This window comes from Oncorhynchus kisutch, linkage group LG2 (genome assembly GCF_002021735.2).
Source record: "Oncorhynchus kisutch isolate 150728-3 linkage group LG2, Okis_V2, whole genome shotgun sequence".
Classification (NCBI taxonomy): domain Eukaryota; kingdom Metazoa; phylum Chordata; class Actinopteri; order Salmoniformes; family Salmonidae; genus Oncorhynchus; species Oncorhynchus kisutch.
Window position 1 is genome coordinate 55,768,518 of NC_034175.2, and position 245,498 is coordinate 56,014,015.

Below are 245,498 nucleotides of genomic sequence, written 5' to 3' on the forward strand. Positions count from 1 at the left end.
CGACACGTCACCGACTGGCAGTGTGCCATCTGCGGCCACAGATGGTGCACGTGATGGCCCCTCATCCAGCCTCCCTACGAGCAGCCCCTCCCAACTCCATGGGCACCGGAGTGGGGGTGCAGTAAGATGGAACCGACAGAGCCCCTTCTGGACGTCCGCAGGTGACCAGCAGGTTATCCAACCGGATGGACAAATCCACCAGTTGGTCAAAGGAGATGGTGGCATCCCTGCAGGCCAGCTCACGTCGATGAGGGCCCTGTTGTTCCAGCCTGCTCCAGTGGCCAAGGTCCGGAATTCCAGGGTGAACTCCTGGGCGCTCCTCGTCCCCTACCTCAAATGGAAGAGCCGTTCCCCAGCCGCTCTTCCTTCAGGCGGATGGTCGAAGATGGCCGGGTGAACCCCACACGACGTTTGCCCACTCCAGAGCTCTCCCCACGAGGCATGAGACGAGGGGCGGACACTTTCTCCCTTCCTGAGGGAGCTGGGTGAACAGTGGCCAGGTAGAGGTCCAGTTGTAACAGGAATCCCTGGCACTATGCTGCCATCCCATCATACTCCCTGGGAAGGGAGAGACGCATCCCACTGGGACTGGCTCTGGACGGGACGGGTAGAGGTAACCCCGGTTGCGTTGGTCGAGGCACTGGAGAGACTTCCTGTCTCTCCCAGAGGTCCATGGTCTGTACAACGCAATCCATCATGGCACCAAGATGATGTAACATTGCAGAATGTTCCTGGATGCGCTCCTCGACTCCTCTAACCGGGATATCTGCTCCTGCTGACTCCATGGTTGGCGTCAAATTCTGTTACGGGTGTGTACTGGAGGCAAAGTCAGGTACAGGAGTGCAGTGTAGATAACAGGCACACTTTATATTTCAGTCCAAACGAAAGCACATAAGTACATAAACGTGACCAAAACACGGAACATAAACAAAAGTCTGGCGCGTGACAATACCCACATAACATAAAACAATTTCACACAATGACATGGAGGGGAACAGAGGACTAAATACATTCAGTGTGATTATGGAATTAAAACCAGGTGTGTATGGAACAAGACAAAACAAATGGAAATATGAAAAATTGAGCGGCAATGGCTAGAAAGCCGGTGACGTCGATCGCCGAACACTGCCCAAACAAGGAGAGCCGACTTCGGCGGAAGTCGTGACACTTACCCAGAAAGACTCACAACTGTAATCCTTACCAAAGGTGCTACTACAAAATATTGACTTGGGGTGTAAATACTTCTGACATATTTCTGTAATTAATTATCAATACATTTGCAAAAAAAATTAAAAACATGTTTTCACTTTTTCATTATGGGGTATTGTGGGTTGATGGGTGAGGAAAAAAAATATTTTATCAATTTTGTCCAATTCAAACTGTAACACAACAAAATGTGTAATAAGTCAAGGGGTACGACTAGTTTCTTAGGTTTTGGATAGGCTTGCAACCAAAATATCAAAAACAACTTTATATCGCTGGATTCGAACATGCAACCTTTGGAATCAGATGCTTACACCATCTATAACACCCTAGGAAACCCAAAACCCTAGTTGCCGGTGTCCACGTCATCTCCCGATATCTTCAAACATGGATAGATGACGAATACTGACTTGTATCACGGGTGACTTGCCTGCTCTATAACCATCATCTACTGCATGAGGCATACACTCAGCCAATGTCTGAGCCGCATGCATGTTCAATGGTTGATGGAACTTTCACAATTTTAAAGTGGAATAGAATGCTGTATAATTGTGGTTCCGTCTCAAATACAAGGCATTTAGCTCCCAGTGCAATCAACCCAAATTGCAATTCAACCAAGTTGAAAATGATACACTTGCTTGAACGACCAGTTTGTTTTCAATTGAGAAGTAAATAACTCCCTCTATGGAATTGTCATTGAATCCCTGAGCTGACAAGGTAAAAATCTGTCATTCTGCCCCTGAACAAGGCAGTTAACCCACTGTTCCTAGGCTGTCATTGTAAATAACAATTTGTTCTTAACTGACTTGCCTAGTTAAAAAAATGTGTTTTGATTGGCTAAGAAATCATTTTGCTCTATTAACACAATTTCACAATGCTCAAATTTGAGAAGCCCCGACTATGCTTCAATGAAACATTTATAACCATATGACCTTTATGGATTGATGGTGTGTAATAGCATACAAGCTAAAACCATTCAAACCAATATGGGGTTCTATTAGCGGATGTACACTTCATAAACTACATGGTCATCTCAATACCCGGAGATAAGCTGTTCTAAATATTGGGTGAGGATTGAGAACAGCTGCAGAACAGAGAGGTCAAGCCATCCTTGCTCCTCACCTGCTGGAGTGTGTGTGTGCATGCGTGTGTGCTTGCGCATGTGCGTGTGTGTGTACGTTTTTGTTGTTGTGTGTGTGCGCTGCCACCCTTGCTCTTCACCTGCTGGTATTAGCCCTAGAGGAAGTGGTGCTTGGACAGGCGTGAACATGGAGTCTGTGTCCCTGCCTGATTCCATCTGGGCCTGCAGCAACAAACCATGGGCCATCTCGGCCACTGAGCCATCCCCACCGAAAGCCACAACCCTGGAGAAAACACACATGTATGAGACACAGCACACGCATAAATCGGCCACAAATTGTTGACGCTGACACACACCACCCTGAAGGATAAAATACAACGTTACACACACACACAGAACATGAAACAGTGAACTTCAATGCAGCTCAGGGTAAATGCCTGAGTAAGGGTTTCCTCCTCTAAGCCTACGTAACTGAGGTAAACATGACATACTGACATAGGAAGATAAATCAATCATATTAATCACCTGACTAAACAGAGAACATGTCTGTAATACAGGTCAGGGCCAGACAGACAGGTGCATACACATGCAAGAACGCACACACACACAGATACAGACATGCACACGCATGCGCACACACACACACACACACACACACACACACACACACACACACACACACACACACACACACACACACACACACACACACACACACACACACACACACACACACACACACACACACACACACACACACACACACACACAAACACTCTCTACATTCATCACTATTACAGCGCTGGTTGACCTAGACCTGTTTATTATATAAGTCGAATCCATTTCAATTAATTGAAATGATAATTCCCATTAAATGTATTGAATAGTCAGATTATGTCATGGATGCAGCATTTTCTAGGAATTTGTTCAAATCTGTAAGCCTGAGCCTATTTAGCTCCTATAAGCACATTACTAATACATCAGTACATCAGTACATCAGTACATCAGTACATCAGTACATCAGTACACTGATGAAAGCTTATTACAGTTCATTTCAGAAATGCTTTTGAACAAGACCTTATATTACCGTTCCTAAAAAGACTAGTTTAGCCTCCAATCCATGGCTAGTTGTAATTAAAGGGTGATTATATTGTGTAAAATTGTATTAGAGTATTTTATTGGCCCCTCCGTTTGGATGACATGCCTGTTACTAAGGTTTTGATATTGAGTTGTAGTTTACCTAGCAGTGGTAACAAAACAAAGCAATATGTGCATAAATGTCAGCACTAAATGTGGTCAAAATTCTAGTATTCCTTGAATTGATTATTAGATTCAGTGTTTATATGTTTCACTCACTGAAAACATGATTAATCAGCAGCAAGGAATTGCTGTCATTGTCTGTCATATGCTGAGCTGATGAGGCCCACCTCACAGTGTATGACAGACTCAGGTTATGTACAGGTTATATAGCTGAGGCATTAGATAGGAGCCAGGCTTTGACCTCAAGTTCTGTATCGTGTTCCAAAGATGTCTAATGACATATCATTCTCCTCCACGCCTGCCTAATGTTCTGTCATTGCTTGGTTATACACTGGCAATACATCCCTCTATTAAAGAACACAGGCTCTCTACTAAACTACCCCTCATCTCCTATCCCCCCCCCCCCCCCCCCCCACCCCCACCCCACCCCCCAAGCAGGAAGGCAGTAATAAAATCTGTAAAAGGCAGTAAAGCTCCGGTTAATACAATGTTTTAATTTGAGGAGCTGATAATTAACACTAATGTGAGATCTGGAAATAATTACACACATCGCAACAGCCTACAGTAGTGTCTGACATTCCTATTGTGTTACACACACCACGATTCCATGGTTGTGTCCCAAATGGCACCCTATTCCATTTATAGTGCACCACTTTCAACCAGAGCCTTACAGACCCTGGTCAAAATTTGTGAACTTTAAAGAAAATTAGTGTGCCATTTGGGTCACAACCCATGTAACAGGGACTGAGGCTGTCACGCTGTCACACCCTGCATGACTTCGTGGAAAAACAGTAGTAAAAAAGATACTTTTTTCCTTAAAAGCAGAGATTAATGAGTTATGATGTATTAATGAAGACATACGTGATTAGCGTTTTATGCCTTCGCACCACTTCTCAGTCTTCTGGGGTTAATTAAGCTGGTGTTGACAAGACAAAGAGGAGATGATCTAGAATCAGACCATTGCGAAGGACCCTGAATCTAGAAAACCTCATCCTCTATGGGGAATATACCGTACGTCTTCCACACAGTCTGTGAAAGCTTCCTATATAGCTAGACACAATTCCTTTCTAACCAAAGTTTTAAAAAAGCTCCATAGAGACGGACATCTAATAACTTACAAATGTTGTATGAAATAAGCCTTTTGTGAATTCTGTACAATCAGGTTCTGACTCTGATTGAAGTGCATGTTATGAACCCTGTCTCTGAATAATTTGAGGGATATTGCAAATCAATTAGACATTACATGACACTTGTATTGGTAATACCACAGCTTCCCTGCTTAAAGATAATACTGTACCGCAAACAACCGAACAAGGCTATGTTGGGTTAAGTAGCTTAGCTTGAACCTTCAAGGACTTACCCAGTGATTTTTCCATGCAAACAGAATATTTAATTTTGATAAGAGGAGCATAACATATGTCTTACTCTTAACGTCAACCATAAATCCAAACATTAAAACCTACAGTACACAATACACATTTGTTCTTATCATGTAAGAAATATTGAGATATTCATTGAGATATTGGTTGTGTATATGTGTCGTAATGTGTCTAATATATGTGGGCCACAGTAATGAGGTTGTGAGAGCAGGACAGAAGGATCATGAGCTCAGCTTTTCCACCAGTCACTCTTCACACCTGCTCCATCTGTCCCTCATATCAGACCTGCCTAGCAGCGCATGAGCCAGACATCCCTCCGTCTTTCCGTTCTCCCTCTCCTGCTTACCTACCACCCCTGTCTACCGCCCACCCCTACATCTTCTTCCTGCCTCTACCTCCCTCCTCCTCCTCCTTCCCCACCCTGCCCTCTACCCTTCTCTCCCCTACCCCTCCTAAGGGTTAGGTTGTGGTGTAGACTAGTCTGTGCTGATCTGCTGAGCGACACCAATGCAGCAATCCTGGTTTAACAGGAGTTTGGAGCTACCTAAAAGGATCTAATTGTGACTATAATGCAGACACATGGGAGCTATGGTGTGGCAGTGTGGTGTAAAAACACACTCACACACATGCACACACACAGACAGGGAGAGAACGCACACACACACGCACACGCACCAGCAGTCTGCTGGATGGGAGGTACTTCATCACTGCTTCCAGAACAAGTAATTAAAGTGCCACCTGCCGTGCCCACACTGGAGAGGACACACACCCACACACTCCTTTAAAGGAGACTGCCTCGGCTGGGTCGACTTGGTCCCCTGGCACACTGTTCTAATCATAGTATTATCACAATTTTTTTTAAACCTGGACTCTCCCTTCCCTCACCGTCTTTCTCTCTACTCTCTCTCTCCCTTCCTCTCTTGCTCTCCTTCTCTCTCTCTCTCTCTCCTCTCTCTCTCCCTTCCCTCACCGTCTTTCTCTCTACTCTCTCTCTCATCTCTCTCTCCCTTCCTCTCTTGCTCTCCTTCTCTCTCTCTCTCTCTCTCTCTCTCCTTCTCTTTCTCTAACTCTGCTTTTTTATTACAGCTACTGTAAATGCCACCTTAAGAGGATAAACAAAACAGACCGTACCACAGACATGGGATTACTTCCTCATCTGACTTTGGCTCTGTGCCATCATCCATCCCCATCCCTCCATTCCCATCCCTCCACCCTCATCCCTCCATCCCCATTCCTCCACCGTCATCCCTCCATCCTCATCCCTCCACCCTCACATCACAGCCCAGTATAATACCTTGTATTAATTGGAATCTCACCATGCTGATTACTCAACTCTATATCAATGTGGTGTTTTTGTTTACCTACCTAACTCCTGAATAGAAAAAAATGAATAAAGTGATTGGTTTTATTAATTTCCTTAGATGAGATTAGATGTATCATTCTGCTGCAGCTGCATTCCCATACTGGGAACACCTACTCATATCAGTGTATTGGTTGGTTTTCTTTCTGTCTGATATTTTATGGAGAGGATTTATATGGACCATCTAACAGATAGTGTGGCAAGCAAACCTACCCATCATATTCATCCAATTAGACTCTGCACAGAATGAATAAAGTGTGCCCCTTTTCTTTCAGTGACTGTGAAGAGAGAAAGACAAGAGAACATAAATAAATGTGTTAATGAATGAAAGATTAAATCAGAGGGCTGGGCTGGCACAAAAACATGGCTTTTAGTATCCCTATCCAATGTTAATTTGGCACATGGCTGATGAACATATGGGGGTGGTGGTAAAGTACAATTTATACTTGCATGCGGTTTGCATTTTGTATGAAGAAAAGAGAAGCAATGCAAAGAGGCTGCCTCCAGAGTGTTAATGCTTCTCTCACATATGCAAAACAAGGTCAGTAATGCCACTGCTCATGTTCATTATTTTGTTATAACGTGTAGTTGGTGTGTAGTTGGTGTGTTATTTTAAATCAGTTTTTTTCAGGCAGAAAGAGGTCAAACTTTCCGGGGGGAAGGACATCCGAGGGACACAGTGAGACTACTATGATGTACAACAGCACTGGAGTGAGTTGATACATTGGCAATTTGGGATGTGGGCATATCCACAGTGGGGGTGTGGGGGAGACAGGAAGGATAGCGGGTGGCACGCCAGGGAGAGGAGCACCCATATCCCCACCCAGTTCTCCAGAGACTAGGTAGCTGTCACTCTGCATCGCTGTCCTTAACACACACACACAGATACAATCACCCCCCACCTCATCCCCCACCCGACACACACACCCACAAAGGAAGATGCCAAGGAATATGGGGGAACGGGGTTCTATACCACAGATGGCGTTACATGGCCTTGCCCCATTTAGCATTTCTGTGGCACCTCCTCTCCGTCGGAGCAGGTTAGTCCCAGCTGTACCCACCCATCACACACACCCCTGCACACACACACACAACCATCACAGGCTCCTCCATGACGGAGGTGACACTTGCAGATGAGGATTTGTTGTGTGAGAATGTGTATCATATTGGTTAGTGTGTCGGGCCAGTAACCGAAAGGTTGCTGGATCGAATCCCCGAGCGGACAATATAAAAATATGTTGTTCTGCCCCTGAACAAGGCAGTTAACCCACTGTTAATTAAATAAAGGTTACATTTTTTTAAATTAATTTTAAAAAATCTATATGAAGAACCACATGGATGTTTCATTCCTGGTCTATGTCTCTGGTACCAATGCCTACCATTGCAGTTGTTTTGTTACATGGAAATGTTAGGTGGACATTTACACTGAATGTACAAAACACCCAGGTGAATCCAGGTGAATGCTATGAACCCTTATTGATGTCACTTGTTAAATCCACCTCAATCAGTGTAGATGAAGGGGAGGAGACAGATTAAAGATGGACTTTTCAGCCTTGAGACAATTGAGACATGGATTGTGTTTGTGTGCCATTCAGAGAGTGAACGGGCAAGACAAAATATTTAAGTGCATTTGAACGGGGTATGGTAGTAGGTGCCAGGTACACAGGTTTCTGTTAAGAACTGCAACGCTGCTGGGTTTTTCATGCTTAACAGTTTCCTGTGTGTATCAAGAGCAGTCCACCACCCAGAGGACATCTAGCTAACTTGACACAACTGTTGGAAGCATTGGAGTCAACATGGGCCAGCATCCCTGTGGAACGCTTTCAACACCTTATAGAGTCCATGCCCTGACAAATTGAGGCAATTCTGTGTGGGGGGGGGGGGGGGGGGCTCAACATTTGCAACTCAACATTTGGAAGGTGTTCCAGCAAAAACAGGGGCTTGAACATATCCTGCTATCCGGAAAGAAATACACTATAGCCAAAAATGATCTGCAGGAATGTTTCTTCCCTGGTACCAGTTGTGTTGTCATATCAAGATGATGTTGATGTATGTTGTGTACATACAGTAAAAACAGTGACTATGCAGAGATGCTTTTTTATCCAGAAGAAATGGAACATATACATAAATTCACATGAACTCTATGATTTGTCATGCATTAGACATTCTATGCAACTGTTTTTCTAAATATTACAACTATATGCTTACAAAAACATGTTTTTTCTCTGTTTCTACCTAACTGTCATTATATTGTCCAAATTACATTATCATTCACTTGTTAAAGTAAATTGCGGACACATTTGTCACCATCACAGCTCATTGAAGTAATAACATCATCAATAACAGAAATTATAACATCATCAAACCCAGTTGGTCCCAACTGCCACTGCAGTGTATTGCAGACTCCAGAACAGCTCCCAGCTTCCAGCCGGGGCCCGAATGAGATATTTAATTTATATTAGGTAAAGTATGTTTTAATGGCTCCTCGTCGACCACTCATCCCCTACCCTCCCCACGGGGAGAACACAGTCTCAGGAAAGAAGGGCCGCATCCCAAATGGGACCCTATTGCCTGCATAGTGCACTACTTTTGACCAGAGCTCTATGAACCCTATGGGCCCTGGTCAAAAGTATTGCACTGTATAGTGAATATTGTGCAATTTGGGACACAACCAGATTCTATTACAGTTGGCATTTAGAAGTCAGTTGGCTTTTAGAAGTCTCTGGAATCAGATAGGAGCATTCATTAGAGTACACACACACACACACACAAGCATGTACGCACTTACACAAGCACTTACACACGCACGTTCACAATACACAGACAGGAGGAGGAGGAGGAAAGGAGGAGGGGGGGGGGGGAGGAGGAGTGGGAACAGGAAGAGGAGGTGAGGAAGAGGGGGAGGAGGAGGAACAGGAGGAGGAGGAGAGGAGGAGGGGGAGGAGAAGGAGGAACAGGAGGATAAGGAGGGGGAGGAGGAACAGGAGGAAGAGGAGAGGGGGAGGGAAGGAACCGGATGAGGAGGAGAGGAGGAAAGAGGAATGGGGAGGAACAGGAGGAGGGGGGGGAGGAGCAGGGGAGAGGAGGAGATGAGGATGAGGAGAGGGTGAGGAGAGGGAGGAGAGGGGGAGGAGGAGATGGGGAGGAGATGAACAGATGGGCCTAGCCCCTCCCATGGGTCGGGTTACTCAGTAAGGAGAGGAGTCACTGCTCCTGTTATTAAGTGTGAGACGCACTTTAGACTCAACAGAGTAGTACAGCTGCTGCTATACGCACACGCACACGCACACGCACACGCACACGCACACGCACACACTCTCATGGGACACTTACTGGTGACATCAGCCTTGATGTCTGCTAGCTGAAACAGTAGTGCAACATTGTCTCTGTAGATCTGATAGGCCTCTTTCTTATGGCTGGTAGGGTTCACAAACACCTTCAGGGATTTGGGCCTGTTCTGGAAACCTGCAAGAAGACAAGGGGATAATCAATCAATCAAATGTATTTGTAAAGCTATTTTATAGCACAAAGTCCTGGTGTGGACACCAAAAAGAGACAGCAAAAACAGAAGCAGAGGACAACAGAATTAAAAAAGGCAAACAAACAGGTACATTTCTGCTTCACTGGGATTTCCAGTCCAGGTCAAGCACATCTGTTAGTCAGTAAAAGCAGGCATCCCTACCAGGCATGGTCAGTTTTATCACTGTGTATTGAGCTTTTGTCTGAGGCACTTGCTAAAAAATCAGCTGAACAAAGAGTGAGTTGAATCCGCTCTACTTCTAAAGGTCAGTAGGTTTGAAGCTCTCGCTTACACAATCTGAACTGCAGCTAGAGAGTCTGAGCTGAGGGAGATAGGGGGAGTCATGACTCTCTGTCTAACTCTCTCCCCTTCCCTCAACGCTCGCCCTCTCTCCCCCCTGACCTCTCCCACTCTTCACCCTGCCCTCTCTCTCTATTCCCCCTGCCCTCTCCCTCTCTTTACCCTGCCCTCTCTCTCTATTCCCCCTGCCCTCTCCCTCACTTCCCCCTGCCCTCTCCCTCTCTTCACCCTGCCCTCTCTCTCTATTCCCCTTGCCCTCTCCCTCACAGCTCCCCCCATCCTCTCTTTGTCTGTTCTCCACCCTGCCCTCCACTAAGCGCCCAGCCTCTGAGCTACTGAGCTTCCACACTGGATCAGAACTAGGCAGAATTAGGGAGTGTTCCTTCCTGGCTTTCCTGGAGCCTGGTGGAGACCCAGGAATCGATGGGGAGAGGCAGCATGCTGAACCTCTTATCCCCATCATTGTCTCCATTATCCCCCTCATTACTCTAATCCACTGGCTCCCTGGTGGTTGGTCCCTGAAGTTCCTGACCTCGACACGCTAATGAGCCCTATGCCCCCTGAGCCCCAGCCTGAGCCTGAGCCTCAGTCCTCTGCCAGCCACCCAGCTATCCATTCTGACAATTCATTGTGATCGCTTGGGTTTCAGGGGCATCCGGGGTCACATGTTCAAAAGGAAAGGAACGAGCAACAATCAAGGAGGATGTGCAGACAGAGGGGACCAACGTCAGGGTCCCTGGGAGCAATGGGGTAATGGGGGACCGGGAGAGGAGAGGAGCTCAGGAAGGTACAGCAGGCCTGGAGATGTGCTTTCTCCAGTCTCTCTAGAGCAGGTATTCCCAAACTGGGGTACCCGCAATGCCGTCGGGGATACGCCAAATAAAAATGTGGTTCACATTCAAAATAATAATAATAATAATATTTTTAATAAACGGTCCATTTATATTTTCCAACAGGGATATACATTTGGCTATACAGTTTTTTCTTCTCACCTGAGTAGCCTCGTATCACTGCAAAAAATAAAATGAAACCATCTAGTGTTCAGCGAAATAACAACACAATGTCAAATACAGGTAGCCTAGTCAAATAACTAACATCCAGTCACATGAACCGTTACTCTCTCGTGGGTGTTCCACTAACGGTCCATATGTAGCCAAACGTAGCTGCTGCTCATGTTGGTATCTGTACTGATGGCGCAAAAGCCATGACAGGGAGACATAGAGGAGTGGTAACGCACGTCCAAGCAGTTGCTCCCGACCCCACTTAGGTACACTGCAGCATCCACCGAGAGGCTCTTGCTGCCAAGGGAATGCCTGACAGCTTGAAATATGTTTTGGACACTACTGTGAAAATGATTACGTTTGTTAAAGCAAGGCCCCTGAACTCTCGTGTATTTTCTGCAATGATATGGGCAGCGACCATGTAACGCTTTTACAACATACAGAAGTGCACTTATTATCAAGGGAGACGAGCTTAAAGTTTTATTTACTGACCATAATTTTCACTTGTCTGACAGCTTGCATGATGATGAGTTTCTCACACGACTGGCCTATCTCAGTGATATTTTTTCTCACCTGAATGATGTGAATCTAGGATTACAGGGAATCTCCGCAACTATATTCAATTTACAGGACAAAATTGAGGCTATGATTAAGAAGTTGGAGCTCTTCTATGTCTGCGTTTAAAAGGACAATACACAGGTCTTTCCATGATTGTATGATTTTTTTGTTGTTGTGCAAATTAACTTAAGCTACGGACAATGTCAAATGTGATATAGTGAAGCACCTGAGTGAGTTGGGTGCGCAATTACGCAGGTATTTCCCGAAATGGATGAGACAAACAACTGGATTCATTATCCCTTCCATGCCCTGCCTCCAGTCTTACCGATATCTGAACAAGAGAGCCTCATCAAAATTGCAACAAGCGGTTCTGTGATAATTCAATGTAATCAGAAGCCACTGTCAGATTTCTGGATTGGGCTGCACTCAGTATCCTGCCTTGGCAAATCTTGCTGTTAAGAAAATGACTGTAAAAACTGTTAAATCCCCTTGGTGTCACACCCTGATCAGTTTCACCTGTCCTCGTTATTGTCTCCACTCACTCCAGGTGTCGCTTATTTTCCCCAGCTAGCTGCTCGGGAATGACCGGTGGACCTTGACTCCCTTATCACCCTAACCATCCAAATCAATGGATGCCTAAGGGAACGTAGGAGTGAGTGGAGGTCTGGTCTCAGGCAATATCGTGCACCCGCTATGTTTCGTTCACCTTCGAGGGAATCCGAAAGTTTCCTTAGGCCACTTTTCCAAGAGGATTCGAAGCCACCCAAGCCCTCTCGTGAATCTACGATGGGTGAGTTGGATACTCCTGAGCTTATGCAGTTGGGAAGAGCTAGGTTGTCAGTTGGGGAACACTCATGGAGGATGAACAGTAACTGTTGTCTGTACTGTGGAGGGGCAGGACATTTTATAGCTAGCTACCTGTCCTATTAGGAAACCCTTGTCTCTAGTGGGTACCAGCACTATGGTGAGTCAGACTGGGAGTTCCCTGATTCCCATCACCTACACACCCTTTTCTGTGCTTGTGCTCTGGGGAGACCAATCTAAGTCTCTCAGAGTGCTCATTGACTCTGGGGCTGAGCGTTTTATGGATGCCACTATTGCTTCGGAGCATGGTACTCCCACTCAGCCTCTCTCTGTTCCCATGGATGCTATGGCACTGGACGGCCTCTCCATAGGGGAAGACACCCATAGTACTGTGCCTGTTCAATTACGGGTTTCAGGTAACTACAGTGAGACCATACAGTTCCCCCTCTTTACATCTCCCCATGTTCCAGTCGTTTTGGGATTTTCCTGGCTACAAAAACACAATCCTGTGATTGACTGGACCACAAGCTCCATCCTGGGTTGGAGCCCATTTTGCCATTCCCACTGCCTTCAAGCAGTACAGCCTTCCCAAGTCGTCTTCCTCAGGATGTTAGCAAGACTGTGGATGTCTCTGCAGTTCCCACTGAGTACCATGACCTCCTGGAGGTATTTAGTAAGGCACGTGCTACTTCCCTTTCCCTGCACCGTCCTTATGACTGTGCCATTGATCTTCTCCCAGGCACTACACCAACTCGGGGTCAGTTGTATTCTCTGTCCGGACCAGAGACCAAAGCTATGGAGGATTACATAGAGGAGTCTCTGACCACTGGGGCCGTCCGTCCGTCTGCATCCCCTGCCGGCGCAGGGTTTTTCTTTGTGGAGAAGAAGGACAAGACCCTGCGTCCGTGCATTGACTACCGGGGACTTAACAACATTACTGTCAAGAATCGTTACCCCCTACCTCTCCTCTTCTCTGCGTTTGAACCTCTCCAGGGGGCCACCATATTTTCCAAGTTGGACCTTCGAAATGGCTACCACCTGGTTTGGATACGCGGGGGGATGAGTGGAAGACATCCTTCAACACAGCCAGTGGACATTATGAGTACGGGGTCATGTCATTTGGACTCACCAACGCCCCCACTGTTTTCCAGGCTTTGGTCATTGATGCTAAACCAGGTTTGTGTTTGTGTACCTTGACGACATCCTCTTTTTTTCCCGATCTGCAGAAGAACATGTCCTTCAAGTCAGACAGGTCCTTCAGTGCCTCCTGGAGAACCAACTGTTCGTGAAAGCAGAGAAGTGTGAGTTCCACTGCTCTACAATCACCTTTCTGGGATATGTCTTTGCTGAGGGCAATGTTCAGATGGATCCTGGAAAGGTGAATGCAGTCGTGGATTGGCCTCAACCAACGTCCAGGGTGCAGTTGCAATGGTTTCTTGGATTTGCAAACTTCTACCACTGTTTCATTTGGGACTACAGCACCCTGGCGGCCCCCCTCATGGCACTCACCTCTCCCAAGGTACCGTTCAAATGGTCTCCTGCTGTCAACAAAGCCTTTGTGGACCTGAAGCAACGGTTCACAACAGCACCCATCCGGACCCCTCGTGTCAATTTGTGATGTAAGTTTTTGCTTCGGATGTTGGAGTGTGGGCCATCCTGTCCCAGCGATCTGCCCAGGACCAAAAGCTTTATCCCTGTGCTTTCCTGTCCCATCGTCTCAATCCTGCAGAGAGGAACTACAATGTAGGCAACCAAGAACTCCTGGCGGTTAAGATCAAATCAAATCAAATCAAATTTATTTATATAGCCCTTCGTACATCAGCTGATATCTCAAAGTGCTGTACAGAAACCCAGCCTAAAACCCCAAACAGCAAGCAATGCAGGTGTAGAAGCACGGTGGCTAGGAAAAACTCCCTAGAAAGGCCAATACCTAGGAAGAAACCTAGAGAGGAACCAGGCTATGTGGCGTGGCCAGTCCTCTTCTGGCTGTGCCGGGTGGAGATTATAACAGAACATGGCCAAGATGTTCAAATGTTCATAAATGACCAGCATGGTCGAATAATAATAAGGCAGAACAGTTGAAACTAGAGCAGCAGCACAGTCAGGTGGAAGTTGAAACTGGAGCAGCAGCATGGCCAGGTGGACTGGGGACAGCAAGGAGTCATCATGTCAGGTAGTCCTGGGGCATGGTCCTAGGGCTCAGGTCCTCCGAGAGAGAGAAAGAAAGAGAGAAGGAGAGAATTAGAGAACGCACACTTAGATTCACACAGGACACCGAATAGGACAGGAGAAGTACTCCAGATATAACAAACTGACCCCAGCCCCCCGACACATAAACAACTGCAGCATAAATACTGGAGGCTGAGACAGGAGGGGTCAGGAGACACTGTGGCCCCATCCGAGGACACCCCCGGACAGGGCCAAACAGGAAGGATATAACCCCACCCACTTTGCCAAAGCACAGCCCCCACACCACTAGAGGGATATCTTCAACCACCAACTTACCATCCTGAGACAAGGCTGAGTATAGCCCACAAAGATCTCCGCCACGGCACAACCCAAAGGGGGGGGGCGCCAACCCAGACAGGATGACCACAACAGTGAATCAACCCACTCAGGTGACGCACCCCCTCCAGGGACGGCATGAGAGAGCCCCAGCAAGCCAGTGACTCAGCCCCTGTAATAGGGTTAGAGGCAGAGAATCCCAGTGGAAAGAGGGGAACCGGCCAGGCAGAGACAGCAAGGGCGGTTCGTTGCTCCAGAGCCTTTCCGTTCACCTTCCCACTCCTGGGCCAGACTACACTCAATCATATGACCCACTGAAGAGATGAGTCTTCAGTAAAGACTTAAAGGTTGAGACCGAGTTTGCGTCTCTGACATGGGTAGGCAGACCGTTCCATAAAAATGGAGCTCTATAGGAGAAAGCCCTGCCTCCAGCTGTTTGCTTAGAAATTCTAGAGACAATTAGGAGGCCTGCGTCTTGTGACCGTAGCGTACGTGTAGGTATGTACGGCAGGACCAAATCAGAGAGATAGGTAGGAGCAAGCCCATGTAATGCTTTGTAGGTTAGCAGTAAAACCTTGAAATCAGCCCTTGCTTTGACAGGAAGCCAGTGTAGAGAGGCTAGCACTGGAGTAATATGATCAAATGTTTTGGTTCTAGTCAGGATTCTAGCAGCCGTATTTAGCACTAACTGAAGTTTATTTAGTGCTTTATCCGGGTAGCCGGAAAATAGAGCATTGCAGTAGTCTAACCTAGAAGTGACAAAAGCATGGATAAATTTTTCTGCATCATTTTTGGACAGAAAGTTTCTGATTTTTGCAATGTTACGTAGATGGAAAAAAGCTGTCCTCGAAATGGTCTTGATATGTTCTTCAAAAGAGAGATCAGGGTCCAGAGTAACGCCGAGGTCCTTCATAGTTTTATTTGAGACGACTGTACAACCATTAAGATTAATTGTCAGATTCAACAGAAGATCTCTTTGTTTCTTGGGACCTAGAACAAGCATCTCTGTTTTGTCCGAGTTTAATAGTAGAAAGTTTGCAGCCATCCACTTCCTTATGTCTGAAACACATGCTTCTAGCGAGGGCAATTTTGGGGCTTCACCATGTTTCATTGAAATGTACAGCTGTGTGTCATCCGCATAGCAGTGAAAGTTTACATTATGTTTTCGAATAACATCCCCAAGAGGTAAAATATATAGTGAAAACAATAGTGGTCCTAAAACGGAACCTTGAGGAACACCGAAATTTACAGTTGATTTGTCAGAGGACAAACCATTCACAGAGACAAACTGATATCTTTCCGACAGATAAGATCTAAACCAGGCCAGAACATGTCCGTGTAGACCAATTTGGGTTTCCAATCTCTCCAAAAGAATGTGGTGATCGATGGTATCAAAAGCAGCACTAAGGTCTAGGAGCACGAGGACAGATGCAGAGCCTCGGTCTGATGCCATTAAAATGTCATTTACCACCTTCACAAGTGCCGTCTCAGTGCTATGATGGGGTCTAAAACCAGACTGAAGCATTTCGTATACATTGTTTGTCTTCAGGAAGGCAGTGAGTTGCTGCGCAACAGCCTTCTCTAAAATTTTTGAGAGGAATGGAAGATTCGATATAGGCCGATAGTTTTTTATATTTTCTGGGTCAAGGTTTGGCTTTTTCAAGAGAGGCTTTATTACTGCCACTTTTAGTGAGTTTGGTACACATCCAGTGGATAGAGAGCCGTTTATTATGTTCAACATAGGAGGGCCAAGCACAGGAAGCAGCTCTTTCAGTAGTTTAGTTGGAATAGGGTCCAGTATGCAGCTTGAAGGTTTAGAGGCCATGATTATTTTCATCATTGTGTCAAGAGATATAGTACTAAAACACTTGAGCGTCTCTCTTGATCCTAGGTCCTGGCAGAGTTGTGCAGACTCAGGACAACTGAGGTTTGGAGGAATACGCAGGTTTAAAGAGGAGTCCGTAATTTGCTTTCTAATAATCATAATCTTTTCCTCAAAGAAGTTCATAAATTTATCACTGCTAAAGTGAAAGTCATCCTCTCTTGGGGAATGCTGCTTTTTAGTTAGCTTTGCGACAGTATTAAAAAGGAATTTCGGATTGTTCTTATTTTCCTCAATTAAGTTAGAAAAATAGGATGATCGTGCAGCAGTAAGGGCTCTACGGTACTGCACGGTGCCGTCCTTCCAAGCTAGTCGGAAGACTTCCAGTTTGGTGTGGCGCCATTTCCGTTCCAAGTTTCTGGAAGCTTGCTTCAGAGCTCGGGTATTTTCTGTGTACCAGGGAGCTAGTTTCTTATGAGACATTTTTTTAGTTTTTAGGGGTGCAACTGCATCTAGGGTATTGCGCAAGGTTAGATTGAGATCCTCAGTTAGGTGGTTAACTGATTTTTGTCCTCTGGCGTCCTTGGGTAGGCAGAGGGAGTCTGGAAGGGCATCAAGGAATCTTTGTGTTGTCTGTGAATTTATAGCACGACTTTTGATGTTCCTTGGTTGGGGTCTAAGCAGATTATTTGTTGCAATTGCAAACGTAATAAAATGGTGGTCCGATAGTCCAGGATTATGAGGAAAAACATTAAGATCCACCACATTTATTCCATGGGACAAAACTAGGTCCAGCGTATGACTGTGACAGTGAGTGGGTCCAGAGACATGTTGGACAAAACCCACTGAGTCGATGATGGCTCCGAAAGCCTTTTGGAGTGGGTCTGTGGACTTTTCCATGTGAATATTAAAGTCACCAAAGATTAGAATATTATCTGCTATGACTACAAGGTCCGATAGGAATTCAGGGAACTCAGTGAGAAACGCTGTATATGGCCCAGGAGGCCTGTAAACAGTAGCTATAAAAAGTGATTGAGTAGGCTGCATAGATTTCATGACTAGATGGCGTTGGAAGAGTGGAGGCACTGGCTGGAAGGAGCAGAACAGCCATTATTGGTCTGGACCAACCATAAAAACTTGGTATATCTCCATACAGCCAAGCGCCTCAACTCCAGGCAGGCCCGGTGGGCCCTCCTGTTTACCTGCTTCAACTTAACCGTTTCCTACCACCCAGGGTCACAAAATGTGGAGCCTGACACTCTCTCCCGGCTATACAGTTCCTCTGCCACACCCTCGACTTCCCGAAACTAATCTCCCTACCTCATGCCTTGCTGCCACTGTGGATTGGGGTATTGAGAACCTGGTTTGTGAGGCGCAATGCTCCCAGCCTGGACTTGAAGGGGGCCCAGCTAACCGGCTGTTTGTCCCTAACCCAGCCCCAGTCCCAGGTCCTGGAATGGCTCATTCCTCCAGGCTGACTTGTCATCCAGGGTCCCGTCGTACTCTAGCCTTCCTCCGACAACGTTTCTGGTGGCCCCCCATGGTTCCTGACATCTCTGCCTTCGTCGCCGCATGCACAGTGTGTGCTCAGAACAAGACTCCATGGCAAGCTCCTTCTGGCCTCCTTCAGCCTCTACCGGTCCCTCATCGTCCCTGGTCTCATATATCTCTGGACTTTGTCACAGGGCTCCCTCCGTCTGATGGCAACACTGTCATTCTGATGGTTGTTGATCAGTTCTCCAAGGCCACCCCTTTCATCCCTCTCCCTAAACTACCTTCTGCCAAGGAGACGTCCCAGCTCATGGTGCAGCATGTCTTCCGGATCCATGGACTCCCGGTAGACATGGTCTTCAATTGGGGTTCTCGTCTCAGTTCTGGAAGGCAATCTGTACCCTTATTGGGTCATCGGCCAGTCTGTCATCCGGATTCCATCCCCAAACTAACGGTCAGTCGGAGCGAGCCAACCAAGACCTGGAAACCACCCTGAGATGCCTGGTCTCAACCAATCCACTACCTGGAGCCGACAACTGGTTTGGGTGGAGTATAGCCGGAACACCCTTCCCTGTTCGGCCACGGGTCTCCCTCCATTCGAGTGCTCCATGGGGTATCAGCCTCCACTCTTCCCGGAACAAGAACAGGAGGTCAGCATACCCTCGGCCCAGATGTTTGTCCCCCGCTGTCAACATACCCGGAGAAGCGCCAGGGCGGCTATTCGCAAGACCAACTCCAGGTATCGTCGACTAGTGGACCGTCGTCGGACCCCAGGTCCCCGCTACCTCATTGGGCAGTGGGTATGGCTGTCCACACGGGATCTGCCCATTCAGGTAGAGTCCCGCAAACTGTTCCCTCATTTCATTGGCCCTGTTCCAATCTCCAAAGTCCTGAGTTCCACTGCTGTCTGTCTTGTGTTACCCCGTACCCCCCTCCCCGTGTCATTGATGGCCATCCGGCCTACACGGTAAAACATCTCCTGGGTGTTCGACCACGGGGCAGGGGTTTCCAGTACCTGGTTGACTGGGAGGGTTATGGCCCGGAGGAGAGGTGCTGGGTTCCCGCTAGAGACATTCTGGATCCAGCCCTCATCGCTTTAGCAGTATGCTTAGGGTCATTGTCCTGCTGGAAGGTGAACCTCCATTCCAGTCTCAAATCTCTGGAAGACTGATCCAGGTTTCCCTCAAGAATTTCCCTGTATTTAGCGCCATCCATCATTCCTCCAATTCTGACCTGTTTCCCAGACCCTGTCGATGACAAACATCCCCACAGCATGATGCTGCCACCACCATGCTTCACTGTGGGGATGTTGTTCTCGGGGTGATGGGGGGTGTTGGGTTTGCGGTAGATATGTGGTAGTGGTGGAGTAGGAGCCTGAGAGCACACAGTGTGTTGTGAAATTTGTGAATGTATTGTAATGTTTTAAAAATTGTATAAACTGCCTTAATTTTGCTGGAACCCAGGAAGCGTAGCTGCTGCTTTGGCATTTGTAATTAATACAAATACAAAATTATCCTGTGGTGAGTTATTCACAATTTTTGATTAACAAATAAGGTTTTATATGTAAGATTACAACCCCACGATACAACCCCATGAGCCGGGTTGTGACAAAAACTCACACTCATTCTTCTGTTTAATAAATGTATTGTATAGTGTGTGTGTGTGGCAGGCTTACAATGATGACAAAAAACAACATTTGAGAGTGCGCTGACCCTGGTGCTAGAGGGGGTAAGCAGCTGGAGGTTGAATGTTTGAAGGGGTACGGGACTATAAAACGTTTGGGAACCACTGCTCTATAGGATAGACAGATGAGGCTGGAGAGCAGGATCTCATCTCCAACCTTACTTGGCCTTCCTGCCCTGCACTCCACTTCTCTCTACCCTCCCCCTATGACCTCCAGGCCCACTATACCAATCCTGTCTCTCTATCCTCTCCCACTCCTACTGGGCTCGGAGGCCCTGATACTGGGAGCAGGTGCAGGAAGGATGCTGTCACTGCTGACTGAGTTGGGGCTGTGGCTGGGGCTCAGGAGGACCAGAGTAGGCCAGGGGGTTGGATCAGGAGGCTCAGCCCAGGAGGCTCAGGAGGGTTAGGAGGCCAGGGGAAGGCTAGAGGGACTGGGAGGAGGAACAGGGGAAGTTAAGGAGGATAAGAGGGGGCCATGGGAGTTTCTCATCATCTCCCAGCTAACTTCACACAGCCCCCAGTCTCACAGAGGGGAGGGGACTACAGACACACACTAAGCCACACTTTGTCCGACTCAGACAGATACACAAAACACTCTGCTTTTCATATCATGTAGAAAGAGACACTTTGAGCCGTATATCGGTCTTACAGCTAGGTCTATTGATTAGGTAATTGTCAACGCGAACACTAGATTGTGCATTATAGCTGTTAATTTTAAGTAAACACCATATAGTGGAGTATAGCATTATAGTAACATTTTATTATTAGGTACAGTATCTAAGTAACTAATGCATTACACTGTAAGTAGCCATAGGTAACTGGAACCCTATGACTGTAAATCTTGTTTACCTTCTCCTTTCTAAAACAACATGAAACCAACATGAGTCTCCATACAATCCAGAATATTATGTTTCAGGCCAGTCGTCAGCAGAGCTTTCCTACAGGCTTCATAATTTACAGAGGATTATGTACCATGGCAACACGGCAGGTTGGGTAGCCAGGCTGGTGAGGGATCTCTCTCTTCAATCAGGGTTTAACTAAGTCCTCTCTCTCCCCGCTAGGAAATGTTTACCATCAACACTGGGTAACTCATGTACACGCACAGTGTACACACAACAGAAAAATGTATTTGTTGGGTCACTTCAGTACACCATAAAATACACCAACAGGTACATTTACCACCTAGTTCCTGCCAGATGAATGAGACTTGCAAGCTATGTTTTTCAATTGTTTGTTTAGCATCCTCAGAATCAGCCTTAAAAATATAAAGTGTTTCTGAGTTCATTAACTTACATGTTGCTAACATGACATGGAAAACTGGTCAATCGTGGGAGCTTGGGTGACATAACCAATGATGGTGCTACATTGACTGAATATTGACAAGATACTGTTTGTGCAATTAGAGAGTGATGTTGTCCATGTTGTGGACTTGTGGAAAACAACATGAGATCATCAAGTTTGTATCCGATGATGATGTCTTCGGTCTCTGACTCATGGGTTTAATGCTGTGTTACCTCTGAGGACCATAAGGCTAGCCTAATGTCACCCAACATGCACACACACACACACACACACACACATACACATACACATACACATACACATACACACACACACACACATACACACATACACACATACACACACACATACACACACACACACACACACACACACACACACACACATGAATGTCGCCCAACACAGTGACTACATCTGTCTCTGACCACCACTAAGTGCAGACAGAAAGAACCAGGAAGAGAGGACGTGTGGCTCCTGTGGCTGTGGTTGAGATTAGACCTGCTAAGGGCTTCTCTCTACCCCTGGAGACAGCCACAAGTCACAAGGGACTACTTTTCCCATAATCACCAGTAAATTACCTGGAGCTGAGGTCAGGTTTCTCAGTGATTCCTATTGGAAAACAAAGCTTCTGTCCTACCGGAAGACTAAGAGCCTCGTCCCCTCTGGTGGGCTAACGATCACAACTGGGATATGATGGGAAATATGGTAAAGTCCGAAATGGCACCCTATCACCTATATATCACACTCATTTTGATCAGGTCCCATAGGACCCTTGTCAACAGTAGTGTACTTTATAGGGAAGAGGGAGCCATTTGGAGGTAACCTATGGCTATTATAGCTGAGGCCAATTACTCAGCCTCAGCCCTGGTATACCAATGTTGTGTTGTCCCTGTTCTTTTTCATTTGGCTGTGAGCTGCTAATCTCCCATTTAATGAGTTCAAAAACACTGGGAGGGTGAGTGTTCACGAGGCAGAGAGAGCGAGAGATGTAATGCACATATGCAGCTCAGTGATTGCTTCAATGACAATACTCGGACACAGACAGGCTTTCAGAAGAGCACAGAATATTTGCTAATCCTTTCGGAACAGATGTCTTATTTTTTCCCTGCTGAAAATCCATGGCTGACTGATTCACTGGCTGGCTGCCTGGCTGGTGAGGGGGCCATGATCCTCCTGGCTGAGCCCAGGCTGGGGAATCTGAGTTTGGGGAAGGTCAGGGCCTTGTGGGGCCTCTAAGGGGCTGGATCCTGGATGATCTGGAAGGCCCAGGAGAGGCAGGGAATTAAAAGACGGCATACAGGATATGGAGAACTAGCCTGGTTCCTAGATCTGTTTGTGCTGTCTTGTCAACTCCTATGGTAATTGTCAAGACACAGGCCACATGACAATGACCATAGGAGTTGGCCAAAAAGCACAAACAGATCTGGGACCAGGCTAACTTAGTACTGAGTCGTGTAGGCTGGACTCGTCTTGTCCCCATATTATCCCCATCTTGTGCTTCTTCTCCTGGGCGTATGGCATACGGGTGGCGAACCCAACACCCCAGACCTTTCTTCAGATCCTCAGATGCCCTGCCAAACAGGAGCATCTGGCACTGTGTCAGGAGCTGGCATTAGAACGCATTAGCGGTGGGGGAGCCCCCAGCCCAGTCCCTGCATGAAACCCCACCGAGTCCCTTCCCCACCCGGCCATCTCCAGATTTACCCCCTCAAGCAGGGGGATCACCGTGCTGAGGCTCTGGATCTGACGCCAACACACACACACATCCCTTCCTCCATATGTGCTCTGCCCCCAACCAAACCCAATCCTCCCAATGCTGGATAAATTGACTAGATATTTGGGATTATTTAGGCTGTATGTGTCCAGTATGTGTTACAGAGGGTTGTAGATGTAGGCTGATTACAAAAATACACCACAATTCTTCTGGATTTATTCACAGTACTTTAACAAATGAATATAAATTGTGAATATAATAACTGTTGTGAATATAACAACTGTGTTGTGACTATAATAACTGTGTTGTGACTATAATAACTGTTGTGAATATAACAACTGTGTTGTGAATATAATAACTGTATTGTGAATATAACAACTGTGTTGTGACTATAATAACTGTGTTGTGACTATAATAACTGTTGTGAATATAACAACTGCGTTGTGAATATAATAATTGTGTTGTGAATATAACAACTGTGTTGTGAATATAATAACTGTGTTGTGAATATAACAACTGTGTTGTGAATATAATAACTGTGTTGTTGTAACGGATTTCCTCCTCTTCGTCTGAGGAGGAGTAAGGATCGGACCAAAACGCAGCGTGGTAAGTGTCCATATGGATTTATTCAAAAAACACAACTGACACTGGAACAAAATAATAAACGTGAAATATACAAAACCGAAACAGTACCGTGTGGCCCAAACACACACACGGAAACAAACACCCACAAACCAAAAGTGAAACCCAGGCTACCTAAGTATGATTCTCAATCAGAGACAACTAAAGACACCTGCCTCTGATTGAGAACCATACTAGGCTGAACACAAAAACCGAACATAGAAAAACATAGACTGCCCACCCCAACTCACGCCCTGACCATACTAAAACAAAGAATAAAGTAACAGAACTACGATCAGAACGTGACAGTTGTGAATATAATAACTGTGTTGTGAATATAACAACTGTGTTGTGACTATAATAACTGTGTTGTGACTATAATAACTGTTGTGAATATAACAATTGTGTTGTGAATATAATAACTGTGTTGTGAATATAATAACTGTGTTGTGAATATAACAACTGTGTTATGAATATAATAACTGTGTTGTGAATATAATAGAAATCGTTATCTGCATGTGATTTGGGTCAATAAAAAAAATATGAATACAAAAAATAAACAAATACTGTATTTGGAAATCATTAAATAATCCAAAAAGACTAACGGGAATGTGTCTCTGGTTACTAACACAAAAGATTACCATTATGAACTTTTTGAATATGTATTAGCACTAAGTACATTATATACCAAAATATTACAAAAAAATAACATACTTTAAGTACAGTGAAGAGATGCATAGCAGCATATGTGTTTTCACTGTAGGTGATAATCCTCTGTTTATATTGCGGGTGTGTTTTCACTGTAGGTGATAATCCTCTGTTTATATTGCTGGTGTGTTTTCACTGTAGGTGATAATCCTCTGTTTATATTGCTGGTGTGTTTTCACTGTAGGTGATAATCCTGTGCCTTATATTGCTGGTGTGTTTTCACTGTAGGTGATAATCCTCTGTTTATATTGCTGGTGTGTTTTCACTGTAGGTGATAATCCTGTGTGTTATATTGCTGGTGGGTTTTCGTTTATAAATGCGGTGTGTGTGTGTCAGACAGCGACACGTGTTCTGTGCTTCAACACTGACTGATAACACCTCTAGTGTGGGGTCTGGTGAGTCAGACAGACAAGGCCCCCCCAAAAAAGACAGACAGACAGATACACAGACAGTTTTAAGACAGACAGACAGACAGACTGACAGACAGACAGACAGACAGACAGACAGACAGACAGACAGACAGACAGACAGACAGACAGACAGACAGACAGACAGACAGACAGACAGACAGACAGACAGACAGACAGACAGACAGACAGACAGACAGACAGACAGACAGACAGACAGAGTCAGACAGAGAGACAGAGACAGACAGACAGATGCGGTCAGAAAGACAGACAGAAGGGTCCAGTCTGTGGGGAGGAATACACTAAGACAGGACTGGTACTCCCTCCAGTGAAAGTGATACGGCTGTGATACCTTTGTTACGGAGGACAGCATCTGCTTCTCTCTGTTTCATCCTCCGCAGAGAGAAAGGAGACAGATATACACACACCACCGCTCTCCCATGGTGATGAGAGCCCACACACACTCCCTATTATATGCTCTCCCACATAACACATGCTCATTCACACACTATTTTCACACTAACTTACTTACATCTAACATACTGTTCGTGCTCGCTTTCTCTCCTACTCATCTAACTTACTTACCATATTCCATGATCAAATGAAATCACTCAATCACCAACTCCCTGATCCACTTTCTTTCTGTATCCATCACACACACCTCAATCCCTTACTCACTCACTCACTCACTCACTCACTCACTCACTCACTCACTCACTCACTCACTCACTCACTCACTCACTCACTCACTCACTCACTCACCCACTAATTCATATTACTACATTACATCCACACAATTCACCCTCTAACTGATTGACTTGACTCGCTCACGGGGAAGTTTTCCTCACCTCACCAAACTAAGTATAAAAAGATGAACAACAGAAAACATTGTTGACCAAGCAACGTTGAGCGAAGGACTGGTATCTATGCAGAGGAGTTGACGAGAAGGTGGTGTCTCCATGGATACACATGGTGAGTTAATGGAAAGCCTGTTAATGTGTAACATTATATACTCAGTTTGCAGACAGGGACCAGGGTAACATTCTACAGTAATCCATGCAGCTAGCAGACAGGGACCAGGGTAACATTCTATACTAAGCCATGCAGCTAGCAGACAGGGACCAGGGTAACATTCTACACTAATCCATGCAGCTAGCAGACAGGGACCAGGGTAACATTCTATACTAAGCCATGCAGCTAGCAGACAGGGACCAGGGTAACATTCTATACTAATCCATGCAGCTAACAGACAGGGACCAGGGTAACATTCTACACTAATCCATGCGGCTAGCAGACATGGACCAGGGTAACATTCTACACTATACCATGCAGCTAACAGACAGGGACCAGGGTTACATTCTATACTAATCCATGCAGCTAGCAGACAGTGACCAAGGTAACATTATACACTCAGTTTGCAGACAGTGACCAAGGTAACATTAAACACTAATCCATGCAGCTAACAGACAGGGACCAGGGTTACATTCTACACTAATCCATGCAGCTAACAGACAGGGACCAGGGTAACATTCTACACTAATCCATGCAGCTAACAGACAGGGACCAGGGTAACATTCTACACTAATCCATGCAGCTAACAGACAGGGACCAGGGTAACATTCTACACTAATCCATGCAGCTAACAGACAGGGACCAGGGTAACATTCTACACTAATCCATGCAGCTAACAGACAGGGACCAAGGTAACATTCTACACTAATCTATGCAGCTAACAGACAGGGACCAGGGTAACATTCTACTCTAATCCATGCAGCTAACAGACAGGGACCAGGGTAACATTCTACACTAATCCATGCAGCTAACAGACAGGGACCAGGGTAACATTCTATACTAATACATGCAGCTAACAGACAGGGACCGAAGTAACATAAAAATATATGTTTATTGTCACATAACTGCAGTGAAATCTGTTGTTTTACAGGATCAGCATAGTAATACGGCGCCCCTGGAACAAATTAAGGTTAAGTGCTTTGCTCAGGGGCACATCGACAGATTTTTTACCTTGTCGGCTCGGGTATTTGAACCAGCAGCCTTTCAGTTGCTGGCCAAATGCTCTAACCGCTAGCCTACCTGCCACCCTATCCTACACGCCCCATCCTACACTGTCAGCTAGCAGACAGGGACCAGGCTAACATTCTACACTCATCTAGTCAGCAAGGAGATAGGGACCAGGCTAACTTTCTTCACTCATCTAGTCAGCTAGGAGACAGGGACCAGGCTAATATTCTACACTCATCTAGTCAGCTAGGAGACAGGGACCAGGCTAACATTCTACACTCATCTAGTCAGCTAGGAGACAGGGACCAGGCTAACATTGTACACTCATCTAGTCAGCTAGCAGACAGGGTCCAGGCTAATATTCTACACTCATCTAGTCAGCTAGGAGACAGGGTCCAGGCTAACATTCTACACTCATCTAGTCAGCTAGGAGACAGGGACCAGGCTAACATTGTACACTCATCTAGTCAGCTAGCAGACAGGGTCCAGGCTAAGATTTTACACTCATCTAGTCAGCTAGCAGACAGGGTCCAGGCTAAGATTTTACACTCATCTAGTCAGCTAGCAGACAGGGTCCAGGCTAAGATTTTACACTCATCTAGTCAGCTAGCAGACAGGGTCCAGGCTAAGATTTTACACTCATCTAGTCAGCTAGGAAACAGGGACCAGGCTAACATTGTACACTCATCTAGTCAGCTAGGAGACAGGGACCAGGCTAACATTCTACACTCATCTAGTCAGCTAGGAGACAGGGACCAGGCTAACATTCTACACTCATCTAGTCAGCTAGGAGACAGGGACCAGGCTAATATTCTACACTCATCTAGTCAGCTAGGAAACAGGGACCAGGCTAACATTCTACACTCATCTAGTCAGCTAGGAGACAGGGACCAGGCTAACATTGTACACTCATCTAGTCAGCTAGCAGACAGGGTCCAGGCTAAGATTTTACACTCATCTAGTCAGCTACCAGGCAAGGACCAGGGTAATGTCCTTCATACACTCATCCAACCAGGAAGAGTACTAATATCCTACAGAGGATATGACCACATCAGGAGAGGGGAGGTTGCTGGACACACATTGACAAATAGGTCATCTGCTGTAAAGCAATTTAAATCATGAACTTTATGCAACTGATTGTAATAACATTTTTGCATATGATAAATAAGGTTCTAAGGTCAGGCGGAGCTCCTCTGAGACTCCTACTCTGAGACTCCTACTCTGAGACTCCTACTCAGAGACTCCTACTCAGACTCCTAATCTGAGACTCCTACTCTGAGGCTCCTACTCTGAGGCTCCTACTCTGAGGCTCCTACTCCGAGATGCTTTATAAATATGGCCCCAGATGTTTCGTTTTTTAGCCTTTCTGATAGAAGGTGATTATAAAGTTTCAGTGTCACATTAAGCGGTGGATATTAGGCTCCTGTGTGCTCTGAGATGTGAAGTCTCTGTCTCTCAGCTCCTTCATTAGAGTTCCTCCAGACTGCCTTAGCCAGGTTCTATGTGTGTGTGTCCTGAAGAACAGATGCATGCTGCTATCTTTTACTACATTAGCTTCCCACATTAACTAACTGACTTGCCTGCCTGGGAGAGAAATGCATTACTTTGGGCCACATGTCACCTTGGTCCACACCGCGCATGACTGCCTGTTAAAATTATACCTTGATAGCCTCACACAATGGAACATAAAGGACGGTGTGCTAGCTCCTCCTCTAGCTCCTCCTCTCTCTCTCTCTCTCTCTCTCTTTCTCTCTCTCTCTCTTGCTCTCTCTGTTTTCCACAGGGGGCTGTCTTTTGTTTTATTATAAGGCTGTTGTTAAGTCAGTGGTGCTGCTGAATAATTTCTCCCACAGGGGGAATTTAAACTGTGGTATGCTGGATTACAGGAGCTCTCACCTGTTACAGTGGGAACGGTGTATCCCTGCGCCCTCGTTTCCCAGGGACCCTCTAATAACGTTGCACAATGAAGGGAGTGTCCCAGCTGACAGTTAAACACAAAAGGTGCTGCTGCATAACCCCGTCTCCCTCCTTGCCTTTTTTATCAACCCCTCACTCTCCTTTCCTAGAGATGGATTCTGAATGCTGGAAACCAAATGGAGGCATTGCCTTGGCCAGTGCTGTGGTCATTGCTGGGCCATCGCAGTGACAAGCCATGTGATGTGGTCTGACACATGAGGTGGCGTGGTCCAGCTGAGGGTGTCAGCCACCAGATTAAACCAGCCATCAGTCGTCTGGTAATGTCACCAGCCTGGTCACAGACAGACCAGCATGTGTAGAGGCCAGCGCTAACAATGGCAGCACCTGTACAAGGCTCAAGGCAGGATGTCCGTGTCTTTCTGATACCCTTGCCTTGTGCGAGCGGAGCGACGCTGTGTAGAGCTACAATCCTACAATCACCTCCATGGCATTTTCAAAGCCCCCTTTCTTTCACAGATTAGTGGGTCCTGTGTTGGGCAGGTCAATCAGACCAACCAGGCCCCTCATAGCCCACACCAGGCCGTCTCCCCTCTCTGGACAGATAATATGGCCTTGGTGCTCTTGTCAAAGTGGATGGTCACACTCCTGCATCAAGTTGAACTTTATTGTTGTCGTAGCTAAAGACCCTCAGGAGGAGGAAAAGAGAGAGCGGAGGAGAGAGAGAAACAGAGAGGAGAAAAAGAGAGAGGGGGGAAAGCTCAGAGTTCAACTTAGAGTTGATCCATTGACCATTGTCCTCTAAACTGAATTCATATGTCTATTGATAAGTCATAGTGTGAGAACTACATAAACCCGTTAGCTAAGTTGTTTAACAATAGAATGGAGAGGATTTTTTTTACCGTTTATGTTTTAACTCTTTGTATAGAGCCTATATGAATATATGCATGATTCATGTAGTTGATGGCTATTATTTAATCGTATATAACATTATATGTCTATTGTTGATAAGGACAAGGTCTGTTATGCCCTTAATTTACTTTTGTACTTACTTGGGCCTTGTTGTGCCAGGTGAAGGCTAAGGGCTCTGCATTATGCTCCTAATATCACCTTTTAACAGGGTCAATATTTAGAGCCGCAGTGGATCTTTGTCCGAACAAGCCAGAGCCATATATTTATTTAGTATATGAATCTGTGTCGAACCATATTTGCCCAGCACCTGAGTGTAATGAGATGCAGGTTTTATAACAACCAATAACTCTTGTTGGTTCAATTTAGTAGTGCAAATGCACTGCCGCTGTGTTACATTTGGTGAAAAATATTCTGTACAATGATAAAAGACGAAACCGCTTGTAGTTCAGCACTCCTCTTCTAAAATGCTTTTTGAATACGGGCCCAGGTTTAGTTTCATAAGATCATCCATTCTGCAACATAAAAAAGAAGAAGAAGACAATATCGAATCAATTAATTATTGTTTTTGTATGTTTTTTTCTTCATAAATAAGGCTATTCAGTGTCCTGTAGGCCGCCTCAAGGCATGTTGTTTTAATTATGTTAATAAATTCGTGTTAAAGTACAAAGTACTCACAGCCCTCTCACACAAAAACCCAAGGCCAACGTCCCAAATGACACCATATTCCCTACATTGTGCACTACTTTTGCCCAGACGCATATGGGCCTTTGTCAAAATGAGTTCACTATATATAGAGAATAGGGGGCCATTTGGAACACAGCCAAGGCTTTGGATCCTCCTAAGGCTGAGGGAGGTACAACTTTAAAAGTCGGCTTTGCCAAAGTTGTACTGAGTCTTAAATGGCACACTATTCCCTAGGCAGTGCATTACTTTTGACCAGGTCCATAGGGCTCTGGTCAAAAGTAGTGCACTATATAAGGAATAGGATGACATTTTGGACAAATCCTTGGTTTGCCAGAGGAACAGAACAGTACAGGGCTATAATAGAGCGGACAGGCCTGTGAAAGGAGAGATGGTGTAATGCCGGCTAGATTGAGCTAACATAACAACAATCCCCTTTAATCTCAGATGACTAATGCAGAACTAATCACGTAGTATTAGCTGGCTGCTGCTATAACGAACGTTACAGGGATTACACTGAATTGTGTTAACACAACATTATGTTCAGACAGAAAATGTCACTAACTGGGGCTGTCTAGCTTTCGAGTGATTGTCTAGGCTGCACCTGGTAGAGCTATCTCTAAACCAGGTTTTTCATTTACAGAAACTCCAACATACATTCTATGCACACACTGTACTGTATATTAGGCAACATTTCTGGGGTGGATATTTTAGATTGTCAAGGATATTATGTCTGATGAGGCAGCATGTAGTAGATTAATTGAAAGGTGTTGGATATGGGCACTCTTTTTGTGTGATGGCCATGTCATTGCCCTAGACTACGCTGGAGAGGAGGAGGGTGGGAGAACGATGTGGAGGTGTTGGCCACTAGGGCCTGAAGAACAGGTTGATGGTGGCCACCCTGTAGTTAGTAATTATCTTTCCTTCTACGGGACTGACAGGGGGAGACAGTGGGTGGAGAGGGGAGGAGGATAGGCTGCCTAAATGGTCCAACCCAGCAGGGCCCTCAGAGACAGGTGTCCCCATCATGCCAGGTCTCTTCCTAGAGACACTCACAGAGCCAATAACCACACAGGGGTGCTGCTTAAAAAAAGTCATAAAAAAATCACAACAGGAAGATATTGGAGAATGTCTTTGTGTGACAACCTGTAAAAAGATTGTGATATCCTAGTTGACTACAGTGATCGATAATGTATTGCTTTATTATCAGTGACCAACTATTTGAGCATGTCTCAAAATCTTTGTGGGTTGTTGGCAACAACATCACTGCAAACTGCTGTACAACATATATGCCCTGATATGTAATTGTACTACCCACTTAGGGTAGTACAATTACGTTTGGGGCCATAGGTTGAGTCCACATAAAAATGCACTACATTATTTGATGTTTTCCATCTTTTTTACTCAGTCAGACCAAATACTATATGAGCCAGTTTACCAGACCTAGATTCAGTCTTAAAAGCAGATTCGCCACTGAGTCTAGAACTCAGCTTAATCTTTGTCAGAGAAACCAGTCCTATATGTTTAAAGTATTTTTTGTGAAGCACACTTACCACGGAGTATCTCCTTCATTTTTTTAAACCAGATCTCACAGTGTTCCACATTCATGTTGTTGAAGTGAATGGCATGGTCCTTCAGTTTGGGTCCATTCTTCTTAAACTGGAACAGAGTGATGCCCAAGAGAGTGCCCCCTGTCTGCTGGCTCGTAGCATCTCTCTTCACCTTCACTTCAAACATATCCTTCAGCTGCACATACTCTGTACGCCTCAGAGTCTCCGACTGACCTAGAGATACACAGGAAGCAAAGACAGTGCAGGAGCCCTTTACCACAATGCCGACATAAAGGCTTAGGCCTATACTTGAACAAAGAAATAACTTTAGTTCTGAGAGATAATAGCTTTAAAAGTGTTAAAGGCCCAGTGCAGTCAAAAACGTGATTTTCCTGTGTTTTATATATTCTTTATTTCCACACTATGAGATTGGAATAACAATGTGACATTGTGAAATTTATGATAATGCCCTTTTAGTGTAAAAGCTGTTTGAAAAGACTGCCTGAAATTTCAGCCTGTTTCGGTGGGATTGAGTTTTGGCCTTCCATGGTGACATCACCATGTGATAAATTAGTTAATAGACCAATAAGAAATAGAGTTTCAAACCTATCTGCCAATAACAGCTCATTTTCAATTTTCCCCTAGACAATGCCAGCAAAATTGTTGCTTGAGAAATTGCCCTTTGCAAAGAAGCAATTTTTGTTTATTTTTGACCATTTTAATTGAAAACAATTACAGTACAGTAAGGTCAGGTACTTAATTGTTACGCAGAAATGATTCGATCTTGAGATAAAAACAGCTGAATTAGATCTTTAACTCTTAATGGGTAATGTGTTGACAGAGTGTGACATCACAGGATTGTTTAGTGTCTCATTCTCCCTGGCCCTCCTGCTGAAGACAATCAACATCAGACACAACTCCAATTAAACAGATCTGGGTTCTTTGTCCAAGATGGCCAACTGTCCTGACTGTGACTCCTTCTCTTCTCTAAATGAGTCTGTCTCTCTTCATGTGAAACCCTTTCTTCATTAGGAAGATCCCCAGCCTGTTCCTCAGACAGTGTTTCAGAACATTAACTACCATCTATCCTCTCACATTACTGAGCTTAGCGGGACACCCCGGTTGACACCATCTGTTCCTGGTGATCAGGCTTCTTCCAGACCTGGGTCCAAATACGATTTGAAATTGTTCAAATACTTTGAGTGCGTCCTCTATCCCACTCTAATGTTGGCTGCTACAAAAATATCCAATATATTTAGAGGAAATAAAGATAATCTCCCCCGATTGACAAAATGAGCTGGCTGCAGACAGGGACCAATGACAAACAGGGCATTATTTACAACAGTGATATATTAGGATACAAGGGAAAAGGCACTCAGAAAAGGGGGTAGAGAGGGGGGATAGTTTGAGGCTTTAGAAAGGGGGAGCGTCCCCCTCACCCGTTTCCTTCTCTCCAGTAATACAGTGATGTACAAGGGAAGGAGAGGGGGAAGGGGGGATTACAGTAAACTGGTGCTGGCGCCCTGTCCTGTCTGGATCAATCTAGGCACATCTGCCTGATTCCGACCATAAACAGGATTATAGGGGGACTTATCTGCTTGACGCTAATTGTTTTCGCAGTTTATGCACAAGCCAACTCTTTCAGGTGCTGCAACTCGGCATATAAAAACTCCATACACAGTGGTTGGCTGCCCGTGACTTCTTTCAGGCACAGGTCCATTCAGAAAGTTGGCTGAGTTGTTTGGAACTTATTTTCGGTTATTTAGGGGTTTGGCAGGGGTTTGAATCTGTGAAACTAATTAGTGTAATGTTTTGGATTTGGACATTGCTGGTTTGGATGGGATGTATTGTCACACTGTGCATAGGCAATATAATGATATAGAGAGATGTGTCATGGCATTGAATTGCAACTTAATAACATGTTCATGTATTTGTATATTCTGCAGAGGATGTGGAGTATTTTTGAAATGATAAATGTTTTCAAATTTTATCTATCTTCTTAAAGTCTTTGAAGTGAAACAGACTGGTGCATTTTTCCCTCCCTTTTTTGGCAGACATTGCAAAAAAAGGATTACTTACTACTATTAACAACTAGTCATTATGTTCCAACTAGGGCTTTCAGAGTTAATCAGTTATGTCACGACTTCTTTCGAAGTCGATGCCTCTCCTTGTTCGAGCGGTGTTCGGTGTTCTAGCCATCACCAATCCATTTTTCATTTTCCATTTGTTTTGTCTCGTTTTACCACACAACTGGTTCTCATTTCCTTCATTAGGTGTTGTGTATTTAACCCTATGTTCCCCCCATGTCTTTGTGTGGTATTATTTATTGTAAGTGCACATTTTGTTTGACTGGTGCGCGTCGAGATATTTGTGCCCATAATTTGTATTTCTTATGCCGTTGGTTTTACTATTAAACTGCTCCGGCTATTATCAAGTTCTGCTCTCCTGCGTCTGACTTCCCTGCCACCAGATACGCACCACTTACAGAATACCACACCCACTACATGGAGTCAGCAGGAGCAGGTGCCCCTGGTATGAGGATAGAGGAGAGCATCCAGGAGCAAGCGATGCATCTCGACCTTCCCAGGGAGTATGATGGGATGGCGGCACGGTGCCAGGGTTTCCTGTTACAGCTGGACTTATACCTGGGCACCGTTTACCCGGCTCCCTCGAGAAGGGAGAGGGTATCCGTCCTCGTTTCGTGCCTCTCGGGGAGAGCTCTGGAGTGGGCTAACGCCGTATGGGGAGAAGGAGATTTCGAGAACGTCTATTCCACCTGCGGCAGGGGACGAGGAGCGCACAGGAGTTCGTTTTGGACTTTCGGACCCTGGCCGGCCGCGAGGGCGGGATGGAATGACAGTGCCCTGATCGACCATTATCGCTGCAGTTTGCGCGAGAACGTCCGTCGAGAGTTGGCCTGCAGGGACACCACCCTTACTTTCGACCAGCTGGTGGACCTGTCCATTCAGCTGGATAACCTGCTGGCTACCCGCGGACGTCCAGATCGGGGTCTGTCGGTTCCATCCCCCAGCACCACCACTCCGATGCCCATGGAGCTGGGACCCGGAAGAGGTTCCATCTCGTGCACCATCTGTGGCCGCAGAGGTCACACTGCTGGTCGGTGCCGGGTTGGTTCCTCTGGGAGTCGAGGCAGCAGGCAGGGCACTCTGGCGTCACCTCAGGTGAGAAGGCACCCTTCTCACCCAGAGCCCTCTGTTGCACAAATGTTTTTGTTTGTTACGTTTCCTGAATTTTCCCCGCATTCCCAGCATAAGGTGCTCACCGATTCAGGAGCGGCGGGGAATTTTATAGACAGATCATTAGACTTTAGTTTAGGGATCCCCATCATTCCTGTAGGAATGCACTTCCCAGTTTACACCTTAGATAGTCGACCATTAGGGTCAAGGTTGATTAGGGAGACCACCGCTCATCTGGGCACGGTGACGCAGGGGGGTCACACGGAGAAAATCAGTCTCTTTCTCAATGACTCTCCTGCGTTTCCAGTGGTGCTAGGTCTGCCCTGGTTAGCTTGTCATAACCCCACTATTTCATGGCAACGGGGGGGTCTGTTTACCTCGGCTCCCGTGCTGGCCAATCCAGATCCCTCTTTGGCATTCTTAGTGGTGGTGGACGCGTCCGAGGCTGGGATAGGAGCCGTGCTCTCTCAGTGCTCGGACACGCCACCGAAGCTCCGCCCCTGTGCCTTCTTCTCGAGGAAGCTCAGCCTGGCGGAGCAAAACTATGACGTGGGGTACCGGGAGCTGTTGGCTGTCTTCAAAGCTCTGAAGGCGTGGAGACATTGGCTTGAGGGGGCTAAACACCCTTTTCTTATCTGGACTGACCACCGCAATCTGGAGTACATCCGGGGGGACCAGGGCGAAGTTCATCCAGAGTACATCGGGGCGGACAGACCAGGTTCCCAGAACGTGAAGGCAGACGCACTGTCCCGGCTGTATGACACAGAGGAGCGGCCCATGGATCCCACCCCCAAACTCCCGGCCTCCTGCCTGGTGATGCCGGTAGTGTGGGAGCTGGACGCAGGCATTGCGTGCAGAGCCCGCTCCACTCCAGTGTCCCGTTGGGCGTCTGTATGTTCCACCTGCTGTCCGTGACCGGCTGATCTATTGGGCTCACCGTCTGACCAATGCCTGGATGACCAGAGGAGGGTGACGTGTCTGTCTGACTGGGAAGTACTGGTAGCCCACTTTGGCTAAGGATGTGAGGGTTTATGTTTCCTCCTGCTCGGTGTGCGCCCAGTGTAAGGCTCCTAGGCACCTGCCCAGAGGTAAGCTACACCCCTTACCCGTTCCACAACGGCCATGGTCGCACCTGTCGATTGATTTCCTGACTGATCTTCCCCCATCACAGGGAAACACTACGATCCTGGTTGTTGTGGATCGTTTCTCTAAGTCCTGCCGTCTCCTTCCTCTGCCCGGTCTCCCTACGGCCCTACAGACTGCGGAGGCCTTGTTTACAAACGTCTTCCGGCACTACGGGGTGCCTGAGGATATAGTGTCTTATTGGGGTCCCCAGTTCACTTCGAGGGTCTGGAGGGCGTTCATGGAACGTCTGGGGGTCTCGATCAGCCTTACCTCAGGTTTTCACCCCGAGAGTAACGGGCAGGTGGAGAGAGTTAACCAGGATGTGGGTAGGTTTCTGAGGTCCTATTGCCAGGACCGGCCGGGGGAGTGGGCAGCGTTCGTGCCCTGGGCAGAGATGGCCCAGAACTCGCTCCGCCACCGCCACTCCTCCACTAACCTCTCCCCCTTCCAGTGTGTATTGGGGTATCAGCCGGGTTCTGGCTCCTTGGCATCAGAGTCAGACCGAGGCTCCTGCGGTGGACGACTGGTTCCGGCGTGCAGAGGAAACATGGGGCGCCGCCGCCTTTTTTTTTCTTGTGATTAATCACATTGTCTGAAATCATTCAAAATACACTGAAAACATACCAAATACATAATCTATACAGCTAAAAATAACAATGCAATGTTAAAACAAGTCGACATGAGGTTAAAGAAAATGTGCTTTTTCAATTTTCATAATTTTGCTAAAAGTTACATTAGACAAAATCAACATCAATATTCTAGTAAAAAAAATTGTATGAAAAAGTCTTAATTTACAGCTTAATTTGAGCAAATTCAGAATTTGCGATGAATCGCGATGAATCACAGCAAATCCTGTGTTTCACTCAATTATTTTAAAAATAGCATTTGACAGCCCTAGTTAAAACCTGTGCTGTTCACTGTAAGGCATGTGTGTGTGGTGATAGAAATGCTTAGAGTGATGGACTGCAATTACCAGAAATACTATTGTGTGTAGTTTCATCCACCGATTCAACACAATACGCCATAATTGTGGGAAGTGCACATGACAGATTGAAAGGACTAATTTCTGCCCATATTTGCTCTACAATTTATGGCAGTCAAAGTTAATTAGCTGAACGGTACAGTGAGTACAGTAACCACAGCGACGGTTCAGAACGTGTGTGACCCCTCCGTATTACAAGAGGGACAGATAGAAATTGTGTCTGTCCCAAATGGAACCCTATGCCATATATGGTGCACTACTTTTGACCAGTCCAATGGCCTGGTCAATTGGACACGGGTTAAAAGTAGTATACTATATAGGGCATAGTGTTCCATTTGGGACAGACAGAGACAGACAGACAGTGTCATAGTATAATTGCACAAAGGGAACAAACAGACCCTGTCGTCTGCTCTGTTTGCTTCCTGGGGGCTTGACAACAGCAATATAAAAATGTAAATATTGGGTTTTGCTGTGTGTGTGTGTGTGTGTGTGTGTGTGTGTGTGTGTGTGTGTGTGTGTGTGTGTGTGTGTGTGTGTGTGTGTGTGTGTGTGTGTGTGTGTGTGTGTGTGTGTGTGTGTGTGTGTGTGTCGGCAGGCAGGCCTCTGAAGGCACAGGTGGAAAATATGATCCTAGGTGCCACACTGTGAACCACATGGCCCACACAACATGGGGGCAAAGAGGAGCACTACACTGACCTGGCACAGACTGGCTATGCTTGGACAGTTGACAAAATGACAATGTTAGCTCGAGTTATCTGGGACTGAGAGCACTCTACTGTATGTCCCAACAACAACAAAAATCAACAACAACAGCTGAAATGAGACAAATAGCAGTTAAATCTGTAGTGAATAACAACACGTTGTAGTGTGAACTAAGACACACTTGAGATCAAACATTAACACATTGAATGAAGAAGAACCCAACAGAGAGATTCTATGAATGCACAATACAAATTTGAACAAAAAGGCATATCTGATGTTGAAAACATTGTCATTTCAGGATGTCAGATTAAATGGATGTATTTTTTTACCATAAATTAATTATAGTAGATTATATGATGCTGCTATGCCACCTATGTCTGCTATGAGCAGAAGTAGTGCTGGGAAGAAGCTTGTCTCCATCTGGCAGCAATAAGGTTTTCTAGAAGTCTGCAGCTATGCTTAATCTTTGTGCTCCTTCTTGTGCCCCAAATGAAAGGTTGTACCTATCATGTCATTTCAAATCAGAATCATATTTCGACAGAGAGCGACACAAGCCAGGCTGTTGAGTATACATTCGTGGCCAAAAGTTTTGAGAATGACACAAATATTAATTTTCACAAAGTCTGCTGCCTCCGTTTGTATGATGGCAATTTGCATATACTCCAGAATGTTATGAAGAGTGATCATATGAATTGCAATTAATTACAAAGTCCCTCTTTGCCATGCAAATGAACTGAATGCCCCCCAAAAATTCCACTGCATTTCAGCCCTGCCACAAAAGGACCATCTGACATCATGTCAGTGATTCTCTCGTTAACACAGGTGTGAGTGTTGATGAGGACAAGGCTGGAGATCACTCTGTCATGCTGATTGAGTTCGAATAACGGACTGGAAGCTTCAAAAGGAGGGTGGTGCTTGGAATCATTGTTCTTCCTCTGTCAACCATGGTAACCTGCAAGGAAACATGTGCCGTCATCATTGCTTTGCACAAAAAGTGCTTCACAGGCAAGGATATTGCTGCCAGTAAGATTGCACCTAAATCAACCATTTATCGGCTCATCAAGAACTTCAAAGAGAGCGGTTCAATTGTTGTGAAGAAAGCTTCAGGGCGCCCAAGAAAGTCAAGCAAGCGCCAGGACCGTCTCCTAAAGTTGATTCAGCTGCGGGATCGGGCACCACCATACAGAGCTTGCTCAAGAATGGCAGCAGGCAGGTGTGAATGCATCTGCACGCACAGTGAGGCGAAGACTTTTGGAGGATGGCCTGGTGTCAAGAAGGGCAGCAAAGAAGCCACTTCTCTCCAGGAAAAACATCAGGGACAGACTGATATTTGGCAAAAGGTACAGGGATTGGACTGCTGAGGACTGGGGAAAAGTCATTTTCTCTGATGAATCCCCTTTCTGATTGTTTGGGGCATCCGGATAAAAGCTTGTCCGGAGAAGACAAGGTGAGCGCTACCATCAGTCCTGTGTCATGCCAACAGTAAAGCATCCAGTGACCATTCATGTGTGGGGTTGCTTCTCAGCCAAGGGAGTGGGCTCACTCACAATTTTGCCTTAGAACACAGCCATGAATAAAGAATGGTACCAACACATCCTCCGAGAGCAACTTCTCCCAACCTTCAAGGAACAGTTTGGTGACGAACAATACCTTTTCCAGCATGATGGAGCACCTTGCCATAAGGCAAAAGTGATAATTAAGTGGCTCGGGGAACAAAACATCGATATTTTGGGTCCATGGCCAGGAAACTCCAGGAAACTCCCCAGACCTTACACAAATTATGACAAACTCCAAGCATTGATTATGCAAGAATGGACTGCCATTCTGTGTGGCCCAGAATTTAATTGACAGCCACCGGCCAAACTGAGCAATTGGGGGAGAAGGGCCTGAATACTAGGGGTATATGGGTCTGAATACTTTCCGAATGCACTGTACATGTATATAAGATACAGTATATCTCCGAACTGTTCTAAAGGACCGGAGTGCTTGTCATAGTTTTATTATTATTATTATATTAATTTTAATCTACATATATCAGGAACCATATAGGCCCAAGTATGGAGCCTTATGGGACACGACATTATATTATTTAGGCTCCGATAGAATTCCATCAATATCACAGACTTTGATATTATAAAAAATATATATATTGTGTTCATATTTAGTGCATGGTGACCAACAACTTTTCATCAAACTAATATTTATATCCTGAATTATAACACAAATTGAATGGCTGCTATTTGTTAGGTGTCCCAATATGTGCACTAGATGAGAATGTAAATCCATTAAAGCAGAGAGAGCCCCCACAGGTTAATCTATCTATCTGATAAGATCTCTGGAGACAGTGGATATACGTATAATGTAGATCTGTTGTCCCACTCGAGAGAGAGGAGAGACTTCATGTTACATATATGACCCTGTGTGTCAACAGATGTGTTGTATTGATCTGGTCCCTATACAGCCATCACCCACAGCATATGGAGAAAATATACACATCAGCAGTCAGAGGCATTAGCAGACTATAGGGCCTTAGCATGGGGTTAGATGTCCCTGTCAATCCTGAACTCAAGATGAAAAATAAGAGCTGGTTGAAGACCTTGGTCTGGGAACATGTGCAGTTCCTTCAGAAAGTAGTCATACCCCTTGACTTATTCCACATTTTGTTGTGTTACAGCCTGAAATTCCAAATTTATTAAATTGATTATTTTTGCACATTTATTGAAAATGAAAAACATAAATATCTAATTTAAATGTATTCACACCCCTGAGTCCATACATGTTAGAATCACCTTTGGCAGGGTTTATAGCTGTGAGTCATTCTGGGTTAGTCTCTAAGAGCTTTGCAAACCTGGATTGTACAATATTTGTACATTATTATTTTTTAAATTCTTTAAGCTCTGTCAAGTTGGTTGTTGATGGTTGAAGACAGACATGTTCAAGTCTTGCCATAGATCTAAATGCAGATTTAAGTCAAAACTGTAACCAGGCCACTCAAGAACATTCAATGTTATCTTGGTAAGCAACTCCAATGTATATTTGGCCTCGTGTTTTAGGTTAATGTCCTGCTGAAAGGTGAATTTGTCTCCTAGTGTCAGATGGAAAGCAGAAGAAGGCTCCTGCCATGGAGCTGGAGGTTCTGGACCGTGGACCATCGCAGGAGGTTCCGGACCGTGGACCGTCGCAGGAGGTTCCGGACCGTGGACCGTCGTAGGAGGTTCCGGACCGTGGAACGTCGTAGGAGGTTCCGGACTGTGGACCGTCGTAGGAGGTTCTGGACCGTGGACCGTCGTAGGAGGTTCCGGACTGTGGACCGTTGCAGGAGGCTCCGGACTGTGAACCATCACTGGAAGCTCTGGACTGGGGACCGTCACCGGAAGCTCTGGACTGGGGACCGTCACCGGAAGCTCCGGACTGGGGACCATTGCCGGAAGCTCTGGACAGGGGGCCGTCGCCGGAAGCTCTGGACTGGGGACCATTGCCGGAAGCTCTGGACAGGGGGCCGTCGCCGGAAGCTCTGGACTGGGGACCATCGCCGGAAGCCTGGTGCGTTGAGCCGGTACAGGTGGCACCGGACTGGTGACACGCACTTCAGGGCGAGTGCGAGGAGCAGGCACAGGACGTACTGGGCTGTGGAGGCGCACTGGAGACCTGGTACGTGGAGCCGGCACACATGGTACTGGACAGATAACACGCTTCGCACAGCGAGTGCGGGGAGCAGGCACAGGACGTACCAGACTGGGGAGGCGTACTGGTGGCGTGGTGCGTTGGGCTGGCACAGATGGTGCCGGGCTGAGAAGGCGCTCTTCAGCGCACCTGTGCTGCAGCATACTCCTTGCCAAAACATCTCCCGGTATCTCTCATTACCTTCCTCTATCGACTCCCACACAGGCTCTGGTTGGCTCCGCCAACCAAACCGCACAAAAACAATAAAGAGCAAATGAAACGAGACGTTCTGGAGTGCTCACAGGCAACAACACAAAAACAGGATCCCACAAAACACAGTGGGGAAATGGCTGCCTAAATATGATCCCCAATAGAGCCAATGATAAACAGCTGCCTCTGATTGGGAACCATACCAGGCCAACATAGAAAAAAACTACCTAGATTACCCACCCTAGTCACACCCCGACCCAACCAAAATAGAAAATAAAAAGGCTCTCTAGGGTCAGACAGTTGGGAGGCATTGGAAACCCTCCCTGGTCTTTGTGGTTGAATCTGTGTTTGAAATTCACTGCTCGACTGAGAGACATTAGAGGTAATTGTATGTGTGGGGTACAGAGATGAGGTATTCATTAAAAAATCATGTTAAACTCTATTATTGTAAACAAAGTGAGGTCATGCAACTTATTATGTGACTTGTTAATGTCACATGTGCTCCCTCTCCAGGCTCTAGGTCACCAGGCTGATCGTTAGGGCGCACACCTGTCATCAGCGTTACGCGCATAATGGCACTCGCCTGGACTCCGTCACCTCCTTGATTACCTGCCCTTTATATATCACTGCCTTTGGTTTCTTCCCCAGTTGTCATTGTTGCTGTTTCATGTCAGTGCTCTGTTTCTGTTCATTTATTTATTAAATGTATTCACTCCCTGAACTTGCTTCCCGACTCTCAGCGTACATTGTTATAACAAAGGGAAGCATCAGGGAGTGTATATATTTTTTGTGTTGGGGGTGAAGTCGGGTCCGGGTGTTCAAGCCGGAGCTACCTGGGAGGCCTCAGCCGGTTTGTAGGCTCCCATGAATACGCGGGTTGGATAGGCTCCCATGCCTAAGCTGGGTGAACAGGTTCCCGTGCCTCAACCCGAGGCAACCGGGGAGGTCTCAGCCGGCTCATCAGGCTCTCTTTCGTCAGCCGGTTCGTCGAGTCTATGCTCCTCAGTGGAGGTGACCAGTCCGCTACGGATCCCCGGGATCCGAACGCGCCTGGGAGGGGGTACTGTCACGTATGCTCTTTCTCCGGCGCTCTAGGTCGTCATGTTCCTGCACCTCAGCCGGATCGACAGGTTCCCGCACCTTAGCAGAGGTGACCAGTCTGCTCCTGATCCCCGGGATCGTCATCTTGGTCCGCGTCCTGCAGCTGGAGCCTGCGTCAGGGAGGGGAGGGGGTACTGTCACGTGTGCTCCCTCTCTGGTCTCTAGGTCACCAGGCTGCACGTTAGGGTGCACACCTGTCACCAGCTTTACGCGCATAATGACACTCACCTGGACTCCATCACAAATCAAATCAAATCAAATGTATTTATATAGCCCTTCGTACATCAGCTGATATCTCAAAGTGCTGTACAGAAACCCAGCCTAAAACCCCAAACAGCAAGCAATGCAGGTGTAGAAGCACGGTGGCTAGGAAAAACTCCCTAGAAAGGCCAATACCTAGGAAGAAACCTAGAGAGGAACCAGGCTATGTGGGGTGGCCAGTCCTCTTCTGGCTGTGCCGGGTGGAGATTATAACAGAACATGGCCAAGATGTTCAAATGTTCATAAATGACCAGCATGGTCGAATAATAATAAGGCAGAACAGTTGAAACTGGAGCAGCAGCACAGTCAGGTGGAAGTTGAAACTGGAGCAGCAGCATGGCCAGGTGGACTGGGGACAGCAAGGAGTCATCATGTCAGGTAGTCCTGGGGCATGGTCCTAGGGCTCAGGTCAGTTGAAACTGGAACAGCAGCATGGCCAGGTGGACTGGGGTCAGCAAGGAGTCATCATGTCAGGTAGTCCTGGGGCATGGTCCTAGGGCTCAGGTCCTCCGAGAGAGAGAAAGAAGAACGAGAGAATTAGAGAACGCACACTTAGATTCACACAGGACACCGAATAGGACAGGAGAAGTACTCCAGATATAACAAACTGACCCTAGCCCCCCGACACACAAACTACTGCAGCATAAATACTGGAGGCTGAGACAGGAGGGGTCAGGAGACACTGTGGCCCCATCCGAGGACACCCCCGGACAGGGCCAAACAGGAAGGATATAACCCCACCCACTTTGCCAAAGCACAGCCCCCACACCACTAGAGGGATATCTTCAACCACCAACTTACCATCCTGAGACAAGGCTGCGTATAGCCCACAAAGATCTCCGCCACGGCACAACCCAAGGGGGGGGCGCCAACCCAGACAGGAATACCACAACAGTGAATCAACCCACTCAGGTGACGCACCCCCTCCAGGGACGGCATGAGAGAGCCCCAGCAAGCCAGTGACTCAGCCCCTGTAATAGGGTTAGAGGCAGAGAATCCCAGTGGAAAGAGGGGAACCGGCCAGGCAGAGACAGCACGGGCGGTTCGTTGCTCCAGAGCCTTTCCGTTCACCTTCCCACTCCTGGGTCAGACTACACTCAATCATATGACCCACTGAAGAGATGAGTCTTCAGTAAAGACTTAAAGGTTGAGACCGAGTTTGCGTCTCTGACATGGGTAGGCAGACCGTTCCATAAAAATGGAGCTCTATAGGAGAAAGCCCTGCCTCCAGCTGTTTGCTTAGAAATTCTAGGGACAATTAGGAGGCCTGCGTCTTGTGACCGTAGCGTACGTGTAGGTATGTACGGCAGGACCAAATCAGAGAGATAGGTAGGAGCAAGCCCATGTAATGCTTTGTAGGTTAGCAGTAAAACCTTGAAATCAGCCCTTGCTTTGACAGGAAGCCAGTGTAGAGAGGCTAGCACTGGAGTAATATGATAATTTTTTGGGGTTCTAGTCAGGATTCTAGCAGCCGTATTTAGCACTAACTGAAGTTTATTTAGTGCTTTATCCGGGTAGCCGGAAAATAGAGCATTGCAGTAGTCTAACCTAGAAGTGACAAAAGAATGGATTAATTTTTCTGCATCATTTTTGGACAGAAAGTTTCAGATTTTTGCAATGTTACGTAGATGGAAAAAAGCTGTCCTCGAAATGGTCTTGATATGTTCTTCAAAAGAGAGATCAGGGTCCAAAGTAACGTCGAGGTCCTTCACAGTTTTATTTGAGACGACTGTACAACCATTAAGATTAATTGTCAGATTCAACAGAAGATCTCTTTGTTTCTTGGGACCTAGAACAAGCATCTCTGTTTTGTCCGAGTTTAATAGTAGAAAGTTTGCAGCCATCCACTTCCTTATGTCTGAAACACATGCTTCTAGCGAGGGCAATTTTGGGGCTTCACCATGTTTCATTGAAATGTACAGCTGTGTGTCATCCGCATAGCAGTGAAAGTTTACATTATGTTTTCGAATAACATCCCCAAGAGGTAAAATATATAGTGAAAACAATAGTGGTCCTAAAACGGAACCTTGAGGAACACCGAAGTTTACAGTTGATTTGTCAGAGGACAAACCATTCACAGAGACAAACTGATATCTTTCCGACAGATAAGATCTAAACCAGGCCAGAACATGTCCGTGTAGACCAATTTGGGTTTCCAATCTCTCCAAAAGAATGTGGTGATCGATGGTATCAAAAGCAGCACTAAGGTCTAGGAGCACGAGGACAGATGCAGAGCCTCGGTCCGATGTCATTAAAATGTAATTTACCACCTTCACAAGTGCCGTCTCAGTGCTATGATGGGGTCTAAAACCAGACTGAAGCATTTCGTATACATTGTTTGTCTTCAGGAAGGCAGTGAGTTGCTGCGCAACAGCCTTCTCTAAAATTTTTGAGAGGAATGGAAGGCCGATAGTTTTTTATATTTTCTGGGTCAAGGTTTGGCTTTTTCAAGAGAGGCTTTATTACTGCCACTTTTAGTGAGTTTGGTACACATCCAGTGGATAGAGAGCCGTTTATTATGTTCAACATAGGAGGGCCAAGCACAGGAAGCAGCTCTTTCAGTAGTTTAGTTGGAATAGGGTCCAGTATGCAGCTTGAAGGTTTAGAGGCCATGATTATTTTCATCATTGTGTCAAGAGATATAGTACTAAAACACTTGAGCGTCTCTCTTGATCCGTAATTTGCTTTCTAATAATCATAATCTTTTCCTCAAAGAAGTTCATGAATTTATCACTGCTAAAGTGAAAGTCATCCTCTCTTGGGGAATGCTGCTTTTTAGTTAGCTTTGCGACAGTATTAAAAAGGAATTTCGGATTGTTCTTATTTTCCTCAATTAAGTTAGAAAAATAGGATGATCGAGCAGCAGTAAGGGCTCTACGGTACTGCACGGTACCGTCCTTCCAAGCTAGTCGGAAGACTTCCAGTTTGGTGTGGCGCCATTTCCGTTCCAATTTTCTGGAAGCTTGCTTCAGAGCTCGGGTATTTTCTGTATACCAGGGAGCTAGTTTCTTATGAGACATTTTTTTAGTTTTTAGGGGTGCAACTGCATCTAGGGTATTGCGCAAGGTTAAATTGAGATCCTCAGTTAGGTGGTTAACTGATTTTTGTCCTCTGGCATCCTTGGGTAGGCAGAGGGAGTCTGGAAGGGCATCAAGGAATCTTTGTGTTGTCTGTGAATTTATAGCACGACTTTTGATGCTCCTTGGTTGGGGTCTAAGCAGATTATTTGTTGCAATTGCAAACGTAATAAAATGGTGGTCCGATAGTCCAGGATTATGAGGAAAAACATTAAGATCCACCAAATTTATTCCATGGGACAAAACTAGGTCCAGCGTATGACTGTGACAGTGAGTGGGTCCAGAGACATGTTGGACAAAACTCACTGAGTCGATGATGGCTCCGAAAGCCTTTTGGAGTGGGTCTGTGGACTTTTCCATGTGAATATTAAAGTCACCAAAGATTAGAATATTATCTGCTATGACTACAAGGTCCGATAGGAATTCAGGGAACTCAGTGAGAAACGCTGTATATGGCCCAGGAGGCCTGTAAACAGTAGCTATAAAAAGTGATTGAGTAGGCTGCATAGATTTCATGACTAGAAGCTCAAAAGATGAAAATGTATTTTTGGGGGGGGGGAATTGAAATTTGCTATCGTAAATGTTAGCAACACCTCCGCCTTTGCGGGATGCACGGGGGATATGGTCACTAGTGTAGCCAGGAGGTGAGGCCTCATTTAAAACAGTAAATTCATCAGGCTTAAGCCATGTTTCAGTCAGGCCAATCACATCAAGATTATGATCAGTGATTAGTTCATTGACTATAATTGCCTTTGAAGTAACCTTGATTACCTGCCCTTTATATATCACTCCCTTTGGTTTCTTCCCCAGTTGTCATTGTTGCTGTTTCATGTCGGTGCGCTGTTTGTGTTTCTTGTTTTGTTCATTTATTAATTAAATGTATTCACTCCCTGAACTTGCTTCCCGACTCCCAGCGTACATCGTTACAGTTAAGCAAATTTTTACTCCTGAACTTATTTAGGTTTGCTTTACCAAAGGGGTTGGATACTTACTGACTCAAAATATTTCATATTTTATTAATTAAAAAATGTATAATAATTCCACTTTGGCATTACGGGGTATTGTGTGTAGGCCAGTGACACAATCTCCATTTAATCCATTTTAAATTCAGACTGTAACACATCAAAATGTGGAAAAAGTCAGGGAGTTTGAAAACTTCCTGTGTAGCCTACACACGCTCATATTTCAACAGGTATGTAGCCTAAAAATGCTCATGTTACATTAGCCGTCAAGCCTCATCCCCTTTTCTTGAGATTTATGCTGACAATTAGCTGATATCAATGTTTTGAGTAAACTGGTCACAAGAGTGAACTACCATAAACGTGATTCCCAGAGCCTTTAGCTAATTTATAAAAAACAAATAGAATATTTACATAAGTATTCAGACCCATTTTCTATGACACCTGAAATTTAGATCAGGTGCATCCTGTTTCCATCGATCATCCTTGACATGTTACTACAATTTGATTGGAGTCCACTTGTGGTAAATTAATTTGATTGGACATGATTTGGAAAGGCACACACCTGTCTATATAAATTCCCACAGTTGACAGTGCATGTCAGAGCAAAAACCAAGCCATGAGGTCGAAGGAATTGTTCGTAGAGCTGTGAGACAGGATTGTGTCGAGGCACAGATCTGGGGAAGCGTACCAAAACATTTCTGCAGAATTGAAGGTCCCCAAGAACATAGTGGCCTCCATCATTCTTAAATGGAAGAAGTTTGGAACCACCAAGACTCTTCCTAGAGCTGGTCCCCTGGCCAAACTGAGCAATCGGAGGAGAAGGGCCTTGGTCAGGTAGGTGACCAAGAACCCGATGTTAACTACGAACAGAGCTCCAGAGTTCCTCTGTAGAGATGGGAGAACCTTTCAGAAGGACAACCATCTCAGCAGCACTCCACCAATCAGGCATTTATGGTAGAGTGTCCAGACAGAAGCCACTCCTCAGTAAAAGGCACATGACAGCCCACTTGGAGTTTGCCAAAGGGCACCTAAAGACTCTCAGAACATGAGAAAAAAGATTCTCTGGTCTGATGATTGAACTCTTTGGCCTGAATGCCAAGCTTCACGCCTGGAGGAAACCTGGCACCATCCCTACGGTGAAGCATGGTGGTGGCAGCATCATGCTGTGGTGATGTTTTTCAGCGGAAGGGATTGGGAGACTAGTCAGGATCGAGGGAAAGATGAACGAAGCAAAGTACAGAGAGATCCTTGATGAAAACCTGCTCCAGAGCACTCAGGACCTCAAACTGGGGCGGAGGTTCACCTTCCAACAAGACAACAACCCTAAGCACACAACCAAGACAACACAGGAGGGGCTTTGGGACAAGTCTCTGAATGTCCTTGACTGGCTCAGCTCGAGCCCGGACATGAACCTGATTGAACATCTCTGGAGAGACCTGAATATAGCTGTGCAGCGATGCTCCTCATCCAACCTGACAGAGCTTGAGAGGATCTGCAGAGAATAATGGGAGAAACTCCTCAAATATAGGTGTGCCAAGCTTGTAGCGTCATACCCTAGAAGCTATAATAGCTGCCAAAAGTGCTTCAACAAAGTACTGAGTAAAGGGTCTGAAAACTTACGTAAATTTTATATTTCCGTTTAATTTCTAAAAAGTTGTTTTTGCTTTGTCATTATGGGGTATTGTTTGTAGATTGATGAGGTGGGAAACGCAATTGAATCTATTTTAGAATAAGGCTGTACCGTAACTAAATGTGGAAAAATCAAGGGTTATGAATACTTTCCGAATGCACTGTAGACCCAAGAACCTCTGTGGTGCAATTAATTCCCAAAAACTGAGGATAGACTGACAAGTAGCAGTGACAGAGGACCTGACGAGCTAAGATCTGACTCACAGTCTCAGAGTCTTGGGAAAACAGGATATTTTTGAACATCAAATTAACACTTCAACACCCTACATCTAACAACCCACAAGTGAACTGGCCAGAGAAGTCATATCCCTCTCACAGGGACTGAACCTCATGGAAGGATATCTAGGACAGAGTCAAATAAAAGGGAGCATAACATTTTATGAAGTTAAATTGCATTTTGTAAACATTCACTGTGTGTCAATCTAAATATTGTTGTTTTCTTAGACATCCATCCAATAAGAGGCATTTGACAAATAAAAGTGTTTAACATGCTATCTAGTTGAAAAGCTGTGGCCAGGAGACAGATTTAGTAAACCTCTACTGTTCTCCTTGCCTAGGTCAAGACACCTTGTACTGCCAAAGTTGTGGGTTCAATCCCAGCAGGAATCACATACACGTACTAAATACAGTCACCTCAGGCCAAGGTCCAATCACAGTAAACAAGGCCAACGAAAGCAAAGCCAGGGGTCTCAAGGTCAAGCTATTTTAGGAGCCTCTGGGCAAACACAACGCTTCAGTAGGTTTACATTAAATGTTTAATTCACTATGAATATTATCTGTGGTGAGTTGATGCATTTAGTGTTTGAAATTGTGATATTAAAAGTATTGCCTCTCAATGATATGAGAGCATCAGATAAAAAAGTACAAAAATTGAGTATACTATAGCTACTTGAATATGTTCAGTACCTAAAGAATACCTGTTATAACTTAATATTCATTTCTGTCTATCAAAACAACATAACATTTAATTTCTTTGAACATTGGCATAACTTCAGCATGTCAAATATATAGGCTACCGTGAGTCATATTTCAAATGATCATTGAAATTGAGACCACTGTACAGATCTGATCTGCTATCCCTGGGCAGAACAGAATCTCAAACCCAGTCAAATAGACAACCTCCAGCGAATCAGACATGTGCCTGTGGTTTTTTTGGCAGTTTTGTTGGAGCATTTGGTAGTGGCCATAGGGGGTTATTAGGCTGATGCTTTCTGGGTAATGAGAGTGCTGGCTTAATAACATTAGCTTGGATCACACATAACCAAAAAGTATTGCCTGTAAAGATTATTAAGCAAAATGAAACCCAATCTGTTTTGCACTAAGCAATTGATGCTTTTGAGAGATATATACTGTACAAAACAACAACAACCCAAAAAGAACATGAAAGGGATGGATATCTAGTTCAAACTCTCCATATGTTTCATTTTTTTCATTTTGTTTTGATGAAACTGTTTCATCTGATCAACCATTTGGACACATTTGATTCTATGTTTGAAGTCTGTGCACAAGAAAAATGGCTACAACCCCACCCCCCTCTCCATTGAAACTGATAAGGCAAGTAGGGCCTCCTATACCAGCCCATGATGATCACACGTTGTCCCATGTATCCATCCTTCAGTGTGGAGATGCAGATGGCGATGTGTGAGTATCATTTACTTGGACATGTTCTAGGTCTGCTCCCCAAATGACACCCTATTCCTTACAGTGTATATGGCTCTGGTCAAAAGTAGTGCACTATGAGGGGAATAGGGTGTCATTTGGGACGCACCTAACTGTCCACATGAGCGCCAGATGCCCTGCTTTAGGTGGTCACAATAGTCGGCCAGCCGGCTGGTCAGAGACGGAGTCTATTACCGACACATCTGTTACACATAACTTTCTGGCAACAGGCACTTTCTACATTTTTCCTAACTGGTTTAGTGATTTTATCTTCCGTATACTTTGGCCGAGCAGCCAACAATAAATAAAGAATTCTTATTAGGCTATTGGCTGGCTAAGCTCTTCAAGAGGCAGCACATAATATACTTTATTTACAGCAATATAACACAAGACCAAGTAAGATCTTTCTGCTTCTTCCAGAATAATATTTGGTAACCTAGACCTACATCATTTCACCCAAAAATGGTAATTTACCCTACAGCATGGGCTGGCCATTGAGTGTCACTCCCATTTATGTCACCATTGACAAAGGGGACTGAAACTGATTGAGACTGCTGTGTAACATAGTTTGAAACCCAAATAAGTGAAATATCAAACAATAACGTTTTGAATATTGATAGGTTTAAAAGGCTAACTGTTATAATAGGTTTGGTTACAGTCAATAGGCCTATAAGCCTACATCACATACTGTGCGAATAATAGGCTATAGTACAGGCCTATGCAACATTTGCTAAATATACGTTGTTTTATAACAAAAATACATTTTATAACTTTTTTTTTGTTGTCAATATTTAATGTCTGTATCCATAGAGCCAAGTATGTTTACTTCATGGCTTGCAATTGATAGGCTGTCATTGATGTTGCACCTTTTCTTGGTTCATCTACCGTATCAAGGAGTCAATCTTATCTGGAATCTAACCTACAGATAAATTAAACACGTACAACCCTCTTTTCTCAAATACCTTTGTGTCACTTCTTACAAGCCATGTAGGAAATGTCTGAAATTCACGAATTCATGGGGGGGATTCTGTTTCACTAAAGCCAAGAAACGGTTAGCTATGTCTTCATGTGAAAATATTATGTTTTATGATTCCCCTCCCTGTCTGATGTAGGCTATGTTGGTCGGCATGCGGCACTGGTAGAAGAAACAGACCCCGTCTGCAATTGTCATGGATAATGGTGAAACAGTGAGCTCACCTGTAGGGGTCTCTGGCTGAATAAGACTCCATGTCACCCTCGTCGATGGCAGAAGGACGTCGTGACTCTTCTTCCTTATTTGAAATATCCCTCTCACTATCGGTTCGTCTGTGTCGTAATCGGTGTACTGTTTCTCTGGCTGTTCTTGTTCTTGCTCACTCGACTCCTCCGCGCAAAGCTGTGCAGCTGAGAACGAGCGTTTATCGGGTTGTTGGTTGTTGCGTTCTCTTGTTCTTCTTCCCACGGTTTCCTGTACTCACGGGAGACCCCGGTGGCGTCTCACTCAACTCCTCTTGGCTCTTTGACAATGCGTCCCCTTCATTTATCGATTTTCGAGGGGACTCAAACATTTAAAAACGTTAACGGTAAAGTCTTAATTCCACAATGGTGCCTGCTTTGTAGGCTATTACTGGGTTGCTTGCATGGGCGCGTGCCCGCGACGGTAAGGTTATTATGGCAGGTCCAACAGTTTAAACTTCCCACTCTGTCTAGTTATGTAGTTATGACTAGATGGTATACAGTTTATGTCAGAATTGACCAGAATTAACGTTTGCTACAGGTTGGGATAATTAACGTAGCAGGTTATGAGAATTAGGTTAAGAAAATGGTTAAGGTTAGCTAAAATGCAGAAAAGTTCACTTTTGACGTAAATGTGACATAAACTGTAATCAATCTAGCCATGACCCCTCTGCCTACTTCAAGTCACCAGGCCGAGCGCAGCCCGTAAAGTGTTCCTCCGGGGCACGCGCCCACAAGAAAGGTTCTGAAGAAAATCTCTGTCAAGAGCCTATAGGATATAACGTATGGTGTGTTTATATTACATCCAGCCAACATGCCAGTCATTAGACCATCATTTGTATCATGCTATGGTTCATTTCTAAATTCGTTTACATGCTTGGCCTATGCACCGAATCCAAAGAGCTGGTGCGTAAAGTTTGAGTTACGCACAGGAATGGATTTATATTGTTCAGGACCCTGTCTGTCCTGTCCATTATGTCATTGACTTTACCTCAATGTTGAAGGTTTACGAACTAACCAAAGTAATTATAGAACAGTGGCCTTTATATGTCTTCAATTCAATAAAATATCCTGGTATATCCTACTGAGTAATACAGGTATAATACTATATACCTAGACAAGGCTAATGCGCCAATATCCTTAGCAGCACCATGGACAGTTCCTGATTTAACAAAGGAACCCTGCATACCCATTCATAAAGTTACAGATGACACAGGGATGCCAGTTTCCCAATTTGACATAGTTTACAGCCAACCGACTAGGATGTCTCTCAAATAAATAAAAAACGGTGTGCATTTATGAAATAATACATTTGTATTTTGGGGACACACGATATACAGATTTCAGGAGTACACACATTGATTTCATTTTTTCATTTTATTATTCCAGTTTAAAGCATGCTGTGAGTGTTTACTTCCATCTAAGATGTATGCTTATAATCAAATGATTAAACGGTTCAGTGAATATTCTGATATTGAGGAAGGACGGATATCCAAGGAAACATCTCTAATGGTTATTCAACATGAACAGTGAATAAAGAAGCACCATTCAGAATGTATATCATGAAGTTGGTTCGCTGCATGGTGTTTTCCCTTATAATATAAGTAAAGGGTTATAGATGCAGCCAGTGTGTTCATGCATAAACAAGATCATTTTCATAAATTAAAAACCTCCCCAGCAGAAGTAACATCTGTGTCTTGCTCGGTTTGCATACGAGATGGTGTTCGTACTAAATAGCACCCTTCTATACTTGTGCAGGGCTCATAGTGCTCCGGTCAAAAGTAGTACACTATATATAGGGGATAGGGTGTCATTTGGGAAGAAACCATGGTGGCATGTGAATGCCCCTTGACTTACTGCAGCTATTCGTGGCATGGCAGAAAAACGCTCGTTTTGTCCTTCAGTGTTTGATATACAACGTTAGGTAAATAAATGCTGGCTAAGGGGATGTGCTCATGTTCACTCATATAGCCTAGGCCTAAATGTTAATCACAAATGGATGTCTTAATATTTCTCATTTTAAGATGCTTTTAATTTCATGCATCTACAATTCATAATATAGCCTAGGACAATATAGGATACAATGATTTAGTAGCATATCCTTATGGGCAGAGAAATAGTCACTCTCCATGCGTAAAGATTTGACGGAAACCCATATTTTAGAGAATGTGTAAATAATTTGGACATCCAAGAAGTGTCGAATGTGGGTTTCAACGAAGTCAAGGTTATTGTGCGACCAGGCTGAGGGACTGAGGGGAAAGCCACTGAAACTAATTGTGCCTTAACTCTGGTTTTTGACAGATTTAGTCATAGGCTATAGGTTTTCATTTAGGTTTTTATGCAATTTTATCATTATAAAGAACCATATAGTTGATGATTGAGCCACACCTGTCAACGTAATGTTGGCCAAATCAGTCCTGCTATTTCTATTTAGCTCCGTCATTGTCAACGCAGATGTAGAAAATCAATTTGAGCCAGTTTGCTACAGCAGGAACATTATCCTGCAGCAATAGGACATGTGAATTATTATGTGGATTATAATTAATGGACATTGTTGTAGGGGTTGATACATTTTTCGTTAGGGCAAATCAAGTCTGAAATTTCTAAGTGGAAATGACAAACTTAAGAAGACTTTTTAAACCTAAAATAGACTCCAGGTTTGCATTTTCTGTATAGGAAATTCTCAGCAACAAAGGAATGATCAAACTAAGATCCTACATCTGTCGATCCAGATAATAATTAAAGAAATTGTAGGCTACTCATTCACTTTATTTTATAATAATAATTGAGTGCGCTTCATGATATACATTTATCTCCACTGACTTATGTACACTTGAATCACATCGGAAGAGAGTTTAAAACTAAAAACAAAATGCAAATAACGAACATATGAGTATAACTCCATGGCACTCAGTCCCTATGAGTCCTGAAAATATCCTACATTATAAAATGTTTACAAACAATATACAGTCGGCACACATTGACGATAAGCATCATGCTGCAAATAGCTCTTCGGCACTGATTTGGACATGCATGCAATGGCGCAATAAGAAGGTGCCTGGTATGTTCCAAAATGTGCTGCACTGATAATGAATTTGAAGATGGGCCACGGTTGAATTTTGAAATTAAATAATAAGTAGGCCTACTTCGTTTTATGCAATGAGGATTTCCAGGTGAAGTGTTGTATACACAATTAGGCGTTTAGGATACTTTGCAAGTAGTAGGCCCCTACGCATTATTACACTTTTAAGCAGGCTATCAATGTTTTGGGGGAAATAAAGTTATCAATATTGTGCAACGTTGCATGATTTGCAGTAGGCTAAATAATTGCTAAGGCAACGGATTTGTATTAGCACTTGCCTCTGTATACATAACTTTTTTTATAAAACGGTTGTATCATAAAAACATGACATAACACTATTTTATAAAACATTAACAACATGGAGTTGTGTGAAATTAAATACGACTCGACTTCATAAAAAAGCTATTCATAATTCTGTACAAAATCACAACAAAATAATTCAGTATGGGAGATGTACAATACTGGTTGAAAAATATAGAAATCTTTATTATTTATTTTATTGGCCCAAGTATTCGTTTTAAAATTGCATAGTTTTCCAAATTATTGCTTGTGATTTTGTAGTATGGATAATCAACACATTCTGAGTATAGTCACCACTATTTCCACAATGTGACCTATAGAAGCGCTATAGAATACAATACATGAAGTGAAAGAGAATATGCATATGTATCCGCACTTCTCCTAAAGGCAGTAACAACAATAAATACATAGGCTACATGATAGAATCAAGATGATAATAAATTGCTCTTTTGCATCAGTGGCACTAGGATATCATATCATGACGCACTCTTATCAGTCTTTGATGGTTTAATGTATTCACGGATCATGAAATATAGCGTTAAGCTGAGCATTCATGACTCTCTCGTGATGAGTGTGTCCTTCGTACGACATAATGTTTTCCATCGGTATCTCACACCGCTGCGCAGAGCTCGCGTAAAGGGGCGCGTGTCCCTGTGGACCCGCCAGTCCCGCAGCAGCCTGGTAGTGCATTGTAAATGCGTAGTTCTTTTCGAACTCAGACGAAGGCTCGTGTTTGAAGGAAAAGTTCCCGTTGACACTCAGTGGTGGGCTTAAAGGTCCGTCGAATGATGGACTAGTGCAGTCTGTAAGCGGCAGCGCGGTCTCAAAGAACGGCTCCAGCGCACTTCCATATGAATGGGGCTTGACGTGGAAGATGTGGGAGCTGTCCATTGTACCATATGGAGGGCTGGGAAGACCCGGGGTCTGGTAGGAATAGGGATGCGCGGCGAAGGAAGCACTTGCTGGTTGCATATGAGATGGTATCTCCTGTGTCTGCTCCGGGAGGAACGTTCTGGGGTTGAGCTGGAGACAGCCTGCCACTAGATTAGTAGTGGGCTGAGACAAGCCCTTACACAGGGCCTGTACAAATGACATGATGTCTGGGCTCTTACCCGACCGCAAGATCTCTGACAGGGCCCAGATGTAGTTTTTAGCCAGACGCAAAGTCTCAATTTTTGAGAGCTTTTGGGTTTTGGAGTAACATGGCACAACTTTACGCAAACTCTCGAGCGCGTCGTTGAGTCCGTGCATACGATTCCTTTCGCGCGCGTTCGCCTTGTGGCGCCTCATCTTAAACCTCTGCATTCTGGCTTTTGTCATTTTCTTCTTTTTTGGTCCACGACGTTTAGGCTTTTGATCGTCGCCTTCTTCTTCCTCATCTTCATCTTCATCATCATCCTCATCCAGTCTGTTTAACCCATCCTCGTCGTCATCCTCGAGGTCCCCGTGCATGGATTCGAGTGCGCCGTTTTTCTTCTCCATATCCTGTTCATCCTGGGAGCCCTGACACTCATCAGTCCAGGTCGCAGAATCCTGGGGGTCTGATGACATCATGGTTTCTTCTGTGTAGGACTTAGTCATATTGGAAATCTGTCAATAAAAAAGACAACCGTGAGCAGACTCACTTAGGACATAATTTTCTACTTGACTAATAGCCTATTCAGCAGGAGTTCGTTTTGGAAAATGTGCATTATGCTATACTAATTTTTTCACTCTAAGTCAAACAAAAATAATTTTGTATCAGAAGAACCAATATTACGTTTGCAACACCGATGATTATATAGGCTATCATAAACGTCATAGGAATTTGAGAGCAAAATGTAGAACAGTACTTTGTGGTCAGGATAAACCAAAAACATTATAGTAGCATAATACATAAAGCATTCAAATATCACCTAATAGCTTGACATAACTAGTCCATAATTTGATAGAAAATAATTGTTGCAATTACGTTATTTTAAATCTCCAGTCAGTTGAAACATCTATGAAATGTCATCGCTGAGTTCAATCAGAATATCTGAATCCCTGTTTCCTTTTTGTAACAGGTGACATATGGTCACATCACCTATCATCTGAGCAGGTTTGTATCAATAAATAATTCACGCCTATTCAGAAAATCTTTAACTGTTAAATAACTATACTTTATGGCAATGTAGCAGATAAATCACAGCACACAGCACATTACTTTCACCCAAAGCATTTGCATAAATAAGTTATTGCATTATAAGATTATGAAATAAATACCTATGTTTTGCAGAATTATCTTGTTATGACTCTGGCATGCCCCTCCTGAAGTGTGAGGTCCGGTGGATGGATTGCAATGTGGCTGCGCCGACAGATGCTCGGGTTATATAGCGCTGCTGCTGATGCTGCGAGTGACTGACTGGGAGAGAGAGATGAACCTGTGTGTATATATGGCTGTATCCCTAATACCATCACCATCGCGTTACCCAATGACAGTCAGGAACAGGCTCCACCCACCCAGGCCTTACTCCCGGCACGCGCCATATGGTCCATCTACGTCAGGCAAAAACTGCCTCGAGTGTCACGTGATATGGGACCATTTGTGTTCGCCAGCGCTCTGTATTCCGCTCCTTTGTGGCCAAAAGAAAGTGGCCATCTGTCACCAGTTAGGGACTCCATAGACCTGTGTGGACCCGCAGGATGGATTAACCCTTTGGTGCGTAAGACATATTCAATCACTACCAATACTCAAGCCCAACCCATTCCCCACGTGTGTCCTCTTTACATGGTTTGATTTTATTAATCATGAATCTCATAATTATGGAATAATGTAATTTTGCACATTAGGATACTTTGGGGACATTGAACACACCTAACATAGCCCAATAAACACGTCAAGTCACCAAGGAAAGAATAAGGCCCTTGCTGGCAATATTAAAGGCCCCATACTGGCCTTTCATAACAACAAAAATAATTAATTTAGATCAAATGCATACTTTGCCTTTCTTTTTTTGCTCATTGCTGACTGCATCAGTGCTCATCTGTAAGCGTTATTGTCCCCATCTCTAACAGTGCGTGATGTTGATTGGCAACAGTGGTTGTACAATCTGGACCGAGCTCGGGCTGCTGAAGTAATGAGCATCGAGTCTCCCTCTCTTTTCAAACTGCAGGTCGGCACGCGAGTCGCACGCGCACTAACAAAAGCCTGTTTCACGGCTCACTGCCTCGATCCAACGACCAAAATCTGCTATCTTCTGTTCAATAATTCCCCCAAAATCTACGTGTTGACCGTTGGACAGACAGCGTAACAAGTGGGGGCAAAAACATACAATCAAAACAGAACTGAACCACAAGACAACGATTGAATATTTAAGCAGAATAGTTATATGGTGGGACTATAAAATTAGTCCATAGGCTTAGAATGAGACCGACAATCTGCCACACGAACTAAAACCATACGGGCTGGACTGTCTGGTCATTCACAAAATGAGTAACTCTAGGTCTATAGCCTAAAATCTAACGACTGGGCATTTGGGTAGTCCTAAATGGAAATACACTCATAAGCACATCATTTGGGATGAATTATCAATATCTTTAAATAAACCTATTGGTATAGCCTATAGTAGCATAGGCCTACGTGTATGGATAATTGCGCAAATAACTCAATTCTTTATGCTAAACAACAAGTCTAAATTAAAACAATTTTGCCGAAATGATGAGCCATCATAACATTTTAAACTTGTAAACGTCCATTAAAATAGCTTATTTTTTTCAACATTTCAACTCGGTAGTGTCTGACACGGACATCCCGAGAAAAACACCCCACATTCACACTGTTTGCTCAGCTCTGAATCATATATTTAACAGCGTCGGTTAGGCTAATGGCCCAGCGGAGCAACTCGGAGCACGGGTCTGCTCCGTGATGTAGGTAACCGTCAAGTGGCCACATAACCTGGTCGCCTCAAAGTGCTGCCTGAGAGAGAACACCTTATCTCGACTCTGTCATAAAACCAGGACAAGTTGTGTCAGTCGAAAGTCCCCTACGAGAACAAGCTGCGCACGCAGCTTCCTTGACTACATCTTTCTGTTACCATGTAAACTGTGTTAGCAGGAGACACACGTGGTCGAGGCTTTCAGCACCACCGACAGCTACACTTACAAGAGGGAATAAAGCACACTTCTCTTAGAAACTACATATGATTTTAGGATAGACTTCACAAAACAATTTGTTTATGTATTTAACAGCTCATAATTACTAGGCTAACTTTGGTTTTAATAATACACAGTAAGACCAGTCTATCTGTTAAACATATTGGCTAAACATATAACTAATTCCTAAAGAAAATGCACTGATTAAACGTGAATTTGCTTTAGACTTGCCTATGTCTAAACATAATCCACACTGATATTGACTTCATATTGTAACATGTCTTTGCAAACATTATTCGTTTATCCTGTGCTCAACAATATGATACTTTACTGTTATGCTCGTAAAATAACATTTTAAATGCAAAAAGATAAAACAAGTTAATATAACATCCCACTTGGCACAGACATAATTTCAACGTCTATTCCACATTGGTACAACTTAATTTCATTGAAATGACGTGGAAACAACGTCGGTCCAACCAGTGTGTGCCCAGTGGGGTGCATTGGGTTCAACTTGGTGTTTGGTTGCAAACATCCTAAACCCACCGTATCTATTTGAATATGATGATCTGACCTATTCTCTAGCACTAATTAGAAGCCCTTGTCCCAGAGCACGGAATACATACTAGTCCCTACTCCTAGTCTCCTACCAATGCCCTTCCGCTTGAATGGACGCTTAGATTGAACTAATTCCACGTAGCATTTCATTGCACCTTCATCGCACTAATTGCTTATGCAAAAATGCAAATATGTATTAATTAGTAAGACCACTGATTAGTTATTTGGTATTGGCGTGTTATAAATCACAATTTTGGACGCGGATATAAAGTCCTGGCTCGAAATCCAGCTGTGTATAGCGCGATGGGTTTTGGTTTCAATAATAGGCCTAGGATATGGAACCCTTCCGGCGCGTTCATATTGCAGGTGACCACCTGCTGCATGAACGTGTCTATCTGACCCCTGTGTGGAGTGCAGATATGACCTATATATCTTATTAGGGAAATGCATAATATTAACAAAAACACCAATGGGCTAAGAATAACAATCTAATAATAATAATCATAATGTTTTTATTATTACTCTGTTGAAGCCTAATACAAATATTAACATAGAAGGCCTACACTTTTGTAATATAACAATACCTACTAGGCTTTTAACAATAACAATGTAAGTATCATACACGTATTATTATTTGCCGGGGCTTCAGAACGATGTCCAATATTTTTTTTTATTGACGAACAAATATTAATCTTATTTTTTTGCCAAAAACGCACCACTTAGCTAAGACAATCAATTTTGTAAAATGTTGGGAACTTTAAAGCTAAAATCCTTAGTTGAAATACATACAGTTTTCGACTTATAAAGTAATGACATAGAGGCCAATACCCATTTATTCTTGAAGAATATAACTTATAAATGCTTCATCCGCTTAGTTCAACTGTCGTACCCCATCAGAACCCAAAATATAAGTCTGGTTTACTCCAGTGTTTGTAAACAATGTAAATGTAAACAAACACTGTATAGCCTCAAAACATGGTTAAAACTATAAAGTTGATCAAATCAAATGTTATTGGTCACATACACATGGTTAGCAGATGTTAATGCGAGTGTAGCGAAATGCTTGATATCATGGATGGTCAGTCAGTCCTTGCATCTATAGATCTGTCTATACATTTGAGTGGTAACATTTATCCAGGCCCATCCCTCAGCTACTGTTTCAATTAAGGATTATAGCTTTAATTTAGTTGTTTTTCTTTTAAAACACACATAGCCTAACAGTCACCCATAGATCACAATTACATCCAATTACATCCTTTTAAATTCTTCGAACAGGCACTCATAAATAAGCTAGACAATCTAACTTTTGTTTTCATAATTAAGAAACAGGGGTGGCACTTGAGGTAGCACTCGAATGTGATGAAATCAGCACATTTCATTGTTTATTTGTCAAAATGAGGCCCAGAATATTAGAGTTTTGCGCTGGTGAGTTGGAATTTGACTTCACTGAGTCACTTTTCAAAAAAAAGACTAAGATCTTTTTATTTTTTATGTTTTGTCTTGGACGGATGCATGCAGCTGAATGCGGTAGTATGGCGTCGTCTTGTGGTGGATATGAAACATTATGTCGGATGCACCAGGGCCGGGTTTTTCAAAACTGTTAGTCTATAATGCTCTTTTTCGCTATCCAGGATCACATTTTCGGAAAATAATCGGATAGGGTCATTCAGGTCCAAATACCAAAATATAAAGACCACAGAAACCGTAATTTCATTGCATTAAACAGGCCTACTCATTGCCACCTAATACTGGACAGCTATCTACGCGTTCACTGTCATGGTGAATCAGAAATGAGTAAACTACGTGAATTAAGGTAAAGATAATAAAATAAATGATATTAGCCTCTGTATTTCGCTTAAGTAGGTAGCTAGACTACATGCATTTGTTTGACACTTCTTAATATAAGAGCTGACCACATTCCTATACTGCAGTCAGTTTAACATCCCGAAGCTTTGGTTTTCAGATGTAATAACTTTTTTAAACCTCCCCACTTTAGTTTCATTGAAATATCTCGGTTGTATTGCCTTTCGCCTATCTAAATCATCCCTTCCAGTCGGATCAAGATTATCCTGATTTTCGGGAATAAAAACAATTCTAATCACTTTCTTTGAGTCTTGAGAAAGCAAGAAGAACATTTAATACAGGTCGGATTGGATTACCCAATCAGAAGAATCAGAATCACATTTTTCAGTTTTGAAATACTAAATTCGAGCATTTAATCCACAATTGCTGAAATTCCGTTTAGAAAAGTTTAGAAAAACTGGGCCCATAGGAGAAGCTTTAAACTATAGGGACTACTTTTTAATCTTTAAACTATTCCATAAAGGTTTAAAGTTGTTTAGATTATGAACATCTAAAAAGTATAAATGTTACTGCAATTAATTGACCTAGTCAAAAGTTCCTGATAACCACTCTAGCACAGGTGGGATTTCACATCTTCATATATATCGACTGCATTATAGGTATGTGGTCAATTGTTATATTGAGGATTGTCAAATAAATGCATGTACTTACGTAGAAGTGATATGCAAGCCCTATCATTTTTAATCAAGGTAGCTCTACCACTATTCATGTAGTCTACTCATCTCTGTTAACCTATGACAGTTTAGAGGTAGTACCACAACCTGTCTAGTAGATGGCATGATCCTAGCCGATTATTTTCTGAAAAATCGTCTCAAAAACAGCCAGATCAATCTGATCCCCCTGGATAGCAAAACATGGATTACAGAATCTGGATCAATCTGATCCAGATAAAACATTTTGAAAAACTGTGCCCTGAGCCTTGTGTGCAAATTAAGTAGAACATACATAGACAAACTATAATCTACTACACAACAAAACAACAACATAGGCCTATAAGCAAAACTGACTCCTACACTCTGGAAAAAACGAAGTTATTCCATTCTATCTACTCTACCCAAGGCCTATCCTATTGTATGCTATTCTATTGACAGGTGCTGCTCTGAGGAAAATCAAATACGGTGCATACCGAAAGTAATCAGACCCCTTGACTTTTTCCACATTTTGTTACGTTACAGCCTTATTCTAAAATGAATTAAATTATTATTTTTCCTCATCAATCTACACATAATACCCCATAACGACAAAGTGAAAACAGGTTATTAGAAATATTTGCAAATGTATTAAACATAAAAAAACAGAAATACCTTATTTACATAAGTATTCAGACCCTTTGCTATAAGACTTGAAATTGAGCTCTGGTGCATCCTGTTTCCATTGATCAACCTTGAGATGTTTCTACAACTTTATTGGAGTCCACATGTGGTAAATTCAATTTATTGGATATGATTTGGAAAGGCACACACCTGTCTATATAAGGTCCCACAGTTGACAGTGCATGTCAGAGCAAAAACCAAGCAATGAGATCGAAGGAATTGTCTGTAGACCTCTGAGACAGGATTGTGTCGAGGCACAGATCTAGGGAAGGGTACCAAAACATTTCTGCAGCATTTAAGGTCCCCAAGAGCACAGTGGCCTCCACCATTCTTAATTGGAAGAAGTTTGAAACCACCAATACTCTTCCTAGAGCTGGCTGCCCGGCCAAACTGAGCAATCGGGGGAGAAGGGCCTTGGTCAGAGAGGTGACCAAGAACCCGATGGTCACTCTGAATGAGCTCCACAGTTCCTCTGTGGAGATGGGAGAACCTTCCAGAAGGACAACCATCTCTGCAGCACTCCATCAATCAGGCTTTTATGGTAGTGGCTAGATGGAAGCCACTCCTCAGAAAAAGGCACATGACAGCCCACTTGGAGTTTGCTAAAACTCTCAGACCATGAGAAACAAGATTCTCTGGTCTGATGAAACCAAGATTGAACTCTTTGGTCTGAATGCCAAGTGTCATGTCTGGAGGAAACCTTGCACCATCCCTACGGTGAAGCATGGTGGTGGCAGCATGATGCTGTGGGGATGTTTTTCAGTGGCAGGGACTGGGAGACTAGTCAGGATCGAGGGAAAGATGAACGAAGCAAAGTACAGAGAGATCCTTGATGAAAACCTGCTCCAGAGCGCTCAGGACCTCAGACCGAGACGAAAGTTCACCTTCCAACAGGAAAACGACTCTAAGCACACAGCCAAAACAACGCATGAGTGGCTTCGGGACAAGTCTCTGAATGTTCTGTGGCCCAGTCAGAGCCCAGACTTTTAAAAAATGGGCTATTGTGTGTAGATGGATGAGGGGGAAAAAATCAAAAATCAATAATAGAATAATAATAGAATAAGGCTGTAACGTAACAACATGTGGGAAAAGGTCAAGGGGTCTGAATAATTTCAGAATGCACTGTACATTCCAATATTTCACTAATACTGTAACCTACTATAATATGCCTAGCCTGACTACCCATACACATCGCTCCTGCCAACCTAGCATTTCTTCTCCACAATGAGTCCGGATTTGCCTTCCTCCCTGACATTTTGTAAAACACAAACACATTCTGACTGTTCTGATTGGTCCCAGAAACCAATGGGTTGGGCCAGAGCCGGCTTACAAGATGACGTTATGAACTTTGATATTCTGATTGGTTAGATTTGTTAGAGATGATCCAATCCCTGATGAATTAGTTTTGTACAACAAACTATTTGGTTGGCAGTTTCAGACTAAATGTATGTGGAGATTTAGGATTAGTCGTTGGGCAACAATAGGCCTACTGTATTTCACTGATGTTTGCACTACACATATGCCACAAGCAGGTTACAAAATATCCTTGTGGAAGACTCATCTCATCCCAGTTATGAAGACAGTGCTGCGCGCCCCTTGTCATGTTACTTTACTCCGCCCGGAAGCGGAAGACTCGGGTAAATTAAATTCTACAAAATTTGTCAGATTCCATTTCCACGGAGCTGCATTTTAACGCTTCAAACTCCTTTCCAACCCACAACACAATGGTAGGCATAAGTGTTTATTGAAACATTACATACGATGATGTTTAAAAATCTGATGCTAAACTTTTACTGTGGCGCACTTTGCCTGATGCAATTCACATGGACCTCAGTTGTCACTGATTTCAATCCTCTTCGTATATATCCGAAGTAATTGTTGGGATATAAATTAACAGCTTTTATGTCAAGGGGAAATTTACACGGCAAATATAAGTCAGAAAACAATGTAAATGCATAGGATATGGCGGTGTAAGACACGACTAGCCTTTGGGTAAATAGTTTAGGATAGGGCAAAACATCTCAGGTGAGAGACTAGCTCGATTTTAGACAACTTTTACTTAATTAATTAATAAATAAACCGTCCTTGACAGCTTGCGACATATCACCCGACACGTTGCTGACTGTTTTAGTAGCATTTGTCCTGCTTTGGATTTTATCCGTATTATCTTTAGACTGTTCTAGTCCTAGTTTCCCGATAGCGATGAATTTTAGGTTTACGGGTGTTTTAACTTTACGTCGTCCCTACAATGGTCGAAGATACAACATGCGTTTCCAAAAACACCACGCAGGGAGAATGTTCGCGCTGGAGGATCGAAATAAAAGCAGCGCTGCTCTCGGATTCGCTTTCTCCATTCAAATCATACTTTACCATTCTTATTATTCCACAATACTGAAGACTCATCAGTTTCTAGAGGGATATAGCACCCACTGTTGCAAATATCGTTGCGCCTTATTCTAATGCGTATAAGCATTACCCTAAAAAATGCACTAAATAAAGTAGAGAATTATAGACAGTAGTCAGTATTTTTGAAATATATAGAATTGTTGGCTATAGGCCTACTGTATTTCCAGTATATTTTAGTGCAGTTATCTCGTTTTTCATTGGAAGCATATGCTACTTTTATCGGTTTGTAACAATTGCAAAGACATTGGCAACTTTAGTCAACTTTGTTTTGACGTTATCAGGGTCACAGAGACAGACAAACATATTGATTATGTGTTTAGTGGATATGTTCTGTGTATTAGTTGACGCGGAAGGGGGAAAAATGATCTAATGATCACTTTGCTATTCTATGAGTGGTCTGAGGCAGGATGGTCTTCCTGCCAGTGTGCTTCTTGGTCAAATAAATGATCAATATTTCAATATCTTATTTGGATGGGAAAGGAAGTGCAGGGCAGGGCAGGCCAGGCCCCCTGAGGCCTGCCTATAACACTGTCCCTTATGAGTGTTATTTTGATTTCAATAACAATTTTGTTAGTTTAATTTGTGAATTGACAAATATAAACACAAATATATAAGTAGTTGATTTGACACATTTTTCACTATATTGTTGAACATAAAATACTCTATGGGGATATCAAAGTTCCAGAGTGCCACCTGTGCTAGTTTTTGAAGTAATCAACCATTTTACACAGAGAAATTGTCATAGTTGGCAATGTAACCAATCACAGCCCTCCTTTTACTTCTATCATTGCACGTCCTGCAATTCACCAGCAGAGGGTGACCATTTTGAATCCATTTTCACATTCCCTCTGTTGGTAATGCTTACAAATTTGATCATAAATCTCTAAAAGTAGCAGACATCCGCTTATGGAACTTTGATATGCCTGTAGAGTATATTACCGTATAACCATGTCACCGACGGTTATGGATGAAGGCCGTCATGACAATAAAATAACTGTTGTAACCATTTAAAAATAAATACAAATGTGTGTGTATTTTTGGAACTAACTGCTGACTGAAGGACGGGATGGCCAGGCATTCGTGCCTTAGCCGCAGCAAGATGTTACATTTTTCAGGGGGTGCTGCAGCACCCTCAGCATCCCTACTTCCTGCGGCTATGAGTAATGCGGTTGAGTGCGTTTCTGCGGTAACATGGACTCTTAACAACGTGATGAAACTTTGTTGCTCCTTGCTGAAACAAGCAAGGTGTTGTGTCAAACGAGCCCCATACAATGCAGCAGCGGCACACAGAATTAGAATGAATAGAACAGGCTTTATTCTATTTCTATGGCAGCACATGCAGTCAGGCGCGGAGGAAAGAGAGAACAAAAAAGTCAAAATTACGGAGAACGCTGTCATTTGGCTGGCCAATTACCATCATCCAAAATTCCATGACTTTCACAGCCCTACCCACGTGCGAACACACAAGAGACACCCACATCAAAGCATGAAAGCATGCCTCCAGGATTGAAACCAAGGCTAAATCAGTCAGTTCAGCCCCCCTTTAACTTCTTGGATATAGGGGGCGCTCTTTTAATTTATGGATAAAAAAACGTGCCCATTTTAATGATGAATTTAATTGGAACGATGAAGGCCACTGTGTTCTTGGGGACCTTCAATGTTGCAGAAATGCTTTGGTACCTTTCCCCAGATCTGTGCCTCGACACAATCGGAAAGGGGATTCATCAGAGAAAATGACTTTACCCCAGTCCTCAGCAGTCCAATCCTTGTACCTTTTGCAGAATATCAGTCAAGCCCTGTTTTTCCTGGAGAGAAGTGGCTTCTTTGCTGCCCTTCTTGACACCAGGCCATCCTCCAAAAGTCTTCGCCTCACTGTGCTTGCAGATGCACTCACACCTGCCTGCTGCCATTCTTGAGCAAGCTCTGTATGGTGGTCCCCGATCCCGCAGCTGAATCAACTTTAGGAGACGTCCTGGCTCTTGCTGGACTTTCTTGCGGGCCCTGAAGCCTTCTTCACAACAATTGAACCGCTCTCCTTGAAGTTCTTGATGATCCGATAAATGGTTGATTTAGGTGCAATCTTACTGGCAGCAATATCCTTGCCTGTGAAGCCCTTTTTGTGAAAAGCAATGATGACAGCACGTGTTTCCTTGCAGGTAACCGTGTTTGACGAAGGAAGAACAATGATTCCAAGCACCACCCACCTTTTGACTCTTCCAGTCTGTTATTCAAACTCAATCAGCATGACAGAGGGATCTCCAGCCTTGTCCTCGTCAACACTCACACCTGTGTTAACGAGAGATTCACTGACATGTCAGCTGGTCCTTTTGTGGCAGGGCTGAAATGCAGTGGAAATGTTTTTGGGGTATTCAGTTCATTTGCATGGCAAAGAGGGACTTTGCAATTAATTGCAATTCATCTGATCACTCTTCATAACATTCTGGAGTATATGCAAATTGCCATCATACAGACTGAGGCAGCAGACTTTGAACATTTTATATTTGTGTCATTCCTACAACTTTTGGCCATTACTGTACAGTTTGTCAACAATAATTCCTCAAAAGGACCATTGTATGAATTAAATGCTTTTTGTCCTGATTTCATGAGTCACCCATGCCATATTTTGATTTGGATTATTCTAAGTTAAGTGGCTTTACATCCGGTAACAGAGTTGCGGTAATGGAATTTAATCATGGGTCCTTGAGCTGTACTACACAGAAATGGATGTGAATGTCATTCTCTTCATGGTGATGTATCCTAAATAGGTACGCAAAGGTAGAAATATGCAATATCCTCCTTTGCATGAATATTTCTGTATTCTACTCTGGCTATTATTTTAATGCGCTCCGCCACCAAACAAGACCAAATTTGGTTGCTCAGGATCGGACCAAATTTGAACCAATTATAACGTCTATGGCTTTGTTTAGCTGATCTGATTGGCCATTTTTTTTTCAAATAACCATTATTGGGCTGCCTGTCTAAACGCAGCCTAAGTGTCACAAGTTTGGACATCAAAGTACAGCACTGTGGAGTTCAGTACATTATAGTGTACTCAACTCTAGTGTGCTCTGCGATGCACAGAACTAATCTTCTACTGTACTGCACAGGACTGTACTGATCTATACTCATTTTCTTTACTGTGCTTTACTGTAATGTACTGTACTCTAATGTGTGTTGTCCGAACTAGTGAAACATAGACGTCTATGATTGGTTAAGATTTGGTCTGGACCAGACCAAATCTGAACCAATCATGGACGTCTATGTTTGGGCCAAATGATGGCTGGTCAAGACCTCTGTGGATGTTGAAATGGTCCAGACCGGACCAAAAAACTAGGTCTGTGGACGTTGAAATCAATGCCAGGGCGGACGGACCAAATGTAAACTAATTTTCAACGTCCATCGATGTCCGGTGTAGGGAGGACTTGTCCAGACTTTTCACACTCTTGCTTTAACCACCTGATTACAGAGAGAGAAAGAAAAATTATCAGTTGAACATAACAGAAATTCTGTCAACGAGAATCTTTTTTATCACTTCATGAACAAAATGTATGCCAGTAAAAAACAAACTAATTGGTAGGTCTACCTTTACTTGTTACTTCTTGTTACTTGGTAACGGAATTTCAAGGCAATGTTTCTTAAACTTACAGGAGACAAAAAAAATGCATCCTAAACAAAATATGTTGATATTAAATGGCAGGGGTCTCTCCTTCAGAATTATTGTATTTAGATGTACAGTGGGGCAAAAAAGTAGTTAGTCAGCCACCAATTGTGCAAGTTCTCCCACTTAAAAAGATGCGAGAGGCCTGTAATTTTCATCATAGGTACACTTCAACTATAATGGACAAAATGAGAAAAAAGAATCCAGAAAATCACATTGTAGGATTTTTATTGAATTTATTTGCAAATTATGGTGGAAAATAAGTATTTGGTCACCTACAAACAAGCAAGATTTCTGGCTCTCACAGACCTGTAACTTCTTCTTTAAGAGGCTCCTCTGGCCTCCACTCGTTACCTGTATTAATGGCACCTGTTTGAACTTGTTATCAGTATAAAAGACACCTGTCCACAACCTCAAACAGTCACACTCCAAACTCCACTATGGCCAAGACCAAAGAGCTGTCAAAGGACACCAGAAACAAAATTGTAGACCTGCACCAGGCTGGGAAGACTGAATCTGCAATAGGTAAGCAGCTTGGTTTGAAGTAATCAACTGTGGGAGCAATTATTAGGAAATTGAAGACATACAAGACCACTGATAATCTCCCTCGATCTGGTGCTCCACGCAAGATCTCACCCCGTGGGGTCAAAATGATCACAAGAATGGTGAGCAAAAATCCCAGAACCACACGGGGGACCTAGTGAATGACGTGCAGAGAGCTGGGACCAAAGTAACAAAGCCTACCATCAGTAACACACTACGCCGCCAGGGACTCAAATCCTGCAGTGCCAGACGTGTCCCTCTGCTTAAGCCAGTACATGTCTAGGCCCGTCTGAAGTTTGCTAGAGAGCCTTTGGATGATCCAGAAGAAGATTGGGAGCATGTCATATGGTCAGATAAAACCAAAATAGAACTTTTTGGTAAAAACTCAACTTGTTGTGTTTGGAGGACAAAGAATGCTGAGTGGCATCCAAAGAACACCATACCTTTCTGGTAGTTGTATTCTAAAACCCATTTTCCACCTGTTTTCCACCTGTTTGACAAGAAATGAAAGCTTTTGCTTACTCCAAAATTTTTGGATGGAAAATGGTTGAATGTATACCTTCAGAAAGTATTCATACCCCTTGACTTTTTCCACATTTTGTTCTGTTCTGCCTGAATTTAAAATTGATTTAAAAAAAATTGTCCCTGGCCTACACACACTATCCTATAATGTCAGTGGAATTATGTTTTTAGAGATGTTTACAAATTAATTAAATGAAAAGCTCAAATGTCTTTAGTCAATAAGTATTCAACCCCTTTGTTATGGTAAGTATAAATACGTTCAGGAGTAGAAATTAGCTTACCAACTCACATATGTTGCATGGACTCAAACTGTGTAATAATACAGTTTCACATCATTGTCAATGTACCTCACACAAACAATAATACTATTTTACGTCATTTTCTACGTACCTCACTCATACAATTATCTGTAAGGTCCCTCAGTCGAGCAGTGAATTTCAAAGAATCGATTCACCCAGAAAGACCAATGAGGTTGTCCAATGCCTCGCAGAAAGGCAGGCAACTATTGGTAGATGGGGAAAAACATACATTGAATATCCCTTTGAGCATGGTGAAGTTATGAATTACACTTTGGATGGAGTATCAATGCACCCAGTCACTACAAAGATACAGGTGTCCTTCCTAACTCACTTGCTGGAGAAGAAGGAAACCTCTCAAGGATTTCAGATGCCAATGGTGACTTTAGAACAGTTACATACTCTAGTTTAATGGTGGTGATAGGAGAAAACAACTGAGGAACGATCAACAATGTTGTAGTTATGCCACAATACTAACCTAATTGACAGAGTGAAAAGAAGGAAGCCTGTACAGATTATTCCTGAAACATACATCCTGTTTGCAACAAGGCACTAAAGTAATACTGCAAAAAAATGTAGCAAAGCAATTAACTTTTTGTCCTGAATACAAAGTGTTATGTTTGGGGTAAATACAGATAATTTTCAGCTGTTATAAGAAAATGTTATGATAATGCTCCAGGACTGTACATTGCGTGTTGCTGTGTTCCAGCCTGTTGTACCTTTGCTGGCCAGGCATAAAGGCAGGCAGGTGGACAGGCAGGGCAATCAAGCAGACAGGCATCTATGTGGACAGAAAGGCAGTAGTGCTGAGCGATTAGTGCTTTTTGGGGTCGGTTCACTTTCGGTTTGACTATAAAAAAATAATAATGGATTTTAGTCCCTTTTTTTTCTTTAACCATTTAATGCACTCTGCATTGTGTGGGTTGAAAAACACAGAATTATACAATTAATTAAATTCCCATGAATAAAGTCATCAAATAAAACAAATGTAATATCCACAACTGAAATATTTAGTTAAAGTAATGTTAATAACTGCCAATTACCGCTTATCACATATAACCATCATTTATTAACATTAACAACATATTTCAGTTGTGTATATTACATTTGTTTTATTTGATGACTTTATTATTTAATCTCTAGAGCTGCTGCCTATGCTGTCTGAAGAACTACAAAAGTAAATAAGGCATACTTTTATGACTGCTGAATACCAAATATCAATCACTTAGATCATGTATTTTCAGGTAGAGATACCTCGCGAAGCAACATCTGCTCTCTATATCACCTCACGATCACACATTCTTCTCTCTTCCGTAGCAGTCATAAAGTAAATAGACCGGACAAGTAGATGCGCAATGGATTATGCTAATTTTAGGTCATCACCACATTTTGATGCGCTAAACTATGTAGAATATACTCCCTACTACATCGTACAGTTCAAGCTGGATCTGATTGATCAAATAATTTAACCGATGTCGGTCAATTAGTTGTTTAATAAAATGGAAAATAACCAACATATCGGTTAATCACTCAGTAGTAAGACAGGCATGCAGTCTCAGGAGGTGAAGACAATGTCCACAGACAATTTTTGGCAGGGTGGCAGTCACTGTCCAGTCCTGTGGGCAATTCCAAGGTAACAGTGATGCCGATTACCAACAACGACGAGACGGCCTACAGGGAGGTGGTGAGGGCCCTCGAAGTGTGGTGTCAGGAAAACAACCTCCCACTCAACGTCAACAAAACAAAGGAGATGATCGTGGACTTCAGGAAACAGCAGAGGGAGCACCACATCGACGGTACAGTAGTGGAGAAGGTGGAAAGTTTTTTAAGTTCCTCGGCTTACACATTACGGACAAAGTGAAATGGTCCACCCACACAGACAGTGTTTTGAAGAAGGCGTAGCAGCGCCTCTTCAACCTCAGGAGGCTGAAGAAATTTGGCTTGTCACCAAAAACACTCACAAACTTTTACAGATGCACAATCGAGAGGATCCTGTCGGGCTGTATCACCGCCTGGTACGGCAACTGCTCCGCCCACAACCGCAAGACTCTCCAGAGGGATGTGAGGTCTGCACAATGCATCACCGGGGGCAAACTACCTGCCCTCCATGACACCTACACCACCCGATGTCACAGGAAGGCCAAAAAGATCATCAAAGACAACAACCACCCGAGCCACTGCCTGTTCACCCCGCTATCATCCAGAAGGCGAGGTCAGTACAGGTGCATCAAAGTTGGGACTGAGAGACTGAAAAACAGCTTCTATCTCAAGACCATCAGACTGTTAAACAGCCATCACTAACATTGAGCGGCTGCTGCCAACATACTGACTCAAATCTCAAATCTCTAATAAATGTATCACTAGTCACTTTAAACAATGCCACTTTATATAATGTTTACATACCCTACATTACTCATCTCATATGTATATACTGTACTCTATACCATCTACTGCATCCTGCCTATGCCGTTCGGCCATCACTCATCCATATATTTACAGTGCCTTGCGAAAGTATTCGGCCCCCTTGAACTTTGCGACCTTTTGCCACATATCAGGCTTCAAACATAAAGATATAAAACTGTATTTTTTTGTGAAGAATCAACAACAAGTGGGACACAATCATGAAGTGGAACGACATTTATTGGATATTTCAAACTTTTTTAACAAATCAAAAACTGAAAAATTGGGCGTGCAAAATTATTCAGCCCCTTTACTTTCAGTGCAGCAAACTCTCTCCAGAAGTTCAGTGAGGATCTCTGAATGATCCAATGTTGACCTAAATGACTAATGATGATAAATACAATCCACCTGTGTGTAATCAAGTCTCCGTATAAATGCACCTGCACTGTGATAGTCTCAGAGGTCCGTTAAAAGCGCAGAGAGCATCATGAAGAACAAGGAACACACCAGGCAGGTCCGAGATACTGTTGTGAAGAAGTTTAAAGCCGGATTTGGATACAAAAAGATTTCCCAAGCTTTAAACATCCCAAGGAACACTGTGCAAGCGATTAATATTGAAATTGAAATGGAAGGAGTATCAGACCACTGCAAATCTACCAAGACCTGGCCGTCCCTCTAAACTTTCAGCTCATACAAGGAGAAGACTGATCAGAGATGCAGCCAAGAGGCCCATGATCACTCTGGATGAACTGCAGAGATCTACAGCTGAGGTGGGAGACTCTGTCCATAGGACAACAATCAGTCGTATATTGCACAAATCTGGCCTTTATGGAAGAGTGGCAAGAAGAAAGCCATTTCTTAAAGATATCCATAAAAAGTGTTGTTTAAAGTTTGCCACAAGCCACCTGGGAGACACACCAAACATGTGGAAGAAGGTGCTCTGGTCAGATGAAACCAAAATTGAACCTTTTGTCAACAATGCAAAATGTTATGTTTGGTGTAAAAGCAACACAGCTCATCACCCTGAACACACATCATCCCCACTGTCAAACGTGGTGGTGGCAGCATCATGGTTTGGGCCTGCTTTTCTTCAGCAGGGACAGGGAAGATGGTTAAAATTGATGGGAAGATGGATGGAGCCAAATACAGGACCATTCTGGAAGAAAACCTGATGCAGTCTGCAAAAGACCTGAGACTGGGACGGAGATTTGTCTTCCAACAAGACAATGATCCAAAACATAAAGCAAAATCTACAATGGAATGGTTCAAAAATAAACATATCCAGGTGTTAGAATGGCCAAGTCAAAGTCCAGACCTGAATCCAATCGAGAATCTGTGGAAAGAACTGAAAACTGCTGTTCACAAATGCTCTCCATCCAACCTCACTGAGCTCGAGCTGTTTTGCAAGGAGGAATGGGAACAAATTTCAGTCTCTCGATGTGCAAAACTGATAGAGACATACCCCAAGCGACTTACAGCTGTAATCGCAGCAAAAGGTGGCGCTACAAAGTATTAACTTAAGGGGGCTGAATAATTTTGCACGCCCAATTTTTCAGTTTTTGATTTGTTAAAAAAGTTTGAAATATCCAATAAATGTCGTTCCACTTCATGATTGTGTCCCACTTGTTGTTGATTCTTCACAAAAAAATACAGTTTTATATCTTTATGTTTGAAGCCTGAAATGTGGCAAAAGGTCGCAAAGTTCAAGGGGGCCGAATACTTTCGCAAGGCACTGTATATGTACATATTCTTATTCATTCCTTTACACTTGTGGGTGTGTATAAGGTAGTTGTTGTGAAATTGTTAGATATTACTACATGGTTGGAACTAGAAGCACAAGTATTTCGCTACACTCGCATTAACATCTGCTTACCATGATGTATATGACCAATAAAATTTGATTTGATACTCAGATGTTTCACTTTAAATTGTATGTCAAACAAAAAACTATGATAATGTTAAACAAACAAATTGTAAAGTTAAATAAACCAGACAACGCTATGCACTATACTTTTAACAAATACCACAACAAATTGTACAAAAACACATTTGCTTGAAGAACAGTGCAGATGCAAAGTTTGGTTATAGAATGACAGCACAAATCGTTATTCTGTTACCCAACTTTGCATCTCTCTCTTCTTCAGCTGTGAAAGTGATAGACATGGGTTGAACTTGACACACTCAACTTCTCCTGCCCTTTTTTATGTTTATATAACCTGTAAACCAGGGTCATGGTCAAGTTTGCCAACAGCAATTATTTTTTCTGGGTCACTCTAAACCACTGCACTGTTATTTAGGCATAGGCTTCATCCCAAATGGCACGCTAGGCTCTTTACATATAGGATGAAGGTGCCATTTTGGACGCACTTTAGTGGTCACCCCCGGTCTGCTTGCCTCTACTAGGGGATAGAGGGTTGAAGTGACACATTTTATAGGTTGTGGTGAGCATATTCACAGAGAGACAGGGGTACCAGAGGTGTGAAACCTTTGGCTGGATCCAAGCAGGAACACACTGACACGTGTGTGTGTGTGTGTGTGTGTGTGCATGCTTTGTCAGTCCTGGAGTGTCTTTAGGTCAAGCACAGTTTCTTCTTCCTCAGGATAAATCTGGAATAAATCTTAACTTCACATCGCCTCGACGACGCTCTGTTTGAATTGAAACGGAAATTTAGGCTTAAGCTCGACCCTGTCGGAATGAGAGTTTCACAAAAATACCAAAAGTGATTCTATCATAAGCAATGTGTCACTTTGTTCTTAAATAAAACGTAGTCTTACATTTCAGATTTATTTGGATTGGAACCCAGTCTGTTTGACATATCCAGGATATCTAATATTTATTGAGAGTTTGAGACTCTTCTTGACTTGTCAGGTCTGACAGTACGTGGGTCATTCAGGCTTGTTTGGGATCTAATGCTACATGATATTGCTTCAGCTTTATTTGGTAGAACTCAAACGTCGAATGCAGCCATATTTATATCAAATCATTTTTGGTTGTAAATGGCATGTTATAGAAGGGGTGTAAATGGCATGTTGTAGAAGGGGTGTAAATGGCATGTTGTAGAAGGGGTGTAAATGGCATGTTGTAGAAGGGGTGTAAATGGCATGTTGTAGAAGGGGTGTAAATGGCATGTTGTAGAAGGGGTGTAAATGGCATGTTGTAGAAGGGGTGTAAATGGCATGTTGTAGAAGGGGTGTAAATGGCATGTTGTAGAAGGGGTGTAAATGGCATGTTGTAGAAGGGATGTAAATGACATGTTATAGAAGGGTCCATACAACTTTGTTTGATTTCACATTTTTGAGAAACTTACCCCAAACATCAAATTCCTCATCCTCGTTGTGTAGTATGGGGGGCCCTGAAGAAATATGAACAAAGGCTCCAAATTCACCCAAATATGTTCTTATAGAAATGACAAAGCTCTCAGTATAGTGATGCAGGTCTTTAGATGTTGTTCAGATGAAATTTATCTGCAATGTAATATTCCATTCTGTGCGACTAGTACCGGGTCGGAACCCCATTGCCTTCAGAGCTGCCTGAATTCATTGGGGCATATAAACCTTGCTCAATTGATATCAAGGGACCTAACGTGTGCCAGGAAAGCCTTCCCCTACACCATTACACCACCACCACCAGCCTGTACCGTTGACACCAGGCAGGCTGGGTCCATGGACTCATGCTGCCTACACCAAATCCTGACTCTGCCTTCAGCATGACGCAACAGGAACCGGGATTCGTCGGACCAGGCAACGTTTTTCCAGTCCTCAGTTGTTCACCGTTGGTGATCGCGTGCCCACTGGAGCCGTTACTTTGTGTTTTTAGCTGAGCGGAGTGGAACCCGGTGTGGTAGTCTGTTGCAATAGTCCATTCGTGACCAGGACCGACAAGTTGTGAGTTCCAAGATGGCGTTCTGCTACCCGCCTGTTAGCTTGCATGATTCTTGCCATTCTCTTTCGACCTCTCATAAGCGACATGTTTTTTCTAATAAGACTGCCACTGACTGTTTTCTGTTTGTTGCACCATTCTCGGTAAACCCTAAACACTGCCTGGCAAAAACGATAATGCTCAAAGTCGCTTAGGTCACTTGTTTTGCTCATTCTAATGTTCAATCGAACAGTAACTGAATGCCTCGACGTCTTCCTGCATTATCTAGCAAGCCACGGCCACGTGACTAACTGTCAGTAAGACCAAACCATTTTCATGAACGGGGTGGTATACCTAATAAACTGACCACTGAGTGTATAGGAAACACAGGTAATTCACATTTCTGACTGCACTGGGCCTTTTAATAATTTGTATGTGTTTCTTCAGGACTTTCATCCAAGTTTGCAAACTTCAAGTTAATTAGGATTTTAAAGTGCATTTTACACAGAGGACACAGCAGAGGAAGGTGACACCCTAGCGCTACATTGCTCTGTGATACATCACAATGAAGAATGGAGTGTGTTTGTGTAATGCTGTGGTAGCTGACTGCACAATGTCAGTAGAAAAGGACGTGCGTGTGTGTGTACGTGACGAAGCAGTGGGGTGGCTGGCAGGCCAAGGTATTCTGTTACCGCTCTAGACAAAGCAGTCGTGGGCCAGATTGCAGCTCTGAACCCCGGCATTATTTCTTGAATGGCACCCTATTCCAATATATTGCACAGCTTTCGACTAGAGCCTTTAGGGCTTCGGTCAAAAGTAGTGCACTGTATAGCGAATAGGGTGCCATTTGGGATGTAGGCTGCGTCATTATAATTGACCACAGAATGTTTGAATTTGTTTAACTTTGAACTGGACTTTATGAAAGAAGTTTGGCATAACGAAAGGCCCTACCGATATAGAAGGACTATTTTCCCAGAAGTTTTCTTTTCTTTATATTTAAGCTTTATTTGTAAGGTAATCTCATTGAGATAAAATCTATTTTTTAAGAGCGCTGTAGTAGGATTGGATACTATGGTTGACCCATTTTGACTAGTCTATCTATGCGACACTGCATAAAAAAATAAACCATCATAGTAGTGCTACTGTGCTATAATGTTTGTTTTAGAAGGTCATAACCGATAGCTGGTTAAGAAAAACAACGTATGTCCATATAGAGGCAAGATCTCTGACAAGCTAAACAGTGGATACTGTATTTGTGCATTTTCTTTGCTGATTTAAATCCATTTGTATTTTTACTTACAAACCAACCCCCCGAGACACACCACATATGTAATGCACAACCCAAAGGGGTTGGAAGAACTATTAAATAACTTATGTAAGCCTACACAACTATTGAGGGGAGGATGGCTCATAAAAATGGCCTGAGTGAATGGAATTGCATCAAACACATGGAAACCATGTAAATGATTTGATTCCACTCCAGCCATTACTACGAGCCTTCCCTCCCCAATTAAGGTGCTACCAACCTCCTGTAGCCTACACTCTTAAGTTCAGGAATGAGTTTTCCCAAGATATTTTCTCTTAAGACGTGACAACTTTATTACAATTTTAAACTACTTGTTGGCTGAATGGAGTTCTTACTAAGTGCTTTGTTTTGGGGTGGGACTTGGTGTTCAATAGCGCACACTAGCAAAACATTTTGCGGCTAAACACAAGTTCAGAAAGTACCTCCCCCGTTCCATTACCTCCACCATCCAGAGTATTTCCTTTCTGGTTGTGTGTCTTTGGGACGTGGTGGCAGTCACGATTTAACTGATGGATGATGGGTCACATTTGGCCCATGATGTGGAAACTGGGCATCTTTAGTTCTGCTGATAGGGGTTAGGGGGTCAGGGTTCAGGAGGTTGGTGTGTGAAATGGGTGCAGACTGGGACCTATACTGAACAAAAATATAGAAGCAACATGTAAAGTGTTGGTCCCATGTTTCATGAGCTTAAGTAATATATCCCCAAAATGTTCCATACGCACACATTTCTCTCATTTAATTTACATCCCTGTTAGTGAGCATTTCTCTTTCGCCAAGATAATCCATCCACCTGACAGGTGTGGCATATCAAGAAGCTGATGAAACAGCATGATCATTACACGTGTGCACCTTGTGCTGGGGACAATGAAAGGCCACTCTAAAATGTGCAGTTTTGTCACACAACACAATACCACAAATGTTTTGAGGGAGTGTGCAATTGGCATGCTGACTGCAGGAATATCCACCAGAGTTGTTGCCAGATAATTGAATGTTAATTTCTGTACCATAAGCCGCTTGTTTTAGAGAATTTGGCAGTATGTCCACCCAGCCTCACAACTGCAGCCCACGTGTATGGCATCGTGTGGGCAAGCGGTTTGCTGATGTCAACGTTGTGAACAGAGTGCCCCATGGTGGCGTTGGGATTATGGTATGGGCAGGCATAAGCTACGAACAACAACTACAATAGCATTTTATCAATTGTAATTTGAATGCACAGAGATACCGTGACGAGATCCTGAGGCCCATTGTCGTGTCATTCAGCCACCATCATCTCATGTTTCAGCATGATAATGCACAGCCCCGTGTCGTAAGGATCTGTACTCAATTCCTGGAAGCTGAAAATGTCCCAGTTCTTCCATGGCCTGCATACTCACCAGACATGTCACCCATTGAGCATGTTTGGGATTACACGGGTCTGGATCAACGCTCTGGATTGACATGTACAACAGCGTTACAGTTCCCACCAATATCCAGCAACTTCGTATAGCCATTGAAGAGAAGTGGGACAACATTCTACAGGCCATAATCAACAGCCTGATCAACTCTATGCGAAGGAGATGTCACGCTGCATGAGGCAAATGGTGGTCACACCAGATACTGTTTTCTGATCCACGCCCCTACCTTTTTTCTTAAGATATTTGTGACCAACAGATGCATATCTGTATTCCCAGTTATCTGAAATTCATAGATTAGGGCCTAAGGACTTTCTTTCAATTGACTGATTTCCTTATTCGAATTGTAACTCAGTCAAATCTTTGAAATTGTTGCATTTATATTTTTGTTCTGTATAAATATAAGTATCCTCTTTACAACATGTTTGGTCGCAAGGGAGTTTGATATTGATGGGCATGATAACAGCTGAACAGTGTTCATTCTGACCAAGCTGGACAGCAGCATAGATGTGCTGTGGTGTAGGATACAGACCCACACACACAGACATAAATAAACAATGTCTCACACTCATAGTTCTCTAGGTCTTGACCAAGCCAGGTGTTTTCCTTGGTCAACGTTAAGCTAGTTTCGCGTTGCCATACCTCATATCACATTGATGTCATGCCTCCCTTGGAGGTCTGGAGATTTTTTTTTATTGCAAAACCGTTTTGAATGGTTCCCTGGCTCCCAGATGTTACATTTCAAGAACCCTCCCCCCACATGGGGGTGCTGTGTGTTATGTTCATCACTGTTTTTAAGTGTGGCTGACAGTGTGCGTTTTTTTAACAAATGTTTTTTTTAACTGAAAGTGGAGTACGCTGATAAAGTCAAACCTCACGACATGTTCTGAAGCGCTCAGGTGAGCGAGAATTTTTCCATGTCGCCATTCATCCGACGCTGGCTGTGCTTTGCTACCACCTGAAAATATCTTTAAGATTGCCCATTATTTTGTTTTTGTAAACTCTAAATCACCTTTACACCACACACTGAGTCGCATACGAAGCTCTCCCTCGCCCTCCATTTCCCATATCTGACAATAAGTTTGAATTCTACTACACCGGCTGTGACACTCGACAGATGTGGCAGGGCTTGCAAACTATCACGGATTACAAAGGGAAACCCAACTGCAAGGCAAGCAACACTGACACATGTGTGAGGGCACCAGCTGTTCCGGACGACTGTGTGATCACATTCTCTGTAGCGGATGTGAGTAAGACCTTTATGAAACAGGTTAACATTCTGTGTGTAAATTGGTCACCTCCCTGACCGTTGCCCTTCTCCCCCATTTGGCCAGGGGCCAAACTCATTTCTGCCATGGAACTTCCCTGGTTCGCGACGATGCCACTGTTGTGGTTGATTTGGCTGCCTTTCAGTTTCCCTCCAGTCTCTGTGCTGTGGTTGGTTTGGCTGCATTTCAGACCGGGAAAGGAAAGAGTCTGCTCTGTAATCCACTATTGTTCTGCAGTATCAGCACTTTCAAAATATTTATAAGGAGGTATGGACCAGAGGCAGCAGCTTCAAATTGCCTGGCTTAGCACACCCTTATACGTAATAGTCGTATTTTGGCTTGAGGCAAGCTTTGCATCCCAAATTGCACCGTATTCCCTACATAGTGCAATACTACCCATGGGATATGGTCATGCAAACCCAGATGTGTTTGTTAGTCAGTATGAGTGGTGTAAGTGTCTGAGTGTCTGATCCGGTGGATAGGCCTGTAAGTGCAAAGAGTGATTATCAACACAGCTGCTATAATAAAGCCTCCACTCACATTACACTAATCTCGCTTTCCCTCTTCCCTTTCTCACACTCTTTTATCCAACATTCCATCTGCATCTGAGACCTTAGGCTGTCATTGTAAATAAGAATTTGTTCTTAACTGACTTGCCTAGTTAAACAAAAAATGTAATCTTTATACACTTAAAATGAAAGGTTACTGGAGTATCCTTTAGGGGTTCTTAAAATTGGAACTGGGGGATCCCCTATAAGTTCGTAGAAGAACCCCTCTTAATGGATCCTCGACAAACCTTTTGGGGTTAATATCTGAACTCCCCCCCTCCCCTTTTTATTAATGTTATTATGATATTGCTAATACGCATAACACTATCTTAGTTGTCAGTGTTTTATTATGATTTTAGTGGCAAAGCAGAACAAAAAACTATCAAAATGCGAGGTAAACGCCCAGCAAAACCCCAAGTCCAATGGGTATATCCTCTTGCATGTTGATGTTCTCTGTATCCATAGCCAGAATGATTTTGCAGTGCATGGTGATTTGAACAGGTTTCTTATTATATTCATCAGAGGTTTAGGGATGGGGAAGTCTGAATCTCAAAAATAGTGATTATACAGATGTTTAACTAAACATGCACACAACAGTATTCATACCTTGTTTTTTGTGGTAAATGTGAATGCACATACCTTATCCATATTGTAGAGGCCTATGGGGTTTTCATTGAAGAGGTAAGGGAGGAGGGTGGTACATGTGATCTCCATAACATACCAATAGACATACCTTTGTATGCCTCCTCGTTTGTATACCTACAGACACAAAAGTGAGCAGGTCAGTCATCTGCATCCAATGCAGCTTCCGAGTAGCGCAGCGGTCTAAGGCACTGCCTGTGTAAGAGGCATCACTTCAGTCCCTGGTTCGAATCCAGGCCGAATCACATCAGGCCATAGGGCGGCGCACAATTGGCCCAGCGTATTCCATGTTTGGCCGGGGTAGGCCATCATTGTAAATAAAAATGTGTTCTTAACTGACTTGCCTAGTTAAATTAATAAAAGCTAGCCTTTATATTCTTATAGCATATTCTTCCCTTTTTTGATTGAAATCCATTGAATTGTGTCCATTTTAGAAATATTTGCACAGATATCATCACAAAACAATAGCAATTTAGATCATATAAGGGACCTTACCTTAAATTGAGGAGATCTTAAACATTTTTGTTTAAGTGCCTGCACATGTTGTCCTTTCAAATTCAAGCATTTTAGATTGGCAGTTATAGGTTCCTGCAAGAACACTCACCAACTATGGCGGTTCCTCGAGGAACCCGACCTCCTATTGGGTTCGTGGAAGAACCTTTTGAGGGCAATTTTCAGTGCCAAGAACCCTAAGGTTCTCTGAAGAATTTAGAAGCTTGGAACCCTTGTTAAACCCCTAATTTTTAGTGTCTTTGGGTGCAGATGATTTAAAGCTGGTACAGTCGATTACTTCCTCTGTTCATCTGTCTCTCATGCTGCATCCCAAATGGCACCATATTCCCTATATCAGGGCTCTTCAACTCTCTTCCTGGAGAGCTATTGTCCTGTAGGTTTTCTCTCCAACCCTAATCTAGCACACCTAATTCTAATAATTACCTGGTTGATAAAATTAATCAGGTTATTTACAACTGGGGTTGGAGTGAACCTACAGGAAGGTAGCTCTTCAGTGATGTACTGCGCTGTACACACTACGCTCATCAATCTACACACAATAACCCATAATGACAAAGCGAAAACAGGTTTTTAGAATTTTTTGCAAAAAACAAACAAATTTAGTTACATAAGTATTCAGACCCTTTGCTATGAGACTCGAAATTGAGCACAGGTGCATCCGGTGTACATTGATCATCCTTGAGATGTTTCTAGAACTTGATTGGAGTCCACCTGTGGTAAATTCAATTGATTGGACATGATTTGGAAAGGCACACACTTGTCTATGTAAGGTCCCACAGTTGACAGTGCATGTCAGAGCAAAAACCAAGCCATGAGGTCGAAGGAATTGTCCGTAGAGCTCCAGGACAGGATTGTGTCTCGGCACAGATCTGGGGACGGGCACCAAAACATTTATGCAGCATTGAAAGTCCCCAAGAACACAGTGGCCTCCATCTTAAATGGAAGAAGTTTGGAACCACCAACACTTCCTAGAGCTGGCTGCCTGGCCAAACTGAGCAATCGGGGGAGAAGGGCCTTGGTCAGGGAGGTGACCAAGAACCCAGTGGTCACTCTGACAGAGCTCCAGAGTTCCTCTATGGAGATGGGAGAACCATCCAGAAGGACAACCATCTCTGCAGCACTCCACTAATAAGGCCTTTATGGTAGAGTGGCCAGACGGAAGTCACTCCTCAGTAAAGGCACATGACCACCCACTTGGAGTTTGCCAAAAGGCACTTGAAGTACTCTGACCATGATCGAGGAAAAGATGAATGGAGCAAAGTACAGAGATATCCTTGATGAAATCCTGCTCCAGAGCTCTCAGGACCTCAGACTGGGATGAAGGTTCACCTTCCAACAGTTCAACGACCCTAAGCACACAGCCAGGACAACGTAGGAGTGGCTTTGGGACAAGTCTCTGAATGTCCTTGAGTGGCCCAGCCAGAGCCTGGACTTGAACCAGATCAAACATCTCTGGAGAGACTTGAAAATAGCTGTGCAGCAACGCTCCCCATACAACATGACAGAGCTTGAGAGGATCTGCAGAGAAGAATGGGAGAAACCCCCCAAATACAGGTGTGCCAAACTTGTAGCATCATACCATACCCAAGAAGACTCCAGGCTGTATTCACTGCCAAAAGTACTTAAAAAAGTACTGAGTAAAGGGTCTGAATACTTATGTAAATGTAATATTTCAGTTTTTTTTTTACATACGTTTGCAAAAAATTCTAAACTGTTTTTGCTTTGTTATTATGGGGTACTGTGTGTAGATTGATGAGAAACAAATTCATTTTAGAATAATGCTGTAACGTAACAAAATATAGAAAAAGTCAAGTGGTCTGAATGCTTTCTGAATGCACTGTAGATACCCAAGATTTTAAGCAATTTTTTGTCAATTGTGTATGATACTTAAGTTGTTTTGAAAAATGCTAAGTTCTCCAACCCCTCCCCCCATCCTTATATACTCCATGCTCCCTCTTCACAAAATGGCAGCACAAACTGTCAAGTGAATATCAGTTCATTATCTGCAGAAGTGTTTTAAGTTCGACACTCTTTGCATCGTCAAGATGTATCACTGTACTTCATTTAAATAGACAATCCTATTAGTTAATGGTATTTTCTAATGACCCCTTTTTTAGATTCCCACACATTTAGATAGCTGTCTGTCACCCCCATTGTTTTCAGAGCAAAGTGGTCATTTTGTGTTTGTTTATTTATTTACATTACTTATTATTTCAGATGATTACTCTGGAAATAGAATAACATAATAATAGCCGCCGCCTCTTGTCCCTCGAGGTTTGTCCTATACACTCCAGTGAGAACTCCCTCCTTCTGTCTATCCCTCTATCCTCCCTTCAGAAAGAGCTGATCCACAACAGGAAATGACTCGGCACCAGCACGCAATCTTTCAACTAAACCGACATTTTCTGCTCCACTTGTTGTCAGTTGGACTTCTTGCTCTCTGTATCTATCCATCCATCCACCCTGTCTGCCTCTGTCCCACATCTCTGCCTGGCTGAGTGGGAACTACTTTAACATTTCATGGCTTTGGAAGTGACCATAGTATTCTTGGAAGAATTCTTAGGATATAATTCTGTCAGAAGGAGGAATTCCCACCAGGTATTATTAGTGTTGTGTGTCGTGCGGATTGTTTTGTGTTCTTCTGCTTCATGTTCTTGAAGAGGTTATCACATTTATTAATTTGGTGTTCTGGTCGTAATTAATTTAGCCATCTAAGTTATGGAAAGAAACAAATTGTGTGTAGTCTTGTTTTATCTTGTTTGTATGATATAGCAACTTATTTTCCAAAGTCAGTTCCGTTATTGGATATTTGCTCGTTTACAGCTCAACGCTGTTCTGTTCTGTCAGCATACATGGCTATCATGCAGGATGATGTTATATTACAGGCATAGGCATGTTTTCATACCTTTCCTTTGTATCGTTAAATTAGGCTTGTGTGTGTGTGGCTACCATCTAGTCTCATAACAATCCCCTCCCTCCTATTTGCTACAGGTGACTTGCCCCCTGCTGTAGCGACCAGGCCAGGGGAGAGGAGGAGTTGTGGATCCAGGAGCGGACCATGGAGCAGTGTGAAACTGCTGCGAGCCCCAGCATAGATCACCCATGGAAGGCAGCGACAATAATGAGGAAGGCCTGGATCCAGAGCAGAGACTCCTGGCAGGGCCTCTCTGAGAGCCAGGACACCCAGGATCAGGAGGGTTGCAGCGAGAAGACACTGTGTCCAGATCCCACTATGGAGGAGAAGACGGCCCCGGCCGAGGAGCCTGGTACGTTGGGATGAGCTACAGAGGGAGCAGCAGGCATAAATAATTATAGTTTGGCTTTTTACAGCTCAGTACAGCTCCATGGAAGTCACGATGAAACAATAAAGCCTACTTAAGGTCTTGTTGCTATATAATTACCAAGCCCAAAAGGGAATAAAATCCTGCAATAGCAAACAGATTATTACTTATTTTTATCCAGTTGTAATCTACATTGTAGATTGAATGTTAAATTGCATTTATAGAAAACTGAACAGTTGTACATGGCTTTGAATTGCTCCGTTTTTTTTCTCTCAGGGCCCGTCCCTAAGAAGATTGCGAGCTGGCTCAAGGACTGCAGGTATTGTAGTGTTGCATTATAATGAAACCTTTACATTTGCATGTAAATAAAACTCCTGACTGTCACTGTATATCAAGGTGGCTGGTGTGGAATGCCTAGTGACTAGCTCAGTCAGCATAGTGAGGAAAGTAAATACTTACTATTTTGTCATTGTCACTTCTAGGCCATCCTCAAAGACATGCAGTTAGACATCATTTGAAAAAAGACTTGTGGTTAAATGGGACTGGATGGCTGGCTTCTCGGGATAGTCATTGTTTTGTATGACTATTGGTTACTTTTTACAGCTTGTTTAGTATACTTAAATATACTAAACATTAAAATAATATACTTCAAATACGAGATATACTATAAAAATACATCTTAAGTATAACTATAATATCACTACACTTCAACACACTTATTAAAAGTGTACTTTATATTCATTGTTTTTTCATACTATAAATATATTATCAAACTTCAACACATTTCAAAATACACTTGGAGTTGTTTTTAAGTTGTAGCATAGATTTTTTTTTTTATGAAACTGCTTGTGTGATACAGTGCTTTGCAAAAGTATTAATACCCCTTGGATTTCTTCACATTTTGTGTTAAGTGGGATTCAAATTGATTTATTTGTCATTTGTTGTCAACAATTAACTCTAAATACTCTAATGTCAAAGTGGAAGAAAACAATGAAATAATAATTTAAAATATAGTCATTGCATAAGTGTTCAGCCGCTTTGTTTTGGCAAGCCTAAATTGGTTCAGGAGAATTTGGCTTTTATCAAATCACAGAATATGTTACATGGACTCTGTGTGAAACAATAGGGGTTGACATAGTCATAAAAAAATTAACGGTTCCTCTCCTACATACATCTGTGAGTTCCCTCAGTCAAGTATTGAATTTCAAGCACAGATTCAACTACAAAGACATGGGAGTCTTTCGAAAGCCTCATAAAAGGGCAGTGATTGGTAGATCGGTAACAATATCAAATCAGACATTGAATATCTCTAAGTATGGTGAAGTTAATAACTACTGTATGCTGTGGATTATGTATTAAACCACCCAGACAAATCAAAGATGGTCATCCTTCTGAGCTGCAGTACAGGAATGAAACTGCTCATGAGGCCATTGGTATTTGTAATATAGTTAGAGTTGAATGTCAGTGATGGAAGAACTGAGGATGGATCAACAACATTGTAGTGACGCCACAATAATGATTTAAATGACAGAATGAAAATAAGAATACAAATATTCAGAATTCCAAAACATACATTTTGTATTTCACAAACAAGGCACTAAAGTTTTGACTTAAATCTGCTTGAAAATCTATGGCAAGATTTGAACATTTCTGTGTAGCCATGAGCACCAACATCTTGACAGAGCATGAAGAATTCTGAAAAGAATAAAGAGATAATCTTCAAGACTTGTCCGGGAAGACTCCCAGCTGTAATTGCTGCCAACGGTGTTTCCAGCATGTATTGACTCAGGCAGTTGAATACGTACGCAATTACTATATTTGAGTTATTTCATTTCTAGCAATCTTTTTTTTCTTCTAGATATCTTCCACTTTAATATAGTATTTTGTGTAGATTGACTTTTTAAATGTTTTATTAAATCAATTTCAATCCCACTTTAACAACAACATGGGAATATATCCAAGGGGTATGAATTATGTTGCAAGTTACTGTAGTTTCACTGCCAATAATGAGTTTTGAAGTACTTTCTGAATTCCTGTTCAGAAGAGTGCAGCAAAAGTTGAAAATGATAGCATCCTTTTTTTGCAGTTGAAATTTTGATTTATAATATGATATTGTTTCTCATATTTAGTTTATTCAAATGTTTTGATGTTCATTTTCAAACTGAATAATGTTGTACTTTTAATTACACATGACATATTGCACATGTATTGAAATGTTAATGAGGAAGGCCTGGGTCCTTAATGTGAACCCCCAAATGTGTTAAATACAAATGGTGCACAGTTCTCAAAAGTGTTACTTGTAAATAGCATGTAATAATAACATTGGCATAACATTGGCTCAATTACAATAGCTAATGTGGTTAATGAGTCAAAGTGTATTTGTAAAAGTACACTTGAAACACATTATAAATACACTTTTTTTTGCAAAGAAAATATAGGAATTCTAATCACAATACAATTTTAGTATATTTCTAATTTATGAGCAATACACATAAAATGTACTTAATGTGCATTCAAATAATATTTGTTTTGCTCTTCATCTGATACTAAGGTACATAAAATCCCAATTTATATAATTTTTAATATATTTAATATATTTAATGCTAATAAAATACAAATCAAAATGACATTAAATGTATTTAAAATGGTTCCAATTTGATAATATTAAATATACTTAAAATATGAAGTATGATTTAAGTATATAATTTTTATTTTTATTTTTTTAAATCCCTGCTTGAGTTTGCCTGCGTGACAGGTTAAATGGCTCCCGGAAGGATGTTGCTTACTATTAGGGTTTATTAGGGTTCATCGCTGTACTTTAGTGCGCAAGTTAAACAAACATTACCATGGAACTCAGAATAATTTATTCAGTCAAATATTCTAGTTGGTTGAAAATCCCCCACGAACCTACGTACATGAGTAAGACCGAGTGAGATAGTGGGAGAGCGCAAACAGAAAATCACATGATGTTGATTGAGGGTTTTACGCAATGTCAATAATGTCCTTATTCATTATGGCAAGGCGCTGGTATAGGCCTACAGACATCTGTTCCAAGTTTAGTTAACCTAGATGTTACATGAAGAATTAGCATATAGACTTGAGTTGGTCTGACTGACTTATTATAGAAGTACAGTAAGATTTGAATAGAGTAGGTCACATCAGAAAGCATAGGTCTGGGATAGTGACCATATGTAGTTTGATCTATAGACGGAGAGGTGAGGTAGAGACCTAGGAGCCAACTAGAGCAGGGTTAGGGATGTTATGTAATGTGCTACCTTAGACTAGAGCAGGGCTCTCCAACGCTGTTCCTGGAGAGATACCGGCCTGTAGGTTTTCACTCAAACCCTAATCTAGCGCGCCTGATTCTAATAATTAGCTGGTTGATAAACTGATTCAGGTTGGAGAGCCCTGCTCTAGTCTAAGGGCAAACAATAGCAATGTAGCACATGTTATTTATTTTCTATATATGTTTTATTTCACCTTTATTTAACCAGGTAGGCCAGTTGAGAACTATTTCACCTTTATTTAACCAGGTAGGCCAGTTGAGAACTATTTCACCTTTATTTAACCAGGTAGGCCAGTTGAGAACTATTTCACCTTTATTTAACCAGGTAGGCCAGTTGAGAACACCTTTATTTAACCAGGTAGGCCAGTTGAGAACTATTTCACCTTTATTTAACCAGGTAGGCCAGTTGAGAACTATTTCACCTTTATTTAACCAGGTAGGCCAGTTGAGAACTATTTCCCCTTTATTTAACCAGGTAGGCCAGTTGAGAACTATTTCACCTTTATTTAACCAGGTAGGCCAGTTGAGAACTATTTCACCTTTATTTAACCAGGTAGGCCAGTTGAGAACTATTTCACCTTTATTTAACCAGGTAGGCCAGTTGAGAACTATTTCCCCTTTATTTAACCAGGTAGGCCAGTTGAGAACTATTTCACCTTTATTTAACCAGGTAGGCCAGTTGAGAACTATTTCACCTTTATTTAACCAGGTAGGCCAGTTGAGAACTATTTCCCCTTTATTTAACCAGGTAGGCCAGTTGAGAACTATTTCCCCTTTATTTAACCAGGTAGGCCAGTTGAGAACTATTTCCCCTTTATTTAACCAGGTAGGCCAGTTGAGAACTATTTCCCCTTTATTTAACCAGGTAGGCCAGTTGAGAACTATTTCCCCTTTATTTAACCAGGTAGGCCAGTTGAGAACTATTTCCCCTTTATTTAACCAGGTAGGCCAGTTGAGAACTATTTCCCCTTTATTTAACCAGGTAGGCCAGTTGAGAACTATTTCCCCTTTATTTAACCAGGTAGGCCAGTTGAGAACTATTTCCCCTTTATTTAACCAGGTAGGCCAGTTGAGAACTATTTCCCCTTTATTTAACCAGGTAGGCCAGTTGAGAACTATTTCACCTTTATTTAACCAGGTAGGCCAGTTGAGAACTATTTCCCCTTTATTTAACCAGGTAGGCCAGTTGAGAACTATTTCCCCTTTATGTAACCAGGTAGGCCAGTTGAGAACTATTTCCCCTTTATTTAACCAGGTAGGCCAGTTGAGAACTATTTCCCCTTTATGTAACCAGGTAGGCCAGTTGAGAACTATTTCCCCTTTATTTAACCAGGTAGGCCAGTTGAGAACTATTTCCCCTTTATTTAACCAGGTAGGCCAGTTGAGAACTATTTCCCCTTTATGTAACCAGGTAGGCCAGTTGAGAACTATTTCCCCTTTATTTAACCAGGTAGGCCAGTTGAGAACTATTTCCCCTTTATGTAACCAGGTAGGCCAGTTGAGAACTATTTCCCCTTTATTTAACCAGGTAGGCCAGTTGAGAACTATTTCCCCTTTATGTAACCAGGTAGGCCAGTTGAGAACTATTTCCCCTTTATTTAACCAGGTAGGCCAGTTGAGAACTATTTCCCCTTTATTTAACCAGGTAGGCCAGTTGAGAACTATTTCCCCTTTATGTAACCAGGTAGGCCAGTTGAGAACTATTTCCCCTTTATTTAACCAGGTAGGCCAGTTGAGAACTATTTCCCCTTTATTTAACCAGGTAGGCCAGTTGAGAACTATTTCACCTTTATTTAACCAGGTAGGCCAGTTGAGAACTATTTCACCTTTATTTAACCAGGTAGGCCAGTTGAGAACTATTTCACCTTTATTTAACCAGGTAGGCCAGTTGAGAACTATTTCACCTTTATTTAACCAGGTAGGCCAGTTGAGAACTATTTCACCTTTATTTAACCAGGTAGGCCAGTTGAGAACTATTTCACCTTTATTTAACCAGGTAGGCCAGTTGAGAACAAGTTCTCATTTACAACTGTGACCTGGCCAAGATAAAGCACAACAGTGCGACACAAACAACAACACAGAGTTACACATGGAATAAACAAACGTACAGTCAATAACACAATAGAAAAAAAATCGATATAAAGTGGGTGCAAATGAAGTAAGATTAGGGAGGTAAGGCAATAAATAGGCAGTAGTGGCGAAATAATTACAATTTAGCAATTAAACACTGGTGTGATAGATGTGCAGAAGATGAATGTGCAAGTAGAGATACTAGGGTGCAAAGGAGCAAAAAATAAATAACAATATGGGGATGAGGTAGTTGGAAGGGCTATTTACAGATGGGCTATGTACAGGTGCAATGATCTGAGCTGCTCTGACAGCTGATGCTTAAAGATAGTGAGGGAGATATGAGTCTCCAGCTTCAGTGATTTTTGCAATTTGTTCCAGTCACTGGAAGGAAAGGTGGCCAAAGGAGGATTTGGCTTTGGGGGTGACCAGTGGAATATACCTGCTGGAGCGCGTGCTGGGGGGGGGGGGTGCTGCTGCTAGGGTGACCAGTGAGCTGACATAAGGTGGGGCTTTACCTAGCAAAGACTTATAGATGACTGGAGCCAGTGGGTTTGGCGACGAATATGGAGCAAGGGCCAGCCAACGAGAGCATTGTTCTGTGTGTGGGATCTTTATGTCAAACAAGATTAGCATGATACAGTAACTATAGTACTACTGTACAGTAGGATTGGGTGTGACTTGATCTGCTGATATGTGTATTTATGTATTTATGTCTCTTCACAGGACTCCTCTTGGGGCCTCTCTGGATGAACAGAGCAGCACTCAGTCAAAGGGTGAATTCCCCTCTACTATAACATCAGTCCTATTTTATAAAACTTACTCTCATATGGAAAAAGATCATGTGGAGAGGTGTGTGTGTGTGTGTGCGCCAAGGGGGTGTTGGTGGAGTATTTCGCAACTGTCTCGCCACACCCCACCTTGGAGCCCTAGTGTACTTTGGGGCGTACGAGCCAGCTTCTGTACTCATACACCTACACTCACTCCAGTTACCACTTGGTAGCTTTGCCAAACTGTTATTGTGCTTCTAAATCGAAGTAAGAAACAGACTCGGGCATGATAAAAGTATCCTGAGCTAAAAGGAATAACATTTGGATTCCCTGTATTTGCCTGGTCTTCCTGGTAATGCAAACTATATGGGCTGCTGGTGCCCTTTGATCAATGGCTATCTACAGTAGGTAAGATTTACCAACCAACCAGGTAGGAAAGTATTTAACGGTAAATGTTTGTCTTGGTTTAAAGTGTTTGTCTGCAGTAGGCTGTTCAAAATGCGTTCGGTCAACCATGCAAAATGTTTTTTACAGGCACGTGCCAAGGTTTTTATTTGAATGGTTATGTAGTCTACTGTAGGGTATACAATGCATTCGGAAAGTATTCAGACCCCTATACTTTTTCCATGTTTTGTTACATTACAGCCTTATTCTAAAATGGATGAAAACATTTTTTCCCCCCTCTCGACCCAATACCCCATGATGACAAAGCAAACATTTTTTTTTTGCACACACACATATAGCAAAGGTTCTGAATACTTATGTAACTAAGTATTGTTTTTATATATTTTTTTAATCAATTTTCAAAAATGTCTAAAAACATGTTTTCGCTTTGTCATTATGGAGTATTGTGTGTAGATTGAGGATTTTTAACGTAACAAAATGTGGGGGGAAAATCAAGGAGTCCGAATGCACTATACATACAGGCTCCCAAGTAGCGCAGAGGTCTAAGACACTGCAGCTCAGTGCTAGAGGCATCACTACAGACCCTGGTTCTATCCCAGGCTGTATCTCAACCGGTCCCATAGGGCGGGCGCACAATTGGCCCAGCGTCGTTAGGGTTTTGCCGGGGTAGGCCGTCATTGTAAATAAAAAATGGTTCTGAACTGACTTGCCTAGTTAAGTAAAGATTAAATGAAATGTAAAACAAACAGTTCTATTTGTGTGCTTAACCTGCTAGAGTTGATGTCTTGCGGGAATCTAATTAGCATAATAAATAAAACATCAAAGTCCGTCTGTTTATGCTAGAGATACAGTATGTTTTTTGCATGGGCTCAATGTACCGCATCCACCGGTGTCGGTCTTCCAAGGTTGCAGACCTACAGTAGTGTTTGTCAGACCATCCCTAAAATTGGTCTTCTTAGGATATCATCTGTTGCGTTTGAATGGTTTGGCCTACAAACTAATATGACCCCTCTATAGAAGATGACACTCACAAACACAATTTAACTAACTATACTTTACAGGACTGCTAAAGAATGGCTGCAGCTTTGAAGACTACTTTTCTCTGGGAGCTGAGGGTAAGTGACAAGATGTGTTTGGGGGGAGGGGTCACTAGAGCAATACAATCTGGGATGGGCAACTAGAGGGCCCTGTCTGCCACTTTTTTTTTTTTTTTTTTACTGTTGAGAGTTAGATTAGTTTAATACACAAGGTGCAATTTCGAAATGTGGTTGTGCATCAGCAGTTTTTCTGTTATGTCAGTCACTGATAGTCACTCAATTTGCCCATGTAAATTAGTCTAGCCAGCTACCTAAACTTCTAGTAATCATGGTCCAATTACTGAACGGGGGGGGCCCCCAATTTTTTTCTCTACGCTGTCAAAGGTGGGTCGCTAAAATGTTTTGCTCGCAAGTTGCCAATCGCCGATCTAGTACCACACCACTTCTATGGCAGTTTCAGTTGTTAAAGAGCCTTCTAGAGCGACTAGGGTTGAATGTCAAATTGCAACCTATTCCCTATATAGTGCACTTCAGGCTGGGCCCTGATCAAAAGTAGTGCACTATATAGGGAATAGGGTGCAATTTGAGAGAAAGAAAATCTGTGTGGACAAACAATTAAGAGCTAGAACTTCTCATTGTAGGAGTGCTTGGCTCTTTAGTTTTTACGAAAGCTACAAAAAGGTACTCGCTGCCGTTACTGCTCTTACGAGCGAACATAATACTATATCATTTGGTGGGTGCTTATAAACTCAGAAAAAAAGAAACGTCACTTTTTCAGGACCCTGTTTTTCAAAGATAATTCGTAAAAATCCAAGTAACTTCACAGATCTTCATTGTCAAGGGTTTTAACGCTGTTTCCCATGCTTGTTCAATGAACCATAAACAATTAATGAACATGTACCTGTGGAACGGTCGTTAAGACACTAACAGCTTACAGACAGTAGGCAAATAAGGTCACAGTTATGAAAACTTAGGACACTAAAGAGGCCTTTCTACTGACTCTGAAAAGCACCAAAAGAAAGATGCCCAGGTTCCCTGCTCATCTGTGTGAATGTGCCTTAGGCATGCTGCAAGGAGGCATGAGGACTGCAGATGTGGCCAGTGCAATACATTTCAATGTCTGTACTGTGAGACTCCTAAGACAAAGAGACAGGATGTACAGCTCATCGTCCTCGCAGTGGCAGACCATGTGTAACAACACCCGCACAGGATCGGTACATCTGAACATCAGACCTGCAGGACATGTACAGGATGGAAACAACAACTGCCGGAGTTACACTAGGAATGCACAATCCTTCCATCAGTGCTCAGACTGTCCGCAATAGGCTGAGAGAGGCTGAACTGAGGGCTTGTAGGCCTGTTGGAAGGCAGATCCTCACTAGACATCACCAGCATCAATGTCGTCCATGGGCACAAGCCCACTGTCGCTGGACCACTGGCAAAAAGTGCTCTTCACTGACGAGTCGCGGTTGTGTCTCACCAGGGGTGATGGTCGGATTCGTGTTTATCGTTGAAGGAATGAGCGTTACACCGAGGCCTATACTCTGGAGCGGGATCAATTTGGAGGTGGAGGGTCCGTCAGAGTCTGGGGTGGTGTGTCACAGCATCATCGGACTGAGCTTGTTGTCATTGCAGGCCATCTCAATGCTGTGCGTTACAGGGAAGATATCCTCCTCCCTCATGTGGTACCCTTCCTGCAGGCTCATCCTGACATGACCCTCCAGCATGCCACCAGCCATACTGCTCGTTCTGTGCGTGATTTCCTGCAAGACAGGAATGTCAGTGTTCTGCCATAGCCAGCGAAGAGCCTGGATCTCAATCCCATTGAGCATGTCTGGGACCTGTTGGATCGGAGGGTGAGGGCTAGGGCCATTCCCCCCAGAAATGTCTGGGAACTTGCAGGTGCCTTGGTGGAAGAGTGGGGTAACATCTCACAGCAAGAACTGACCAATCTGGTGCAGTACATGAGGAGGAGATGCACTGCAGTATTTATTGCAGCTGGTGGCCACACCAGAAACTGACTGTTAATTTGGATTTTGACCCCCCCCCCCCCCCCTTTCATTCAGGGACACATTATTCAATTTCTGTTAGTCACATGTTTATGGAACTTGTTCAGTTTGTCTCAATTGTTGAATCTTGTTATGTTCATACAAATATTTACACATGTTAAGTTTGCTGAAAATAAACGCAGTTGACAGTGAGAGGATGTTTCTTTTCTTGCTGAGTTTATTTATCCTAATTTCACATATGTATTAATACACATGTGTGAATTGGACATTTTTTTGTTGTTGCATATCCCAACTCCCCGAGACACCCTCGGAGAGTGGGGTCACGGCAAGGGTCACCATTATCCAGCGTTTCTGGAGCAATTAGGGTTAAGTGCCTTGCTCAAGGGCACATCAACAGATTTGTTTCATTTTATGAACATGTGCACGCACACACACACGGGTTTCCCAGTTCAAAAGGAAAGGAGACGAGCAGTGTGTGTGTGATCAGATGGCATACAGTTGAAGTCGGAAGTTTACATAAACTTAGGTTGGAGTCATTAACTTATTTTTCAATCACTCCACAAATTTCTTGTTAACAAACTATAGTTTTGGCAAGTCAGTTAGGACATTACTTTGTCCAACAATTGTTTACAGACAGATTATTTCATTTACAACTCAAATCAAATCAAATTTTATTTGTCACATACACATGGTTAGCAGATGTTAATGCGAGTGTAGCGAAATGCTTGTGCTTCTAGTTCCGACAATGCAGTAATAACCAACATGTAATCTAACTAACAATTCCAAAACTACTGTCTTATACATACAAGTGTAAGGGGATAAAGAATATGTACATAAAGATATATGAATGAGTGATGGTACAGAGAGGCATAGGCAAGATACAGTAGATGGTGTCGAGTACAGTATATCAAATGTATTTATATATAGCCCTTCGTACATCAGCTGATATCTCAAAGTGCTGTACAGAAACCCAGCCTAAAACCCCAAACAGCAAGCAATGCAGGTGTAGAAGCACGGTGGCTAGGAAAAACTCCCTAGAAAGGCCAAAACCTAGGAAGAAACCTAGAGAGGAACCAGGCTATGTGGGGTGGCCAGTCCTCTTCTGGCTGTGCCGGGTGGAGATTAAAACAGAACATGGCCAAGATGTTCAAATGATCAGCATGTTCGAATAATAAGAAGGCAGAACAGTTGAAACTGGAGCAGCAGCACGGCCAGGTGGACTGGGGACAGCAAGGAGTCATCATGTCAGGTAATCCTGGGGCATGGTCCTAGGGCTCAGGTCCTCCGAGAGAGAGAAGGAGAGAATTAGAGAACGCACACTTAGATTCACATAGGACACCGAATAGGACAGGAGAAGTACTCCAGATATAACACACTGACCCTAGCCCCCCGACACATAAACTACTGCAGCATAAATACTGGAGGCTGAGACAGGAGGGGTCAGGAGACACTGTGGACCCATCCGAGGACACCCCCGGACAGGGCCAAACAGGAAGGATATAACCCCACCCACTTTGCCAAAGCACAGCCCCCACACCACTAGAGGGATATCTTCAACCACCAACTTACCATCCTGAGACAAGGCTGAGTATAGCCCACAAAGATCTCCGCCATGGCACAACCCAAGGGGGGGCGCCAACCCAGACAGGATGACCACATCAGTGAATCAACCCACTCAGGTGTCGCACCCCTTCCAGGGATGGCATGAGAGGGCCCCAGTAAGCCAGTGACTCAGCCCCTGTAATAGGGTTAGAGGCAGAGAATCCCAGTGGAAAGAGGGGAACCGGCCAGGCAGAGACCGCAAGGGCGGTTCGTTTCTCCAGAGCCTTTCCGTTCACCTTCCCACTCCTGGGCCAGACTACACTCAATCATATGACCCACTGAAGAGATGATATATACATATGAGATGAGTATGTAAACAAAGTGGCATAGTTAAAGTGGCAAGTGATACATGTATTACATAAAGATGCAGTAGATGATATAGAGTACAGTATATACGTATACATATGAGATTAATAATGTAGGGTATGTAAACATTATATTAGGTAGCATTGTTTAAAGTGGCTAGTGATATATTTTACATTTCCCATCAATTCCCATTATTAAAGTGGCTGGAGTTGAGTCAGTGTGTTGGCAGCAGCCACTCAATGTTAGTGGTGGCTGTTTAACAGTCTGATGGCCGTGAGATAGAAGCTGTTTTTCAGTCTCTCGGTCCCAGCTTTGATGCACCTGTACTGACCTCGCCTTCTGGATGATAGCGGGGTGAACAGGCAGTGGCTCGGGTGGTTGTTGTCCTTGATGATCTTTATGGCCTTCCTGTAACATCGGGTGGTGTAGGTGTCCTGGAGGGCAGGTAGTTTGCCCCCGGTGATGCGTTGTGCAGACCTCACTACCCTCTGGAGAGCCTTACGGTTGTGGGCAGAGCAGTTGCCGTACCAGGCGGTGATACAGCCCGCCAGGATGCTCTCGATTGTGCATCTGTAGAAGTTTGAGTGCTTTTGGTGACAAGCCGATTTTCTTCAGCCTCCTGAGGTTGAAGAGGCGCTGCTGTGCCTTCTTCACGATGCTGTCTGTGTGGGTGGACCAATTCAGTTTGTCTGTGATGTGTATGCCGAGGAACTTAAAACTTGCTACCCTCTCCACTACTGTTCCATCGATGTGGATAGGGGGGTGTTCCCTCTGCTGTTTCCTGAAGTCCACAATCATCTCTTTAGTTTTGTTGACGTTGAGTGTGAGGTTATATTCCTGACACCACACCATAACTCACTGTGTAGCAATTCCAGTGGGTCAGAAGTTTACATACACTAAGTTGACTGTGCCTTTAAACAGCTTGGAAAACTCCAGAAAATGATGTCATGGCTTTAGAAGCTTCTAATAGGCTAATTAACATCATTTTAGTCAATTGGAGGTGTACCTGTGGATGTATTTCAAGGCCTACTTTCAAACTCAGTGCCTCTTTGCTTGACACTTTGGGAAAATCTAAAGATATTAGCCAGGACCTCAGAAAATAAGTATGGTTCATCCTTGGGAGCAATTTCCAAATGCCTGAAGGTACCACGTTCATCTGTACAAACAATAGTACGCAAGTATAAACACCATGGGACCACGCAGCTGTCATACCGCCCAGGAAGGAGATGCATACTGTCTACTAGAGATGAACGTACTTTGCTGCGAAAAGTGCAAATCAATCCCAGAACAACAGCAAAGGACCTTGTGAAGATGCTGGAGGAAACGGGTACAAAGTATCTATATCCACAGTAAAATGAGTCCTATATCAACATAGCTGAAAGGACACTCAGCAAGGAAGAAGCCACTGCTCCAAAACTGCCATAAAAAAGCCAGACTACGGTTTGCAACTGCACATGGGGACAAAGATTGTACTTTTTTAGAGAAATGTCCTCTGGTCTGATGAAACAAAAATAGAACTGTTTGGCCATAATGACCATCGTTATGTTTGGAGGATAAAGGGGGAGGCTTTGAAGCTGAAGAACACCATCCCAACCGTCAAGCACGGGGGTGGCAGCATCATGTTGTGGGGGTGCTTTGCTGCAGGAGGGACTGGTGCACTGCACAAAATAGATGGCATCATGAGGAAAGAAAATTATGTGGATATATTGAAGCAACATCTCAAGACATCAGTAAGTTAAAGCTTGGTCGAAAATGGGTCTTCCAAATGGACAATCAAAAATCAAATCCAAAAATACATCCGCTGATATCTCAAAGTGCTGTACAGAAACCCAGCCTAAAACCCCAAACAGCAAGCAATGCAGGTGTAGAAGCACAGTGGCTAGGAAAAACTCCCTAGAAAGGCCAAAACCTAGGAAGAAACCTAGAGAGCAACCAGGCTATGTGGGGTGGCCAGTTCTCTTCTGGCTGTGCCGGGTGGAGATTATAACAGAACATGGCCAAGATGTTCAAATGTTCATAAATGACCAGCATGGTCCAATAATAATAAGGCAGAACAGTTGAAACTGGAGCAGCAGCACGGCCAGGTGGACTGGGGACAGCAAGGAGTCATCATGTCAGGTAGTCCTGAGGCATGGTCCTAGGGCTCAGGTCCTCCGAGAGAGAGAAAGAAAGAGAATTAGAGAGCACACTTAAATTCACTTTCTTATGTCTGAAACACATTCTTCTAGCGAGGGCAATTTTGGGGCTTCACCATGTTTCATTGAAATGTACAGCTGTGTGTCATCCGCATAGCAGTTAACATTATGTTTTCGAATGGCTTCCCCAAGAGGTAAAATATATAGTGAAAACAATAGTGGTCCTAAAACGGAACCTTGAGGAACACCGAAATGTACAGTTAATTTGTCAGAGGACAAACCATTCACAGAGACAAACTGATATCTTTCCGACAGATAGGATCTAAACCAGGCCAGAACTTGTCCATGTAGACCAATTTGGGTTTCCAATCTCTCCAAAAGAATGTGGTGATCGATGGTATCAAAAGCAGCACTAAGGTCTAGGAGCACGAGGACAGATGCAGAGCCTCGGTCTGATGCCATTAAAAGGTCATTTACCACCTTCACAAGTGCAGTCTCAGTGCTATGATGGGGTCTAAAATCAGACTGAAGCATTTCGTATACATTGTTTGTCTTCAGGAAGGCAGTGAGTTGCTGCGCAACAGCCTTTTCTAAAATTTGAGAGGAATGGAAGATTCGATATAGGCCGATTTTAGTTTATTTATTTTTTTCTGGGTCAAGGTTTGGCTTTTTCAAGAGAGGCTTTATTACTGCCACTTTTAGTGAGTTTGGTACACATCCGGTGGATAGGGAGCTGTTTATTATGTTCAGCGTAGGAGGGCCAAGCACAGGAAGCAGCTCTTTCAGTAGTTTAGTTGGAATAGGGTCCAGTATGCAGCTTGAAGGTTTAGAGGCCATGATTATTTTCATCATTGTGTCAAGAGATATAGTACTAAAACACTTGAGCGTCTCTCTTGATCCTAGGTCCTGGCAGAGTTGTGCAGACTCAGGACAACTGAGCTTTGGAGGAATACACAGATTTAAAGAGGAGTTCGTAATTTGCTTTCTAATAATCATGATCTTTTCCTCAAAGAAGTTCATGAATTTATCAATGACCCCAAGCATACTTCCAAAGTTGTGGCAAAATGGCTTCAGGATTACAAAGTCAAGGTATTAAAGTGGCCATCACAAAGCCTTGACCTCAATCCCATAGAAAATTTGTGGGCAGAACTGAAAAAGCGTGTGCGAGCAAGGAGGCCTACAAACCTGACTCTTTTACACCAGCTCTGTTAGGAGGAATTGGCCAAAATTCACCCAACTTATTGTGGGAAGTTTGGAAGGCTACCTGAAACATTTGACCCAAGTTAAACGATTTAAAGGCAATGCTACCAAATACTAATTGAGTGTATGTAAACTTCTGACCCACTGGGAATGTGATGAAAGAAATAGAATCTGGAATAAATCATTCTCTCGACTATTATTCTGACATTTCACATTCTTAAAATGAAGTGGTGAATCCTAACTGACCTAAGACAGTGAATTTTTACTATAATTAAATGTCAGGATTTGTGAAAAACTGAGTTTAAATGCATTTGGCTAAGCTGTAGGTAAACCTCCGACTGTATTTATCTCAGTTCTCCCTCTGAGTGACCTGTCTGTTGGTGGAGGAGAGGAAAAGAGGAGGAGGATAAATAAAGGGATTTATCTGCAGATCTAGATAGGACATACATTAACTTTAATGTCCTCTGGCACTGCTCTGTAGCTAGTCTCTACTATCCCCTCTAAAACACTCCCTCTTCTCAAGGCCCATTTAAGAACAAATTCTTATTTACAATGACGGTCTACCAAAAGGCCTCCTGCGGGGACAGGCTGGGATTTAAAAATATATTTAAAAAAATAGGACAAAACACACCACGACAAGAGAGACGACACAACACTACATAAAGAGAGAACTAAGAAAACAACATAGCATGGTAGCAACACATGACAACACAGCATGGTAGCAACACAACATGACAACAATCTGGTAGCAGCACAAAACATGGTACAAACGGTATTGGGTACAGACAACCGTACAAAGAGCAAGAAGTTAGAGACAACAATACATCACGCAAAGCAGCCACAATTGTAAGTAAGAGTGTCCATGATTGGGTCTTTGAATGAAGAGATTGAGATAAAATTGTCCAATTTGAGTGTTTGTTGCAGCCCGTTCCAGTTGCTATCTGCAACGAACTGAGAAGATGAGTGACACGTGCCATACTGTATGACCATAGCAAAGGTCCTGTTGTGTTTCACTTGCAGACCTGGGTTTAAATGGTATTTTAAATCGTTCAAATATTTGTTGCATTTGCTTTAGCCACCGTGGAGTGCCAGATGACTTTGTGCCTTTGCTACAATTATACTGAACAAAAATATGCTGAACAAAAATCAAATCATCATCAAATCAAAGTTTATTTGTCAAGTGCGCCGAATACAACAGGTGTAGACCATACAGTGAAATGCTTACTTACATGCTCAAAACAGTGCAAAAAAGGTATTAGGCGAACAATAGGTAAGTAAAGAAATAAAAACAACAGTAAATAGACTGAAAAATAACAGTAGCGAGGCTATATACAGTAGCGAGGCTATATACAGTAGCGAGGCTATATACAGTAGCGAGGCTATATACAGTAGCGAGGCTATATACAGGCACCGGTTAGTCGGGCTGATTTTAAGGTAGTATGTACATGTAAATATGGTTAAAGTGACTATGCATATATGATCAACAGAGTAGCAGTAGCGTAAAAGAGGGGCTGGGGGGGGGCACACAATGCAAATAGTCCGGGTAGCCATTTGATTACCTGTTCAGGAGTCTTATGGCTTGGGGGTAAAAACTGTTGAGAAGCCTTTTGTCCTAGACTTGGCACTCCGGTACCGCTTGTCATGAGGTAGTAGAGAGAACAGTCCATGGCTGGGGTCTTTGACCATTTTTAGGGCCTTTATCTGACACCGCCTGGTGTAGAGGTCCTGGATGGCAGGCAGCTTAGCCCCGGTGATGTACTGGGCCGTACGCACTACCGTCTGTAGTGCCTTGGAGGCCGAGCAATTGCCATACCAAGTAGTGATGCAACCAATCAGGATGCTCTCGATGTTGCAGCTGTAGAACCTTTTGAGGATCTGAGGACCCCATGCCAAATCTTTTTAGTTTCCTGAGGGGGAATAGGCTTTGTCGTGCCCTCTTCACGACTGTCTTGGTGTGTTTGGACCATTCAAGTTTGTTGGTGATGTGGACACAAAGGAACATGAAGCTCTCAACCTGCTCCACTACAGCCCCGTCGATGAGAACATACAACAATTTCAACTATTTTACTGAGTTACAGTTCATATAAGGAAATCAGTATATTGAAATAAATAAAGTAGGCTGATATCTATGGATTTCACATTACTGGGATGGAGCGCAGCCATTTGTGGGCCTGGGAGGGCATAGACCCACCCAATCAGAATGTGTTTTCCCCACAAAGGGACTTTATTACAGACAGAAATACTCCTCAGTTTCAGCTGTCCGTGAGGCTGGTCGCAGACGATTCCACAGGTGAAGAGGACTGATGTGGAGGCCCTGGGCTGGCCTGGTTACACGTGGTCTGTGATTGTGAGGCCGGTTGGACGCACTGCCAAATTCTCTAAAATGACATTGGAGACTTATGGCAGAGAAATGAACATTACATTCTCTGGCAACAGCTCTGTTGGACAATTGCATGCTCCCTCAAAACTTGAGACATCTGTGTCAAAACTGCACATTTTAGAGAGGCCTTTTATTGTCCCCAGCACAAGCTGTCATGCTTTTTAATTAGCTTATTGATATGCCATACCTGTCAGGTGGATGGATTATCTTGGCAAAGGAGAAATGCTCACTAACAGGGATGTAAACCAATTTGTGCACAACATTTTAGAGAAATACTATTTTTGTGCATATGGAACATTTCTGGGATCTGTTATTTCAGTTAATGAAAAATGGAACCAACGCTTTACATGTTGGTTGCATTGCGCCAGGTGAGCTCAATCAAAGCCAACTAAAGTATTTGAATTGCTTTTGCCCAGGTTGTTCATAGGAAGTGTGTTTTGGTATTCATTATTTTAAAATGTCAATAATATCAAAGAGGGTAGTTACTTGCATACTTGCTAAAGAGTCCTTCATAAACTCAGCAAAACAATAAATGTTCTCTCACTGTCAACTGCATTTATTTTCAGCAAACTTAACGTGTGTAAATATATGTATGAACATAAGATTCAACAACTGAGACATAAACTGAACAAGTTCCACAGATGTGACTAACATAAATGGAAAATTTGTCTCTGAATGAAGGGGGGGGGTCAAAATCAAAAGTAACAGTCAGTATATGGTGTGGCCACCAGCTGCATTAAGTACTGCAGTGCATCTCCTCATGGACTGCACTAGATTGGCTAGTTCTTGCTGTGAGATGTTACCCCACTCTTCCACCAAGGCACCTGCAAGTTCCCGGACATTTCTGGGGGGAATGGCCCTAGCCCTCACCCTCCGATCCAACAGGTCCCAGACTTGCTCAATGGGATTGAGATCCAGGCTCTTCGCTGGCTTTGGCAGAACACTGACATTCCTGTCTTGCAGGAAATCACGCACAGAACGAGCAGTATGGCTGGTGGCATGCTGGAGGGTCATGTCAGGATGAGCCTGCAGGAAGGGTACCACATGAGGGAGGAGGTTATCTTCCCTGTAACGCACAACATTGAGATTGCCTGCAATGACAACAAGCTCAGTCCGATGATGCTGTGACACACCACCCCAGACTCTGACGGACCCTCCACCTCCAAATCGATCCCGCTCCAGAGTATAGGCTTCGGTGTAACACTCATTCCTTCAACGATAAACACGAATCCGAACATCACCCCTGGTGAGACACAACCGCGACTCGTCAGTGAAGAGCACTTTTTGCCAGTCCTGACTGGTCCAGTGACGGTGGGCTTTTGCCCATGGGCGACGTTGTTGCCGGTGATGTCTAGTGAGGATCTGCCTTACAACAGGCCTACGAGCCCTCAGTCCAGCCTTTCTCAGCCTATTGCGGAAAGTCTGAGCACTGATGGAGGGATTGTGCGTTCCTGGTGTAACTCTGGCAGTTGTTGTTGCCATCCTGTACCTGTCCTGCAGGTGTGATGTTTGGATGTATCGATCCTGTGCAGGTGTTGTTACACGTGGTCTGCCACTGCGAGGACGATCAGTTGTCCATCCCGTCTCCCTGTAGCGCGGTCTTAGGCGTCTCACAGTACGGTCATTGCAATGTATTGCCTTGGCCTCATCTGCAGTCCTCATGGCTCCTTGCAGCATGCCTAAGGCACGTTCACGCAGATGAGCAGGGAACCTGGGAGTCTTTCTTTTGGTGCTTTTCAGAGTCAGTAGAAAGGCCTCTGTAGTGTCCTAAGTTTTCAGAACTGTGACCTTAATTGCCTACTGTCTGTAAGCTGTTATTGTCTTAACGACCGTTCCACAGGTGCATGTTCATTAATTGTTTATGGTTCATTGAACAAGCATGGGAAACGGTGTTTAACCCTTGACAATGAAGATCTGTGAAGTTATTTAGATTTTTACAAATGATCTTTGAAAAGCATAGTCCTGAAAAAGGGAAGTTTTTTTGTTGCTGAGTTTCCCATCAGACCTGTATGGAATGGCTTTGAGGTTTATTGTTGGTAGTGCATGGTTGGTGTTGTCAAAGCTGTGACTAAACTACATGTTTCTCATTCTTCCACTCAGCTCAACAGCTGTAGTGATGCATGCTCTCTGATGTGCTACTGTATGTTGGTCTCTTTGAGAGATGGGGTCAGTCAGATTTTGTACTGCATGGTTGCACTCCACACATTACTATTGTGTTTGTACAGACCAGAGACAGTGGGTGGTAGCTAGTGTGTTGTGTAAGGTTGGCTCCTATTAAGGTCTGCTCTGACTTGTCTCAGGTTGTGTTCCAAATGGCACCCTGTTCCCTATAAAGTACACTACTTTTGACGAGAGACCATTTGGGTATTAGTGTATTATTTGGGACATACCTATACATTGAAGCAAAGCAAGGGGCCCCAGTCAAACCTGAGATCAGTGTTCCATTGTGTCCATGTCATAACGCCCCATGATTAGTCAATCTTACTCAATCTCCGGCCTAGCGGATCTACAAGGTACAAGTCTCAACAGAGACTTGAGGGCCCTTCACCCTTCTGGCTCCAATCCACTCCATCAGGGAGTGGCAATGATGTGGATAGATGGATGCATATAGAAAAACATCACCACGTATTGCTACTGTTAATGCTCACACAACAAGAGAATTCAGAGTAATTCAATGGAATCGCATGCTTTGATGATCATCCTGCTCTTAGAGGTTAAAGAACCAGTTAGGCTGATTTGTGTTTGTTCAGTTCCAGGCAGACAACTGACATTGTGTACTCTCCCATCTTTGTCTCAACCAGGACCTGGGTTCAAATACTATTCGAAGTGTTTGAAATACTTTGTTTGCTCTAGCCTGCTGGACTGCCAGATGGGAGGAGTTTACTGTTTTGGGACTATTATATTGATCGATCACACCAAGAAAGCTCAGATAAAGAATTTCAAATGGTATTATATTTAGAATAGTATTTGAACCCAGGTCCTGGTTGAGACAGTCATCACAGGCATCCACGTATTCTTTGCGTCACTAAGGCAGCCTGGAAGAAGCCATCAGATTCGGAACAGTATATTTTTTTTCCTGGCAGCTGAGGCTAGTCCAGACTTCAGGAGGACCGTCTTTACTGTCTGTTTCTAAACCATCATTCTGTCATTATGTTCCTCTTTGTTTCAAAGATGAGGATTTGGTTCTGGTGATTCTCATTTCGACAGTGGCCTCTTTTGCTTATGTTATATGTGGGAAAGGGGAGGCTTCATATTTTTAGAAATGGTTGACTTGGAATCACTGCAAAAAAAACATTCTGTGATGTTTCATAAATGTTGTCCTTGATCACAAATGCTTGACAGCAGTCACCTTGATTGTAAGTTTTACAGAAATAGAAATGTGTTTTTTCTATATCAGTATTTTCTACAGTGTAACAAGTTAATTATGACAGATGGACTTTGAAGAGACATTTGTGAATGACTTTATACAGAGCCAGGTTACCAAAGCACAGAGCAGTGTGCAAAGCTCCTGTATTCATTTCTTTCTCTCTCCTCCCTGCAGCAAACCACCTTCAGCCCAACAGTGCCAAAGCAGAGACACCCTGGTAAGACCCCCCTCCCCCCCTTATGCTATTGGCCACTCCTCACCCCCTCAAGTTCAGTCCCAGCAGTAATCTTACTCCCTGTGGCTGTGGTGTGAATACTGTACCGATCACTGCTTGCTCACTCTGTTCCCCAGCTATGGGATATGTGCAAAGGACAAGAGGAGCCAGTTCCTACAGAACAGGAGTATGAACTCAATAGGCTCAGGGAAGAGCAGCACCAGTGTATCCAGGTGAGTAGTAGACACTCAGATGGGCAGGCCCTGAGCCTCAGCCATGCTCTGTGGTTGATTTCTGCCCTTCTGGGTTTGAACTGAATCCAGCCAAATAAGGTTTAGAGTGCTCTGGTTCATTCATATATTACAGCACTTCATTATTAGTATGGTAACCAGAACATTTTACGTCCCAAGAAAGAGCTAAAAGCTGCTGCGTTTATATCCCGTTTAATAAAATACTGCTTCTGAAGTTAGTTAGCCAACAAGTTTGGAAGTATCTTATGTTTTATCTCAGACTTTTCATCTATGTTTCATTAATGGTTCAGCACTGCATTATTTCAAGTGTATTTTCTATGCATTCATGCATTCACTTTGTCTCCAGTGTGTCTGAGTTGTTGGACCTATATGAAGAGGATCCAGAAGAGATCCTGTATAACCTGGGGTTTGGCCAGGAGGAGCTGGATATCGCCTCAAAGATCCCCTTGCGCTTCTTTAACAGCCCCTCTTGTGCTAAGGGCATCGATCTCAAGATGTACCTGGAAGCACAGCTACAACGCACAGAGATGGAAAAACCCAACTATGCCCTGACAAGTATGTTAACACTCTCTCGGTTTGCCTCCAACTGTCTTGCTTTGTCTTTCTATTGCTCTCTTGTTCATGCATGCATTGGCTCTCTCTCTCGCTCTCTTTCCCTTGATTTCGCACCCCCCCCCCCCCCCCCCCCCCCCTTCCTTTCTAGCTGTGAAAACACTGTATGGTCTGGAAACACTGATCGTATCACTGTTCTCTGTCATAAAATCCAGACATACAGCCATGTGCTGGCATGTACATACATGCAGACCTACAGGTAGTAATGAAAATAATGAGTTGTGGTTCTGAGTGTCACCTGGAGTGCCGAGTAGCAGTGGGATAGGTGGTAGGATGCGGTGGTGGTGGGGTAGGATATGGCGGTGGGGTAGGGGTAGGATGTGGCGGTGGGGTAGGATGTGGGGTAGGGGTAGGATGTGGCAGTGGGGTAGGATGTGGCGGTGGGGTAGGATGTGGTGGTGGTGGTGGGGTTGGATGTGGTGGTGGGGTAGGTTAAGATGTGGTAGTCTTGTAGGTGGTGTAATAATGGATGACACACCGCACATTGGCTGGCCAGCCAGAGAGGAACAGGAAGGGACACAATGGCTGGCCAGCCAGAGAGGAACAGGAAGGGACACAATGACTGGCCAGCCAGAGAGGAACAGGAAGGGACACAATGACTGGCCAGCCAGAGAGGAACAGGAAGGGACACAATGACTGGCCAGCCAGAGAGGAACAGGAAGGGACACAATGGCTGGCCAGCCAGAGAAGAACAGGAAGGGACACAATGACTGGCCAGCCAGAGAAGAACAGAAAAGGACAGAGTGTGTGTGGAACATGGCCTGTTGTCTGTAAAGTGCTGGACCGAGGCCCAGTAAGAAATGCTGTGTTGTAGCAGCTCTCGAGTCAGTTGTATCTTGATCTGGTCTAGATTAGCACATTAAAGGGAGAGATGAGACTCTCTCATAAATTCCTTTTGAAGTTTCACCCCTGTGTTATGTGTTAATAACATTTAAATTGCGTTACCCAGCAGGGTAGGCAGGGGGTTGAAGAATGCCTTGCATGGCTAAACATGGAGTTTTCTAGCTGAAGTATATGTTCATTAAAAGTAGTTAAACCTACGCCCCGGTTTGTCATTATATAAGGAACAAACATAACAACCCCTCCCAGTTATGTTTGTGAGAAGTTTTGTCACTAACTGAAGGCCTTGCTGTTTCTGTTTTGTAACAGTGTTGATTTTATGTATGATACAGCATACTGATCATTGGAATTATGGTTGCCCTGTGAGCTGTGACAGCCTGTGCCTTTCCGTGCCTGTAAAGCTGATTTTATTGTCATGATGCAGCTTTTGCTTTCATCATCCTCCAAATGAACAGCACCCATGAGGGCTGAATCTGCTGCTAAGAGAGACAAATATAAACAGGCTTTATGGAGACTAGCTAGCTAGAGCCTTGGGTCAAAGAACTCAGGAGCTCATTGTTTCTATTTTGATTCTTAGTGTTTACTCCCTCTTTCTTCCCCTAAACTAGAATTTGTATTTTAATTACAGTTTCCTCTCTCTTTCTTTCCCCCAAAGGTCGTTTCCGTCAGATCGCGGTCCTGACCACAGTGGCCAACGAATTATTCCATCTCTACTCCCAGGTGTCGGGGCAGCCCGTCCAAAAGATCTGCAGCCTGGATGGGGAACCCCTTACCATCGTCACTCCTTCTCCTCTGACGAGGAACAACTCAGCCCTGAACGCAGCCAAGATCCTGAAGAAGACCATCACCAAGCATAACCTGTTGGGTGGGGCAGCAGAGGAAGTCTCTCATAGCCCCACAGCCCTGTCTACTACCACAGAGAAACAAGCAGACCAATTGAGTCCAGGTACAGGGGACAGCGCCATCACTACTGACTCCGGCCACAAGGGGGAGCTCAAGCAGAAGGCCTTCATGAAGAAGGAATCTACTTCTCTGGCGATGTTGACTGAGGACAGCCACTCTAGAGGCAGCGCTGAAGCCCCCCTGAGCATCAACGGACACCACGCTGGAGTGAATGGAGACAGTCCTAAGCTAAATGGAAATGGCCTGGCGTTGACAGGAAGTGGAGAAAATCACATTTCGTTCACTGTCAGTGTTGTCCCTGAGGAGGCCCAGGAGGGTGACCTGAGCCTGTGCAGCGAGGCTGACCTGGAGAAAGAGCACCAGGAAATACATCAGAAGGGCCAGAGGACCATCCAATCAACCACAGACGAGGAACCTAACTACAGCCTGATGCACAACGCTCACATCACCCACCACCACACGCAGGCCAAGGATTCCTTTGAGATGGAAGAGGTAGGAGGACCATACTCACACACGGGTTGAGGGGGGTTCAAATCTTGGCTTAGTTGTACTGTTCCCTCCAGTTTGAGAAGGAGGTAGGACCGTCCGGAGAAACAGAGTTGTGGAAAGGGGTTCAATTCTTGACTGAGTTTCGCTATACTGCCCTCCCAGTTCAATATACAGTTTTGTTCTTATCTTCATCTCATGGTTCTCACACTGGGCTGTTTTTTTAAACCCTGGTTTTAGCTGTCCTAGCAGATATTGTGAAAAGCTAAGGTCATGAACTTGCGTCTATAAATAAGTAAGAACAGTAAGAGAGCATATGGAGGACCCTGGAGACCAAGTTATTATTGTGACTCCATCTGCAGTTTGTCCCTCCTCTCTCTCCAGATCTAGCAGAATGGGGTAATAGTTACAGTAACTGGAGGGAGGGGGCTGTATGCATCAGAAGTGTGTCAGTGTAGAAGTTGCCCCAAGTGTTTTTCTATTTGGCTTTGTTTCACCACACAATAGAAGTCACTGTGGAAGCATTATGTTCCACATACTGTAGGAATTAAGAAAGTAAAACGTACATTTTTTATCTATCCTTTCAGGTCCAGAGTAATAAGAATGAAGCTCTACTTGGAACTTGCAGCCCCTCTAGATCAGGCAGTGGTGAGTCTGGCATTCATGTTATACACCTTATAAGACATTATAAAGGCTCATAGATGCTTATAACAAGTCATAATACTTTTCAGATTGATATAAGGTGTTACCAAACTTTCCAACATGGATATCCACTAATATGATCAATCACTTTATTACGTTACAAAACCATATGTTCTGTTGTTGATCAGTAAAATGAGTTCACTGGCATAATCACCATCTCTCAAATAATCATGAACACTTTGTTGTCTTATACAAAGTATTTAAGTACTACTGTAGTGTACTCTGATGGAATTTTCCATATTGGCCTTTTAGACAAAAAGAAAATTGCTACTTAGAACACATGGACCTGTGACAATCCATTATAATTGAGTGACCCATCTAAAACAAAGCGCCATTTTCCTCAGGAACTTATACATGTTTTATTAGATAAAACCTTATATAACGACTCAGTATATTTATTTTCCTACTGACCATGATACTCTATTAGAACATAAAGCCTCAGGGATGTGCTCTTCAGAGAATCACTATAACCCAAAATACATGGAGCTGAAGATAACTAAATGGATGACGTCTGCCCTCTGGTGGATAACTCTGTACTTATACAAACATTTAAAAAACTTTTTTTTTTTAATACAAGTTGTAGAGATGGGTTGGTTGTTTACAACAAAACAGACACTTGCGCCACTATGGGGCAAAACAGATGGGGTTGGCTTAGATTGTTGATAACATGTTGAAAACATAAAGTTGCAGAATGAGCACTTGTCTCATACATTGTTAGTTGTTGGTTAGGTGGTTCGCAGGCTAGCAAATTTTAGACATGACATCAGTCAAAACATCTCAAAACAAGAGATGGTATCAAGAACAAGATCAAACGAGCCCCTTGTGATTCACAACATGGCCGTTTCTTGTGATTTTTGCTAGCTAGCTATCTGTCCATCCAGAACCATAACACACGGCCTTCAGCCCCATTGACACGTGCACATCGTTTTCATGGCGTTGTCAGCAAACCCGTCTATTGTAGATGCAATGCAAGTGTATCATATCCCTGTGTTGCAAAGATACCAATGGAACACAGATTGTTTTTTTACTCAGTGCAATGTGTCTCGTAATTCCTATGAAAATGTTGATTACTTATTTTGTTGAAAACCCAGATTGATGGTCAACATGGACGTCACCGGGACCTGGCTACGATTTTTGGTCAGGACCGACTCTTTTGCACTGCTGCAATGGTGTAAAAAAGAAATACTGAATTTAATGCACCACTTAGTTCATAGAGCTGTGGTTAAATGAAACTCCCGAAGTCATCCAGCTGTTATGATCAGGGTTGTAGTGCTGCTGGAGCGCAGCAGAGCGACGCTCGCCACTTCTCAGAATGGTGCTGTCTAGCAAGATCACTTAATGATGAATTAGTCATCTACATAACACACCGAATATGCTAGCATAATGTCAGGCTACGGTTATTCCAAAAACACCATGTCATCTCTTATGACAATTTAGGATAATTGTGCTGAAATTTTTAATTTTCTTCTCATGCGGAGCTGTGTTTAACTCCATCTGCTCTGAAATGTGATTAGTTCGGCTGGGTAGCCACCCGTACGTCATTCAAGAAGATCCAAATGCATATTCCCATGAAACTGGTTGGGATCAAATGGTTGGCATGCATGCAGCATGGCCGTTTCAACTGTAAAACATGAAGAATTAGGATTCACGATTGACATTAATGATGGCATTATTTACGATAAGGTAGGCTTAATTTGGTGTTTTAGATATTTTTTTATATTAATTAACATTTTCCTTTTAGCAATTTACAGTATGTGTAGGCATTGCCAATCATGCAATTTGGATGATGCATTGTATGTACAGTACCAGTCAAAAGTTTGGACACACCTACAAATTCAAGTTTAAAAAAAAACAATTTTCTACATTGTAGAATAATAGTGAAGATATAAACTATGAAATAAAACATATGGAATCATGAAGTAACCAAAAGCAAATCAAAATATATTTTAGATTCTTCAAAGTAGCCACCCTTTGCCTTGATGACAGCTTTGCATACTTTTGACATTCTCTCAACCAGCTTCACCTGGAAGGCATTTCCAACAGTCTTGAAGGACTTCCCACATATGCTGAGCATACTCTGGATCTTCCTTTCCTGTGTCGGTCCTCATGAGAGACCGTTTCATCATAACGCTTGGTGATTTTTGCGACTGTATTTGACTAAACTTTGAAAGTTATGCAAATTTTCCGTATTGACTGACCTTCATGTCTTAAAGTAATGGTGGACTGTCATTTCTCTTTGCTTATTTGAGCTGCTCTTGCCATAATATGGACTTGGTCTTTTACCAAATAGGGCTATCTTCTGTATACCACCCCTACCTTGTCACAACACAACTGATTGTCTCAAACGCATTAAGAAGGAACAAAATTTAGTTTTGATGTCTTCACTATTATTCTACAATGTAGAAAATAGTAAAAATAAAGAAAAATCCTTGCATGAGTAGGTGTCCAAACTTTTGACTGGTACTGTTTATTCTAAAATAATTTAAACAATAGGCTTCATGTCAGTACCATCTTTCATTCAGAAATGCTGGTTTAATAATAATAATAACACAAATAAAATGCAGTTCCCGTAGGCTAACTAAACAAACAGCACTACACCACTGGTTATAATACATGTAAAGCAATTGACATGTGTGGTCAACTGATAATTGGGACAGCGTCATGGTGCTGTCATGATATCTCTGTCCAGCCTCAAACCCCAAACAGCAAGCAATGCAGGTGTAGAAGCACGGTGGCTAGGAAGAACTCCCTAGAAAGGCCAAAACCTAGAGAGGAACCAGGCTATGAGGGGTGGCCAGTCCTCTTCTGGCTGTGCCGGGTGGAGATTATAACAGAACATGGCCAAGATGTTCAAATGTTCATAAATGACCAGCATGGTCAAATAATAATGATCACAGTAGTTGATCAGTAGTTGAGGGTGCAACAGGTCAGCACCTCAGGAGTAAATGTCAGTTGGCTTTTCATAGCAGATCATTGAGAACATCTCTACCTCTCCTGCTGTCTCTAGAGAGTTGAAAACAGCAGGTCTTGGACAGGTAGCACATCCGGTGAACAGGTCAGGGTTCCATAGCCGCAGGCAGAACAGTTGAAACTGGAGCAGCAGTGGCGCCAGGTGGACTGGGGACAGCAAGGAGTCATCATGCCAGGTAGTCCTGAGGTAGGTAGTCCTCTGAGAGAGAGAAAGATAGAATTAATTAGGGAGAGCATACTAAAATTCACACAGGACACCGGATGAGACAGGAGAAATACTCCAGATATATCAGACTGACCCTAGCCCCTCAACAAACAAACTACTGCAGCATAAATACTGGAGGCTGAGACCGGAGGGGTCAGGCAGGAGACACTGGCCCCATCCGATGGTACCCCCGGTCAGGGCCAAACAGGCAGGATATAACCCCACCCAATTTTCCAAAGCACAGCCCTCACACCACTAGAGGGATATCTTCAACCGCCAACCTAGCATTCTGAGACAAGACCGAGTATCGCCCACAAAGATCTCCGCCACAGCACAACCCAAGGGGGGGCGCCAACCCAGACAGGGAGACCACGTCAGTGACTCAACCCACTCAAGTGACCCACCCCTCCTAGGGACGGCATGGAAGAGCACCAGTAAGCCAGTTACTGACCACAATCAATTGAATTAATAATAACAGGTGTTGATTATTTGGCCTTGGCGAGAGCACAACGAATAGAAGGAAACAGCGCTGCAGGAAGGGGTGCTGGAAGTGCTGCAGATTAATTGAAATACATTTGCCAAATTATATAATTATTCTTATCTCTATAAATAAATGACATAATTGAAAGTACTACACCAGCATAATTTAGCCACAGAGGAGCAATAGCTTATTCATAAAAAATATCTGTAGCTTGTGTTTTGTCACATTTATGAGCGCATAGGCCTAGTTAGTCTACAGTCGGGAGTCCTGCAATTGGGCAACCCGCACGGTAGCAGAGAGAACAGTCTGACTAAGGTGGCTGAAGTCTTTGGCAATTTTTAGGGCCTTCCTCTGACCCTGCCTGGTAGAGATGGCAGGAAGCTTGGCCCCATTGACGTACTGGGCCATACGCACTAGCCCTGCCACTTCCGATGAGCGTCGGAGCCGGTGTAGTGCGATTCAATCTTAGTCCTGTATTCACTCTTTGCCTGTTTGATCTCTCTCTCCCTCCCTATCTCCATTACAGAACAACTGAGAACAACCAGCCAGCAGTCAGACAGTAGTGGTTTTGCAGAGGGCCCCTCTACTGATGGCTCAGCTAACAATTTAAAGATACAGGAGAGTGCTGACAGCTGTGACTGTGCGACCATGCTGATGTCCTATGCTGGGGAGGTGACCACTCCTCTAGCCCTTGAACACCCTGCCTTTGAGAGGCTGCAGTTTAAGGAGGAACAGGAGGAGGAGGATGTGCAGATACCCTCTGTCCTACAGAAACACCTTGAGGAGGACGGGAGGGGGAGCAAGAGCCCTATTGGGGAGGAAGAGCAGCGGCAGGAGGTGCCACAGTACACCTTCCACCAGTTACCTAAACCAGAAGATAGAGGAGTGGCCCAAGACTCGGAGCAGGACCAGCAGCATAGCACTGCTGAGGAAGCTGCTTCTTATCCTGCCTCTGAGACTCCTCAGTCAACTCCTGAGACTTGCCATACTGTTGAGGCTGATCCTGACACGGCTACAGTGCCTGGTCCTACAGAAGACCATGGCTCCATCCTGACCCCTGACTGCAGCTCCTCTGGTGCCCCAGCCAGGGAGGGTGTGACTGACAGGGTGGAGATGGATGCCAGGCTCTCCAGCCCTAGACCCAGCTGCCCCATCTTCAGTACCTCACCCAGGGTCCACGGAGCCCTCTACAGGGACCAGCAGAGGGCCTTGTCCCCAGGCCTCCAGGGACCCTGCATGGAGGGGAAGGTGAGGGATCTGTTCAGGAGAAGAGTCCCCCTGACGAGGTCCCGATCCCTGCCTACCTCCCTCAGCCCCTCCTGTGCGGTCTCCTCTGTCAGGATCCAGTTTGGCCAGGGGACAGTCAGGCACTGCACTCGGACGGTCTTTTCCTACCGATACACCCCAGAAGTGGAGGAGGAGGAGGAGGAGGTGCAGGTGGAGGTGCAGGTGGAGGAGGAGGTGCAGGTGGAGGAGGAGGTGCAGGTGGAGGAGGAGGTGCAGGTGGAGGAGGAGGTGCAGGTGGAGGAGGAGGTGCAGGTGGAGGAGGAGGTGCAGGAGGAGGCGGAGGTGGAGGAGGATGTGCAGGTGGAGCTGGAGGTGGGGTCCATTGTGGAAGAGGAGGTTCCGGAGGAGGAGTTTCAGAGCAGAGGCAGCTTTTGCTCTATCTTAATTATCAACAGAGAGGCCGAGCCATCTCATGGCCCCGGACTACAGAGAGATGGGGAGCTGAGAAAGCTTCAAGGCAGACTTCCCCCTTCCCCCCTCGCCATCCCCCACCACCTGACCCTCTCAACCATCTCACTGCACAGCCACAGCCCCCCTCCTGAGTGGGGAGAGAGACCTCTGGTGGAGCACCACCGTGCCTGGAGCACCTGTAGCGTACCTAACCTTACCCAACGTAACCTGGCACAGCATAACCACCCTAACCTGAACCACTTCAATAACCCTAACCTCACTCAGCACAGCAACCCTAACTTAAACCTCACCCAGCACAGCAGCCCTAACTTAAACCTCACCCAGCACAGCAACCCTAACTTAAACCTCACCCAGCACAGCAACCCTAACTTAAATCTCAACCAGCACAGCAACCCAGATTTCAACCTCACCCAGCACAGCAAACCTAACCTGGCGCACTTCAATTACCCTAACCTCACCCAACACAGCAACCCTAACTCTACCCTCACACAACACAACCTAGCCCAACACAATAACCCCAACCTCCCACAGCACACAGTCCCCAACCTACCCCATCATATGGCCCCTAACCATCCTTACCAGAGTCCTCCTTACACTAACAACATGGGCAGCACCCTTCCACACAACTTCCCGCACAGCACACACTACCCCTTTTCCCCGTACAGCTCCCCCTATAATACCCCGCCCCATAGCGACCCTTTCAGTTCACCTTACTATAACTACCACGGTAACCCATATAGTGGGTCCTACAGCTACCTTCATAGCAACAATCATTATACTGCCCATAGCGCTTACTCTAACCCATCACACACACCTTCCAAACTGCCTCCACATATCTCTACTGCGCCCTATGGAGAACCATACAGTACTCCATTCCCTGGCCACCATCATCTGTTTCCTTACCCCCATGGAGTTGACCCTATGGGGGCAGCCCCTAATTCCCACCTTCCACCAGCCCTGTCTACCACTGAGATGCAGCTAAGACGGGTCCTTCATGACATCAGAGGAAGTGTACAGAACTTGGCTCAGGTGAGACAAAACAACTACACACTACTACTGTAAGTCGCTTTGGATAAAAATGTCTGCTAAATGGCAAATATAGTATAGTAGTACATATGTGTTCTATAACATTCTGCAAGGCTCTTTGCAGTTTTAAAACCTAACGCTAGCCATCCCACCCATAATGCAAGCAGAGACATTTGCACGCTAGTTTATCAGTGACTAAGTATTTGATCTGTGGTTTCTCTGCCCTCAACAGAATTCATCAGAATGCAGAGCAGACGTTTTCAATCGTCAGAGATCTGCCCAGCCACTGTTTGAGGTATTCACTCACCTGACCTGCCACTCTTAAAGAAATTAAATCCATGATTACCAATTATGTCCTCAAACCTCTCCTGGGGTGTGTCTTGGGGGTTGGGAAATAGGTCAAAGACAAATCTCTGGCCTTTTGTCAATTTGATTTGCTCAACTCCCGCGTCCTCTCTCCTCCGTCCTCTATTGCCTCCTTTAGAAAAAGGTCAAAGGTAATCAAGGAGAGGCGGCGTGGATGAAAATGCACTTGTATGAAATTACTCTCGTTCTTCATTCGCACTTCATCAGGCAAATGTTTAGTGGGAGTGGATCCCAAAATAAATGTGTAAAGTGATAAAAACAAATGAAGTTAGTTGTGCAAGACATGTTATAGTTACAATTATAAGTAGCATGTTGCTTCTAAACCTGTGCATGCTTTTCTCCTCTGACAAATGAAAGCTGATTCAAAGGAGGCGTGGCAGATATCAAAACTGTTCTGCGAAGGACTCCGGTAGATTACAAATTACTATCCTTGATGAAAGGTGGCTATCGAATAGGACAGTTCCGTTCGTGTACTAACAAATTGACACTCGTCGACCACTTATCTGTTTCTGGGTCACGGAGGAGAGACTACAGAAGACAGTCTTTTGCCCAAATGAAAATCTCCCTGTGTCTCTGTGACAATAGACAATAAAGTCATCTTCTTCGATGTTCTCCTCCTCCCCTCAGACCTCTCTCCAGAAGGAGCTGCAGGCTAAGAGGAGGAGTCTGAATGTGTTCCGGACACAGATGATGGATCTGGAAGTGTCCCTGATGAAACAACAGGCGTCAGTCTACCAGCACCTCAGTCACGACGAGAGGTAGGCTAGAGGCCCTCGGACACAGATGTTAGCAGAGTCTGTGACAGAGACAGACATGCATGCATGCAAGTGTCTTAATAGGGCGTTGGGCTACCACGAACCAGAACAGCATCACTGCTCCTTGGCAAAGATTCTACAAGTGTCTGGGACTATATTGGAGGAATGCGACACCATTCTTCCACAAGAAATTCCAACATTTGGTGTCTTGTTATCTTGTGCTTCTACACCTGCATTGCTTGCTGTTTGGGGTTTTAGGCTGGGTTTCTGTACAGCACTTTGTGATATCAGCTGATGTACGAAGGGCTATATAAATACATTTGATTTGATTTATCTTGCTATCTTAGGCGCCGCTCCAGAATCTCCAAGTAGTGTTCAATTGGGTTGTGATCTGGTGATTGAGGCAGTCAGTGCATATGGTTTACATCATTTTCATGCTCATAAAACCATTCAGTGACCACCTGTGTCCTGTGGATGGGGGCATTGTCATCCTATATGGGCATAGCCATGGTAGCAAAATCAATGGCCTGTCCAGCATTTTTATACATGACCCTAAGCCTGATGGGATGTTAATTGCTTAATTAACTTGGGAATCACACCTGTGTGGAAGCACTTGCTTTCAATATACTTTGTATTCCTCACTTACTCAAGTTTTTCTATTATTTTGCCAGTTACCTGTACATACATGGTAACAGTGGTCTCTTTCTGTTTGTGATTGCCAGGCAGGAGGCGGAGCAGCTGCAGGGCCTGCGGTCAGCAGTGAGACAGGAGCTGAAGGAACTAGAGCTCCAGCTAGAGGATCGGCTGCTGACCTTGAACGAACAGCTCCGCTCTGCCAGCCACCACAGTCTCTACCGCCACCGCATGGTCGGTACCTGAAACTACACCTGGAAACACACGCGCACACACACACACACACACACACACACACACACACACACACACACACACACACACACACACACACACACACAAAGACCGAACCGACTGATACTCTCTCGTACTTTCTCTCACTCGTAACTCCTAAACATGTTGGATAAATGGTTTGTCATAACTGTTTGTTCATGGCACCTACTGTGGTTCCTCTGGGTTCTTCTCATTTGACATGACATCAGGCTGCATGTACATCACTACTCTTGTATTTGTTGTTTAGGCACCCATCATATCATCCCGTACCTCTTCTTTAATGTAACATTTGTGTGGTTGATATTTGTCTCTCCTTTCTCCTGTATGGTATGAAGAGCGGTCACAGCATGTACAGCCTGTCTAACAGTTCTGCTCTGAGAGCTATGGAGCCGGTGAGTACCTGCAGTGGGTCTGGGCTTTTATTTTCTAGGTTGTTCCTCCTGTAATGGTGTGTGTTCTATTCATATAAATATATTGTTATCGTCAATATGGCTGCACGTCCAACCGTCACAGAACATTCACATGAATAGGAATGTCTGTTCTTGAAATTCTAATTCTACAGTGCATTCGGACCCCTTGACTTTTTCCACATTTTGTTACTTTGCAGCCTTATTCTAAAATGGATTTTTTTCTTAAAATTTTCCCATCAATCTACACACAATACCCCATAATGACAAAGCAAAAACAGGTTGGGTTTTTTAAAAATAAAATAAAAAACTGAAATATTACATTTACATAAGTATTCAGACCCTTTACTCTGTACTTTGTTGAAGAACCTTTGGCAGCGATTACAGCCTCGAGTCTTCTTGGGTATGATGCTACAAGCTTGGCACACCTGTATTTGGGGAGTTTCTCCCATTCTTCTCTGCAGATCCTCTCAAGCTCTGTTAGGTTGGATGGGGAGTGTCGCTGCACAGCTATTTTCTGGTCTCTCCAGAGATGTTCAATCTAGAGGTTGACCAATTATGATTTTTCAACTCCTATACGATTATTGGAGGACCAAACAAAAGCAGATGCCGATTAATCGGCTGGTTTTTATTTCATTTTAAATTTATTTGTAATAATGACAATTACAACAATACTGAATGAACACTTATTTTAACTTAATATAATACATCAATAAAATCAATTTAGCCTCAAATAAATAATGAACCATGTTCAATTTGGTTTAAATAATGCAAAAACAAAGTGTTGGAGAAGAAAGTAAAAGTGCAATATGTGCCATGTAAGAAAGCTAACGTTTCAGTTCCTTGCTCAGAACATGAGAACATATGAAAAATGGTGGTTCCTTTTAACATGATTCTTCAATATTCCCAGGTAAGAAGTTTTAGGTTGTAGTTATTATAGGACTATTTCTCTCTATACCATTTGTATTTCATTAACCTTTGACTATTAGATGTTCTTATAGGCACTTTAGTATTGCCAGTGTAACAGTATAGCTTCCGTCCCTCTCCTCGCTCCTAACTGGGCTCGAACCAGGAACACAACGACAACAGCCCCCCTAGAAGCAGCGTTACCCATGCACAGCAAGGGAAACAACAACTCCAAGTCTCAGAGTGAGTGACGTTTGAAATGCTATTAGTGCGCACCCCGCTAACTAGCTAGCCATTTCACATCGATTACACCAGCCTAATCTCGGGATTTGATAGGCTTGAAATCATAAACAGCTGCTGGCAAACGCTCGAAAGTGCTGTTTGAATGAATGCTTACGAGCCTGCTGCTGCCTACCATCGCTCAGTCAGACTGCTCTATCAAATCATAGACTTAATTATAACATGATAACACACAGAAATAGGTCATTAATATGGCCGAATCCGGAAACTATCATCTCGAAAACAAGACGTTTATTCTTTCAGTGAAATACGGAACCGTTCCATATTTTATCTAACGGGTGGCATCCATAAGTCTAAATATTCCTTTTACATTGCACAACCTTCAATGTTATGTCATAATTACGTAAAATTCTGGCAAATTAGGTGGCCCAAACTGTTGCATATACACTGACTCTGCGTGCAATGAACGCAAGAGACGTGACACAATTTCACCTGGTTAATATTGCCTGCTAACCTGGATTTCTTTTAGCAAAATATGCAGGTATAAAAATATATACTTCTGTGTATTGATTTTAAGAAAGGCATTGATGTTTATGGTTAGGTACACATTGGAGCAACGATAGGCACCGCATCGATTATATGCTCCGCAGGACACTAGATAAACTAGTAATATCATCAACCATGTGTAGTTAACTAGTGATTTATGATTGATTGATTGTTTTTCATAAGATAAGTTTAATGCTAGCTAGCAACTTACCTTGGCTTACTGCATTCGCATAACAGGCAATCTCCTCGTGGAGTGCAATGTAATCAGGTGGTTAGAGCGTTGGACTAGTTAACTGTAAGGTTGCAAGATTGAATCCCCCGAGCTGACAAGGTAAAAATCTGTTGTTCTGCCCCTGAACAAGGCAGTTAACCCATGGTTCCTTGGCCGTCATTGAAAATAAGAATGTATTCTTAACTGACTTGCCTAGTTAAATAAAGATTAAATAAAGGTGTAAAAACAAAATCGGTGCCCAAAAATACCGATTTCCGATTGTTATGAAAACTTGAAATCGGCCCTAATTAATCGGCCATTCCGATTATTCGGTTGACCTCTAGTTCAATCTGGTTCAAGTCCGGGCTTTGGCAGGGCCACTCAAGGACATCCCAAAACCACTCCTGCATTGTCTTGGCTGTGTGCTTAGGGTCGTTGTCTTGTTGGAAGGTGAACCTTCGACCCAGTCTGAGGTCCTGAGTGCTCTGGAGCAGGTTTTCATCAAGGATCTCTCTCTGTGCTTTGCTCCGTTCATCTTACCCTGGATCCTGATTAGTCTCCCAGGCCCTGCCACTGAAAAACATCCCGACAGCATGATGCTGCCACCACCATGCTTCACTGTAGGGATGGTGCCAGGTTTCCTCCAGATGTGATGCTTGGCATTCAGGCCAAAGAGTTCAATCTTGGTTTCATCAGACCTGAGAATCTTGTTTCTCATGGTCTGAGAGTCCTTTAGGCGCCTTTTGGGAAAACTCCAAGCGGGCTGTCATGTGCCTTTAACTGAGGAGTGGCTTCCGTCTGGCCACTCTACCACTGAGGCCTGATTGATGGAGTGCTGCAGAGATGGTTGCCCTTATGGAAGGTTCTCCCATCTCCACAGAGGAACTCTGGAGCTCTGTCAGAGTGACCATCAGGTTCTTGGTCACCTCCCTGACCTAAGCACTTCTACCCCAATTGCTCAGTTTAGCCATGCGGTCAGTCTTGGTCTTGGTAGTTTCAAACTTCTTCCATTTAAGAATGATGGAGGCCACTGTTCTTGGGGACCTTCAATGCTGCAGAAATGTTTAGGTACCTTTCCCCAGATCTGTGCCTCGATACAATCCTGTCTCGGAGCTCTACGGACAATTCCTTTGACCTCATGTCTTGGTTTTTGACATTCACTGTAAACTGTGAGCCCTTATATAGACAGGTGCGTGCCTTTCCAAATCATATCCAATCAATTGAATTTACCACAGGTGGACTCCATTCAAGTTGTAGAAACATCTCAAGGATGATCAATGTAAACAGGATGCACCTGAGCTCAATTTTGAGTCTGAATACTTATTTTTAATACATTTGCAAAAATGTAAAAATAACTGTTTTGGCTTTGTCATTGTGGGGTATTGTGTGTAGATTGTTGAGGATTTTTTGTTATTTAATCCATTTTAGAATAAGGCTGTAACAAAATGAAAAATAAAGGGTAAGGGTCTGAATAATTTCCGAATGCATCGTAAGGTTTTACTTGTCGCAATTCACTGTGTCATGCTTGTGGTTTGTGTGGTTTCTCCCTCCAGATGTTGAACCTGCTGATGGAACCGCTGTACCTGCAGACAGAGCTGGGCTACGAGGGTGGGGCAGAGAGCAGACCAAGCATGGCACACACGCCGCGCTCAGGCCGCTCCTCCAGGTCAGCCAGTCCAATGAGGTCCACCGGATGTCACCCAGACCCCTACCACACCCCAGAGCTGCCCCTCCCTGGTCCCCAGAAGACAGAGGTGTATCGAGCCTCCATCTCCCTCACCCCAGCCCCCCCTCCACGGCCTGGTGCCTCCACAGGGTTCTCCCAGGGCCAGATCAGTCCTCTAGAGGCCCAGGACCATGCCATAGACCAGGCACTGACAGGAGAGCAACATTCAGAGGATCGAGCGCAAGGAGAGGAAGAGGGCAGAGGAGGAAGAGGGGCAGCTGTAGACCCTCACCTGCTAGAGGAGAGGGGTAGGGAGGGAGGAAGAGGAGGAAGATTAGTTGTAGGAAGGGCAAACAACCCCCAGCTACAGCAGCTCATCAAGGAGGTAAGTGAGCTCAGTGTGTTCTAGGATTCTATTTTAGAATAAAGGTCAACATTGAGATTCTATTCTATTTTAGAATACGGGACAACATTAAGATTTGTCCTTCACTGAACTATGAGTGCTCAAATTGGACGCTGCCCAGTGCCTGCCAGTATTTGTGTTTGAGGTGCAATAACAATGCCAATATCGCCCAGGACATGTTTTTATTATGTCCTTGGCTGACGGACAAGGTTACTACATCCTTATTGAAAGACGATTCCGCTCATGAAAAATCATTCACTGAGCTGATTTAAGTGCTTGGGAGGGGACACATGGACCACATTTCGAAGCTTCAACAGGAAATTGGAATTCCACAGGAACCTATGGCTATAACTTAGGACTACTTCTTAGTCAGTGGCCTCATGTCTGTGTTTGGCAGGGCTTTAAATATGGAATCTGCAGTAAGGAGAAACGACACCACTGGCCTCCCGACTGCCGTTGTTATTGTTTTTTTTGCCAGGCTGAGGAGCGTCGTGCAGCATGGTAAAACAAATTCTGTACATATTTTTCTCTTTTATTGTGTGAAAATTGATGTCCGAGGGGAAAAAACAGCGTTCGTTGTTTGCAGTAACTTGTTGTTGTAATGTTGCAAATGAAAATAGCAGTTTCACCATTAAGGATTCCAGCTTTAGTTATTTTGAGGGATAAGAGGTGTGTGTTTTGTGTTTCACAAATCTCAGTTTAAAACCAACTATTTATGAAGCCCTTATTACACCAACAGAACAGGGTGTACTGCCAATCCTGGGCTGTGTTCATTAGAGCACTCTGTTATGCATTTCTTATTGGGCAAGTTCTGATACTGAGGCACCTCCTTTTTTCACTCAGTTTCTCAGCATTTTCTTCTGTTTGTGTGTAGTCAATGAGTTATTCTGTCCCTTCCTATCAAAGAGACGATTGATTGATTAATTTTTCTTTTATGTATTTTTTTTTATTTCACCTTTATTTAACCAGGTAGGCTAGTTGAGAACACCTTTATTTAACCAGGTAGGCAAGTTGAGAACAAGTTCTCATTTACAATTGCGACCTGGCCAAGATAAAGCAAAGCAGTTCGACACATACAACGACACAGAGTTACACATGGAGTAAAACAAACATACAGTAGAAACAAGTCTATATACGATGTGAGCAAATGAGGTGAGATAAGGGAGGTAAAGGCAAATAAAGGCCATGGTGGCAAAGTAAATACAATTTAGCAAGTAAAACACTGGAATGCTAGATTTGCAGTGGAAGAATGTGCAAAGTAGAAATAAAAATAATGGGGTGCAAAGGAGCTAAATAAAATAAAATAAATACAGTAGGGAAAAAGGTAGTTGTTTGGGCTAAATTATAGGTGGGTTATGTACAGGTGCAGTAATCTGTGAGCTGCTCTGACAGCTGGTGCTTAAAGCTAGTGAGGGAGATAAGTGTTTCCAGTTTCAGAGATTTTTGTAGTTCGTTCCAGTCATTGGCAGCAGAGAACTGGAAGGAGAGGCGGCCAAAGAAAGAATTGGTTTTGGGGGTGACCAGAGAGATATACCTGCTGGAGCACGTGCTACAGGTGGGTGATGCTATGGTGACCAGCGAGCTGAGATAAGGGTGGGACTTTATCCAGCAGGGTCTTGTAGATGACATGGAGCCAGTGGGTTTGGCGACAAGTATGAAGCAAGGGCCAGCCAACAAGAGCATACAGGTCGCAATGATGGGTAGTATATGGGGCTTTGTTGACAAAACGGATGGCACTGTGATAGACTGCATCCAATTTGTTGAGTAGGGTATTGGAGGCTATTTTGTAAATGACATCGCCGAAGTTGAGGATTAGTAGGATGGTCAGTTTTACAAGGCTATGTTAGGCAGCATGAGTGAAGGATGCTTTGTTGCGAAATAGGAAGCCAATTCTAGATTTAACTTTGGATTGGAGATGTTTGATGTGGGTCTGGAAGGAGAGTTTACAGTCTGAGCCGTCCACAGTAGTGATGTTGGGCAGGTGCAGGCAGCGATCGGTTGAAGAGCATGCATTTAGTTTGACTTGTATTTAAGAGCAATTGGAGGCCACGGAAGGAGAGTTGTATGGCATTGAAGCTTGCCTGGAGGGTTGTTAACACAGTGTCCAAAGAAGGGCCAGAAGTATCCAGAATGGTGTTGTCTGCGTAGAGTTGGTGTATCGATGTATACAGAGAAGAGAGTCGGTCCAAGAATTGAACACTGTGGCACCACCATAGAGACTGCCAGAGGTCCGGACAGCAGACCCTCCGATTTGACACACTGAACTCTATCAGAGAAGTAGTTGGTGAACCAGGCGGGGCAATCATTTGAGAAACCAAGGCTGTCGAGTCTACCGATGAGGATGTGGTGATTGACAGAGTCGAAAGCCTTGGCCAGATCAATGAATACGGCTGCACAGTAATGTTTCTTATCGATGGCGGTTAAGATACCGTTTAGGACCTTGAGCGTGGCTGAGGTGCACCCATGACCAGCAAACCAGATTGCATAGCAGAGAGGGTATGGTGAGATTCGAAATGGTCGGTAATCTGTTTGTTGACTTGGTTCTCGAAAACCTTAGAAAGGCAGGGTAGGATAGATATAGGTCTGTAGCAGTTTGGGTCAAGAGTGTCCCCCCATTTTAAGAGGGGGATGACCGCAGCTCCAATCTTTGGGAATCTCAGACTACACGAAAGAGAGATTGAACAGGGGTGGCAACAATTTCTGCAGATCATTTTAGAAAAAAAGGGTCCAGATTGTCTAGCCCGGCTGATTTGGAGAAATGGGGAAGGCTTGGGCGAGTTGCTGTGGGGGGTGCAGTGCTGTTGACCGGGGTAGGGGTAGCCAGGTGGAAAGCATGGCCGGCCGTAGAAAAATTCTTATTGAAATTCTCAATTATAGTGGATTTATCAGTGGTGACAGTGTTTCCTATCTTCTGTGCGGTGGGCAGCTAGGAGGAGGAGTTCTTATTCTCCATGGACTTTACAGTGTCCCAGAACTTTTTTGAGTTAGTGTTGCAGGAAGCAAATTTCTGCTTGAAGAAGCTAGCCTTGCTTTTCTAACTACCTGTGTATAATGGTTTCTAGCTTCCCTGAAAAGCTGCATATCACGGGGGCTGTTCGATGCTAATGCAGAACGCCATAGGATGTTTTTGTGTTGGTTAAGGGAAGTCAGGTCTGGGGAGAACCAAGGGCTATATCTGTTCCTGGTTCTAAATTTCTTGAATAAGGCATGCTTATTTAAGATGGTTAGGAAGGCATTTAAAAAAAAAATACCAGGCATCCTCTACTGACGGGATGAGATCAATATCCTTCCCCGGCCAGGTCGATTAGAAAGGCCTGCTCGCTGAAGTGTTTCAGGGAGCGTTTGACAGTGATGAGTGGAGGTCGTTTGACCGCTGACCCATTACGGATGCAGGCAATGAGGCAGTGATCGCTGAGATCTTGGTTGAAGACAGCAGACGTGTATTTAGAGGGCAAGTTGGTTAGGATTATATCTATGAGGGTGCCCGTGTTTACGGCTTTGGGGAGGTACCTGGTAGGTTCATTGATAATTTGTATGAGATTGAGGGCATCAAATCAAATCAAATTTATTTATATAGCCCTTCGTACATCAGCTGATATCTCAAAGTGCTGTACAGAAACCCAGCCTAAAACCCCAAACAGCAAGCAATGCAGGTGTAGAAGCACGGTGGCTAGGAAAAACTCCCTAGAAAGGCCAATACCTAGGAAGAAACCTAGAGAGGAACCAGGCTATGTGGGGTGGCCAGTCCTCTTCTGGCTGTGCCGGGTGGAGATTATAACAGAACATGGTCAAGATGTTCAATGTTCATAAATGACCAGCATGGTCGAATAATAATAAGGCAGAACAGTTGAAACTAGAGCAGCAGCACAGTCAGGTGGAAGTTGAAACTGGAGCAGCAGCATGGCCAGGTAGACTGGGGACAGCAAGGAGTCATCATGTCAGGTAGTCCTGGGGCATGGTCCTAGGGCTCAGGTCAGTTGAAACTGGAACAGCAGCATGGCCAGGTGGACTGGGGACAGCAAGGAGTCATCATGTCAGGTAGTCCTGGGGCATGGTCCTAGGGCTCAGGTCCTCCGAGAGAGAGAGAGAAAGAAAGAGAGAAGGAAAGAATTAGAGAACGCACACTTAGATTCACACAGGACACCGAATAGGACAGGAGAAGTACTCCAGATATAACAAACTGACCCCAGCCCCCCGACACATAAACTACTGCAGCATAAATACTGGAGGCTGAGACAGGAGGGGTCAGGAGACACTGTGGCCCCATCCGAGGACACCCCCGGACAGGGCCAAACAGGAAGGATATAACCCCACCCACTTTGCCAAAGCACAGCCCCCACACCACTAGAGGGATATCTTCAACCACCAACTTACCATCCTGAGACAAGGCTGAGTATAGCCCACAAAGATCTCCGCCACGGCACAACCCAAGGGGGGGGGGGGCGCCAACCCAGACAGGATGACCACAACAGTGAATCAACCCACTCAGGTGACGCACCCCCTCCAGGGACGGCATGAGAGAGCCCCAGCAAGCCAGTGACTCAGCCCCTGTAATAGGGTTAGAGGCAGAGAATCCCAGTGGAAAGAGGGGAACCGGCCAGGCAGAGACAGCAAGGGCGGTTCGTTGCTCCAGAGCCTTTCCGTTCACCTTCCCACTCCTGGGCCAGACTACACTCAAGGGCATCAAGCTTAGATTGTAGGACGGCTGGGGTGTTAAGCATGCTCCAGTTTAGGTCGCCTAGCAGCACGAGCTCTGAAGATAGATGGGGGTCAATCAGTTCACATATGGTGTCCAGAGCACAGCTGGGGGCAGAGGGTGGTCTATAGCAGGCGGCAACGGTGAGAGACTTGTTTTTAGAGAGGTGGATTTTTAAAAGTAGAAGTTCAAATGGTTTGGGTACAGACCTGGATAGTAGGACAGAACTCTGCAGGCTATCTTTGCAGTAGATTGCAACACTGCCCCCTTTGGCAGTTCTATCTTGTCTGAAAATGTTTAGGGATGGAAATTCTGGAAATTTCAGAATTTTTGGTGGTCTTCCTAAGCCAGGATTCAGACACAGCTAGAACATCCGAACATCCAATCTAATTGATTAGTCTCTGTGTAACTTCTGTCCTCTACCTCAGATCAAAGAGAGCCTTGCTGATGAGATCCGACAGGAGATAGCCAGTGAGCTCCTGGCGGCCGTATCTCCACGACGATCACCTGTGTTGGCCAGAGAATACCCCCTGTTAGACTGTTGACAGGTCCTACATCTGAGGTGAGTGTCTGTCGTTCTGTGGGTAGAGACGCTATCTGTTCATACTGAAAGTAATCTCTATTTCTTCACTAAGCCATAAAGATCCTTTCATGTTATCTACACCCTGCCGTAACCAGAATCCCTGTAGCAATCCACCATAACTGATCCAGCGGAGCTCAGCTCAGCTCATTTCATACACTTGTACAAATTGGTTCTTCGAGCCATATAGACCTGTTGCGATTCAGCTATCCGCTGGCACATGTATAGCTTTCGGCTAGCACCTCTATTTCTCAATGTGTAAAGAGTGTTGTTGTTTTCTCCTGCAGTTGAAGATAAGCACTGGTAAAGTCTACCCATTCTACTCAACCTGAACACTGGTGAAGCCATACACTGAACAGCCCAACAACCTTTTTACCACTGTTTCTACTATTTCCAGAGAGTCTGATGATGGCATATACCTTAACACTGTGTTTTCAACCATATAGGTAGAGTTTTTTATTTCGATGGTTTCTTCTCCTCGGTAGTCTGCTGACTGACAGATAATCTGGGGCCTCATTTATAACCGTTGCGTAAATTTCACACTAAATATCTGAATATCTGCATGTGCCATTTCTGAAAAGACTGCTAACATACAAAAATTGAGATTTATAAACTTGGCATACGTATGTTTACTGTTATAAATCACACCCGTCCTGAAACTGTGAGTGAAAGAGCATCAGTACTCTGTCTGAAAAACGCCCATCTACCTTTTATGGTGACAAAAACGCCCTTATTCGCTGTATACTTTCGAAGTATTTGAGCAGTCGTTACTTTACGGTAAATTCTAGGATCAGTAAGTTCCCAGAGTGACTTTTCTCCAATTCCATCTCTGGTTGTTGGTGACATTGTTATTATGTTATGATATGATCCTGACGTTGTGTATGGGTTGTATTTAAGCTCTTAGATGTGGATCAGGGTGCATCTCTTGTCCTAAAGGTGAAAAATAGAGTTAGAAGATGATTATGGTTGTATGGGAATTTAGTGTCAGCTGTAAATTACCATGCCCTCTTCTTCTAATGCCATCTCTATGAGGAACTAATCAGACCTGGTTTCAAATACTATTTGAAGTCTTTTAAATACTTTGATTGTTTGCTCAGCTTGCCTGTAGTGCCAGATGGGCAGGGTTTACCGTTTTGGGACTAATGGCTCATTAAGCCAGGCAAGTTCAGATAAAGTATTTGAACCCAGGTCTGGAACTAACTATGCAATACATTTCACTGTCTCTGAACTTGAAAATATCATTAGTAGAAAGACTATATCGAGCTCTATCAGACAAGATACTGTTAATTCTACTGTGTTTCTACTCTCCAGTTCAGGCCACCTGTCTGTCTCTATTACCCCTTTAAAGAAAATATCTCAGGACAAATACATTTAGTGGTTTTTAATAAGAAATACAGGTATGAATTTTTGTTTGTTTTTAATGTGAGACACTAACAAAAACGCGCATCTGGGTCGTATTCATTAGGCAACAGAGGAAAATTTATTGGATCGTGCAGGGACTAAATTTGATTTGATTTGGACTTACTTTCTGTAGAATCTTTAAAAATAATGTTTTCAATTGTTACCCTAATGAACACAACCCAGGACAATGGTGTGAAATGAGTATAATGCATACATTTAAGTGGTGCTTTTTAAAAGCAGTAGTTGATGCAACCCAATTAAACTTGTTGTTTCCGGTTTGGACAAATTATGTACATAATTTGTTAAAATATTGAATGCAAAAGGGACTAATTTGGTGGAATAACCCACTTACTACATAGCTGTAGATGATCTGTACTTACCTGTAGCTTACTTGTACTTACTAATGGTCAAGCACAGACGAACATGCAACGTCTCTTTTCCCCTATATGCTGAACTGTGCATCACCCCTGAGGTGGCACCAAGCCGCTTGTCCGACCCGCTCCACACCTCCAGCCCCTGCCTCTAATTCTCTGGCATTTCCTCCAGAGGTATTAGGTGTTCCTAGGTCGTACGTGTTTAGAGGCACAGAATGATCCCTGAGCATAAATGGGCACCATTGACAGCAAGGTGAAAACACACTGGTTGCGTCTCAAATGGCATCCTATTCCCATGATAGTGCACTACTTTTAACCAGGGTCTAAAGTAGTGCAGTAGGGAATAAAGTGCCATTTGAGATGCAGAACCGCCCCAACCATGGGCACTGGGACTGTGGGCCTGTTTGTGTGCCACTCAGTTTGACTTGGTGTGGTGTTAATAACAGGTCTGTGTTGCTGAGGTTATTACTTTTCTCTTAAGCGCTCCTTTATATTGTTTATTATGGTTTCTCTGTGTACAGCACGTTGACACATTGTGAACATTACATCAGCATACTGTGTTTTGTCTTCTCATTCTAGCTTGGATCATCTGCCGTTCCTAGACAGATGCCAGACACAGAGAAATGGGTCATTTATGGTTATTTATGGTTCATCAAAGTCCTCATTGAGGACTGCAATTCAGAATGTTGTTGTTTTGCCACTTCACTTAAATTGAAGTTTTGGTCAGTCCTTGCAGACTACTACATCATCCACAAATAAACATGTTATTTATTTGTATGTATTTGAACATTGTGGTTACATTAATGATGAATGAAATCAAATAAATCTTATTCATGAATTATGGGTGTCGGGAGCAGGTCGTTTTTCCAATACACCTATTATAGCGTTGGTATTTCATCAATGCTGTCCAATTCAAGCATATAAGGCTATAATATCGTTTGGATGAATGCAATAATTATTGTATGTGATTTTATAAAAATGTGGGCTAAAGAAAGCTGTTTTAACATGGCAACCTCTTGATCTGACCTGTATTTTCCTGCATTCTAGACTAGAGCACTGAGTGGAACGATGTATTAAACATCTCTGTTTAGTTAGAACGCAGATTCTTGGAGGGTTTGTGGTTTGAAAATGCAGACATTTGGAAGCTGGCGCAACCCCCTGATCTGAAATATGAGGATATATGGTGATGGGAGTCAGTATCCCATTCTGAAATGGACACAGGGTTTTCCCACTGACCCAATATGCACAAATACATTTCTTTAACATGAACCAGGTTTCCAGCCAAACCTTATGCGATTAATTAAACAACTTTTTTTTTTCAACAGGCCTGGTGGAAACAACATATTTGTCGGTCAATTTTCCAAATTGCGACAAAACAAAATACTATAAAAGTTGCCCACTGGGCACAGACATCAATTCAACATCTAGTTTTGTACGAGATCTTCAGTTTCTTGGCAATTTCTCACGTGGAAAAGCCTTAATTTCTCAGAACAAGAATAGACTGACGTGTTTCAGAAGAAAGGACTTTGTTTCTGGCCATTTTGAGCCTGTAATCGAACCCACAAATGCTGATGCTCCAGATACTCAACTAGTCTAAAGAAGGCCAGTTTTATTGCTTCTTAAATCATAACATTTTTCAGCTGTGGTAACAAAATTGCAAAAGGGTTTTCTAATGATCAATGAGCCTTTTTAAAATGATTAACTTGGATTAGCTAACACAACGTGCCATTGGAACACAGGAGTGATGGTTGCTGATAATGGGCCTCTGTACACCTATGTAGATATTTCTTAAAATATCTGCTGTTTCCAGCTACAATAGTCATTAACAATGTCTACACTGTATTTCTGATCAATTCGATGTTATTTTAATGGACAAAAAAAAGCTTTTCTTTAAAAAACAAGGACATTTCTAAGTGACCCTAAACATTTGAATGGTAGTGTGTGTGTATATAGACGAGTGATTTATACATTTTTAAATTTATAAACTATGACATGCCTGCGGGATTGAGCATATTAGGCCTTTTTCAGACAACTCCACTGTCTCAAGGTTCACATACCACTCAGGAAAGGAGAGGGAGAGTGGGGAGTAAGCGAGCACAAGGTCAATGAGAGAAAGAAGTATGGCGGAAGATGAAGGGAGCGGGCGGCAGTGGTTTCCTGAACTTGGGTTATCAATATTTAACATTGTGCCTGCCTGGTCCCTTCGGGGGATTATATTGCACTTCTGGGTCATGATACTCTGAGGGAGGGGGAGAGGGATATCGGAGACTCAGACTGGCCTGTGGCTTTCATCAATGATAGAACAATTGACCCAGCAGAGGCTAAAGAGAATGCTGTTGGTCTGAGTCAAGGGCTGGGGGACAAGGGAGACTGGCTGTGGCTGCTATAGTGGACTGGACATTAGAGTGTGTGTGAGGTGGAGTGCATCTCTCTCTTTCTCTCTCGTTTTCTTTGACGGGGGCAGGGGAGAGGCAGGCTGGGCTGTCTACTAAAGCTATCACAGGGCTCATAAGGAAGGGGGAGGAACAGAAGAGGCTGCTGCTGCTACAGTATGTGCAGCTGCTCCCAACACAGTCCCCTCTTTCTCTCTTACTTTCCCTCCCTCCTCGATCTTTCTCTCTATCTTCTCACAACATGGAGCCCAACAGTCCTAAGAAGATCCAGTTTTCTGTACCTGTCCGACAGAGTCAGCTGGACCCTCAGGCATCGGAGCATGTAAGTGAAAACATCCACTTCTACATGATATGTTAATAAATGTGATTACCATTATGACATGGTAATGGAATGATATTGTTATGGTGGGCTCGCTGAAAGAGTGTGGGGCTTATCCCTGTGAGACCCAAGCATTTTGCCCCCCAAAAATTGCAACACTTACAAAATTCCTCCTGCTCTTGCTCAGAATGTTTTCTCAATTTATTTTTTCTTCTACATAATCACATCGTAAAGACAGGACACACAACAAATGCTACTTAGAAATACATCTGAGTCTACGGAGATGAACTTTGTAGTGTTAGACATGGGTTTAGGACCTGTTGCATTTTTGCAACCTGGGAATCTGAGTTAAAAGGACTAGCTCCTCTTGACACTGACTGGCAGAAGAAGCTTTACTTGTATCATGTTATGCATGTGTGGGAAACCTGTTTTATGTCATGGACAATGGTGAACTCCTTGAAAGATGAGTGAAGGCTTGTTTTCCCCCACCACTTTCTGGAATTATTTGTCACAATCTTAGTTTTCTAGACTTTATTGCAATGTCTTAATGCCTTAAGTGAATATTGCTTGGGGAAAAAGTATAGTGCCAGACTAAACTATTTCCATTGTATCCTTATTTATCACCATAGTGGTTATAGAAAAATAGCTTCATCCAAAGCTTTGGTCAACCTCTCCCACTCCCCCCACCACCTCCACACCCACCCCTCTCCATAACCTAGACTAGGGATTTTATTGATACTGAACTCTAGTCTATCACTTTGTAAAACATGCACACACAGCAGTGACTGGTGCTTGTTGTCTGTCTCCAGCTATACTCAGAGCCACACTTTAACACCACTTTTCCCTGTCCTGTCTCTCTGCCCCATCTCTCTACCCGGTCCTGTCTCTCTGCCCTGCTCTACCCTGTCTTGTCCCGACCTGGGACCCTATCCTATCCCGCCCTGTCTTGTCTCTCCCAAACAGATCCGTAAGAGGAGACCTACACCAGCCACCCATGCCATCTATCTTCCACCAGACCTAACTGCAGCAAGTAAGATACTTCTCCTGTGTGAGAAACAGGGTTGGGGTCAATTTAAATTTAATCTCATTCAATTCAGGAAATAGACATTCCAATTGCCCTCAATGAAAAGCAGTGAAAATGGAATTTCGGTAGTTTCCTGTATTGAAATGGAATGTGTGGTCTGAATGTTGCCAAGCTACACTCACCATGACTCTAAACTGTCATGGAAATTATGTGTGTCTTCATATGACAGTTTGGTTTTTGATTTGTTGTGCTCCTGTTGAGGGTCGTTTGAATTTGGAGACTTTTTGTTTGTTCCCAACTTGCTCATTATTGTTAGTGAGAAACACAAACAAGATTTGGCTCGCTCTCATTTATGTAAATCATCTAAGTGGTTTCTTTCAGATCTGTCTGTCTGACATTTAATGAAGAGCTGTGGGATATAAAGGAGTTATGTAAACATGGGTTGAATGAGGGCTCGAAGACTATTCTTGTGGGCTATACAAAATGGAGTGTTAAACTATAAGATGTCTGAGGGGGGAATGATGGATAGAGGGTGATTTCAGCCCTGGTGAATGGGAGTAATGAGAAGAGTGTTAAACTATAAGATGTCTGAAGGGGGAATGATGGATAGAGGGTGATCTCAGCCCTGGTGAATGGGAGTAATGAGAAGAGTGTTAAACTATAAGATGTCTGAAGGGGGAATGATGGATAGAGGGTGATCTCAGCCCTGGTGAATGGGAGTAATGAGAAGAGTGTTAAAAAGGAGGCGGCAAGGCGAGTGTTTTATCTTTGTTGTGTCATCATGAAACAGTGAGAGTGGAATCTAACCTTGAGTGAGAGATCCAGAACATGGAGGGTCACAATGTGATATCAGCACAAATACCTTCCCTGTGGCGTCAGCATATGGAGACTGCAACACTGCACAGCTATAGTCACAACACAGCCACAGCTTACAGCTCAGCCTCCAGCACAGCCTGCCACCTAGCCACAGTCACAGCCCATACCCTAGCAAGCTGCAGCACAGTCATAGCAAAGGCTGCCTTGTCCACACTCTGGCCTTCCTCCCCACTGCTTTTGAAAGGTCATAATAGAGTAAGACTGAGAGGACCTGTGCCAAAGAAAGCTCCCCAGGTATAGCTGTGGATGACTCTGAGGCAGTGAGAAGAGACCAACAGGACCAAATAAGAGATGGTTGGTCTCTAAAAGAGAGTACAGTATCTGTCTATAATCAAGCACTGGCACGTTATTCAGTTCAAACCTGATAGATAGCAGAAATTCAACCTTCAACCACATGACACACACCAATCTACCAACTATTTCCTTATGTTGCGTCTGGAAGGCAGTGAAATCAGATATTTCTGGCCTCCAGGGTAAAGCTTGGTTCATTAGCCTCATCAACACCCTGTTGGTGACTTTGACCTTTACCCTATGTGACTTGACTGTGTGATCATGGACAAACATACATCTCCACACGCATCAGCCAGCTGCACACCACATCCCAGCCTGCTGTACAGCCCAGCACAGAAGGCATGCAAAAACCCACCCAGACACACAAACACGCACTGTTCAGGTTGCCCAGTACAGAACAGAAAGGCATGCAAGCAGAGCTCCCAGTCAGGCATCACAGTCATACTCAACATCACGTCACTGAGGGGAACAGGATGTGAATGGTTATCATTATCGTTATGTCATGACATGAGATAGTGTTGTTGTATCTGACCGCTGTTCCCCATGTCATAACCTGGCACAGCCTAGCTGGCCACATATCTTACAGCACACAGGGTTTGATAAATCATCCGTTTGTGTGTGCTTGTGTATTTGTGTGCATGTGAGCATGTGTGTGTTCTGTGAGGTGCTGGGCGGCCTGAACAGTGTGTTTGTGTCTGGGTGGATTTTTGCAGGCCTTGCACGCGTGTATGTGCGTGTCTAGAAGAGAGGTTCGATAGATAGGTATGTACAGTACAGGGTGAATTTCTACCCATTGTACTGAATCATCAGTATGAACGTACAGGTTTTATTTATCCCATTGTGCTGATTCATCAGTATGAACACACAGGTTTTATTTATCCCATTGTGCTGATTCATCAGTATGAACACACAGGTTTTATTTATCCCATTGTGCTGATTCATCAGTATGAACACACAGGTTTTATTTATCCCATTGTGCTGATTCATCAGTATGAACACACAGGTTTTATTTATCCCATTGTGCTGATTCATCAGTATGAACACACAGGTTTTATTTATCCCATTGTGCTGATTCATCAGTATGAACGTACAGGTTTTATTTATCCCATTGTGCTGATTCATCAGTATGAACACACAGGTTTTATTTACCCCATTGTGCTGATTCATCAGTATGAACACACAGGTTTTATTTATCCCATTGTGCTGATTCATCAGTATGAACACACAGGTTTTATTTATCCCATTGTACAGAGGAAGGGAAAGGGTTGGTACTGTTAATTGATGCAGGGTGTGCTGGCCCATATTCTCCTCAGAGAGAGTTTTTGGCAAAGGGTAAGGGGTGTTCTTGGCTGCGTCCCAAATAGCACCATATTCCCTTTATAGTGCATTACTATTGACCAGGGCCCTTAAGGATCTGGTCAAAAGTAGTGCACCATGTAGAGTAGGGTGCTTTTTGGGACGTTCCTGTTTGTGACAAACCAGCTAACCCAAATCTACTGGGTGGCAATTAAATTGTCTGACAGAAGCCAGTCACAGGACCTTCATCCAGGAGCCAGCTTTAGAGGCATTACATAGTCAGAATGTATGAATGTGTGTGTTTTACATCACAGACCCACCCTTTCATTTTATCCATTGATTTCTTTATCCTTGGCTGGGTGCATGTATTTCTGTCTCCTCAGTGCCAGGTCTGTGTTTTATGGCAGGCGTAGGTAACCACTGCCAATGTGACAGCTCTGTTCCCCACCATGACCCTGGTTCCATCCCTCCTTCCATCTCTCCATTCCTCTATCCCTCTATTCTCTATGTCTCCATGGGCGTATGGACAGTTTCCTCCAGCCTAGTTGTCTTGTCAAACTCTTTGCTTAGTTGATAGCATAAATACTATCTGGCCTTTTACCATTACATTATCCTGAGAGATCCCATTGGGAGTTACTGGCTGTGTGCTGTGAATGAGAATGGATGGTGTAGTCGAGTGAAACTTGTTTTGCTCAACTCTGTCTGTGTATGTGGGCTGCATACTGTAGGTGGTGTGCGTGGGACCCTATTAATTCACAGCCATTATTTCAGCCACAAGCAGCTCTTTGTCTTGCTGATATTTCCCTGTGAATGTCATCCAAACTGTGTCTCTTGGAGAGAGGCCACTTCTGAAGGTTAATACTGAACCTTACTGTAGTGTTGTGTCTCTGGGTTATTGGGTGTCCTGAATCAGAATTTTAGCATTGAGAACCAGATGTGCTATCAAGATATTTTGAGCTGCAGTGCCCATGGCTTTAATTGAACACTCTCCCTAACAGAGATAATGTGTGAAACCCATGGACCTGGAAACTCTCCCTCTGGCCATGTTAGCTTTTTATAAGGCTCACTGTTGATTTGCCATCAGCTCTTCAACTCTCTCCTCTTGTGTAAAAACAGCTGGTCATTTTCCTTGGACGCAGACCCAGTAGTATGACTGGTGTCCTATAACAGTGGCTGGATTGAAGGGTGTCACAGAGGATGTATAGTGTTATAGATGCATTGTAAAGTGTCATAGCAGCCTTACATGACCCCAGGGAATGCCAGTGCTCTTTTCCCCTGCCCACTACAGCGGAGACTATGACGTCATCACCCTCCCATGCCCGTAGGCTTGATGGTCCGAGACACACTGACTTCATTCAGCTATTGTTATATGGTAGTAACATGCTGATAATGTGGTCCACATGTTTTGCTGCTGCCTTTAGTTCATGTACTGTGTTGGCCTTAGAATACAACATAGGCCTACAGTACAAGGTTTAATTTTTGTCCAATACATATCATGTGCTCTGCATGTTTAGCTGTTTTGTAGTCACATCCAATGCTTGTCTGTTGTTCCGTGCCATTCAAACAACACCCTTGGTCATGTTAATGTGCTCCACATGTTTTGATGTCAGTTCACGTACAGTGTTGGCCACAGAGAACTACATACAGATGTAGGATCTTATTTTAATCTACAGTCCCAGTCAAAAGTTTAGACACACCTAATCATTCAAGGGTTTTTCTTAATTTTTTACTATTTTCTACATTGTAGAATAATAGTGAAGACATCAAAACTATGAAATAACACGCATGGAATCATCTAGTAACCAGAAAAGTGTTAAACAAATCAAAATATGTTATTATCCACCCTTTGCCTTGATGACAGCTTTGCACACTCTTGGCATTCTCTCAACCAGCTTCACCTGGAATGTTTTTCAAACAGTCTTGAAGGACTTCCCACACATGCTGAGCACTTATTGGCTGCTTTTCCTTCACTCTGCGGTCCAACTCATCCCAAACCATCTCAATTGGGTTGAGGTTGGGTGATTGTGGAGGCCAGGACATCTGATGCAGCACTCCATCACTCTCTTTCTTGGTCAAATAGCCCTTACACAGTGGGAACCACACATGCAGAGATCATCCGTTCACCTACTCTGCCTCTCACAAAGACACGGCGGTTGGAACCAACAATCTCACATTTGGACCAATGTCCATTTGCTCATGTTTCTTGGCCCAAGCAAGTCTCTTATTATTGGTGTCCTTTAGTAGTGGTTTCTTTGCAGCAATTCAACCATGAAGGCCTGATTCACGCAGTCTCCTCTGAACAGTTGATTTTGAGATGTGTCTGTTACTTAAACTCTGAAACATTTATTTGGGCTGTAATTTATGAGGCTGGTAACTAATGAACTTATCCCCTGCAGCAGAGGTAAATCTCTGTCTTCCTTTCCTGTGGCGGTCCTCATGAGAGCCAGTTTCATCATAGCACTTGATGGTTTTTGTGACTGCACTTAAAGAAACTTTCAAAGTTCTTTAGATTTTCCGTGTTGACTGACCTTCATGTCGTGAAGTAATGATGGACTGTCATTTCTCTTGGCTTATTTGAGCTGTTTTTGCCATAATATGGATTTGGTCTTTTACCAAATAGGGCTATCTTCTGTATACCACCCCTACCTTGTCACAACACAACAGATTGGCTCAAACGCATTTAAGAAGGAAAGAAATTCCACATTTACAAGGCACACTTGTTAATTGAAATGCATTCCAGGTGACTACCTCATGAAGCTGGTTGAGAATGTGCAAATCTGTCCTCAAGGCAAAGGCTGGCTACTTTGAAGAATCTCAAATATAAAATACAGTACCGTTAAAAGGTTTGGCGTCACTTATAATTTTTGTATTTTTTGGTCCATTAAAATAACATGAAATTGATTAGAAATACAGTGTAGACATTGTTACTGTTGTAACTGGAAACAGCTGATTTTCTATGAAATATCTAGACAGGCGTACAGAGCCCCATTATCAGCAACCATCACTCCTGTGTTCCAATGGCATGTTGTGTTAGCTCGTCCAAGTTTATAATTTTAAAAGGCTAATTAACAATGTCTACACGGTATTTCTGTTCAATGTTATGTTATTTTAATGGACAAAAAATGTGATTTTCTTTCAAAAACAAAGACATTTCTAAGTGACCCCAAACTTTTGAACGGTAATGTTTATTTAGATTTGTTTAACACTTTTTTTCATTACTACATGATTCCATATGTACTATTTCATAGTTGTGATGTCTTCACTATTATTATACAATGTTGAAAATATAAAAAATAAAGAAAAACCCTGGAATAATGAGTAGGTGTGTCCAAACCTCTTTTACTGTATATTGTCACGGCAAAACAATCCTGCAGCAACAGGATTTGAACGTTTAGCCGAATGTTGCTTGATCGTGGTTAGGCTATTAGCTGGTCAAAGGTAGGATACAGAAAAACATGCAATACTCTTAACATAACCATGTGTTAGTGTGGGTTTTCAGTAAGCTTATGGAAATCACAAAGCTCATCTGCATTTCCTGAGGTGCAGAAAAATTCTTAGCAGCAAAAGAGTGATCAAAGTAAGATCCAGCATCTGTATAATACAGGGCTCGTGTGTTGACCCATGCTATTCATTCAACAAAGTAGTCATGTTAATGTGGTTCACATGTTTGTTGCTGTCTTCCGTTTATGCACTACAAACGTGATGGATCTGAATTCAGTCTGGATTTTCAGGCTATGTCTGTTGTCCAGTGCCATTTATTCAATAACTTATTGAATTATTGGTGTTTTACTCCAGCTGTGATGTTCATGGTGATATGAATCACCCCTGGTTGTCATTTCTAAGATCAATTTCAATTCAGAGAAACGTCAATGGAGGGGAAGTTAGAGCAAACCAGTCAGCCATTACAGCCGGAGGTTAGCAGTGATCTGGACACTGAACCATAAACTCTCTCAGCCATGAGCTCACCATGATGAACATTACAGCTCTCCCACTGTAGTCACATCACACAGGTGAAATACAATGTTCCAGCAGAACCTCAGCACACAGATTCTAACCAAGGGTTGCGTAATAGCTCCTTTTTTGGGGCGACAGGTAGCCTAGTGGTTAGAGCGCTAGTTCAGTAACCGAAAGGTTGCTGGATCGAATCCCCAAGCTGAGGTAAAAATGTGTCATTCTGCCCCTGAGCAAGGCAGCCCCCCGCACCTCTCTGATTCAGAGGGGTTTGGTTGAATGCATTCAGTTGTACAGCTGACTAGGTATCCCCCTTTCCTTTTTTAAGGCTGACAATTTTAGCTAAACTGACAAATGTACTATAACTCATGTCTGCTTTTCTCTCACACAGATGACAAGCAGACTACAAGTCATCAAGGAGAGGTAGTTGACTCTGTTTACCTTGCTCTGTTTAAAAGCAGAAATAAAAATCAAAGAACAACATTATCAGGATGCTCCCTAGCAGCAGTCTATGGTTCTATGAGGTGGCATGTCTATCTGATGCAGTTGTCATTGATTACCTGAGATGGCCTGGCTCCTGAAATAGCTTCAGTGAAATGGGATCTCTGCTTGAATGTTTCTCATGCGGTTCTTTTTTTCCCCCTCCATCTCTCTACACCAGACCCAGAGTGCAGGGACATCTCCCGCTCAGAGAAAACACAGCGTCTACACTCCGCCCACCATGAAAGGTACAGGTCGTCACTCAAACCATTTTTTTCAACACAAACCGTTGCATTCACAAGCTCTGCCGTCAAGACAGCACAGGTGACATTGGTTCATATTCTCCTTTTATTCTGGAGAGTAGGAAACACTGGGTGTATTGTCTGTGGTCAGCATTATATTTAAACAGAGCCCACTGAAGCGTGTGACAGAGTAACTGCTTGCTGACTCATAGAGGTAGCTATTTCCTGGAAAGGCCATGGCTACTCTCTATATATACATCTACATTAGATATTGATTGACAGAGTTATATCATCCTCCTGTTATAAGACTCTCAAATGGATAGTCAGTCAGTGCACAAAGAGAGCTACACCATCCCATCCCTCAAATGGATAGTCATATAGAGAGCTATCCCATCCCTCAAATGGATAGTCATATAGTGCACAAAGAGAGCTATCCCATCCCTCAAATGGATAGTCATATAGTGCACAAAGAGAGCTACACCATCCCATCCCTCAAATGGATAGTCATATAGTGCACAAAGAGAGCTACACCATCCCATCCCTCAAATGGATAGTCATATAGAGAGCTATCCCATCCCTCAAATGGATAGTCATATAGTGCACAAAAAGAGCTACACCATCCCATCTCTAAAATGGATAGTCAGAGAGCTACACCATCCCATCCCTCAAATGGATAGTCAGATAGAGAGCTACACCATCCCATCCCTCAAATGGATAGTCAGAGAGCTACACCATCCCATCTCTCAAATGGATAGTCAGATAGAGCTACACCATCCCATCTCTCAAATGGATAGTCAGATAGAGAGCTACACCATCCCATCCCTCAAATGGATAGTCAGAGAGCTACACCATCCCATCTCTCAAATGGATAGTCAGAGAGCTACACCATCCCATCTCTCAAATGGATAGTCAGATAGAGCTACACCATCCCATCTCTCAAATGGATAGTCAGATAGAGCTACACCATCCCATCCCTCAAATGGATAGTCAGATAGAGAGCTACACCATCCCATCCCTCAAATGGATAGTCATATAGAGAGCTATCCCATCCCTCAAATGGATAGTCATATAGTGCACAAAGAGAGCTACACCATCCCATCTCTCAAATGGATAGTCAGAGAGCTACACCATCCCATCTCTCAAATGGATAGTCAGAGAGCTACACCATCCCATCCCTCAAATGGATAGTCAGATAGAGAGCTACACCATCCCATCCCTCAAATGGATAGTCAGATAGAGAGCTACACCATCCCATCCCTCAAATGGATAGTCAGAGAGCTACACCATCCCATCTCTCAAATGGATAGTCAGATAGTGCACAAAGAAAGCTACACCATCCCATCCCTCAAATGGATAGTCACTAGTCAGGTGGTGCAACAAGGACTATGGGCACAAAATAAACTCATTTGAACACAGCAGCCTATTCTTGGTCCAATTAGATAGCAACTATATTATTGTAGTAATTATTGCAGTTTTCATTACACATTTGGCTTGTTAATTAGGGGGTGGATTAGAATATATCCAACATGGCCAAACAATATCCAATGGCCAAAAGCCTTTAGGCTCAATGGCCTTGAATTCAGTTGAATGCTGAATATGCTCCAGTTCAGAGCACAGCAGGAGACCACTTTCTGTTGTAACAGATGGTCAAATAAATGAAATGCCCAGTCCAATCAAAAACATGATTTCTGTATTTTATATATTTCCATACTATGAGGTTGGAATAATACCAAGAAATTGTGAAAATTATGATAATGCCATTTTAGTGTAAGAGCTGTTCAAATCATCAAGTCAAATTGTATTAGTAAGATGCTTTGTAAACAACAGGTGTAGAGACTAACAGTGAAATACTTACTTATGGGACCTTTCCAACAGAGAGAAGATAATAGAAAAGTAATAACAAAGTAATAATAGATACACAATGAGTAATGATAACCTGGCTACATACAACGGGTATCAGTACTGAGTCCATATGTGGTAATTGAGGTAATTGAGGTAGATATGTACATATAACTAGGAATAAAGTGACGAGGCAACAGGATAGATCGACAGTAGCAGCAGCATATGTGATGAGTCTAAAGAGTTAGTGCAAAAAGGGTCAATGCAGATAGGGTGGCAGATAGTCTTGCAGTTAAGAGCGTTGGGATGGTCACTGGTTCGGATCACTGAGCTGACTGGGTGAAATATCTGTCGATGTGCCCTTGCGCAAGGCACTTAACCCTAATTACTCCTGTAAGTCACTCTGGATAAATGTCTGCTAAATGAATAAAATGTTTAAAAAAATAATAATAATAATTATAGTCTGGGTAGCTATTTGGTTAACAATTGAACTAACTATTTAGCAGTCTTATGGCTTGGTGGTAGACGCTGTCAGGATCCTGTTTGTTCCAGACTTGGTGCATCTGTACTGCTTGCCGTGTGGTAGCAGAGAGAACAGTCTATGACTTGGGTGGCTGGAGTCTGACAATTGTTAGGGCCTTCCTCTGACACCGCCTGGTATAGAGATCCTGGATGGCAGAGAGCTCGGCCCCTGTGATGTACTGGGCAATTCGCACTACCCTCTGTAGCGTCTTGCGGTCGGATGCCAAGCAGTTGCCATACCAAGTAGTGATGCAGCTAGCCAAGATGCTCTCAATGGTGTAGCTGTAGAAATGTTAGAGGATCTGAGGGCCCGAGCCAAATCTTTTCAGCCTCCTGAGGGGGAAGAGGCGTTGTCGTGCCCTCTTTACGACTGTGTTGGTGTGTTTGGACCATGATAGATCCTTAGTTATATGGACACCGAGGAACATTGATGTGAATTGGGGCGTGCTTGGCCCTCAAATTTCCTGTAGTCCACGATCAGCTCCTTATCTTGCTGACATTGAGGAAGAGGTTGTTGTCCTGGCACCACACTGCCAGGTCTCTGACCTTCTCTCTATAGGCTGTCTCATCGTCTTATGGGGTTAGGCCTACCACCGTTGTGTCATCAGCAAACTTAATGATGGTGTTGGAGTCATGCAGTTGTGAACAGGGAGTACAGGAGGGGACTAAGCACGCACCTCTGAGTGGCCCCGTGTTGAGGGTCAGCGTGGCGGATGTGTTGTTGCCTACCATCACCACCTTGGGGCGGCCCATCAGGAAGTCCAGGATCCAGTTGTAGAGGGAGGTGTTCAGTCCCAGGTACCTGAGTGATGAGCTTTGAGGGCACTATTATGTTGAACCCTGAGCTTTAGTCATAGGTGTTCATCTTGTCCAAGTGGGACAGGGCAGTGTGGAGTGCAATATAAATTGTGTCATCTGTGGATCTGTTAGGGGGGGTATGCAAATTGGAGTTGGTCCAGGGTGTCTGGTATGATGGTGTTGATGTGAACCATGACCAGCCTTTCAAAGAATTGGCTTCTTGGGCACAGGGATTATGGTGGTCTGCTTGAAACATGTAGGTATTACAGACTGGGTCAGGGAGAGGTTGAAAATGTCAGGGAAGACATTTGCCAGCTGGTCAGCGCAAGCTCTGAGTAAGCGTTCTGGTAATCCTTGTGAATGGTAACCTGTTTAATGGTCTTACCCACATTGGCTTTGGAGATTGAAAAACCGCCAGCTGCATTGGACCTTTAAAGTGAAGTATTATAGCACCATTTATTTAGGTTCCATACTGTGTGTCCACAGACTGCTCTAGAGGCCATGGTGAGGACAGAGACAGCCTGCCTCCTACCAGGCTGGCCAAGACTCACACAGACACGCTGGCCCTAGCAGAGGAGCTATCAGGGGCCCTGCCACGACTGGCAGACACACCGAGGCGCAAAGACACCCCCTACCAGCACCAGCCCCCCTTCATTCCAGGTAAGGCCCTCACAGCAACACACTGAACCTGATATGAAAGTCTAGTCGAACTGGACTGTAGCTTATGTGGAAGGCTACAGTCAAATAATGTGGGCCTGGCTCAGGTTCGTGTTTCCTTTACAGAACATGTAAAGCTGCAGATACAGCTCACCACTGTGGTTGAGGTTGTGAGGGTGAATCAGTTCACACTGTCAAATCTAGTTGGTCACACTACTGTCAATGGCTTGATGTTGGTCATAGTTAACGGATATAGACTAAAGTGTTTAAAGATCTCCATACACATGGACGTCTTCTCTGTGCTGTTGCTTAGCTGCAGGGAGGAGTGTTCCAGCCACCTTAACAGATGGTCTGGTCACAGGACAGATTACATTTGACCACTGTGCTGACACAAACCGCATCATACTTGCACACACACACACCATCATCATCCTCTGTAGCGTATTAGAACAGGACACAGTGTGTGCCTCTGTGAGGAGCTGTTAGAACATACTGCAACTGTTTCTTAGTTATTGATCTCTCTGATATGACCCTACAGCACTCTCTGTCCAATTCCCAGGGGTCAAGCTGCTCAAGAGCAAATCAAAGATCTCCTTCCCTGAGGAGGAAGAGAAGGAGGCAGAGGAGGAAGAAGATACCAAGAAGAAGTAGGATCCAAAGTGAAGCGTGAGGAGCAGACAAACTGTTGGCCATGTTTCTGATGGTTCACACACATGAATGGGTAATGAACTCTTGGTAAGAGATGATGCTAAACTATCAGGTTATCATTTCTAACCTGGGAATCCATTTTATTCAGCCATGCGTTGTTGAGATCAAGAAAGGACAATGTCTTTCATTCATTTGTCTGTCCTGTATCTCAAACTCTTAGTTGGTTATGTATGGTTAATTATTGTTAGATATTGTAATAAGAGAGTATATATGAACAGCAATACTGGCTGTTATGCAGTGAAAATATATCTGGAAATATACAGATTTTTGTTTGTTTTCTTTAAACAGAAAATAACAATGCATCTCATTGTGTCTGTCTCATCATGTAAAAACATATTTCACATAGATTGACTTGATATTTTTGTAGTATTTTATACAGAAACTGGGCTATGTATGAATTGTTAGACTTGTTTACCACTCTAAGGTACTGCACAAACAAAGTAGTCTACATTGTATTTTATTTCTTTCACTCACTGGTGTTTGGAGTGTCTGAGTCCTATCCTATGAAAGGCTGATGCATTGCACATGTGACCAAATAATAAAGTTCATTCTTGAATGAACTGTTGGCAAAACCTGTACATTTCAGATGTCTAACGCATTGTGTACCTAGAGTGTAGCAGAGAAACATCACCTGCAAATAATGCCAAACCCTCTCAATTTCAGGCAGGATTATTTTAGTAGGCTAATTGTTATCTCAAATTAATCGTGGGAAGATTTCATAACACAAAATAAAACATTTTTCTCTTACATGTAGTCAGTGTATTTATTGTGTCAAACAGAGAGGGTGTACATTAACTACATTACAATGGGAAAGGAATAAAACAGCACCCCCAAGTGGGTAATATTAGGCACGGCACAACCAATCATACTCAGTGTGTGTAACTGTCGGCAACCATTCCAGTTCTACTCTAGGGTAAAATATGTTTGTCTAGCATGAGATCAAGAGAGAACACACTGTTGCAATTAAGAACCGTGATTGTCCTAGTGTACCATACAAACCCATCTGAAAGAGAAGAGAGAATGAATATAGACAAAAACTACTTGCGGTGCAAAGAGGAGCAAGAAGATCCCCATCTTTAATAAATAACAATACAATAACATCAATCAGAACAAATTTACAATAAAAAAAGCTAACAAACAAATATGGTGAATCAGGGGCGGCACACAATTGGCCCAGTGTCGTTAGGGTTTGGCCGGGATAGGCCATCATTGTAAATAAGAATTTGTTCTTAACTGACTTGCCTCGTTACATAAAGGTAAAGTAGAATAAAATCAGGAAGTGGCAGCATTGTTGGGTAGCTTATCAGAATCAAGGGCTCTGAAGAGACTCCTCCCCTGACTCAAGGACTGCCCCAGGGCCTGCTCCTGCAAGCAACAACAGTTACCATGACAACACAGCATCACACAGCTGTAACCTTGACAACCCTCCACTCCGCAGTTCTCTCTTGGACACTTGGTCACAGATCGTTGTGACTGACAATACGATTATAGAGATGAGAGAAATACTACATAGCTATAGCCTACTGACAGGACACAGAATTATAAAAAGACATGACATTTGTAGGTTTCACTGTGATATTGTACTGTGCTCTGTTACGTTGCACTACATTATGTTGCATTTGTTGTATTGTATATTGTGTCATGTATCATATTGCTAGCTAACATTCCTACCGTTCCATGGTAGGCGTTCAGGAGAGATGGAGCCAGGTGATGTTGTCTCTTTATCCTCACATGGGGACAGAGAACTGTGAGGATGGTGGTCCAGCTCTGAGTCCTCCTGGGAAGAGTTATTGGAGTTTGTGTTGTTCATCAGTTCATTGAAGGGCTCTGATTGGAGCTCCTGGCTGTGTCTCTCAGGGCTGGTGTGAGTCAATGTAACCTCTGTTTTCATCTGGGACTCCTCCATCTCCTCTGGGTCAGTGTTCAACTCAGCTCGCTCTTTACTCGCCAACTCTGAGGAAACGAGAACACAAGCAAAAAGAACATCTAATGTCATACATAGACTTATGACAATGTAAAGAACATAACACTGAAAGAAGGAAAGGTATTCAGGAGACTGAAGAAGACAAGGAAGAAAAAGATGAAAAAGAGCAACAACAAAAAGACAACTATACCTTGTACAGAGAGCTCCTTCCATCGGTCTTTGTTGTGTTGGATGACCTCTGCCAATGTGTGTCTGACCCGTTTCAGGTCGATGCCAGTCAGGCTGTAGTCTGTAGTGAGCCCCTGGTCAACCCCCTGGCTGGATCCTCGGCCACTATGTTTCTGGACTGACTCAACCACCGTCACCGACCCACTACCCGTCAAGCTGAGCAACAGAATAGAAACAGTCTATTCTGTCAAATATATGACACCGACTCCTTGTGAGGCTGTCCTAATATGGACATCAATTAAATAGAACAGAAAATACTGGAGTAAGACTTGGTTGTTTATTCCACAACTTCGATCGACCATAGAGACTGAAGATCGAGAAAGTGATAAGCCTACTGATGCATGTTGATTCTGTCAGACATGTTAAACTGGGAAAACTGTGATTTCAAATCAATCAACCAAATGTATTTATAAAGCCCTTCTTACATCAGCTGATGTCACAAAGTGCTGTACAGAAACTCTGCCTAAAACCCCAAACAGCAAGCAATGCAGGTGAAGAAACAGGGTGGCTAGGAAAAACTCCCTAGAAAGGCCAGAACCTAGGAATAAACCTAGAGAGGATCCAGGCTATGAGGGGGGCCAGTCCTCTTCTGGCTGGGCCGGGTGGAGATTATAACAGAACATAGCCAAGATGTTCAAATGTTCATAGATGACCAGCAGGGTCATAGTGTGTATAATATTAGGAATGTGTCCCACCTTGACCTGCGTACGCCAGTGTCATGTGACTTTAAGGTATCCTCTATTAGAGGGGTAATGATCTTCTCGGTCGTGTCCACCAACACAGAGAATGTGGGTTCCACTATGAAGTCAATGAACCCTGAGAGACAGACAAACATTTGAGAAGAAAATCAGGCATGACTCGCTCACACTGAAGATTATAGTTTTCAGAGAAACAGGAGTAAAAAATGTGTGTGTGATGTAACAATAATTTATGAAGACAGGCAGTGTAGATTCCCATGCTTTATCATATCAAGGCAAAGATATTAAATACTTTCTCAAATGTCCACATGGTGGCCCATTTGAGCTATGGCCTGTCGGAGAATACAAACCCATCCTGAATGAAACCGCTCACAGTGAGGCCAATAACAGGGTGTGATGCTCACCTATTTGTGACTGTGCGATCATGGTAGCTTTACGATCACACAGAGGAGAGAATGGCAGCCCTAACTCAACCTCTTTATCGCCCTGTAAGAAATCAACAACACCAGCCTTGGTAACCATACCAATGTAGAATGGCAGGTTACTGTATACTGTAGCATTATGTACTACAATACCCATAATGCTCTGTATAACATAACCAGTTCATCCGAGTGAAGATATCCCTGAAGCTATCAGAATGGTGTCCCATCTCCTTAACAATACAAGTTTAATTAGGATTGGATACATACAGAATACAGTGCTGAAACACTCAAGTTTCCCTCTTCCATGGTTTCTGTCAGTGACTACACACTGTAGTGGTGGGACTATGTTGGTACTGTACCTGTCTGAAGAACTCCTCCATCAGGGCCTGTGTCCATCGGTAGTGCAGCTTCCAGGCCTTGGCTGGGTGACTGATGTCAGCTGCATGCAGCATCAGAGATAGGGCTTTAGCCTTGTCTACTCTGTAGATACAACGGTACATCAGCTAACACACAAAATTATACACTGAGACAGAGTGACGCACTCACACACACAATCATATAGGATTGAAAGGCACGTTCTAGGGCGCGTTCTCAGAGCATGCGCAGAACAGCTGGCAGGCATATTCACTAATTTTCAACCTCTTCTTGTCCCTGTCTGTAATCCCCACATGTTTTAAGATGACCACAGTCATCCCTGTTCCTAAGAACTCTAAGGCTTCACACCTCAATGATTACTGCCCTGAAGTGCTTTGAGAGGCTGGTTATGGCACTCATTAACTCCACCATCCCAGACACCCTAGACCCACTCCAATTTGCATACCGCCCCAACAGATCCATTGACGCAATCTCAATTGCTCTCCACATTGCCCTCACCCACCTAGATAAGAGGAATACCTATGTGAGAATGCTGTTTATTGACTACAGCTCAGTGTTCAACACCATTATCCCCTCCAAGCTCGTCACCAAGCTTAGGACTCTGGGTCTGAACGCCTCCCTCTGCAACTGGATCCTGGACAATCTGATGGGCCGACACCAGGTGGGGAGGGTAGTCAACATCACCTCCACCACGATGAGCCTTAACACAGGGACGCCACAAGGGTGTGTGCTTAGTCCTCTCCTGTACTCCCCTTTCACCCACGAATAACTCCAAAACCATTATCAAGTTTGCTTTCGACACGACGTTGGTAGGCCTACAGGGAGGAGGTCAGTGACCTGACAGTGTTGTGCTGAAGCAACAACCTCTCCCTCAACATCACCAAAACCAAGGAGCTGATTGTGGACTACAGGAAATGGGGGGACGAGCATGCTCCCATCCACATCGACGGGGCGGCAGACAGCTTCAAGTTCCCAAGTGTGCAAATCACTGAAGACTTCAAATGATCCAAACACACACGTGCAGTTGTGAAGAAGGCATGACAGTGCCTCTTCCCTCTCAGGAGGTTGAAAAGGTTTGGAATGGGCCCTCAAATCCTGAAAAGGTTCTACAGCTGCACCATTGAGAGCATATTGACTGGCTGCATCACTGCTTGGTATGGCAACAGCACCGCCCATCAATCGCATGGCGCTACAGAGGGTTGTGCGGACAGCCAATAGATCACTGCGCCGAGGTCTCTGCTATCCAGGACCTCTGTATCAGGCAGTGTGAAAAGAAAGCCTGGAAATTGTCAAAGACCCCAATCACCTTAGACATAGACTATTTTCTCTGCAGCCGCATGGCAAGAGGTACTGACACCAACAGGCTCTTGAACAGCTTCTATCCCTAAGCAGTACGACTGATAAATAGCAAACAAAATAACTACATGGACCGAGTTTACCTTGTATCTATATTGAGCGTTGCACACTCACAGGGCCCTACACACTCAAACTGTCACTCAAACACACGCGCACACACAAACACTCGCTCCATAATTTACTCACTCACTCACACATAATATGCACATACATTATACTGACTCTACACACCCACTCACATGCAAGCTGCTGCTAATCATTATCCTGTTGCCTAGTCACCTTACCCCTATACATATCTACCTCTATCACACCTGTATCCCTGCACATGGGCTCCCGAGTGGCTTAAGGAACAGCGGTCTAAGGAACTGCATCTCAGTGCTAGAGGTGTAACTACAGACACCCTGGTTTGATTCCAGGCTGTATCACAACCGACCGTGATTGGGAGTCCCATAGGGCGGTGCACAATTGTCCCAGTGTCGTCCGGGTTTGGCCGTCATTGTAAATAAGAATTTGTTCTTAACTGACTTGCCTAGTTAAATAAAGGTTAAATACAAAAAACATGAACATACACTATGGTATAGGAACTGACTTTTTAAATATTTCCTGTACTGTTTATAGTATGCTTACTTTGTATTTCTTATTCTTATTTCTCGTGTTAGTTTTTTCTAGTATTACATTGTTCATGATTATTGCATTGTTGGGCTTTGAGTTTGCAAGAATGGCATTTCACTGTACTTGTGCATGTGACATAAAAACTTGAAAGAAAGCATGGTCCAAAGAGCCAGGGTTAAGGGTAAGGGTTCAGAGGTTAGGGGTCATAGGTCAGGGCCCAGAGACAGTCCACTCACCCCTCAGGCTGCTGCAGGGCGTTCCTCATGCTTTTGATCTGCTGGAAATGGCAGGACATGTCTGTACTCATCACCATCTCAATCACCAGGGTCCGCAGCTCTCTGACAAACACAGACACAGACAGGTTAGAGAGATGGCAGGACGTCTGTACTCATCACCATCTCAATCACCAGGGTCTGTAGCTCTCTGACAAACACAGACACAGACAGGTTAGAGAGATGGCAGGATGTCTGTACTCATCACCATCTCAATCACCAGGGTCTGTAGCTCTCTGACAAACACAGACACAGACAGGTTAGAGAGATGGCAGGACGTCTGTACTCATCACCATCTCAATCACCAGGGTCTGTAGCTCTCTGACAAACACAGACAGGTTAGAGAGATGGCAGGATGTCTTTACTCATCACCATCTCAATCACCAGGGTCCACACCTCTCTGATTCCACTTTCCACTTCCACCTCTCTGTTTCCACTTAGCCTCCACTCCAGCTGGTCTTGGATTCTCCAGGACAAGAACACAGTGTGATGTCTAGCACCACTTCCACTTCCAACAACATCAAGCATAGCATTTCTTTACAGTACCTAATGATGGATGTGAGCCTGTGGGACTTTCCATAATCACTGATAGACTGAATGTGAAATAGTTTATATAATAGTCTTGTGTTGACATTCAATTGTATTAGTCACATACGCCGAAAACAACAGGTGTAGACCTTAGTGAATGTTTACTTACAAGCCCTTAACCAACAACACAGTTTAAAAAATATGAATAAGAATAAGAAAAGGAACAAGAAATTAAAGAGCAGCAGTAAAATAACAATAGCGAGACTATATACAGGGGGTACCGGTACAGAGTCAATGTGCGGGGGCAGCGGTTAGTCGAGATAATTGAGGTAATATATACATGTAGGTTATTAAAGTGACTATGCATAGATAATAACAGAGAGTAGCAGCTGCGTGAAAGACTGGGGGGGGGGGGGGCAATGCAAATAGTCTGGGTAGCCACTTGATTAGATGTTCAGGAGTCTTATGGCTTGGGGGTAAACACTGTTTAGAAGCCTCTTGGACCTAGACTTGGCACTCCGGTACCGCTTGCCGTGCGGTAGCAGAGAGAATAGTGTCTGACCATTTTTAGGGCCTTCCTCTGACACTGCCTAGTATAGAGGCCCTGGATGGCAGGAAGCTTGGTCCCGGTGATGTACTGGGCCGTACGTAGTGCCTTGCAGTCTTGGAGGCCGAGCAGTTGCCATACCAGTGCCTTGCAGTCTTGGAGGCCGAGCAGTTGCCATACCAGGCAGAGATGCAACCATGCTCTCGATGGTGCAGCTTTTCAGTTTCCTGAGGGGGGAATAGGTTTTGTTGTTCCCTCTTCACGACTGTCTTGGTGTGCTTGGACCGTGTTAGTTTGTTGGTGATGTGGACACCAAGGAGCTGGAAGCTCTCAACCTGCTCCACTGCAGCACCATCGATGAGAATGGGGCGTGCTCGGTCCTCTTTGTCCTGCAGTCCACAATCTCCTTTGTCTTGATCACGTTGAGGGAGAGGTTGTTGTCGTGGCACCACACGGTCAGGTCTCTGATCTCCTCCCTATAGGCTGTCTCGTTGTTGTCGGTAATCAGGCCCAGCACTGTTGCGTCATCGGCAAACGTAATGATGGTGTTGGAGTCGTGCCTGGCCGTGCAGTCATAAGTGAACAGGGAGTACACGAGGGGACTGAACACGCACCCCTGAGGGGCCCCTGTGGGGAGGATCAGCGTGGTGGCTGTGTTGCTACCTACACTTACCAACTGGGGATGGCCCATAAGGAAGTCCAGGATCAAGTTGCAGAGGGAGGTGTTTAGTCCCAGGGTTCTTAGCTTATTGATGAGCTTTGAGGGCACTATGGTGTTGAACGCTGGGCTGTAGTCAATGAATAACATTCCCACATAGGTGTTCCTTTTGTCCAGGTGGGAAAGGGCAGTGTGGAGTGCAATAGAGACGGCATCATCTGTGGGGCTGTTAGAGCGGTATGCAAATTGGAGTGGGGCTAGTATTTCTGGGATAATGGTGTGGATGTGAGGCATCACCAGCCTTTCAAAGCACGTCATGGCTACAAACGCGAGTGCTACGGGTTGGTATTCATTTAGGCATGGTGGTCTGCTTAAAACATGTTGGTATTACAGACTCAGACAGGGAGAGGTTGAAAATGTCAATGAAGACACTTGCCAGTTGGTCAGCACATGCTTGCAGTACAAGTCCTGGTAATCCGTCTGGCCCTGCGGCCGTGAGAATGTTGACCTGTTTAAAGGTCTTACTCACATCGGCTGCGGAGAGAGTGATCACACAGTCGTCAGGAACAGCTGGTGCTCTCATCCATGTTTCCGTGTTATTTGCTTCGAAGCGAGCCTAGAAGTAGTTTATCTCATCTGGTAGACTCGTGTCACTGGGCAGCTCTCGGCTGTACTTCCCTTTGTAGTCTGAAATGGTTTGCAAGCCCTGACACATCCGACGAGCGTCGGAGCCGGTGTAGTATAACTTCCGGCGCCGACAGAGATGGCCGCCTCGCTTCGCGTTCCTAGGAAACTATGCAGTTTTTTGTTTTTTTACGTGTTATTTCTTACATTAGTACCCCAGGTCATCTTAGGTTTCATTACATACAGTCGAGAAGAACTACTGAATATAAGATCAGCGTCAACTCACCATCAGTACGACCAAGAATATGTTTTTCGCGACGCGGATCCTGTGTTCTGCCTTACAAACAGTACAACGGAGCGGATCCTATGCAGCGACCCAAAAAAACGACTCCGAAAGAGAGGGAAACGAGGCGGTCTTCTGGTCAGACTCCGGAGACGGGCACACCGTGCACCACTCCCTAGCATTCTTCTTGCCAATGTCCAGTCTCTTGACAACAAGGTTGATGAAATCCGAGCAAGGGTAGCATTCCAGAGGGACATCAGAGACTGTAACGTTCTTTGCTTCACGGAAACGTGGCTCACCGGAGAGACGCTATCCGAAGTGGTGCAGCCAACGGGTTTCTCCACGCATCGCGCGGACAGAAACAAACATCTCTCTGGTAAGAAGAGGGGTGGGGGCGTATGCCTTATGGCCAACGTGACATGGTGTGATGAAAGAAACATACAGGAACTCAAATCCTTCTGTTCACCTGATTTAGAATTCCTCACAATCAAATGTAGACCGCATTATCTACCAAGAGAATTCTCTTCGATTATAATCACAGCCGTATATATCCCCCCCCAAGCAGACACATCGATGGCTCTGAACTAACTTTATTTAACTCTCTGCAAACTGGAAACGATTTATCCGGAGGCTGCATTCATTGTAGCTGGGGATTTTAACAAGGCTAATCTGAAAACAAGACTCCCTAAATTTTATCAGCATATCGATTGCGCAACCAGGGGTGGAAAGACCTTGGATCATTGTTACTCTAACTTCCGCGACGCATATAAGGCCCTGCCCCGCCCCCCTTTCGGAAAAGCTGACCACGACTCCATTTTGTTGATCCCTGCCTACAGACAGAAACTAAAACGAGGCTCCCACGCTGAGGTCTGTCCAACGCTGGTCCGACCAAGCTGACTCCACACTCCAAGACTGCTTCCATCACGTGGACTGGGAGATGTTTCGTATTGCGTCAGATAACAACATTGACGAATATGCTGATTCGGTGTGTGAGTTCATTAGAACGTGCGTTGAAGATGTCGTTCCCATAGCAACGATTAAAACATTCCCTAACCAGAAACCGTGGATTGATGGCAGCATTCGTATGAAACTGAAAGAGCGAACCACTGCTTTTAATCAGGGCAAGGTGTCTGGTAACATGACCGAATACAAACAGTGCAGCTATTCCCTCCGCAAGGCTATCAAACAAGCTAAGCGCCAGTACAGAGACAAAGTAGAATCTCAATTCAACGGCTCAGACACAAGAGGCATGTGGCAGGGTCTACAGTCAATCACGGACTACAGGAAGAAATCCAGCCCAGTCACGGACCAGGATGTCTTGCTCCCAGGCAGACTAAATAACTTTTTTGCCCGCTTTGAGGACAATACTGTGCCACTGACACGGCCTGCAACGAAAACATGCGGTCTCTCCTTCACTGCAGCCGAGGTGAGTAAGACATTTAAACGTGTTAACCCTCGCAAGGCTGCAGGCCCAGACGGCATCCCCAGCCGCGCCCTCAGAGCATGCGCAGACCAGCTGGCCGGTGTGTTTACGGACATATTCAATCAATCCCTATACCAGTCTGCTGTTCCCACATGCTTCAAGAGGGCCACCATTGTTCCTGTTCCCAAGAAAGCTAAGGTAACTGAGCTCACATCCGTCATCATGAAGTGCTTTGAGAGACTAGTCAAGGACCATATCACCTCCACCCTACCTGACACCCTAGACCCACTCCAATTTGCTTACCGCCCAAATAGGTCCACAGACGATGCAATCTCAACCACACTGCACACTGCCCTAACCCATCTGGACAAGAGGAATACCTATGTGAGAATGCTGTTCATCGACTACAGCTCGGCATTCAACACCATAGTACCCTCCAAGCTCGTCATCAAGCTCGAGACCCTGGGTCTCGACCCCGCCCTGTGCAACTGGGTACTGGACTTCCTGACGGGCCGCCCCCAGGTGGTGAGGGTAGGCAACAACATCTCCTCCCCGCTGATCCTCAACACTGGGGCCCCACAAGGGTGCGTTCTGAGCCCCCTCCTGTACTCCCTGTTTACCCACGACTGCGTGGCCACGCACGCCTCCAACTCAATCATCAAGTTTGCGGACGACACAACAGTGGTAGGCTTGATTACCAACAACGACGAGACGGCCTACAGGGAGGAGGTGAGGGCCCTCGGAGTGTGGTGTCAGGAAAATAACCTCACACTCAACGTCAACAAAACTAAGGAGATGATTGTGGACTTCAGGAAACAGCAGAGGGAACACCCCCCTATCCACATCGATGGAACAGTAGTGGAGAGGGTAGCAAGTTTTAAGTTCCTTGGCATACACATCACAGACAAACTGAATTGGTCCACTCACACAGACAGCATCGTGAAGAAGGCGCAGCAGCGCCTCTTCAACCTCAGGAGGCTGAAGAAATTCGGCTTGTCACCAAAAGCACTCACAAACTTCTACAGATGCACAATCGAGAGCATCCTGGCGGGCTGTATCACCGCCTGGTATGGCAACTGCACCGCCCTCAACCGTAAGGCTCTCCAGAGGGTAGTGAGGTCTGCACAACGCATCACCGGGGGAAAACTACCTGCCCTCCAGGACACCTACACCACCCGATGCTACAGGAAGGCCATAAAGATCATCAAGGACAACAACCACCACGAGCCACTGCCTGTTCACCCCGCTGTCATCCAGAAGGCGAGGTCAGTACAGGTGCATCAAAGCTGGGACCGAGAGACTGAAAAACAGCTTCTATCTCAAGGCCATCAGACTGTTAAACAGCCACCACTAACATTGAGTGGCTGCTGCCAACACACTGTCAATGACACTGACTCAACTCCAGCCACTTTAATAATGGGAATTGATGGGAAATGATGTAAATATATCACTAGCCACTTTAAACAATGCTACCTTATATAATGTTACTTACCCTACATTATTCATCTCATATGCATACGTATATACTGTACTCTATATCATCGACTGCATCCTTATGTAATACATGTATCACTAGCCACTTTAACTATGCCACTTTGTTTACATACTCATCTCATATGTTATACTGTACTCAATATCATCTACTGTATCTTGCCTATGCTGCTCTGTACCATCACTCATTCATATATCCTTATGTACATATTCTTTATCCCCTTACACTGTGTATAAGACAGTAGTTTTTTTGGAATTGTTAGTTAGATTACTTGTTCGTTATTACTGCATTGTCGGAACTAGAAGCACAAGCATTTCGCTACACTCGCATTAACATCTGCTAACCATGTGTATGTGACAAATAAAATTTGGTTTGATTTGATTTTTTATTTTTTATTTTTTTTATTTCACCTTTATTTAACCAGGTAGGCTAGTTGAGAACAAGTTCTCATTTGCAACTGCGACCTGGCCAAGATAAAGCATAGCAGTGTGAGCAGACAACAAAGAGTTACACATGGAGTAAACAATTAACAAGTCAATAACACAGTAGAAACCAAGGTTGCCAGGTCGCAAATCAAATTTGATTTGATTTGAGTATGATTCAATCTTAGTCCTGTTTTGACGCTTTGCCTGTTATATTGTTCCTCCGGAGTGCATAGCGGGATTCCTTATAAGCTTCCGTGTTAGAGTCCCACTCCTTGAAAGCGGCAGCTCTAGCCTTTAACTCTGTGCGGATGTTGCCTGTAATCCTGCTTCTCGTTGGGGTATGTACAGTGGGGAGAACAAGTATTTGATACACTGCCGATTTTGCACATTTTCCTACTTACAAAGCATGTAGAGGTCTGTAATTTTTATCATAGGTACACTTCAACTGTGAGAGATGGAATCTAAAACAAAAATCCAGAAAATCACATTGTATGATTTTTAAGTAATTCATTTGCATATTATTGCATGACATAAGTATTTGATCATCTTCCAACCAGTAAGAATTCCGGCTCTCACAGACCTGTTAGTTTTTCTCCACTCCTTACCTGTATTAACTGCACCTGTTTGAACTCGTTACCTGTATAAAAAACACCTGTCCACACACTCAATCAAACAGACTCCAACCTCTCCACAATGGCCAAGACCAGGGAGCTGTGTAAGGACATCAGGGATAAAATTGTAGTCCTGCACAAGGCTGGGATGGGCTACAGGACAATAAGCAAGCAGCTTGGTGAGAATGCAACAACTGTTGGCGCAATTATTAGAAAATGGAAGAAGTTCAAGATGACGGTCAATCACCCTCGGTCTGGGGCTCCATGCAAGATCTCACCTCGTGGGGCATCAACGATCATGAGGAAGGTGAGGGATCAGCTCAGAACTACACGGCAGGACCTGATCAATGACCTGGAGAGAGCTGGGACCACGGTCTCAAAGAAAACCATTAGTAACACACTACGCCGTCATAGATTAAAATCCTGCAGTGCACGCAAGGTCCCCCTGCTCAAGCCAGCGCATGTCCAGGCCCGTCTGAAGTTTGCCAATGACCATCTGGATGATCCATAGGAGGAATGGGAGAAGGTCATGTGGTCTGATGAGACAAAAATAGAGCTTTTTGGTCTAAACTCCACTCGCCGTGTTTGGAGGAAGAAGAAGGATGAGTACAACCCCAAGAACACCATCCCAACTGTAAAGCACGGAGGTGGAAACATCATACTTCGGGGATGTTTTTCTGCAAAGGGGACAGGACGACTGCACCGTATTGAGGGAATGATGGATGGGGCCATGTATCGCAAGATCTTGGCCAACAACCTCCTTCCCTCAGTAAGAGCATTGAAGATGGGTCTTGGCTTGGTCTTCCAGCTTGACAAAGACCTGCAACACACAGCCAGGGCAACTAAATAGTGGCTCTGTAAGAAGCATCTCAAGGTCCTGGAGTGGCCTAGCCAGTCTCCAGAACTGAACCCAATAGAAAATCTTTGGAGGGAGCTGAAAGTCTGTATTGCCCAGTGACAGCCCCGAAACCTGAAGGATCTGGAGAAGGTCTGTATGGAGGAGTGGGCCAAAATCCCTGCTGCAGTGTGTGCAAACCTGGTCAAGAACTACAGGAAACGTATGATCTCTATAATTGCAAACAAAGGATTCTGTACCAAATATTAAGTTCTGCTTTTCTGATGTATCACATACTTATGTCATGCAATAAAAGGCTAATTAATGACTTAAAAATCATACAATGTGAGTTTCTGGATTGTTGTTTTAGATTCCGTCTCTCACAGTTGAAGTGTACCTATGATACAAATTACAGACCTCTACATGCTTTGTAAGTAGGAACACCTGCAAAATCGGCAGTGTATCAAATACTTGTTCTCCCCACTGTACGTACGGTCACTGTGGGGACGACGTCATCGATGCACTTATTGATGAAGCCAATGACTGATGTGGTGTACTCCCCAATGCCATCGGAAGAGTCCCGGAACATATTCCAGTCTGTGCTAGCAAAATAGACCTGTAGCTTAGCATCTGCTACATCTGCTACATCTGACCACATTTTTATTGACAGAGTCACTGGTGCTTCCTGCTTAAATTTTTGCTTGTAAGCAGGAATCAGGAGAATATAATTATGGCCAGATTTGCCAAATGCAGGGCTAGGGAGAGCTTTGTAAATGTCTCCGTGTGTGGAGTACAGGTGGTCTAGAGTTTTTTTTCTGCTCTGGTTGGACATTTAAATGCTGATAGAAATTTGGTAAAACGGATTTAACTTTCCCTGCATTAAAGTCCGCCGCCTCGATGAGCGTTTTTCTGTTTGCTTATGATGGAATACAGCTCATTGAGTGCGGTCTTAGTGCAAGCATCGGTCTGTGGTGGTATGTAGACAGCTACGGAAATTACAGATAAACTCTCTAGGTAGATAGTGTGGTCTACAGATTATCATGAAATACTCTACCTCAGGTGAGCAAAACCTCAAGACTTCCTTAGATATCGTGCACCAGCTGTTGTTTACAAATATACTTAGTCCGCCCCCCCCTCCCCCCTTGTCTTACCAGACATAGCTGTTCTATCCTGCCGATACAGAGTATGTTGATAATGATGTCATTCAGCCACGACTCCGTGAAGCATAAGATATTACAGTTCTTAATGTCCCGTTGGTAGTTTAATCTTCCGCGTAGGTCATCGATTTTGTTTTCCAATGATTGCATGTTAGCTAGTAGGACGGAAGGGGGTGGGGGTTTATTCGATCGCCTACGAATTCTCAAAAGGCAGCCCGACCTCCGTCCTCTTTTTCTCCATCTTCTCGTCACGCAAATGACAGGGATTTAGGACTGACATGCCATACCACACCACATTCGCATCCAAACCTAAAGTAAAGGCTAAGTATCTAGGTTATGTTATAGTATGTTCATCTCTTCATCAAATGTATATCATAAAGCACTTTTGACCTTCTTAACTCACCGCCAGTCATCTTTTGACAGGTTGACCAGTATGTTCATCTCATCCTCTTGCATAAGTCTGTACGCAGCACTGACATGGTGGTTCTCCAGGACTGACCGGTCGTTGTACAGGATGGCCACCTCTGACCTGGAGAGAGGAAGAGAAGGGGAAAGAGAAGGTGTGGATCACCGTGTGATTAGTCATTGTGCTGCATGGCGGTTCCCAGGCAAGATTACTTTACCAGGTAGCCAACCTGTATGGCAACAGTAACTAGCAGGCAAAACTGGTTAATTTCAACCAGTTTAGAAATTACTACAGTGATTATGATACGATAGCGATGGTGGATATTTGAGATGGGGTGGCAGGTAGCCTAGCGAAAGGTTGCTTGTTTAAATCCCCGAGCCGACAAGGTGCAAATTCTGTTGATGTGCCCTTGAGCAAGGCACTTTACCCTAATTGCTCCTGTAGGTCACTCTGGATGACTAAAATGTAAATGTGATGGTAGCGAAATGAGAATTCCAGATTTTCCTAATGCAGAACAGGGCCACATCAGAAAGTAGTAGACAAATAATATTTTATTTATTTTTGTAAATTGTATTATAAGTAAAATCAGAAAAACTAAATGACAGTTACTAGTACATTACTCCAGTGCTAGGGTGGTTTGTAGTACTTTACTCCAGTGCTAGGGCGGTTTGTAGTACTTTACTCCAGTGCTAGGGCGGTTTGTAGTACTTTACTCCAGTGCTAGGGTGGTTTGTAGTACTTTACTCCAGTGCTAGGGCGGTTTGTAGTACTTTATTCCAGTGCTAGGACAGTTAGTAGTACTTTATTCCAGTGCTAGGACAGTTAGTCGTACTTTATTCCAGTGCTAGGACAGTTAGTAGTACTTTACTCCAGTGCTAGGACAGTTTGGAGATTGAAAATAATCAGAGAGGGAAAGTTTACGAAATACCTTCATTGTCCATTTCACAACAACCCCTCATTTCTAAAATACGAGTAGCCTTTCTGATCAATTTTTATTAGACTAGAGAGTCGTGCAGAGGTAATGAAGGGTTTAAACTAAAGGACTCCTCTCTCTCTCTCTCTCTGCTATCCCTTATCACTGAGGTCAGTGCTGCAATTTTGAGTATTCTCATTGTTGCACTTCATTTTAATGGGTTCTTTAAATGGGTGCCTTCACTTAAATGGGCTCTTTATATGGACATGTTCCCTTAAGGCTCCATTGGCATTCATTAGTCAGGGTCAGACTGACTGCACTGTCTGTCTGTCTGTCTAGGAGGCAAAAGCTGTACAATACAAGGAAATCTTCAGTTTAACATTAGTATTGGTAGTATGGAATGAATGAAAATAGAAATAAATAATATGTCCATTAGGTACAGTAGCTAAGTGTTCAGGAATTCAGGAATAAAAATGCCTACTGAAAGAAGCAGAAGTTTGCACCGTTCGTAGGAAACTTCAGGAAGAATACTGACACACACCTGGTCTGAATGTGAAAGTTGTTGGTTGTCCCAGTGTGTTCAAAGTCATGGATAGCTGCAGCAAACACCATGGCTAGGATGTCCAGTTCAGTGAGCCAGTGCTAGAGAGACAGAGAGTAAATGTAACAAGAAACACAATCAGAATCCTCTGTCCTTTGATCTGTCTATTATGCTGGGGTGGGGGGGTGGGGATTCATTGCATCCCTATTGTACCAACCTGCATGTGCATGTGAGACTCACCATGATGCCAGTGTGGAGCATCAGATAGTGTGCTGTCTGTGTGACGTCAGCAGCGTGGATCAGGTTATGGTAGGGGTTTCTGTGTTTGCTGTAGCCTAACTCTAGAGCCTCTACAAAGGATACCAGAGATGACACTGGTATCTGGGGAAAAACAGAGAGGTTAGGACATCAGAGATGACAGTGGTATCTCAAATCAAATCGTATTAGTCACATGCGCCGAATACAACCTTACAGTGAAATGCTTACTTACGATCCCCTAACCAGCAATGCAGTTTAAAAAAATACTTATAAGTATAAGAAATAAAGGTAACAATTAATTAAAGAGCAGCAGTAAAATAACAATAGTGAGACTATATACGGGGGGTACTGGTACAGAGACAATGTGCGGGGGCACAGGTTATTTGAGGTAATATGTACATGTAGGTAGAGTTCTTAAAGTGACTATGCATAGATGATAACAGCAGAGAGTAGCAGCAGTGTAAAAGAGGGGGGGGGGGAATGCAAATAGTCTGGGTAGCCACTAGATTAGGTGTTCAGGAGTCTTATGGCTTGGGGGTAAACGCTGTTTAGAAGCCTCTTGGACCTAGACTTGGCACTCCGGTCTTATGGCTTGGGAGTAGAAGCTGTTTAGAAGCCTCTTGGACCTAGACTTGGCACTCCGGTCTTATGGCTTGGGAGTAGAAGCTGTTTAGAAGCCTCTTGGAACTAGACTTGGCACTCTTTTTTAAAATGTCACCTTTATTTAACCAGGTAGGCTAGTTGAGAACAAGTTCTCATTTACAACTGCGAGCTGGCCAAGATAAAGGAAAGCGGCAGGGTAGCCTAGTGGTTAGAGCGTTGGACTAGTAACCGGAAGGTTGAAAGTTCAAACCCCCGAGCTGACAAATCTGTCGTTCTGCCCCTGAACAGGCAGATAACCCACTGTTCCTAGGCCGTCATTGAAAATACAAATTTGTTCTTAACTGATCTTGCCTAGTTAAATAAAGGTAAAAAATATTTTTTTTAAAGCAGTGCGACACAAACAACACAGAGTTACACATGGAATAAACAAACATACCATCAATAATACAATAGAGAAAGTCTATATACAGTGTGTGCAAATGAGGTAGGATAAGGCAATAAATAGGCCATAAATAGGCAATAAATAGGCCATAGTGGTGAAATTATTACAATATGGCAAATTAAACACTGGGGTGATAGATGTGCAGAAGATGTGTGCAAAGTAGCGATATTGGGGTGCAAAGGAGCAAAATAAATCAAATAAATAACAATATGGTGATGAGGTAGTTGGATGGGCTATTTACAGATTGGCTATGTACAGGTACAGTGAGCTGCTGTGACTGATGGTGCTTAAAGCTAGTGAGGGAGATATGAGTCTCCAGCTTCAGTGGTTTTTGCAGTTCGTTCCAGTCATTTGCAGCAGAGAACTGGAAGAAAAGGCAGCCGAAGGAGGAATTGGCTTTGTGGGTGACCAGCGAAATATACCTGCTGGAGCGCGTTCTGCGGGTGGGTGCTGCTATGGTGACCAGTGAGCTGAGGTAAGGCGGGGCTTTACCTAGCAATGACTTATAGATGACCTGGAGCCAGTGGGTTTGGCGACGGATATGAAGCGAGGGCCAGCCAACGAGTGCTTGCCGTGCGGTAGCAGAGAGAACAGTCTGAACAGAGAACACTAGTGTGGCTGGAGTCTTTGACCATTTTTAGGGCCTTCCTCTGACACTGCCTGTTATATAGAGGTCCTAGATGGCAGGAAGCTTGGCCCCAGTGATGTACTGGGCCGTTCGCACTACCCTCTGTAGTGCCTTGCAGTTGGAGGCCGAGCAGTTGCCATAGCAGGAAGTGATGCAACCAGTCAGGGATGCTCTCGATGGTGCAGCTGTAGAACATTTTGAGGATCTGAGGACCCATGCCAAATCTTTTCAGTCTCCTGAGGGGGGAATAGGTTTTGTCATGCCCTCTTCACAACTGTCTTGGTGTGCTTGGACCGTGTTAGTTTGTTGGTGATGTGGACACCAAGGAACTTGAAGCTCTCAACCTGCCCCACTGCAGCCCATCGATGAGAATGGGGCGTGCTCGGTCCCCTTTTTCCTGTAGTTCACAATCATCTAATTTGTCTTGATCACCTTGAGAGGTTGTTGTCCTGGCACCACACGGCCAGGTCTCTGACCTCCTCCCTATAGGCTGTCTCGTCATTGTTGGTGATCAGGGCTACCACTGTTGTGTCATCAGCAATCTTAATGATAGTGTTGGAGTTGTGAACAGGGAGTACAGGAAGGGACTGAGCACACACCCCTGAGGGGCCCCTGTGTTGAGGATCAGTGTGGCGGATGTGTTGTTACCTACCCTTACCCCTTGGGGGCAGCCCATCATGAAGTCCAGGATCCATTTGCAGATGGTGTTGTTTAGTCCCAGGGTTCTTAGCTTATTGATGAGCTTTGAGGGCACTATGGTGTTGAACGCTGAGCTGTAGTCAATGAATAGCATTCTCACATAGGTGTTCCTTTTGTCCAAGTGGAAAAGGGCAGTGTAGAGTGCAATAGAGAATGCATCACCTGTGGATCTGTTGGGGCGGTGTGCAAATTGTGAAATGCTCTCACACACACAACATTATTTTCTCATTTTGAAGTGTAGGGAATTACATCCCCAGAGTTGACTTCATTAGAGAAAAGATAACTCCTGCGAGATATTACATCTGGCACATTGTTTATTGTCCAAATTGTCATGTGTGCCAGAGTTATCTTTTCTCCAATGAAGTTGGAGAGACCGAGAGACACGTGTGGGGGGCTTCATGTGTACTGTAGCTTATGTGTAAGCTTAACTCCTTTTGTTTAATCAGACTAAGAGCAGAGTAGGGCCCAGAACACCGCTCTTCCTAAATCAAAATATGAGCATCATGCGTCACACACGTTCACATTCACAATGAAAGAGCTGAGCTCCTCCGGATATTTGAGTATCCATTTAAAGCCTAGCTGTCACATTGATTCTAGGAACAGTATGGCTGTGAATGATAAAACCCACACGTGACAAGGCCAGGGCCTGACTGTTGAGCAATAGCATGGAAGAATAACAAGTGATTGGATTTATATAGCACTTGTCTACCAACTGAGGTACTCAAAGCGCTTTACATAGTAGTCGGAAACACCTCATCCACCACCAATGTGTGGCACCAACCATTGGTGATGCATGGCGACCATTTTTATGCCAGAACACTAATCACACATCAGCTAGAGTGTGATATATGCCAATTAGGAAGGAGGGGGATGATTAGGGGCCATGTTGGGAATTTAGCCATGACACCAGGGTTAATAGCCCTACTCTTGGGATTTTTAATGACCACACAGAGTCAGGACACCCGCTTAACGTCCCACCTGAATGATCGCACCCTACGCAGGGCAATGTCCTCTTCACTGCCATGGGACATTGGGAACCTCCTGGCCCTCCAACACCACTTACAGCAGCATCTGGTCTCCCATCCAAGGACCTGCCAGGACTAACCCTGCTCAGCTTCAGAGGCAAGCCAGCAGTGGGATGCAGGGTGTTATGCAGCTGGCTCGTATACACAATCTTGGCAGTTTGGTAGTACTTCAGCAGTTTTCCTCCTGTTATGTCAGTCACTGACAGTCAATCAATTAGCCCATGTCAGCTAACATTTTATAGATTGCTAGGTAAGTTAGTCTAGCCATGTCACGCCTACTCCCGTTCCGGCGCTCAACGTCGCCAGTCTACTAACCACCGGTCCTGGCAATCATCATTACTCACACCTGCTCCCCATCGTTACGACACCTGGACCTCATCATCACCTTGATTACTCTCCCTTTCTTTAGCCCTCAGTTGCCTCAGTCATTAGGCAGTATAGGTTTTGTTCACATTCTGTACGCCTCTACTTTTTTGTTTATCTTTAAGATTCTTATTATTAAACTCACCTTCTGGACATACTTCCTGACTCCCAGCATATACATTACAAGCCAGCTATCTGAACACTGTACAGTAGTAATCATGTGCTTCTCCACCTGCATTGCTTGCTGTTTGGGGTTTTAGGCTGGGTTTCTGTACAGCACTTTGAGATATCAGCTGATGTACGAAGGGCTATATAAATAAATTTGATTTGATTTGATTTGATGTCGACTTAGAATCAAATCAAATTTTATTGGTCACATACACGTGTTTATCAGATGTTATTGCGAGTGTAGTGAAATGCTTGTGTTTCTAGCTCCAACAGTGCAGTAATATGTAACAATTTCACAACAATACACACAAATCTAAAGTAAAGGAATGGAATTAAGAATATATAAATATTTGGACGAGCAATGTCAGAGAGGCATAGACTAAGATACAGTAGGATAGAATATAGTATAAACATGAGATGAGTAATGCAAAATATGTAAACATTATTAAAGTGACCAGTGTTCCATTATTAAAGTTGCCAGTGATTTCAAAGTCTATGTATAAAGGGTAGCAGCCTCTATTGTGCTAGTGATGGCTATTTAACAGTCTGATGGCCTTGAGATAGAAGCTGTTTTTCAGTCTCTCTGTCCCAGCTTTGATGAACCTGACCTTTCTTCAGCCTCCTGAGGTTGAAGAGGCGCAGTTGCGCCTTCTTCACCACATTGTCTTTGTGGGTGGGCTATTTCAGTTTGTCAGTGATGTGTACGCAGAGGAACTTGAAGCTTTCCACCTTCTTCACTGTAGTCCCGAAGTGAATAGGGGGGTGTTCCCTCTGCTGTTTCCTGAAGTCCACGATCAACTCCTTTGTTTTGTTGACGTTGAGTAAGAGGTTATTTTCCTGGCACCACACTCCCAGGGCCCTCACCACCTTCCTATAGGCTGTCTTGTCATTGTTGGTAATCAGGCCTATTACTGTTGTCGTCTGCAAACGTGATGATTGAGTTGACCGGGCACACAGGACACATGCCTAGGGGTTCTGACCCCCAGGGGGCACCATTGATTTTGTGAGTCACTCCCACTCAGATATTACATGAACATGGCATAAATCATGGCAAAATGTGTGGAACAGCAGGGGATATAGCATTAAAACTGTAACATTTTCTCTCTATCCATGGCAAAATTAGTTGAATCGTATAAAATTGGCAAAACACTTATGTTATGTCATGTTACGTAGTCTTAGAAAAAAAGGTGCTAAGTGTACAGTGGGGCAAAAAAGTATTTAGTCAGCCACCATTTGTGCAAGTTCTCCCACATAAAAAGATGAGAGAGGGCTGTAATTTTCATCATAGGTACACTTCAACTATGACAGACAAAATGAGGAAAGAAAATCACATTGTAGGATTTTTTATGAATTTATTTGCAAATTATGGTGGAAAATAAGTATTTGGTCAATAACAAAAGTTTATCTCAATACTTTGTTATATACCCTTTGTTGGCAATGACAGAGGTCAAACGTTTTCTGTAAGTCATCACAAGGTTTTCACACACTGTTGCTGGTATTTTGGCCCATTCCTCCATGCAGATCTCCTCTAGAGCAGTGATGTTTTGGGGCTGTTGCTGGGCAACACGGACTTTCAACTCCCTCCAAAGATGGGGTTGAGATCTGGAGACTGGCTAGGCCACTCCAGGACCTTGAAATGCTTCTTATGAAGCCACTCCTTCGTTGCCCGGGCGGTGTGTTTGGGATCATTGTCATGCTGAAAGACCCAGCCACGTTTCATCTTCAATGCCCTTGCTGATGGAAGGAGGTTTTCACTCAAAATCTCACGATACATGGCCCCATTCATTCTTTCCTTTACACGGATCAGTCGTCCTGTTCCATTTGCAGAAAAACAGCCCCAAAGCATGATGTTTCCACCCCCATGTGTTCTTTGGATGCAACTCAGCATTCTTTGTCCTCCAAACACGATGAGTTGAGTTTTTACCAAAAAGTTATATTTTGGTTTCATCTGACCATATGACATTCTCCCAATCTTCTTCTGGATCATCCAAATGCTCTCTAGCAAACTTCAGACGGGCCTGGACATGTACTGGCTTAAGCAGGGGACACGTCTGGCACTGCAGGATTTGAGTCCCTGGCGGCGTAGTGTGTTACTGATGGTAGGCTTTGTTACTTTGGTCCCAGCTCTCTGCAGGTCATTCACTAGGTCCCCCCGTGTGGTTCTGGGATTTATGCTCACCGTTCTTGTGATCATTATGACCCCACGGGGTGAGATCTTGCGTGGAGCAAGAGTGAATGTAGCCCTTCAAGTAAAGTGTAACCATATTATCATAGGATTAAAATATAATCCTGACATTCAGATCAAAGCACAGTAACTGTATGTGTTTGTGATAATCTGACCACTTGTCTAACAGAGGACATGTAGAAACTATAATATAAAACCAGACAAAGAGATGAGGACAGAGAACAGAAACAGTGTGAGGTTGAGTGCATATGTCTTCCTCTGAGGTACCCAGACCAGAGGCCTGTGGTGTAGAACACACACACACACACACCCACACCCACACACACACACACACACACACACACACACACACACACACACACACACACACACACACACACACACACACACACACACAGAGGCTTGGGGTATAGAACAGGCTGAGAAGGTGATTAGGAAGAACACTTAGTCAACAAACAAACAACAAACACCCTAATTATAGAGTGAGAGACTGAATAGAGACTAACCCTGAAGCGGTTGATCAGGTCATATCGGGTGAGCAGTTCGTAGACCAGGAACTTTAATGCGTGTTCACTGCTGGCCTCGTGGAGCACAAACACATCAAAGGACCAGTTATCTACATCCTGTAAACAATAAGATGTCAGGGATGATGACAGCACAGAATTAAATAGAACACACATTGTGTTCTATAATAAAACACATATTGATTATGATCGCTATGAATGTCAGAATATGATGTTATGATAAAGTCTAAAATAGCTGTAAAATCAGGTCCATCTTGTACAGATGTAATAAAGCCTTTATTCTGCAATGATTATGCATGATATGACAGTTTATCTATTTAAATGTTTTAGGATGTCATCATTCCTATCTCAAAGTGTAGCTTGACTGATATCATCATCTTTCATTTCTCATAGGTCCGGTTTCCCGGACACAGATTAAGCAAGACAAGAGATTCCCAAATTAGCAAGATTTTTTTAGTCCAGGACTAGGCTGAGTCTGTATCTGGGAAACCAGTCCCTAGTGTATGATGTATAATAGTAATAGTAATACTATAGTAATATGACATATCAGGCACCTTCAAAGCAGCGATGGCAGCTGGAGGGTACGTCAATCCAGCCATGTTAGATGTCCGCCTGTACATCCTGAAGATAGGTACACAACCATTAGGTGGTTAGACAATAGAACTGTGATGCACCCAGTGGGCAAATCGGGTTGAAATAATGTTATGATGAACACTGCTTGTAATGATTTCATTTCAATGAGTTTTGCCCACTGGGGCAGCTCCTGTACATGTACTTTGTATACATAGAAAACTGTACACACAGACAACAAACAACAGCTGATGATTTCAATTGTATTCTTCCCACTATGGTATCAAAATGCTACAGTCACATAATGCCACAATGCCTCAGTTTTCAACGATTACCAGTAATGGGATCAACAGTAATTTAATTTTTAAAAAGATTAAAGGCTTTTGAGCAGGCTTTCTTTGCAGATTTCGAATATTTTGGCACTGGACAGAACCGAACCAAAGGCTGGATGTTGAAAGGGGTGAGGGGACGGATGAGACAGGGCTGTTAAATAAGGCCAAAGAAAGACTGTATTTGGGCTTTGGCAACAACAACAAAGAAAGGTGTGACATGTCGGAAGCCCAGCCAAGTTATCTCTGTTCTTCAAGTGGGCCTTGGTAAAGAGTAGTGCACTATATAGGGAATAGGTTGCAATTTGGGATGCATCCTACATCTAGTTTATAAAAGAGAAGGAGAATCTGCCAGGCTGGGCTTTGACTGTATTCTCTTCTCTCGTCTCCTCTGAGAGTGTTTTCAGTCATAGACCAGTTCATTTTTCTCAGGGGAATCTGGGCTGAAGAGACCATACTTGTCAAGGATTTCCTCCTCTTCTTCCGAAGAGGAGAGGCGAGAAGGATCAGAGGACCAATATGCGGTGTGGTAAGTGTCCATGGTTCTTTTAATACATAAATGTGCACATGAACAACTGACTACAAAAACAAGAAACGTGTGAAAACCTAAACAGTCCTATCTGGTGCAAACACAGAGACAGGAACAATCACCCACACACACAGTGAAACCCAGGCTACCTAAGTATGATTCTCAATCAGAGACAACTAATGACACCTGCCTCTGATTGAGAACCATACTAGGCCGAAACATAGAAATACCCATATTTATAGAAAAACAAACATAGACTGCCCACCCAACTCACGCCCTGACCATACTAAATAAATACAAAACAAAGGAAATAAAGGTCAGAACGTGACAATACTCTCTGACACAGACATATTATATAACTGTAAAGACCGATCTTACTATGGAATATGGACACACATTTTATAACTCAAATTCTAATGTTGTCCACAAAAGAAGAAACCATCCAAACCTGTTGTTTGACACATTTGAATAATATACTAAGCAATGTACATTCCAACTGTTGAACTGAGATTGCCTGCATTGTGGATTCCATTTTGGAATATTAATTTCAGGAGATACTGTAGCCTAGTAGTTGCCATGGAAATAAAAGTGAGACACATGCCATAGCAACAGCTCTTGAGAAGATTTGAGACACATTGCTGAATATGATGTTTATGTATTCATGTTAGTGCCCACTGTAAGTAAGAATTCACTATTGACCATTTTTATTGACTGGCAGAATGACAATTAATACTATTAGACTACAAGCGAAAGCAATTGAGGGAAGCTCATTGCTCAATATTATTTATGTATTCATGTTTGTGCACACTTACTGGAAAGTTTTTAAAAATAACCATTGTTCTAAGGCAGAATGACAGTTACGTGTTTCTTTTAAGAGCAACACAAGAAGTTCTAACAAGAGCTTCTCACAAAAGTGTTAATGGTATATGTTTTTAAAAAAAGTTAAATGTATCTGCATACTTATCAATGTAGATAGCCTACTGTAATTCTTTGTTTATTTTCCCATATATCATAAAAGTACATCCTCCAGTACCTCTTGACTGTGGTTTGTTGTGTGTGTGTGTGCATCTGTGTATATGTTTGTACCTCTCGACAAAGATGCCAGCCTGCACGGCATGCACGATGCTCTTGAACCGTGGTTTCTCCTCGGGTCGTCTCCTGACCACGCCCATCTTCCTGGTGAAGGTCGAGGCCAGCCAATCCCGCACCTCCATTGGAACAGAGTCCGTCTGGATGTCACTGAGCTCATCCTCAGTGTCCAGAAGACGCCTGTGAGGGGGAGGGACAAGGGACAGTCAGACTCCAGGTCAGTCGGAACACACAAATGTAACAGTCCCATACTACCTGATATTCACCTGTTATATACCTGTAACAGTGTCACATTCCCTGTCATTCACTTTTTAACCATAAGTTGTATAGCTTACATTTCCTGCAAAAGTATGCTAAATGTCACTCACACTAATAGCATGTACTCTCGCTAATAAAAGTGTAATTTGTTTCCATTGCTGACTGTGATGTGATGAGATGAGAGGCCAGGTCTTGTAAATGCCTGTTTACCTGTCCTGGTATGGAGCCCCTGAACCATCATCCTCACTATGTGATCCCCAGTAAATGTCATTCTGAAGGCTGAATGGACTTCTTAAGTGTTAACTGACAGGCTCTCTTTCCATTGCAATTTGTTTAGCTGAGGAAACCGCCTTGGTGAATTATTAACCGTTAAACAGATCCTCAGCTGTAATGAGAAAGAAAATGTGGCCAATGAAGGAAAAGGGAGGCAGATATTTTGAATGTTCTGATTTTAGAATGTCAACATTAAGTTAGACGCTAACGTAAGGAAATGAGGCTTACGGAATCACGATAAGGGTGCAGGACTTCCTTCTGCAAGTAATTATTCTGAAATTGTAAAACCGGGCTACCGTGAAAATAAATGATCATATATTATGATAATGGAAAATGCAATTACTACACAAATATGATTCAATCAAAGTCTGCATCCAAAATGGCACCCTATTATTGAACTGATGTAGGGGAAGGGTTCTGCATTGAACCCAAAAAGGTTCTACCTGGAACCAAAAAGAGTTCCTCTACGGGGACATCCAAAGAACCCTTTTAGGTTTTTTCTAAGAGTGTAGATAGTAAATAAGGTGCCATTTGGGTGGTGGGGGGGGGCTCTGCAATCAGACTACAGGCTATGCAACACCTGCTTATCACTGGAGAGCCCAACTGAGCTGACTCACTCTGCAGTCTGTATCAACAACTACAGCCACAACAACCCAGACTGAGAGGGATGTATGGCTCAGTAAGACTTTAGTTTTATAGTCTCCTCCATGGAGAGATGGAAAACTTCACACATGGAGTTTAAGAAGTAAAGTATGGAGTGCTCCTTCGAGTAATCGGACGTTCCCCCATGTCAGGGGAGACATCCAGAGAGAAGTGAGACATCCAGAGAGAAGTGAGACACCCAGAGAGAAGTGAGACACCCAGAGAGATGTGAGACATCCAGAGAGAAGTGAGACACCCAGAGAGAACTGAAGGACTTTGATCAGCAGACACAAAGACACAGTTTGCATAGAAAAAGTATATTTTCAAACTGTCTGAGCTAAGGCACCAAAACAGAGTAGTACTGCACTTGTGGTACTCCACTGGTTGTACAGCACTCGATTTGTCAAGGAATTTGATTATCAGAATAGGTTACTATCTATGAGTACCATATTTTATGTGAGTTGTATTTGTGCAGTTATTTCCCATACCTTTAACGGTGCAGAGTGCAAAATGTTTGATGTAGTTATTGAATTGAATTCAGCTGAAATGCACTCACCTGGTTTCATCAATATAGACTGCCTCTAGAACAGAGGCTGCATACTCTATATTCTTCCTCAGGTCCACCACATTCACTTCTCCCTTGTCTAGTTGCTTCACCAGGCATCTCAATCTGCAAAGAGGAAGTTGGGTTCAAATTTCATCTTCATATATGAGCTCATGAACACTGGATAATACATAGTACACGGAGAACAGTACTGTATGTTGATACAACTCGACAGTCTCTGAGCTGGTCATGTCAAATCAAACGTTATTGGTTGCGTACACATATTTTGCAGATGTTATCGCAGGTGCAGCTAAATGCTTATGTTTCTAGCTCCAACAGTGCAGTAATACCTAACAATACACACAAATCCCCCCACAAACGCAATAAGAAGGAAAGAAATTCCACAAATGAACTTTTAACAAAGGCGCACCTGTAATTGAAATGCATTTCAGGTGACTACCTCATGAAGCTGGTTGAGAGAATGCCAAGAGTGTGCAAAGCTGTCATCAAGGCAAAGGGTGGCTACTTTGAAGATTCAAAAATATTTTTGGATTTGTTTAACACTTTTTTGGTTACTACATGATTCCATATGTGTTATTTCGTAGTTTTGATGCCTTCTATTATTCTACAATGAAGAAAATAGTAAAACATAAAGAAAAACATTTGAATGAGTAGGTGTGTCCAAACGTTTGACTGGAACTGTATATATTTCTTACATTTCCATTTTTTTGGGGGGGGTGTATTGTTTTGCAATATTAGGTATTGCTGCACTGTATATAATGGTGTGAAATAGACAGTATGGACAATACAATTTATAGAAAAGGTGTGTACAGCATTAGTTACAGTGGGGCAAAAAAGTATTTAGTCAGCCACCAATTATGCAAGTTCTCCCACTTAAAAATATGAGAGAGGCCGTTAATTTTCATCATAGGTACACTTCAACTATGACAGACAAAATGAGAAAATTTATTTGCAAAATATGGTGGAAAATAAGTATTTGGTCAATAACAAAAGTTTATCTCAATACTTTGTTATATACCCTTTGTTGGCAATGACAGAGGTCAATCGTTTTCTGTAAATCTTCACAAGGTTTTCACACACTGTTGCTGGTATTTTGGCCCATTCCTCCATGCAGATCTCCTCTAGAGCAGTGATGTTTTGGGGCTGTTGCTGGGCAACACGGACTTTCAACTCCCTCCAAAGATTTTCTATGGGGTTGAGATCTGGAGACTGGCTAGGCCACTCCAGGACCTTGAAATGCTTCTTACGAAGCCACTCCTTCGTTGCCTGGGCGGTGTGTTTGGGATCATTGTCATGCTGAAAGACCCAGCCACGTTTCATCTTCAATGCCGTTGCTGATGGAAGGAGGTTTTCACTCAAAATCTCACAATACATTGCCCCATTCATTCTTTCCTTTACACGGATCAGTCGTCCTGGTCCCTTTGCAGAAAAACAGCCCCAAAGCATGATGTTTCCACCCCCATGCTTCACAGTTGGTATGGTGTTCTTTGGATGCAACTAAGCATTCTTTGTCCTCCAAACACGACGAGTTGAGTTTTTACCAAAAAGTTATATTTCGGTTTCATCTGACTATATGACATTCTCCCAATCTTCTTCTGGATCATCCAAATGCTCTCTAGCAAACTTCAGACAGGCCTGGACATGTACTGGCTTAAACAGGGGGACACGTCTGGCACTGCAGGATTTGAGTCCCTGGCGGCATAGTGTGTTACTGATGGTAGGCTTTGTTACTTTGGTCCCAGCTCTCTGCAGGTCATTCACTAGGTCCCCATGTGTGGTTCTGGGATTTTTGCTTGTGATCATTTTGACCCCACGGGGTGAGATCTTGCATGGAGCCCCAAATCGAGGGAGATTATCAGTGGTCTTTTATGTCTTCCATTTCCTAATAATTGCTCCCACAGTTGATTTCTTCAAACCAAGCTGCTTCCCTATTGCAGATTCAGTCTTCCCAGCCTGGTGCAGGTCTACAATTTTGTTTCTGGTGTCCTTTGACAGCTCTTTGGTCTTGGCCATAGTGGAGTTTGGAGTGTGACTGTTTGAACTTATCAATATTAAAGACACCTGTCCACAACCTCAAACAGTTGCCATTAATACAGGTAACGAGTGGAGGACAGAGGAGCCTCTTAAAGAAGAAGTTACAGGTCTGTGAGAGCCAGAAATCTTTCTTGTTTGTAGGTGACCAAATACTTATTTTCCACCATAATTTGCAAATAAATTCATTAAAAATCCTAATGTGATTTTCTGGATATTTTTTTTCATTTTGTCTGTCATAGTTGAAGTGTACCTATGATGACAATTACAGGCCTCTCTCATCTTTTTAAGTGGTAGAACTTGCACAATTGGTGGCTGACTAAATACTTTTTTGCCCCACTGTATATAGAGCACCACAGTATGAGTCATAATACCCATAAATCCTAGCAGTCAAACAGGGAAATGGTTCCATTCATTTTTCCCATAGGGGATTTTAGAATCACATAAAATGAGGGCTGTGTTTCGTGTAGGCTTACCCTGGTGGGACCTTTTGATAACTGTGTAAATCTCTCTCGGACAAGGTGACTTGTATCAATATATTCGCCTGGATTTACCCCCACCCAAAATTAAATGCTAATGTGGCTATCATAAAGACCTTCAAATGCCATGATGATCTGGACAAGACTGCCAAATCGAGGCAAAGGTAAGAAAAATGAATGGTTAAAAACGATTGGAACAATTTCCCTGTTTTACTGCTAGGTTTTTATGGGTATTATGACATCTCTGTGGAGCTTGAATTTTTTGAAATTTTAAATACACTGTTTAGCAGATATATTTATTCGAAGCACTCACAGTTATATGTGCATACATTTTAAGTACGGGTGATCCCAGGAGGCATACCCACAACTCTGGCGTTGCAAGCACCATGCTCTACCAACTGAGCTACAAAGGACCAAGGGCAATATAGGATGAGCTTCGACTAGAACACAGTATATTCATATGAAGTGGGTAAAACAGTATGTAAACTTTATTCAAGTATGTGTGTGTGTGTGTGTGTGTGTGTGTGTGTGTGTGTGTGTGTGTGTGTGTGTTAGACATCCAGAGAACTAGCACCACTGAACTACAACCGCCTGATCAACAAAGCCTAGAAAGTCAGTGAAGCCTTTGGTATTGGTCTCATACAGATCTTTAAATATTTACCACGGGACTAGTGCATCATTAAAAACAACAGGGGATTGACACTGTGCCATGGCTCGCCTCGGTGGGCACACATACTATCACCAAACACCAGACGCCCAACCAACCCTCAGCAAAATGACTTGGGATGTGTCCCAAATGGCACCCTATTCCCCATATAGTGCACTACTTTTGACCAGAGGGCCTGTAGTGTACTATATAGGGGATAGGGGGTGCCATTTGGGATGCAAACCTACTGTAAGATCCCTGCTGCAAGGCAAGACCATAAGAGGAGCATCTGTTTTCAATCTGAGGTGTTATTATGTGAAAATCTGTAACAGAGGAGGATTCAGAAGTATTGAAGTGTTATTGACATGTGGTTTTATATGAACACATAATCCTAAACCCAAGCTGTCAAAACAACAGGATCAACTGACTGAAAGCCAGGATACAATACAGAAAACACATACACACACACACAATACAGTACGGAAAACAACCAATGCATCTGCATGCAAAGTGAGCAGGAGAAAGCCATTTGCGAAGTGAGCAGAATGTATGTAGTAGAGAGACTGATAAGCCTGGGACTTTATTGGGCCTTTACTGTGGGCTTGTTTGCCTTATCTAGTCATTTTTCTTCCTTCTCTCTAGTCTTTCCTTCTTTTGTCTTCAGAGGGGAAACACAGCAGGATACCGCTCTGCCAGTCAAGATGAGTGAGCAAAGTGCCAAGTCTATACTATTCTATCACAGGCGGCAACTTAATTGGAGAGGACAGGCTCATAGAAATGGCTGGAATGGAGTAAATGAAATGGCATTGATATATCAAACACATGGTTTCCTAGTGCTGATACCATTCCATTCACTCCATTCCAGCCATTATTATGATCCGTCCTCCCCTCACCAGCCTCCTGTGTATTATATTGTGCTCAGTGTTAATTGAAAATCTGACTGACTACTATTGGCAAACTGCCACCCCCAGCATTGGTTTGTTCTGTAAGCTACAACAAGACAAACGCCTAGGAGCGGCTCAAACATGGTGAACTCAGCCTACAACGACGTGACCGTAAATAGTGACACCTGTTGCACCTAATAGTGGTCTGTAATATCAAAATATTTCAATACATGACTAATGAGGATGCAGAAAGTAAACATTTGCCTTGCATAATCAAGCTGTAGACAGCCGTCTCTTCCACATTGTCAACTGCCTGTGATATTACATCTACTGTTGCATTTAGCCTGATAAAGTATCTGGTGCACTTTGGATGAGAGTTAGATGCAGCCAGGGTGAGAGTTGGCAACAGTCCCTCAAAACAACTGTCTCTCCAACTCACTTATCACACATTCAGTAGCAACAGGTTTCCACAGACCAGGGTCTGATTTCAAAAAGTGTGCTAGGGCAGGTCCCCCCTGTCTATATAATCATACGTACTATGATCTAAAAGGCTAAACTGATCCTAGATCAGCACACCTACTCTGAAACTCTTTGTGAATATTGTCACAGACGCAACGTTTAGACTACAGTTTGAAACCACTGAAACCATGGGAATAGTTCATGTGTAGTGGGTGGGGGAATAACAACAGGGCTATTCCCCCACAGTGTTTCCAGCCTAGGTTTATCAATCATATGACCTTTTCCTCTGTCACTCCCCACAGCACTGGCCTGATGTCTTCCATCTCACACACCCTGGATTAGACCAATCACACAGCAGATAAATATAAAAAGTGGCCCTGATTGGTGGATCTATCTGGGTCACAATAATACAACCTTGTCTTTGGAAGCAAGCGAAAATGACTTTTTTCATGTGATTTCAGTATGTTTCAGTATAGGTTAGCATATGATAAAAGATTCTGAATAAAGTGGCAGTATATTAATAGTTGAAACAGCCACAAAGGTAGCAGTATTGATATATTTCTTAAGAAATAGAAAAAACATGGACTTTACAATGGTAAAGGGACTAAAGACAGGTCAAACATGTTACAACAAGTTCAGTTGTATAAGCACGTGCCATATCTTTCTCAACAACTGGGTTGCTTATCTGAGTTCACATGAGCTCTTGGAAACTTTGTTTGACATTTTGGTCAAGTAGAAAACCCAAGACATCTGGACAACTCTCAGATTATGTTGTACAGTAATAATGTTTTAAAAACTCACATACAGATGTAGGATCTTAATTTGATAACTATTTTGTTGATGAGAATTTTCCTGTACAGCTGGAAATGCAAACTTGTAGTATTTTCAAGGTTTTAAAAGGCTTCTAAAGTTTGTAATTTCCACTTTAAAATGTCAGACTTGATTTGCCCTAACATGTAAAATGTATCAACCCCTGCAAAAAATGCCCATCAATTATAATGCACATAATAATTCACATTTCCTGTAGCAAACGGGATCAAATTAAGATCCTACTGCTGCAGGATGCATCCCAAATTACACCCTATTCCCTACACAGTGCACAACATTTGACCACAATCCTATGGCACTGGTCAAAAGTAGTGCACTATGTAGGGAATAGGGTTCCATTTGGGACACAACAATAGCCTTATCTTTGCTTTCCAGGACTTCAACTCAGAGCTCAATATAATGAGAAACTAACTTCAAGTTAGTTATACATATATTATCCTGTTACTGTGACTGTGAAATAACCATAATACATATTTAGAGTATATTCGTCATAGAACTATATAGACTACAGTACATACTGTAAGAGGACCCTTACATGCTGACCAGACCGGACACGTCGCGTGCACGAGCGTCGCAAATTCAATTTAGAAATCCATGTTATTCAATTATTGTGCCAACGAGCGTCTGCGACACCAAGGGCTAAAATAGAACTCATTCCTATTTCTGATGCAGATTGCGCTGAAAGTCCTGCCTCTTCCATCTCCTCATTGGTTTATAGAAGCAGGTACCCACGTGCCATCTCCTCATTGGTTATACCCACATGGGTGACTGAAAGACTAACTGTTTTGCCGGTAGTTGTGGTAATACAATGAAAGTTTAGATGCAATCACCATATAAATTAAACGATAAAAAAGCCTGGAAGGAGGAGAGAACTAGAAACGATTCGGTTGGCCATTTTATGTGTGGATTAATTGTCGGAGTAGTGGTCCTTGTGCATTTCAGCTAAAATAACAACTCAATGTTTATATCCCAGGACAAATTAGCTAGCAATAGCAAGCTAGCTAAATAGGACAAATTAACGTTAGCTAGCAAGTGCAAGCTAACTAGCTAAATTGCCATACATGTTTAATGATTTTCGACCTTTCCACAAATTAATGTCATTGGTTCAGAGTTTGTTTTGATATTTTAACCTGCCTGTCGTGATCGCGTTTGGTGTAGGGGGCAAAATGCATGTATGCACGATTGCGCACGACGTCGCACGCACGCAGCAGCTTTGGGTACCGTGTTAGGGACCTGTGTGAGGTTTTTAAAGAATGAAAATTAATAAAGTTAACAATTTGCCAGGGTCCGATTAAAATAGGCTTTATGTGAAACTGTATCGCTTTCAGGAACTTCTTTCTGAGCTGGGCCTCCAAGAAGTACAAACAAAGGCATAGGGGGATGTCTGATTTTAGCCGCATCCAACTGGATATGTCAGACCTACAAGAGAGCATTTTCCCATGAGTTAACTGTGTCCTCCTCCTTGGAAGGGACTGATGCCGTCACCAGGGCCCAGACTGGGGCCCCAGAGGGCACAGTGGCAGGGCTGGAATAGAGCTGGGGCACCCTGCCTTGCTCCTCTCTGCCGCCTGCTCGGCCAACCTCTCAGACAGACTGATCCAACATTCCTCACCCCTGAAGATGGCACCCACAGGACTACTTTATGACCCGATAACGACCCGTTTCCAAGAAACAGCGGTGGATGATTGCTACTACATTTCATGTATGAAAAAATAAAAGGTCCAGACTCTCTACAGTATGTTGTCTGACTGTGAACTAGACTGGTTTTGTGCATCATTTATTTCAACAAATAAACAGATCTGTACCCTGGTGGTGCCCCAGGCACACAGCGGCTAAATGAGAATGCTTTTCATGTTGCTAAGAAATCCAAATGGCACCCTATTCCCTATTTAGTGCATTACTTTATGGGGTCATTTGGGATACTACCACTGTGTTTGGCTGGTTGTCTTTAATGGCTCCTCAATAAACTAATTCTCATGCTTTCAGATTGCAAACAACATGGTCTCACAGAGGGGATCTATTGATGGCAATAAAAATAACATGCCTGTATGATACAGGCTATTACCAAAACAGAAATTTAGTCTGTGTAATTTAATGTGTTGATCCATGAAAAAAAACGTAATCAAAACAACCTACAGTACATTATACTTTGGAATGTTTCTGCTGTAATTTTATTTTATTTTAAACACTTTGTAAGGGAAACAAACCAAACTCCGATGTAAGCTGGTGAGTTTTACAACCGGCTTACCATTCAAGGCTCCATCATTCTGACAAGTGAGTGGTTCCAGCGCTCTTGGTGGCTTTCCAATTCAGACGCTCAAGTTTTTAAAAAAACGGTCATTCACTGGCCTATAAACACACTTGGTGGGGACAGGGCCTTGTTGTGTTATGTTAACACTAGTCTGAGCCTGGGCCTACTTTCTGCTTTCTACAGACCTGCAGGCCTTCTAACTGACACTGGGTCTCTCCAATTCAAACATGTTCACGGAACCTCTGGTAAAACCTTGTGACAAAAGAAATCTGGTGTTGATAGTGATATGTTTGACAGACCTATAGATTTCAGTATAGGGACAGACAGACTCTCTAACTGAAACAGGGACAGTTCAACTCAAACATGTTCACAGGAATGGGGTTTAAAACAAGCTGACAAAAGCAATTTACATCCGATGTATGTTGCAGACATATGTTGCAAACCCTAACCATAACCCTTACCATTAACCTGTCTCTAACCCTATCCATGCTATGTGACATATAGGCTAACTAGTATGTTATAAGTAATATGTCAGTTTGAGGATAATGGTTTATTTCATGTGTAAAAAGTAAAAGGAAATGAATTGTCACATACACCAGATAGCTGCAGTGAAATGTGTTGTTTTACAGGGTCAGCCATAGTAGTACAGCACCCCTGGAGTAAATTAGGCTTAAGTGCCTTGCTCAAGGTCACACCGACAATTGTTTCACCTTGTTGGCTACTATGTCAACTAAAAGACTGAATTACAGTAACACATAGGCTACACATACAATAAACACATTTAAGTTAATAAGATTAGATATAACAAATTGAACAATGTCAAAAAGTATGGGAGTTAAGGCAGGAGAATGGAGGTAGAACGGTCAGAGGCGATGGAGAGAGGAGGGAGCATCTATTATGTGACATAAAGCTAGAATAGTTAAATGTCACTATTTTGACATTCTAATGAGACCAGGCAGTTATAACTAAACAAAAAGGTATTTTCTCTGGCTTGCCACATTTTTCACAACTTTATTTGAGATAATATCACCCATATAACACGCTTCTGGTTTATTCTGAATTGTAAACTGGCCTCTTGGGTGGTCCAAAAATGGATCTCACGTCTGTTCTAATCCTAGTTTGGCACAACAGACAGAGACAAAATCCTACACTCTGACCAGTATCTCTGTTGGACATCTCATCCCACAAGTCAACAGAGATTTCAGTTTCTCACAGGGCCAACAGAGGTTCCATAGTCTCACCATCCCTGGTTCCACCTCTGGTTCAGTCGGTGTGACTAGAGGGTAATTACACCAGTCTCCTGGGTGATACATGATAAATCAGACTCCCTCATCTCTCTGTTATCATCCTGTTCTCCCCCTCCCTCCCCCTCCTCCATCCAGCCCTCCCTCACCTCTGTGTTATCAACCTCCTTTTCTGTTTTGTTCTATTTGTAATGGGAGGGCTACGACTCCATAAACTCTCATTACATGAAGGATAACCTACTGCAAAGTACACTGTAAATCCTGGCACGTCAAACACCCACACACACAAACAGCAGTTCCCCATAATCCCATTATAGCAGATGACTATTCTGAGGGGTGCTGGCTGTACTGTAAGTTGAAAAGCAGGCCATGGGGTCAGTGGTTTCAGAGTTGACACACACACACACACGGCCATATGAAAAACAGATAATGCTCTCTCTGGGGAAAGTCAGAGGCCTCTCTCTCTCAGCTCAAAACCCTCTGTAGTCATCTTTGATGGAGATGGAGAGAGGTCATTTAACTGTTTGCCAGCCATTTTCCTGACAGCTGAGGTGAATTATATCATAACACTAGACCTGCACACAGACACGCACGCAAACACACACACACACACACACACACACACACACACACACACACACACACACACACACACACACACACACACACACACACACACACACACACACACACACACACACACACACACACACACACACACACACACACACACACACACACACACGAGACAGATCTCCTAACTGTGATGGTCAGACTGTAGCCATTTGAGATGGACAGGGAAGTACATTTATGTAGATCATATTTGGCTCGCAATTCCACGGCCACAGCCGAGACTCACAAGAAGTTACAGCTGGCTGCAGAAGTAGGTCAGAAGTTGGCGTTGTTATATACTTTGGTACTTTATTTCCAACCCAGATGATACACAAGGCCTGACGACAAGGGGAAACCAGACAGCTGTTTTCTGTTATACAATAGCAGAGCAAAATGTGCTTCATGTGTGCTAGGTTTAGCACAGGCATAAACCATGATCATCTCAAGTGGAGCCTTAACTGAACTTTTCTAACCACAGAGGGGAAACTATTCGCTCTTCGTCTTACAAATCTCCAAAGAATGATATCAGTCTCAGCTCTGTCCCTGGCTAAATTAAGGAACTAATAACAAACTTAATTCAATAAAATGATCAATGTTGTTTTACAGTTTTGCAGCAAAGGGTGATTTGAAGACCTGCCAAAAAATACTCTATTGTTTTCTCAAATTGTGTGAATTGTGCTGAGAAAATAGTTTTAATATGATCTCGGTCAAGCTTATCTACCTTGGTGTTTGAGATAGTGTCGATCTCCTGGACTGTTTTCTGTAGCTCTGAACCCTACACCCCTTTTTAGTCCCAGGATGCAGTCACAAAGGGTCACTGCTGTTTGGTTGGTGTGTGTGTGTGTGTGTGTTTGTGTGTGTGTGTGTGTGTGTGTCCTGACCAACATGTTTGTTTGGTCCCTCTCGTCTCACAGTAAACATCATGCTATTTATTCATCTGGGCCGCGTCCCATATGGCACCCTACTCCCTTTATGGTGCACTACTTTTATGGTCTCTGGTCAAAGTTAGTGCATTATATAGGGAATAGGGTGCCATTTGGGATACAGACATATTCAGCCATGATGATCCAGTACAGATGTCATGTTGCCCCTCTAGTCCCTATACTCTTCCTGTCTATCCACTGGGAAGTACAGCCTGGGATGTCAGTTGTTAAACTGTACTATACTCACTTGGCAGAAATCTCAGATCAATTGGTAAACTCTGATTTACCACACCAAAATACCTATTTGCGCCTCTTCGGGATGGAAACTAGATTTGTAATGGCTGTGCTCAATGCAAATGCACTTACAAATGTAGATCCTTCAAACACCCTCAAACAGGGAAACAGATCCCAATCAAAGGTGTTATCATGTGCTCCACTAAGGCAGTTATTTATCTTATAACTTGTCCTTGTGGTAAAAATGATGTGGGTAAAACAACACCCTGTCTAGGAGAGGGGGTGATCTTGACAATGTATTGTTAAAACGAGAGGCTGCCTGGATGTTTAATTTAAAGACCCCCTCTCTCTTGCTCCCTTCAGTGTCAATGTAGACTTTGATCTGAAGCCATTCTTGTGATTACTATCCATTGTAAAATATTTATAGGCCTATGTAGCCAAATTGTATCTATGACTGTATGTTATTCATTCATGCTTTTTACATGTTCTATATATATCTGTAAATCAACCAATGAAATCAAACCACTCCCGGCCATGATTACAGACACCTGTGTGTGTCCTTTCAAAGTATATTAACTAGTGACCAGCAGTGTTTGTCATTATACCCTGATGTATATTATACCCGACAGCTCGTCTGTCGAAACGTTGGTTATTCAATTATTGTATCTGAGCTCCTAGAGTCTGCTCCTCTCCTTTTCTTTTTCAGTTGTAATACTGTAAACAAAAGATAGTGTGCCTCATTTCCAGTCCAGAGACATGGCTTGATTCAAAGAGAGAGTGTGTGTGAACATGTGTGTGTGTATATGTGTGTGTGCATGTGTGTATGAGTCAGAAAACAAGTCTTCCCATGCAGACAGTCTTCCCAGCATAATCAAAGCCTGGAAAGTGCTCGGGGGGCTAGCGGAGGATTAGGGCACCATGGGTTGACTAAGGAACATGACAACCCCACAAGACTCCACAGGACCCACAAGACCCCACAGGACTCCATGAGACCCACAAGACCCCACAGGACTCCAGGGGACCCCATGGGACCCCAGTACTCCACAAGACCCCACAGACCCCACAAGACTTAAGGAAGAGAGTGCCCCTCCATATTATGGGGTCACTAGTTCAGTATGGGCTCAGGACTCAACAATCCAAGAAACATAAGCGACAACACCACCCAGATACATGACGTAGAAGTATTTGGGAAATTACTGATGTTCTCAAACTAGGACTGGACACCCCCACAGGACCCTGCTGGACCGCCCGCAGTAGATCAAGGAGAAGAAGAAACATCAAAACAATACCACAATACCACAGATTACAGTCTATATTAATTTCCATGGTGGAATCTATTCATAGAGGTGACTTGGGAAATTACAGCTTTTTCCAAACCCAGTCCTGACTGACAGAGCAGAGGCATCCTTCCTGAACAACGTGACAACGCCTCCCCTCATAGTCCTGAGAAACACGTACCTTCATTTTGTCAGACTATGTCAGACTCAGCACAGATTAATTCTGAACAATGTGAGAACACTTCCTACCCCTGAGATACAAGTGCTTTAAAACATCTTTAAAACAGCAGTTCATGAAGCGAAGTAGCTGCTAAATATTGATGTGCCCTGACTAACTCTGTAAGAGCAGAGCAGAGAGAGGGACCTGTTACACAGCTGCATTTCTTTACCAGCCCTCTCTCCTTCCCTCCCTCCTTTCCTCCCTCCCCGTTTTACATGCTAAGAAGCTATTAGCAACCTGCATCTAATAACCGTCAGGGCCAATGAACCATGCCACAATGTTCTGCTTTTAATGACCGTCGAACCACAACAGAGACAGACAGGTGTAGTTAGTACACTCCACTTCCTACTCCTTAGAACACGCACACACACACACACACACAGATATTGGAGAGTGTGCTGTAACAGCGAGAGATAGCTCTGGGAATTATAATCCAGCCATGAGATAGGACTATGATTACTGCAACAACATAGCTAGTGTAGTTATGCCAACGGAACTGACACAGTCCGGATCATCAGGCAGAAAGCGTAGGCAGGTGAAACAGCCTTTAATATGATCCTTCACACTCCACAGGAGCAGGAGCAAGACAGAGAAGACAGGCAGATAGGTAGACAGACCACACTAGTAGATTGATATGATCCTTCACCCTCAACAAGAACAGCACAGGAAAGAGAAGCAGAAGAGAGGCAGGTACAGTAGGTAGAGAGACCTAGTAGTAGTAGTTTCCTGGGGACGGACAGTTGCTCTTTCTGTCTTACCTGAAGACAGGTCTGTGGAGAAGCTTCCTCTTGATCGTGACATACTCTTCCATTTAAAGTGTGAGCCCAGGCTGGGCTGGGTTGGGGATAGGAGCAGGGAGCTCTGTGTGAGGCTGGGCTGTCCCCCAGCTGCTCCTCTCCTTACGTTGCACTGTGCTGCTCTGAGACAACTGGTCCTGCCTGGTCCCTGCTAGTCCCCCTAGTCCCTGGTCCTGCCCTCTCCCTCTCTCTCTTTCCCTTTCTCTACTCCCTTTCTCTGCTTTCTCTAAAAGACCAATGAGAAAGGCCATAGAGGACACATCACAGTGTTGCTCTCCTAGTCTCAGAAGAGAGGAGAGAACCAGTGGAACAATCCCAAACAACCACAAACAGGTAATCGAAAGAACCCAAAAGTTCCCAAAACAACCACAAAAAAATCCCAAACAGGTACCTCTGGACTCCTGTGTGTGTGCGTGTGTGTGAGCAATAGAACAGTTCCATCAACAGGAGAGATTTAGATCCCTGCAGCAGCCCCCTTATCACCCAACTTCATCACATACCAAATGTTTTGGGGTCTGCTGCCTCAACTTCAAGGCGTCCCGTGTGAGCAGATCTTTTTAAACAAGCTGTTAAGCAAATGTTCTATATAGTAATTAATGAAGATGGATAGAGGCTGGTTAGTGGGGCTGGGTAAACATCAATACATGGTCATTAAATCACAATATGTATTTTATTTTGCCAGGATGATGTGTGGATGGTGCAATGCAGAGCAAAGTACAGTTTAGTAGCGTAGAGTACAGTACAGTAGTGTAAAGTACAGTAGAATAAAGTAATGTAGAGTACAGTAGAATAAAGAAACGTAGAGTACAGTAGAGTAAAGTAGCGTAAAGTACAGTACAGTACAGTAGTGTAAAGTAATGTAGAGTACAGTAGAATAAAGAAACGTAGAGTACAGTAGAGTAAAGTACAGTACATTAAAGTAGCGTAAAGTATAGTAAAGTAGTGTAAAGTACAGTAGAATAAAGTAGCGTAAAGTAAAGTATAGTAAAGTAGCGTAAAGTACAGTACAGTAGAGTAAAGTAGCGTAAAGTATAGTAAAGTAGCGTAAAGTACAGTACAGTAGTGTAAAGTACAGTAGAATAAAGTAACGTAGAGTAGAGTAACGTAAAGTACAGTAAAGTTGCGTAAAGTAGCGTAAAGTACAGTACAGTAGAGTAAAGTAGCGTAGAGTAGAGTAAGGGAGTTGGGAGTGTGTGTGTCCGTATGTATATGTGTGTGTAGGGAGAACCACAGAGCGGCGGGAGGCCTTGCGGTGCTTTAATCAACAGAAGATATGGTTGTTTAACTTACTGAATGTGAAGTTGAGGCACGCTTTCTCACCCCAACCCAGCTGGAGGAAACTGATGATAAACATCACCAACACTGGGGATGTTTCCAAATGGCACTCTATTCCCTACATAGTGCAATACATTTGATCAAAGCCCTATGGTCCCTGGTCAAATGTAGCGCACTATATAGGGAATATGGTGCCATTTGGGATGGTGCCATTTGGGACTCTGAGAGGGCCATTCCTCCTGGAGGTGGAAACAAACACTCAAACACTAACAAACACTCAAACACTATCATCTGATGGAAGACAACCCTCACACACACACGCGCACACGCACACACACACACACACACACACACACACACACACACACACACACACACACACACACACACACACACACACACACACACACACACACACACACACACAGAGAGAGAGAGAAATGTGGGTTTTGGGATAAAAGCAAGCGACAGTCCAACAAGAAGTCTCAACTTCAGGAAAATACAATAATTGACAAATACATTGTAGTGCACAAAATCAGACAAGTTCCAACTTGTCTGTCACTCAAATACTGATTGATTATATTATTTTGACTGTATTCAAAATGAGCTTGACAAACAGAAATGATTATGCCAAAAAATGTAAGTCATTCAAGTGAATCAACTTTACACTACAAACTGAAAACAACGCGGCCATAAACAACACATACTTTGTCAGTAAATCAACAATATTTCCCACACATATCGAGGTGTTCTAATGAGTGGGTGCCCTTTAAAACAGTTACCTGTCCAAAATTGTAAATCAGTAACGTAACTTTTGGAATACCCAAACTCAGTAACGTAATCTGATTACATTGTGTTACTTTTAGATTACTTTCCCCTTAAGAGGCATTAGAAGACAAAAATACATAACTGGCAATACATGGATGTTACATTTTACTTTACTTGGTTGGTTATGTAGGCTTCTTCTAACCCATTCCTTTCTACTACATATATGGAAGTATAAATTTGTCAAATTGTTTTACCTGAGCATAACCCCAAAACTAAGGATTTATTAGCCAGCCCTACACTGTTGTTTATAGTTTTTGTTGTCATGGTGGACTGATTGGGCTCGTTGATTCGAGATGAAAAATAAATGCTGCGCTCATGGAATGGCATGCTTTGAGTACTGAAGTAGCGTAAAGTATAGTACTATTCACTGAAAAGTGCTATTTACATGTGAAAAATGTATGCCATATGCTGCATTTGCTGAAGGCCTATGGTTTACCTAATTGTTGGTGACACTTTGATGTATTGATAATATGCAGCTGTTTAAAGGTCAAATCCACAAATGAAACAATAACAAAACGGTCGCCCTGCCCCTGAGGTATGGGCCTGGAGAAATGTAACCACTCTCAGAATTATTGTTTTAACCATGTTATACAGTGTTTGTTTGTAAATATTATAAATGTAAACATTGGAGAAAAACAAGCTTATATGTTTGGTTCTCATGAAACGGATATACAGTACCAGTCAAAAGTTTGGACACACCTACTCATTCAAGGGTTTTCTTTATTTTTACTATTTTCTACATTGTAGAATATTAGTGAAGACATCAAAACTATGTAATAACACCTATGAAATCATGTGGTAACCCAAAAATATTTGAGATTCTTCAAAGTATCCCCCTTTGCCTTGATGACAGCTTTGCACACTCTTGGCATTCTCTCAACCAGCTTCACCTGGAATGCTTCTCCAACAGTCTTGAAGGAGTTCCCACATATGTTGAACACTTGTTGGCTGCTTTTCCTTCACTCTGCGGTCCAACTCATTCCAAACCTTCTCATTTGGGTCGAGGTTGGGTGATTGTGGAGGCCAGGTCATCTGATGCAGCACTCCATCACCCTCCTTCTTGGTCTTATAGCCCTAACACCGCCTGGATGTTTGTTGGGTCATTGTCCTGTTGAAAAACAAATGATAGTCCCACCAAGCGCAAACCAGATGGGATGGCATATCGCTGTAGAATGCTGTGGTAGCCATGCTGGTTAAGTATGCTTTGAATTCTAAGTAAATCACTAACAGTGTCACCAGCAAAGCACCCGCACACCTCCTCCTCCACGCTTCACGATGGGAATCACACACATGGAGATCATCCATTTACCTACTCTGCATCTCACAAAGACACAGCGGTTGGAAACGAAAATCTCCAATTTGGACTCATCAGACCAGGTTGCCACCGGCCTAATGTCCATTGCTCATGTTTCTTGGCCCACGCAAGTCTCTCTTTCTTATTGGTGTCCTTTAGCAGAGGTTTCTTGGCAGCAATTCGACCATGAAGCCCTGATTCACGCAGTCTTTTCTGAACATGTTGATGTTGAGATGTGTCTTACTTGAACTCTGTGAAGCAGTTATTTGGGCTGCAATCTGAAGTGCAGTTAAATCTAATTAATTTATCCTCTGCAGCAGAGGTAACTCTGTGTCTTCCTTTCCTGTGGCGGTCCTCATGAGACCCAGTTTCATCACAGTGCTTGATGGTTTTTGCAACTGTACTTGAAGAAACGTTCAAAGTTCTTGACATTTTCTGCATTGCCTGACCTTCATGTCTTAAATGATGGACTGTCGATTTCTCTTTGCTTATTTGAGCTTTTCTTGCCATAATATGGGCTTGGTCTTTTACCAAGTAGGGCTATCTTCTGTATACTAAATTGTCACAACACAACTGTTTTGCCCAAACGCATTAAGAATGAAAGAAATTCCAGAAATTAACTTTCAACAAGGCACACCTGTTAATAGAAATGCATTCCAGGTGACTACCTCATGAAGCTGGTTGAGAGAATGCCACGAGTGTGCAATTGGAGGTGTACATGTGGATGTATTTCAAGGCATACCTTCAAACTCAGTGCCTCTTTGCTTGACATCATTTGAGAATCATTAGAAATCAGCCAAGAACTCAGAAGAAAAAGTGTAGACCTCCACAAGTCTGGTTCAGCCTTGGGAGCAATTTCCAAACGCCTGAAGGTACCACGTTCAGCTGTACAAACAATTGTACGCAAGTATAAACACCATGGGACCACACAGCCGTCATACCGCTCAGGAAGGAGACGCATATATGAACGTATTTTGGTACGAAAAGTGCAAATAAATTCCAGAACAACAGTAAAGGACCGTGTCAATATGCTGGAGGAAACAGGCACAAAGTATCTATATCCACAGTAAAACGAGTCCTATATCAACATAACCTGAAAGACCCCACAGCAAGGAAGAAGCCACTGCTCCAAAACCTCCATAAAAAAGCCATACAATGGTTTGCAACTGCACATGGGGACAAAGATTGTACCTTTTGGAGAAATGTCCTCTGGTCTGATGAAACAAAAATAGAACTGTTTGGCCATAATGACCATCCTTATATGTGGAGGCTTGCAAGCCGAAGAACAGCATCCCAACCGTCAAGCACGGGGGTGGCAGCATCATGTTGTGGGGGTGCTTTGCTGCAGGAGGGACTGGTGCACTTCACAAAATAGATGGCATCATGAGGCAGGAAAATTATGTAGATATATTGAAGCAACATCTCAAGACATCAATCAGGAAGTTCAAATTTGGTCGCTTCCAAATGGACAATGACCCCAAGCATACTTCCAAAGTTGTAGCAAAATGGCTTAAGGACAACAAAGTCAAGGAATTGGAGTAGCCATCACATATTTTTACTGGCTGTACACTGGTTTCAAAAATAATGATTGAAAGGCACCTTAAACTTCTTGAATTCAACCATTAATGGGTTCAAATGCACATTTAGATTTGTGAACTGCTATCCACGACAACATAAGGCGCAAATAGCCAAATGAGAGAGCAGCAGCGTGATTCACATAAATGCGCTAGATATCAATAATAAGTTATATCCGTATAACCGTAGACTACACCCCTGCTGTCATCCTTACCTCCAAGCGTAGATTCAAGTTGGATAATCCTTGGATGCTGACAGCAGTCCCACCATTGGAAGATATATCTTGGACTGTAGCCTACAAAAGCCTATTCCTGCTCTTTTCCCGCGGTCCATCAAACACTTTTCGTGTGTCATCATAGTGGTCTCTGTCTTGTGGTCAGAGTCGCTCAGGTGGAACAATCTTAAACTTGCACCTTATTCAAAGCTGATTTGAATGTCATTGAGACAACAGAGAAGTGTCAAATATTTTTTTTTGCAAACATCCTTTCTGAATTTAAAAGTAATCCTTGAAGTAATCTAGTTTTTCAAAAGTATCTGTAATCTGATTATAATATTTTTGCTGGTAACGTAACGGATTAGGGTTACCGTTTTTTGTAATCCTTTACATGTAATCCGTTACTCCCCGACCCTGCTATTCAAGCACTACCAAGCCATTTTCCTGTCAGCTTGGATCTAATCATGTCTTCAGCATGAGGAAACACTTGATGAAAGCAGGGGGAAAAGGAAAGCGGTTTCAAAAAAAAGGGGGCAGATGTTAGAGAGATACTGTACTACTCTACTAGGCCTAATAGTCGCAGCAACTGACACTATTTCGCAGGTTATATCAAACTGTAACAGACAGAACATAGTCCAGGCTATACCTGACCTGACACGATATCACGTCACAAAACTTAACAAGATGCAACAAGTGTTCACATAATCTTGGAATGCAGAATCAAACTTTGCATGCCCTAGCTAGCTAGCTATTTGATTTGACATGTTAACAGTCTGTCATGAGAGACTATTGTTCCTTTGAAATGACATTGGGTTAGGTTGCTTTGGGTCTTTCAACACAACTGCCTGTTGTCCGGGAGGGAAGGAACTAAGAAACTCACTTCAGCGCTTGACATCAAAGAGTGGAAAATATGTACTGGCACCACAATGACTTACGCAACTCTTCTAAACTTGAAAAACTAAACATGATTGGTTCTGAAAGCAGTGAAACTCTCCATAAATGTTCACTGTTTAAGCTATAATATTATGTTGAAGACACAATTTTGCTATTATAACAATGTTCTACACGTATCTAGTTCATTGTGACAGAGGTGAAATACAATACAGCGTGGAGAGAGACAACATAAAGACAACATAAAGACAACATAAAGAGGGTGAAGAGGTTGAATTCAAAGTCATGTTGAAAGGGCGCTACAAACAGTATCATGAATGTAAAGGGTTTACCTTGAAGGCTCACCTCAGCTCAGATGTGTTTCACCTGAGAGTTTAGAATGAATCTTATGAACAGAAGAAGACAAACCAACAAACAACTAGAGTAGCTGTAAATTGGGTACCCTACCAGTCAGAGCCAAAATCAATAGTGAACCCTGGGTACTGGGTATGTTCAGGACGTAAAACAACAGTGGCACAGTCGGTAGAGAATGGCGCTTGCAACGATTCCCACTGAGGACACCCATACATAAAAATGAATGCATGCATGACTGTAAGTCACTTTGGATAAAAGCGTCTGCTAAATTGCATATATTCTAATTATGTATTTCTTTATATTAATTGTCATTATAGTTATTACTGATGTTAGCAACCCAGAACCAAGTAGAATCTCAGTCACTGGTCAGCATTGGGCCTGAGCCAGCCCAATATTGGTGTTGGCTGTGGTACATGGAATACAGGGCTATATTTGGATGCCATTATGGATTGCTTTACCATGCTTTTTCCATTCTCCCATTCTTAAGCGCAAAACATATCCTTTATGGCTTGTTTGAGGATCCAAATCCCAAGTTACAGCTTTCTTGATATTGTTTGAAAACCTGTCCAAAAAAAGACAACTGTACAAAGTCAGATATATTTAACATTTTGAGTTTGCATCCCAATATTACACTTTATATACATCACAGAAGACTGAACTATAACAAAACTGGTTGTCACCCAAATATTGTGTGCATGCTAGCCTGCTTGCTACGTTTAATTTGTTACAAGACACTAAGGACGCTGAGGCACAATCAGTCATTAGCTTTCAAACAAATGATAGAATATAATGTACAATAACATCCACTCCAGTAAGTAATAAAAGCATGTCAAGTCATTGATCATGTGCTTCTAAGGGACCTAGTGAAATATTCCTGACTGTGTGTCCACTACAGGTGCATCGGGCCTATTCATAACTATCGGTCTAGTACAGCTGCATTATTCCTAAATCCAACTATGTGTGTGTGTGTGTGTTTGTCTGTGTGTGTGTGCGTGTGTGTGTTTGTCTGTGTGTGTGTGTGTTTGTCTGTGTGTGTGTGTGTGCGTGCGTGCGTGTGTGTGTGTTTGTCTGTGTGTGTGCGTGTGTGTGTGCGTGCGTGCGTGCGTGTGTTTGTCTGTGTGTGCGTGCGTGTGTGTGTTTGTCTGTGTGTGTGTGTGTGTGTGTGTGTGTGCGTGCGTGTGTGTGTTTGTCTGTGTGTGCGTGTGTGCGTGTGTGTGTTTGTCTGTGTGTGTGTGTTTGTCTGTGTGTGTGTGTGCGTGCATGTGTGTGTGCAACAGCTTTAGTCATTTATTTCCTCCCTGTATCTGACAGACAGACAGGGCCCAGAGCCCACTTTTCTTCTATATCTGTTGACTTTCTGCCAGACCTGGGTTCAAATACTTTTCAAAATATTTCAAATACTTAAAGCATTTGCGCTACCTTGCCTGGAGTGCCAGTTTGTCATTTTAGGACAATTGTATTAGTCCATTAAGTCAGGCAAGCTCAATCGAGCACAGACACAATATTTTAAATGATTTCAAATAGTCTTTAAACCCAGGTATGTTGGCTGGTCTGGTGTTCCTCTCCTTGCCCTGACAAGAGTGAAAGGAAACGGTGCACTACTCTGTAGCTCTGCATTTAGCTCTTACCGTATTTCAATCTGTGTCATGGAAAAAAGACAGAAAGGCAGAGGCAGAAAAAAGGCAAAAGGGCACCAGAACACCCCCCCCAAGAAAAACAAACACCAGATAGCTGCAGTGAAATATGTTGTTTTACAGGGCCAGCCATAGTAATACAGCACCCCTGGAGTAAATTAGGGTTAAGTGCCTTGCTCAATGGCACGTCAATCCATTTTTCACCTTTGGTAATTGAACCAATAACCTTTTGGTTACTGGCCCAACGCTCTAACCGCCAGACTACCTGTCGCCCCAATTCTGCTATTAGCATGTGATTGTGATAACTCTGTTAGCCCTGTGGTGCTATGAGGATTTTCAGTATGGCAGTATGTGAAGTGGAGTAACACTTTCAACTGTTAAGTCTTGTACTAGCTTTACACATGCAGCCTGTCTTTCCTGGGTTCAGTGTGTGTTGAACAAGTAATAACTGTAGAGTGAATCTCCACGATGAAAGTGCTCTCATCCGGAACTTGTGTATGCTTAATTGATCTACTCCAGAGCACTATGTGTCAACCTCAAGCCACAGACTACTACGATGTCCCATAGATGACACGTCACATGCTGCTATAGCAACAACAAATTGGAATGCGTTGTCTCTCCATTAGATCAAAATGGGTTCAATTAACTGTATAGACGGTTTGGTTGTTTAGCAACAAAACCAATGGGTGTGCAACTATGGGGCAAAACAGACAAGGTTGGCTTAGACTGTTGACAACATTTTTTTATTTTTTATTTGTTGATGCCATATTAGCCTAGACTTGACATCAGTCGAAACAACTCAAAACAAGACATGGTATCAAGAACAAGATAAAACTAGCTAAAACGAGCCACTTACGATTCCCCCGTGGCAGCATCTTGTCATTGTTGCAAGCCATCTGGCCATCCAGAATCACAACACACACAGACTTCTGCCACATTGAAGCACACGCATCGTTTTCGTGCCGTTATCAGCTAACCTGTCTATATATCCAACAAAAACACCACACAACATGTTAAGCAAATGTCTATGGAAAGGTAATAACCTGACAAACAGATAGCTATTTAAAAACATATAACTAAATCTCGATGCTTGGTTGTTAACTGAAATCAGAGGGAGCCTGACGTACTGTACGTGACACAGATTGAATGTAGAGGAATTGGAATTGTTAATTGCATTGCAACACTTTGTGGCAGAATTGGTTCTAAGGAAGCATGGTGCTGCAGGGTCTGATCTAATCAAGAGGAGACGAGAGAGGAGCAGACAGGCAGTTCTGTTCAGAATAGACAGCCAACATCAGGGGATTATAAAAAAAGAATAAGAGTGACACAAAAGCAAGGACATGATATTCACTAGTGATTGCCTTTTATTGTTCAGACATTCTTGTAGTTATGGTTAAACATGGGTCCTATACATCCCCTATATCAACTGGCTGATTGTCTCTGTCCATATACATTAGGACACTGACTTATTTTCAGTGGTGTGGCAACCTGCCAACCACATAGTGTATGCGTATAGAGTAGGGTTGGGAGGTATACTCTACAGTATATACTATATCCCGGGGTATTTTGAAAAAACCTTTATGATTTTCCAATTTTCCAATTTTTTAAATAAATGTGAATATTTGTACTTTTGAAATAAATACCTGCAGTCAACTTGTGCACCGACAATAGATAAAGCAGATTTCGTTCATTATTTTTCATTATGAAGTTTACCAGTACTAGCTTTCCAAAACAGTTGTTTGAGCCAGTCACGTGTGAAGCACAACAAACAAAACTGGAGATTTGTGAGCTGAGTCACACCTGCAGCACAATTTAAGTGAGGTGATCAAGTTACATTGCATGAAATTCACTAGTAATGTTTGCCAGTTATATATCTAACTATGTAAGGTGTGCAATAATTTATGTCCAGCTGGGTTTTCCTAACTTGCTAACATTAGCTAGCTAAGTGGCTAAAGTTAGCTTGAAAGATCAAGCTTCTTGGTCGCTAACAGCATCACAGACAATCTCCTCCTGGATTAAGATCACTGCTGTCTAGTATTTGTTTTAGGTATGCCGCAAACTGCATTTTAAGATACTTGCATTAGCTGGGTTGCCTGTCTTACTAGTAAATGTTTGCATGCGCTCGTTCGCATTTACCTAGTATCAACTATGGGGATTCTTTAGTACTTGTTAGCATTATGGTAAGTGATGTTTTTTTACGTAAAAAGAAAAAGGCCCCTTGTGCGCACTACCGGTAATGCTGTATACCACGGGATGGCACAGGCACAGTATGAAGGTATGGAAATCTGGACGTGGCCCAACACTAGAACAGAGTCTGAGAAGATGCCAAGTTGTTCAAAGATATCACCTCTATCAGAAACCAATTCAACATTATAGTTAAACCAACCATCGAGATCAACATCTGCAGTACCTTCAATTGTTATTATGAAGGCCACATTCCTGAATAGATTGGCTACACTTCATAATGATTGGCTGTCCATTAACAGCTGCCTATCATTGGAGAGTATGTAAAGGGGGAAAAAATAGAAAGGAGAGAACAGCTGGTTGCCAGGAAACACCAGAGCACAGTGAATCAACTAACCAATCTGCTGCTGCTGGGTCAGGGACATAGACTTACTGAACATACTTCACATATGTGCACAATAGAAGGTTAAAACTGGATTGGAGTCACAGTATAATCAAGTACACACACACACAGCATGGGGTTTAGATTTGGGTGGAAAGGGTTCAAGGAGCTACTGAGCATATATTCACACAACAGAATAGATGAGATAGAGAGGGTTCAGGGAAATGGTTCAGGGCACACAGAGAAGTACAGTACCTACTGAGCATACATTCACACAACAGAATAGATGAGATAGAGAGGGTTCAGGGAAAGGGTTCAGGGCACACAGAGACGTACAGTACCTACTGAGCATACATTCACACAACAGAATAGATGAGATAGAGAGGGTTCAGGTAAAGGGTTCAGGGCACACAGAGACGTACAGTACCTACTGAGCATACATTCACACAACAGAATAGATGAGATAGAGAGGGTTCAGGGAAAGGGTTCAGGGCACACAGAGACGTACAGAACCTACTGAGCATACATACTATGCGTGAACACACAATAGCTATAGACGGAGAGGAGAGGAGTCAAAGCCAGGAATACAAAAATTAAAGTAGTTTATAGCCACCTCCCCTAATCTCTGCTGACTCTGTAGACAAGCTGCATGTACTATGAATACATCATCTCTTCACGTTTTTACTGAGACAGCTTGACTGACGGTTGACTGTCAGAGGCACAGCTTGACTCATATGCAGTCAATGACCAAAAGACAGCACTACAGGGCTAAATCAGCCATAAATCCCCTTGTGACAGGGGGGAATGGAAGCTTGGCAACAGGGAGTGGCACTTGAATGCAAGCTTCACAAAAACATTTGATTGTTAAAACAGTTGTAGCTTGTCTATCTTTGGGTAACAGGATCGACCCGCTCAGTTTTCCAACACTAAACACTAGAAAATGGTCACCTGCTTTTACACTATGATTTTTGACTATCAGATGTTCAATGTTTATTTTTATTTTAGAGTTCAGTTCACGTAACAGGATTGACCATAAAATGAGGAACAGATGTAAATGAATCACATTAAATAAATATTAATCTTCAGAAATGACTTTGTCAAAGCAAAAAAATAACTTGGGCTTAACAATAATGGTGAAACTTGGAGAATTTGGGGGATTAAGTGAGGTCAAATCTTCCTGAAAATGACACAAGGTTGATTGGGGACATGTCAAAATGCTGAATTTTGGCACTTTAGCAAGTCTTTATTCATAGGAAAAAAGGCTTTTAAAATGCAATATTGGTGCAAAATGTCTACTTAGAATATCAAAGGGACACAAAAGGCACTCTTTTTGTGGAGTGACCAATCTGGCCTCTGCTCACTCTGAAGACATGCTGCATGTACATGTACTAAAAATACATAATGTCTTCACGCTTTTACTGAGACAGCTTGACTGACAGTTGGCTATTCGAGTCACAGCTTGTCTCATATCTGCTCTGCTCCTGTCATTGATGCCTTATCAAAAGCTATTACACTATAACAGTATATAGAGCTTCAGTAAAATTATGGCCAATCACTTATACTAGAAACACATTTAGTAAATACATTTGAGCTATGGCATCCTCAAAGCTACATTTGAACAGCAGTCCAGAATATTGGGATTTAATTGCAATTGATCGATTACATTTTTGAACTTTTTCAACATACTGTATAGTATCTCCTGTTGCTGAACAGTATCCCCTGTTGATGTCACATTGAGTGGATTTAGTGGGATAGTTCAATGGGTACCTCTAGTGGAGAGAGAACTCTATGGGCCAGTTGAAATGACTCACCCAGGAGTCAATATTTGAACGTTTATTGCTACAATCAAAACCACTAACTAACATGATCTATTCATGAAGATTCCTAAAAATTGTTTGGTTAATCAACCACAGAGAATGGACAATAACGCCATGCGATCGGCGCAACTACACAGTTCACAACAACTCCCTTAATAACAGACTGCTCTCTGAATCATTGGCCAAATATTGTACCCTCTAGTCTAATCTTTTGTGGACAAACACACGTAACAAAGGATGGTATCGCAGCGTCTGTCAACAGACTGTGGGATGCGACGACTAACAATGAATTTTGTTCCGGTGCACAGATTTTTTTTCGTAACAAATACCGATTTTACAGGTGTTCGCATCTTTCGAATTTTGGAAGGGGAGAGGACATTTGTCCAATGATTTGTCTCAGAGTTTCCATTTAGGGAGGTGGAGCGGCTTGCTAGTCTCGTTATCTCCTCCTAGGACTTCATTGAGCATCTGACGCAATTACGCAAGATTTTTGTTCTAGGTTCCGGAGACAATGTAGCAGTTCTGTTGAATCAAAACAAATGTTATTTGTCACATGCACCCGAATACAACAGGTGTAGACATAACAGTGAAATGCTTACTTACAAGCCCATAACCAACAATGCAGTTTAAAAAAAAAGAAGTGTAAAGAAAGCATTAACTAAAATAAACTGAAGTAAAAAAAAAAAATATATATATATATATATATATATATATATATAACTAATAATTAAAGAGCAACAATAAAATAAAAAGGTAGCAAGGCTATATACAGGGGGAACTGGTACAGACTCAATGTGCTGGGGCACAGGTTAGTTGAGGTAATATGTACATGTAGGTAGAGTTAAAGTGACTATGATAATAAACATAGATAATATATAGATAATAAACAGAGTAGCAGCAGTGTTGAAATGGTGTGAGTGGATGGGGGGGGGTCAATAGAATTAGTCCGGGTAGCCATTTGATTACAGTGCCTTGCGAAAGTATTCGGCCCCCTTGAACTTTGCGACCTTTTGCCACATTTCAGGCTTCAAACATAAAGATATAAAACTGTATTTTTTTGTGAAGAATCAACAACAAGTGGGACACAATCATGAAGTGGAACGACATTTGTTGGATATTTCAAACTTTTTTAACAAATCAAAAACTGAAAAATTGGGCGTGCAAAATTATTCAGCCCCTTTACTTTCAGTGCAGCAAACTCTCTCCAGAAGTTCAGTGAGGATCTCTGAATGATCCAATGTTGACCTAAATGACTAATGATGATAAATACAATCCACCTGTGTGTAATCAAGTCTCCGTATAAATGCACCTGCACTGTGATAGTCTCAGAGGTCCGTTAAAAGCGCAGAGAGCATCATGAAGAACAAGGAACACACCAGGCAGGTCCGAGATACTGTTGTGAAGATTTCCCAAGCTTTAAACATCCCAAGAAGCACTGTGCAAGCGATAATATTGAAATGGAAGGAGTATCAGACCACTGCAAATCTACCAAGACCTGGCCGTCCCTCTAAACTTTCAGCTCATACAAGGAGAAGACTGATCAGAGATGCAGCCAAGAGGCCCATGATCACTCTGGATGAACTGCAGAGATCTACAGCTGAGGTGGGAGACTCTGTCCATAGGACAACAATCAGTCGTATATTGCACACATCTGGCCTTTATGGAAGAGTGGCAAGAAGAAAGCCATTTCTTAAAGATATCCATAAAAAGTGTCGTTTAAAGTTTGCCACAAGCCACCTGGGAGACACACCAAACATGTGGAAGAAGGTGCTCTGGTCAGCTGCAACCAAAATTGAACTTTTTGGCAACAATGCAAAACGTTATGTTTGGCGTAAAAGCAACACAGCTCATCACCCTGAACACACCATCCCCACTGTCAAACATGGTGGTGGCAGCATCATGGTTTGGGCCTGATTTTCTTCAGCAGGGACAGGGAAGATGGTTAAAATTGATGGGAAGATGGATGGAGCCAAATACAGGACCATTCTGGAAGAAAACCTGATGGAGTCTGCAAAAGACCTGAGACTGGGACGGAGATTTGTCTTCCAACAAGACAATGATCCAAAACATAAAGCAAAATCTACAATGGAATGGTTCAAAAATAAACATATCCAGGTGTTAGAATGGCCAAGTCAAAGTCCAGACCTGAATCCAATCGAGAATCTGTGGAAAGAACTGAAAACTGCTGTTCACAAATGCTCTCCATCCAACCTCACTGAGCTCGAGCTGTTTTGCAAGGAGCAATGGGAAAAAATGTCAGTCTCTCGATGTGCAAAACTGATAGAGACATACCCCAAGCGACTTACAGCTGTAATCGCAGCAAAAGGTGGCGCTACAAAGTATTAACTTAAGGGGGCTGAATAATTTTGCACGCCCAATTTTTCAGTTTTTGATTTGTTAAAAAAGTTTGAAATATCCAATAAATGTCGTTCCACTTCATGATTGTGTCCCACTTGTTGTTGATTCTTCACAAAAAAATACAGTTTTATATCTTTATGTTTGAAGCCTGAAATGTGGCAAAAGTTCGCAAAGTTCAAGGGGGCCGAATACTTTCGCAAGGCACTGTACATGTGTTGAATACAGTATAACATACTGCGTTAAATACTAATGCAAAGTTCTGCATCATTATATTTCTACACACTTCACAATCAACACCCACACTTACAGACGGGACGGGATGGGACCAGACCAGACAGACAGACAAGGAAAAACCTGTGCTAAGGGCCATTGTGGAAGAGCACCTACGTGTGAGCATGTTGCATGAATGCAAGCTTTCAACAGTAGACTGCATAATGCAGTGTGTGTGTATATGTGTGCGTGTGTGCGTGTGTGTGTGTGTGTGTGCGTGCGTGCGCACGCATGTATGTGTGTGCATGTCTCCCTGTGTGTGTGTGTGTGCGTTTGTGCTTGTGTGTGTGAAGGCCAATTGATCAAACTTAACAGTTTCTGAATGTGCTCTCTGTGAGAGCTACTGACCCCACCATACAGTATGAAAGGGATGTAACAAGACACTTAAACCAACACAGTACTGTATAGTATGAATATAGTATATAAACCCACATACAGTTTAGCTTCACCAAGAGCCTCACATGTTTTATCCTGTAGATTAGGGATAGGCATCGTTGATGGATGTGGGGGCCACAAAAAAATCTGAACTCATCATGAGGGGCCGCAGTGGCTTGCAGGTCTGCCTACCCACATCCATACCCACACCTTGCAAGCAAAACAATTTAGTTGCCCCCCTCTTGACAGTGGAGAGAAACATTTTTGTTTTAGTGTTCATTTCCTGCAATCAAGGATTTTTTTCATGGGACTTAAAGAATTTTTTAAAGTTGACTGCAATTCTACACATTTTGCCATGAGGTGGAGAGAAATGTTGGTAGGTTTTTATGATATCTGAGTAAGAGTGACTAACCAAATCAATGTCGGCCCCTGGTCAGTAATTTGAACATGTTTACTACAAGTTTAGATAACTTACAAATAAAACCAATTTTGCTGACATGGGGTATATTGAGTGACTGTCAGTGGCTGACATAACAGGAGAAAAAAAAAAATTGCACCTTGTGTATTCAGATATTCTAATTCTCAACAGTAAATTGAGACCCCGACTGAGCTCCCCCCACCAAAAAAATAGATGTATTTTTCTTTGTTTTGGAAATTGATCTCCGGGCCTTCAAAATGGAGGCTGCAGTCTGGCAGTTGCCCCTCCCTGCTATATACACTAGGTGTGGGTGGTATACTGTACATACAGTATGCCCCAGTATTTGAAACAGCCACAGGTTGGTTTTTCCATAACTAAAGCAGATTGTGTTCTTCATTTCACCTGTCACATTATTTTACATTATTAAGCTTACCATAGTTCCCCAGAAAAGCTGAGCCAGTCGGATTTGTTTGTAAATAGCACTATGGGAGAGAATGGAAGCTGTGTATATGGTTTAACTTGCTAGTTAGCTAATTAAGTGGCTGAATTAATAAGGAGACAAGGCATCATATAATGTTAGCTTTCGGCAGTGTTTGAGAAGCATTTTGGATTTAATTTTATTTAACCTTTAACTGTGGATGCATTATCTGTACTGCTGCCACTGCTATCTATCCTGATTTCCTTGCATTTTTTCTCCTCTCTGTTCTCTGCCCCTCAGTCTGCCCCTCTTCTCAGAGCAGGCAGGCCCGTTGCCCTAGCGACTCAAGACTCCACACAGACAGTCCTTCAGACAAGCATGCATCAAAACCTGCACAGTGGTAAATGTCCAAACTCACCAAAAAATGACATTCGGTAGCTACTACATATACATACATACATACATACATACATACATACATACATACAGTGGGGAGAACAAGTATTTGAAACCTGCAAAATCGTCAGTGTTTCCTACTTACAAAGCATGTAGAGGTCTGTAATGTTTTATCATAGGTACACTTCTTTCTTTCTTTCTTATTTTCTCATTTTTACCCCTTTTTCTCCCCAATTTCGTGGTATCCAATTGTTTAGTAGCTACTATCTTGTCTCATCGCTACAACTCCCGTATGGGCTCGGGAGAGACGAAGTTTGAAAGTCATGCGTCCTCCGATACACAACCCAACCAAGCCACACTGCTTCTTAACACAGCGCGCATCCAACCCGGAAGCCAGCCGCACCAATGTGTCGGAGGAAACACCGTGCACCTGGCAACCTTGTTTTTTTCTCCTGTTATGTCAGTCACCTTTGTTTGCAATTACAGAGATCATATGTTTCCTGTAGTTCTTGACCAGGTTTGCACACACTGCAGCAGGGATTTTGGCCCACTCCTCCATACAGACCTTCTCCAGATCCTTCAGATTTTGGGGTCGCTGGGCAATACAGACTTTCAGCTCCCTCCAAAGATTTTCTATTGGGTTCAGTTCTGGAGACTGGCTAGGCCACTCCAGGACCTTTAGATGCTTCTTACGGAGCCACTCCTTAGTTGCTCTGGCTGTGTGTTTCAGGTCGTTGTCATGCTGGAAGACCCAGCCACGACCCATCTTCAATGCTCTTACTGAGGGAAGGAGGTTGTTGGCCAAGATCTTGCGATACATGGCCCCATCCATCATTCCCTCAATACGGTGCAGTCGTCCTGTCCCCTTTGCAGAAAAGCATCCCCAAAGAATGATGTTTCCACTTCCATGCTTCACGGTTAGGATGGTATTCTTGGGGTTGTACTCATCCTTCTTCTTCCTCCAAACACGGCGAGTGGAGATTATACCAAAAAGGTATATTTTTGTCTCATCAGACCACATGACCTTCTCCCATTCCTCCTCTGGATCATCCAGATGTTCATTGGCAAACTTCAGATGGCCTGGACATGCGCTGGCTTGAGCAGGGGGACCTTGCATGCGCTGCAGGATTTTAATCCATGACGGCGTAGTGTGTTACTAATGGTTTTCTTTGAGACTGTGGTCCCAGCTCTCTTCAGGTCATTGACCAGGTCCTTCCGTGTAGTTCTGGGCTGATCCCTCACCTTCCTCATGATCATTGATGCCCCACGAGGTGAGATCTTGCATGGAGCCCCAGACCAAGGGTGATTGACCGTCATCTTGAACTTCTTCCATTTTCTAATAATTGCGCCAACAGTTGTTGCCTTCTCACCAAGCTGCTTGCCTATTTTCCTGTAGCCCATCCCAGCCTTGTGCAGGTCTACAATTTTACCCCCGATGTCCTTACACAGCTCTCTGGTCTTGGCCATTGTGGAGAGGTTGGAGTCTGTTTGATTGAGTGTGTGGACAGGTGTCTTTTATATAGGTAACGAGTTCAAACAGGTGCAATTAATACAGGTAATGAGTGGAGAACATGAGGGCTTCTTAAAGAAAAACTAACAGGTCTGTGAGAGTCGGAATTCTTACTGGTTGGTAGGTGATCAAATACTTATGTCATGCAATAAAATGCTAATTAATTACTTAAAAATCATGCAATGTGATTTTCTGGATTTTTGTTGTCTCTCACAGTTGAAGTGTACCTATGATAAAAATGACAGACCTCTACATGCTTTGTAAGTAGGAAAACCTGCAAAATCGGCAGTGTATCAAATACTTGTTCTCCCCACTGTATATATATACACACATATATATATACACATATATATGTACACACACACACACACACACACACACACACACACACACACACACACACACACACACACACACACACACACACACACACACACACACACACACACACACATACAAAGAGAGAGAGTAGATAGACAGATACCATGTGACGTACCTTTGAGACGTGTTTTTGTACTTCTGCCTGAAAAACAAGATGAGGAGTGTACATTAGATTAGTAGGCCATACAAGGTACGTCATCGCTCTGAGCTGTGTCCCAAATAGCACCTCATTCCCTGCATGGTGTACTACTTTTAAACAGATACATCCCTATGGGTCCTAGTCAAAAGTAGTGCTCTATATAGGGAATAGGGTGCCATTTGAGACACAGTCTGATATAAATAATGAGTGTGTTTCTGCTCTGGAGCAGTCTGGTCTAGGAGATTCAGATTAGTCATGTACATTTTTGTTCTCTCTCTCCTCTCCAGTCACTCATCTCCTAACTATAGGGTAGTGGAGAACACACACACACACACACACACACACACACACACACACACACACACACACACACACACACACACACACACACACACACACACACACACACACACACACACACACACACACACACACACACACACACACACACACACACCTTCACCAGGGTGTTTAATCTGGTGTGAAGATCCAGTGAAGAGGAGGAATGTTGCAAAAGAATCACTGGAATTATCACACTCACAGCAATTATTTCAACAGCAGTAAATTATGCATCACACAAAATGTTTTTTCAGATTTGATAAAAAAGTGCTTGAAATTGTACTTTAAAGCATTAAGACAAGAGACAGCTTCAACAAGAAAAGTTATGAGAAAAGAGCAAAATCACTCCAATTTAGCTCAATCATTTTAAAATCAATTTTCCCTAGACTGTTGAATTGACATGTAGCCCTGTATGTGGCCTATTCCTATACAGAGGCTCAGTGTGACATCATGTCATTTCAGGGAGGGGAGAAGTGCTCAGTGGAGAGTCCTGACTATACAATGAGTCTGTGTGTGTGAGAGTCTGTGTGTGAGTCTGTGTGTGTGAATCTGTGCGTGTGTGTGTGAGGTGATTATAATGCTGGAGCAGGGATTTTAATATCTGAGATCAGGCAGCCAGTCAGTCCGTCAATCAGCCAGCCAGCGAGCGATCACCGCTTACCCCAGCTGTGTTGACTTAGATCAGGCCGCCCAAAGAGGACATACAGGTATCTGCTCTGCTCTACCCGCTGTTACCCCTCCTCTCCTCTCTTTCCTCTGCTCCCCTCTCTCCCATCCCATCCTCTTCTTTCCTTTCTTCCCCTCTGCTCTCCTTCTCTCCCTTTCTATCCTCTCCTCCTCTCCTCCCTTTATATCCTCTCCCTCCTCTACTTCTCCTATCCTCTTTACTTTTCTCTTCTCCTTTCCTTCCTCTCCTATCCTCTAGAGTGCTATATTATTCTCTTCCCCCTCCCCTCCTCTCCTATCCTCTCCCATTCCCTCCTCTTATAACCCCTCTCCTCCCCCGCTCTGCTCCATAGCAACACAACTGTCTGTCTCCTACACCAGTGAGCCACAGGTATTCAGGGGATTACATTGAGAGCAGTGTGTGTGTGTGTGTGTGTGTGTGTGTGTGTGTGTGTGTGTGTGTGTGTGTGTGTGTGTGTGTGTGTGTGTGTGTGTGTGTGTGTGTGTGTGTGTGTAGGGTAGGTTACTTTCTAAATGTAATACGTTAGTTACTAGTTCCAAATTGTAAACAGTAACGTAACTTTTGGACAACCCAAACTCAGTAACGTAATCTGATTACATTCAGTTACTTTGAGATTACTTTCCCCTTAAGAGGCATTAGAAGAAGACAAAAATACATAACTGGCCATACATGGATGTTACATTTTACTTTATTGGCTGGTTATGTAGGCTTCTTCTAACCCATTGCTTTCTACTACATATAATCATATGATAAAAGTATATCTTTACATTAATATATATAATTTAGAAGTCCAAAAATTAATGTAGCAACTACAGATTGCACATTTTATTACAGATTGCCCTGTTTATTCCAAAGGCTGGGATCCTCACTATGCAGCTGTTGCAAGAGCACATTTTTTACTTGCTGTCCACTGGTTTCAAAAACAATGATTGATAGGCATCATAAAACTTGTTGAATTCAACTATTATTGGGTTCAAATATACATTTAGATTTGTGAACAACCACAATCCGTAAACCGCAAATAGCTAAATGAGAGAGCAGCAGTGTGACTCACATCAATGCGCTATGTAGATATCAATAATAAGTGATATCCGTATCGCCGTAGACTATACCACTGCTGTCATTTTTACCTCCAAGCGTTTATTCAAGTTGGATCATCTTTGGATGCCGACAGCAGTCACACCATTGGAAGACATAGTTTAGACAGTAGCCTACAAAAGCCTATTCCTGCTCTTTTCCCGCATTTGGTGTGTCATCATAGTGGTCTCTGATTTGTGGTCAGACTCGCTCAGATGCAAAAAACTTAAATTTGCGCTATTGTTCAATGCTGATTTGAACATCATTGAGAAAACAGTGAAGTGTCAAATATTTTTTGAATTTAAAAGTAATCCTTGAAATAATAATCTAGTTTTTCAAAGTATCTGTAATCTGATTGCAATATTTTTGCTTGCAGCACAATGGATTACAGTTACCGTCTTTTTGTAATCCCATACTTGTAACGGATGTGTGTGTGTGTGTGTGTGCGCGTGCGTAGAGAGATGCTCAGGGGACAGTGTGTGATTGAGGACTATGTGATCAGGGATTTCAGCAGTGGATTGTGTGTGTGGGCGTAAACATGTGTACTGTGAGTGCACATTATAATGAACTATTGAATACATAATGAGTTGAGATAAGCTTCAGTGATAAACAGTTTGCTACTACTGCAACACGTTTGTCAGATACAAGTTTAACAGTTATATAATCGACCCATTCATTTGTTGTAAACTGTGAAAATGACATATTATGCAACTGCAAATTAGTGTAATCATAGTGTCAGCTGTATTTAGCTTAATCAATCTTATGTGGTAACATATTGATTATAAGGTTAAAAAAATAGAACTGCTGATGAACACATATTATACCATTATTACTTCCATTAAATCATTCATGAATTTGTTCATTCATGTACTGTAAAAACAGTAGGTTACAGTAAGTAGCAGTCAAAAGTTTGGACACCGATGCATTCAGGGGGTTTTCTTTATTTTTTACAAATGTTCTACATTTTAGAATAATAGTGAAGACATCTAAACTATGAAATAACACATTTTGAAACATGTAATAACCAAAAAAAGTGGTAAACAAATCAAAATATATTTTAGATTCTTCAAAGTTGCCACCCTTCACCTTGATGACAGCTTTGCACACCCTTGGCAATCTCTCAACCAGCATCATAAGGAATGCTTTTCCAACATATGCAGAACACTTGGTGGCTGCTTTTCCTTCACTCTGCAGTCCAACTCATCCCAAACCATCTCAATTGTGTTGAGGTCAGGTGATTGTGGAGGCCAGGTCATCTGATGCAGCACCACCACTCTCCTTCTAGTTAGTTCAAATAGCCCTTACCCAGCCTAGAGGTGTGCATTGGGTCATTGTCCTGTTGAAAAACAAATAATTGTCCCACTAAGCGCAAACCAGATGGGATGGCGTATTGCTGCAGAATGCTGTGGTAGCCATGCAGGTTAAGTGTGCCTTGAATTCTAAAGAAATCACTGACGAAATCACTGTCACTAGCAAAGCACCCCCACACCATCACACCTCCTCCTCCATGCTTCACGGTGGGAACCACACATATGCAAAGATCATCTGTTCACCTGCTCTGTATCTCAAATATGGACTCATCAGACCAAATGACAGATGTCCACTGGTCTAATGTCCATTGCTTGTGTTTCCTGGCCCAAACAAGTCTCTTCTTATTATTGGTGTCCTTTAGTAGTGGTTTCTTGGCAGCATTTTGACCATGAAGGCCTGAATCACGCAGTCTCCTCTGAACAGTTGATGTTGAACAGTTGATGTCTGTTACTTGAACTCTGTGAAGTATTTATTTGGGCTGCAATCTGAGGTGCAGTTAACTCTAATGAACTTATCCTCTGCAGCAGAGATAACTCTGGGTCTTCCTTTCCTGTAGCAGTCCTCACAACAGCCAGTTTCATCATAGCGTTGGTTTTTGCAACAGCACTTTGTTACGGATACAGGTATCCTGTGTCTGTGTGTGTGTATCCTGTGTTTCTTTTCTCTCCTTCTCCCCTCACAGGTGAAAATCATCACTCCCCAATCAGTCAACAATCAATCATCAATCAGAAGACACACCTCCTCCTATGTCCTACCCTATCACAGTTCCTTCCCCATGGTTTAAAAACCCCATCATTTGTTTGCTCTAGAGCTCAATCTCTCTGTAAAATGCCATGTCTGTAGGTCTCTGTGTTTCACTCTCGCTTTGTGTCTTAACCTCTCTTTTGTTTGAGCACCTCCATAGCACTTTGTCATCACCTGTGAGTATTGTTTCTGGTTATGGTGTTTGTTTGTTGCTGGTGGGAAAAGGGGGAAACCAAGACAAGTCGCCCATGGGCATACACTACCAGTAGGTGAACTTTGTTAAATACACTAGTTAGAACTGGGCGGACCACCCACTGTATTTTTGGTTAGTTAGCTGTTGTTAAAGTAGGCTAGTCTAGCTTAGGGGTGTTTTTGTATATTTGTTTCTTTCCATGGGTCCAGCTCAGCTCCTTTTCCTGCTTCCCCCCCCCCATTACCGTGTGTTTATAAATAAACCTGGAGTTTGACGGTAGATTTCTGTTGTCGTGGTTATTTCGTTCACACTTTTACTTTGTCACAATAATAATTTGCATGAGTTATGTTACGGGTCTCATTACCATCCCCCCCCCTAGACTGTCGGGCCAAAAGGGATTCGTAACACACTTGAAGAAACAATTTTCTGTATTGACTGACCTTCATGTCTTAAAGTAATGATGGACTGTCGATTCTCTTTGCTTATTTGAGCTGTTCTTGCCATAATATGGACTTTGTTTTTTGCCAAATAGCCCTATCTTCTGTATACCACCCCTACCTTGTCACAACACAACTGATTGGCTCAAATGCATTAAGAAGGAAAGTAATTCTACAAATGAACTTTTAATAAGGCACACCTGTTAATTTAAATGCATTCTAGGTGACTACCTCATGGAGCTGGTTGAGAGAATGCCAAGAGTGTGCAAAGCTGTCATCAAGGCAAAAGATGGCTACTTTGCAGAATCTCAAATATATTTGGATTTGTTTAACACTTTTTTTGGTTACTACATCATTCCATATCTGTTATTTCATAGTTTTTATGTCTTCACTATTATTCTACAATGTAGAAAATAGTACAAATAAAGAAAAACCTTTGAATGTGTAGGTGTGTCCAAACTTTTGACTGGTACTGTATGTATACACACGCTAAATACATACACTATATATACAAAAGTACGTGGACAACCCTTCAAATTAGTGGATTCAGCTATTTCAGCCACACCCATTGCTGGTAGGTGTATACAATCAAGCATATGGCCATGCAATCTCCATAGACAATCATTGGCAGTAGAATGGCCTTACTGAAGCTCTCAGTGACTTTCAGTGTGGCACCGCCATAGGATGTCACCTTTACAACAAGTCAACAATTTCTGCCCTGCTAGAGCTTCCCAGGCCAACTGCAAGTGCTGCTATTGTGAAGTAGAAATGTCTAGGAGCAACAACGGCTCAGCCGCGAAGTGGTAGGCCACACAAGCTCACAGAATGTGACCACCGAGTGCTGAATCGCGTAGTGCGTAAAAATCTTCTGTTCTTAGTTGCAACACTCACAACCAAGTTCCAAACTGCCTCTGGAAGCAACGTCAGCACAATTGTTAGTCAGGAGCTTCATGAAAATGGGTTTCATGGCCAGAGCAGCCACACACAAGCCTAAGATCACTATGTGCAATGCCAAGCGTGGGCTGGAGTGGTGTAAAGATCGCCGCCATTGGACTCTGATGCAGTGGAAACGCGTTCTCTGGAGTGATGAATCACGCTTCACCATCTGTCAGTCCGACAGACAAATCTGGGTTTGGCAGATGCCAGGAGAACGCTACCTGCCCGAATGCATAATGCCAACTGTAAAGTTTGGTGGAGGAGGAATAATGGCCTGGGGCTGTTTTTCATGGTTCGGGCATTGCCTCTTAGTTCTAGTGACACTACAGCATACAATTATGTTCTAGAGGGATTCTGTGCTTCCAACTTTGTGGCAACAGTTGGCAGAAGGCCCTTTTCTGTTTCAGCATATCAATGCCCCCGTGCACAAAGTGAGGTCTATACATTAATGGCTTGTCGAGATCGATGTGGAATAACTTGACTGGCCTGCACAGGTCCCTGACCTCAACTCCATTGAACACCTTTGGGATGAATCGGAATGCCGACTGCGAGCCAGGCCTAATCGCGCAAAATCAGTGCCCGACCTCCCTAATGCTATTATGGCTGAACAGAAGCAAGTTCCCGCAGCAATGTTCCAACATCTAGTGGAAAGCCTCCCAGAAGAGTGTAGGCTGTTATAGCAGCAAAGGGGTGGACCAACTCCATATTAACGCCCATGATTTATGAATGAGATATTGGATGAGCAGGTGTCCACATACTTTTGTTAATTTAGTGTACCTACAGTACATACATACACTGAAATCATATCATGCACACAATCCTCTCAAACCTACAGTAGTAATGAATACACACGAATGTATTGTTTACAAACCAAATATGTACACATAAGAATACCAATAAACCTGCTTCGATATACAGTATAGTGATACTGCAGCAACGCGTCAGAACTGGCGTTAAAACACTGCATCAGTTCTTATAACAAATAAACATTTCTACACAAGAGCTTGAAAGCATCTCACTCGTTCAACCACCCTGACAGATCACGTCTCATGGTCAGCTCCTCGCTGAGGAGGGATGAAAGATGAAAAAAGAAAAAGAAGGATAAGAAGAAGAAAAAAAAACTTACATTCCCTTGAGTCGCATCCACATTTTCTCAGTCTGCTCAGTCTTTGGGTACTTTAGGGAGCTGTTGTCCATGCCATCTGTGTAAGTACACAGTTCATCCAGATCCATGCTGAATGTGTTATAAAGGTGCAGCGATTAACTGCAGTATCTCAGGTATGTACAGCACAGCAGCTCTCTCTCGGTCTACACTCTGCAGTCTGAAACCCTGAATCCTCAGAGCACTTCTCAGTCTGGTCCTCAAAGCATCATCCCTGTACTGTAGTCATAAGAGGCTTGTGTCTCTTCTCTCCGCTCTACAGCTTCTGCATTACTGCGCTTATTGGCCTATTAGAGTATCAGAGCAGAAAAAGAGACAGCTGCTTCACACAGTGCCACACTGTCAGGCAGGCAGAAATGAACCACTCTCCACTACACACTGACATTCATTGTCTGACTGTCAGATGGTTCACTCTCTCTCTAGAGTACCTCTCGCTCTGTTTCTCTCTCTCTGTCTGTCTAGTACCGCTCTCTCTCTCTGTTTATCTATCTGTTCTCTCGCCCTCTCTCTGGTTCTCTCTCTAGTACCTCTCACTTTCTCTTTACCTCTCTCTCTCTCTCCCCCCGTCTCTCTCTTGTACTCTCATCACTCTCAGAGAGGAGCGGAGCAGAGAGACCAGAGCTAGGCAGCAGCGAGCGGCTCCACCTCGCAGAGGTAGAGATTCCTTTCTCATCAAGAGGAGTTCAGTTGCATTTGTTCACATCCAGATCCAGTGTAACGTGATGTGGCCAGTAAATGCTCATCAGAAGCTGTAGCAGCAGTATCCTCTATGGATCTCACATCACATCCGCTCCGTTTGTCCAGGCAGATCCATTGAGAGACGCTAGGGATGTACAATTAGTGTCAGCTGCTTATGACATAATTATCAAGCCCACCTAGAAATCATTCAGGAGCACCACACAGAGAGACTATTAGACACTACAGACAGCTGCTGCAGCCAGGAAGCAGAGCATCGGCAGCTATAGAATGGATTCAATAGATACATGTCCTGGTGCTTGCGTCAGTTCCTTTATCAATCACAAAGGTGCAGTAGTAATGAAATAAAAACAGATCGGTAGCAGTGGTAGCATCCTGCCTGCTACAATGTCTCACTCCCCCATTCCACTACTGTCGCTCTCACTCTCCCTGGCGGAAGGAAGGAGGGCTGGAGAGCTCTGATGAAAATATCATGATTGTTTGTGAAGCAAAAGAGGTGTCATGGCTGATTAGTGGGACAGAGGGGACAGAGGGAAGAATAGAAAGATAGGGCAGATAAGTATAGAGAGATAGTGTAGATGGAAGGCTTGGGCTGGGATCAGTACTGTACATTTGCCCTAAATCTGATCAAACTGCCACAGGACAGATGACCTTACAGTTGTGAGAGAGGGGGTTTTACACATATCTCAAAAATAATGACAGAAGCTAGACAAGAGCATGGTCCAATAGAGAAAAAGGAAATGTCCACTTACTGTTCTCAGTGCTCCCTTACAGCTATGATCACACTCAGAAATAGTCTCACTGAAACGATTAGAAATACCACCGCAATGAATTATCACATTTTACCAAAATCAAATCAAAGTCTATTGGTCACGTACACATATTTGCAGGTGTTATAGCAGGTGCAGTGAAATGCTTATGTTACTAGTTCCAACAATGCAGTAGAATGCCTAGCAAATACAATGCAATTACACAAATAATCCCAAAAGTCTAAACAAGAAATCAAGAAATAACAATCCAGTGTAGATCCACTGAGCATGGGTTAGAATCCAGAATATAAATATGTGGCGTGTATATGATTTGGAAAGAAAATGGTGTGTACAGTAGTAGGTATATTAGGATAAGCTATGTCCAGAATACAGTATACATACACAGTGAGTAAACAACATTATGTAAACTGAATAGAAATATAATATAATAAATGTCACCATATTAAAACAGCACTTCACTCCTCTACCAAGAATTATTTCAAGGGTGCACCCTGCACTGTACTCTTCTCTGTGAACAGATTCTTCCTCATCATATCCTTGACGTCTGCTTGTCTTGCCTTCATATAATTACAGCACAACAGAGAGCAGCATGCAGAACAACTTAATTGTTTTCAAATTAGCATGGCACGCCAAGCAGAAGCACGTTTCCTCTATTCAATTATACTGGAGTGGTAAAAGAGAGCTTCTCACGATAGAGTCGCACGTTATCTTGCACAAAAAGTAACCTATATCATCTGCAAAATTACACAATAAATTACAGGGTAAACAAAATGGTTAGCTCATAGAATTAAAAAAGGTATTGTCGGATATTATTCATCCTAATCAGACAGTTTTTTTTACATGGATGATACATTGGAGACAATATAAGACAAGTACTGGAAATCAAATCAAATGTTACTTGCCACATGCACCGAATACAGCAGGTGTAGACCATACAGTGAAACGCTTACTTACAAGCCCCTAACCAACAATGCAGTTAAGAAAATACCTATAAAAAAAAAGAGCTAAAAGTAGAAAATAATTAAAGAGCAGCAGTAAAATAACAATGGCGAGGCTATATACAGGGGGTACCGGTACAGGACAACGGTGACGAGGCAATTTAGGTAATGTGTACATGTAGGTAGAGTTATTAAAGTGACTATGCATAGATAATAAACAGAGAGTAGCAGCAGCGTAGAGGAGGGGGGAGGTAATGCAAATAGTCTGGGTAGCCATTTGATTAGATGTTCATGAGTCTTGGGGTTGGAGGTAGAAGCGGTTTATAAGCCTCTTGGACCTAGACTTGGCGCTCCGGTACCGCTTGCCCTGCGGTAGCAGAGAGAACAGTCTATGACTAGGGTGGCTGGAGTCTTTGACCATTTTTAGGGCCCAACTCTGACACCACCTGGTATAGAGCTCCTGGATGGCAGGAAGCTTGGCCCCAGTGATGTACTGGGCCGTACACACTACCCTGTGTAGTGCCTTGCGGTCGGAGGCCGGGCAGTTGCCATTAAGAGACAGTGATGCAATCAGTCAGGATGCTCTCGATGGTGGAGCTGTAGAACTTTTTGAGGATCTGAGGACCTATGTCAAATCTTTTCAGCCTCCTGAGGGGGAATAGGTTTGTCGTTTAATCTCTTGGGTTAAAGTTATGTTTAGTAACCCTAGGTGTAAAATAGTAAATAATGGCTACTTCTCAGAAAGTTTTAAGTTGTCAAGAGGAGTAAAACATGTTGTCCACTATCGGCATATCTATTTATTTTTGCCATCAAATGTTTATATTATTCGAAATTCAGAATTTCAAAACAAAGGTGTCATTGTATGATTCAAGTTTAAATCCACATTTAGAATCCCTCCACAGCCTCAGAGGATCTAGATACCTTTTCCAGCCTATCTGGATTAAAACCAAATTATGATAACTGTACTGTATTACGTATTGGATCACAAAAAAATGAAACTTTTACATTACCAATAAAAGGGTGCGACAGGGATGTGGACCGGATGGCGCAGTGGTCAAGGGCGCTGTACCGCAGCGCCAGCTGTGCCACCAGAGACTCTGGGTTCGCGCCCAGGCTCTGTCGTAACCGGCCGCCAACCGGGAGGTCTGTGGGACGACGCACAATTGGCCTAGTGTCGTCCGGGTTAGGAAGGGCTTGGCCGGTAGGGATATCCTTGTCTCATCGCGCACCAGCGACTCCTGTGGCGTGCCGGGCACAGTGCGCGCTAACCAAGGTGAGCCAGGTGCACGGTGTTTCCTCCGGCACATTGGTGCGGCTGGCTTCTGGGTTGGATGCGCGCTGTGTTAAGAAGCAGTGCGGCTTGGTTGGTTTGTGTATCGGAGGACGCATGACTTTCAACCTTAGTCTCTCCCGAGCCCGTACAGGAGTTGTAGCGATGAGACAAGATAGTAGCTACTAAAAAACAATTGGGTACCACGAAATTGGGGAGAAAAAGGGGTAAAATAAAAAATAAAATATAAAAACACCTGTATTTGTGGGAGAAAAAAATAAATAAAAAATCACCCTGAAAAACTTGTCATTTCCCAGTTTACTGATTTGCAGCAAATGGGCAAAAAAAACAAAGTCCATAGTCCGTTTTATTTGGAATGGCAAACCAGCCAAAATTAAAAGGGACTATTTATATAATGAATAAGAATTTGGGAAGTAGAAATGATTAAATATTAATGCATTGGACCTCGCACTAAAGGAGTCAGTCATACAAAAGTTACACTTAAATCTGAACTAGTTCTCTCACAAATTAGTAAGAATGTCTCACCCCATGTTCAAGAATGGCCTATACCCTTGATTCAGATTACAACCGCAACCCCCCTTTTGGTTATTTGAAAACAAAATAATCTCCAAAGTGTTTTTTTTTTAAACAAGCCATAGAAAGTTGTTTGCAATTTCAGTTTAATCCACCAGAAAAGACCGAACAAATAATACAACAAATGTTACGGATAAACTCAAACATACTAATTGATAAAAATCCTTTATTTTTCAATATATACACACACACACTACCGTGCAAAGGTTTGGGGTCACTTAGAAATGACCTTGTTTTTTAAAGAAAAACACATTTTTTGTCCATTTAAAAAAATACAGTGTAGATATTGTTAATGTTGTAAATGACAATTGTAGCTGGAAATGGCAGATTGTTTTTGGAACATCTACATAAGCGTACAGGGGCCCATTTTCAGCAACCTTCACTTAAAAGGCTATTTGATCATTAGAAAGGCCTTTTGCAATTATGTTACCACAGCTGAAAACTGTCGTGCTGATTAAAGAAGCAACAAAACTGTCCTTCTTTAGACTAGTTGAGTATCTGGAGCACCAGCATTTGTGGGTTTGATGACAGGCTCACAATGGCCAGAAACAAAGAACTTTCTTCTGTGAAATGAATGCTATTCCATACTAGAGGTCAACCGATTATGATTTTAATGCCGATACAGATATCGATTATTGGAGGACCACAAAACCCGATACCGATTAATCGGCCAATTTTTTAAATGTATTTGTAATAATGACAATTACAACAATACTGAATGAACACTTATTTTAACTTAATATAATACATCAATAAAATCAATTTAGCCTCAAATAAATAATGAAACATGTTCAATTTGGTTTAAATAATGCAAAAACAAAGTTTTGGAGAAGAAAGTAAAAGTGCAATATGTGCCATATAAGAAAGCTAACGTTTAAGTTCCTTGCTCAGAACATGAGAACATATGAAAGCTGGTGGTTCCTTTTAACATGAGTCTTCAATATTCCCAGGTAAGAAGTTTTAGTTTGTAGTTATAGGACTATTTGTCTCTATACCATTTGTATTTCATTAACCTTTGACTATTGGATGTTCTTATAGGCGCTTTAGCATTGCCAGTGTAACAGTATAGCTTCCGTCCCTCTCCTCGCTCCTCCCTGGGCTCGAACCAGGAACACAACGACAACAGCCACCCTAGAAAAAGCATTAAGCGTTTGAACCGCTATTAGCGTGCACCCCGCTAACTAGCTAGCCATTTCACTTCGGTTACACCAGCCTCATCTCGGGAGTTGATAGGCTTGAAGTCATAAACAGCGCAATGCTTGATGCACAACGAAGAGCTGCTGGCAAAACGCACGAAAGTGCTGTTTGAATGAATGCTTACGAGCCTGCTGCTGCCTACCACCGCTCAGTAAGATACTTGTATGCTCAGTCAGATTATATGCAAACGCAGGACACGCTAGATAAACTAGTAATATCAACCATGTGTAGTTAACTAGTGATTATGATTGTTTGATTGTTTTTAAGAAAAGTTTAAGCAACTTACCTTGGCTTACTGCATTCGCGTAACAGGCAATCTCCTTGTGGAGTGCAACGAGAGGCAGGTGGTTAAAGCGTTGGACCAGTTAACAGTAAGGACCAGTTAACAGTAAGACCAGTTAACAGTAAGGTTAACAGTAATCAAGTCTGACATTTCAAAGTGGAAATAACACACTTAAGAAGCCTTCCTTTTAAAACATCAAATACACAAACAGTTTTAAATGTCCTGCATTGCAGGAAAGTTCTCCTGCAACAGGATGATCAAATTAAAATCCTACATCTGTAGTATAGGTATTCAGGTATTAAAGCATAGGTAGTATAGGTATTCATTCTTGTTCACTGAATTATAATTAGGTGCCATATGGTTTTTCTGGTGCTTGGTCTTGTAATCAAAAATGATGTGACGACTGTTTGAACTGATTTTCATACAAAGCTATTTCAATAATTGAAAAAGAAAAACATGAACCTTGAATAATAGTAAACGAGAACACAAGAACACTCATACTGAGCAAGTCAATCAAACATTTTTCATATTTGCTCCCTGCTGCGTTGCGTGATTGATGAGGGGTTGCCGTGGTAACACATTTTCTTGTTACACAAATGGCTTCTTGGTACTGAGGGTGATGACTTGACTGCTGTAAAAGAAAAGAAAAGAAGAAAAACCCCAGCGAAGAATGGACCTGATGCTGTGAGGCAGAGGAGCTTAATCTAAATGCTTGACGTCATTTTTACTTTGACACTAACTTTCTTCCTTCCCTGAAGCCCTGAAGAACAACTGTATAACAAATACATAAGATTCACATCTATTCAGCATTACAAAATGCCTCCCACGTCTCTCTGCCCTTCTGTGTTTGGGGGAATTCTACAGGCTTAGAACATACTTAGCTGTGTTCTCTACTATGTAAGACTCCTTTCTCCCGCAATAATATTATGAGGAAAGACCATTTACATAATTCTAAAGAATGAATGTCTTCTTTATGAATAACAAATTAGCCGTGCGAAGCTAAACTCCCGTCAACAGCGCACTTGTCAATAAATATGTGGAAGTCAACCTCCTTCCAAGAGGGCACGTGTCAAACTATAAGCAGAAACGAGTAGTGTGTATAGTACCATATGTACTGTATGTTATCCTATACAGGTTATGTTACAGTGCTGCTCAAGGTCACATCACCATGATTCCCTTCAACCCCCTCTATAAAGGCATAGCTATCATCAGTGTACATCTGATACAGAGCAAAAACACACGTGTACACACGCAAACACACACACACACAGTTTCCCTCCAGTTTCCATCAATCTGAGATTGGTACATCCATTTTTGAAAGTTTAAATGAATGATATGTATCTATTGATTCTTGTTGAATATGAGCTTAGTTCAACTGCCATACCCCATCAGAACACACAATATAAACAATGTACATGTACTGTAAATAAACACTGTAGAGCCTCAAAACATGGTTAAAACTATAATGTTGATAACATTGCTGGTCAGTCCTTGGACTGTCTATGAAATAGAGAGTTGTTACATTTTTCCAGACCCATCCCTATTTTTTACCAAAAACACAGGCAGTGTGTTCGCTTTGTTATTGCAGATTGCCCCTTTAAATCTAACCTAATCAACTCTTCTCTCAATCCTCTTTGTGATGCAATGACAGATACCTGCCATAGCAGTGAATGGAGAAATAATTCACTTGATTTGACTTCTACAAACATTTGTCATCAAGTTTTGTGATGCAGTAATGCAGTGACAGATAAACAGCCAGTGCCTGGAAATTATCATTGTCAGGACAGGAAGGTGATGGATAGCAGAGAGAACACTGTGTGGCCGTATGGTTTTAACACATAATTTAAATTAAATGGCTTTTTAAAGTACCTACACCTCACTATGACGCTTTGCCAATGTTCATTTCCAAAGCCGGTTGGAATTATACAAGGTGATTGATATTTTCGTCTTCTTACTCAGTGTCATATGCTCAGAACTTGTAAAAATAAAGTATAATTGCTAAATTAAAGTTCGGTATCATGGCAGCAAAGTTCAGTACACAACCCCTATCCCCTAACCATTCTGTGTTAGAAGACCTGAATAAACCAAACAGACAGATGAAAACAATATGGCAGTGCCTCATCTATGCCCACTGAAAGTCTCTAACCCCATATAAACAAATGTGGCTGTGAAACGCAGCTGTCACCATGGAGACCAATCCTGAATAAGGCAATATGTGAAAACCGTATCTCTTTAATTAGGTTCATATGGTGGCATTTAATTTGGATGAGCAACGGACAGAGAAATCCCAAGAGAAAAGGGATTTAGATATGAGGGTGGATACAAGGCTAGCTGTCGAGTTCCACTGATCCGCTTTGAACACGATATCGGTGATGAAGCAACTCATTTTAAATGAAGGAAGCGAAGTGGGCGAGGGGACTGAGGGGAGACGTGAGCATTGGCGAGAGAGTGTGAACTGGGTGGGACCTTAGTTGCAGAATGCAGAATTTTATGCAAATACTCTGCGATATCGTGGCATGATTGACCAATCAAAGCTTACTATAGCTGCCAGCCCCTACTGGATTGTCTGCTGATACCTAGCACTATCTAGCATGCTTGTTGCTGACAAGCACCCACATGAGGGCAAAGCTAGAGAGGCTATCCGAAATACCGCAGACAGTGGAAATCCCCTGTAAGAGTTATGGTTAGGGTGATCATTCTCTTTGTTTCGTTATATTAACATATACACTATATATACAAAAAAAGTATGTGGACACCCCTTCAAATTAGTGGATTTGGTTACTTCAGCCACACCCGTTGCTGACAGGCGTATAAAATCGACCACACAACATTTCACCGTCATAGGATGCCACCTTTACAACGAGTCAGTTCGTCAAATTTCTGCCCCACTAGAGCTTCCCCGGTCAACTGTAAGTGTTGTTATTGTGAAGTGGAAATGTCTATGAGTAACAACAGCTCATCCGCGAAGTGGTAGGCCACACAAGCTCACAGAACGGGACCACTAATTAATGAAGTGCGTAGCGCGTAAAAATCATCTGTCCTCGTTTGCAACATTCACTGCCGAGTTCAGAACTGCCTCTGAAAACAATGTCAGCACAAGAACTGTTAGGGAGCTTCATGAAATGGGTTTCCATGGCCGAGCGGCCGCACACAAGCCTAGGATCAGCATGCGCAATGCCACGGGTTGGCTAGAGTGGTGTAAAACTCACTGCCATTGGACTGGAGCAGTGGAAACAAGTTCTCTGGAGTGATGAATCACGCTTCACCATCTGGCAGTCCGACAGACATATCTAGGTTTGGGGGATGCCAGGATAACGCTACCTGTCCGAATGCATAATGCCAACTGTAAAGTTTGGTGGAGGAGGAATAATGGTATGGGGCTGTTTTTCATGGTTTGAGCAAGGCCCCTTAGTTTCAGTGAAGGGAAATCTTAACGCTACAGCATACAATAACATTCTAGATGATTCTGTGCCTCCAAGTTTGGGGAATGCCCTTTCCTGTTTCAGCATGACTATGCACAAAGCGAGGTCCATATAGAAATGGTATGTCTACTAACTTGACTGGCCTGCATAGAGCCCTGACCTCAACCCCATTGAACACCTTTGGGATTAATTGGATGCCGACTGCGAGCTAGGCCTAATCATCCAACATCAGTGCCCGACTTCACTAATGCTTGTTGCTGAATGGAAGCAAGTCCCTTCAGTAATGTTCCAACATCTAGTGGAAACCTTCCCAGAAGAGTGGAGGCTGTTATAGCAGCATTTCCATATTAATGTTCATGATTTTGGAATGAGAAGTTCGACGAGCAGGTGTCCACATCATTCTGGTCATGTAGTTTGTGTTCTCTCCTGGCTCGTTAGTTATTGAGTGTGTGCGTCACAAACGGCACCCTATTCCCAATAATAGTGCACAATTTTTTACAAGGCCCCATAGGGTTTTGGTCAAAAGTAGTGCAATACTGTATGTAGGGAACAGGGTGCCATTTGGGACGCATGCAATGAGTCTTTCAGAATGATGTCTACCAGGGCTCTACATAAAAGCTGATGGTACTCATCACTGCAGCTTTTTGAGGGGAAAACTGGAGACATGAAATAAAAGAGAATCCCCTGAAGATTCATTAAAACATGCACACTGTCTGCATTTCCTTTATCTCCTGCATTCATTAACAAAGTCTTCATTACGCTTCACAAAGTGGGAACAAAATGTTATAGCTTGATAAATTATATGTGTTCACATCCCCTGTGCCCTTTGGATTCCACAGGAATTGTTATCAGAATATTAACTAAGGTATTAGATAGCTACAAGATTGACATGACCAAGTCAGCACTGAGCGGCAACAACTCCTGTCAACACAAACAGTTGGTGACCCATTTAGCTAATACTGGGATACTTAAATCAAATTGTATGTCACATGCGCCGAATACAACAGGTATTATCGTGAAATGCTTACTTAACCAACAACGCAGAATTTTTCAAAAGTAAGAAAGAAAATATTTGTTAACAATTTTTTAAAACAAATAATAATAAAATAAAGTAAGAACCCAATAAAACAACAATAACGACGCCATATACAGGGGGTACCGGTACCGAGTCAATGTGAGGGGGTACAGGTTAGTTATGGTAAATTGAGGAAATAACTACTTGTAGGTAGCTGAAAAGTGACTACGCATAGATTATAAACAGCGAGTAGCAGCAGTGTAAAAAAGGTGGTCAATGCAAATAGTCCGGGTAGCCATTTGATTAACTGATTAGCAGTCTAATGGCTTGGGGATAGAAGCTGTTAAGGATCATTTTGGACCTAGACTTGGCGCTCCGGTACCGCTTGCCGTGCGGTAGCAGAGAGAACAGTCTATGACAAAGGTGGCTGGAGTCTTTGACCATTTTTAGGGCCTTCCTCTGACACCGCCTGGTATAGAGGTTCTGGATAGCAGGAAGCTTCGCCTCAGTGATGTACTAGGCCGTACTCACTACCCTCCATAGAGCCTTGTGGTCGGATGCCGAACAGTTGCCATACCAAGCGGTGATGTAACCAGTCAGGATGCTCTCGATGGTGCAGCTGTATGACTTTTTGAGGATCTGAGGACACAAGCAAAATCTTTTCAGTCTCCTGAGGGGGAATAGGCGTTGAATAGGTTTTGTCGTGCCCTCTTCATGACTGTCTTGGTGTGTTTGGACCATGATAGTTTGTTAGTGATGTGGACGCCAAGGAACTTGAAGCTCTCGACCCACTCCACTACAGCCCTGTGGATGTGAATGGGGTGTGTTTGGCCCCTCTTTTCCTTTAGTCCACGATCAGCTCTTCTGTCTTGCTCACATTGAGGGAGAGATTTATGTCCTGGCACCACACTGCCAGGTCTTTGACCTCCTCCCTGGAGGCTGTCTCATCATTGTCGGTGATCAGGCCTACCACTGTTGTGTCACCGGCAAATATAATGATGGCGTTGGAGTCGTGCATGGCCACGCAGTCATGAGTGAACAGGGAGAACAGGAGGGAGCTAGGCACACAGCCCTGAGGGGCCCCCATGTTGAGGATCAGCGTGGCAGATGTTTTGTTGCCCACCCTAACCACCTGGGGGCGGCCCATAGGAAATCCAGGATCCAGTTGCAGAGGGAGGTGTTTAGTCCCAGGGTCCTTAGCTTAGTGATCAGCTTTGAGGGCACTATGGTGCTGAACGTTGAGCTGTAGTCAACAAAAAGCATTCTCACATAGGTTTTCCTTTTGTTCAGGTGGGAAAGGGCAGTGTGGATTGCAATAGAGATTGCGTCATCTGTGGATCTGTTGAGGTGATATGCAAATTGGAGTGGGTCTAGGGTTTCTGGGATGATGGTGTTGGTGTGAGCCATGACAAACTTTTCAAAGCACTTTGTGGCTACAAACGTGAGGGCTATGGGGCGGTAGTCATTTAGGCAGGTTACCTTGGCATTCTTGTGCACAGGGCCTATGGTGGTCTGCTTGAAACATGTAGGTATTACAGACTCGGTCAGGGAAGGTTGAAAATATCAGTGAAGACACCCACCAGTTGGTCAGCACATGCTTTGAGTACGCTTCCTGGTAATTAGTCTAGACCTGCGGCCTTGTCAATGTTGACCTGTTTAAAGGTCTTACTCACATCGGCTACGAAGAGCGGGATCACACAGTTGTCCGGAACAGCTGGTGCTCTCATGCATGGTTGAAATTGCTTGCCTTGAAGCATGCATAGAAGGCATTTAGCTCGTCTAGTAGGCTTGCGTCACTGAGCAGCTCGCGGTTAGGTGCTTAAGATAACTATTATGTGATTCATCAATTCTGACTTCATCAACAGGAAAAAATGCAGGTATCTCGGAGAGAAAGAACAATCCTCATCAAATGGTCCACATTCTTTTAAAGTTCTGCACTAGTTAGTTCACACAACGAAGCAAAGAGATGTGGGATATTTACTTTCTTACACACAAGGGTGGCAGGTAGCCTAGGGTTAGAGCGGTAGCCCAGTAACAGAAAGGTCCCTAATTTGAATCCCCGAGCTGACAACATGAAAAATGTGGCCTTGAGAAAGGCACTCAACCTCTAATTGCTCCAGGGTTGCCGTTAATAATGGCAGACCCTAGCTGTGACTCCACTCTCTGAGGGTGTCTCAGGGGGAGTTAGGATATGCAAAAAAATACATTTTTAATTCACACATGAGTATACATGAGTACACTTGAAATAGGACAAATATAAGCAGCTAACTCTTACTACAAGCCTTGGTGCAGACCCTCATTCTGCTTTTCCCTCATTCAAATGATCTTGCAATGAAGAGAGGAGATATGGATTTGGGCTAGCCTAGTTAGTTCACACATTCATGACGGTCAGTCCCCTGAGCTGGCCACATAACATCATTAGCCTCCTAACGAGGAGAGGGACAGTGACATTAGCATGGAGCTGTAACTGGAGGAGACATGCCAGCCTTGACACTGTGTGTGTCCCAAATGGCACCCTGTCCCGATTTCCTTTATAGTGCACTATTTTTGACCAGAGCCCATTTGGCTATGATCAAAAGTAGTGCACTATGAGCCTCCCGAGTGGCGCAGCGGTCTAACGCACTGCATCACAGTGCTTTAGGCGTCATTACAGACTCAGGTTCGATCCCAGGCTGTGTCGCAGCCAGCCGTGACTGGGAGTCCCATGAGGCGGCGTACAATTGGCCCAGGGTCGTCCGGGTTAGAGGATGGTATGGCCGGCCGAGATGTCCTTGTCCCATCGCGCTTTAGCAACTCCTGTGGCGGGGCGGGCTGGGTGCATGCACGCTGACTTCGTCGTCAGTTAGTTGTATGGTGTTTCCTCCGACAGATTGGTGCGGCTGGCTTCAGGGTTAAGCAAGCAGTGTGGCTTGGCAGGGTAGTGTTTCGGAGGACGCATGGCTCTCGACCTTCATACGGGAGTTGCAGCGATGGGACAAGACTGTAACTACCAATTGGGGAGAAAAAGGGGTAATGCACTATATAGGGAATAGTGTTATCTTACTCAGAACTACCTCTTTTGATTGGGGTCAGAGATGTACTGGTTCTGGCAGATAGATGTCCTGTGTGGATAAGTAGAGCATAGCAATGCCAAGGTTGAGGGTTCAACTCTGTCATGGATCACAAATACACATACAAAAAAAATGTATGTAGTTGCTTTCGATAAAACTGTATGCAAAGAGATTATATTTAAACAATAAGGATCTGAGGAAGTATGTCCGTTGCGTCGTGCTTTAGGACAGCTCTTAGCCATGGTATATTCGGCCATATATCACAAACCACCGAGGTGCCTTATTGCTATTATAAACTGGTTACCCACGTAATTACAGCAGTAAAAATAAATGTTTTGTCATACCCGTGTTATATGGTTTGATATACCAAGGCTGTCAGCCAATCAGCATTCAGGGCTCAACCCACCCAGTTTATAATATTGCATATCGAAGCTTCTTCTTCTCTTACTGTAGTATGCGGCTCACTCTAGATTATAGTTTCACTGCATTGTAGCTTTGCTCTTTGCAGACTGAAACATTGTGGTAGACTGTTGCTTCTTCACTGGTGCAAAGGACTATTTATTTTTGCAAAGTGGTCATGATTTTCATAACAGGACTTTGACTGCAATATGTTTCTGAGAACAAATGAGCAGCAGAGTGGACGTGTTGCTATGGCTACCTGAGCCTGGGCTTGTGTGTGTGTGTGTTTCTGCGGGAGAATTGATGCCAAAGCATTGAATTTCATTACTCCCACCATTTATACCCCGATGCAAAACACAGCCTTTTGCTCATGAATCAAAGAGGATAAAATGGGATATCCAGCTCAAAGGACCAGTGTGCTGGGACAGGGAATGATGATGAAATGTGTGATCAAACATTGGCCATTGCATGAACTGGGGGTACAGAATGTATGCTTTGTTTTTTTATATGAACACAACCCAGTGAAGTGAAAGATACAGTAAGCAGTAACAGCCAACATGAGGACAGGCCTGTGTCCATAAAGATTCTATAATTACAGCCAGGCTATGCAGCGCCCCAACCTGATCCTGGGCTCTTTGGCTGCATTTATGAACTGTGAAGTGAGAGTTGTCCTGTGGAGTACTGTCTTGTGGCAGGTTATAGCCAGTCGGACACCTAGCAGGGTATCTTACCTTATCCTGGGGTATTTGGCTGTAGTCACAGTGTTTTCTTTCCCTGATCCCCCTGTTCCCATCCCCATCCCTGGTTGCAGCCGAGGCCGGACCCCCACAGTGCTACACCTGGTCCTCAGTGGCCAGGACAAGGGTTGGGATGGCTTGTGCACTATGGAGTTGGATTGCAGTGAGTCACCTGGCAGGACAGGAGGAGCAGACTGTTAGAACCACAGCTCAGACAACACACTGTGAATCGTGTCCTGAATCGTGCCTGTGACTCCTCGTGTCCTCTCTACTCACCTCCGTCTCAAAATGTCACAGAAGGAGGTGAGGACAGAGGCACAAGGAATCAAGGAAAATACTTTTGAAAGATGGATTGCAGTGTTAGAATTACATATTTTCCACATTGTTCAGCGAAACAACACACTGGTCAAGACTGTGACTAATGCAGGAGTTGCTTGGATCAGCTTTATCATGGCAAACTAATGTAGCATTTTTTTGCTCTCACAAACTTGCCACTGAAAACGAATTTATCGGTTTATGAGAACATTCCTATGATGCGGATTAAATCCATTAGAATCCCTGACAATCTGAACCAAATTAGCCTCTACCTCTAATTTCCGTGATTTCTGTGGAGAAATGATTACCCTCCGACATTCTGTATTATTGTCATCTAGGAATGTCTAATTATTTCATCCCACTAGCAGTGTTTAGATATGGACGTCATTAATATACTAATGGTTTTCTGTAGTCTTTTTCCTGTTAGGAGTAGAGCGAAAAGGAATCAGGATCAAAATGAGAATATTAACAAAGTCCATTACTGTAATTGAGAGAGAGAGAAAGAGAGTGAGAGAGACACAATTAGACACAACCAAATCATAAGAAAACTAAAATATAATTATTTCCAATGTGTCAAGTAATTAACAAAATAACAGAGCACACTAGAATGCTATTTGGCCCTAAACAGAGAGTACACAGTGGCAGAATACCTGACCACTGTGACTGACCCAAAATTAAGGAAAGCTTTGACTATGTAGACTCAGTGAGCATAGCCTTGCTATTGAGAAAGGCTGCCGTAGGCAGACCTGGCTCTCAAGAGAAGACAGGCCATGTGCACACTGCCCACAAAATCAGGTGGAAACTGAGCTACACTTCCTAACCTCATGCTAAATGTATAACCATATTAGAGAGACATATTTCCCTCAGATTACAGAGACCGACAAAGAATTTGAAAACAAATCCAATATCTATTGGGTGAAATTTCAGTGTGCAATCACAGCAGCAAGATGTGTGACCTGTTGCCACAAGAAAGGGGAACTTTTGGGAGTACAACGTTTACTATTCATTTTATATTGTTTATTTCACTTTTGTTTAGTATCTATTTCACTTGCTTTGTCAATGTAAACATATGTTTTCTATGCCAATAAAGCCCTTAAATTGAAATTGAATTGAGAGAGGGGAAAAAGAGGTGGGTTAGAGAGAGTCAGTGTGAGTCAGTGAGTGAGTGGGAGAGGGGTGCGTGGATTAGAGAGAGGGAGAAGGAGAGAGAAAGAAAAGGAGAGCAAGAGGGAGAAGAAAGAGAGTCAGTAAATACAATGATTTGTACACAACATTTATAAGCTTGTTTATACAACCAATCACTGTTAGTGACAGTCAGTGTGGTTTAACAGGTTGCCATGGAGACAGTCAGTCGTAGCCCCTTCAAAGTTACAGTAGCAGCGCACTAATGGAAAGGCAAAGCTTCTCATCCAAGATGTAACAATAATATAGTCTTAGAGCAAATACATGTTTTCTCTCTCTAGTGAGTAGGAACATTGGGAAATTCTTGAGTCCTAGGAGTACAATAGTTGAGGGGTTGGAGGCATTCTATTTCTATGAGTGGAGGATCCAGTGGAGAATGTTCAAACTAGAGGTCGACCGATTAATCGGAATGGCCGTTAAATTAGGGCCGATTTCAAGTTTTCATAACAATTGGAAATCAGTATTTTTGGGCGCCAATTTGCCAATTTCAAAATAAAACGACCTGCCTCTCTCTCGTTGCACTCCACAACGAGACTGCCTGTTACGCGAATGCAGTAAGACAAGGTTAGTTGCTAGATAGCATTAACCTTGTCTTATAAAAAACAATCAATCATAATCACTAGTTAACTACACATGGTTGATGATATTACTAGATATTATCTAGCGTGTCCTGCGTTGCATATAATCTGACTGAGCATACAAGCATACAAGTATCTAAGTATCTGACTGAGCGGTGGTAGGCAGAAGCAGGTGCCAAAACATTCATTCAAACAGCACTTTCGTGCATTTTGCCAGCAGCTCTTCGTTGTGCGTCAAGCATTGCGCTGTTTATGACTTCAAGCCTATCAACTCCCGAGATGAGGCTGGTGTAACCGAAGTGAAATGGCTAGCCAGTTGGCGTGCGCTAATAGCGTTTCATACGTCACTCGCTCTGAGCCTTCTAGTAGTTGTTCCCCTTGCTCTGCATGGGTAACACTGCTTCGATGGTGGCTGTTGTTGTTGTGTTGCTAGTTCGAGCCCAGGGAGGAGCGAGGAGAGGGACGGAAGCTATACTGTTACACTGGCAATACTAAAGTGCCTATAAGAACATCCAATAGTCAAAGGTTAATGAAATACAAATGGTATAGAGGGAAATAGTCCTATAATTCCTATAATAACTACAACCTAAAACTTCTTACCTGGGAATATTGAAGACTCATGTTGAAGACTCAGGAACCACCTGCTTTCATATGTTCTCATGTTCTGAGCAAGGAACTGAAACGTTAGCTTTCTTACATAGCACATATTGCACTTTTACTTTCTTCTCCAACACTTTGTTTTTGCATTATTTAAACCAAATTGGACATGTTTCATTATTTGCTTGAGGCTAAATTGATTTTATTGATGTATTATATTAAGTTAAAAATAAGTGTTCATTCAGTGTTGCTGTAATTGTCATTATTATAAATAAATAAATAAATAAATCGTCCGATTAATCGGTATCGGGTTTTTTGGTCCTCCAGTAATCGGTATCGGCGTTGAAAAAAATCATAATCGGTCGGCCTCTAGTGCAAAAGATTCTATCGAAAACCTGTTACAAACTATGGAGATTCAGTTAGGTTGTTGTCTTGAAATACTGCTTCCCCAGTGACATAAACCGCTAATGATATCAGGACAATTTTTGTGAACTTTTAAAGATTAGACTATGCTTGATGTGCAGCTGTATGTCTTACACATGTAGGATCTTAATTTCAGCCAGTTTGCTACAGCAGCAAAATAATACATTTTTATTATTATGTGGATTATAATTAATGGACATTGTTGTAGGGGTTGATACATTTTTCGTATGGGGAAATCAAGTCTGAAATTTCTAAATAGAAATTACAAACTTCAGAAGACTTTTGAACCTCAAATGCACTACAAGTTTTATATTTCCTGAATTACAGGAAAGTTATCCTGCAACAAGGTGACCAAATCTGTATGAAGAGAATAGCAGAGCATAAAAGGTTGATGCTGACAATGGGGTGTCGGTGGAATGTCTAATGTCTTTGAACTGATCTGACTTGCATGAAGCTTAGATAAAACAGACTGACTGAGGACACAACACACACGTACACACACACACACACACGTGCACAAGCATACACACACATACTGTAGTCAGCCACTTTAATGGGGAACAAGGATTTGTTCCAATCTTTGAGTTATTGAGGAAGAGAAATGACTTAATTTGCGTTCACACTGAAAGAGTGAGCCACCAACAATGTACTAAATGTAAACATGCAAATAGTATTCCTGATCAAAACATCCCCATGCTGGGTGTGTGTGTGAGAGTGTCCTGCAGCTGCCATTTCAGCCCATTAGCAGGCGATCTAATTCTGATTTGATCATACCTCGTTCAGTCTTGTGAGAACAGAACACGCTAACTGCTGTATTCTCTGGTTGCCATGGTAAAAGATAAGAACCAGATACACATGTCCAATGACATCCCACCAGGAAACATAATGAATTCAGGAAATACATAATGAGTTCTGAAACAAAAACCACAGCCAGGGGTTATACTGAGGTTAACCATTTCTGTGGAGGGGGTCATCGGCTGTCACCTGCCCTCCATCGAGGAAATGCACATGTACGACTCCAGGACAAGGAAGCGTGCAGAAAAGATCATTACTGACCCCACACACCCCAAACACCCCATATTTCAAAGACCCCCCTCTGGCAAATAGTTCCGGTCAATCTTGACCAAAACCACCTGAACAGTTACTTCCCCGGTGCTGTGGCCCTCACCAACCGGACATCAGGCTCATAGGGATTAATAGACTTTGCATTGAGCCGAACACTGCACCTTCCCATCAGTGACCTGTAATACTAATAACTGCATTTGCCCTATGTACACACTATGTACTCCTTTGCATAACACTTTATCTGCACTGTACACAGTATATTCATCACTACAGCATCCCTCCTTCTACATACTGTACATATATAACCCCTCTGTAAATTGTATATCCTCACTGTAAATCAGTTTATATTCCAGAGTTGTATGTTTACTGTGTTATAGTATGTTGACTTGGTGTCTGTATTCTGTTGGTACATTGTCTATCGCTGGCAGCAATCAAATTCTGGGTTTGCGTAAATGTAGTTGGCTAATAAAGTGATTCTGATTCACATCAGGGTAACAGTTATAGGCCTAGATGGTAATATGCAGGTATGTGGCTAACATGCCCCCCTGATCTCTATCTTTCTGTGTAGGCGGTTTGACTAGTAGTCAATGATAAGACATAAATGTGCTCTGCCACAGACTGCCAAATTACGTGATTTCCACACCGTTTTTATAGTAACAATGCAAATATCCTCCATCCACTTCAGAAGACTGGTAAATTACACTTGATGAGAGTCCAACAAAATGTCACTGATAACCAGACTGTGCTCTTCGCTGACACATCTTTGTAATTTTAACAGTGTAATCGGAAAGTATTCAGACCCCTTCCATTTTTCCACATTTTGTTACGTTACAGCCTTATTCTAAAATGGATTAAATACAACAACAAAAATCTCATTAATATATACACACACACACAATACCTCATAATGACAACCATTTTTTGTTTAAATGTGACCTGTTGCCACAAGAACCTGTTGCCCAAAAAAAACAGAAATACCTTATTTACATAAGTATTCAGCCCCTTTGCTATGAGACTTGAAATTGAGCTCCGGTGCATCCTGTTTCCATCGATCATTCTTGAGATGTTTCTACAACTTGATTGGAGTGCATCTGTAATAAATTAAGTTGATTGGCCATGAGGTCTAAGGAATTGTCCATAGAGCTCCGAGACAGGATTGTGTCGAGACACAGATCTGTACCAAAACATTTCTGCAGCATTGAAGGTCCCAAGAACACAGTGGCCTCCATTATTCTTAAATTGAAGAGGTTTGGAACCACCAAGATTCTTCCTAGAGCTGGTCTCCCGGCCAAACTGAGCAATTGGGGGAGAAGGGCCTTGGTCAGGAAGGTGACCAAGAACCCGATGGTCACTCTGACAGAGCTCCAGAGTTTCTCTGTGGAGATGGGAGAAACTTCCAGAAAGACAACCATCTCTGCAGCATTCCACCAATCAGGCCTTTATGGTAGAGTGGCCAGACAGAAGCCACTCCTCAGTAAAAGGCACATGACAGCCTGCTTGGAGTTTGCCAAAAGGCACCTAAATGACTCTCAGACCATGAGAAACAAGATTATATGGTCTGATGAAACCAAGACTGAACTCTTTGCCACGTGTCACATCTGGAGGAAACACATATTTTAGCAGAGATGCAGAGAAGCATATTAAGTTTATTTTTAAAAAAGAACTACCCATCAAGAGGATACAGACAGTTCGAGAGGTATGGTTAGACATAGAGAAAAATAATATATATTTTTTTCTCATAGAATTAAGGATAATGGTTATGGCTCTAGATTGCATGAAAAAGCTTTCAGGTGTTTGAAAAATGCTAAATTCTCCAACCACCCTCACGTACATTGAGCTCCCTCTGATGTTTGGGGTGCATGACACCCCTGCAAGCCATTATTATGAGCCCATCCTCCACAATGAAGGTGCCACTGGCCACCTGTGGTCAGCACAGCACCCAAGTCTGTACTGTACACCTTCTGAGAAAGAAGAGAGGTATGAGTCTCTCTGTATAATCTTTCTACTATAACTATTTTAATGGCTCAAACAAGCACATCTTATACAGGAAGCGCTTTTCCTTGTCCACAGAGGGCTCAGCAAAGAAACTGCTTGTTTTGCTTTTTCACAGTGAGTGGACATCCACTGTCCTTTCATGTTTTATTCTGAATAGCATCAGAGAGGAATGAGATGGAGAGACAGAGGAAAGTGTCAGGGTAAATGTCAAACCAATACCCATGTCTGGACTCTGCAGTAGCACTATTGGCAAAAAGGATCTGCTTGCTTCTATTGCACATTTTCCCTCTGATGATTCATTTCTAAGAGCCTCAAACTGTTTCTGGATCAGAATTTAATTATATTCTACATCATTTTCAAATGGTAACATCCACATCAAACATTTGTCTCATTTATTGGTTCTGTTACAGGCTTTGGTTTTTCCGTTTATGTTTTGAGGTTGGACTTTAGCACCTATAGCTCGTTAACATGTAGGTCACCTCGTTAGTCAGTAGGTGTTACACCTGTGCTGGTTGCCGTTTCATTAGTGGAAAGGTGTTTCACCTGTGCTGGCCCAGGTGCTATTTAAGACTGGCTGGCCTAGTGCTCCAGTTTTCTTGATAGATGCGGAGGGGTAATTCCTTTTATTTGGCGTTCCCTATTTAGATTTCTAGACAAACAGTCCTTTGTGATTTTGTTTTGGTCCACCTTTTTGTTTTGCTTCCCGTTTTTAAGTTTAGTGTGGGTTTTCCTTTTGTTTGCCTCTTAGTGGGCAAATTTTGTAGGTACTCATGGTGGGTGTCTATAAGGTTCCAGTCGTTGTTGCTAGAGTGTCTTTCAGAACCCCTCCTAAAACCACCTGTTTTGGTTGTTGTCAGTGACTCTTTGTTAGTTCCCTTCTGTTTTGAGCAATATTATTTAGTTTTCTTGCTGGGGAACGTAATAGTTCTCAATATGACAGCAAAATGCTACATGTACAATGAAAACGCCTGGTATCCAGTGAAATAGACAGGGTGTAACAATTGAGACATTACTCTGCCTACTACTCCATAAGTCTGCATCCCAAATGATATCCTTTTCCCTATATAGTGCACTACAAAGGGGACAGTATGCTTTGCTTTGAAATTGCTTTGATTCAATGTACACATGCCATTGGTTGTTTTATAGCTCTTCAACGCTTCTAACAGATGAGGTTAATAAAACCAATCAGTCAATGTCTGGGTTCAGATGGACCTACAAACAGTACTGTTACAATGGTACAAATAGAGAGATTCAAGACCCTCGTAAGACATCACAGTAAAATAGGATGTATTGCAAAAGTAAATAGTAAAATGATGGTGTACTGGGAAAGATGGTTAGTGTGTGGAAAGTGTTAGAATTAAGATTAGTGATTGGTTGATTGGCCGATAAACTTGGAATCCAGTATTAGAAAAGAACGCCCCAGAGAAGCAGAGTGGAAAAGGTAGCTAGCTACTTTTTTGCTGCTAGCTAGCTGAAGAAAAATGTCTGGTTCCCTGTTTGGCCAGAGGCTAGCTAGCTAATGAACCCCAAAGATAACAATCAACACTCCATCAGCAATGATACCAGCCACAAGTGGTCAGATTGACTCCTCCGTACAGGTGCTATTAACTGATAGCTAACGTTAGCATTTATCACTAACTTACTAACTGGTAAACGTACTTAGGTTAGAAAACGAATAGGTGATTAGTTTTAGGTAGTTACAACAAAACTTCTTATATCATTCAGAAAACATGTATTTTTTTGTAGAAAATAAACATTTGTGATTTTCAAATGGGGTTTTTCGCCACTTAAACAGCCGCCATCTTGCATTTTTTTTATTGCTCCAGTCTCCTTTAAAGATTCCGCCAATTTGATTGGACCCCAAGATGGGTGGCTATGCTCAGGGCAAAAAGGTAACTGTATAGCAAAAAAACGTAGCTAGAGGTAAGTACAGTTTTTTAAAATTTGTACTAAAAGGCTGGGAAGGATAAAACCACAGATGAAAGGGGGAAAGTATTTTAATAAAATTATATGAAATGTATTCGCTGCAGTACTATTAAATTATCGATATTAGTACCCACCACTATATCACCGTCTACTTGCATAGACCTCAATACTGAATTGTTGGACAACATGGAAAATTCATATTATGTGCTGATTAAAAAAAAATCCAAAAATGTCCCAGGGTAATGTATTAGACATTCTACATTTGTTGCTAAGATAATTATATGACAAAAAATGTATGAATGATGTGGGCACTTATAATGAAGCCAAGCGTGTCAAAAAAGGACATCTTACGCACTCGTTGTCAATGTTGATTGTTGACAACGCACTCGTTGTCAAAATTAAACAGTATTACATACATCAGAAGGTAATACCTCATCTGCCATGGATAAAAAATTGCCTAGTAATATAATTGAATAGACCCATATATTCTCTATGTAATCATGAAACCAATTGTCTCCCTGACATCTCCTTCCTTTCCATTGAGTTAATGTCAGCCCATAAACACCCCACAGCCCTGGAATTAGAACTATTTTTGTGGAAGCCAGGCACTGAAATAGGCCTAAATGATGTAAATGTTCTCTGTGTCTACAGAAGGGTCTACAACACGAATAGGCTCATATGAATCCTAAAGAATAATGATTGCTAATTATGTTTACTCATGGTACTGTTATTAAAGGTATCATCCATGTGGCACAGATGTCAATTCAACATGTATTCAACCAGTGTGTGCCCAGTGGGCATGTGCAATATTCATGAATAAAATGCTGCATCATTATGCCTGCTAATAGACTATTTGTGGTTTCCTTTTCTATATCAAAATAGCTATAACTATTCACCAATATATATGAAAGCTTGTATGGCAGAAATACTTAAATAATTGATCAATCGGACAACAACAAATGTTTTTGGCTGCAGTCTCAATGGGAACAACTATCAACTGCTTCTCTTATTCACAGTTAGAGAGAGGATCAAACAGGATCAAACATTAGACTTAATCCTGACTCCTGGCCCGCATGAATATTGTTCAAAGGTCTCTGTAATCCCCAGGCACGTGGCCCCTTTGAATCCATTCATAAAAAGTGGAAATGGAAAAGCAATAAGGTAAGTTAATGAATGTTTTATCAAGGATCAGCTCTCTGGGTGTGACAAGATAATCTTTTCAGATTAAACAAGCCAAAATGTCAAATACTGCTTTTGGTTAAATCCAGTCAGAGCACATTGATTCCCAGAGGTCACACTCCCTCAAGAGATAGATGGCATGCTATGTTGCACTCCATACACTTGCTCAACACACACAGAGACACACACATGCACACACCACACGTACACACACAGAGACTCCCTCAGAGAGATGGCATACTATGTTGCACTCCACACACCTGCTCATCCCCTATGTTTCTTCATCCTTTGAGCCTCCAGAAAAGTGGGTGTTATTTTGTTAGAGGTTTATTGTTAAATGGAGCCATCTAGTGGCCACACTTGATAAATGTCCTGTATGTTAACCTTACCAGTGCAGTAGAATTTCCCCAAACATGTTTAGCAGTTTGACTGATCTTCTGCTAGATGGCAACAGAAAGAATACTTTATTTTTGAGGACTGATTACATTACAATTTTTGTAATAAGTGTCTGTCTCTTAAATTACAATCGATGTATATGGGTCTTTGCAAATACAAAAGGTGACTTGCTAGTTGTAAATCAAACATTTGTATGTGTTTGTTTTGTTTCAGCTGTAATTGTGTGTGTAATTTGTTGGTACAGCCACAGGAAAAGGACAACTAAGAAGTGTGCCTTTAACCTTAAAAGTTAAAAGAATGTCATGTTTTCGCAAGCCTTTTTTTGATCCTTCTGAAAATGTTTGCATTTTTCAAGCAACTATTTACCAACAAAAATGATTGATTTCTGTATTAAAATTGAGAAATCTAAAAAATAATCTCTTTTGTACACTAGTGCAGTGTATACGAATTCAATATGGTTTACAACTTACTGTTGAAAGTTATAATAGTAGAATGCACGAAGTGAAATTTCAAAATTGGGTAGTGCATCACCAGTTTTCCAATTGTCATGTTAGTCATTGCATACCATAGTTATTTATAACTTGTCAGAAATGTCCAGATCAACTAGCCCATGTCAGCAAAGGTTTTTTAGCTAGGTTTTTAGCCCATAGATTTTGTAGTAATGTTTGAGTTTCAAATGTCACATGCATACACATTAAACATGACAAAATGTATAGAATTGCCGGAAATAAGCTTTAAACCTGCAACATTTTCTTTCCGCCAACAAGAGGGGTGTGAACAGTGCTTATGCCCATACAAAACAGATGTAGAGCACAGGGTTGCGGGATGTTTGGGAACCCCTGTACTAGTGGTGCATGTCTAAGTTTAAAATGTGGAATCAATAGTAAACTTTTTTATTAAAGAACCACATTTGTCACAGAGGTAGATGTATAGTGCCATCAGAAAGTATTCAAACCCCTTCCCTTGACTTTTTCCACATTTTGTTGTGTTACAGCCTGAATTCAAAATGGATTAAAGAGATTTAACACCCATAATGTGAATCTCATTTTTAGACATTTGTACAAATTCATTTAAAAATAAAAAGCTGAAATGTCTTGAGTCAATAAGTATTCAACACCTGTTTGCAATGAGGTACTAAAGTAAAACTGCAAAATATGTGGCAAAGAAATTAGCTTTATATCCTGAATACAAAGCATTATGTTTGGGGCAAATCCAACACAATATATCACTGAGTACCATGCTTCATATTTTCAAACATGGTGGCTATATCGTGTTATGGTTTTGTTTGTCATCGGCAAGGACTAGGGAGTTATTTTTTATAAAAAGAAACGTAATATAGCTAAGCACAGGCAAAATCCTAGAGGAAAACCTGGTTCAGTTTGCTTTCCAACAGACACTGGAAGACAAATTCACCTTTCAGGAGGACAATAACCTAAAACACAAGGAGTTGCTTACCAAGACGACATTGAATGTTCCTGAGTGGCCTAGTTACAGTTTTGACTTAAATCAGCTTGAAAATCTATGGCAAGGCTTAAAAATGGCTGTCTGGCCATTTTCAGCAACAAACTTGATAGAGCTTGAAGAATGTGCAAATATTGTATAATCCAGGTGTGCAAAGCTCTTAGAAACTTATCCAGAAAGACTTACAGCTGTAATCAGTGCCAAACGTGATTCTAACGTGATTCTAACATTCACACTCAGGAGTGTGAATACTTATAAAACATGTTTAACTTTGTCATTATGGGGTATTTGTTGTAGATGGGTGAGAAAAAAATTCATATTGAATCAATTTTGAATTCAGGCTGTAACACAACAAAATGTGTAATAAGTCAAGGGGTATGATTACTTTCTGAAGGCACTGTACGTACCCTGAAAATATACACTGTAGATAGACCCACAACGGTATAACAAAAAAATTACTCAAAAATGTAAATACATATTTGGCATCCAGGTAATGTCTCTACACCAAGTTGAGTCTCCTCTTTCAGATGTAATTGGAACTGAGTTGACAGCCTATAGTTCCAAAGTTATAGCTAAAGGTCTGATGGCACAGGCAGGCATTTCGCCTATTTCAGACATATCAGGAGTACCGTTATGTCAGATTGGCTCAATCACCAATTTCTCAGCCTCTGAGTATAACAGAAACACAACACTTTGAATGAACAACAGACAAATGTTCATAACAAGTGGTTATGGATGAAATTGATCAAAATATCTATTCAAACATGAAAAACACGTCTATTTTGAAACATGAAACGTTACTATAAAGGTGTGTGTGTGTGTTTTTAAGATATGCTTATGTTGGGGAATTTAAACCATTTTATTGTGTTACAAAGGGTTAATTTAAAAAAAGTGTTGCTGTTTGACAGAAAGTGTATTTTTGCCATTTTCAATTTGGGGTCAAAAATGAACCCTGTTGGCACTTTCAGGGTTAAGGATTTCTGTGGCTCATCACTGGCCTGCCTACTAACAGGGAATGCTCTCATAAGGTGTGGCCTGTGGCTTGACATTGAAAGGCAGTTAATCTCTCTCGGTGTCTAACACTGGTCTTGGTCTCAGATACACTCTTAGAAAAAAGGGTTCCAAACTGGTTCTTTGGCTGTCCCCATGGGAGAACCCTTTTTGGTTTCAGGTATAATCCTTTTGGGTTACATTTAGACCTCTGTGGAAAGGAGAACACAAAAGGGTTCTACCTGGAACCAAAAAGGGTTATTCAAAGGGTTCTCCTACAGGGACAGACGAGGAACCCTTTTAGCTTCTAGATACCGTATTTATTTTCCACGAGTGTATACAGGTGACATATATCATGCTCAGGCTTCTACATTATGAGGTAATGCTGTGGCCTGTGGGCAGAAGTTGTTACAAGGCAGGACTGGTCATTACTGTGACAAGTCAAAGACTTAATGAGGCACTATTAAATATACACTGGGTGTACAAAACTTTAAGAACACGTTCCTAATTTTGAGTTGCACCCCCTCAAAACAGACTCAATTCGTCGGGGCATGGACTCTACAAGGTGTCGAAAGTGTTGCACAGTGATGCTGGCACATGTTGACGCCAATGCTTCCCACAGTTGTGTCAAGTTGGCTGGATGTCCTTTGGGTGGTAGACCAATCTTGATACACACAGGATAATGTTGAGTGTGAAAAACCCAGCAGCGTTCTAGTTCTTGGCATACTCAAACCGGTGCGCCTGGCACCAACCATACCATGTTCAAAGGTACTTCAATATTTTGTCTTGCCCATTCAACACGCTGAATGGCACACACAATCCATGTCTCAGTTGTCTCAAGGCTTAAAAATCATTCTCTAACCTGTCTCCTCCCCTTCATCTACACTGATTGAAGTGGATTTAACAAGTAACATCAATAAGGGATCTTACATTTCACCTGGATTCACCTAGTCAGTCTTTGTCATGACCAGGTGTTCCTAATGTTTGATACACTGTGTAGCTTACTAGTCTATTAGCTAAATCCCTATAGCAACTCAAGTGCATTCAGAAAGTATTCAGACCCCTTGACTTTTTCCACATTTTGTTACATTACAGCCTTATTATAAAACGTATTAAATAAAATCATCATTAATCTACACACAATACCCCATAATGACAAAGTGAACTGGTAAACAACATTTTTGCAAATTCATACCTTATTTACGTAAGTATTCAGACCCTTTGCTATGAGACTCAAAATTAAGCTCAGGTGCATTCTGTTTCCATTGATCATCCTTGAAATGTTTCTACAACTTGATTGAAGCCCACCTGTGGTAAATTCATTTGATTGGACATGATTTGGAAAGGCACGCACCTATCTATATAAGGTCCTACAGTTGACAGTGCATGTCAGAGCAAAAACCAAGCCGTGAGGTCGAAGGAATTGTCCTCAGATTTCTGATACAAAAATGTTGAGGCACAGATCTGGGGAAGGGTAACAAAAAAAGTATGCAGCATTGAAGGTCCCCAAGAACACAGTGGCCTCCATCATTCTTAAATGGAAGAAGTTTTTGGAACCACCAAGACTCTCCTAAAGCTGGATGCCCGACCAAACTGGGCAATCAGCGGAGAAGTGCCTTGGTCAGGGAGGTGACCAAGAACCCGACAGTCACTCCGACAGAGCTCCACAGTTCCTTTGTGGAGATGGGAGAATATTCCAGAAGGACAACCATCTCTGCAGCACTCCACCAATCAGGACTTTATGGTAGGGTGGCCAGACGGAAGCCACTCCTCAGTAAAAGGCACGACAGCCCACTTGGAGTTTGCCAAAAGGCACCTAAAGGACTCTCAGACCATGAGAAACAAGATTCTCTGGTCTGATGAAACCAAGACTGAACTCTTTGGCCTGAATGCCAAGCGTCATGTTTGGAGGAAACCTGGCACCATCCCTACGGTGAAGCATGGTGGTGGCAGCATGAAAGATGAACAGAGAAATGTACAAAGAGATCCTTGATGAAAACCTGCACCAGAGCTCTCAGGACCTCAGACTGAGGCAAATGTTGACCTTCCAACAGGACAACGACCCTAAGCACACAGCCAAGACAACACAGGAGTGGCTTAGGGATAAGTCTCTGAATGTCCTTGAGTGCCGCAGCCCGAGTCCGGACTTGAACCCAATCGAACATCTCTGGAGAGACCTGAAAATAGCTGTGCAGCGATGCTCCCCATCTAACCTGACAGAGCTTGAGAGCATCTGCAGAGAAGAATGGGAGGTAGAAACCCCCCAAATACAGATGTGCCACGCTTGTAGCGTCATAACCAAGAAGACTGGAGGCTGTAATCGTTGCCAAAGGTGCTTCAACAACATACTGAGTAAAAGGTCTGAAAACTTATGTAAATGTGATATTTCATTTTTTTATATACATTTCCAAACATTCCTAAAAACCTGCTTTTGCTTTGTTATTATGGGGTATTGTGTGTAGATTGATGAGGGAAAAAAAACAATATAATCCATTTTTGAATTAGGCTGTAACTTTTCAAATGCCCTGTATTTCTTCATATTCAATGAAGGAAACATATGCCTCTCAATATGCAAAAAGCTGTATCACTAATTTTTAACATATCTCTTCTCAAATCTCTCTTGTCTCAGCTCCATTCACACAGAGCAGGCAAATGCACAGTTCACTAGCACAAAAAAGGTGTTATAAAAAGCATAATAATAGAGACAAAGATTTTATTTAGAGCAAATTGACATCTAAAAATAACAGTTTTGTGGATTGTAGAGATGATGGGAGGTTTCCTCTACTGAGGAGCTACCCCTGGAAAAACACAGTGCAGATTGACCCTGGTTTGTACTCATGTTAATCTAACGGCTCTTCACTGTGATTGGGCTAAATTCATTCCTCTTAATTACGCATCATTTGGCTATCTTTAATTGCTTTCCTAGCAGCTGTCCAATAAGCTTTGGCAGCAGACAACACAGTGGAGAGCAGCAGACCTGGGTTCAAATAGTATTTTAAAATGTTCATATACTTTGAGTGTTTGCTATAGCCTGCCTTGAGTGCCAGGTAAGCAGGGGGTTACAGTTTTGGGACTGTTCTATTGATCCAGGCAAGCTCAATCAAGCACGGATAAAGTATTTTAAATTATTTCAAATAGTATTTGAACCCAGGTCTGGAGAGCAAATTAGAGCTTGAGCCTGCAGTGCATTCAATCCACTGCCCAAAGAGGAGAGATGTGTATGTGTGCTCAATCTGCTGCCCAGAGAGTAGAGAAGAGGACACATAATCAATTCCACTGTCTTTGTTCTGCCTACTCAACCCTGTGAGTCCAGTAGGCTTGAAATAAAACAGTAAGATTCAGTCATTATGATGGATTTCTAAAGGGTAATGAAGACAAAAACAACAACAATATGCTATTAATGTGTTACAGAGTTACCATGACAGAGAAATTGTCTGAATACTGACCCTGTAACATCATAGGTTACTCTAAACTAACCCATACTGTATATAACATATGTACAGGTAACTGCCAAAATAATGGAAACACTACAGTAAATGAGAGTTCTGGTGGCTGTTTTCTTGGCATGGTTTAGGTCCACTCAAATCCTTAGAGGGCAAGGTAAACGCCAGTAAATACTCAGCCGTTATTTCTATCCTGAAGGGAGTGGATGACAATGCCCCACCCCCCATCCACAGGTTTACGAGTGGTTGATGAGCTTAAAAACAATATAAGCCATATGCCATGGCCGTCTCAGTCACCAGATCTCAACCCAATTGGACAACTATGGGAGATTCTGGAGCGTCGCCTAAGACTGCGTTTTCCATCACCATCAACAAAACACCAAATGATGGAATTTCTCATGGAAGAATGGTGTCGCAAACCTCCAATAGAGTTCCAGGCACTTGTAGAATCTATGGCAAGGTGCATGGAATTTGTTCTGGTGGCTCATGGTTGCCCTATTTAAAAAAAAGTTATGTTAGTGTTTACATTATTTTGGCACTTAACTGTATATTATAGGATATTCCTGATTTACAATATCTTCAAGTGTGTTTAGATTGTTTACTGTAGGTGATGTAAATGAGTCCTGTCATATGTCCAAACCCAGCTCTTATCTGACCAACTTGCTTTGAAAAATGAATATTTGTAACTTTGTAACAATTCCTGATGATATAATATATTATCTCGAAAGAAAAAAGTATTTTAGTGACCTCAGCTGTGTGGGCTATGACATTGTGCAATAATGGGATTTAATTTGACTGGTGTTTTTTTAACAGGTGAGGCCAGGGCCGTGCATAGACATTTGAGGGGGCAAATGCTAAAAATGAAAAAAGGGCACCCACCGGTGGAGAAGTGGGGTACAGGTGGGTGGCTAACTTGACAATGTCATAACGACTAGCGGGCAGTGGGTTCAGAACAAAACGACAAAAACTGTATCCAATAAATATAATTATACCAACACCCAAAAGGGCACTTGGTGAGTAGGAGGGCAAAGGGGCAGGTGCTCGGGCACTGGTAGACCCTTATCGGTGCACGTGCCTGGGTGAGGCCATACAAATTCAAAAAATTACTTCAAGATGTTGTGCAAGCTGCATGATGTTGTCAAAGTCTCAGAGGCCACTATGCAGCTTGCCAACTCCACTTTGGGTGTGTGGCAGGGTGCAACAAGGTCCTGTGGGTCTGGGTCCCAATGGAAGGACTGTGTTTATGTGCTGCACTCACCATGGGCATTGTTTAGTAGGCCTAAATACAGTTTTGAAGATTGTCCATGCAGTTTCAAACACTGGTAATGACACACTCAAAGTTCCAAAAGGGTTCTTTGTGGAGGGACAGGGTTCTACCAAAAACATTTTTGATGTGAATAACAATTTTTAGAAGACAAGGGTTCTTTGTAAGGTAAAGGGTTCTACCTAGAATCTTTAACATCCTAAGAACAGTTTTTGGAAGAAATGGTTATTTGATTATTCTTTGGAAGGCAAGAATTATTATTTTTAAGGCAAGAAGGGTTATTTGGAAGGCAAGAAAGGTTCTACATAGAATCATATATCCAAACATGCTCTATTGTAGGGTGATTTTATACATCACTTTGCAAGCCCGCATAATGTGCAGGCCTGATGTGATCTGTAAACCAGGAGTTTCCTAACACCACTGTGTTAGGGTATAACTAGGCCCACAAAGAATGGCCTTGCAATATACAGTATGTAATGTATTGTCATAAAGAATGTAATTAATAAGGCTGGCAGAACTGTTCATAGAGGTTTCTAGGAAGAACCCACCAAAGAAAAAACGGTCATATAGGGTTCTAGGTAGAACCATATTCAGGGGGTTCTATGAAGAACCCACTATAGAGGGTTCTAGGTTCTCCCTAGCACCAAAAAGGGTTCCCCTATGGAACAAAGAACCATATATGGTTCTACTTAGCACCTTGTTTCTAAGAGTGTAGGCTATATCTATAGGGAGATAATGAGGTCTACATGAAATCGTGTTTAGGCTACTACAAACCCTCTGAGACTCATCTTGCTTTTATTAAAAATAAAGGTGATACCCTACACTGTAAAAAGTTACTGCCTAACTCATTAAAGAAATTGAGTAGTGCCTACTCAAACATCTCTAATGGTCAGTAGAACTCAAATCATAAAAGTGGTACTAACTCATATGTCAATATGATTTCTTTCACTTAATGTTTTTCAGTACTGTTAACCAATGTTAAGTTATTCAGTAAATTTAACTTTAATTATTTGTGTTCTGCTAATGTTAAGTTATTGCGTTTTTACAAGTTATGATTATTTAATATTTTAAAATCAATCTAACATTTATTAAATAAGTTGTTCTTACTTGATTATATTATGTTTTACTTGTTTTCTTAAAATAATAAAGTAGTAGTCAGTCACATTGATAGCTGAGTAACAATTACTTGATGTATCTGTGTTGTGCTGATTATAGAATTAAACTTTTTTTTGCAAGTGATGAATACTTAATAGTGGCTCTATTTGGCTCTGTTTTTAGAGGCTTGAGGGTAAATCTATTTTTTTACTTTATGATACTTTTATACAATGTTGTATGCATGTTTGAAGAAAGATAGGTATATTTCTAAAATAGTATTAAGCAGTTTGTTGTGCTATGAGGTGTAATTGCACATGATGAACAGATATCAAAACCGCCAGGCAAATTGATGTTCAATAATGAGACGAGCCATTCTCACCATCAACAAGGTCATGTGCACGCCTCTTAATGGCAGAGGATAATGCAGCATTCTGTAACATACTGTAGCCATGGGAAGTAAGGTTGCTTTCCTTCACAAAAGTAATAGTCTTGTATTAGCGTATATATCTATATCCGTCTGCTACGCCAGCGTGCGCGCAAATATTTGTCATTCTCAGCACCCACAAAACAGTTCAATATTTACAACTTAAAAATGTAATCATATGGGTCACTTTATTACACTGATCAAAAATATAAACACAACATGGAAAGGGTTGGTCCCATGTTTCATGAGCTGGAATAAAAGATTGCAGAAAAGTTTCATACGCACAAAAAAACGCATTTCTCTCAGATTTTGTGCACAAATTTGTTTACATCCCTGTTAGTGAGCATTTCTCATTTGCCAAGATAATCCATTCACCTGACAGGTGTGGCATATCAAGAAGCTGATTAAACAGCATGATCATTACACAAGTGCATCTTGTGCTGGGGACAATAAAAGGAAACTCTAAAATGTGCAGTTTTGTCACACAACACAATGCCACAGATGTCTCAAGTTTTGAGGGAATGTGCAATTGGCATGCTGACTGCAGGAATGTCCACCAGAGCTGTTGCCAGATAATTTAATGTTAATTTCTCGACCATAAACCTCCACCAATGTCGTTTTAGAGAATTTGGCAGTACGTCCAACCAGCCTCACAACCACACACTACATGTAACCACGCCAGCCCAGGACCTCCACATCCAGCTTCTTCACCTGCGGGATAGTTTGAGACCAGCAACCCGGACAGCTGATGAAACTGGGTTTGCACAACCAAAGAATTTCTGCACAAACTGTCAGAAACCGTCTCAGGGAAGCTCATCTGCGTGCTCATCGTCCTCACCAGGTTCTTGACCTGACTGCAGTTCGGCATTGGAAACAACTTCAGTGGGAAAATGCTCACCTTCGATGGCCACTGGCACGCTGGAGAAGAGTGCTCTTCATGGATGAATCCCAGTTTCAACAGTAAGGGGCAGATGGCAGATGGCGTTGTGTGGTAGAGTGCTTTGCTGATGTCAACGCTGTGAACAGAGTGTCCCATGGTGGTGGGCTTATGGTATAAGCAGGCATAAGCTATGGACAATGAACACAATTGTGTTTAATCAATGGCAATATGATTGCACAGAGATACCGTGATGAGATCATGAGGCCCATTGTCGTGCCATTCATCCACCACCTCGTGTTTTAGCATGATAATGCACGGCCCTATGTTGCAAGGATCTGTACACAATTCCTAGAAGCTGAAAACGTCCCAGTTCTTCCATGGCCTGCATACTCACCAGACATGTCACCCATTGGGATGCTCTACATTGACGTGTATGATAGTGTTCCAGTTCCCTCCAATACCCAGCAACTTCACTTTTTTAAGGTATCTGTGATCAACAGAAGCATATCTGTATTCCCAGTCATGTGGAATCCATAAAATAGGGCCTAATTTATTTATTTCAATTGATGGATTTCCTTAAAGGAACTGTAACTCAGTTTAAATTCTTGTAATTATTGCATGTGCATTTATATTCTTGTTCA

At 43.0% G+C, this 245,498-nt stretch overlaps 4 protein-coding genes and 1 pseudogene across 8 annotated transcripts; 2 read left to right on the forward strand and 3 right to left on the reverse strand.

Moving 5' to 3' along the window:
* Nucleotides 1–9,407: 9,407 nt before the first annotated feature.
* On the reverse strand, nucleotides 9,408–52,050 carry LOC116352853 (ceramide kinase-like protein; annotated as a pseudogene).
* Nucleotides 52,051–53,003: 953 nt separating this feature from the next.
* On the reverse strand, nucleotides 53,004–57,480 carry LOC109868514 (neurogenic differentiation factor 1-like). The gene is made up of 2 exons (XM_020458128.2): nucleotides 57,268–57,480; nucleotides 53,004–56,613 (listed from the first exon to the last, which is right to left on the reverse strand). Exon 2 carries the CDS (start codon nucleotides 56,602–56,604, stop codon nucleotides 55,540–55,542), a length of 1,065 nt encoding a protein of 354 aa, XP_020313717.1. The 5' UTR covers nucleotides 56,605–56,613; nucleotides 57,268–57,480; the 3' UTR covers nucleotides 53,004–55,539.
* Nucleotides 57,481–64,438: 6,958 nt separating this feature from the next.
* On the forward strand, nucleotides 64,439–130,753 carry LOC109904591 (protein ITPRID2). Of its 4 annotated transcripts, XR_004204244.1 has the most exons (19): nucleotides 64,439–64,597; nucleotides 85,214–85,488; nucleotides 85,780–85,822; nucleotides 91,583–91,632; nucleotides 93,093–93,146; nucleotides 106,242–106,284; nucleotides 106,419–106,514; nucleotides 106,879–107,087; nucleotides 108,640–109,379; nucleotides 109,961–110,021; nucleotides 114,258–116,458; nucleotides 116,688–116,750; nucleotides 117,449–117,579; nucleotides 118,299–118,443; nucleotides 118,818–118,874; nucleotides 122,346–122,843; nucleotides 127,986–128,119; nucleotides 128,425–129,534; nucleotides 130,492–130,753. XR_004204244.1 is itself a non-coding variant. In XM_031797850.1 (18 exons), the coding sequence occupies exons 2-17, from the start codon at nucleotides 85,281–85,283 to the stop codon at nucleotides 128,100–128,102; spliced, it is 4,716 nt and encodes a 1,571-aa protein (XP_031653710.1). In that variant the 5' UTR covers nucleotides 64,439–64,597; nucleotides 85,214–85,280; the 3' UTR covers nucleotides 128,103–128,119; nucleotides 128,425–130,753. The 4 variants fall into 4 exon arrangements, 3 of the variants coding, with proteins under 3 accessions (XP_031653710.1, XP_031653704.1, XP_031653720.1); XM_031797850.1 differs by having other exon boundaries at nucleotides 128,425–130,753; XM_031797844.1 differs by lacking the exon at nucleotides 64,439–64,597 and adding an exon at nucleotides 84,568–84,820 and having other exon boundaries at nucleotides 128,425–130,748.
* Nucleotides 130,754–131,814: 1,061 nt separating this feature from the next.
* Nucleotides 131,815–146,057, forward strand: LOC109868538 (protein phosphatase 1 regulatory subunit 1C). Its single transcript, XM_020458171.2, has 6 exons — nucleotides 131,815–132,627; nucleotides 133,588–133,654; nucleotides 140,454–140,485; nucleotides 140,724–140,790; nucleotides 144,430–144,603; nucleotides 145,160–146,057. The coding sequence occupies exons 1-6, from the start codon at nucleotides 132,547–132,549 to the stop codon at nucleotides 145,249–145,251; spliced, it is 513 nt and encodes a 170-aa protein (XP_020313760.1). The 5' UTR covers nucleotides 131,815–132,546; the 3' UTR covers nucleotides 145,252–146,057.
* Nucleotides 146,058–146,349: 292 nt separating this feature from the next.
* On the reverse strand, nucleotides 146,350–212,429 carry LOC109868555 (calcium/calmodulin-dependent 3',5'-cyclic nucleotide phosphodiesterase 1A). Of its 2 annotated transcripts, XM_020458195.2 has the most exons (16): nucleotides 211,238–212,429; nucleotides 204,363–204,389; nucleotides 172,780–172,893; nucleotides 171,048–171,230; nucleotides 169,088–169,154; nucleotides 168,516–168,632; nucleotides 161,879–162,019; nucleotides 161,639–161,739; nucleotides 160,182–160,307; nucleotides 151,160–151,261; nucleotides 148,940–149,060; nucleotides 148,563–148,644; nucleotides 148,156–148,276; nucleotides 147,423–147,616; nucleotides 146,980–147,261; nucleotides 146,350–146,673 (listed from the first exon to the last, which is right to left on the reverse strand). In XM_020458195.2, the coding sequence occupies exons 1-16, from the start codon at nucleotides 211,342–211,344 to the stop codon at nucleotides 146,618–146,620; spliced, it is 1,941 nt and encodes a 646-aa protein (XP_020313784.2). In that variant the 5' UTR covers nucleotides 211,345–212,429; the 3' UTR covers nucleotides 146,350–146,617. The 2 variants fall into 2 exon arrangements, with proteins under 2 accessions (XP_020313784.2, XP_031653736.1); XM_031797876.1 differs by lacking the exons at nucleotides 204,363–204,389; nucleotides 211,238–212,429 and adding an exon at nucleotides 185,635–185,818.
* Nucleotides 212,430–245,498: the final 33,069 nt, after the last annotated feature.

What these genes read in the sequence shown, in the direction of transcription:
- LOC109868514 (XM_020458128.2), bottom strand. Translation starts at nt 56,604, where the DNA reads ATGACTAAGTCCTACACAGAAGAAACCATGATGTCATCAGACCCCCAG.
- LOC109904591 (XM_031797850.1), top strand. Translation starts at nt 85,281, where the DNA reads ATGGAGCAGTGTGAAACTGCTGCGAGCCCCAGCATAGATCACCCATGG. An exon ending in GGCCCCGGCCGAGGAGCCTG is followed by an intron (nt 85,489 to 85,779) that starts GTACGTTGGGAT and finishes TTTTTCTCTCAG; the next exon opens with GGCCCGTCCCTAAGAAGATT. An exon ending in GTGTACAGAACTTGGCTCAG is followed by an intron (nt 116,459 to 116,687) that starts GTGAGACAAAAC and finishes TGCCCTCAACAG; the next exon opens with AATTCATCAGAATGCAGAGC.
- LOC109868538 (XM_020458171.2), top strand. Translation starts at nt 132,547, where the DNA reads ATGGAGCCCAACAGTCCTAAGAAGATCCAGTTTTCTGTACCTGTCCGA. An exon ending in ACCCTCAGGCATCGGAGCAT is followed by an intron (nt 132,628 to 133,587) that starts GTAAGTGAAAAC and finishes TCTCCCAAACAG; the next exon opens with ATCCGTAAGAGGAGACCTAC. An exon ending in CTACAAGTCATCAAGGAGAG is followed by an intron (nt 140,486 to 140,723) that starts GTAGTTGACTCT and finishes TCTCTACACCAG; the next exon opens with ACCCAGAGTGCAGGGACATC.
- LOC109868555 (XM_020458195.2), bottom strand. Translation starts at nt 211,344, where the DNA reads ATGGATCTGGATGAACTGTGTACTTACACAGATGGCATGGACAACAGC. An exon ending in GCTGGCATCTTTGTCGAGAG is followed by an intron (nt 169,155 to 171,047) that starts GTACAAACATAT and finishes ACCTATCTTCAG; the next exon opens with GATGTACAGGCGGACATCTA. An exon ending in ACCTGATCAACCGCTTCAGG is followed by an intron (nt 162,020 to 168,515) that starts GTTAGTCTCTAT and finishes GTTTTTCCCCAG; the next exon opens with ATACCAGTGTCATCTCTGGT.